The following is a 258,337-nucleotide window of genomic DNA, read 5'->3' on the forward strand; positions in this document are numbered from 1 at the left end:
TAGCCGTTGTACCCTTAGCAAGCTGGTCTACCGCAGCCAACATCGAAGTCGGGGAGCTATTTTGATGGTTGGCAATGCGAGTCTTAATAAGCGTTGACTGCGAGTTGGCTTCTCGGGGGTTGGGTGGTGTCTGGAATACCCAAGGTTGTGGAGTACCGGGCCGTGAGGTCGGGGGTGTTGGCGTACAAAGCTTTACATCCAGCTTGGAAAGCACCCTTTCTGGATCGTACGGTACAGGGCCAGCACCTGCAAAGCCACCCTGTATATTCTTCTCCGTTATAGAGGCGAAGAAGGCCTCGCGGAAGGCACAGAGGAACTCGAGCTTGCTTACGTGGTTGATATGCATGCGCATTAAGTCCTCGATCTGGCGGCCGTACGCCTGCTTCAATGGCCCAAAGCAGCCGACATCGAGTGGCTGGAGGTAGTGTGAAGAATGCAGAGGCATTCAGAGCGTGATGATGGTGTTCTCCTGGCAGTAGCGCTCGAATCCGGTCGAGTGGTGGCTTTCGTGGCCGTCGAGGATTAACAACCGGTATTTGCCCTTTGTGCGGGACGCTGTGTGATAGTCGAAGTGCTTGATCCGATCTAGGCCTACCGGATTGGTAGTCCAGCCATTATCGGTAGTTGCGATGCGCCAGGTGGACGGTAGGTTGCACTCGGTATACCAGTTGGCAAGGTGGTACTGTGCGGCCAAGATAATGAAGGGAGGGATAGCCCAGCCGAGGGCATTGACTCCCTGGATTACCGTTGCCCATTCGCGGTTGCCAGGCTGGGTCAGTTTTGCCTTGCTAAGGCCGTCCGAGGTCGTAACCACCATGCCCGTGAAGATAATGCCCATCATAAACCCAGTCTCGTCGAAGTTGTAGATATCGTCATCTACAATACCGTACTTGGCCTTAGTGTTCCGTACGAGCGCAAACCACTCGGCAATGACCTTTGGATCCTCGCACTTGGCTCTCTGGTAATCGTATGTACGCGTAAAACGCGTACGAAGCTGTGGCTGGCGTTTGACGAAGTTGTGTGCCCAGAGCTTGCCAACAGGGGGCGCGTTACGTACGCGTAGCAGTTGGTTGGCCATATCTTCCACACCACGCAATTTGGTGGAAAAGCTTGCGCACATAGCTCAATAACCTATTGAATAATGGCATCCTCTTCTGATTGAGTGAGCTTTTTCGAATTGGGTGTTGTATCGCGTCGTGCAGGCCGGCCGGCGCGTCGTTGTCTGAGCGTGCTGCGATCGACGTTATTCATCTTAGCTGCAGCTGATACACTTAGGTTTTTATCATTTTGAAGAGCTTTAAGGGATAAGATTATATGGGCTTCTTCTGATGCAGATGGCATTTTAGATTGTTGAGAAAATTAGGTTTGAGGGTGAGGTTACGCGCCGTGTGAAAAAAGTGGTCGATCGCTTATATTGGTTGCTCGCTTATAATGTACGTTATTTAGAATTATGAATAAAGATATCAAAGTTACAGATTTTTAAATACTGAGGAAAATATTGAAGCACGAACTTACGTAATACAAACAAATGAGTATAGAATATAGTAAGTGTCACGGCAGGCCGGACCACTGCACCATACCCACTGTGATTGCTACCAAAAGCTACAAGTGAGCCAAGCTTCCTGGCTTGGCTCGCTCCAGTGGTATATATATGGTGACGCCGCCACAGCCTTCACAGTAAGGAATAAATAAATATAAGACTAACGGATATTTTAAGCTCTACTTCTATATTTATATATCTCGGGTAGTGAAAGTCTGTATTTGAAGCACAAAGTTAGTATTTAAAGTAACATATTAAAGCTTAGAGGCGAAGGAAAAATCAGCAAGAGGTCTTATTTTATTCAGGTCGCTTCTAAAAAGGTCTTTGTTAAAAATATTAGCGAGCGTAATCTAAGGTTTTTTTTAAGAAGAGGGATGGATGTAACGGTAGTTATAATTATCGTATTTAAATGTATACTATTGATATCCAAGGAATTGAGGATAATATTATAAATACATCAAAAAACTTCTAGTAGATTTTATTATTTATAAAAGCCGGGATTAACATATACTATAAGATACAAGAAATACCATTGACGTAAAAGGGGGTTTTTTTTAAAAAAAAAAAAAAAAACTATTTCTTATATTTTTAGTAATTCATGAGCTACGTTTCTTTCTACCAGCTTCATATGACTTTAATATTAAATTTAAAGTTTCTAAAGTCTTATTGATAGTTAGTAGTAATACTTACGTTCTTAGTAATTTCATTCACGCTTTCCAACTAATCTTTTTACTAATTGACTTGAATATATTTATTTCTACTAATTCCCGGCTTTTCCTTCACTCATTTAATTTACTACCCTAACTATTCTTCCTTTTGGCACTTTCTACAAAATACCTCCTGTTGAGATTTTTATTTTAATTTATTACTACTTACTAATTTAAAACATTTCTATACCTGGTGGTAGAGTCGCGATATAAAAGCTCAGATAAAAAACGGAAAAGAGATTTATATAGCGAAATAAGATAAAGTTTTAACGATGGACATGCCGGTTGTATTTTCAATTATAAAGTTATTACCATGAAGATTCTTGGGTTCAATAATAAAGTAATAGGAAAAAACTTTCAAAGGTTTATTTACATATATTAAAATACTTTGAAGTATTTGTAAAATAGATATATAGCTATAAAGCTCTATAAAGCTAATGTTTCTACTTTATTTATGAAAGAAATTGGTATGGGGGGCCGCATATTGTCAAACAACTCTCTTTGCATTCAATATTCTTAACTTTATACAATCTGTATATATTATATATCTTTTCCTGTTACGTCAACCAAAAAGAGAAGTTCAACACTTAATATATTTATTTTATTATTGGAGATTTATATATTAAATAACAATATTTACCTCTTTAAACTGTTGATTTATGATACTATTTAAATAACCTAAGGTTAAGTAACGTACATTATCAGCGAGTGACCCATATCAGCGAGTGACCCACCTCCCACCACACCCTAACAAACCATCCTCAATTATACCACATCAACATAAGGAATTAACTATAATTACATCAGAAACAGCTGAATCAGATGCTTCTGCAGCCTCCTGGCAAGTGCGCGCATTATGGCCAGGCTTGCCGCACACACTACAGCACCGAACCTTCGTACGAGCCCCCCCTGCATTACTACTTTCCGGCTGCGTTTCTTGCACTCCCCCTATCCACGGCCTTCTGATCCAGTAGATCCTGTGCCTCTTGTACAGTAAGTGACCCTCCAAGCCTTACGCGTGTTTTTTAGCTCTCCGGCGTTTGCTTAATGCCTCATTGGCCTTACGGAGCGACGAGACCTCTGCACGAAGGAGAGCCACCTGGTGCATTATAGCTGTTGTACCCTTAGTAAGCTGGTCTACCGCAGCCAACATTGAAGTTGGAGAGCTATTTTGATGGTTGGCAATGCGAGTCTTAATAAGCGTTGACTGTGAATTGGCTTCTCGAGGGTTGTGTGGTGTTTGGGAGACCCAAGGTTGTGCAGTGACGGGCCGTGAGTTTGGAGGTGTTGGCGTACGAAGCTTTACATCTAGCTTAAAAAGCACCCTCTCTGGATCGTACGGTACAGGGCCAGCACCTGCAAAGCCACCCTGTATATTCTTCTCCGTTATAGAGGCGAAGAAGGCCTCGCGGAAGGCACAGAGGAACTCGAGCTTGCTTACGTGGTTGATATGCATGCGCATCAAGTCCTCGATCTGGCGGCCGTACGCCTGTTTTAGCGGCCCAAAGCAGCCAACATCGAGTGGCAGGAGGAGGTGGGAGGAATGTGGAGGCATGCAGAGCGTGATAATGTTATTCTGCTGGCAGTAGCGCTCGAATTCGGTCGAGTGGTGGCTTTCGTGGCCGTCGAGGATTAACAACCGGTATTTGCCCTTTATACGGGACGCTGTATAATGGTCGAAGTGTTTGATCCAATCTAGGCCTACCGCATTGGTAGTCCAGCCATTATCGGTAGTTGCGATGCGCCAGGTGGACGGTAGGTTGCACTCGGTATACCAGTTGGCAAGGTGGTACTGCGCGGCTAAGATGATGAAAGGAGGGATGGCCCAGCCGAGGGCATTGACTCCCTGGATTACCGTTGCCCATTCGCGGTTGCCAGGCTGGGCCAGTTTCGCCTTGCTAAGGCCGTCTGAGGTCGTAACTACCATACCCGCGAAGATAATACCCATCATAAACCCAGTCTCGTCGAAGTTGTAGATATCGTCATCTACAATACCGTACCTAGCCTTGGTGTTCCGTACGAGCGTAAACCACTCGGCAATGACTTTTGGATCCTCGCATTTGGCCCTCTGGTAGTCGTATCTACGCGTAAAGCGCGTACGGAGCTCTGGTTGGCGTTTAACAAATCGATGTACCCAGAGCTTGCCGACAGGGGGCGCATCGCGTACGCGTAGCAGTTGGTTGGCCATATCTTCCACACCACGCAATCTGGGTGGAAAAGCTCGCGCACATAGCTCAATAATGTATTGGACAATAGCCTCCTCTTCTGATTGAGTGAGCTTCTTTGTACCGGGCGTATTATCGCGTCGTGCAGGCCGGCCAGCGCGTCGGTCGCGGAGGGTTGATGGTGGTATATTATAGAGCATAGCTGCGGCTCTGAGGCTTAATTTTTCGTTTTTTTGGAGAGCTTCAAGGGCTAAGATTACCCTCGCTTCCTTTAAAATAGAAGGCATATTGGATTGTTGAAAAATTCGATGGAAAGTGCAATGAGGACGCGTCGCGCTAGGGAGTGCGCGACCCACTGATATGCACGACTCGCTGATAATGTACGTTACTGCTTGTGTAGGATTAATACAGGTCAACGTAATAAAATACGTAAGTGCAGAGCTGAGGTAAAGGTAGTTTTAAGTATTGCAATTATAATAAAGTAAGATATTCTTATTATAAACTATAGCGAATTCAAATAATTCGGTTTGAAAAGTTGATTTACGTTGATTACTATATTAAAAGGACCGAGGGCTATAAAAGTGGTAATCATTAGATACTAAAAAGATAAAGCTTTATACTTCAAGGGAGGTTTTAATTAGTACGCCGAATAAGAGGAAGATAAAGTTTTAAAAGCTACGGAAATCGATAAAAAAATCAAAGGTAAATGTGAAAAAAGGAAATAATCAAGTGAAAATGTTATAGAATTAATTGATATAAACAGTTAAAGATATTATTACGGAAATTACTAGAAGCATAAACATTATGGAATAAAAGGTTTATTTAATAAGTACTATTAAGAAAGTACTATAAATTAAATAAAATAGTCTATATATAACAAGTATTATAATCTTGAAACCTTACATATAAAGCTAAAAACAATATTAGAGAAATAAGAAAATCGTAAATATTAGAAATATGAAATAGTTAGGATAAACACTTTTAATTATATAAAATATACCCTATAAAACAAATACGGTATAACTTTATTTTAAAAGTCCGGAATATTGAAAAAGTATTAGAGTTCGTATCTATTACTTATAAATAGATAGTATCTCATTAAAGTATTTCATTATAAAGCTACTGCCCGGTTTGTAAAGTAAATGAAAAAGTTAAACTTTAACTAATTGCGAAAATAATAATTCAAATAGGAAAAGACATAAAAGAAAAAAATATTTTTTTCCAATCAAGTATTAAAGATTTAATGAAATTAAAACATAGCTTTTAAATAGTATGGTTTATATTTAACGTAGTATTTAAGCCTGGATTATCTTATATATATAAAGGTTAAAAAATATTATTCAGTAAAGAAAGTTAGGGGAATGATTAAATAGTGGAACCATTATTAGATATAGATACGGTATAATGTTAAAAAATTCAAAATAAAAATTAAAAGAGACTTAACCGGAATTAATGAAAAGAATTTCCATTCTTAAACAGTCCTGGATAGAAAACCGCTATTAAACCATATAACTATTTAGGAAACGATTCACGGCCCTTCGTAGTGGTTAATAACTTTTAAAGTATTACCAGAAATATTATCGGAAGTATTAATATAAAGTAAACGTATAGGATAACGACCCGGTCCTCGTTAGCGAGGGTCATACCGTATAGGAAGGAAGTAAAAAGTATATATATATATATATATTTAGGTTATAGTATATGAACAACATTTTTAAGTAATAATATTAATAAATAAATGTAAAAAAGTAAGTCTTGTTTCCTTATAATTTATAAATTAACTTACAATATTGTCAATAACAGAGGTGGGAGTGAGTCGTAATATAAAGACTATTTTTAATATATAAAGTCTATCGAGACATATTACTTTTGGATATTATAGTCGAAAGAAAATTAACTTTGATCATATTTAGAATTGTAAATATAAAACGCTTGAAAACTTAATGTTATGGTAATAATGATATAAAGACTAGAATTTGAAATAGTAATTAAAGTGATAGTGATTATTTACGATTAAAAGAATTATAAAGTATTTATTTAATAATAGAAGATTTAAAGTACGTATAAAATATAATATAAAATAAATACCCTTTACGGTACTAGCGTAAGAAGGTTACAAAAGAAGAACATACTGTACCGATATAGGTAGTAAAATCGAAAAAGAAGGGTAAATAATATTAGTAAAAAAATCGGAGGTTAATAACTACATCTACTATAATAATATAAAAGAAGTAAGAAAAAGGTTCTATAAGTAAAATATTAAAGATATTAAACCTTCACCGCTAAATATGTAAAGGGACCTTTAAAGCGGAAACTATAGAATTACGAAATTAAGTTAAAGAAGGAGTAAAGCTACGGCTATTAAAGTTTATAATACTAATAGTAAAATTAAGCAAACAATTACAGAAAATTTACATAAAAACTTAAAAAAAAAGAGATATTAAGGAATCTATATCGCTACTAAAATACCTTATTACTTTTCGGTCTAAAAAAGAACCATAATCTATAATTATTTTAAACTTAACGTTAATTAATTAATAAAATAGTAGAGGTTAATCACTTATTAACGTTATGCTTAATATCTAATTACGGAGTTGATTAACTAAAGCGTAATCCTTTATATAAATGGATATATCTCTTAATTACGCTTATAAATAAATTAAAGAAAGGAATAAATAGAAAATAAATTTTTGTCTACCTTATAATTAATTCAAGTATCTTAAATTATTGTTAGTGTTAACTTATATATTTATAACCTTTTAGTCCCTTATTAACTATGAAATACGAAAACACCTCGATATAATAATCATATACTATTTTAATGATATTTCCATTTATTCACGTACTTCAAAAGGTATAAGCGATATATACGAGAGATACTCGACGTAGTATACGGAACCTGAGTTTTAATTAATAAAGAAAAGAGCAAGTTTTATAAATAAGAAATAATATATTTAGAGAGTTTCATATTGATAAACGCGGTTTAAATAGAGTATAAAAAGATTATAATAGTTAGAAACTAACCCATACTATGATTATACATATATATTAAGGAATTTATATAGTTTACGAATATTTATTAGATCTTTATCCGGAATATACGGGAATTATATAGTTAGTGAATTACTTAAGAAAGAAAACATAGAGTTTTCATCAATTCAGGAAAGAAAATAAGGTTTTCAGGAACTAAAAGAAATTATTCTAAGGGATTTAATATTAAAGTTATTAAGCCTTAAATCATTATTCAAAGTCGAGGTTAATATATTAAATTATCCAATCGGTAAATAATTAGGGTAGCAAAATACTAACAAAAAATTATATCCGGTAGTTTTTCATTTCCAAATGATTAAAAGGAATAAATTGTAATTATTTAATTTATATAGAAAAACTATTTATTACTATCGAAATATTAAAGAAATAAAAACTGTACTTTAACAATATGAATTATAGAGTATAGGTTTATACAAATTATTAAAATATATAATACTTTATTATTGTAAAGGTCCCTCACGTTTAATAAACGTAATCTTTAAAGTTTTTCTCGAAGGTTGTCACGAAGCTGAGGCTGAAATAGGTCAAGGCCAATATTATTCCGTAGCTAAAGTAATCGAAAGATGAGGAAAAGGAAAAGTAAGTGTGTGTGGCCCTGCTTGCTCTGCAAGATATCCTTACCCTGCCTTGCCTGCCCCACGTGGCCTGTGCTTCCCTTTGCTCCCATTGGCCGCAGCCCTCATCCTCAGCCCTGACCCTGTATTCCTGTCCTAACCCTAACCCTGTAGCCGTATGCCGTTACAAGGTCAAGTTTTAAATTAATTATAAAAAGGTTCAGAACATATTAACGTAAATATAGTATATCGGCGAGCTAATTATTATAAAAATATTTTTAAAGTATTATGATTATTACCTAAAGAAGCGTTACAAAGAATTTTAAATATTTATTTTAAATATAGATAAACTATTAACGTGATTCACCATCGAGTGGGCCACTTTTTCCACCACCATAACCACCCGACTTTAAGACACGTTTTCTCCACCACAACAATGTCCGACTGGCTTCCAGAAAACCGAGTTCTTCTTGCGATCGATGCGATTCGATCGACGCCGCGTTTAAGCATCCGTCGCGCCGCAGAGATTTTACAATGTACCTCGAACTACGATCCGCCGCAGAATGAAGGGCCAGACCGGGAAAACCGACAGCCATAATGCCCGTTCGAATTTAACGAAGATAGAAGAGAAGGTGATTGTTCAATACATACTTGACCAAGATTCGCGAGGGTTTTTGCCCCGGATTGCCGACGTGGGTGATATGGCCAATCTTCTACTTCGGAAACGCGGTGCGCGACACGGAACGAACTGGCCAAACCGCTTCGTTACACGGCGTCCAGAGCTAAAGACGCGTTTTAATCGCGTCTATGACTATCAGAGAGGACTTATCCCCTACGACCAGCAGGCTGTACTTTCGAAGCTGGATGTTAAGTTGCGGACGCCAACACCCCCTGGGACCCCCAATGGACCATCGACACCTTGGGTCCCTAAGACGCCCCAGACCACCAACGAAGCACTCTCGCAGTCTATCCTAATTAAAGATCGAGTAATCAAACATCAGGGAAGCTCTCCGACTCCGATTTTAGCCGCTGTCGACCAGCTTTCGAGAGGAATGCAAGCGGTTTCCCACCGGGTACTCCTTCTGGAGGCCGAGGTACGGACATTGCAAGAGGCCAACGAAGCACTTTCTAAACGCCGGAGGGCCAAACGGACGCGTCTCAAGATGGAGGGGCTATTAATGGAAGCCAGGCTAGGGAAATAATAGCAGAGAAGGGTGTAGTTGAAGAGGAAGGACGCGTCGAGAGGGAAAACGAGGGGTCGTCAAAGAGGCGTCGGACAGGTTCGCGGCTTTGTGGCATCTGCCGTAAGACTGGCCACAATGCAAGGACATGCCCGGAAGCTAGAAAAACAAATAGTTCAAGCGATTCCGAGTAGTTTCAGTTGATTACATTAGTTTTTGGTAGACTTTTAGTAGTTTGTAGTAGTGAGGTCTCGAAAAGTGGCCCACTCGATGGTGTGGCCCACTCGATGGTGAATCACGTTATATTTTTTATACCTATTAACTAAACTATTAAAATGTATTACTTTAACTGCTACCTTTAATAACTAGGATACTAATTTAGTTATGATCCTTATATAATAAACAATCTTTTACTTTCTAATAACTTTAAAAGTCATAACGTGCGTGATAAGCGAGTTAGCCAGACAAGCCAGTTAGCCAGACAAGCGAGTTAGCCACTTTCCATGCGACATGCCTCCTCCACACAAAACGCCAAATTCTTCCACAACCAACAATGGAAACCCTTTCGTACGAAGCTAGGGTAAATCTAGCACTCGAAGCTATGCAAAGGAACCCAAAGCTCAGTAACCGAGCCGCAGCAGAGATCTACAACATCAATAAGGATACCCTTCGAAACCGACGCGCTGGCCGGCCTACACGACGAGATATTCCAGCTAACTCGCGCAAGCTTACCAATCTAGAGGAGCAAACGATTGTTCAATATATAATTGAGCTATGCACACGCGCATTTCATCCCGGCTTTCGTATGTGGAAGATATGGCCAATCGATTGCTACGCGAACGCGACGCGCCTCCTGTTGGCGTACGATGGGCTCACAACTTCGTTAAGCGCCAACCAGAACTTCGGACGCGTTTTACGCGTAAATACGACTACCAGAGGGCCAAATGCGAAGATCCAAAGGTTTTAGCGAGTGGTTTGCACTTATGCGGAACACTAAGGCCAAGTACGGTATCGTGGATGACGATGTCTACAACTTCGACGAGACTGGGTTTATGATGGGTACTATCGTCGCGGGCATGGTCGTTACAACTTCTGATGGCCGTAGTAAGGCCAAACAGGTCCAGCCTGGCAATCGTGAGTGGGCTACGGTTATTCAGGGCGTAAATGCTTTGGGTTGGGCTATCCCACCATTCATCATCTTAACCGGGCAATATCACCTCGCCAATTGGTATCAAGAGTGCAGTGTTACAACCTGCACCAGAAATGGATACAGACTGCAAGGCAGTACGCCAGAGGTGAATATGACAGGATAATCGAAGGTTGTGGCAAGCGTCTCAGACATGGGTTCACTGTCAACAACAGGTTGTTCTAACAAAGAGCTACTGAAAGTAAATTGTAGACAAATGAACTTGAATTGCTTGCATGAGGAATCAGATTCCTCGACACGGGGAGCGCCCGGCACTCCCCCCTATTTATGTCAAGCTATCTACATATATTTCTGAAGTATCTTTGTACCTTGCTCAGTGTGCTCAGTGGTCTTGGCGGCTGAGCAGACTGAGCAACCTTTCATGATCAATGTGCTCAGTGTGCTCAGTGGTCTTGGCCACTGATCAGACTGAGCACCTCCTGATTGGTCGTATGGGGGCTTATGGGTCTTTCCATCCCTGGCCCAATGATTGGCTGAGGTGCCCAGCACCTCGGGTACCACCCAGTGGTTCCTGTACAGGAGTATTACGCTTGGGACGTAACATGCAGCCTTCCAGCCACCTGGCGCATTGCAACAACCGATAATGGCTGGACTACCAATGAAAAAGGCATAGATTGGATTCGGCACTTCGATTTTCACACGGCATCTCGTACGAAGGGCAAATATCGGCTGTTAATCCTTGACGGCCACGAGAGCCACCACTCCGAAGAATTCGAAACCTACTGCCGGGAGCACAACATTATTACACTATGTATGCCTCCGCACTCCTCCCATATACTTCAGCCATTGGATATTGGCTGTTTTGCGCCATTGAAAAAGGCGTATAGCCGCCAGATTGAGCAGTTGATGCGGATGAACATCACACACATCAGCAAGTTGGAGTTTCTTTGTGCGTTTAGAGAAGCGTTTTTTGCTTCGATCACAGAAAAGAATATCCAGGGTGGTTTTGCTGGAGCCGGCCTTGGTACCGTACGACCCAGAGAGGGTGATATCTAAGCTAGATGTACGTATTCGGACTCCAACACCTCCAGCCTCGAGCCCAACCACAGCACTACCTTGGGTCTCTCAAACGCCACACAACCCTCGGGAGGCTACCTCACAGTCAGCGCTTATTAAAACTCGAATTTCCAACCATCAGGGCAGCTCTCCAATCTCAATGCTAGCTGCTGTGGACCAATTTACTAAGGGAGCAATGGGTATAATGCACGAGGTAGCTCTTCTCCGTGCAGAGGTCTCTTCGCTACGCAAGGCCATTGAGGAGCTTAGTAAGAGACGGAGAGCCAAAAAAACAGGTGTACGGCTTGGAGGGTCACTTACTGTACAAGAGGCACAGGATCTACTGGATCAGAAGGCTGTGGGTGAGCAGGTAGCCCAGGAAATACGACAAAGTGGTGCTGGTGCAGGGGGGTCTCGTACGAAGATTCGGTGCTGTGGTGTGTGCGGCAAGCCTGGCCATAATGCACGTACGTGCCAGGAAGCTGCAGAATCATCTGATTCATCTGTTTCTGATTCAGTTATTGTTATTTCTTAGTGTTATGGTTGCGCAATTGAGGGTAGTTATAGTGAGGTAGTAGAAAGCGGCTAACTCGCTTGTCTGGCTAACTCGCTTATCACGCACGTTATAGCTTTTTTAAAAAAAAATATTTTTATGTTTAGTTAAATATATGCCAATTTAATTTTTCAATTCTGTAAATAATACTAAAATAAAAATCTTTTTTTGGGAGAGCCGATCCGGGCGGAAAAACTTCGGGGGATTGTAAGTATCCCAAATCCGTTTCTGGACCTCCGTAAACTCCGGTAAAAGAAAGATTTGTGGATGCCAAAATGGAAGAGGCTTGAGCTACCGAGACTACACCAGTCTGCCTCCGTTGGTTCATCGCAAAAAGGTCGCTACGCGCCACACCCTTCTTGTTTTGCGTTAATAATGCCCGACAAGACCCTCACAGTCGCAACTTATGCTGCAGGTGCCTCGTTTGCCGCCATCACCCTCGTCTATGTATTTGGCCCAACTTTCTTCTTCGATGCTGGCCCATCTGCCTCAACGAACCGAAATAGAGGCGCCGTCGGCCTCTCCAACCCTGCCAATGATTGTTTTATCAACTCTGTTCTCCAGGCACTCGCTGGGTTGGGGGACCTTCGAATTTATTTAATACGCGAAACACATCGTCGCAGCCTCGATGACGAGCTCGTCTACGCCCAGGTTGTACCAGTCGGTCTTCTCCCAGGAGATGCGCAACACTTTAGGGGCGACATGCCACACTGGAAGATGGAGGGTTTTCAGAAAGGGCTGGTAACAAAGGGACTGAAAGATATCCTGGACGCTCTCAACGAACGACCTTTGTACAAGAAAACCATCACCGCCATGCCATTCCTTCGTGTCTTGGAGGAGGCATTTCGCCAGCGAATTAGCAGACGGCAACAAGACGCTCAAGAGTTTCTGCAAGTGATTGCGGAAAGGCTCTGTAATGAATACCACGCGGGACGAAGAGCGAGGGCCTCTGCACGACGGAGTTGTGCTCTTGGTGATGCCGCTTTGGAGCTTGCGCAGACAGCGCCAGACAAGGACTCAACCCAGGGCCTGGCGATACAAGTCAACGACATTGAAAAACCACAAGGGCAGTCTGAAGTTGTCAATGATGGACTTGGTGAAGGGCAAGAGGAAGGCTTTCCTATGGAGGGACAGTCTGAATCACAGATCGAATGCCTCACATGTGGTTTCAAACCCCGTCCTACAGCAACAACATTTTGCACCTTGACTCTCAATGTGCCACAGGTGTCATCGGCCACCACACTTGAGGCTTGTTTTGATGGCATGTTCAAGACAGAATACATCGACGACTTCAAGTGTGAAAAATGTCGTTTGATGCATGCCATACTATTACTGGAAGCAGACCTGCAGCGATCCACCTCGGAAGTGGCAAGAGAAAATATACGAGCAGCTATCGACAAACTGCAATCTGCTCTTAAAACAGATCCTGAGGACCCCCCGAATGATGTTGTTTTGCCAGACCTCAGTCATGCCCCAAAGCGACGAATAGCACGCCACATCCGCCTTACCAGTTTCCCGAAGATCCTGGCCATTCACCTCTCTCGCTCAATCTTCGACGCCAGTCATTATTCTCAGAAAAACTCGGCCAAGGTGGTTTTCCCCGAAAAACTTCCCCTGGGTGGGTTGCTTAACCCAAAAAAGTACAGACTCTTGGGCGTGGTGACACACAAGGGAAGTCACGACAGCGGTCATTATGAAACATTTCGTCGCCAGGTTATGCAACCCCCCTTTTCTAACCCTAGCACGTTTAAGCCAGCAGAAGTCTATAGCAAAACCGTCAGCCCGGCGCCCACACCGCACATCAGAGCTCAGCGACCGGACGGTGGAGAGGAGAACTCGTTGATGTCAACACCAGATCTTTTGTCCCCTTCCGGGGGAGACTCACTCACGCCGCCGTTGGACCCTTGGAAACACTCTGCACCGGCACCTCAAACGTCTATCTTACCGGATGGAGATAAGCCAGCGTCACCTTTGGGCTCTCCGCAGAAAGATGTCTTGTCTGTCAGCAGGGGTAGGGAATCTGAATCCACCAGTCTCCGGTCGGTTGCAGCAAACGCCAAATCAACGTTCTCCAAAATCACCTCTCGACCTTCAGCCGGGACCGAAAGCAACTCAAAATCTGACGTGATGGATACATCTACTGCGAAATCATTGACCACTGCCAAGCCGAGGCGCCGAAAAGTCCAAGACCGGTGGTGGCGTATCAGCGACGACAAAGTTAAGGAAGCAAGTACCCGCGATGTTTTGAGCATGCAGCGGGAGGTCTACCTTCTGTTCTATGAGATGGAGCGCGCATAAAAGCCAGTTTCCATTGCTTCTAGCAAGCCCCTTATCCTAAAGTCATTTGAGTCAGCATCACCAATGTCGTGCCATTGGGATTGTCAGTAGTGTGACAGTCCTACTTTGGAGAGACTACTTCTGAGGGAGATCGCGGTTGGGTAATGTAGATGTATTAAGTAAGGCTAAGTTAGACAGGTCATAGCATAAGCACCCCAACATGGCTCGCGTGAACTCCTTGCAGGCTCATAAACTTGTATCGGTTGCTTGGGCAAGTGTAAAAACCAAGTTCTTACAGCCCCCTATTTTCCCGCCAGAACCAAGCAACCATGTGTGTGATGGCGGGTGTTATTTTTGCGCCGATACTGGAACGCAAGTGTTGCTGGCAAGACGACAGTGTATTTTGTCATGCTGACAGGCTCACTGGCCAAGCAACTCTTTAGCTAACCTGGCAGCTTCATCGCCGGTTGGCACAGGTGTGCTGTGGGCTTGGGCCGACTTTTGCGAGTCGAAACGCCACAATCCGCCAGTCTTGTCAGCGTCGCCATGCTCTGCCAGGTTGACGATTGGACCCAACCGGGTCAAGACCAGATCGGGGGAATCCGCGGAGGCAGTAAAATAGCGCCGTTCCCATGTGCGCCCCTCAGCCTTCTCTTTAATACGCATTTCGCGCTGAGCACTCTCGATCTTGCTCTTCTCAACGTGGACAACGTCAAATTCACCCTTCGCAATCGCCATTGCAACCTTGTTCCATGCCCTTCTTGACTCAAGGGGATGTTGCTCATCGATGGGAGCGACGATGAGATTGCTTGTTGGGTTTTGGGCCGGGTCCCAAAGTTCCACCAAGTTGCCGGCGCTGTTGTGCTTGGCCGGGCCGGAGTGTATCTCGAAGGTTTTGGTCCACTGTCCCGAGACGTTGAAGAGGACATCCTTCTCCTTTCCAGTCGGGTACAACACCGCAGTGAGGGAATTTTTCTTGCCAGATAACCAGCCCTTTCCACTGTAGTCGACCTTTGCCGTGAAGCCAGTCGAGGATGTAATGTAGGAGCTACCGTCAAGTTCGATGAAAGGGGAACCAAAGACGAGACCCTCGATGTGCAGCGACGGAAGAGTGATCAAGTAGGTGTCAGGTTCTCCCGAAGACGAGGGAACAGTGAGAACGGCGTGGCCTATTTGCTTGACGTTGATTGTCTTGGAAAAGGACGCCTTCTGGGCATTGTAGCCCTCGAGCCGAACACCTGATTGAGCTGCATGTTAGCCTTGGGCTTGGCACTCCCTCTTCTTCAGTCCAGAGGAAAAAATTCGTCGTACCGGTTGTAGCATTAGTGATGTTGTAGGCAGTTGCTGGTGGGTGATGGCTAATATCAGTGTCAGCAATCTGTCGGGTACAGCAGAGAGAGCAGGCCACGGGTCGACGAACCTAACCTGCTCGCTGATGAGCTCAGTTGTCCCAGCACCGTCCTCCCATTTCCCGAGGAACAGCTCGCCCAGGAACGGGTTCAGTGGCTTCTTTTCATTCCCGTATTGTTCACTCCGACTGGCGTACTGCTGTTTTAATGTTGTCAAGAACCACTTCAAGACCAGAAGCGCACGTTTCGCGGGGTCGGATTCCTTGGCAGGTGCGGCGAAAACGGATGGATGTTCGCACCAGTACGAGCTGAACTCAGTAAGGCTGGTAGACGAGAGGATGAAGGGAGGTGCGGTAAGGCTGGAGAGGTCTCCGTTGAAAGACGCGATAGACTGATCCCGTCAAGGGAAGGTTAGCCGCAATTCGCTACAAAAGGTCGTGTCGATAGCTTTGACTGAGCAAGGCAAACTGACCTTGAGGAAAGCACCCCAGCCTCCTCCGGCACCGGCTTGCGCTTGCTGCGGTGGGGTCTCCATGATGTCTCCGAGGTGTGTTGAGCACGAGAGAATAGACAGTTGGGAGGATTGCAATGGAGCAGCACAAAGTGTGGTTGAATGCGATTTGTGATGGGGGTACCAAGTCTCGACACACGAGATCACTGTGGAGTTGTGGGGAATGGCGGGATGTAGGGGTGTGCTGGTGGAGAGTGGGTTCTTCCCGGTGATTTAAGAACGAGTGGCCCTTCTGAATGGTCTTGGGGAGCAAAAGGCGGCCCCCTTATTATGTTGCCGGCTTGGACACCTCCCAGACCTAGGCTGCGCCAATCATTGGTTACCTGCCGCCGAATTGTCAAGGTTGGGATACCTTTGTAACTGCGATCTGCTTGACGTCAACGTCTCGTCCCATGTTTCCCACGTCACTGGCAGACCAAATCCAAAGGGTTGGGTGACAGTCTGGCAGTCTGCAGCGTCAACAGGTACTTGGAACGACCTGGACGCCGACGCCAAGCTGTTGAGGTTTAACCTTGGCCTCAGCCACCCACCATGACTTGAAGCTCTAGATCCGACAAACTTAGATTCTGTTGGCGACTACCTGTGTTTCTACCCTAATTGAAATTCGCACCAACCAATCGACAGCAAACAAGATCCAGTATTTGTCACTCTGAATCCAACTTGGACTCGACCTCCTTAGACCACCACTCAGCCCAGTCAACCACTTTTCTCTCCTTTCTTGCCTTTTCGGCGCAAAACACCATCGCGTGACTTCGAATAACCTCATCTAAAGTGCATCCAATCAGCTCTCTCTGGGCTCGGTCCGTAGACCAGCCGTGATTCTTGACCATGTCGACAGCCATGACAAACTGCCTTGTCAGACCAGCGTCCCCACCACCATGGCCCAGGCTCTCGACCTGTGTGTTGTGAGTGATGCTCTGTCCCGTGTTGAAGTTATGAACGGTAATGGTCTTTGAGTCGGCAAAAATTTCACCGTCTACACCATAAAGACGCGTGTACCGTTCACACACCTCCTTTGTTTGGGCTACCATGTGGAACGTAGCCAACTTGCTACCACGCCCGCGAAGATTATCCGCCAAAGGAGCTGTCGGTGCGGTACTGCCACTACTCCCGTCTTGGCTGGATAAAGGGGAAGAGGGCCTCGGGTCTTCATCCCACGAGATGGTGACAATCTGCTCGTCGCAAACATCGTTGTCACTTTCGTAGACGCATCTGCCAAACCAGTTACGCTGTGCGACCTCTGCATTTGTGGTGTTGTCGTCGTAGTCCTCGGCCAGATTCGCGAGCACGGCAGCTTCGGCGTCTTGCCCAGTTCCATAAGACTCAATGTCCGGAATAACTATGCTCAAGGGCCATCCTCTGTTGCCTGTGCCCACGCCCACGAGTTCCGGGCCAACGTAAATTCGTTTGGCTGAGTATTTGCAAGACTGTTCAATGGGGCAGGACAAGCAGTTTGTGGCTGCTCCAGCTGCCAAAGGCTTTCTATTTTTCTTGAAATACTGAAGCGACCCTGTGCTGGAAACGGTGGAGGGCAGGTGAGGCGGAGGGCAGCCTCGCGAGGAACAGTCTGGAGGTGAACAGAGAAGCCACAAAAGCACATCGATATCGTGGCAGCTCTTGGTAAGCAGGCTGGGAGCCGATGTCCTCTCACGACGCCTATATAGATTCGCACCGGTTAGGTATTGGCATTTGCAAGGTGGTTCAACTTCGGACATACCAGTTGCCTCTGACATATGAATGCGTGAAATGCCACCAGCCCACGGGTTCTGTATGAACCACCGACAAGATATCTCCAATGACGCGATCCTCCAACAGTAGTTTTCGAAGCAACTTATTGTGGGGGCTGTAGCGAAGAACATGTCCGATTGAAAACACGGTCTGTTGGCCTGTGGCGTCAACGTTGTCTTGCAGGGCTTTGTACATGTCGAGGCAATGGTCCAGAGTGGTCGCCATGGGCTTTTCGCACATGATGTGTATTCCACCCAGCTTGGAAAGAGCAACGACAACATCGCGGTGCATCTCGTCAAGGACACAGACAAAGGCAGCATCGATACCGAGGGGAACATCCTTCTCCCCAGCCTCAGCTCTTGCCCTACGCTCCGTTTCATAAGCCATAAATTCACGCCAATCTCTGAAGGAAGCCCCCTCTGGTGGTGGTAGGGTTGAGCCCCATATCATCGTTGTTCCAAACTTGTTCCTCTTGTAGTCGTCTGGCTCCGCAACAGCACTAAGAACGCCATTGCTAGAGGAGATGACAGCTCGGCCATAGGCCCGACCGCGAGAACCGGCACCAATGACCAGAAGTCGGGGGGGACACTCGGAAACAGGGGGTGGTGGTGGAGGAACCACTCCCTGATCTCTGGGTGTTTTGTCATCCATGTCCATCGGCAGGTAGGAACCCAATAAATGTGTGGTTGAGCGTCAGAAAGTTTGAGACTGGGAGAGCAGGTGCTCATATACCTGCCAGGCAGTTAGCCCACAGGATGTATGTGGCAGGGGATTCGAAGGAGAGGGAACTAGGGCTCACGGCAGGAGGTTGCCCTGCAAAATGCCTACGGTAATGCAAGATAGCCCGTATTGGGAACAGCGCTCCTTGTTCTGCCTTGCACAAACCCACAGCTCCGAGTCTCCAACCAGAGCCCTACCCGATGGGCGTCGATCTAAGGATAACCAAGCTCTGTGTTCCAATAGGTGTGAGGGAGATGGTGTAAATGGACAATGCCCCGGAACGATATCCGCGGCCGCCCCGCTTGGCCGTTCCCGTTCCGGGCCCAACCAGCTAATGTGGTCCGGGTCGGGTGTCTCCACCCCGCCTGCATGAATTGTTTAAACTCTACTTCTGACGTTCGGCGGCTGATCATAGGCCACTCGGGTTTTGGGCTCCTTTCTGGGAACCGCCTTACTTTCCCCTCTTTCTCCGTAAAGGCGCAGTACGCGGCGAAAAAGAAATGTCCACTGACACGCCCGTATCCCATCCACGCGATGCCCTTGTGTGGATCGACTGTGAGGTATGTCGGATGTGTTGACGCACTTGACTTACGAGCTAACAGTAACTGACCATTTCACCATGATATGCCAGATGACTGGACTGGACCCAGATAATGACCTGATTCTGGAGATTTACTGTCTTATCACGGATGGTCAACTCAACCTGCTTGATGATGAGGGCTGGGGAACGATAGTGCACCAAAGCAAGGCGCGGATGGATGCCATGGACGACTGGTGCACTCGAGTCCGTAGGTTCAGCTGCCACCAGAGGACTTGGAAGCACACATCGGATTTCTAGGGCTAATATCGGTTCGACTAAAGATGGTGGCAGTGGCCTTACCGATGCGGTGTTGAGATCAACCGTGACCCCAGAACAGGCTGCTGATGGGTTGCTTGCATACATTCAACAGTATGTGCCTGATCGAAATACCGCCCTTCTTGCTGGAAACAGTGTGCATGCAGACCGGGCTTTCCTTCGAAAGGCGCCCTATGACAAAGTTCTCGAGCATTTGCACTATCGGATACTCGACGTTAGCAGCATTAAGGAGGCAGCCCGTCGATGGTGGTAAGTGGTTTGCTCCATTTCATGCCCCCAACTGGGAAAACCCCTGACACTACTTTGCAGTCCCAAGATTGCTTCCAAGGCACCCCGAAAGAAGGGGCTCCACAAAGCCAAAGACGACATACTGGAGAGCATTGAGGAAGCCAAGTACTTCAAAGCAGCCATTTTCCACGGAACTTGGTCGAGTTAAAAGAGCACTCGGTATATGCAGCTACAGGGCACGGCAGGGGATACAAATTAGGTGTATTCAAAAACACACTACTACGCCTAGGTTGCTCTCATGCCGCTCTCTTGGAGAGCTCGTCTATGTCTTGACATTTGGCTCGTCTCTACCAACAAATTCCTTGAACTTCAGAAGCTCCGTCGCCATCTTGATCTCGGGTTTGAGGAACTCTTGTGCATCCATGTCATAGGTAGCAGGGTCGCTGCTGTGCTGCTCAATGTAAAGACGAATTGTAGCACCTGACGACCCAGTTCCCGACAGACGAACAATGATACGGCTGCCAGACGAGAAGCAAGCATACAGGCCCTGGTTCGAAGATACGGAGCCATCCAGGTCAGTGTACGAGAAGTTTCCGGCCTCGGTAACTGTGCGGTCTGTTTATCGGAGAAACATCGCTGTTAGCATGGGCGAGATAAAGCTGTCAGTTGTTGATATAAGCCATCACATACCTCCTACTTTGCTCCCGACGAAGTTGGGGTCCGCCACCAGGTCCTTCAATACGCCGACAACCTTGTTGGCGCCATCCGAGTCGACATCCTCGTAATCGTAGCGCGTAAAGAATGTGCGTCCATACTCGGCCCAGAAGTCCTTTTGGATCTGCTTGATGCTGGGCGCGACCCCGGGGTTGGCAACACCCAGGCCGGCAATGATGTTTAGCCAGGCTACAATGGCCCAGAGACCATCCTTCTCGCGAATATGGTTGCTTCCGGTACCGAAGGACTCCTCGCCGCAAATGGACAGCTTGTTGGCATCAAACAATGCACAGAAGAACTTCCACCCTGTCGGGACTTCGTAGCAGTTCAGGCCCTGCTTCTTGGCGACCAAGTCCACCGCCCCAGAGGTGGGCATGCTGCGGGCCAGGCCGTAGACGCCATTATTCTTGAAGTATGGAATCAAGTTGGCATGGTGGGCAATGATGGCCAAGCTGTCACCGGGGGACACGAAGGCACCAGCGCCGTAAATCATGTTGCGGTCACCATCGCCGTCGGATGCGGCGCCAAAGGGGATGCTGTTCTTCTCAACCACTTCGACTAGGCTGTGGGCATAGGTGAGGTTGGGGTCCGGGTGGCCCCCGTTGAAGTCAGGAGAAGGTTCGCAGTTCTGAATGGATTCAGCACCAAGACCAAGCTCCTGTTGGAAAATGGCCTTGCCGTACGGCCCAGTGACGCCAGAAAGGCCGTCGAAGAGCACCTTGAAGTCGGGATGGGTGTTGAAGAACTTCTTGATCAGGTCGAAATCGAAGATGTCCTTGAGCATCTCGACATAATCAGCAGTGCTGTCCACCACCTCAACTTCCAAGTCACCATATGACTGGGTTCCAATGGTTGAAATATCAATGTCGGGAATGTCGGCAATCTTGTACGACGTGAGCGTCTTGGACACCTCGAAGATCTTGTTGGTGACCGATTCGGGGGCAGGGCCGCCATTGGCAAGGTTATACTTGATTCCGAAGTCATTCTTGGGACCTACGGGGATATGTCGTTAGCACAAGGAACAAGACCAGGAAAGGAAGATACCGGATCAGGTCTTACCGCCGGGGTTGTGGCTGGCAGTCAACAAGATACCACCGGTGGCCTTGCGCTTGCGGATGACATGGCTGGCGGCGGGTGTTGACAGAATGCCATTCTGACCGATCAAGAGCTTCTTCACTCCGTATGCGGCGCCGATCTTGGCAATGACCTGAATGACCTCGGGGTTCCAGAATCGGCCATCACCACCAATGACGAGATACGATCCTTGAGGCGTCGGCTGGTCAGCTACGGGTTCACACAATCTCTCGACAGACGGGAGTGTGCGCTATGCCCACCTTCAACGCCCTCGGGAATGGACAGCAGGATGCTTGTGACGAAAGCCTCGCTGTAATGCGGTTGCTGGAAGACTGTGACCTTCTTGCGAAGCCCGGAGCTGTAGGCGTGCACCAAGAGGTTAGAAACAAGACTGATTGATGATCCTCACGAGAGCTGGACAGAGCTTGGGGAAGCTCTCACAGACAGCTCAGCTCAGTTCCGCGGGGCAAGCTGCAGGGGGGTGGGGTGCTGGCCGGTGACGTACGTGCCAGGTTTCTGGTCAGTGAAGGGCTTGAACTCGACCGATTTGACTTGCATCTTGACGCTTTCGAGGTGGCGGCGTGATTCTGTTGCTCTACAGGAGTAAAGAGGAGTTGGAGGGGAGAAGACGATGGGCACTAGGAGGGGGGCGTTATATGAGATTGATGAGGAGGGTGTGAGAGATTGGTTCGGGACAAAAGAGGAGCACTTGTTGGGCTGGGGCGGGCACTGGCGGGGTGTGTGTGGCCCATGGCAGCAATTCCCGAGAGGCACTCGCCCCACCGTGCCATTCGGAATGGCAATGGCATCGCATCGAAACAGGACCGCAACTTCCTCTGCGGCGTGACGGGATGCAGGCAGACCCAGCGCCATGCCGCAGGTATGCCCGATAACTACTGCGCGCATTTTCACCTCGCACACGCAACCGGGCTGTTGTCAGGATAGCTCAAGCAAATAGGCACATGGGGGAAGCAATGATTCCCAGTCGTCTTTCGAACCTCTCTCGTAACTGATTTGAATAGACGAAATGACCCCGTAATGCTCATGCCCAAGTCTGGTGAACCGAGAAGGTGAAATCCGTGATGTCATGTCATAGTGATAGACAAAGACGGGATCGGCCTTCTGCAGCGAGACCCCTCCGACTGGCCTAGGCTTGACCACTTGCTCCCAAGAACTCCATTCCATGTAGCACACATAGTCTAGCCGTGTGTTGTCTAAGAAGGCCCTGCATCGTCGTTATCAACCTCCTCGGACGACTCGACGTTTGCCATTCTCAATGCAAAGACTTCTCTGAACCTTTTTGCTCCTATATTTGTGACATCCTGCCAGTTAATTACCTCTGCGGATCCGAACGGATAGGGGCCACACACCTTCCTCGCGATCAAAATAAATCTCAAATGCACCAGACTTGTTCTGCCGCATATTTTCCTGCCGGTATGCGCTACAGAAGACATATAACTGAACATCCTTCAGCCACACACGGTGCTTGGAGCGACGGCTGAGCCAGGTCCGCGACTGGGACTGGTGTGTGACTGAGAAAACGGCGTTTAGAACAAGGTTGGCCGGTAGACAATAGGCACATGAAACTCACCAAAGGCTGTCCATACGGGACATTGTCTCAACTCCCCTTCCCATACCGCTGCATGGAGGCGTAGGCCTCGTGTTTGTATGTCTTCGTACACAATGAGGGAGTGTTTGAAGCCGTCATCAATAATTTGCCTGATGGAGACACGCAAGTCAGCTTGGACTGGGCCTGAACCCATGATGGAAAAGGTTGGAGGAGGGAGTCTGGTTTAAACGCACGCTTGAAAGAGACGTTTCTCTCTCTGAAGTCCGAATTCATTGGGATGTATTTGCACCGTCAACATATTGCGTGCCTTCAGCGCTACAAACGTACAGTAAAACAACACCATTTCTAGACATCTTGTTAGCCAGTCCAGAGACAAAGGAAATTAAAAAAGTGACGAGGACGCCTACCCTCCCATGTCAGGAAGTATAGAGCAGCCCAGAGTTTGCTGCATTGTTCTGACCGGCTCCATCGTTTGAGCTGCAGTGCACTTCCTTCCCGGTTGATACAGAGCTCGTGGGCACCAAACAGCGAGAACCAGGGAATATCGCCCTGCATGGTTCTCATGAGCAAGTAAGGTGATTGGTCGACCGAATTCAAGTAGACAACGATTGAGATCCTGTCCTCATCAAATGGCCTATAGTCACCAGTGGTATCAATACCCTTTCTGCATTGAAGAACTGAACTTATATGGCCAGTACGCACCTCCGGAATAGAATTTTGGACTCTGGCGGAATAGTGAAATGGCCCCAGGGGTAGAAGGGTCCATACGACTTGGAGCTTGAGAGATACGTCAGCTGGACCTTCAGAGGTGGCTATTTTCAACAGAACATACGGTCTTAAATGTTTCAGGGCCGTTCGAGACGGCAGCGGTAGGGAGAATATCTGCTCCGCCCAGTGGGCGTTCTGTGATCCGTTAGAATGGCGAATTCAACAGAAAGAGAGAACCTCACGAACGGCGTCTTGCATGATTGCTAGTGGCATAAGCTCTTGCCGCACCAGGGTCCCAATCTGCATCGGAGGTGGCGCTTCAGGGAGAGAGTAGTCGTTAGCCACCGCGAATTCTTCCTGGCCATACGCCAGCTAGCTCCAGGGGGAAGAAACTCACCGATTCCTCTTTGTTCCCGCAGCTTCAAAATTCGAGTGCGGAGGGTTTCAAGAGTATTGAGCTCAAAGCTCGGCGACCTAAACAAAGTAAGCTCACGGCCAAATAAAGTGTTAGAAGGAGATCAAAGTTACCTCGTCAGCAGCTGCTTCAGCAACGATAGGAAGTGATTGTAAAGGACAAATCTTTGTGGAAGTGGGAGCCCAGAGGCTTCTTCCGTCATTTTATTGTACATCTTTCGCCATCTCATTTCTCTCGAAATGGATTTCTCCTCATAGTAACCGATGATATCTTTCAGGGTCCGAGACAGGCAAGGGAGCACGACGTTGAGGTAGTTGGCAACGATGGGGACACGCGAGAAGTGCACCTGGGATCGGTCGGCGAGGTCACGTAGAAGACGGCACGAGCTTCGTATCTCCCCGGTGAGGGCAATGAGATGGCCATGGAAGGACTCGGGGAGTGCTATTCGTAGTTGATCGAGACCCATGGCCACAATCTCGCACCTGTCAGCCTCACGACAGCAGCCCCGGAGGAGGTGTGCCTCAGTGGGGATGTTGAGGTTCACTGCTGTCTCGAGTTCCATGATGACTTCTTCTGTCAGTCGATTGGGTAGTGTTTACAAATCAGCTGAGATATCGAGTTGAGTAATTCGTGCTGATTAGTCTGGATGACGGCGTCGGCCCATGGCGGACCTTGAAAATCATGATCTCTGGATGGCCCGGTATACTGCTGGCACCGGTGTTTTCTGTCGCCCTCCCCACCCCCGAGATAGGCGATGGTGTTTTGGTTATTTCAAGATGATGTGCCGTTGCAGTGTCGAGGTTGGGGAGAAACAGGGCAGTGGAGGTTAGCACACTACTAACCATGCCCAACCACCTGACCCGAACTCGAAGAGGAGAAGGGGTATGACAGTGGGCGGTGATGACAGGGGGTTTCAACAAAAGCTCAGCCAAAGACTAGAGCGGTCACGATCTTTGTTCCGAGCTTTTGCACAGAAGGCAGGCAGGAGAGGACGGGGGAGGTTGCAGATCGGAAGAAGTCCGAGGGAAACAAGCAGACGGGGACGAGACCAACTTTAATGCCAAGCCAACCCACCGACAGCGGCCGTGAAACATGCCTGTCATGCCCCCTCTAGTGTAAAGAGCCTCAATTATTTAATCAACAACAAGTGCCGACTCTGAATAGCCTCCCATAGCCTTAGGTTATGATCAGGGTTATGAAGCAGGAGGTGGCCCGTAACACGGTATAGCCGTGGACGAAGGGAGCCGGATATTGGGCATCGAGGCATGATAAAAGAGACGCCGAACGAGTGGAGAGGAGGGAAAGATGGGGAGGCTCGAATCAGATGAGGCAAGGTGCATAGATTGCTGCAATGCAGAATGAACCGAGGAGTCAGAGACTGCCACGAAGCCAGCCCAGATGCAGCAGCAGCAGCAAAGGTCATAAACGTGCATTAGACAACTGTTAGAGGACTGAAGAGCGAATGAAGAGAACCGGGCCTCTGCGGCGATGGGACCTGCCATGCCGGGAAGAACCAATCGAGCGAGAGAGACCATGCATGGTAAGTTGCAGCAAGTGGACAATCTGCTGCCCACATGACGATGATTGGAAAGGGATGGGTGAGGGGGCGTGATTTTCACGTGAGCAGCAACTGCTGTGAGCTTTTTGGCCTGTGGAGCGAAGTATCGAACCACACCCGAACAATGGTTTGGCCATACGTCCCAGGTCGTCGACTGCGGCCCCAGATTATGTTTGGGAACCATTGCAAAAAACATGCTTACAATTGGGGGACATGATATTATGTAAAAGGCTCATTGTTGTCTCGAGGCCCAGGAGATGAGAAAAGGAAACCTTGAATATTTGTTATACATGTGTAGGTAGTAGCTTAAGGGGCCAGCATCACACCCCTCATGGACCCATGCGGTCCCCCAGCCCAAAAGAAGTCATCTGTAAGATTCCCTCTCTCTGAACGATTCCTTTGATCATAGCAAAACCTCGCGCAAAACCATGCCGGAAAATAACTGAAAAATAAAAAGAGAAGCACTGAAATCCCATGGCCGTGCCCAAAGCAACACCGTCCCAACCCAAAGATACATGGTTTAAAAAAAGGCGCCGAGCAAGTCGCACCGCCTTTGCATTGACTGGATATGTTTGTTTGTTTTTTCAAGACTAGTTGCCGCGAGCGCAACGAGTCGGCGAGAAAAGAGTGTATTTAGGACGACTCCTCCTCGTCGCCGTCGGCCTATGCGAACCGGTCAACCATCTTGCACCCTGGGAAGGTGTGATGCTCAGGCGAGACTTACGTTGTACGCCTGCTTCTCATCCTCATAACGCTTCTTGTCGGCGGCAGCCTTGGCCTCATACGGGGCACGCTGCTTGTCGCTGAGAGCCTTCCATCGCTCACCGAGGATCTTGCCAACCTGGCCGAAGGAAACACCAGGGTTCTCCTCGCGCACGTTCTCTCTCTGCTCGTTGGCAAAGAACATGTACGCCGAAAGACCACGCTTGGGAGCGTTGGGGTCTGCAGAGGCTGGTCAGCTCACGGCCCAGGCCAGGACAAGACGCGTCAGGACGCGCCAAGGATCCATTCTTTGCTTACCCTTCTTGCCCCGCCCCCTCTTCACCTTGGGCTCGGCCTTGCTCTTAACTGCGGCCTTAGGCATAATGATTGATGTGAATCTATCGAGAGCACCGTGTTAGTCTGTGAGATATGTGAGGAGGAATGCGAGGAGGAATGCGAGGCCAGACTACGTGTTGCGGGGGGTGCATGGTGCGAAGGGGGGCTTTCTCAAGCAACAGGCGCAACATGCGCGCGCGTCGCGTGGTGAGAAGCCGCAAGAGCTGCCCCATCCCGATGACGAATGGATGAGTGGCCCAGAGTCGCAAACGCAATTGCGCGCGACGACGGCATCAAAACACGGCGCGAAGCTCAAAAATCAGAAGAGAACATGTGAAGATACGTACTGAAACGGGTTTGAAGGGATTCAGATGATGAAATGTGGGCTGGTGCTGGAAGTGCGCGACAGGTCAGTATGTCAGGTCGTTGTTTTGATCCGAGGGTTGAACTGGGTTGGCAGAGAGCAGGGCGGAGTGAGAGATCGGAGAGGAGGATTAGTAGTGGGTGGGAGATGTGCAGCATAAACCGAAGGCAGGCTTTGCGTCGGGTGGGTGGATGAGGAGGGAGAGTCAATGACAATGACCCAAGGTGCTGGGCGGCGGGGAGGCAGATAATTGCTTGCTTGCTTGTTGTTGCTGTGTATTGTTGCTGCCGTTGCTGCTAAAAGGGAAGGGCAATGGAGAAAAGGCGCAAAGCCAATGGAGCAGGGCAGGAGTACTTGTGGTTTGGCGGGGAATGGCGGGCAGTGGGAGGTACTCACCGGATGCGCAGTTGTGTGGTCTTCAGTATTGGGAGTTGTGTGAGGTGCAAGTTTGTATGGGAGAAGGAAAGGAGAGTTGAGAGGGGAGGGGGACGCTGGGGAGCCGATTTTTCTAGAGGCAGGCCCGCTCCCTCACCCCGCCCGCCCCTTGATTCAAATCAGCCCGCTCATGCCTGGTAACAAAAAAAAGCTGCAGCCGGGCTGATTTTTTTGGGCCTGATTTTTGGCACCCACTCAACGCACCGGCCAGCCCTTGGGCCCTTGACTGCAAAGTACAAAGTACAAGGGTCCTTGTACAGCCGAACTGTGCGTTTTCGTACCCGGTACCTGCGACATTTCCCTCTCGTGCGTCGGCAGCGATGTCTTATACCACTACACCAGAAGGTCCCTTCTTGCTCTCACCTGCAACCCGCCGACACATCCTACTACACCACGGCCGGAAGCTCGTTGCTCGTTGCGACACCTCGGCTAGTTCAACTCGCTCCTGCCCAGCTCGCCATTCTGTCGCAGTCATGGCCAAGTCCAGCCCAAGGGTTGAGTATGTCATCCATACACGAAAACAGCTTACCTCTCAAAAGGTTGTTGCGGGTGTTACACCAAGCTGCAGGGCGAACAGAGAAGAGCGGCAACGGCAGCAGCAGCGGCAGCAGCAGGATATTGCGGTGAGCGCAAACGGTCCTCCCTCTTGCTGGTTGCCGGCGCCGTCTTGATACATTGCTGGCTCAGAACTAATCAACAGCTCATCTGTCTACCTCAGGATACCAATAGGTGAGGCATAGGCAGCTCCAGCAAATGCCTTCATGGGCCTGGGGCTGTCCTCAGTCCAGGTGAGGTGCTCAGAACGCGTCTGATAGGTGCACGGTTCCCTTCAACATGGGCAGGTACATCTATGGGTGCTGAAATCCTTTGCCTACCAAGTACCCCGTACCTCTCCCCTCACACTTCCCCGTCCTTCAAAGGGCATGGGCACGTCTCTGTCCGCGCCTCTCCCTTATCGGCTTGGTTGGCATGGTTGGTCAATCACACACCTTTTGATGATTTCGGAGCGCTTGGTCATTCGCACCCAGTCACCCAGTCCCGTCACCCCAACATGCCAGTGGCCCCATCTGGGCAGGTTGCCAGTCCGCTCCCCCAACGAAGAGCCACAGCCAAGAAGCGAGGCGAAACTTGTCTGCGCGACGTCGAGATTATTCCAAGGCCACCCAGCAGCCAGCAGCTTACGCCATTCCATCGGACACGGAAGGTGAGGGTTGGAGCAGAGGTGGAACCGTCAAAGACGGCCATGATGAGAGTAGGCAAATGTCCGTAACCGTACAAAACGCCATCCACACTCCCACGGTAACTACTCCTCTCAGCTTGGTTGACACCACTCTCATGAAAGGAGGGGAAGACAACCTGTTTTGGACGAAATCGGAATCCTTTTCCGCGCACAGAACATCTGTCCCGCCACGCAGAGCCTACACCACCCAGTCCCCGGGCCGTTCGTTGCCTTATCCAGCACTTGATTCTTACCTAAGCAAACGGCGCATCGCTTTCTGTGATGGCCTCTTGGCCATCAATAGATACATACTGCATGGTATGTTGCTGGCTGCCTGTAAACTACCTTTATCAGATGCCTTTCAAAGACAAGCCTCCTCAATCGTCGATGTCGAGCACCAGTTCGCGCAAACGCTCATCCCGAACCCAGTCAAGGCCGCTGCCAGCGACGATAGCACTAGCTGTGCCTTTCATCACTCTCCATTTTCCGCGCGTCGCTCTAAGCTGGGTCTCGAATGTGTCCAGTTCCATCTTGAGCTGTGTATTTCTGACATTGTTGGGTTCTTGCCCGACATTATCAGCAGCAAGGTCAAGCGTTTCCGATGCGAGTTCCACATTTCGCTGTTTGGTTTCTAGATATTCAACCTTAACCTTTGCGAGCTTCTCCATGGCCGAGTGCAGGGCCGAGCAGTGCTCAGCGGTGCGCTTTGCTGCATGGTCGCGCTGCTCGATGTGGGTTAAAAGATCCCTAGGTATTGATTAGCGACAGCTTTGGGCCTCCATCTCAGTGCAGCACCCACCGTTCAACAGGCGAGGCGTGAGTGGCATGGTGGACGGCTTTTAGAGTTGGCTGGACCGCCACGACGCTTTCGATAACTCTGTCGCGAAGTGACAGTGATGCCTTTGCTTCTAACAGCCGGGTTCGACCATCTGGTGATCTTTTCCCTTTGAACAAGGAAGTTAGCCACAGAGCATGTGTCAGGCACGCACCATCTCGGTCATGCTGGTAAGTCTCATACACACCTTGGGTGTAGCGCTCTTGTGCTCTGAGAACTGCCAACTGGAGCTGGAGTTGTTGCACCTTGTCGTAAAGCTCCAGCACGCCGGCTTCGGCCTGGGACAGCTCGGGTACAGAGGTCGTTGCATTGATTGCTGCCATGTTGGTGGGAAGAGCTGTAAATTTCGATCCCGTGGTGAATGCTTCGCCGGTCCACACGTGAGCCAGACGCGCCTCGACGCGGTCTTCACCTTTGAAGCAGCAGGAAGCTTTTAGGTCTGCATGACGTAGCAGTGCAGCTAGCTTGAGAGCACAGTGTATTTAACATGGATGCCCCTCTACGGAGTAGTGCAGGTGGTCTTTTGGTGGAACCCAGGTGGCTTGGTGAGCAGCAGCCTGGGGCGACCAAGATACGGTAATCATCCACAACCACAGCCTGTCTGCCTTTCAGCGGCATGTGCGCTCTTGAGCTATACCTTACCTTAAACTCCACCATCAGTATTTTAAGGTTGGAGCCTCCAGGGCAGCTTGATTCAATTTTTGTGTGTTTTTCCAGCCCACAGATGTGAAGTGGGCTGGGTTCTTCTTACGGGAGACGGCCGACTGCTGCCAACCGAGCATCCCGCGTGTCTATCCGTCCTTTGCACCTGCAGAACACTGAACGGTGAAGCTGAACAAAAACACTCGGGATAAGAAAGAGACGGGCCTTTATCGTTTGCGCGCCGTCTCCTCCCGCCGCAGCCCGTTGCGAAACTCTGGTCAACGGGTCCAGCCTTTTCCATCTGCATTCCGTTCTATTCTTGAAAGGCATGTGTCGATATGGCGTCACAGGTGTTGATTGCCCACACGGGTCAGCGCCTGCATCTTGACGCTTCCCAGGCCTCATCGTGCGTTACCCCTCCCCTACTGCTACGCTGTACCCGTGAGAGATGCTGACAGTTTGAGCAGCTTGGACAACCTCAAGGCCACCGTGGCCTTGAATTTATCTATACCCGCACAGTACATCATCGCGTTGACCCCCCAGGGAAGGCCCTTGAAGCCCCAAGCCACCCACACCGAGGTTAGTTAGCTTTCGCCCTGTGGATATGGGTTGGGAGGACATGCGCAGCGTGATGAGGTTGGTCTAACGACGTTGAACAGAAAGAAATCTACATTTACGATAGTCGCCTAGCCCTAGGATCGTCCCCAGGAACACCGCCTCCTGCCCGGTCCGAGCTCCCTATGCCCAAGGAATACAGATTCTCGGACGCCCCGGACTTGATCGAAGACTCGCGCTCTATTCACGCATGGCAAGAGTTGTACAAGGCACGCCAGCTCTGGGCGTTCAGGGTGGTGGAGGATTGCAGGCAGATGGCTACCGCCGCAGATGACCGCTACAGCGAAATCGATGTTATGCTCCGTTGTCTCGATGCGGCTGTCACCAACCTCGAGTCTGTCATCCGAGGCCTGGAGCCCAAATATGCAGAGCTCACGAGATGGATTCCCACAGCCCGGGCTGACTATGCGGCATTGACAACAGGATGGGAGGAGTATCTATCGCTTGCACGGAGCATTCCGGTTTCGTCGGCGATGGTCCGGTTTATGACCGGACAGGAGGTCAGCGGCACTAAGGCAAGGCTGCAGCGGCAGGCCACTTTGGAAGACCTGATTGATCTGGAAACTACCCGAAAAGCTGGCCGTTTGGCGCCAGCAGCCCTCCGCAAATTCAACAACAGGGTCGCGGATCTAGACAAGGCTGCGACACGCCTATTCCAAGATGCTGAGGATCTCTTCCGGGAGTTTGAGAGGACCATGGCACGGTCAACCATGGACCATTCTCGTGACGCACATCAGTTATTGCAGGACATTGAAGCGGTGGCCAAGAAAATAGACACGGACTACCAAACGACATTGGAGTACACGAGTTCGACCCGGGACGCCCTCTCGCAAATTTCCAAGATTGCGGTCAACCATACCGAGCGCTTGCTGCCAAGCATGGCAAAGCGAGCGGTCGAACTGAGCAACATGCTCCAGTATGCCACACAAGCCAGAAATACTCTTGCGGCCGAGTCCACAGAATTCATGCGGAGCATTGCCGATATCACGTCGCTCAGCAGCAGTGTCAAGGCTCAAATCAATGGGGTCAACCAAGAAGACGAGCTCTCCACATTTGATCATCTCCGTCTCGTTCAACAAAGTCCGTACATGTACGCCTCCTTCGTCGTTGAGGCGATCAGGCGCCGCGAGTGGCTTGAAAAGGTCAAGCAAGACTCGTCCACCCTTGCCAACGAGATGGCTCTCTTTCAAGAAGAGGAGATCAAGCGGCGCAAAAAGTGGTACAAATCCATTGCGAACACATATGGGCCCCAAACTCCAACGTCAGAGAGTAATGTACCCGGCTTGGAAGTAAATCTGCTCGGAGAAGAAGAGAGCTGGCCGTCAATGACTCGAGGGGACCTGGAAGAGTTCTTTGCGCTCCTACAAATACCAAAGGCAGACCCCGAGATCGTGAATGACGTGGGAAAGCTGGTGGCAGAGCTGAACAACCCTACAAGACAGCAGTCCAGGAGGATGAAGGCCTTTAAAAACGGCAGCGTGCATGAGGCTGCCCTCGGACGTAGTGGCTTGTTGATTCGCGGTGATGACGACCTACTCCGAACGTTGCAAAATGAGAAAGCTAAGCTGGAGGGCAAGCTTAAAACAGCAGAAAGTCGGGTGCGACGTCTGGAGGATTTGCTTCACCGCCAAACCCAAGCATCACGACCAAATATCGGCAATCTATTCCAGGCCCCGAGCCAGCAGTTACCGGACCGCAATGACTCTACAATATCGGTCCGGTCACCTCGGATCACAGACGACCGGAGAGGATCACTTGAGGGGGCTGACGTTTTGGCCCAACGAATTCAGCAGCTCGAGTCTGACCTTGCAGCCGAGAAGGAGAGGTCGGCGGGTCTAGAAAGGGAATTGAATGTGCAGGTGGCCCAGCATAACAATATCAAGGGCCAGTTGAGCGAGGTCAACTCGACGAAAAAGGACTTGTTGGAAAATATGGAGGCTCAAAAACGGGAGTTTGTGGAGGAGCGAAAGTCTTTCCAGGAGGAGATCCGGCAATTGCAACTGCGCCTGGAGCACACAGAAGACGAGATTGAACACTATGGTGAGTCAAGGGAGCATGAAAAAACCTCTTACGATGAGAGGATTCGCCTTCTTGAGTGCGAGGTGCTTGAGAAGCAGGACGCCCTCCTGAAATTTGAAGGCCAAATTGAGGTCCTTCGTAAGGAAACAGGCTTGCAGCGGGAGAGGCTGGAGGCCCAGGAGCGGCAGTTGCAGCACGCACAAGACGAGCGGCAAGACCTAGTAACGAAGGTCGAGGTGACAAGTGAGGAAGCGGGACATCATGTCAAGACGCTACATTCTCTTTGGGGACTGTTGGCGCCAGACGCATCCATCCCGGTCGATCCCACTAAGCTTTCAGAAGCAATTGTTGGCAAAATTAACGATGTACTGTCTCGACTGCAGAGGCTAGACGGAGATATGTCGCTTCTGCGCCTGGATCTCGATTCTTCTCAGAGCGCAGCCAAGATTGCGCAGGCGGAGAGGGCATCCCTGGAAGCAAGATTCGATACTTTGCGCAAGGCAGTTTCCGAGGAGAGGGCAAAGGTAGCTGAATTAGAAGGCAAACTGGCAGATAGTCGCAGCCAACTCCAACAGCTGCGCTCGAAGTTGGCCGATGGTGAGACTGGTACAGAGTCTCTACGAAAACAGCTCGAGCAACAAGAAAAGAAAATCATGGTCATCACAGAGGAGCTGGCGTCGCGCACATCGCAGGTCGGCAGCATGGAAGAAGGCGCTCGGCTACTGAAGGAGAAGCTGAAGGAATCGCAGGTCCGGTTGTCGGAGCTGGGAGCTTGGTTTGAATCTCGGACCGAGCAAGCAAAAGAAATTACCCAAAGGCTATACGCCCAGAACGAATGTTTGATACGCCTCCTTGAGCGGCTCGGGTTTTCGGTAACCCGTCAGGATGGCAACATGACGATACAAAAGGTTCCGAGGGCAGAACGCTCGACTCAAAGCACAAGTGACTTGGATCCCAGCATGTCTCTTCGACACTCCAGCAACCTTAACCTGCGCCCAATTGCAGACAGTGCCGACCTGAAGCTATTATACTGGATGGATAGCAAAAACAGACAAAGCGAGTCAGCAAGGTATACCGCCTACTTGGAATCACTTGGCTACTTTGACATGGATGCCTTTTGCGAAACCGTGATACGCCGCGTTCGAGATATTGAAAATATTGCCCGGAAGTGGCGAGGATACCGGGACAAGGCACACGCATTGCAAAAGGATGCTCACAACAAGATCGCCTTCAAACACTTCAAGGAGGGCGACCTGGCATTGTTTCTTCCTACCAAGAATCAGGCAACAGGTGCTTGGGCGGCATTCAATGTGGGCTGTCCCCATTACTTTCTTCGCGAGCAAGAGTCGCACAGGCTGGACAATCGTGAGTGGATCGTTGCCAGAATCTCGCGGATCCAGGATCGCGTCGTGGATCTCTCCAAATCACTGCAACATCAGCCTGGAGATCGAAGGAGGGGGTTGTCTACAGACGCGGAGCTATCTAAGGACGACAATGACAACCCCTTCGGCCTGTCTGATGGTCTGAGGTGGTATCTGATCGATGCAGAGGAGGATAAGCCAGGTGCTCCGAATACGCCGGGCCTTGCAAAGTCTACAGTGACGGTAGCTGCCAACAAAGTCGAGGCCATGGCTGACATGCACACCCATGGGCGGTCGGGGTCCAAGTCTGGAGGGCTTGTGGGTCGTGGAGCTGCGCCGTCTGGCATTGAGGGGGTCAGCAAGACACTTTCCAAGAGTCTCGAGAGCCGTCGCTCTAGTACGGGCTCTAGAAAGGCCCTGCCCTTTGCGATTGGTGTTTCTCGAGGTCGGGACAGTGCCGTCGCTAGTGAGACAAACTCTCTCCGTGCTGCGCCAGCCGATACCCCGGTGGCCACAAGTCCTATACAACAGCATGCTGTGCCTCAGGTTACCACTCAAGCAGTTGATGCGAGGCAGACGATCGGTGCCGACGGAGAAGAAGGAAGCTCAACGGAAGCAGCGTCAGCCCAACAGCCGCGACAATCGCTTTCTGAGGTGCGCAACCCACTCGATTCCCTCATCGGACCCTGAAGCATACCTTTGCATTACCAGTGTTGACAGGCTCAATGAAAAGCGGGTCTCTCACAGCTTGGAGCAGCCTGCACAGAGCGTTGGCCCTTCCGACCTTTTAAAGAAGACTGTAGTCTGGGATTCCCTTTGGAACCTGGACGCTCGTTACGATATCGGACCGCAGTACAGGCAGCCCTCGAGCTGAGGCTTGTTTGAAACTGGCAACTCCCAAGGGTTTATAAAGATCGCCTACGTAAAACAGGGGCAGAAATGGAGTCAAACAACACAGAATAATGTCAGGGAAGTCATGGCAGACCCTGCTGCATCATCAGGCTAGAATGTTTTCGTAATATGTCGTAAGCGGTGCATGCAATAGTACACGTGTATGTACACAGTGATAGTTACAGTTAAATTATACAATCCAGCCCGGTCCACTCCCCTGATTCAACTTAGTGTTGACAGGCTACCAGCTGGCCGTTGGCATGGGACGTTCCTTGTCTTTCCTATACGGCAGTCTTCTTCGACGCTGGCTGTGGCTCTTGTGTCTTCTCTTCACTGGGGAGAACCTCGACAGACCTGGTGATAGGCTCCAGATCCGAGTTTCCAATCGATACCTTCACTTCGAAGCGTCCTAGCTCCTTGATCTTGTTGATTTCGTCCTTTAAACCTAGCACGGTGACATGAGCGGGCTCGATGTTGATCTGAGTCCCGTCCTCGTCGGCAGATATGCAGCTCTTTATCGAACTCGCAATGTCCTTGGTTGATACAGAGCCATAGATCGCGAGGGGTCCCTGTGGGGTCTCCTGAGCCACGGCGACAGCGACGAGAGGTGATATGGTTGCCGTATTGGATGGCGGGGCAGGAATCGGGATACGATAGAAGGTGATGGTTTTCGGAACAAGCCTTTCAAGAAGCTCACGCACTCTCTCCGGCTACAATCCAGCCACCGTTGTTAGAAAACAATTTGACCTTTATCAAACGCTGGAAACGAGAAGAGTGCCCCTACCTTGATGGTCTTCTTCACAGGCTTGGCGGCCTGCTGAGGTTCGGCTACCGGGGCAGGTGGTTTCGCGGCAGGCAACTGCTCCAGCACCTTCATATCGACAAACGTCGGGTCCCTCTCGCCGACATCATTCTTGGGGGACAGGCCGAGCTCCTTGAAGCGGGCTACAGTCATATATTCCGCCAATTTGCGGGGAAACCACTCGTTGCGCATGCGGCCGCGCTCGACACGGAAGATGGCATCTAAATGGAAAGAGGATTAACAAGCCTCCTTTGAATTTTGTGAGGGGAGGCAGTGGTTTGAAGTATACCTTTCCTGCCAAACCTGGGGATATTTGCTAACAGGCGGACGACAACTCCCTTGTCGCTGGGGACGAGATGGGTGGACTTTGCTCGAGTCTGAACCAGTGGGAGGGAGTTGACGGGACCGTTGGGGGATAGAAAGGGCTGTGCTAGCCTCCGCATGCACCAAAGACATGCTGGCGATCTGCTCACCACTGGTCCCGCCATCGTGACGGGTCGAATGGGACTTGGAGGGTCGGACAACGGGCGTGTGAATTGGAATCACAGCTCCAAAAAATCGAGACCGGGAGCTATGGATAATGTTCGGTTGGGCTCCACCCACAGTTTTTGCCAGGATCAATTCGGTTACCGTAATTTACGGCACTCTCGGCTGTGTTCCGTAACTTAAATACATACCTTACATACATCTCGACCATAATTAGGACGTTGTTTCTACTTGCTACTACCTTTGCAGATCCAGGAAACGTCTATTTCCAGGCAAGCTTCTTTCGGCGACCCAACTGACCGAGCCAGCGCTGCAGGTCTAGCACCACTCCCTCGACCAAGTCCGTTTCGACTATTCCTTCTTGCCAGCTCAGGCTGATACAGATATCTCCACCAGCAACCCCGGCGACGTTGACCCCTATCGCGGCTCCTGCGACCGTTGCTCCTTGAGACATGATTGAGCGACGGATCTGCCAGCCTGGCTGGAGATGGCTTCCACCTGGGATGCCGTGAATCGGCCCGATGTTAGATACCTCCCATGTCGTTTCCCTCGGTTTACCTATCTTTGAAAGCCAGTATTTTCTCCAGTCTGTGACCCAGCTCAGCATACTGATGATATCGTCCTTTGGCACAGTCTCTAGGTGTTTCTTCATTCGACCCCTTAGGCTGACTGCGGTCTTCCAAATATCGTCCTCGTCCCTATCCCCATGGATCTCATGTGACTCAAAATGATGCGCCTGGGTGGTAACTAGAACTCCAAAGAGAGCTCCAGGCTTTCCGCTTGGTGGATGGTCTGAAATATAGGGCCTTAGATCTATTGGTGTTGAGCTGCAGAATGCTTGGGCATCTTTGGCGGGAACAAGCTTGGCGATAGAAGCCAGTACGAGCGAGTGAAGCAAGGGCGTCAGTGTCGTGCCGTGTTGTCTGCATATAGCGAGAACAGATGGCGCCACCTCCGCAGGAACTACAATCAGGCGAAGCTTTGTTTGGAAGGGCTCGGGGGTGATTAGCTTTCCAGTCCATGGGATTGCCTTCGACGGTCTTGAAAGCCAGGCGGGACCAAGCTCTCTGAAAAGAGTACCCAATACAAAACCCCAGGACTGTTTGAAAGCCACCACCTCTTCCAGGGGGGGACTGAGCTGCTGGCTGGGCGGGAGGCTTAGAACATGGCCGGAAAGTTGTATCGGGCGCACTGAGGGGCAGGCCAACTCATTAAGGAGTTTGGTGTGAAAAGCCGCAGTGCTTCTGCCGTCCGCTATTGAATGATGCACTGCGAAGATGACATCAAAGGCAAGGACTCCATTTGCTGGATGAGGGGTGGAAACAATGATCACCTTCCACGGAGGCCGACTCGAGATATCAGGAAAGTATTGATCGTGTTGATGCTCCAGTTTTTGGATAAGCTCAACGTCGAGGTCCTTCGATACCTCGTGGTATTCGAGGTGGAAGTGGAGGTTGATGGCCGATAGGAATACAAAATATGGACTGGATGTTTCCTCATCTTTTATACCCACCCTCAGCGACGGAATGTCAAGAATCACGCTGGCGAGGGCTCTCTCAAACACCTCATAGACAGATTGGCCTTGAACTCCGGATGTGGGGACTGTGTAACGACAAGTATTGATCACGCACTTGTAAAAGCCGAGGGCGTGCCTCGATGAAGAGTATCTTTCACTGTCACGAGTGGTCAGACGAGTCTTGTGCGCAGATAAGCCCTGAGGTTTCGCAGCAAAAACATACGTACCACGGCCCGAGGGCTCGGGCTTGTCGGTGCCCGGTCTCCATCATATGTAGATGTTTGTGGGATCAAACGGTCAGACTTTGAAACGACCCGCCAATGCGGAAGCCAGCCCGGTGTGCAAGGCGGGACGGGGTGCGGCATTGCGGGGGACCAGGGCAGCCTCACGGCGCTAGCGCAGGCCAGCACGGCCAGCCCTGCATGGGGTGGATACGTCGACGCGCCAAGCTATCCACGTCCAGTTGGCAAGCTGTGCTGTCTGTCTATTTCGTCAGACCCAGGCGCATGCAGAAACAGCAAGCAGCCTTGAAGATTCCATGGCTCTCACTTGACAATTGGGCTGCAATTGCAACTGTCATTCCCGCCATGCGCGCCCGCGCAGTTCAAATTCCAGTTCATGTGTTCCGCGCCTTGTCATGATTCATCTGGTCGAGCTTTCTTTGTGACAACGCATTCGCGCCTCAACCGTTGTCGCCCAACCATCAATCACTTCGACGATACATATAGGGGCACATACAGATACTTCAAGGGCGCGCGCTGCCTCTTCGTCCAGCATCTGACTAATTCACCCTGTCCCTCGCCCTTCTCACACTCGGACACTCGGCCTACCTACCTACTCTGAGGCGCAACACCATGGACCGCGACAAGGACAAACCCGACCACCGGTTTGCGCAGACGACACGTGCGATCGCCCCGCTCACGATTACAAGCGCTTCCAAGCGGAGGAGTCTATTCTCTCGTCCAAATCTCAACGATGATGGAACCCGACCTGCCGGTGCCGACGCGCCCGCTGAAAGCCGAGTTGGCTCGCCGAACAACACAAGAATTCCTCGCCTTGCCCACCATCGAGGCAAATTTACGATGGAAGATGCCTACCGCTTGGCCACAGAAGAGGAAGAGGCCGCAGCCCGAGGATCCCCAAGTCCCGCGCCACGAACATGGCGCTCACGTCGGGAATCCAGCGAGAAGAACACGTCGAAGCTGCCTGGTGTCGGAGCTCTCGGGACCCAACATCGCAGGACGATGACAAGCAAATCCACGGATGCGGTGGGTGAGGATAGGGTCGGTTTGTCAATGGGCCTTGGTGCCCGGTCGATCCGAAGCAACATTTCCGACAGCAGCTTTGACGAAAAGATTCGCCAGCACGCCCTTGCGCAAGGAGACCCCGAAGCACCGATCTCACACAGTAACAGCGCTTCGTCTAAAGCTGGTTTGGGAACCAGAATACTAGAGACTGGGAGAGGATTGGTACGGAGGAGTAGTCGTGGCAGTCCCGAGGGCAATGCTTCACCTCGCAACCCCAAGACTACAACAGCCGGCAATAGGTTTTCTGGCTTGTTATCGAGGAAGAAGCGAGAATTGAGCAGCTCAACACAGACGCCTGATCTGGCGGATTGGATCCGGTTTAGTGATGGCTCTGCTGGAGATTTGGCTCGGCCAGCGTCCAACCCGCTGTTGCGCCCCACCTCTGCGCCACCGGACCAAGAGTCTCCTGAAAGGAGTTTTGCATGGGAAGCAGAGAACGACTTCACAGCTGGCGACCTGCAGGTCTCTGAAAGCCCTGCAGTCAGTCTCGGTCGAAGTAACACCAAGATCGATGAAATACGAGCACTCGAAGCTGAACACAGTGATAAGGATCCCGAGAGCAACCCCAACTCTTGGAAGAATCTCCGGATCGACGAGATCAGAAATCGCGAAGTTGAAACTGCGTCCAAGCCGCCGGAACTCACCGCTGCGCCGCGCGAGGTTGTGGAGCAGACTGCATCGCAGGATCGAGACCTCACAACCCGAAGCCGATCCAGAAGCAACACAAGTACTAAGATGGATGAAATTAGATCGCGGGAGATTGAAAGAGTGTCTAGGAGAGCCATCACCACCGCTCAGCTGGGGAAAATCCGGGAGAGAAACGCCGAACTCACGTCGCGCTCGCCATCGCCCGATATGGGGCGGAAACCCAGCGCGGAGCCTCTCCATTCTTTTTCCCCGCCGGACGAACAGAGATGGAGAAGGGGATCCGATGTGGCCAACTCTGCTTCACAGGTACGAGAGCCAAGCGCTCGCCAGAACTCGGTCTCTGCAGCTCTAAACAGTTACGATGAAGATGGTCCAGTTATCGATGACCATGATAGACAACAGAGACTTAGCGAAAATGTAGGGATCCGACGCCGTGGCTCACGAGGCAGAGATGAGTCGCGAGATGTCTTGCGCAGACTGTCAGCCGCGGCGATCACAAATCAGCTCACTGACCTGCCAGCGTCTGGCATTTCTGAGGGTGTGTCTGGGTGTGAAAGACCTCGACAGTCCAGCGGAAGTCTTCGACAAATGATGTTTGCCGGTGCTAAGGGTGACGGCAAACCCACTGTCGGTTTTGTTGGACTTCGGAGGAATGATTCGATGGAATCCAACCTGACAAAGCGGTCAAGCTTTATCCTCTCAGAGTCTGACCCTACAGAGCGTATAGAAGGTGAGATGAATCTATTTGCGCCACATGAAAACCAGTCTGAACGCGGGTCTCTTCGGGCATTATCTCCAGAGCCAGAAGAAGTCACGCCAGACAAAACACCCAAACCCTCCAAGCTTGATCCTCTCACGATGCCCACTCCTCGGGTAACAGGTGCTTTTGTCGAAACACCCGCGACGGTCAAGGTTGAGAAAAGAGAGGAGGATGACATCAAACCGCAGCCAGACAAACACGACGAACTTCCTGCAGAGCGAGGCAGAAGGGGTGAAAGCGTACCGAGACAGCCCAAACAAACTCAGTCATCCCGTGGTGACAGGATGTCGAGGCGTTCCTCTTCGATTTCTGTCCGACGTCGTGCAAGGTCGCTGTCGAGAGGTCGACCCTTGATCAATTCTGGCAAACCACCAACTGTCCGAGATGACATACTAGAAATACAGCGAGCCAACCAGATCGACGATTCCACTTTGGATGATATCGCCGACCTCATCTTGAAACAAGGCGCCAAAGGCCACGGCTCCGAGGCTATTGAGATCAAGACCGACGATGGCGGCGATGATGAAAAGGACGCAGGCGATCAGGATGCTCAAAGATTGAGACGGATGAGCAGGAGTCTGCAGAACGGGATCATGAATATTCGCACCGCGAAGCAGGGAATTCAGAGACTGGAGGATCAAGTTGCGCATGGCAATCTCAAGAGTGCGGCCGACGATGCTACCGAAACCGAACACACTCACAGCAAACATGACGTTGATGCCCCGTGTCCCATCTGTCAAGGAAACGAACCAACCGCGACAACGACCCTCACTTACGTTCACTTGCCTCTACCTCGACTGTGGCATCACCAGCCGCGTTTCAAGCTTACATTTCTCGGCCTTTGCGTCTTTCTTCTTTCTCTTTGGTACATTGCTGAGTCCTGTATGTGCCACTTATACTGCAAGCCTCCGTACTGCGGCCCAGGTGAGCCTTGTAACTGGGATATTGAATATCCTTCTTGGGGCTTCACGATTCCGTTAAAGTTGGACGAGTGGGTCACGGGGGGACAAGGCAAGCACCTTGTGCAGGAGTGGACTCCCGAGGTCACAGAGTGGATGATTGGCTTGTGGGACACGGCTATGAGTACTGACCCTGAGTCAACCGTCGCAACCCGCTGGAGCCGTAGCGCGAACCGCAGACGTAGAAGACGGGTGCTCAGGCAAGGAGGCTTAAATCACTAATAAACGTTGCTCATTCTGGGAAAGCACACTCTATCGGTTAGGGCAGGGGAGGGGAGGAGATAACTAGCGACGAGATGTGAAGCGAGATGCCGGGCTGACTTCTGCTGTGCTCTTTTTGGTTCGGAATGCTGGATGAGGGATAGCAAGGCGGTTCTGGCTGTGTCTATTTTGTTGACCCACGCAAAAGCTCATTAGGGTTGAAATAAGATAGGAAAGCGTGGCGATTAGATGTGGTTTTAAGACGGCGCTTCTAGCTGTACAAAAATGTAGTTAATCCAAAGAAATACTTGGTTCAATAAATTCAATAATAACGCAGCTCTCCCTTCAAACAGTAAAACTAGGTCTGGCGAACGGCGACGCACCACTCAGCAGATGTAAAGGCTGCAGCCAATTATACCCTTCCTACTTTTTGACCAAGACCCTCTCTCACAGCTCGACTCTCTGATTCCTGTCCATTAGAGGTATCACAATACCCCCAGGCATTGCAGCTTTACATAAAGACGGTACCTCATACGCTTTTGCCGTTCAAAATCCTATCCACACGGCGGCAGCGACCAGGGAGAGTTCTAGCATTCTGAAGGGTGGCCGAGCCTGTGATCCACTCGACACGAAGTTGTTATTGGTAAAGGGGCTAGTATCGGTAAGAGGGGGCGGGATCGGTTCTGGACTGGGCTCAGGTGATGGTATGGATGTTTGCGCTGAGGAGGCGGCGATACTATTGCTTGTTGATGTGCTGTCCGGTTGATTGTTCCGGTCTACTGTTGAGGTTGTCGTTGGGTCGGGGATGTCCCCTTCCTGAACGGAAGATGATGGCCTCGTCTCCACAGTCAAAGACTTTGAGGTGACCTTGCTAGGTGAGGTGCTAATGATGGTTGTCGTGGTGGGGAGTTCAGGTATGAAATCCTTTGCTAAGAGTTTGGCGGCGTCGAGCTTCGAAGCCGGCAGATCTTGATTTCTCTCGCCACAGCCGTCCTCCAAAGGGTCGAGGAAGCTGTCTTGATAGTTGCGGAGATCGGCATGGCAGTTGGTGTCCATGCATTTAAGAACCTTTTCGAGAAAACTTCCCCTTGCTCGCTTGCACATACAATTGCCATTACTTGGCAAACAATCGGAATCCAATATGCAACCCCCTACGCATGGTGGAAACTCAAAAGAAGGTCTTGTCGACTCGACTTTTTCAACCAAAGACAGGAAGAAGGTCAAGCCAGCGAGGGCAAAGCCGACGTGCCGCAAGAATACCATTGCCTTCTGTTTTGTCACAGCGTCTTGTCAGGAAGGCGGCATGCTAGCCCTTGGGAGGAAGAAAAATAAGAAAGAGAGAGAAAGCTCATACACGCCAGAAGAGGCTTTGAACCATCCAGTCGCCATGTCACTCCAGGCATTGAACCATAGCTAAATATCCCAAAGTTGGAGGGGACAGGAGGCCTGATGTGATGGCCATGGTGCATGAGAGGCAGGGGGTCGGTCCATTGGAGGAGCAACATCTTGAAACAAACTGGCAAGGGTCAAAAGCTGGTTCAGCCTCGTTTGGCCAAGTTTTTACAAGTCCTTCTTAATCTCACATAATGGACTGGCCAATGAATCAAGGCGATCACCATCTTACAGTATTAATATGTGGAATGCCTCCAACGGCGGGGTGCATGTGTAGATAGATGTTCAGCTGAAATAAGTTGAGTGTACATCAGCACCAGCTAGGCACACCAGGGAAAGACAAGTCGTCAAGTGTGGATAGGGAGTGGGACCGTGAATAGTGGGCAGGATTGCTCCGATGGAGCCCGGGGTTGACTGACATGCGGGGCTCACTAAATATTTATCGATAAGAGCAGCGACAAGATGCCAAAATTTCCAAAAGTTGGATAGGCTCAACGATAAGATTAGAAAGGCTATTTGACCTGTTTAGCGACACATCACTCGACCCTCACGGCAATAAAGCACCAGAAATCACCGAATTCCTCGGTCGCCCCCTTTCGCCCTCCCCAATCCCACATAGACCTGCGAACCGATGGCGCCGACAAAACCAAAAAAGAAGTCGACCAAAGACAAGGCAAGGGACAGACTCCGAGCCAAAGCCGCCGCCGCGCAATCCTCAAATGTCAACCCCAGAGAGCTTCTCGTGCAAGCCATCGGCATGCTCGAGGTCGGCGATGCGGAGGGCGCCGCCAGAGTCGCCAGGACAGCGTATGATCACATCGGAGACAACGGACGACAGGCTGGCGCCGCGCTGTCCCTTCTGGGTCAAATACATGTCGAGTTGGGAGAGGTTAACAGTGCTCGCCAGTTCTTCCTGTCTGCCGTCAAGGTGGATGAAGATGGTTCGCTTCCGGAAGATTTGGGTGGCGGTGCCGAAAAGTTTCTTTGGCTTGCACAACTAAGTGAAGAAGGTGGTCAAGACAGCGTTGGCTGGTTCGAGCGTGGTGCGGCCGCACTGCGTGCCCATATTCAGACACTTACCGACGCACTAGAGTCACGGCCCCTTACCCGCGACGAACAGGAAACTGCCATCAACGAGAAACGAAGAAAGCTGGCAGATACACTCTGCGCCGTTGCCGAGGTCTACATGACAGATCTCAGCTGGGAGGACGATGCTGAGAGTCGGTGCGAGGCGCTGATTACCGAGGCTATTATGCTGGCCCCTGAACAGCCAGATACCTGGCAAACTGTCGCAAACGTACGAATCTCACAGTCACGAACCGAAGAAGCGAAAGAGGCCTTGAAAAGAAGCTTGGGACTGTGGACAGATCTGCCGCCTGAAGACCCTGGGGTTCCTGCGTTTCCATCACGTGTCAGTCTGGTTCGGTTGCTGATAGAGGTTGGGCTGGAGGAGCAAGCGATTGAAGTTGCCGGACGTCTTGTTGACGAGGACGATCTCAGTGTGGAAGCCTGGTACCTTGGTGGCTATGGGAAATACATGCTGGGCCAGAAGTTGAAGGAGGTGGGGCAGACTGGCGATGCTGACAAGTGGAAAAGAGTGTGGCGTTCTTCGCGGAAATGGCTTATTCAGTGCATGAGGATTTTCGAGGCCGAGGAGTATGAGGACGAAAGGTTAGGGGAACATGCACGGGAATTGATGGGCGTTATTAGAGACGAGCTTGGCGAGGCTTTGGGGGATGATCTGGATGAGGATGTTTGGGAAGACACCGATGATGAGGACGATGTGGACACAGATATGCAATAGCATGTGTCATGGTTTTGGTGGTCAAGAGGGTTCGCTGGAAGGGTGGACTGACGGATGAACCCACGAGCATTGAGGAGGCCACGCTCCATTCGGACTTCAAAATTAATACATGAGATATACCAGGAATGACTCCCCAGTGAAAAAATACCATACCCTATGCGATCGTGTAGTTGAAAAATGGGGTACAAGCGTGCTCCTTTGATTGAAAACACACCTAGTTAGTTTTCACCAACCTCAAGTTTCTGAATTTCCTCAATGACGGTATCATCGTCAGCCTCATCTTGCCCGGCCGCTGCGAGGCCACGTTCCCAAAGCTGTTTTCCTGTGAGCTTTGTAGGCTCCTTTATCCTGGCTTTCTTCAACTCGGCCAGTCTTTCCTCCTCTTCCCTGATTCTGCCCTCCTCCATCTCTTTCAAGAACGACTCTCTCCACTTCAAGAATGTCTCGCGTGTAACCGGGGTTCCCTGAAACTTCTTATTCTCCTCACGTTCGGCAGCCAGCACGGCTTCTTCGTGTGCCTTCACGATAGCTGCCTTTCGATCCAGCACTAGTTGCTCTGCGGCTTCTTTGAGTGTCGAGACCAAAGTGAACACCATTGCGATCCCAAGATTTTCTTCGATCGTTGCGTCCAACCCCCGTAAAAGCTGCTCCTTGTCCTCGGCGATGTTGAGGTGTGGGTGAGGGATTGCGTTCTGTGACGCCGAGAGCTCTAGGAATGGTGCCTTGTCTGGATATTCCTCGGGGTAGCGCACAGTAAGGAGCATAATCGGAGGTTCCTCCTTGTCATCTGGGATATCGAGGGCGATCAATATTCTGTATTCAGTCTCGGATATGTCTGGAAGGTGGTGGACTATCTGTCAGTTCACTGCCTGCCCAGAGCCATGCACGATGAACGGACCTGTAATCTCGTCTGGAAAGATAGAGTCCAGAACCTCTCTTTCCTCAATTTGATCCTCACGCCCCATCTTAAGTATCTGTGCTGTAAAGAATAGCGGCTTTGTGTCGTTGTTGATGTCCTGGCCAGGCGGAGGACCAGGTCTTCCTGTGAGCACTTGGAACGAAGTGGGTGGGTTTGGATTTACTCTTTGCTGATGGGAGTGTGGTTCGTCTGGTGGATTTGCTGGTTTGTTGGAGGAGGGGCACAACTTTTGGACGTGGGGTCTTGCGTCCACCCCGGCCCGCCAAGCTCACACTAGGCTGACCGCCTGGCAGAAACAGGGATCCTAGGAATTGGCTTCCAAAAAAATTTCGGCCAAAGCAGAACTGGTAGCGCAGCATTTCGAGTTTGGCGGGTAAGCTCAACCTTGGATCGATCACCATTCAACACCTCTCGAATTGCTTCACTCTTCAGCGGCGGACATAAAAATGGCGCCAAAATTCTCGGAGCCTAGCGTAAAGAGAAAGGTGCATCACAACGATGGCAGCAGAGCGAAGAAGGCGAAGACTACCACCGGGCCGAAGCACAAGAAAGTCGAGCCAAAGGCTTCTGAAAGTGATGGCGCCACCTTTTCCGACTCGGACGACGGAGGCGCTGCTTTGAAGCAGGGGAAAACAGCGAACGGCCAGGCCGCTGGCAAGGCGTTGGAGAAAGGTTTGTTGTCCTTGCCTGTGAGACTCGAGACTCAATTCTATCGGTGTTAACAAGCCAACAGGACAAACCTCCCGCGAGGCTCATGCGAAGCAGAAACAGTTGGCGCAAGAACGTAAAGCCGCGAAACCATTGGCGGACGAGGTTCAGCGGACGAAAAAGTTGTGGGAGAGATTGCGCCGCAAGTCGCATGTGCCCAAGGAGGAGCGCCAGCAACTGGTCGACGAGCTCTTCTCCATCATTACCGGGCGCATCAAAGACTTCGTATTGAAGCACGACGCCGTGCGCGCTGTCCAGACGGCCATCAAATACTCAACCCCAGTCCAAAGGAAGCAGATCGCGAAGGAGCTTCAGGGTGCCTATGCGCAACTTGCTGAGAGCAGATATGCCAAGTTTCTCATCGGCAAACTCCTTGTCCAGAACGACACCGAGATTCGCGACATCATCATCCCCGAGTTTTATGGGAAAATCCGCAAGCTTATCAACCATTCCGAAGCATCCTGGATTCTGGACGACATCTACCGTGGGGCAGCCACCAAGGAACAGAAGGCCCATATGTTGCGAGAATGGTACGGGCCCGAGTTCGCCTTGTTCAAGTCGGGGAATAAGGGCGAGGTCACGGCCGACCTGTCCAAAATTCTTGCTGAAGAGCCAAGCAAGCGGTCGACAGTCCTCAAATACCTTTGTGATATGACCAACAACCTGATCCAAAAGAAGATGACCGGGTTCACAATGCTGCACGACGCCATGTTGCAATATTTCCTCAACCTCAAGCCCGACAGTGAAGAGCTCAAAGAGTTTGTTGAGGTCGTCAAGGGTGACGAGAATGGCGATCTGCTCAAGAACATGGCCTTCACCAAATCTGGCGCGCGTTTAGCCTGCTTGCTCTTGGCCCATGGGAGTGCGAAGGACCGGAAGCAAATCCTCAAGACATACAAGGACACATTTCAGCTCATGTCGGGTGACCCTCATGGGCACATGATCCTGTTGGCTGCCTACGATCTCATCGATGACACAGTTTTGACCTCCAAGTCAATCTTTCCAGAAATCTTGGGCAAGGCCGAGGACCTAGACCCAGGGAACATCACTTTCATGGCGAACGACCCGAACGCACGCATCGTGTCCTTGTACTTGTTCGAAGGCCAGTCCAAATCATTGTTCCCATCGAGCCATGCCGATGATTTGGAATTGCTCAGCGAGCTCCACGAGATCCGCAAGACTACGTGCAAGAAGGACGCCGAGGTGAGACGCAAAGAGCTGGTAGCATCCATGTCCCCACAGATGCTGGCCGCCGTAGCGGCCTTTGGGAAGGAACTTGCGGCCACTTCGTTTGGTTGTCAATTCATCGCCGATATTCTCCTGTCTTCCATTGGGGACAAGACTGCCGCCCTCGAGGCTGTTGCTGCCACAGCGGCTGGTGAGCCTAACCCTGCTCTCCCTGAGGATGCTGATCCTCCCTACCCCCCACCACCACACCTTTCCCTTACACCTCACGGAGGCAAGCTGTATAAGACCCTCATCGCCGGTGGGCGGTTCGATAGGGAGACGGGAACCGTCAAAAGAATCGAGCCACCCCTTAACTTCGCCGACATTCTCTACCCTGTCATAAAAGACCACATCATGCAGTGGGCAGTTGGGCCAAGCTCGTTTACAGTGTTGGGTTTACTTGAAGCCCCGGATTTCTCATCAAAGAAAGAGCTTCTCAAACTCCTCAAGTTGGAGAAGAAGACTCTTGAGCGTGCCGCCACCGCTGCTGAGACCACGGCGGAGGGTGTGAAACCCAAGTTGAAGAACAAGGACAACGGCTCCAAGTCGAAGTCGGGAGGGAACCAAGGCGCAAGACTGTTGTTGGAAAAGTTGCAAGCATAGAATATAGGGCAAAGTGTGCAGCGTGCGTGGATGGGGTGCTATGAACATGATGGATAGGGGCCCATACAGCGCAGAGGCTTCGCTAATAAATAAACCTAGTGTAAACACATGGACACTCTGCCATGATGGCGTTATCTGTAGACTGAAGTGACTGGTCGGTGACGGTTCTTTCCAAGCCAGAGGACCTACCTTCCTCGTGCTCCATTCCGTGCAAAGGGACGAGGTGAGTTCTGGCGTTACACCTCCCCGGTGGAAGACGGCGGTGTCACCAGACAAAGCTAGGTCTGGCAATAGGCATTGAGATAAAATGTTCACTTCCAATGCTTCGCCCATACACTCACACATGCAGTCCTGGAGGTTCACAGAGTAGAAGTTGCACGACTTCTCCTGCCACGTGCTTGAATTCACTCCTGCCGGACAATCCTGGGCACCCAAGCCAGGTTTTGCATGGATCACCAATGAATCCACATCGCAATTCCCGGATTTTCCGATATCCTTGGTGGGGCGCCATCTAGAAACAGGTTGGGTTGAGGCTTGACAGTGTGTCCACGATGATTTCGTTGCCAGAAACAACCAGCTTCGACTCATCATCTCAAGTCTGCGCAAGTGCGAGTGGGTATCTGTGGTATATTTGTACCTTCACCACGCCCTGGTATGCCGGTTGCTGCGACATCAACCCTTGTCACCAACAACCCGTGGGCTGTCCGCTCACTGCTCAGGGAGAGCCAGTGACGTCCACGATATCCACATTCACATCGCCATCCTCGCGTGAAGCTACCGCGACCATCACAACTACCGCCGACATCTCTTCGCAAATAACGCTCCCGGCCTCCATCTTTCCGGCCACCCAAGAAGACAACCAAGAGGACAGCCATGGTATGACGATCTCAATCAACGCTCTCGTCGGGGTCGTGGTGGGCTGTACCATTGCGGTCATATTCGTGGCCCTCGTAACTTGCATGTGGTGGAGTCAGCGACGGCGGGAAAGGGATGAGAAGCGTCAACAAGCACAGAGACTGGCATCGCCACGGCTTGTGGACGAGGAGCTTGTTCCCCCGGGCCTAGAAGGCGTTTTCAACCCCATGGCTTCGGATGGCCCAGGCAGTATTTTCGATCGCGCTGAAGGTAAGCCTAGCTCTCCTCGAAATCTGGGCTGTTTGAGATATCCGAGCTGACTGTTGACTGCTCGTCAATCAAGGCCGCATGTCCAAGATATCTCACGAAAGCGGATCGTTCCCCATCCTACCACCACTCCGCGATAGTTACTTGAGCGGCAGTACGCCCAGAAAACTTGCGACGAGCCCACTATCACCAAACACGCCAAACACTTCATCAACTACGCCCAAATCTGCCGAGCTCGACTCAAGTCCAATGTGCGAACTTTCCTCTTCTGACCCCCCCAAACACGGAAAGTTGCCATGTCCTCAACAGGAAGACAAACCCCGTGCTGACCAACCAACCGCGGGCGACGCTGAACAGTACTCAGCGAGAACGAGAGTCCAACACAGGTGTAAATAGCTGGACAAGGTTCCAAAACGTTCAACTTTGAAAACAAAGCTGAATATGGGCAGGCATTCTTGATCGAATATGTCATTTTCATATCATCTAATGAATCAAGGCATGACCTGGTCAAAACGTCAGAAGTATATATTTATGCATTTCTTGCAAGGGATTGTGCCCCCGGCGATCTCAATGATTAACTACCAACCCGAGAAGGGGTCGAGGAATCGGTCAGTCGATAGACTTGGACGAAAATCACACTGTCAATTAGAACCTTGAGCCATAAAATGGGATAATACAACCTTCATTTTCGGTACCATTGCCTGCTGTCCTGCTGTCCCAGCCGACCTAGTCATCCTCTCTTTGTATAACGCCGAGAAAAACAAAACGCCTAATTAACCTGCCCTCCTGACGCCGTTGTGCAATGCATTTTTGTCATACCCCCTTGCAAGACGTTTGTTGATGACTACGCACGTCCATCATGCGACGCTTCCCGACTCGACTCGGTATCGAGGAATTTGACCTGGGGATGTTGATCACAGAAGCTTCTCCAATTCATCCAGCAGCTCTCCCAAGTCCTCGTCGCTGATCTTGTCCGCCAAGGAAGGAATCAAGGTCTTGCACTCATCGGCGGTATCGCAGCAAAGGGATCCTAGAGGGACAAGAGTCATCGTTAGCCAGTTGTAGAGGTCGCAGCGGACAAAACAGTCGTCGTCTGCCAGCCCAAAATGCGGATGCTGAAAATGCGAAACATACCAATCTGGGCCCTTTCGAATTTGCTCAATTCCTTGTGCGTGCTCAGCAGTCGCTCGACAGCCTCCACATTCTCCTTCGCCTTGAACCGAGCAAATGCATCGAGGTAGTCGAGTGTCTGGTTGAGCGCGTCCGTCTCGTTCCGGTCCTTGCGATCCTTTTTTCGTTTGGCCATGAGGGCGTTGATGACGAGTGACGCTTCCGACAGTGTCAGCGTGTCGACGTCCTGGAACTCGCCCAGTTTGAGAACAGCGCCTGCTTCTTCTTCACCGGCCGGTGGGGGTTTTGCCCGCGAGGTAGGAGCGTGTTTCTGATCCGACATTGTTCAGTCTGTTATTCGGCTGCGTTGATTGGCAAAGGTAGATCCAAGTCTGTACCGCTAGTATGGGTGGTAAGTAAAAGGATGGACTTGGTCGATTTGGCCTTGCTTGCGGACGTAGAAACTAGTGGTCGTACGAAGAATAAAAGAACCGATTGTATGGTGCGAATATAAAGGATGGAGGGACCTGGTGGGTTCTCTTGGTTCTTCTTTGATTACTTGTCAAAGTTCCCTCTCAATGGAAGAGGTGCTGTACTCTAAATTCGCCATATCGTCACAGTGCGACCTTGGGGCTGCCACTCATTGGTGGATCCTTTAGCTGTGGCTGATGTTGCCAAGTGGGAGACCGGCAAGGCTGGCACTGTGCTGGAAGATTCTGCTGGCTGCACTGTGTACGTCTTTGGTGGGGGCCTGCATCTGGTTCGCCTCAACCTTGCAGCAGCGGGCTTGGGCTGCACTAACAGCTTGAGGAGACAAAAAGTGCCAAGATCCGCAGCCTCTCAACATCTGGGGCAGCCCAAGTCCAACCTCGCTAACAGACTTAGGAGACTCAGACGCAAGGCTCAGTAGATCAATGCAAGTGGTTCCATCACTCGATACATAATCAACTCGGAAACTACGAGAACTGCGTAGAGTCGCTCGCTAAACTTTTGATTTGGAAATGGCATCATGAGCGACACCAATCTCTTGCATTTGTGGCTCACAGGGCATTTGCCCAGTGAAAAGAGCCCCTGATGGGCCTATCTCTCCCCCTTCCAACCCCCTCTCAACACCCTCAGTCCATCCGTCTCTTGCGCGCACCCAGCAAATAGTTGCTCTGTAAGTAGCTGCTTTGTAAGAGACAGCATCTAAATACCGATATCAACCCCATCAGACATGCCTTACCCCAGTCGCTTTCGAGTTCAAGCAAGCCACATGCCAGCGTATTGGATCGTTCAGGTAATATTTCGCTGGTTTCCGTCACTCAATGCAGTTGTAGCTGCACTCCGCTCGAACAACTCCAGTGCAAAATTATGCTTTAGCAATTGCTTCGCAATCCATCAACTTTGCCAAGTCGCCATCATGAGATACCTTGACCCTTCGCACATGAATATCGCACAAAAGACCACAACCTGAATGCAGCTTGATTTGCGACCCTTTCGCCAGATAGACATCCTACACTGTGTGGCGGTCGATCCGGCAAATCCCCATGGCTTCCCCAGGCATTGTACCCCACCGTCTATCAAAGAGCAGAAAAAACAAATAACTACATATCGAGTCAGCAGAGAAACCAAACATAAACATGTCGTTGGCTGGGAATCTTACGTTGTTGGTAGCCGCAATTGCAATGCTGTCTTCAAAGGGATGCCAGCTCATGTGAAGAATCTTCTTGTTGAAGTCGATCTGGTCAGCATCCGTTTCCTTACGCATGCGTTGACCCTGCCCCGGAGCTGCTGGGCTTCCGGCGCGCGATCCTCCCTTCTTTCCATTAGCTGTCGGGCTTGTTGATGAGTTGATGGGAGTGGGCACGCCAACTTTCTTGGCCTTGAAAGCAGATTTGTCGGCCTGAAGAACCACTTCAACCTCCTTCTCCGGGTCTGAAGGATATATCATGAAGTTGTTGTTGTAGCTTCCTGTCATGACATTCTTTCCATCGCCCGAAAACACCACCTCAAACTTGTCGAAAATGCTATCATTCTCGTACGTGTCACAGAGCCTCGGTCTGAGATGCTCGTGAATCGGAATGGTTTTGATCGGCTGCCTCTCCATGGCGACGTCCCAAATCTTCACAGTCAAATAATCGCGGGAGAGGATGTATTTGCCGTCGTATGAGAAGCGAACATCCGAGATGGACGAGATAATCTCAGAGAAGAATGAGCGGGAGGACGGATCTTCCTCCTGTTCAAACACTACATTGGTAAGAGCCAGGTTAGTTCATCATTCCAATGACATTCCACGGATGCGAGTCCCGTCAACTACTCACTCTTGGCGTGCTGGTCACATAGAGCCCGCTCACGCATGTCTGCCAGCTTGATGGTGCCCTTGGAACTGGCATACATGAACCAGTTGCAGCTGGTCGGATGAAACTCCGCCGCTGTGATGACTTCGGTCAACTCCTCCATGTTTGCGGGCTTGATGTCAACAATGTTGAAGCTCTGGTCTTGAATATTCAGGTTCCAGAGGTTGATGCGTAGATCGTCGCTGCTAATAAAGGTTTCGCCGTCACTATTGACTGAGATGCTGTTAATATGATACGCATGGGCGTTGGCATATGTCCGCCGAGGCACAGCCGCCACGACAGTATCGTGGTGAGTTAGTCTCGGCAGCTTCAGATCATTCGCGGACCGAAATTGGGCGGTGGGAAGGGCGCGAGAAGCGCCGCCTCCCCCATGAACGTTCGCCGGGGTGGCATCGTGCGAGAGATTGTTTTCGGCCACAACCTTCAGTGACTTTTCAAAAACCTTCCATAGCTTGATCGTCTTGTCGTTGGTCGAGAGTAAATAGTGTGAGGCGTTCTGTCGTCGGCACCACTTGATCTTGTTGATCTTCTCCTCAATCTCCAATGATTTGAGGTAATCGAACTCGGGCTCGTGAGACTGAAACTCTGTATGGAACTTGTATTCGCACGTTTTTTTCTGCCTCGCTGTGTCAGTATCAATCTCCCGAGGCTGAAATGCCAATATCAAGATCCCGGACTGACCGTCTCATTACGCTCGAAGAGCACAACTCTGCCACCCTTGTCGCCAGTTGCAAGATAGTTGCCGGTGTGATCGAATTCGACCGTCGAGATGATGTCGGCTGTTCAAGGTGGGGTCAGCCAATGCTCACAGAAAACAGCGTGAGCTGCAAGAGGAGAGAAGTATGTGTGCTAAGAGCACCAAGATACCTCGGGGGGTGTCGTGTGCCGTACCTTCCGTGATATCCTCAACGTCTCCCTTATCACCGAAGCACCTGAAGACAGAAACGGTTAGCATACACGCGGAGAACAGCAGAGTAATGCTCAAGCAGCATGTCAATGTGAACAGACGGCAGTAAAGAATTGAAAGGAAAGCGGGGAAGCGGTGGGGGACCAGGGCGGCGATCAAGATACTTACTGGGTGAACTTCCATGTCGGTACGTTCGCTTCTGTGTCTACCATCTTCGCAACCTGATATCGTGGGCCGAGGGAGGTCCCTCTCTGCCACTAAGCGGTATGGAAAAAGAAGAATCGGGCAGCTGGGGCTGATGATGACGGGCAGCCAAGGTCCAGGGGGGGATGATGGACCAACGACGTGGGTGACACGCGATATCGGGCGGGGTTCAGGTCGAGGAATGTACCGAAGTCCCGGACGATGGACAGAAGCTAAAACGCACGATGGTGAAGCGATCTGGCGAGCAGGTCGAGTGGTGGATGAGCTGGGATGCTGGCGGGACGGAGGCTCAAACGGCCGGGAGCTTTGCTGTACGAGTCTTGGGAGGACGGGCGCGGGGATGCGTGTGCGAATGCTCTATTGCTGTGCCGCCTAGACGTGGGCAGCGATGAAAGATGAGGGGTGAGAAAAAAGACTGATCTGCGGATCCAGGGCAGGATTCAACTGAAGATGCAAGGCAAGTGCGGGGGGTGCGCGTCTGAAGCTGGGACACACCGAACGTGGGTAAATGCTTGTCGAAAAAGCTTTGGAAGAGATGGAGATGTTGGAAACAAGTCAAGCTCGAAATGACGGGGAGTCGGTGTTGGCGCAATGACCTTTGGTAGGTGGTGGGTAGGTGCGCCCAGATCGGCCACACTAGGTAAGGGTGAATGGTCCAGAATGGGGCCCCGAAAGCATCAGGCACACAGTGCGAGACCGTGCCACTCAGCTCTTCTATGCACACAATGAGCCAAAGCCAGCACAGCTGCTTAGCCTGCGCCTGGCCTGAACAGCGCATACAAACCCGACCGGGCATTCTTTGGGCACGATCTTGCTAATTCCGGGCAGTGGAATTTGGCTCCTTCTCATCCGGCACCAAATTCCTGCTGCTCCACGGAAAGAATCTCCCTCCTCGTTCGCACACACACACACACCGCCGCCCCCGCCCACCCGCAGCTGTACCTAAGCTTTCAAGCACCGACTTAGATATACAGGAGCGACCTCCTTGAGTTGGATAAGCCCAACCGGTTCAGGCTCGGATCTGTCGGTTGTACAAGGGACAGGCGACTCGTGTCAAGCGGTCAAATCACATGCCAACAGTGCCTGTTGTTGTCAGCAACGTGGATGGCGTTTGTTGAATAGGACTTTGCGCTGAGCTATTAGCCTCTTACGGTGTTTATTGGTCCCAGCCATCTACCACCCGCGCCTACAACAGTCGGCTATTCTGCTTCAGGGGTTACAACATCCAAAATGGGACATCAGTCAACAGGACCTGATGAAGGCGCCGAGAAAGGGAAGGGCAAAGATCGAGAAACTAGACACGACCAGGACAAATCTATTCACAACGGCGACCCTCAGAACCAAGATACCGGGTCGGCCCTCACGCGGATTGCTCAGTCAGCCGCCTCCTTACCGTCGTATCTCATGTCAGGGGCCCCAGAAATAGGTCCTGGTGGAAGCGAAAAAGGGGAGGGTTCCCGAGTGGGACAAGCATTAGCAAGAGCTGGTGATAGTTCTGTCCGGATACAGACAGACCCTTCAGCTGGTGGGACGTTGAGGCCTGGGCATACCGAGGCGCACATGGCTGAGCAAGATGCGTCGTTTGCGGCGTTTCTGGATAGTGACGATGTTCCCATGCTGTCAGAGCCCGCTGGGCTGGAAGAAGCCTGGCAGTCGACTACCGCAGCAACGCCGGCTTGGGTGCCATCCCAATCTGTACAGGAACAGATGGCAAAAGATGGCGCCGACGTGGTGGCCTTGCTGTCTGGACAAAGCGGTCCAGAGCCCGACCTGCTCCCAGAGGAAGCAGTTTCGCAAGCAGACCTGACAAGTCTACGAAAGGCTCTCTTTGGCGAGGATGCAGGGCGATCAACAGCTGCTGTTGCGTGGGATAATGTCCTCAACTTCATCCCTGAATACCTTCGAGCGGACCCCGCTGCGGGCGGCAACACTGAGCTTTACTCGCACCTCGGAGCAGAAAACACCGATGAGGCCTGGCAATCATGGCTTGACCAGTGGTCTCGAGTGCTGACGGACTATCAAGACGAAGTTTGGGGTGATCTCAACGCGCTGGTCGATGACGCTCGTGAGGAGATAAAGAGGATGGAGGAAGTCAAACCAGGGGAGAGGCCCCCTGAGCCCAAAGCACTCCTCCGTCTGCGTGCCATTCTTGGGCACTTGCGGGGGACGTAGGCACATACTCGTCTGTCATACTGCCTGCCTGATGCCCCGCGGATGCTCGTCGTGGCAGTAAACCGAACGATTACCCCGCCGAAACCCAACAGACAAGGGTTCCTTATCGGACCCGATATTGTGTTGCTGTGCCAGCAATCAATATGACATCACAACGTGGATTGCGCGCCTTTGGTTGGTCAACACAACTTGCCCTCAAGCTCCTTTGCAGTGCCGCTGAGCTGGGCCTCACTCACCGCCCAGCTATCCAAAAGAGCTCACTGCTTGCACCTATCTAGCAACCTTGTACTTGTATTTGTATGAATGTAGCAAACCATACCAACCACATATGCAGCATTAGTTTATGCCATGCATCTGGTCTGCCTATCGGCTCAGTTTGTCGAGTGAATCCATTGATTTTCATTGTATCTGGAGATACTCAAACTCGGTCATACAGGACCCCCACCGTCACCTCGTACTACATATCCAAGAGGACCGGACCACCACATCTACCCCCCTCTCGGCGATCAGCCATCAGCACAAGGGGTGTCCAGCAGATAACCGTCCTCCAAACCAAATATGAGGACCAGACGATCCGCTTGCCTACCAGCGCCTTTGAGCACGCTACTGCTGGCCCTCACTGCAGCATGCTCTGTTTACGCCAACCTCCAGCCGTTCCAGCCTGCTGAGACAGCCGCCATTGTCGCAAAGCGGCAGCAAGGATGCCTCTCCAACTTTTACAGCTGCGCGAACCAAGGTCCCGCATTCAACGGCGTCTGTTGTCAAAACGGACAGACATGCGGCCTAGACGCTAACAATGAGCCGGCGTGCTGTCCAGCTGGGTGAGATAAACGTTCCCTACACCAAGAAGGCATCTTCCACAGAATGGAAAATTGTGTAGCTAACCATTGACCCTCCTCTCCCGCTTCGTCGCATCAGCGCTATATGTACCGGCACCGCACCCGCAAGCTTCGTCACCCCCGTCCCGGCAGCCACGACCGCCGTGTCCTACGTCGCGAACAACTTCTTCTCGTTCCCCTATGTCGCCACCTACTTTGCCAACAGGGAGCACTGCTCGGCCGCTGCCAGGCAGTGCGATGCCAACCACGAGGCATGCCAGTCGCAACTTCAGGGCCTTGCCGGCGGGGCAGGATATGCCGTCACCATCGCCGTTCCGGGCGGGGGAGGCACGACTGTGACGGCTGCGGCTGGGGTCACTTATGAGCCTGCTCGGGCGACAAGCATATGTAAGCATGAGTTACACTTCCCATACACAAACATTTATGCCCCTCCGGGGTAGATTCCCAACGCCCTTGGCTGTTCGGTATGGCTTACTTGTTCATTGCAGGCAGCAGCTTGTCCAGCGTGGCGTGCAACGGGCTTCAGGCTAGCATGTGCACGATGGAGGGGACAACCGCAAACGGCTTCTACTTTGGGTCTGGGAATGCAGCCCCAAGACCCACGGCTGCTGCGATTGGTGTTGTCGGTGCTGTGGCGGCCGGCGTGGCAGGGCTCAATCTCATGAACGGTTTCTAAATAGGCATAGATTCGGCGGTGGAGTCGGTCTTTTGTGCTGAGTTGCCATGGGATAGCAAGCAAGGGCGTTGATGATATGTATTTGGACAATGTGTCTTGCAACGAAATGAGCAACGACGTGGAATACCCGAGTTAGAAAACTTGGCTCAAAGTCTCGCTGGAAAGAGAAAGTATCTTGTAACATGCAGGCGGTCCTGAAAGGGCCCAATATCACAAGTGACAAATCACGCATCATCATGTCAAAGGGAAGTGGCAGGCCGCTGAGAAACAGAACGCATGATACCAATTATACCCGTTTTGTGCGCCATCGCTAAAAGAACAAGATACTGAGACCCCTTTCGACCCTTTATATATAACCTTGGAAATCCATGCCACCCAGCCAAACCTGCCCTCTACCCATATTTTACACATCCAGAGAGCAGCGGGCTTCCAGCCCGGATTTGGCAATACATAGTATGCCTTGAAAATAGCCGAAAAGACTTGTAGAAAATATAAGAGATAGAGCGCTTCACAATCGACAACGACAACAATGACACTTGGTTCTACCGTCTTTCATCGATGACCTCAGCCGAGGTGCCCAAAAGATCAGTCTCACGATCGACCCTGTTTATGCTGCCTTTAGCAACAAACCCGTACCCGGCAGGTCTTTCGTCGCTGCTGCCTGACCGGTCGTTTAGTTCAACTTGACTGAAGTCGTCGGTGACCCCCGCGGAGGACCCAGACAATCTCTTCTGCGAGGGTGTCCGTTCGAAGGGAAGCCGCGAAGAGGTCGCACCGAAAGGGGCGAGATTGCTTGACCGACCTGCTTCACTGGGTAAAGATAACTGTGGCACCTGGACCTGGGGGTTCGAATTCCTTTTTGAGCTTCGTCTGGGGACATTTGGGACCTCGATTTGCAATGAACTATTGGGGCCCGGCCTCACGGATGTGGTGGGGGAGCGAGAGACTATCCCTGCATCCTCATCGGTTAGTGAGGGTGGTGCGTCAACAGCTGGTGCACTTCCCAGGCCGTCAAGGTTGTCATCCTGCTGGCTTCCTCGGCCATTTAAGGGTTCTTGCTCTGGCACCTCTACGTCTGTCGAGCGTAGAGCATCGTTCTTTGACCGTGTCCCATCGTCAGAGTCAGAGTCAATCGGGCCGCTGCGAAGAACGCCCATAGCTACAGGAATTCCTTGGGGCGCTCGGTCGTCTTCAAAGCCGCCATTCAACGCCTGCATCGCAGGTGGCATCCGTGAACTTCTGACCACTTCAAAGCCCTTTCCCTTATCCTTGCCTTTAGGCGTAAACATATTCCTGAACCAACCCGCCGCGGAAGCCATTGGTCTCGTCGGATCAGCGGGCCCAGTCCTCAGCTTGCGACTCGGCGCATCCGAGTTCAACCTCTGGCCTCTGACTCCGTAATAAAAGTCCGCTTCTCGCATGGAATAGTCAGTCCTGGTGGGACCAAAAGGAACCACATACGGCGCGGGTGTGGCATCCCTTGATATCTGAGTGCCAATTTCTAGGGGGTCGTTCAGTTGCACCGTCCCAGGTTCGCTAAGGCGTTTCTGAGCCCAATCACTGCTCGTCCATGACCCCCCCACCTTGGTGGTAGGCGAATAGGTCGTTTCAATAGTAGGGCGCCGTTGCCTCGGTGGTCGATAGTACGGATCTGGAGCCTGCATGGTCATGGAACCCTGGGGCCTACCGGGGTGTCCAGGAGATGGCAGGAAAGAAAAGTTGCTGGCTTCTCCCGGTGTCGTGGGTGTGTAAGAGCCGGCAATGCTCTCCAGTGGACGCGCGGGACCGTCAAAGCTAGGGGTGTTGAACCCGGACGAGCTTCTATGCCGATGATGCATCATGACACCCATGCTCCCGGCCGACTCACTCCTAATGCGTCCACCAGGCATGATGTAGCCTGCTTTCGATGTTTCGTCGACATCCAGCATGGCAGAACTTGAGAGCTGGCTTTGGCGAGATGGGCCGGTTTCACGCCGAGACATACGGCGGGAAAGCTGTCTCATGCCAAAGATTTTGGACAATCCACCTCGGGACTGACCCCGAATATCATCACCGCCAGCCCCTAGCATACGGGCAACAACCTCGACAATAGTCTGGACTGCGTTCAAGAGAAATCCAAGCACAAGAACGCCAGCGTGAGTGATGAGAATCGCATAGCCGATCCAGCCCTTTTCACTCTCAGGAACACCGAGTGATGGCACGAACACCACCATCAGGAGCACTGTGACAAGACGCAGCGCAGAGAAAAGCGTGTGGTAAGCATTCATGGATGTCGCTGAGTGAAACGGCCGAAAAGCGTGCAGCGTAAGGACATGTATCACCTCGCAGATAGCAAGAATGACGACCTGAGCGACGCCAGAAGGCTGCACGGCTCCCACTGCTATGCCGCGGACGAAATTCAACAGCACAGGGATCATAGTGAAAGCTGCGGCTTCGTCCGAGTAAGTGTTGTACAGCGGGCCATAAAGGAGAAGCGTCGGGAGGTCATCAAACAGGAAAGCTCGAGGCTTGGTCTTGGCAACAAGAAAAAGCAGCCAACCTGCAAATCCGATAATCAAAATCAGAGCCAGGACAGCGACCACCACCGTGTAGACCGGTGACTGGCCAGCAATGACGAGCTGAAACGTCGATAGGGCGACAATCGGCATCAGGAAATAGTTCAAGACAATCCTGACAACATTGCCGAGAGTAAATGGTATGTTTTTGGCGCGCAAGTCTTCTTCCGAGACCTTTTGGAAGTAGCGATAGAGCCACTGAACAACAAACCCGGCCTGTACAAGGACAGTTATAGCGGCAATGATGACCAACACCCAGATAATAGTGCCAGTCCATATATCCTCAGGGTTAGCCATGCCGGCCAGTTGGGCGAGGCGCTGCAAGCCATATGCACCGTCTGCAACATAAATACCGTCCCGAAGACTGACCCATCCAGGGTCCTGCGTGACAAAGCTCTGGTTGAACATGAGTGCTGACCACGCTGCCTGACTGACGATAGGCTGGTAGAATCCTGGGTAATTTAGCGTCAGGCCGCCAGTGAGGACGACGAACTGAATGTACTGAAGGCAATCTCCAAAACCAGGGGTGACAAGTCGAAGGAGATCGGGGTCACGACCGTAGTTGGAGCTCCAGTGGAAGACATCGCTAGTTCCCCAGGGGCTGAAAACTGCTGCAAATACTGTTGCCACACCCACAAAGACCAGAACAGCCAGGGGTAGGAATTTCAACATCCAAGCCAAACTTCCCAGATCTGGCGTCACGTTGGCTGCCACGCAAGTGATGATTTCAGCCTGATCACCATAAATAACCTCAAAGGACGTCGAGAACGATCCAAAAGCATACGACGAGTAGAAATCGTTGCTGATTGACACAAACGGCAGTTTGTCTTTGACTAGGCTATATGACGCTGTCAGCACTACACATTCACGACCGGGCCCTTGAGCTCCGTAGATCAAAAGGCAGGCCTTTCCCTCGCTGAGTGTTCGCTCCAACTTACCCAAAGTCAGATCCATTCCAGTCGCCAAAAACAGGCCCAAGCGGGCATGCTCCGTTCTTCAACTCATCATTGCAAAAGTCGGTAAGATTGGACCAAGGCTCATACGTCAAGACTTTGATCCTGGCTCTCAACGTGGTGAACTTATTTACGTCGGGTACCCCCAGAAGCTTGCCGTCGGTTTTATTCGGGTCAGTCCAGTCCGGACTGGTCGCCGGCGGCAATGACACCGGTGTGTACGAGCCCGTCACATTCCCCCACAGCGTAACCCGAAGAGAGTGCCTATCGGTTGCTTCGAAAGTAGCATCGATGTGTATGGGTTCCCACTGCAGCTTTGGCGGTTGACTGTTTCTGTAGGTGTCTGATAGACAGTTCTCGAACGGCACGGAGGCAGCGGCAGCCGGACGGGTGAGGGGGCTCAACAGCAATATCAACACAGCGGGAAGGCGGAGGAAGGACCGCAGTTCGGATAGCCGGGAACGAGGGCCTGTGTGGCGGACAAAATCGGACGACAAGATGTCAGGCGAAGGGCTCCGACCCGTCATGGCGACGACCGATACGGACAACCCATCGGCCGCATGCCGGGGCCGATCATGGTAGCCACGGGCTCGGACGCCACGGGGCTCAGATGGCGACTCTGGATGGAAAGGGGGCTTGGGTGTAACTGGGATGTCGGGAGCATCGACGTCTCGCATGTTTAGCAGAGCTGCTGTGTTGATGTCGGCAGCGTCAGGGGGAGTGTCGACTGTCTCGGTGTCTTGAACACGCCGGTAGAACGAATAGGCTGCCGGCGGTCTTGCACTGTTGAAGAAAGCTGGGCCTGTCGGCAGAATCGGCGATTGTGGTAACGGCGCAACGGCAACGGACTATGTGCTGTGCATCTTGGAGTGTACGTCGTCTTGCAGTCCCAATCTGACGAGTGCCTGTCTTTTTCGAGTTCTGTCGGTTCGATATGTCGTCGGCAGGCCTTTGGGGACTGGAAAGAATAGAAGCGACAGGATAACGAGCGTCAGCCCCGGACAGGACGGACGCGCACGAGTGCGGAAGGATGCTTTGGGTGGTGTCCCCACACCAGGTAGCGCTTTTGGAACTTGGAGGAGGCAGTGCTGGGTAACATGCACGGCCTCTGTTTGGTTAGCGTGCGCGCCAGGGACCCAGGAGATTGTGACAGCCCGCGGGCGGGTCTTGCCCTGGTCTGTGCACTGACATATGTAGAACCAGGCCTCAAATGACGTGGATTTCCATGACTGCTGGAATAGGCTTGACAAGTCTTCAACTGCTCGACTGGCTTCTTTCTGTCTGTACCTCCCTAATGCACTGATTGATACAGGGAGCAAAGAGTCAATCAAGGTCATGACGTTTTCTACTTCTCCCCAATGTTACAGCGTTTCTTGCCAACTTGCCCAACACGAGGTTAATGGATTATGGATTACTATGGATCAGCGGGAGCGGCCTTGATCGTGACCCTGCTATTAAGGCACTTGTTATACCTCCATCAACCTCTCCGGAACCTTTGTGTTCTGCCGCCCAACCAAGAGGTGGCCCGCTGTATGACTGCAGCGGCCGGCCAGTCCGTCACACCTTTGGGGTCAGAACCAGGCCTGGAGATAGGGTGAACATTATCAACGGCACGTTTTCTTGAGACCAAGTGACACGCCTCGCATGAAAATAAGACACCGAAATTACCAATTGATATTTAGCACGCTGTTTTTCTATCTTCCCCCTTACTCCCTTATTAACTTTGTCAGAGTATGCCTCCCGGGTATCTCCTATCATTGTCATCCCACTTCGTATTCCCTCTTTTCCATGCCAAAACAAAGCAACAGATAGAGCCATACATGACACGAGCAAAGTTTTGCCAAGCATATACATCAAGATTGCAATTCAAGCCTCCTTTCCTTCGCCCACTGCCTGCCAATGCGTTCCATCTCTGTACAGTCTTCAGCAGTGTTCGGATGAAGCGTCCACTCTGTGGCCGGTGCAAGCTTCCTCAACAGTTTCTTCAGTTGTGTCAAGATGGCTTTGTCCCATTCTGAAAATGGCAATCGCAGGCTTTGTGATACCATTCTAGGGTGATTTTCTGCTCCTGGTCGAAGCTCGCGTATAGGCCGGAAAACCGTTAATTCGAGAGTGTTGATGATAACCCGGGGCGCATGAGTTTCGTATCTGGGTGTTCCTAACGGCAGCCAACTTCTCGTGTTCTGGCCAAGTCCGACCTTTGTAGTGCTGTGTACAGGTCTATCAGTATCGTGATTGGAAACCCGGAAATGCGGCCTCCTGATTCGAGCGGCGCTCTGTTCCTTCCCACCACGATGGAGGGCATGTCCCGCCCTCTGCTCATCCTTCGGTCCAAATAAACTTTGCAGACTGGCCGCCTCACCAGCATCTTCATGATTCGACTGTGCTAGGGGGTTATTGAAATGGCCCGAAGCAGATGTTTCTGTGACTACTGCGCGAGCGTTGTGTTGAGATCGAATCGCCGACCCTGCCGTGGGTCTTACCAAGCCATCACTGTCGCCTTCGACGTTGTTTCTATGCTTCTCAAAAGGGAGCGTGGCTTGTTTCGAGTGACCATCTGCTCTCCTCATATCAGGATACCGCTTTTCGAAATGCTTCCTGATATCACCGCCATTTCTATGCTGCCGTGCTCCAGGATTTGTCAGACCGCTGACCGCAGTCTCGTCTTCTGAATCAGTGTTTTCGGAGCTATGGCTTTCCGTTGTCGCATTATCAGAGTCACTAGAGCTATGTTGATTGGGATCTCCAGTTGATGACAGGACATTTTTAGCCGAAACTCCCCGAGTTACTCGGTTACGCTGCTGATTCTGTTGTCGTTTTGGTATGTGGAGAGGCTGCAACGAGGTTCTTTGGACCGCATTTGATGACATTGGAGTCTCGCCAAGAGGCACTTCCAGTCTTTGGGCTGCGTTGTCTGAAGACCCACCGATGAGTAGTCTGGCTGCCCTTGACACGTGAGGGTAGATGCGGCGCGGCAGTAGGCGATCTTTATACGTCGGGTGGCTCGTATTACCATGGCTCGGCCGAAGTGATGGTGGGATCAACTGGTCTGGCTCGGAAGATGGTGGCGGCGTCAATGGCGTGACTGGGAGCTTGAAGCTAGGGTTCAGTCTCACAATAGGCAGTCCTCGCTGATGAGATTGGGCTGGGCCCCTAATACCCGTAGCTTCTGCACGTGGAGGCACTCTGGATAACTTCGGCTGTTTCTCGTGAAACTGCCGGTTGTCCGGGCGGCCCGAGGGAAGAGGGCGCCTTTTGAGACTTCCCATAGCTGCAATAGACCACGGGTTGAGCTCTGCCAAAGCGTTATGTCCGTCGGCCCCATGAGACTCTGAACGCTGCCGACTTTCTTCTTGGCTTTGGGTGTCGGTGTTGCTCTCCTCTTCCAGAGTTGGACGCACAGGTTGGCCCAATTCGTTCTGACTCTCCATGTCAAAGTCACCATCCGATCCGTCTACCGGAGCCGACATATCAACCGTCCACGAACTCGCTTGGCCCTTATGAAATGTTGGCGAATGCAGGTAATTTTGGAGAGTTACGTTGGTACTTACGGTGAAAAGATCCCGGTGATTGTGATTATCTTGTGGGCTCATCTCTCCATCACCATCCCCTCTGATTCGTGACGAGTGTAAAAGGGGTAACGCGGCTGCTGCATGTTTCTTATGTTGGTCGGCAATTGATGTGCTATTGGGTTCATCCGGGCGGTGATTCCCCTGCCTACCAATCCCATCTTCCAAGTGTGAACAAGCTTCCAACACTTCCCCCCTATTTTCACGACCCTGTCCCTCATTGACACTACTGGGGTAGACCACCCGCAGGAATGTTTTGAAGTCACTGATCAATTGGTCTTCCTGAAGAAACAAAACATCCTCCTTGGCTGGCTCTATGTTGACATCGTACCATCCTAGAGAACAGCAGATGTTCAGACAGATGAAAATATCCTTGGGGACACCTGCCGAAGTTAGTGGACAGACCGACTGTCTCAAACATTCTCTCAACGCCATGGTCAGTTTTCTCCCGGTTCCTCGAGTGGCTGAAATGGGGCGGGAGTCGACAGAGAAGAAAAGGCCCTTCGGAATTTTGCTGTGCTCGACATCTGGTTTCATAAGAATCGCTTCAAACACGTGTCGCCTGCTCCTTTCTTCGCCCGGAAAGCCTGTGTTGGGATCTGGTCTGTCCGGCCACGTTCGGACAAAACACTGAGATGCCTTCTGAACACCGAAGATCTGGATAGCTGTTTCCATAATGTCCTTGCCTGGATGTGGAGATATCCTCAGAGACTGATTGGGGTTTTGTAAGACTGCAAAGTGTATCCTAAGCGGGTGTCTCGCAAACGCACAAGCCTGAACCAAGTGCCTCATCTTCTCGATGTTCTTCGATATCTCCACCGGCTTTCTCGCGATTCGCTCTCGGACGGGATAATTGGAGAAAATGTTGGTGACTGTGACTGTAGTGCCCTGCTCAGCAGCGTGTACGCTTTGAGTTTCGACGCCGCCGTTGTCAGCAAGCCGAATCATTTGAGGGGTCTCCAATCCGACTCTCGTGATCACATGAACGGTTGCTACCGTGTTGATACTGGCCAAGGCTGTCCCACGAAATCCAAGAGATTTCCCACCAATCTTGTCAATGTCCTCAAAGGAACTGAGCTTGCTCGTATGCGAAGGGCGGCCAAGGGCGTTGAAGTCAGAGGATGATATACCGCTTCCATTATCCCTCACTTCAATCTTGTCTACAGTGTTTGGGGAAACACTGATATGTATGGTCTGTGCCCCCGAGTCCAGAGCGTTGTCCAGCAGTTCTTTCAAGACCATGAAAGTTGAGGTAATGTTCAAAGTCGAGCCGATCCGCCGGCAAGCATCATCCGGGAGTGGTGTGATGGGCATGGTGGCTAGAAAAACAACAGAATATTGATATCAAGGGTAGTACTCATGATTCTAGCGGGAGTGATGGAATAATAATAAGTACATGAGGGAATAAGGGCCGGTGCCCACAAGGTAGATTGCTTGGTGCTGGGCAGATATGTTTTTGCGGAAGACAGTTCTGTTTTTTTTTTTTTTTTTCGTGTGTGTGTGTGTGTGTGTGTGTGTGTGTGTTACTCGGCTTTCACTCTGTCCACGTGAAGACCAGACACCTGGAACAGAGAGAAGGCGCCGATGCGCTGTTAAGCTGAAAGGCGCAACCACCGTGGTTCTTGCCTTGTTGGGAGCTCGCCAGCAGTGGTTGGTACTTGCCACAAAGTAGCTGACGCACTATCGAAGGGGGGAATCCCTCTGCCCTCTCTTAATAGACTAAACTTACATGTCTCAACAAAAACATTTAGTAGCGAGAAGTATATCTAGCCTCCTGATATCCTTACATTGTTACATAATGTAGTGAGGCCATTCATCTTGAAGTTGGTCGACGGATTAGGAAGGAAGTAAACATACACTGATAATAGGGGACCAATCAGAGCAGGAACTGAGTTGCTAACTAACCACCGCTGATGAGCTAAGAGGAAATTGCCGAGCGGCAGACGAGGCAGAAGGAGCCCCGCCATGGCCCGGGCCAGCAACGTCAGCGGACCCTCAGGGGCATTTCGAATGCCGACTGCCCCTCATTTATTCAACCCCCTTCCGGAACTTGGAAGCTCACTTTTTTACAGTTATCATTCGAATTACTCACTCCACGACTATACGAAGCCTTCAGCCAGAGTCAAATCACGAAACGCCACAATCTGCTTACCCGACCCCGTAACCTTCCGTATCATCGACAACATGCACACCAAAGGCCCAGCCCCGCAATACCACGATGGCAGTAACCTCCGCATCGGCATCGTCCACGCTCGCTGGAATGACACCATAATCGAGCCTCTGGTCCAGGGCGCAAAGGACAAGCTGTTGGAGGCGGGTGTCAAGGAATCAAATATCGTGGTACAGACAGTCCCAGGCGCGTGGGAGCTGCCAATTGCTGTTCAGCGGTGCGTCTGTTTTCTTTGCGGTTGTTCCTACTCTCGACCTCGAGGGGCAAGCTTGCTAGAGCAACAACCTCTGCTGGCTGCTGGGCCTTGATCTCAGGTGGAGAAAGCAGTGCATATGCTTGATCGAGAGTGTAAATTTTACCTATTAGTCTATAAACTGACCACGTTCCCCTGCTACTGGGGTTGGAATACAACAGTCTCTATGCAGCTTCGCAAGTGCAATCGTCTTCTGCTGGCGCTGGGGGGTCGGCAGGTGATTTGCTGGGAAGTTCGACGGCCGATTTGGCGTCACTCTCTGCCGGAAGCTCGGTCTCGACGGGCCCATTCGATGCCATCATTGCCATAGGGGTTTTGATCAAGGGGGAGACGATGCATTTTGAATATATTGCCGAAAGTGTATCGCATGGCCTAATGCGTGTGTCCCTAGACACAGGCGTGCCCGTCATTTTTGGCGTCTTGACCGTCTTGAACGACGAACAAGCCAAGGCACGTGCGGGTATCATCCCCGACAGCCATAATCATGGGGAGGATTGGGGCCTTGCCGCTGTGGAAATGAGTGTCAAGCGCAAGAATTGGGCCACGGGCGTTATTGAATAGAAGCAGATCGGAAAGTAGCGAACCGAAAAGCTAGGGAAGGGTCTGAAAATACAATGCTTTTCCTATTACTGAATTAGAGCAATGAAGTGCTATGTCTATCGTGAGTTGTCCGAAAGGACTGCCTCAAAAATCACCAAAGAGAAAGGCTCCAAAAACACCTCCGTTCTTTCCTCAACGCTATCCCCACTCCTGCGCCCCTTTATCCGCCGCAAGACCGCTTCTGATACCGATAAAGATAATGAAACAAAGATGAATGTACAATGTGGCCACTTGATTTATCCAACACATGCAAAAGCAAAATGGCCAGCAGCAAAAGACCCTCCAACTTCTCTAATCCCTCCGATATAGATACTAATATCGAGTCTTACTGTGACAGGAGATGCACTCAGTTGATAAATGAACCCAGATCACCACCGATCGACGACGATTTCTTGCTCTTCCACATCGACTTCTTTTTCTCGCGCTTGGCCTTCATCGCCGCCCACCCCTCCTCATCGTCATCATCCGAGCCACTTCCAGACTTTGTTACCGATATTGTGGGCTGTGTGATTGCTCCCGACATGGTGGTCGATTTCCGGAGATGGCCTGGCGCCACGGGAACGTGTGGTGCCGGAACGTGGGAGACTGGACGGTAGCGGCCAGGAAGGCCAATGTTGCTTCGTTCTGAGGGGGCAATTGATGGAGCGTATCCGCCGCCCTGCATCATGATCGAAGGGGCAAAGCCAGGATGTTGCAGGGGCTGTATCCATGAGGCCGAGCTTGGCTGTACCATGCTCATCGTGCGCATTTGCGCGTCGCCCCCCCGACCAGTGGGCAGATCCAGCATGGAGTCGTTTCCTAGAAACGAATGACGCATCTCAGGAGCACCGCCCATCCCCGGCATTGGTGGGAGAGGACCCATGGCGCCGAGACTGCCGGCTGACTGTGAGGTAGTCAAGTAGCCATTGGGCGTGGTGGGAGCGCTGCCATTTTGGCCCGCCATTATCTGCATAAACTGCATCTGCATCTGCATGAATGTTTGCATCTGCTGCGTCATCTGGATCTGTGCCTGGTCACCTGGCGTCAGCATCGGAGGAGCAGCTTGGTTCTGGTACATGAGATGTGACGGCATGCCGGTCATCGGATCGAAAGGACCTGCCCCGGGCATGGCCGGCATCGATGCCGAGCCGTCGATGTGCGGGCTTCCGCGCCTCATTGCACGATTGCGCTCTTCGTTTGCGATGATGTTGATCAGGCCGCCAGGAGGAATCGCGCCTGCGGGGTTTCCGGGGGCAGGAGCGCCGCCTCCGAGAGCGAAGCTCTCGCGGACAGAGTTGCGAACCAGACCAGCGCCAAGAAATGGGTCTTGGGGAAGATTTCTTGCAAAGGCAGGAAGACGTCCAGGGGTGCCAGCTCCGGCTCCAGCCACGGCATCTCCAGTAACCGACATTGGCCTTTGAAAGCTAGGTTGTTGTGAGGCGCGCAAGTTGGGGTTCGATGCCATGGTGCTCAGGCGTGTGGGCGGTCGGTTTCTGTTTGGGAAGCCGTGTGCAGCGAGAATAGCCAATGGAATCTCCTCATCTTCGTCTGAAGGGTCCGAAGCGTGGGCAACCGCTAGGTTGGCGCCGGAGGCGAGGGCTATATTGGGGAGGTTCGGGGTGCTGAAAGATATTTGCAGGCTCGGTCTTGAGGAAGGTAGATTGGCAGATTCACCAGTGACCTTCATCATCTGCTGCCGGTATACCGCCATGTGTGCCTCTTGCTTCCGACGCTGCTTGGTCTGCTGCTTCGCTCTTTCAATGTCGTCCTCGTCATCCTCATAGTTGTCCTCGTCATCGTCATCTTTGTCTTTGTTTGAGACAGCTTCCTGCTGTCGTTCCTTGTCTTGTCTTTCCTTGTCCTGGCGATACTTTTCAAACTCGGCTGGGGTCATTACCTTGTTGCTCGAAGGTGGGCTGGCCTTTTTGGCTGTGAAGCGGCTGGCAGATTTTGAAGAGAACGAATGCGTCGTGTCGAACAAACTGTCGTCATCTTCATCTCTGCGATATCTCGACGTGGAAGGGGCGTGAGACGAGATGACAGACCCAGTCATGAACTTATTGGCAGTGGACAGAGAGTCCCTTAACAGTCTCGCCTCCTCATCCTCGCCATCAGCCTCCTCGGGGGTTGGTGTCTTTGGGGCGAGCAGCGGTTTCCTAGGGCCTGCTTCTGGCGACGCACTGGGCTTCCTTTCGGCAAGCGGCGAAGTATGGCGAGGAACTGGGGGAGGGAGGTTCTCCTTGATGGGGGGCGATGGACTAGACGGCGCGATTAGCTGGTCGTTGGAGTGCTGGCTGCTCCAAGAGTATGGCGAAGCCTCGACCTTGGTAGTCATGTCGATGTGAAGGGGGGAGGGCTGGTTCAATCGCGACGCAGTGAGGGAGCGGGGGGCAAGCGCCTGCCTGCCCTTTTGTTCATCTTTGACCGTGGCCACGCTTGAGCGCTTGTCGCTTCCGAGTATCATCTTGCCAAAGTCGCCGCCCAAATCAAGACTAAAGTCGTTGTCGTCGATCCTTGGTGATGTAACAGTAGTGGAAGTTGAAGTGGTGGTCGCTCTCGATCGGCCATTTACCGGCGTCTGGGCTGTCGGGACATCGGAAGCGACCGGGCTGGATGGCCTGTCCTCCTGCATCTCGGGTGCTGGGGGTAGTTGCTTCTTTTGCCCGCCAAATGAAAACGTGCGACCGGCGGCCTTGAGAAAGTTGGCCGAGGATGATTTTGGAATGGGAGGCACTGGGATATCGGCGTGCAGCTTTTTGTTGTTTCTCCAGTCTTCCTGTCCGCCCATGTCGGCAGACGAAGGGGCAGTGGAGGCATTGCTGTGACGGGACGAGTTATCGGTCGAGTTCGTTTTGGTCGTGTTGGAAGATCCGCTTCCGCTGCGAGCTATTAGCAATCGGAAATGAAAAAAAAGCGGAACCCCTGCTCTCGCCAGCCTTCTTATATCCCCAGCCAGCTGAAAGACGTACCGGTTGGGCTTGAGGTCAGCGAATATGTTGTCGTCAACCGTGACTTCAGACGCGGTAGACCGATGCGCGCCGTGCGGCTTGCCCGTCAATCTGACACCCCCGTCGAAAGACTTTCCCCCCGAGACTTCGGTACGCTCGAGCACCCGGAACGAAGGGCCCGTCACGGCAACATTTTCAAGGCTGTCAGCGGTTGACTTCCGCTTGACAAAAGTGGGAAACCTAGGCATATAGGGAGGTCTCGATGGGGTTGAATGGGGAGATGTTGGGTGGTTGCGCCGGACTAAAAGCCGAGGAGGGCAGGGGACTGCGGTCCCTTTGTGTACTCGGGAAGGTGCGTCGGATAATACGAGGCTGGTAGGAGGTGAGGTGAGACAATGCTCAGAGAGGCTACCGAGGTCGCTGTCGGGAACAGTCGCAGCTGGGTCTCGAAAAGCCGGCGGCCGCGTGTTTCTCCTCAGACAGTAATTCGGCTGATATACGCGGTGTTGGCGGACTGCATCGTTGGGCAAAACAAGGTCAGTTACACTGTCTGCGCGAGTGGGGAGGGGCATGCTGTGACCCGAGAAGCCCGAGACAGAGCTTCCAGATGGGTGCTCAGGTGCTGGGTTGCTTCGTCGGACAGCCGAGGGGGCAAGGAGGAAAGGATGCGAGACTCAGAGTCTGGTGTATCTGCCAGGCGAACAGACGAACAGGGAGCAGGAGCTGAGACGCACTGGGCTGGCGTGCTTGCACGACACAGGTTCCAGCTGTCCGGCGGTGCCATCCTAACCTTCCCGTGCCTCCCCTAGCATCGTAGACCAAACCGGCACGCCCAGAGATTTAGACTGAACAAGGGGAGCAAAAGGGCCCTTCTGGCAGCCGTCATTCTCACGAACGATCGGTCGAGGGCTGTTTGGAGAGAGGAAGAGATCAAGGCTAGGCGGGTGACGGGCAGGCAGGGGACACGGGAAGAAAGAAGGTTTTGACTTACAGAATCAGGAGCGAGCCGAAGTCGCAAGCTTGTTGACAATTAGGGGGATTATTGGACGACAGCCAGACGGCTTTGTGTATATAACCGCCGACACTGAGATAGGCGTCAGGTCAGACTCTGACGGGCTCGTTTGTGTCGATGACAAATGACAAAGTAACGATGCACGATAACGCGAGGAAAACCACGCTATGAACCGGCGCTGTGGAGAGGGTTGCGAAAAAGAAAACTGGCGGTTCAAAACGGGCTGAGAAACTCCGAGGCGATGCAGCAAAAGAGAGGCGATTCTCGCAAACAGAGACAGAGTAGGTAGAGTGTGCTCGAGAGAGAGGGAGGGAGAGAGAGAGAGAGAGAGAGAGAGACAGCGAATGCGATGCGGGTATGTTATGGTATGGAATCAGCGAAAGCGAAACTGGTGGGCGAAAGCGATTGACGACACACGATGCTTCAGAGGGGGATATCCGCGAGAGCAGCAGGGTGCAATGGGAGAAAGCAAAGACGACAGCGACAGTGACAATGACAGCAACCAAACAACAGGATGGGATCAGGAGGAGAAAATGGGCGGTTGGCTCGAGAATTATTTTTATTTCCATGGCATGGCATGGCATGGCGGGCATGCCCGGACAGGGCAGCTGGCAGCGGCACTGTGTGTGTATAGCCCAGCGCCCCAGGTAGGTAGGACCTTGGGCACCTGGGATAGGGAGTGGGGAGGCTTTAGAAGGCGCTACCAGCGAGCGCCAGGGCACTGGTGAGAATAACGCGCTCCCGTTGGTGGGAAACCCCCTGTTCGTCTTTGGCCTCGCACCCCCTGCTGAGCTGCCCGGCTTTGCTGCCCGGGGCCACACAAGTCACAGCATCACAGCACAGAGTACACAACAAAGCCACGACAGCCGGGACGAGAAACTGCGAGCCTCAATAGGTCGCTCGTCCCCCCCGCAACGAGACACGCATGCCTTTCAAGGAATGCGCGCAGCAAGCCCGTCCGTGTTTGATGCGGCCTGCGGGCGGCGGGCTGGGAACAAGGCAGAACGAGATCACTCCATGGAAAACTCCCAGGTTGGATAGACCTGAGAGTACCTAGCTGAGGGGAACGGGATAGGGATGGAGCCTCTGAGCACAGCGGAGCCCGGTCGGCCGACCTACCTGGGCCAATACATAGCATCTGGATCCAAGGATCGCCGGGGATCGTGTTGTCGCCGCTAAAATAAAAGCAACAGGACAACGCGTTCCTGTTCCTGGGAGAGCGCCGCGGTGTTTGAATATTGCTTGATGCCGATCAGGCCGTCTGTGGCGTGCTTTGAGGCTTTTGATACCCAGTCAGGGCGGAGAATAAAAGCGCAGCTCGGTGGGGGAGGAAGGTGTCACACCCCGAATACCCACCCCTCTCAAGAAGAAAATATATATCTAGGAAATATTGTGGTTGGTCGGAGGAAGAAGGGAGACTGCAATCGCTCACACAGCCCTCCAGAGATAGTATGTATATCTCCTGAATGTTCAAAGGGCCTATCAACTGTCCCCAGAAACCTGTCGACAATACTTTCAGATCTCATCGTTGCCAGCATCACTCTGAGCCGCCAGCCTCTAGTATATGTCCAGTGGGTGTAAAAGCCTCACAGGGGTCCAAAGCAAGCGGTGGGCCCTGAATGGAAAAGCATCGAGATGTTTTGCTGCTCATGGCCCAACCATCTGGTTGAAGAGATATCTTTTTGGCGATGGGTGCAGTGCTTGGCAATTTCGGAAGGCATGAGAAGCATGTCCCATAGCATGAAAGGGTATGTCCATATTATTACGCAGAATAGACATCAAATTTCCAGATGCTGACCATGGACCGGGACGCTGCCTTGCTTTGCCGCCGCGAGCTCCTTGGATCTCTGCTTCATAGGGTCGTGTTCTGCATCGCAAACTGGTGGATCGAGACATCTAACAAAACAGGACCGTGCCGCATGTGGTTAGGAAAGAAGTGATACTGTGTGCATTGGGCACAGAGGCGGCGCTTCTTCCCCACATTAAAAGGCAAAAGGGGCGAGACTCGGAACGACCCACCGTGCTGGACTTGGCGGTGGTGTGGTTGACCATCAAGCGGTTCTTCAAGAAAACGCTGGATTGGGTTTGGTGGGTGGGCTTTTGTCTGGTATACCTGCCTGGATGGTCTTCTTGAAGCTTGTTTTGATATACAATGCTCCCTTTCTAGTGCCCAAGGGTGGCCTGGTTTTCCCAACCGCCAGCCAGCATGGTCATTGCTCTGGCGCACCGGTTGCTATCTTCTCCAAAGACCTGTTGGGATGAACCGAGGTGACGCGTTTACGGCGGACATGGCGCAGGTCTTAAAAAGAGTCCCACGTCAGAGGCGGTCATAGTCCGGACACCAGCATCTTCCTCCATACCACGGGGGTTGATGAGACCTCGCTGATTACCTTGCTGCTGTACGGATTATGCCTGGTGTTATGTTCATAACTAGGAGCCCAATGTGTTGTTGGTCCACCAAGCAGTGTGTAGAAATTTCGCTATGCGTAGACTCTGGAGTGCCATAGTTCAACCACTCTGCGAGTCGTGCCGCCGGTGAGAGCCACGAACGTGTGGTGGTGCAAACTGGCTTCTCGGACAATGCCGAGTCCGAAGACAGTTGGGATTCATAAAACATCCTCGTGCCTTGTAGATAATCCCGAGAAAAGAATGAAGTATGTGTCCCTGAGGAATACCTTACCCAACAACAAAAGCTGTTCGATAGGTTCAAGCCGCGGACACAAAAGGCTGATAATTGTGTCCAGTTTGTGACTTGACCACAAGCCTGCGCCGCCGCCATGGCAGCGAATGGCGACGAGCTGTGACTTCCCCACGTACCGGTGGTTAGGAAGACTGTGGGGCAGTATTGAGAGTGTATCGTGAGTGTTGGTTCTGGAAAATCTGACAAGATTGGTAGGTTGGAACCCGAGTATGTGGCTTCCGAGTGCTACACGCCGTGCTCTGGTGCTGCCAACGGAAGTGAACTGCCAGGTCCCTTCGGGAGTGTACAGAAGACCGTGTATAGCATGTTCTGCGAATAAAGAAAAGACCACAGGTCAGCGGTGGTGCGAGTACGGAACTGCGAGGTTGTCCGGCGCTTTTCACGTTGCGCCTTTCTGCTGTTGTGGAAGCACACCTACCTTAGTATTCGCGATGTCTGTCCTGGGATGCGGCCAACTGTAGAGCGGCAGAATACATTTCGATTGCGCAATCCGATTGTGACATCGAGTCAAGACATGGGGGTATCTCGAGGGGCAAAAGACGAGAGTTTTCAGACAATGGATGGCTTCAAGAGGGGCAATGAGCATGTTGGCAGACAGGATTTGATACAGATATATCCAAAGAATCCATATAGTGCAGGCCGAGACTGCACCACAAAAGCTTGATATGAATCTGGATGGCCCTGGTGTTGTTGCACCAATCAAAAGGCGTGTCGCTGCACGATGCCCGTCCTGGACTTCGCAGCTTGCCGAAGGCGGACGATCGCCGTCGACCTCCGTCCAGTCCTGAGTCCTCAGCTCTCGGCCTCACCCTCAGGCAAGTGGCAATTGGTCGGATTGCTCTCGTGAAGAGACAAGTTTCACCTTGGCCAAATCCGGACGGCATCAGGATCAGATAAAACAGAGAGCCAAGCCAGTGGAGGTGAGTGGATAAACAGGTATCATCACCTCCCACACATTGCCAACTTTTGATACTATATCCATCCATATTTATAACATAGCTATCTTGTGTATTCAAGACAAACTGCTCCTCGCTGCTTCATTGCGCACCGTTTGTGTTTCAATTATGTCGTTTTGGAGTTCAGGAGGCGTTTTAGCTTGAACTTTTGGTGGAGCCTTTTGAGGTGGCGTCGCCACCACCACTACTACCCTGGTTTGAGAGCAGCTGCTTCGCCTTCCAGCAGGCCGTTGAACCTTGAGCGTTTGGTGAAAAAGGAACAAGGCCAGCGTTACTGACTTGAGAAGAGAGGCTGCTCGGGGAAAAAGGTTACCCGCACCGTTTTCTCTGTTCCGTTCATCATCAGGAAGCCAAGAACCTGGGTCTAGACTTGTACAGGTTCTCTGAGAAAACGAGCCGACAAGAGCGTCAATCTGATAACTGCGACTGCTGATAAGCACACCACGCCGTTCACCAGTGGGTTTTCCTCTGGCTTGTTGCTTTGAACCGTTGCAGCCAGTGAGTGGATCAGAGCTGACCGACACTTTCTCCAGATTCTTTTTTCTTTTCCCTCCAAATTCTCTCTCACATAAAAGGGCTCGTCAGGTTATCAACACACAAGTCAAGGTGAACAAGATGAGTTCGCCACCGACAACGCGCCCCATGTTCCCGCGCTCTGCATTTCTTCTCCTCCAAGATGAACCGCCAATTGCGCCCATGGGCCACGGGGCGCTGGCTTCGCTGATCAGGAATCGACCTGCAGCAGCATTAGCAAACCCTTTGTCTTTTGGTGGCCGCGATGAGGAAGAAGGCGCGACTGAAACGGTTGAAGATGAGGCGCATAGGCGAGATGAGCGCCGCATGAGTGCCATCTTGAACAGCTCTCACATGCGCAGCATGCGCCTGATCGGAAATAGCAACCCACGATATCGATGGGAAAAATACTGGAAGACCCCAGAGGAGCTGGCCGCTATGAAGAAGGATATACGCGAGTACTATGAACGCGTCAACCTCCTGGTCCAACAGTATCTCTACATTGACCGCCTCCTGGACTCATCTTTGCCTCATGACCTGCTCAATGAGTACAACAACATGCCCGCATCTGCCTTTCGCGGTGTCGAGATACCCGCCACCATCACGGAAAACTCACCAACCACGTCACGGGAGCCCGCGCGCAAGGTAAAGCGGACCCCAAAGGATATTTACCGGTCTACCGAGACGACTCCTCTACTTCAAAGCAACGGCGGGGCAGCTGTGGACGACGACGACGACTTTGAAAACGGAGGGCGTGCCAAGCCTGAAATCCCATGGCTTGAAGATGACCTCGTCGACAGCGATGCCCCCATTGTCACCTTGGCTATCTACATCAATTTTGCTGCCAATGTTATTCTCCTAGCTGGCAAAATTGCCGTCATCATCAGCGTCCCGTCGGTTTCGGTGCTGGCCAGCTTGGTGGACGCGGTTCTTGACTTCATCTCAACCGTCATCGTATGGGTGACCACGGTTCTCATTCGCCAGCAGGATCAATATCGATATCCGATCGGAAGGCGGAGACTTGAGCCTTTGGGTGTTCTTGTCTTTTCCGTGATCATGATTACTTCGTTCGTTCAAGTTGCTCTGGAGGCCATCCAGCGTCTTCTTTCTCCCGATCGTCACATCATTGAACTGTGAGTAGATCCAGGCATTTCAAAAAGTCGTGATACACATGTCAATGCTCGGTTGCTAACAGTCTCTCAGGGGAAATGCTGCAATTGGAATCATGTTTGGTACCATTGTCATCAAAGGGTTGTGCTGGCTTTGGTGTCGCATGGTGAAGAACTCGAGCGTACAGGCCCTGTAAGTTTCCTGGTTTCTCGATGCCCGCTGTGTTGTGAGCAGCAGTTTCTGACAGGCGCAAAAACTAGTGCGGCAGATGCGAGTACAGATGTGATATTCAACGCCGGATCCATTGCCTTCCCTATTGTGGGCTATTGGGCACGTGTATGGTGGCTAGATGCTCTCGGCGGCCTTTTGCTCTCCGGCGTTGTCATTTATAACTGGTCTCAAACATCCTACGAACATATCCGCCACCTCTCGGGCTTTTCTGCTACCGCAGACCAGAGAAACATTCGTGAGACCCTGACTACCACTCCCTGTTTTGTCTGAATTCATACCTCGCTGACCCACCTGACTTGTTATAGTCCTCTACCTCACCATGCGCTTCGCAAAAACCATCAAGCAAATCCAGGGCCTACAAGCCTACCATGCCGGTGATAAGCTCAACGTCGAGGTCGACATCGTCCTCGACGCCAGCACTCCATTGAAAGACAGCCACGACCTGAGGTAAGATTCAAAGCACTCTCTCTCCCCTCCTGCGCGAGCTGCAATCAAGTATACGCACATTAGGTTTGTTTTTCTCTCCCCCGCTAAAACAATTTTCATCCACCAGCGAGAGCTTGCAATACGTTCTGGAGTCGGTCCCCATTGTTGACAGAGCGTTTGTCCATGTCGACTACGCAACGTATAATCTTCCCACACACATGCAGCAACAAGGGTCTTCTTAAGCTATGACGAGACCTGGAGGTTACGTATAACCAAGAGCGTTTAGCAGCTTGGTGGGTGAGTGCATGGACAATCTAAACACATGAATGTAAAAGCACATGATTGTGGGTGGGCCATGCAGATTGCTCTTGACCCAAACCCACTCGGATTTATTCAAGAGATACCCAGTACATACACCACCGACCTTGTTTGTTTGTCTAGCGTGTACTTCTGGTGGAGGATTTCCAGATCGTACCGAGATGCTAAGACCACGGATTTCTAGGGTTGAATCGAGCTATTCTTCACTAACCAGGGCCTTTTTCGAATTTATCTTTTTGACTGTGATCGTTGAGAGATAAATTACTCGACTGGCGATATTGGCCTTGGCTGTGCCGTGCTAGACAAACAAACAGGGTTCAGTGGTGTAAAGTGGAACACGAATCATAGACACTGCCAAGGTTGGTATTGGATAAAGTCCTCGTGTTTAAACGAATCAGAATGCCACACTTTATTATCTCTGTCAATGGTATCCATACGTAAAATGCAACAAGGCTATTAGATCATCTCCGAAGCTATTCTATTCCACCAACACATCCAGAACCCCCCATAAACAATAAAAAAACGCAGCTATATGATGCCAAAAACACAAAATTAGTATGGGATGCCGTTCGTCAACAGCTGGAACTGGTCATATATGCCGGTCGAGTAGCTGCCGTAGCTCTTCTTAATCAGGCCCTTCATAAACTCGGCGGCCTCACGTTCGGTCTTGTCCAACACAAAACGCTCCTTGAAGTGCTTGACGCTCTCCGGTTTGAAGCAAGGTAGCCCGCTGTCCATCATGAGTAGCACAATCTGCGAGAGCTTCTCCGTGTACTGCCGAGACGCCAAAAATGCCTTGACACACAGTTCTTCGAACCACTTGAAGGATTGTGTATCTGCACCACCGCCCATCACGGCAAGCATCTCGGACGTCAGCTTGAAGGGCGCGCGCTCAAACTTGATACCGCCCGGCGCGATGTCAAAGCAGAAGCCGAAATCGATGTGGAGGATGTGGCCGGCGTCATCAATCATGATATTGCCATTGTGGCGGTCCTTGAACTGCAACAGAAACGAGATGACCGAGTAGGCAGCCATACTCTTCACAAAGTTGTTGCGTGCCTGCTGGAACCGAAGCGAATCCTCGTTGCCATACTTGGAGATGAAGTAATCGTAGAGACCATTGACGGCTTCACGGCCCAGCATGTCGCGTGAGATGGAGTTGGGAAGAACGTCAATGACGCCGCAGCCTGGCGCTGTCGCCGTGACGCGGTAGGGAAACACGTAGACGTCCAGGCCAACACTGTGGAAAATGCCTCGGAAAGCAGCGATCATCTGCAGGGCGAGCACGTCCTGCCGACAATCATCGCCAACCTTGAAGATGGCTGACTGCCAAACCTCAATTGTGTTGTCGTGATCGGCACTTTGGTTCTCTTGTACCGGTTCCGCGAGCAGCTCCTCGGCCTCATCAAGCTCGGGCTTCTTCTTTTTGATACGGAAGGTCGCCATGAAGGGTGCTTTGGCGTGGCTCTGTAGCGGTTTACCGGATTTACGGTCAATACCAATGACCGAGCCATCAGGATTGCTGGGAAGGTAGACCCCAACTTCGACCTTGATCTTTCGCAGTTCCTCTTCGATCTTTTGCTTCTTCTCTGGCTTTGATCTCTTGATCAACGGCTTGAGCTTCCCCGAGATGCTGGTTACCTCGTCAAAGAAGGAAAACTCGCGCTCGTAAAACTCACGATCCTCGTCCGAAAAGCTGTCCACCATGTGGCCCATGACTTTGTCCAGCGTCGGTTTGATGGCGTCGGGGATCTGCGAGTCGTCGTCTTTGTAAGCATTGGCCTTCATGTTCCAAATGATCTGATGGGCGAAGAGCTGTGAAAACTGTGCGGTTTCGAGGATGTAGCGTTCGACATAGCCCAAGGCATCGTAGCGCAGAGTCTGTACGATCTGAGGGACGTAAAAGAATGTCACATCCACTGAGTGGCTTTCCAATGCTCGCATAGCATACTGAATAAGATAAGGATGATTCTTGTATGCTGGCAAAAACAGCGTCACGGCAGTGATTGGATTAACAGGAGCCCAGAACAACATGTACTAAAGAGGGTAATAGTTAGCATGGGCGTTCATACCGAACAGTGGGCGAGGGAAGGCTGACCTTGAGTTGGAAAGTGACGTCCTCTGGAAGGGAACCATCGATAAGAATAGGCAGTGCCTCGGGTTCTTTGATAGCCTTGGCGGGAAAGTTCAGCAAAAGCCAGCGGACCTCCTTAAGGATACGTGGATACGGGAACCTGCTTGCCAAATGTACGGCTAGAGATGGGCTCTCCGCCCAGGCTGTTCGGATCAAGGGGTGAATGCTAGCCTCAAATGGACTTTCTTTGCCGGTATGATGGTGGTGGTGATGGAAGGTTGATGGAGGTCGTGACGAGTCAATTGGGCGAACCCAGACGCTCAGTCGAGAAAGCTCGCTGTCCAAAAGCAGTCCAAGGAGCTTTTCTTTGGCCGCAAGGGACTTGATGCTCCCAGCGGATTGTGCACCAATATTCGTGGTGGCAGCCAGGGCAGTCTGGACATCAGAGATCAGATAGATTTCGGTCTTGAGCTGGAGAATGTTGCTTCCAAACGACCAGCGCGGTGGAGCTTCGAACCAACCCAAGCCCGCTGACAGAATCTGATCCTTCAGACGATATTGTGCAATCGCGCCCATGGTCGAGCTGGTCTTGAGTACCCGAAGGCCAAGAAGGACAACCTGAAACCGAATTTCTCTTGCCATTGGGTGTGGTGTTGAGTGCTTGACAGCCTCAAGTGTCACATCAAGGAGGCGGAGGAACATGTGGTTCGTGTCAGGGTTACCCAGACGGGTGGCATTGTAATGACTGCTGAGGAACTGCAATAGCCTTGAGTGAGGTGCTAGAAGGTTGTGAACCGTCTGTTTGCGCTTCGTCATCGCGGCGCTGTCACTCGGGGCGAATTCCTGCCTCTGGAAGAACGGATCTGGGCTAGCTATTGTTGGACTGAAAAGGCCCATCTTCTTCTGGATGGTGAACTCCCATTGCTGAACAATCTCGGCCAGGATACGTGGCTCCATTCGGGGGTTTTCGTTCATGACCCCCAGCCAAAGAGAGATTCCGAGTTTGATGGACTGCTTGGTGAACATGGAAAAGGGTATGCTGACAAGATAATGTGCAATGGAGCATTCGTCACGATTGCTCCGGCAGAGGAGGGCGGCCGCGCGGCGAAGGATATCGCGGACGTCTGTCACTGATGTAATTTTGCGGTTCAGCGCGCGCTTCTCAATGTGGGCAAGAGCCGTGTTCGCATCTGCGCTTTCGTTGCCAGGAGATGGGAGGTATGAGGCCCTGCGATCTGATCTCATGAGGCTCATCCATTCCATGCTCTGGTCAGGAAGTGCCTCAGAGTATCGGTACTCCTGGCGCGTAGTGTATTGTGCCATAAAATCAGAGGCGGTATTGATGAGGCAGTCCCCAAGCCTGTCAAGCGAGCCAAGTCTCTGATCCGTGGATGGAATGGTCGAGCCAACTTCAACAGCAAATGATCTGCCAAGTGAGATGTGACCGAAAGCGCTATCGTCATCAAATTCGGAGAGGTAGGTCTGGAGCAACCCTTTGACATCGGCTGGCGCAATACTGATGGCACTTGACAACCACCGTTTGGCCTTTTGATACAAGTTCTGGAGAGTAAGCTGTCTGAACTGGTAGTCGTCCGAAAGCTCCACAACGACGTCCCCCTTGTTCGACTTGAAGGTGGTTCGAGGCTCGTACCGATCAATTTCGGCTTCCAGGCAACTGGACCACATCAGGGTCAGGAGCTCGAGTAGCGCAAACAGCGAGGATCGTTGGCACAAGGCTGAGGGTATCGCATCAATCATGCGGTCAGCGCAGCTAAAAGCAGCTTGCTGAACCCGTTCAATTCGGTGACAGCAACTGGAAAAGATCTTGGCGAGCTGCGTGGCTGCATATTGCGCAGTGAAGGCGGGGTTCGTAGCGTTGATAGTTTTGACGAGGTAGCGGTCAACGACAGCGTTCATGATACCATCCATGGTCCTGCTCACATCACCTCGCCTCATGCTGGGCTCGAGGAAGTACGAGAGTGCTTTGGTACAATCTCCAGCATCTGCCCGCAAACTCTCAACCAAGAAAGCCGCGTGAAGAAAAACAGTCTTGCGATAGCTCAATCCTTTGATCTCGCTGCTCCGTGAGGGGACTAATTCGGCAAGGTGCTTCTTCATCAGAGACTCCCGGTCCGTACTTTCCCCTCTGCGGAGAATGGGATTTAGGTCAATATCGCTTTCGTTCTCCTCCCCGCGGTTCTCCAACACCAAAGGCGGGGAGTGTATCGCCATGATCCTCAGATACTTCATGCTTTCTTTTCCGCGGGCTGTCGACGCGGTAAAGCCATGGACGACGATATTGAACCATGCGTCACGAAGCATGGAACGTCTATCATCATCGGCGGCGTCGTTCAGGGAAAAGTCATTGGCTGACATAAAGGTCGCCAGAGGAGGCAGCAGCTGGGCAATTTCACGCGCAGCCAACTCCAACTCAGAGTCCCTTGTGTGGTTCTGGTGCGTATGTGCGTCTCCCTGTGAGATGATGCCGTCGAGCAAGTGCTCTAGGTAGGTGTCGTAGAGCGGGGAGTCTGCTCGTATGTTGGCTGAAATATGATTACGAGCTTTCATGACAGAGTGTAAAAGTGCCTCTCTGTGCTCGACGACGGCATCATGCGCCACGCTGGCGTATTTCTTCAAAAGGTAGCGAAACTCAGATTGCCCCCCGCTGAGAGCCAGACTGGCAGCACCGGTAATGATCCGCGCATCGACTGGAGTGCTTAGCTTAACGATCTTTTGTGCAAGCATTGACTGAGCGAGACCGGTAATCTTTTCGTCCTTACACGCGCTTGCAATCTCGCAGATTGCCTGAACCACGTTACCCTGAACAATGGCCGACTCCTCTTCGCCAGAGAACTGGAAGGATATGGAGCTGCCGGTCGACTGTCTGCCAGCGTAGATTTGAGAAGAGTCCTGGCCATCTCCATTGGGACCGCCAGGAAGTCCCCGCTCGTTGCCGGGACTCAAGACGTTGCCGAGTGTGTACAGTGTTGTAATAACGGCGTCCTTGGAAAGCATTTGCAGGACGAAGGCGAGGCACTTTGATGCCACCACCACAATATGACTTTTGGCGCCGCTCTGGACGATAAATCGAGGAAGCAGGCGGCTGACATTGATGGCGTATGAAGGAGAGACCTTGCACAATAAAGCCATGGACTTGAGGACCACAGACGCCAATTCATGATTTGCCATACCGGACGGGTCGCCAAGTGCTTCTTCTAGCCACGCCATGAGGACCTCGCCATCTGCGGCATCCTCGTTGAGGGTGCACGCATTCAAGTAGCTGACCAGAGCATAAGCCTTGACAGCAAACGCAAGTTTCTGTTTCGCGGGCAGAAGGCTGTCAAAATCTGCGCTGGATTCCAGGTAGTTCATTTGGTCAATGGCAACGGTTGCATACAGCTCCACAGAACGAAAGTCTCCCTCGGAACTCCTTGCCGTAAGGGGTCTGCGCAAGCCACGGCCAGACATGATGATGTCCAGAATGTGCGTCTCCCGCAAAGCATCCTCTTCAGCGACCAAAAGAGAGGTTGCCGCCACTAGGAGCTTCATGAAGCTCTTTTGCAGCAGCATGGCCCCCAATGGACGGCCGGCATCCTCGTAATGGTGCGTCCATCGCCTCCACTGTTTGACATGGCGATCTGGTGAGTGAAAGTTCCGTATAATGGAGAAGGCGGTTTCTACGGCGACCAGAAAGGGTTGCGACAGGAGGTCTCGCAACCGAGAAACAAGGCCGAGGCGGCTGCCGGTCCTCCAGAAACTTGTTTGAGCGCAAGCAGCGTCCAGGAATCCCAGCAGGGCAACGGTAATAGTCGCTGTTCTTGTGGCATCCTCCAAAGCGGCTGGGTCGTCGTCAGTTGGAGAAACACTCTCGGTGGCATGGGCACAAGCATTGAGAAAGGCAGAGATGCTGTCGGCCACCGTCTGCTGCACATCGGCATGACGATTTCCGAGGGACAGTAAAGCCGCGGTAACGTGATAGCTCAGTGACTCGGTAGGAGACGGCTCGATCTTGCGGAAAAAGGGGGAATGGGCGAAGGCCTGAACATGGGAGTCGAGCAGATACGGGACAAGGTGACGGGCCAGTTTCTGGGCGCTCTGGGCACTGCGCAAAGCCGGCGCCGACTTGCAAAGGGCAATAAGAACTTCATATTCGCGAATAGTCTATGTCGAGCGCGAGGGTCAGGTCAGCCAGAGCATACAAACGACACAGGGACTGGACTGGAGGTGTATCTGTTGGTGGAGTCTACCATGGGAATACGGGCAGCTTCTGGCCAAGGGGGCCCTCCTGCACTGTGGCCATTGACGCCAGAAAAAGATCGTTTATGGCTGGGGGCAACTCTGCATAGTCTATCCAAGTCTGACTTGTCGAATGAAGTGCTCGCTGGGTCCGAGGCTGCCAGGGCAGCGATGCGCTCTAAGGCCTTCCGCCGAACGTCACGGGCCATGATGTTGTAGGCTGTTTCTTGCCGTGTGTCATTCGTAGAGAACGGGGACGGTGATGTGGTTGTTGATTCCGAGACTCTCAGGCGCCCGGAGGCTTCCCGGGGAACAAGATACGCTTTGCCTGCGCAGACCGGGAGGCTGTCTAAATATCACAACCTAACGTCAAATGTTGAAACGAAAAGATTACGGGGCGGCGCGGTGGTGAGATTGGTGGATGGGCACCTTCATAACTACCCACTTTCTTTTAGTGGAGTTCTGACCCCCAAATGCCAATCTTCAATTAACTGGGGCATCCCGGGAAAACGGTGCTGAGTCATCAGGAGCTCCCTCTGTCGGGTGCAACTGCCAGCGGCCAGCCTCCAGCCTCAAGCGGCACCAGAGCTTTGGGGAAGCAGGCTGCAGGGCTGACGCGCCAAAGAGGTCCCACCTCAACCTATCTGTACAACAACGACCGACCGCATCACCACAGCTTTAGTAGCCAGCTTCAACGTCGCTTGCATCAGCACTCACTAACTACCTTACCTACCTGCTTGAAATTTCTCACTACCCTCGGCTTTGCAATCTGCAGTCTTCCCCATTCCGCAACACCCCAAAACTTAACTCCCCCACCACGTCCACGATGGCCATGTTCAGCCAGAACCCGCTCATGAACGGGCCCAACTACTCGTTCAGCGAGGCACCCAAATTCAACGCTCTCGAGGGAGCTCGACAGCATCGCTTTGACCCGTACGCTCTGATTAGCTGTTTGTTCTCCGCGGCCAGAAACATGACTAACATTTCTTGTAACACAGATACACTGACAATGGTGGCTCGACCCTTGCCATCGCCGGCGCCGACTTCACCATCATGGCTGGCGATACCCGTTTGACCTCGGGCTACAGTATCAACTCTCGGTTCCACCCCAAGGTGTTCAAGATCGGCGGCACAACTTCCGACCAGAGTGATGCAACACTGGTTCTCTCGGTCGTAGGGTTTGCGGCGGACGGGGAAGCTCTCAAGGAACGGCTCGATGCCATTTGCAAAATGTACCGCTACCGCCATGGGAAACCCATGAGCGTCAAGGCGTGTGCACAGCGGCTGTCGACAATTCTTTACCAGAAGCGGTTCTTCCCATACTACGCCTATGCTATCCTTGGCGGCCTCGACGAGGAGGGCAAGGGAGCCGTCTACTCATACGATCCAGTCGGCAGCTACGAGCGGGAACAATGCCGGGCAGGCGGTGCCGCGGCCAGTTTGATCATGCCATTCCTCGACAACCAAGTCAACTTCAAGAACCAGTTCATTCCGGGCAGCGGTGAAGGTCATGCTCTCCAAGAACGCGAGCGACGCCCTTTGACTCGTCAGGAGGTCGAGACTCTGGTGAAGGATGCCTTTGACGGGGCTGTCGAGCGTCATATTGAAGTCGGCGACGGACTGCAGATGATGATTGTTACAAAGGAAGGGATTGAGGAGGTCATTTTGCCGCTCAAGAGAGATTAGAGCGGTCCATAGCTGTTATGGCGGTGACCCAAGGGCAGGCAAAAAGAAGGGCCTTGGCCTCATTGACACTTTGGAGTCACGACTATGCAAAAATCACGAAACCAATGATGATTTTTTAAAGGCCCCTCTTATTTCCATCTCTGCAGGCTGTGGACTGCTTGTTGTATTGTTGAAATGTCGACGGTTTCGATTGTCCCGAATGCGTTAACAGTGTCCGGAGCAAGAGATCCGGACAAATTGCTTGGCAGGCCATGTCGCACTCGATTTTGATTTCAGCAAGCCACAGCTAGGCTGCCAATTGCGTGCCACAATCTGACGCATGAAAATGACGATAAATTGTGCTGCACAAGTGCCCGTTGGCTAGCGGAATGGGGTAACCAGAACAAAACATCAAACAACTGCCCTGCATAGTCAAATATAGTGCACGTTGATACTCCAGCACCTCAAATGCTGTCATGCAATCTGATGGTCTGATAACTACTTTTGAGTTCACAGCTGAAACAACATCTGCCCCAAGAAACTCCGCTACTGTGTAAGCTCAACTTGATTGGGACACTCCGAAGACTACGCATGGGGAACCATGACGGCCACAGGGTATTCAAAAGCTGGTTTTAATCTAAATGAGTTTGCGTCAGTGGAGTACTCGTGGTGGCCACTGGAGTTGCGCCTTAACAGTTTTATCAGTGGCACAGATCAGATGCTCAACCCCCTCTGCCTATGACGTAACTGAGCGCTATCAAAAACCAAGAAAAGGGGACGATCTAGTTAACAAAAACATGCATAGCTCTATTTGAACCTCGAATGTCTTCACTCAGTACAAAACTAATTGTTCGCAATATCTTGACCGTTCTGGAAATAAGACTATGGACTTCTCGTCCCAGGCCATCTTCGGTCTAGGTATTGATGTGATTATACATTCCAAACCAGAACATATCTTACCGTCTTCCTCGGCCATCGAGTACACTACGTGCCTACCAACACGGAAAGATCCTAGCGAACAGCGGTTCGTCACCACGCACATGTCAACATACGCTTTTCTGCTACCGGCCCTGTGGTACGACTTACAAGGTAGGGATGTACACTCCGTGGAGACCGCCTTGTTTGTTGATCAACGAGGACACATGTGCTATGTACGCTAAACCTTTATAATCCCCGATTTGCTTCACGGGTATGACGAAACAAGTGTTTTGTCTCTTCTCATCTCTTTCCTCAAATGGGCATACATGCATACCAAGAGTTCAGGAAGGCAAGGAGACCAAACATCGCACCTACACTAGGTAAGTACATTCCAGTTTGAAATCATAACTATTGTTCAAGGTAAGCGGTGGCAAACTGGGTGAGGGTACACTAGAGCAGCTTTGCCCCTCTCCCCCATGTCTCGAGACTGAGTGTGGCTCCTACAGTCAATGGAAATTCCCTTGATTCCCATCAAGCGCCTGCATCGAAAAATACCCCTGGTTCGCCTCTTCTTCAGCCACACACCCGTGACACCCCAAACAGGGTGGTATTTCCCGGCTTTGTCAATAATGACTGCCACTCTCTCCACAGTCCAATCCGGACTCCTCCCTCGCCATCGCTGTTAGCGATCTTATTCCCGATGTTTCTTCCCATCAAGCGCCTCTCGAGTTTGATGGCGCTCGAGCAACAGCGACTGCACATCTTCGCCTGGACGGCGGCCCAGGACCAGGTCTAGCACTCCCCGCCAACCCGGTGAACCAATCCCGATGTGACCTGTGAACTTGTTGAGCCTGGGCACCGCCTCCCAGACCCAATCTGTTGATCGGGCACGGTTCTAGATGCAGATAATTATCCCCAGCCCTAGTCTTGCGTGAATGCCGAACCCTACCGCGCGTGGGTTTGGCCACCCACAAGCCTTGAATAGCAGATCTGCGGCCCCCTCGCCCATCTGGGTTCGCGAGAGGGCCACACCGTTGCCTGAATGGGTTCCAGGAGGAGCTTTTGGTTCCACGGGCTCACCCACGTCTCTGGCCAAGAAAATGGGCACCACAGTACACCTTGAGCAAGTTGGCTTTGACAGGTGTTGTTGGGAAGAGATTTGAGAACCATAGACACATTTCGCCGCCGTGCTCTCCCAGCATTACGCATTACGCCACTGAACATAATCCCCCCGTTATTCTATTGCACGACGAAACAACTGCGCAGATATCACCTGTTCACGGAACTCTGGCGTGTCTGTCTGTCATAACAGCTTCGGGCTACTGCCGTGTGAAGTTAGTTTAAAAGGTTCATCCGACATCATCCACTAACCGGTCCTGACTTCTGAGCCTTGCTGCCCACACCACTGGACCGGATCGCTGTTTTGTTCGCGGTGTCTCTCCAGTTGGGAGGATCTCGTTCTGTCTCGCCTCCACGCGCTACTTCCCTGTCTCCTCCTGCTCTTTGCAGATGAACGACCCGCCGCATCGTTAGACCCGGACGAAACATACCGGGCATTTTCCCCGCCAGATTTGTGTGTCCAACCCATTGGAGCAGCCCTACCGAGTGCTATCGTATCGTGGCGAAGAGTTTACTGGCTGTGCCTACCTAGCTTGGTATCAACCCTATCTTGATATCGTCTGCCCGGTGGACTTGCCTCGGCGTTCGATTTTTCTCCTTCTGGCTTTCTGACCTTGCCATCAAGCTGTCAAAGCTGGGTTTTAAAGGAAATCAAGTGAAGCTGTGCATCACCCAAGAGCCTACCCAAAAGTATCACACACCCCTGTACCCGAACCTCACTCGCCCTTGCATTTAACGCTTAACCACGGCGATCTCCCTCCCAAAGGATTGGGATTCTGTCAGGTTCGAGAAGCCCTCTACACCCCCCCTCGCACACTTCCCACTAGAGACATCATTTGGGTCGTGTGAGTGTTGTTGAGAGACTGCTTTCTTGCCATAATCTGCACCCTACAACACAGAAAAAGCAGGAGAGCTGAGCAGGTCTCTGGGTGGCGGTATCCCAAATAGACTCTTGAAGCTGGGTTTGATAGCCTTTGGCATCCCAATGGGAGATACACCACTCCAGCACGGCGCTCCAACAGAGTTCCTCGGACAAGACGCCCCTCCGGGAACGCTTTCGGTCTCCTCAAGTCTCGGGCCGGGTCACATCGCTGCTGAGCATCCGTCCGTGTACCCCTCGACACGCCCTCAACAACAGCCAGACGCCGGATCGCAACATGCCTTTGCAACTCAACTCGAAATGACGCATCAACAAAGAACCGGGGGCTTCGATATGAGCAGCATGGCCAACGCCCTGCCCCAGCAAGCATACCGACCGGGCCCTTACGGACAAAGCCCACAGAGATATAACGCGCCTGGAATATCATCCCCCGGAACGGCGCCTCAAATCCCTGTCTCTCAATATGGGGCACCGAACGCTATGGGACCGGCGGCCCCTTCTCCTCAGTATTACATACCACAACCGCATATGGCGGCGCAATACTACCCGAGTCCCGTACCCCCCCAACAGCCAGCGGGTGCTAACATGCCACCTCGGGGAGATGTAAACTACTATGGTAGTCATGTTGTTGTGAACCAACAACATCACCCAGGCGCACACTACTATTACCCGCCGACCGCACACTTTGCTGGGCAGTCGCCGCATGTAGTAACACAGCTCATGCTTGGACAGTATGCGCAATCGAATCTGCACCACCTCGATGCTGGTGCGCAACACCCGCATCTCAACAATCAAGGGGTTCCCATCCATTCCCCGGCCCATCATGGAACGCGTGAGTTGCTTCACTAGTCCCGCACGCAAGTCTCATCGCTAATGCCAAACAATAATAGCCTCGACAGAAAGCCGTCAAAATAATGTTGTTCGCGGTCCTCCCCGAAAGCCGCGCCAGAGTGGTGAGTGTTCTCAAGTCTTCCCGAGTGCTGGCGGACTCAACAAGAACTGACAAAGTCTCCTGAACAGGCCACGCCATATGGATCGGCAACCTACCTCCTCAGACAGAGCTCATGAGCTTGGTTCATCACGTCTGCAAGGAAGCTGATGGACTGGAGTCACTGTTCCTCATCTCGAAAAGTAACTGCGCGTTCGCGAACTTCAAGGACGAACAGTCATGCATCGCGGCGCAACGAAAACTCCACGACTCCAAATTCATGACTGTCAGACTGGTCAGCCGGTTGCGAAAAAGCACGGTAGAAGGACCTGCCGGTATCACGGCACCGACAGGACCGGCTATCTCGTCAACGCCGACGGTAACAGCGGCTCAGGAACAAGCTGCTACTATTGGAGCCGATTCGGATGAAACAAAAACTCCCGCTTCTTCGACGCCGGCGGCCGCTGCCGATTCGAGTGTAATAAGCCCCAAGGTGGAAAGTGGTTCTTCTCAGAAGGACAGGTTCTTTGTTCTCAAGAGTCTGACGGTGGAGGACTTGGAGCTGAGTGTCAAAACGAATATATGGGCGACTCAGTCGCATAACGAAGAGACCCTCAACAATGCCTTTAAAGTAAGTGTTCTGGCCATGTTCCCAACCTGATTCCGTTATTTCAACGTACAGGACACACCTGGCTAACTGTGTTTTCAAACAGGACTCGGACAACGTCTATCTCGTGTTCTCTGCAAACAAATCTGGCGAATACTTTGGCTACGCCCGCATGACATCTCCCATCAACGACGACCCCGCAGCAGCGATAGAATTTGCACCCAAGGCACAGTCCTCGGCTGATGTTGACCTTCCCAAGGCCATAGCCACTGAAGCCACCGAATTCGCGCCCAAGGGCCGGATTATCGATGACTCTGCCCGCGGCACCATTTTCTGGGAGGCAGACCGCGGAGACCAGACGCCTGATGGCGGGCAAGATGAGGAATCCGGTGGGTCGGTCGGTGGGGACGGTGGAAGTGTCCAAGGTGTTGGTCAAGAGAATGGGGTTGGTGCTGAGTCTAAAGCATGGGGCAAGCCGTTCCGACTGGAGTGGTTGTCAACGGCGAGGCTTCCGTTTTATAAGACTAGGGGACTTAGAAATCCCTGGAACTCCAACAGGGAGGTGAAGATTGCCAGAGATGGAACAGAGCTGGAGCCCTCAGTTGGAAGGAGGCTGATTGGGTTGTTCAACAGGATACAAAGTCCGGCCATGCCTATCATTCCAGGAATGGGGCCAGGGCCAGTGCCTGTGCATGTCCCTGTGTCAACGGCTGGAATCCCACTGGCAGCCGGTGGCTACCCCATGCCGCCGAATGTGTTGATGAGGTGATTAATTGGATATGGGTGCTTTGTGTGTCGAGTCTCTTGGAAGGATGCTGCTGGATGGCAAAGACTTGTACGATGGTACCTACTACTAGAGACAGCGACATGCTTCCCTCGTCGTGTATTTTGAATGGCATCTCTATAGTGTACAATCAGCCTTGTTCTATTAATTGCTTGTCTTACCTTCCAGTACATAGTCTGGCATCAATGAGCTCTGCATCAAGCTTGGGTAAAGCTTCCCATGTCTTCTGCCTCAGTGCCTTCTCAGCTAACTAGTTACACACGGATCACTTAGTGCAGTGTGCACCGAAAGCTGTCGAAGCTTCTAACTGGTTTGGTTGTGGTGTCAAGAGTGGCCCCACCCTTCCCGTCTTGGCAGGAACTGTGCCGAAACATGGATGCCCTGTCTAGCCGCCATCAAGATAACTTGACCTTCAACATCGATATCAGATGGTTGTGGTAACCTTTGGTTTTGCTGAAGGAAGACGTAACTAAAACATGGTCGTCTGAGTGTGCTAAACTAGCTAGGTAGAACGCGAGCAGATGGCGTAAACGCCTCTCGCTCAACAACTGATGACTCCGATGGTGTGAATCACCGCCGGCCTGGCCACATCGATATCAGAAACAGCCACCGGGTATCTACGCCAAAGTATGACTTCTTGAAAGAGCAAAAAGCATGCAAAATCTAGGTAATTTCCAGTTCTGATTTGTCCATTTGCTAGGCAGTATGAAAGTCTAAAGATGATTCTCATTTGTTTTTGGATGAGTTGTGGTGGACTTTGGAACCTTCTGGAGCCTTCGCAAGTCAGCCCCTTCCTTTTGTTTCTGGCAAGTCGACCTGCAAATGCAGTGTGTGCAGCACATTATGATGCAAACACCTCTTTCCGCAGCGTGCCATGCTTCTGCCCGGAGCATCAGGTCCTTTCTAGAAGCTACAGGTAGCATCACACTCTTTTCATTTTGCTGTGGGCTTGAAGCTTGTGGAAAACGCCATCAGGCTTGACCAAAGCTCCTCTCAAGTATTTTAAGCCTTTGAATCTCTTTCAACCTCTCCAACTCTTTTCTCCTCAGATCAACAACAACAAAGCAAAGCAAAGCAACCACAACAAGCTCTCAGCTCTCAAACGCACTTCAATCTTCCTCGCACTGCATAACAACTTTCCAATTCTCACAACTCAACAACAACAACCTTCAACCACTCTTTAAAAATGTTCTCCCGCAGCTTCTACGGTGCCGACCCCAGCTTCACTCCCCTCTTCCGCCTCCTTGACGACTTTGACAACTACTCGCGCGAAGTCCAAGGTAACGGCAACGACAACCACCAGAACGGATCCCGCAACTCTCACCGCGCCATTCGCACCTTCACCCCCAAGTTCGACATCAGCGAGTCGGTTGATGCCTACGAGCTCCACGGCGAGCTCCCTGGCATTGCCCGCGAGGACCTCAGCATCGAGTTCACCGACCCCCAGACCATTGTGATCAAGGGCAAGGTGGAGAGAACCCGCACCGCCGGAACCCCTCCCGCGGGTCTCCTCGAGAACAACGGCCAAGCCAGCAAGGCCATCACCGAGAGCGGCGAGGACCAGCACCCTTCTCACAAGGTCACCGTCGAGGATGAGAAGCCCGAGGACGAGAAGGCCACCAGCACCACCACCGTGGTCAAGACCGGCGAGAACAAGGAGGCTGCCACCCACCACAAGAACAAGCAGCCCGAGACCAAGTTTTGGCTCCAGGAGCGCTCGATCGGCGAGTTTAGCCGCACTTTCAGCTTCCCCAGCCGGGTCGAGCTCGACGGTGTCAAGGCTGGCCTCGACAATGGCATCTTGACTGTTGTGGTGCCCAAGGCGAAGAAGCCTCAGGTCCACAAGGTTCCGATCTGCTAGATTCAGTTCTGAGGACTTGCCAAGTGAGAGGCATGGAAGATATGAGTTGCTCGGAGTGATGGAAATGCATGGTGTTATGGAATTGGTACTTATGAGCATTGCTAGGCGTCTTTTGGAAGGTATCGAGTTAGGCACGCACAAGATACGGAGGATTTTACTCGGCACAGTATCGGGTTAGTTAATGGGATTGTGGAGGAGGATGATTGATCATGCATGAGATTTGGTGCCTGACAGTACATGGTAGTCTCACGGCTTTGGTAGTGAATGAAGATAAGTTTTCGTTATAATCTTTTCCCTCGATTGATGTGACTTGGACTGTGATCTGACATGCATGTCTCTCCATGAATTGTTACCGAGAAGAATTGTGCAGCGGTTGAGGTGCAAAGAGCCTGCTCCGGTTCCTATTCATGATTGGCTATCGTGTACACGAAGCGACAGCTTCTCATGAATGGAGGGCAATGCCATCAATTGCGCATTCGCTGACGACACCGGAGCTAAGACGGATATGATGTTCTTGGAAGCATACCAGCTGATAGTGTAACCTCTGTATCTCCAACTGTAAGTAAACAACGTACGTACAATCAGATTGATCACCTTTTTCCCACGAGACAACAAAAATACAACATTTTTGCAAAAAGACCTCCCAAGATACCATGTCCACCACTGCTATCTCGTTCCGGCTCCCCAAAGCTGCGAGCCAAGGCTTCCAGAACGCTCCTGCTTACGACACCCACCGGCCCCATACCCTCAAGAAGCCGTCACTTCGTTACTTTCCGCGCTGGGACTACTGGGCAAGCAAAATACCAAGATCCTCGAGATTGCCGCTGGCACGGGGAAGTTCACCGAGCTGCTTGCCAACCGAGAGGAGGGATTCAATGTGATAGCCGTTGAGCCCCACGGGGACATGAGGGGTCAGCTCGCTGGGAAAGGAACTAAAGGGTGTCGATGTGAGGGATGGTCATGCGGGAAGGTTGGCGGTGGAGGATGACGAGTGGGCGGATGGGTATATTGCTGCGCAGAGCTTTCATTGGTGAGCCTCTCTTTTGTCGCGTCTTGGAAGTGAGAGAGAGATATTGTTCGGGAACACTGATCAACGCGACGAGGGGACAATAGGTTCGCAAATGAGGAGACGTTGAAGGAAGCCCATCGAGTCTTAAAAAAGGGGCGAGGTTAGGTGCGATTTGGAATATTGAAGATTGTGAGTTGATGATGTTTGCTCGATGGCTCGGTTCAGTGAGCTAACAGTCACGGTAACAAAGACAACAAATCCCGTGAGTGGAAGGCAACGACTACGTGGGAGGAGAAACTGAACTCATGGTATGACTTTTCCAGACAGGAAGAAGAAATAGTAGAGCAGATCAATATTAACAGGATTTATTCCATATCATCCGACGGCCAGCCTCGTTTCCGCGATGGCCAACGGAGAAGTGCCTTGGACAACCAACAACTATTCGCGCTTCTACTTAGTGAGGAAACCGTGAAATGGACGGTGTGGCTGTCGGAGGGTGCGCTTTGGTCTCGTATCAACACTCTCAGCCAGGTGGCAATACTGGAAGGGTCAGACAGAGAGGCGGCTGTCAGGGTGTTCAAGGAGGCGCTTCAGTCACCAGATGTTGAGAGGAACGAGAAGGGAGAGATTGCTCTTCATGGCGTTACCTACTTTGTGTGGACCAAGAAGCTCGACTCTTTGAGATTTCTTCCAATCCACCAGCCCCCAAAACTCCTCAGCAGGATATCAGACCCTACCCCCAGGCCGCCGGATGCAGTGAATAACAGATTAAAACTTCTTAATCGGCAGCGATATACATGACTGGAAACATATTAGAATCATAGTCAAAACTCATGTGTGTATTCGGTGAGGTGGTCACAACATACCATTGTTGCCTCTGACAAAGGCGTCGCCGTAGCTTCTTCGCTTGGCGCCATTAACATACTCCTCGGTCTTTTCCAGGGCAATGTTCATGTATCCATCCACAGACTGCAGCTCTCCTATTTTCATTTTATCTGTCAGTGGGATTGTCCTCTCTCAAAAGTTGGGTGGGACTCACCCTTGTAAACAACACCTGAGTTAAGCTTGACTGTGACAGGATGTCCAATGATTTCGCTGAGCCAGCCTGATGGGTCCTTGCCCTCTCCCTGAGTTATAGCGCCGTTCTCCATGATTAACTGAGTGACCGGTTGATATTATTGGGCTGTTTGTTCGCAGAATCGACGTCGTTAATTGAGCGTGGCTCTATTCTGGATGAGTGGGTCGAGTGAATGAATGAGTTGAGTGTGATGTGTTGTTGCAAGGGGTGAGTGGTTCAGTGGTGATTGCAATCTGGGCCCACTTTCTTCTCTTTCAACACAGACGCACGGGCCACGTGGAAGCTCCGGCGGCCCCCTGAAGGCAGGTGCAACTCCAGTTTCACCAACCAACATGGATGGATGAGATGTCTGCCTCAATATGATCCAACTCTGCAGTTCACCGAAGAGACATGTATATACATACATTTTTATCCAATTCCCAGTAATTTGATACATTTGTATCTGCTGCAATTCCGAGAATCCTCCTTCTTGTCTTTTTCGTCTCATTTTCTCCAAGTGACTCACTCACCCATCTCATCTGGACCAGCCTTATTCACTACCTATCAACAACCTGCCCGGTCTGACACACACCACTGACCAAGATTTCATAAGTGAATAGAGAGCGGTTCCTATTTTGACTGGCATAAGTATCAGGAACTTGATTCCCGACTTTCTTTTCAACCATCACCTTCTTTGCTCTGCAGTAGGCCTCATCGTCCCCCCAGTCAAGCTATTCAAGTCGGTCACTCACATCGGCCAAGCACCAGAGCCTGACAGTACTTCCAGCCTGCTCGTTTGATTCTATCAAAACTCTCATTTAACTCTACTGGTCTTTAATATATACCTTCTATCCATTAGCCGGAGCTCTTCCACCCATCATGGGCGGCTCAGCCTTCTCAGACCTGGAGAATCCTCCATACACTCCTCGCATGCCCATAGATATCTACGAGCAGGTAAAGGCATCCTGTTATACCGCTCTCGAAAAGATTTTCCTCCACGTGGCCAACCCCGTCGAGGGCCCTGCCAAAGCCGACCACGGCGACATCGACATCCTCGTCGCAAACGAGCGGCGTCTCACACTTCAGGATTCCGATGAAGACACGACTCCCTCGCCCCTGCCCACACTACACACCAAGATCCGAGAAGCACTAGGCGCAGAATTCCACAAAGCCGTCCACAACACCACAAACCTAGTCGTCCCTTGGCCCGGCTCCAACGGACAAAAACACATCCAAGTTGACGTCCGTATCTGCAAGAACGAAGAGGAGCTAAACTGGGTGAGCCCTCCCCCCTTCTTTCCCCCAGAACACAACCCAAACTAACATCCCCTCAACAGTACCTCTTCAAACACGGCCACGGCGACCTCTGGAACCTCCTCGGCTCCACCATCCGCCCCTTCGGCCTGACAGTAGACGAATCCTCCCTCTGGATCCGCATCCCAGAAATCGAAAAATTCGACCGCAAAAAGGCCAAAATCCTCCTCACCAAATCCCCAACCGCAATCCTCACCTTCCTCGGCATCAGTCTCGAGCCGTTCAAGTCCGGCAAGCCTTTCCCAACGGTGGAGGCCCTCTACGAGTACGTAACCACCTGCCGCTACTTCTTTGTCCGCCCCGCCTCGGAAGAAAATGACGGCGATGGCGCTGGCCTTGTAGGAGGCGAGGAAGGCGTCAAAAAGCTCAAGAGCAATGACCGGCAGAGGATGAGGCAGCGGGCTGTGTACAGGAGGTGGATAGAGGAGTATATCCCCAGTCTTCGGGAGCAGGGCCTGCACGTCAGGTCGGATGTCTCGGTCAAGAAGATGCGCGCCTCGGTGCAGGAGGACGCTTTTGCCGCGTTTGACGTGGAGGTGGAGTGGAACGCACGGCTGAAGGAGTGGCGGTTGCAGAAGAATGTGGAGGCGACGAGGAAGTTGATCAAGGAGATAATACCTGCCGACGTTACGGATGTGAATTATAGGGTTTGCTTGCTGTCTGGGTTGAAGAAGATCATTATGGAGGATGGCGATTTAGCTGGGTTCGAGTTCGTTTCCCGCCCAGACTTCAAAAATGAGGATGGGCTTTATGACGAGGAGGTTATCCGGCGTTTTGTGGAGGAAAAGATTGACGAGGTAGGCAAGGTGGCGTTGGAAGGGCAGCTGGAGAGGTCAAGGGCAGCGATGCAAAAAAAGAGGGAGAAGATGGCAAGCGCCGCAGAATAGGCGTTTCAAAGGGGAGGAATGATGACAGGAGGAACGAGATACCGCATTGTCACTATACTTAGCAAATCATAGCTTCGCTCAAAGAGCATTGTAATTTCACACTCATATTACCCGCCGCTTTTTGCAACCCCCTCAGATCATGTCAGTCTGTCCAGTAGATACAATTTAGTAACTGCTTTGCATACGTTCCACATCATGAATTCCAGCAAATGTTCCCAGCAAATCCACACAGCTAAATTAGACAATATTACCAGTCAAAATCCGACGACTCCCCGGCATCTTCCATCTCAATATCCTCTTCCTCGCCTTCCATCTCACAATCACCACTGAGGCCGTCATCCTCACCGACATACTCTGCGAGACCATCAAGAGCCGCCTGCCTAGCATCTCGCATCGCCTGCTCCAACATGGCCCTCACATCAATAGACGGGTCCCCGTTCTTAGCTCTCTCCAACACACCTCTAGGCAGCGCGAGAAGCCACCTTGTCAAAAAAGTTGCCTCGATCTGCCTTTGCAACTCTTCACCCGAGAGCCTTGCTGGCACCTGCGTCAAGCTGACCCCAGCCTCCAACATCTCGACAATCTCATCCGCTCGATTCAGAATGCGGGCCGGTATGCCTCGTATCTCGGCGCACTTTATTCCCAAACTTGATGGGCCCCGCCCCGGCAAGAGACGATGCAAGTATGTGACCTGGTCCTCGATCGCATCTGCTCCCAGGTTGAGACGAACATCCATGTGCGCCAAAGCAAGGTCGTCTTCTTGGTAGCCATCGAGCAGGCCATTTTCGAACACCTCATGAAAGTGCGTTGCTGCAAGAACCTTTGGTTGCTGCGATTTCCCAAGCTCGATAAAATGGGACAGATATGAAGCGAGAAGAGCCGCGCCGTTTGATGCCGTGGTGCCCTTTCCAAACTCGTCGACTACAAGTAAGCTCCTCTTTGTGGCAAAATTCAACGCAAAAGCTGCCTGCTTTATATCGATCATAAAAGCACTTTGGTCGTCGAGAACTGTCTCGCGCGTCAGAATTCTCGTCAGTATGCGGTCCGTCAGACCTATTGTGGCTCTCTCTGCAGGGACAAAACTCCCCACATGGGCCAGCTGTACAATGAGCGCAACCTGTTTCATGTAGACGCTCTTGCCTGAATCATTGGGGCCGGTGAGTACTAACATACACGGCTTGCCTTCGTACACCGTAAAGTCTTCCTCGTCGGATACCTCGGAGCCATACAACCCGGTACTAGAAGCGCGTTGGGACAAAGTCGAGGGGCGTGATGGGGCTTGTGTAGTTGGCCAGCTGAATGCAATCTCTGGGGAGGATATGGATCGGGAAGGCCACATGAAGCTTGCTTCGGTCCTTTGATAGTTTTCCAATTCGTCCATGGTGTTTTCCTTTTCTTCACCGCCCATATCTTCCTGGTCCGGGTCGAGGGACATGCGGTTATACCCGTCATCATCAACGAGGCTGTCATTGTACCAAAAACTGTCATTCATGTTCAGGTCGTGTGTGTTCTTGGTGGAGCATATAGAAGCGGTCTCATCAGCCCTTTCCATGCACTCGTCTTCGTCCAGGCTTCCATGTGGCTTGGTTTTCCCAAACCCACCTCGCAAACTACAATTGTTGGGTATAAATGACGGAACTACCAACTCTTGGAGGGGGTGGCGTCCGTCGATAATGTCGATGATGTTGGAAGTGGTCATCGTAGGTGCCACCCAGTTGTACTTTTCCGCCGCGGAGGCCAATGCTGACAGACTGTCAAGTTCACCGTATATTTCCGAGGCGGCGAGGATTGCCTTTTCCTGCTCTCGAACATGGCCAGATAGCTCCATGACCAGAAGCATTTCTTCTTCGGTGATGTAGGATGGTAAGTCGCCATATTGTGAGTCGAGATCGTGCATCAGCTTGTTCTTGTAATAGGCGACTCCTTCGGTCACAAAGACCAGTTCCCATTCATCATCGAGGAGGTCATGCCCATAGTAGACCCCCACGCCGGTATCTGGCTTGATGGCAACACCGATAAGAAAGCCCGACTGTTCCATGACGGTGCAGTGTAGAATATGTTTGTTTGCCCACCTGGGAGCATCTCTCGCAATGTTATCCCTGATATCAGGAAGCATGTCACAGACCTCCGCCAACTCTTGCCTAAGCTGATCCAGTCCAGGGCTTGCACCCGACAAAATGATGGTACGTTGGCTGTCTTTGGAAGCCTCGAAGTCAAATGTTCTCATGATTTTGTCGGCAAGAAGAAGAAACGGACGAGGATCAATCGTGTCGCAGATCTGCAGAAATCAGTCAGCTTGAAGTTAGTTTTCAACATTGAAGTGTTAATGGCTTGCCTTGGAGATGATCTCAAGCCCCGAGGTGCGGACAAGTGAGGTCACGGCCTGGTGAACGTTGGCAGCAACTGTAGCAAAGCGAACCACAGCTTTCCAGTCGCCCATTCGGAGCGACAGATGGCCCCTTACACGATCCACGCCTTTCTTTACGTGGAGCAGCAGTGTCTTGGGACTCTTCAACCTCTTGAGCAGTTTGCGCATACTCTTCACGATTGAAACATTCTCTGGATCCAACATCATATGAATCGTCGACTGGCGTTGATGTATCACGTCGAGGTTGAGACTTGGCCGCAGCAGCATCTGGCGCACTTTCTGCTTTCCCTGCGTCGTTGATGCCAGCGAGGCCAGAAGGTCCGCTACACAGAGGTTTTCTTTGGCTCGTGGTTCGTCGCTAGACCCGTGGAGTCCAGGAATGGCTTGAAGATGCGGACGTATAATGTTAAGAGATATCAGGGCATCGGCGCCGAGCAGCATGGTATCTGTAGAAAGGTTCATCTTGATACGTTTCACCCGGAACGGAACCTTCCCTTCTTCACCGGAGCCGGACTCTTCCTCCACTGCCCTTCGGCGTTCGAGGTCGGTGAGAACTGCCCCAGCGCACCCTACAGAAAGCTGGCTTTCCAAATTGATGATTCTTGCCAGGCGCACAAGGTTGATATGGCGAGAAGACCCAATGCATTGAATAGGCTCTTCCTCTCCAGACTGCACCTGAAGGGGATCGGGCTCTTGCGATTCGTCTGAGAAAATGCCGACATTGGCTAATAGCTCTCTCGCTGTGTCGTAGTTGAACTGTGCTGAAACAAGGTGGCGTAGAATATACGGGCCTTTGTCTGTACGTGATGTCTGATCATCATCGAACTTTTGTGCGTTTGGTTCGAGAAATTGAACTAGTGAATCCGCTGCACGATTGGAAATGAGAACCGAGGTTGGCTCCAGGTGAAGGAGAAAGGTTTCAACAGTCTCTATGCCTCCCATGGCTATGTCGTCCTCAAGAAACAGCGTTTCATCCACGGCGCTATAGTAAGCACAGCCCACTTTGCCCTCCCGATCCATGTTGACGGCCATGATGACTTCATTCAGAGTGTCATGGTCGTGGCTAACGCTTTCATCCACAGTTATGCCCCCATAGTACGAAGGAGTGTTATGTCTCGAGCTCATGTACGTGGACTCCCGCGATTGCCATGACCGGCGCCTGGATGCTGCTCTCGAAGGCTCCGTGGAAGTCGTTACTGATGAAGTTGACGAGATGGAAAAGTATTGGCTCGACCGGATAGACGGAGTCTCTATCTGGGATTTTCTCCGCCGACGACTTTCTCCTGTGGCTGTCCAGGAGTTTGACCTGCTGCTTTTGGATTCTTTGGAGATGCCAGACCGCAAAGTGGACTTTGAACGTCGGGAAGGAGATGAGGACCTCGAGTGCCGCGAAGTAGACAGTGACCTTGAACGTCGCGACGACGACTTCGACCTACCATTGGCAGAGGGAGTGGTGCTTGTAGAGGAAGATCGAGAACTCCTATGGCGGACCTGTTCTCGTGAGCTTCTGGACGGATGGCTGCTAGTATGATGTCGCGATTCATGTCGCGACAGCAAGGAATGGGACGCATTGTTCTGGTGAGAAGGTTGAGATTCTGCAAGTCTGTCTGCATTTTGATAATTGTGAGGGGTGAAGTAGCGAGAAGTTGACAATGATTCTGCATAGTCCGAAGACAATTGGCGAGATGACGGCGTGTGATCCGTTAGGGCATAACCTGATGAAGCATATTCCGATGATCGATAGCTCAAAGATGTATCAGGGGCGGGGTGTATGATATCTTCAGAACCAGAAAGGTTGTGCGATGCCGACAAAGTCCGGCCACGCTCGACTGACGAGTCTAACAAGGATACCGGGGAGGAAGGGTAGTCGGAGGTCTGCGGGGATAGCAAATGAGAAGCAGTCGAGTATGCACTCCTGGTGCTTCGGGCACTCCGGCCACTGCGGGCGCTTTCACTGGGTGGCATCTGTGCTGTTCGTACAGCTTTGGCATTGAAGTGAGGTAGGGCTGACTGATAGTCGAGATGCCGACTAAAGCTGTTGTACTGGTCGTGGGTGATTCAGAGGTAAAATCCCCGACTGGGCCCAGAATCCGCGAGACAGGGCTAAGGCAGAAACATAACAAATACAACAGAAGGGGATTCTCGGATATTGAAAGGGATGATTGAAGAAAATACAGGCAGTAAAGCGGACAAAACATCTCGGGCTGTCTTGTGTGTTGCTGTATTTTGGGAGGAAGGAGCTTCCTGCCCCAAACCCCCTCCTTCCTGCTGAAGCATGACACACTCACAAGTAAAAACTGGGTATCGATTCCTGCTGTACTTCGTCCTCAACAAAACCATCTAGCAGAGGTAGAAATATCAAAACAACCATGGATCATGTTCCAAACAATCCAGTGAATCCCACCCTCACTTTTGCTCTTGCCCCTGACCTTTCACCCACTCGGTAAACTCATTGCGTTGCTTCCGAACGTCCACAAAGTTTGGCCTACCCTCGATGTACGTGAACGGATTGCCCAAGTAGTCCCGGTTCACCTGCCCGTTGTTGTCCTTGAACCCGTCCTCGCCCTCCCTTTCAATCTTCCCAGCCCACTCGCGCCACTGGATCGGGCGCAGGGGGGATGTGCCGAGAACCAGGCCGACAAGAATAACCAGAATAGCAACAGCCGTTTCGATCGCGATATCTATCGGCAGGGATGTGGCAGCGGTGGGAGTTGACGTCAATGCCGCCGAGGTGGCAGCTCGGAACGACTGCAGGGCCGAATGCTCCTGGGCCGAGTAGCACCTATCGGGGGAATTGTCAGCGCATTGCTCGTTCTGACGGCCGATGGGGAATGTCAAACTTACGCATGTGCGAGTAAAAGACTGCCAAAAGCAGTGATGGACTTGGATATTAACGTCATGGTGGAGGAATCTGGGTTTATGCCTTTTGCTGTTGACTTGGAGATGCTTCTGGTGACGACGATGCCAACTGGTTGGGAGCACTCCCAGAAATGCCAAGGAAGCAGGGGCCATATCCCGATAGTTGCATAGCCGCAACGGTCCAGTTGTGTGCATGCACTTAAACGAAAACTTTCACCCCCTATTCTCATTTTCTCCAAGACACGGTCCCAAGTACTCGGTTCTTTCATCCAAACCCATCCATCTTCCAAGAACTCAAGCTGAGGGGAACCTGTCTTTGATTCAACCTGGCCTCTTTTTGTTTTCTGGCTGCTACAAGCTAGCGATGTTTCACAGATCGGGACGGGGCGGGCTGGGCCACAAATATGCATAATAGCATTATCTGGTGGCTCCTACAAAGAATCCTGATGTCCGAAAAACTACCAAAGAACAATAAAATTCACTTTCACCACCCCCCTCGGATCCGAGGCTAAGCTACCTGAACAAAACAACGAAACAATGTAGCATGGAAAGATATGTACAACCAGATCAGTTTTCTGTGTCCCCTATCGACAGTAGGTTGCTTTCCCCCCCTTCTTTTGCGCTCGCTCTCTCCCTGCTTCTTTCTTGGTTCTGCCCCTTTCCCATATTGCCCTCCTCAAGAATGAGAAGATCTCAACTCGCTCCCTTTTTTTTGTGCCCACTCAATGCTTTTTTCTTGAATAAATCCAGCAGCTGTCATTTTTACGCCCGACTGAGTGACTATTGATCAGCCTTGGTTTCGGCCCAGTTGGCCTCAAAGTGCGCCCCTTCTGACAAAAGCTCCATCCGCCACTCGTCTGCCCCCCCGAGAAACTGGCTGTGCTGCTCAACCGAAAGTGTGTTGTCGAGCCCTAGGTTGAAGTGGGAGAACTGGTTCTCTGGGTCGTTGTTGGATGTCAGCTGGCCTGTTTGCCAACCGTGCTGCGAATTGTTGGTGCCGTCGAAGAGGTTGGATATGGAATTGTTGATGTTGTTGAGGTTATTCGTTCCGTTGAAGAGCTCCTCGTGAGACATCAACGACGGATCGATACGGTGCTCAAAGCGGGGGGGCTGGGGTTGGGAATGACCTTGTGATTGGGATTGTGAGTGAGCTTGTTGCTCGTGAGAAGGGCATGTGTGTTGTGGGTGGTGGTATTGATTCAACTCGTAATGCGAGGGCAATCCGTGGGTGTGTTGTTGGAATGCCATACTCGGCGATGGCGTCTTGCGCATCAGAACATCCTCTATCATACCTGGGTGCAAGTGGCTCCTTTGGGTGTTCTGGATGTGGCTCTCGTAAAAGGTGTTCGTTAACCCTCGAGTGTCGTATGTGGACGGCATTGGTTTCCCCGGGTTGGAAAATTCAAAGGCCGATCGGTTCTGGTGATGAGGCGCTAGCCCGTGCAATCCCATCAGAGGGTGATGGGTTGCGGCATAGACGGAGCGACTTGGAATGTAGTCCCCGTCGTCGTTGGGCGTGTTGGTAGCAGACCGCATCCGGGCCGCCGCGTGTTGCCAGTCGCCATACTCATCCAAGTCCGAGGCTTCACTGTGGGCGTCGAAGTTTTCGTCGTACTTTGCTGGCTTGTGAGGTTTGGACGGCGTGAACTTGTAGTTCGGGTGCGCTTTTTGGTGGTTGTCACGTTCGAGGTCGGCCCAGGCTTTGAACTGCTGTCGGATATGCTCGGGCTCAAGTGGCCAGCTGGAACCGCAGACCCGTGAGACGACCTGATGGTTGTGTTGAGACGCCCATTCTTTGGCACGTTGCTGATAGGCCTTGCGATACAGCATGAAGGCGTTCATGGGCCTTTTGACCTTGCCGGGATTCTTCCTGCACTGGGTGACCTCGTCTTGCCGTGCGGTGGCGTCTCGGTTCACGTACGTCTCGATATCGGTGATCGGAATGGCCGAGTCTTTTGTTAAGTCACTCAGCGGCCTGTCCAAAGTTGGCAAATTTTTCGGCGGCTTCGCTCTTTCCTTCTTCTTCTTTTTAGACGATGCCTTTTCCACGCCCGCGCGTCTTGGTGCCAGCGCCTTCCCGATTACGATATTGCCGCCGTGTATGCTCATGATATCAGACGCCCGTGAAGGTGTAGGGGGTGACGCTGCCGGTGTGCCATAAGGCTGCGACATCTGTAATAAATTGTCAACGATCAACCAGAGCCCGTTGCCTATCTCGACCGGGCGACGAAACTGTACTCACATCTGGAATAGGGCCGTACGGACTGCTGTCGGGATACATGGGGTGGAAGCCCGGCTACACGCAAACAATCAGCATTTTGAGCCATGGCGGGTAGATGGCAACCCTCACAATCTGAGCACCTCCACGCTGGTATGACATGGACGGATCGAAACTTTGCGAATGTGTTAACTGGGGCGCCGGGGTTCCATATCTCGAAGTCGGTTGCGATTGTACTCGAATGGAATCGGCGGCGTTCATATCGTGCGGTGTGGCAGCGTTATGTTGCAGAAGTTCATTGAAGCCGACAGGTAACGGCTCTCCTTTCGGCAGACTTGGGGAGAGGGGGGTATTGCGATCCATGCTAGAGATTGTGTTTTGCTTGTGTGAGAAAGTATCTCTGGGTTGAAGCCGAGGATGATGGAGGGTGAGTGGGAGGGAAAGGCAGTAGCTCAAACACCGGGGATGAGCTCTTCAAATATCTTTGCCAGTCAACCCGGAAGGAGTGGCCGACTGGTTGAGTAGTCGAGGTTGGACAAACTCTAGGAGCAACCTGTAAGGATGATAGGACCGCCCCAAGATTTTAAGGGCAGAGCCTGGCTAATCGATTAGCAACCACGCAAGCATAGCAGTCTGGATAGGTATCAAGACTATCAGTGGATGGTGCAGAGGCTGCGGGAGTAGGGCCCAGGCTAGTGTGTCTTGAGGAGAAAGGTGCTGGGAAAGACGGAGTCTGCAGTGATGATTTGCTTGGATGAAGAGACAGCATCAGATGGCTTGGGAGTGTGCACCTAGCGGTGTAAGGAGGCTCTTGTCTCGCAGGCTGGCTAAGGTGTGCAGGAAGCGGTGGACATCACAAACCTTTTGCGACAGCCTGTCCTGCAGGCTGCGACACGCCCGATGGGTATTTGTGGTGGATGGACTCGTTGTCTTTCCCGGATCACGGCCTGTTGCCCCGGTCTCCTGGACAGCGAGGTGCTTGTCCACGCTGAGAGACCCTATCGGATCTCACGACCACACACCTGAAGCTTCCACAACCGGTGCGGTCTCTCCTGCCAAGGGTGTATGTTGCTTGGCCTTCCTGCTTGTTCCTTTCTTTGTTCCGGCTTCTCTAAGGGCTGGAGCTGGGGTGGGAAGCACCAGGATGGGCTTGCGGCTTTGGTGGTCTCTGCTTCTGCCGCTTCAATGAACGTGGAAGCCGTGCTTTGTCTCAGCGAGAAATTCTTGAAGGGCTGAGGAAAAAGGAAGAGGGGACCGGGTGTGTATTTATATTCTCTTTATTGGGCTCTGGTGCTGAGCAAGCCTGGTGCGGTACTGTCCGCGACCCAAGAGGGTTGACGCATTCGGAAGCCTGGCCGGGCCAGAAGAGCGGAACTAGGCTCTGGACGGCAGCACTGAGGAGGGAAGAAGCCGCCTTCTCGACGACTGTTGGCACTCCACATCCGCGTTCGGGGCTCAGAGTGCCAGAGCTGCTGCAGACGCCTGGCAACGGTGGAGGTAGCAAGCCGACCTCTTGGGAATTATTGGAGATGCAATGACATGCGCTCTCCCGGTCCCCGGCAATACCCACCAGGAGGGGAATTCTGAGCAAACCACTCCTATCCGAACTTCACATCCCCGAGCTTTCCTGTGTTGGAACCATGTCGGCAGCAGCATAGCTCCACGTGTTCCTGCACCAACCCGGGTTACAGCAGTTAGCCAGATTTTCTCGAAGCTGAGATTGGACTCGCCCAACACCCAACAGCATCTTTAGTATTTCCCTCATCATTTTTGACATTTGGAGTCTCAGTTACTTCTAGGTACGCGGTTCCATAGGGGGGTTCATCTGCTGGTTTGAGGTACCCGAGACCGGCTGGAATGTGTTCGGGTCCCTCCCCGGAAGCGGCTTGCCCTCCTTCCCCTCTGCAATGACTGGCTGCTATCTTCTGAGTGACGCCACAGAGGCCAGTGGCTTGCTTCCATTTCTTTGACTTTTTAGATCCAACCTGTTTCTTTGAGGTTTCGTGTGCTCATCGATCATGGCGGTTGATGCCTCACCTGGGCCCATATCCCGCCATAGATGCGTGCACATGACTTGCCGCTCATAACTGCATTTAAAAGCAGCTCGCGATTAGCAACAGCCCGCGGCAAACCTGGATACTTTGGCTCTCGTTGTTGCCCAAGCCTGGCATAGGTCCCCCCCTAGCCTCAGCGCGCATCATGGACAGTTGCAACGTCTTCTGGTTGGTCGCCCTCCCTGCAGGGCTTTCGGGTAGCTGCATTAGCCCACGACTGTTTGAACATCAGTCGTACAGCAAGGCACAGAATAGCGGCCGTTTCCACGCGCCCCCCTATATTTTATTTACCAAGCATGACTAAGACTCCACAAGGGTCTCACTCACACCCTTCTCTACTTTTTGCATATTTCACTTCATCAAAAGATCCAAATGAAAAAACTGCCCTGGCCCAAAGAAGAATGATGAACAATATACACATCTCCTCTCATTCCCACCTCATCGTGAACGCCAGTGGTATCCATCTATCAAAGCCCTCCTTTCTACTCAGTCCACCCTTATCCTCTCCAACATCATCATCTCTCCCACAACCCAAGAACAAACTCAACATCCCAAACATACGCACCTCCATACCTCCTATCCCCCCCCCCTTCCCAACCACGGTTGGCCCTAATAACATGCAACCACCCGCTCAATCATGACCCCAAGATTACTAGATCCAATCGCGAACTGTTCCGCCACTTTTTCTACCTCAGGTGACAAGGTTAGGTTGTCAAGTAGAAATCTGATTCATCTTACTTTTTCTTTTCTGCAATCATGATTTTTTTTGGTCGAACGTGTCTCAGTCTCACACGCTTCCACTAAGCTCAGGCCATTAGTTCGTCCCCTCCCGGCCGCCGGGTTCAGATTCCATCCAAGTACGTTGCTGATATGTCAAGTTATCCCATCGTCATTTTCTCACTCTTCTGGTTTTCTCTCCACTGTGCTGTTTTGAACAACACTCCCTTGGGTGTGCCAAATATCGAGAAGTTGAGCCACGTGGAAAAAGATGAGAAAAAAATATCTCACAGCCGGCAACGTTCCGGGGAAATCAATCAGCACGTTTTCCTCAGTGGCGGACTGGCCAACGTTCATGGGCCATGAGTTATGTGATTAACAATATGTATGATTATTCTTAGCAGGAACCACTCGGACTCTTTCCGACTACCCTATCAGACCAAAGATCAGATGCTCCGCACCTTATTGAACAACAGCAGAGGTATCTCATAGAGTCAGTGTACCCAGCTTCTTGATATTTACATTATTGCTCCCATGGCTCCCGTGTTCGGTTTAGTCCATTTGTACTAGGACCTCGTCTATGAGGCCAGACAGCTCTCTATGTGCTTACGATTCGCGATACCCCCATTCAGAAGAAAACCTACCACCCCATAAGTATATCCCCATCCAATCCGCCCAACCCAGCCGAATGTATATCTAAACAATGTATCTCTAAAGTACGCAAAAACAACCAAGCCTGCACCTTATACTTGCTACTCACCGCCAAACCGCCACCATTACTGGCCAGATTGAGACTTTGATTGCCCCCTTATTGATGACTAGGTACTTCCCGCATTGGCCAAGCATCTCACAAGCCAATTTGCTCAGAAGACTGGTTTGGTGTAGGAGGCAACACGGCAGGTGCGGGTCCCAGTGGGGAGACTCTGACTGGCCCTGGGTTTTTCACGGGAGGGGTGAGGATTTGCTGCCTCGGGGAAGGCGACAAGGCGGCAGCGGGAGGGAATATCGACGCGCCTGGATTGCCAAAGCTCTGCGAAGGAGTGGCGATCCCGTTACCATTGGTCCCGTTGACACCGCGACGCTGAGGAGGAGGAGGCGAGTGCTTAGTGGGAGAGATACTCGACGGCGGCAAAGGTGATGACCGCCCGTCTGATCTGCTATCCTGGGACTGCGGAGGTCTGAACGTGTTGGTACTGTTCAGTATAGGCGAGGCAGGTCGGCCTGGCTCTCCGATCGAAGCAAGTGTCTTTGTTGGTGGTGACGAAGGACGGTGCAATTCCTTTGTGGGGGAGATGCCATTGCCGCTTTCGGGGAGCACAGGAAGACTGCTATCGGAGGCGCCGGACACAGGATTGCCACGGGACAGCTGAGCGTGCGGGAACAGATTCGGACGTGGGGATGAAAACAGGTTGCTCCCCTGTGAATCTGGGGGTTTCGTCGTTGCGGGGCGGTCCCCATTTGCTACGTCCAATGATGGTGCAGACGCCGGCTGCTCTGTCGATTCATCAACACCAGAGGAGGCCTTCAATGGCAGCTCCACAACCAGTCGGGCACGACCGTCAGCCTCGCCCGTGGTGTTTTCAGTTGGTGCGGATTGTGGCGAGGAAGAGACCGGAGCTTCTTCCTGCTTATTCACCTTGAGCTTGATGAGAGGCCGCTGCTCAGCTTCCTTTTCGCGCCGACGACAAGGTTCGCAAACAAAGTGAAAATCTTCCTCCTCAGCCTCCTTTTCATCGATGCCAAGACACTTGCTGTGCTGCCAGACATTACACCGCTCGCAGGCAACACTGTGGGTTCCGTCGTCGATTTGTCCGTATGCGCCGCAAATGCAATCAAAAATCCAGTCCTCCTCTTCCTCTTCCAGCTCCTGCAAAGCCTTCTTGTTCCTCTCGATCTCGGCAATCCTTCGACGGTCTGACATACGGGCAGAGGCTGTGCTCTTGCTGTCCTCGGACAGCTGAGCCAACTCCTCCTCATGTTGAAGACGTCGAACCTCTCTCTCCTTCAGCCGGCGCTCTCTTGACATCAGCCTGTGTTCTCTTTCGCGCTCGACCTTTGCCCGTTTCGTCTCCTCCTTGCGTCTAGCGGCCTCTTCCTCGCGTTGCCTCCGCTCTTCTTCGCGGGCACGTTCTTCCTCTTTGCGGTGTTCAAGCTTGCCAGCGATTCGACTCGACCTCTTAGCGTGCGCCATTTTCTCCAGGTTCAGAAGCTCCTTTTCTCGTTGTAGTTGTTTACGTCTTCTGGATTCTTCCTGTTGCTCGAGGATCGGCAGGAGATGAGCTTGAATCTGATTGCGGAGAATCTTCTCATTGGGGTCTTTGGTTTTCTCCAAGGATGAAATGAAGTCGCGGACCTCGCTCAAAGTGGCGGCCAAGCATTCCCATTTCATGCCTCCAAGCCCATCATCCTCTGGTTCGGCGGGCGCGCCACCTTCAGAGGCCTCGTCTCCAGCATCCTCGGTATCGCTCGCGGCACCAGATGCTACGCGGCGCCGTTTGTTGGCACGCTGTGCTGCTTTCGCCTTCTTGGTGTTCTTCTTAGGTTTTGCTGGTGCCGCCGGCGCCTCCGACATGCGGTACAATCGGTTGTCGTCGAGCACGTAGTATGTTCGATCATGTCGATCCCATCCGTAGGGTTCAATCCGCTGTAAAAGTATCAGCTCTCTGCCAAGCACCCGTTGCACATCGTCTGAAAAAGCGTACCCAGTTAGTCTGATCTGTATCCTTTTGTTCCTCTGTCTTATCCCGCAGCTTCTCGGAGCTCATGATGATGAACTGCGTCATTTGTTGAAGAATACGAATCTGCGCGACCCGGCGCTTGTTAGTATGGGCAATTCACTGACTGTAGGGCTCCAAAACTGCTTCCCACGTACCTTGGTGAAGACATCAAAATCGGCAAAGCGCAATGAAACCTCTGAATTGCCAAACGGGTTCTTCTCCGGCGCTTTGTTGAGATATTGTCGTCTCGTGTACTCGTCGAATAGATCGTGCCTGATGTAGAACGTGGTCAGCAGGCTTTCGAGGCAGTTGACAGGTCGGCGTTAGAGATGGCATACGTTAGACCACGGTGGGAGGAGAGGAACTTGAGGAAGCCCAGGCCAATGTTCTGCAAAGCCATGGACCCAGGCTTCAGACATTCTGCCTCCAAATCCTATAAGCGACCACAGTGTAAGCAAGGCGATGTCTCTTGCCAGGGTCGCAGTATGCCCACCTCTACGTCCAAATTGTCGTCGAGCTTCAGGGCTTTGCCAAATAACATCATGAACTGAACCAAGTTGGCGAATTGCCACATATTCCTGATGCGAAGGAGAAGGGAGTCCTGCGGCGGCTCTTGGGCATTTTCCGAGCTGACCTCGGGCAGCGCCCGTTTGCGCGTTGCCGGCATTGTTCGATCGGCCTGTTGCTTTTCCTGTTGCGCAAGCTGTGGTTTGCGGTGCAAGCGATCGAGGGAAGCGACTGGAACGAGTCTTGAAAGGGACGGTGTTTTGAGATTCAGCGGCTGTTCATGGCCTAGGCGAGTGTTGTTGCGAGTTGGTTCGCTGCGAATTTGTTGTAGGGCTGACTTCATGAGATGGAGAGATTCTGACGGTTCTTACAAGGTGGGAAGCTACGCGCGTGAGCGGCTCAAAAGACGCGACTTGGAATTGGGCCCCACTAAATTTTACTTTGGGCACTTCTCTAGTTGAGCCAAGCGCCCCGCTCAGCTCCAACTCATGCAGTCAGCAAGCATGCTATAGATAGGTAGGGAATAATACTTCTTCGAGTTATAGTATTAAGTAGTATGCAGGGGAATCAGGCTGTGCAAAGTGCAGTTGTTAACAGCCCAGTCCAACCGGAAGATCTCCCTCCATGTCCACGAGTACTTGGTATCTTCCTCCTCCCGTCTTCTTTTTACAAGATATCTTCAGCTTTCAGCAAATCCTTGGCTCTTCGGTAGTATCGCGACGTTTTCGGCATAGAGCAACACGCAACTCCCGAGCCGTTTCAGCTTGCGCAAAGTGGGGTGCTCCAATTTGAGCCTTACACACGTGAAGCCCGCACTGTTGCTCGCCAGCAGAATTGTGTGCACTACCCTATCCTCACAGTAAACTGCACTGTACGCTGGTTGGCCTTCAACTTGCCATCGCTGGATGGAAGCTGCCTCTCCTGGGCTGGGGCAGCAACCATTGTGTTTTGCGGCGCAGTCATCTGTCCTGACCTCCTGTGTAGACCCTCCCCCATACGTTCTTTCTTTTGACGATAATCAATTAATCACTCTTTTCTTGTTGCCTCTTGTTGACCTCTCGCAAGCCACCCCTTTCTCGTAGTGCCGCCAGCCAAACCAATACCTCCGTGCCCGTCCGGCGACACTTCAAACTCCACAAACAAAGCCTTAACGTCCAACCACCACGAGGCAAAAGCCAACTCGCACACACTCTTTGCATGGCATAGACATTAAGACTTTCTTCGCATATCATGCCTGCTACGAGGCTCTAGTGGTCCATGTTACAGCAGTTCTAGCGCATTCGCGCGCCCACCTCTCATTTAGCTTGTCGAATTGACACCAAGCCACCACTCGGCACCATGAACGACAACACGCCGCATACCCCGCGGCGAACCTCGCACAATTCTATACCTCCTCCGCACTCGATACCTTTGCAGGAAATCCAGCGCTCGCCAGAAGGAACCAGCAATGGGCGTGGGGGAGGAGATGGTTTCGGCGCTGGGGGGTCTTACAATGGAGCTCAGGATGAAAATAACAGGCCGCCAGCATCGCCGGTTTCCATGTCGGCCAACCTTCCAGGTTTCTCGTCTTATTGGGAGAACCCATATCCAACGGCACCCCACGATGCGGGCGGGACCGGCGGAAACCATTCCCCTATCGATCACTTGGGTCTTCAGTTTGCGCTGCCACCTGAGATAAGACAGCCATCGCCTTCTGCCTCACAGGGCTACATCACCTCGGCCGATGACCCGTACCAAATACCTCACCCTTATTATGACGAGCGAGCGGATACGGACTCCTTGGAGTCGGATAGAGTACCTCTGAAGCCATCGGCGCAACCCATCGGCCGTTTAGAGCCACCGGAAGGAGAAGCGACCCCCCGCCATAGCTTTCAGACCGTATCCGATCTTGGAAACACACCCTCTCGAGCACGAAGTACCCAGATGCTTGGGTTTGATTTGGAGCCGGGATTTTCAGCGGACAGGCATCGCAACTATGGGGACAATCTCTCACCAGTGGACGGGGGGCGGCGGTCCCGAACTCAGTCTACCAGCGGCGCCTTGCATAGAGCAGGCTCTATCATGAGGGCCATGTCACAGCGTGTTGTCGCTATCAGTGGTGAAGGTGATTTAGTGGATCAAGCAACCAGGCGTGAACGCGAACGGTCTCGGTCGCGCTCCCGTTCACCTAGTGTTGACGGCCGCCGGCCGGGCCATGTGTCCGCACCAATGCTTGTCGATACCTCGTATCCCTCACATTCGTTCCAAATACCAGCGGAAAAGGATTCGGGGGCCACCTATGTTCATTCTCAGCAGCCATCCTCGCCTATGCCTCGCCGGCGTGGCCCTCTTCCAAATCCACTCAGGGGGAACTCACTTGGCATTTTCCCCAAGGACAATGCGCTCCGAGTATGGCTGTGCGATCTCCTGGTGAATCCATGGACAGAGCCCTTCATTTTGTTGCTGATTATTGCGCAAACAATTCTCTTGGCTGTTGAGTCGGCACCCGACGTTTTCGTTCCAGGAAATGAACGACCAGAGCGCTGGGGCACCACGCGGATAGACTGGGCCATATTTGCGCTGTTTATTATTTTCACACTCGAAATCATCGCCAGAATCATTGTTTCTGGCTTCATCGTTAACCCAGAGGAGTATGCTCCTCCCAAGACTAAGCGCCGAATTAAAGAACGGGTCGCCGAACAATATCGGGCCATATTTCGACCTCAGCGGCAGCGGTCCACCAGACAGCCAAAAAAGGAAGAGGAGTTTATGCCGACGTTTGCTAGGTCATTTACCATGATGCATGGCGTCGCGGCTGGTCAGGGCACCCTGGAGGAGCAACAGCGCCTTCTGCTTGCGCGCAGAGCGTTCTTAAGGCATGGCTTTAACCGGCTTGACTTCGTGGCAATCGTTTCCTTCTGGATATCGTTTGGGCTTGGTGTTGCTGGCTTGGAGAGCAAGCATTCCATCTACGTGTTTCGCATGCTCAGCTGTCTGCGCATCATCAGGCTTCTTGCCCTCACAAAAGGCAACCTTATCATCCTGAGGAGTCTGAAAAAGGCAGCGCCACTTCTTGTTAGGGTCTCTTTTTTGATGGGCTTCTTCTGGCTCATTTTTGCCATCATCGGGGTTCAGAGTTTCAAATCGAGCCTGAGCCGCCAGTGTACTTGGCTCAATCCTGAGGACCCAACGAACTTTGATATCACCTACTCGCCAAGCATGTCCTTCTGCGGTGGTTATCTCAATGCCACTACAGGAAAGGCAGAGCCTTGGGTCTACTCCAACTCTCCGACAAGAAATCTATCGGAAAAGTTTCTCGTGAAGGGTGCTCAGAATTCCAAAGGCCATGTATGCCCGCGAGGGTCCATCTGTCTTCAACAAGACAACCCCTTCAACGGAACGGTCAACTTTGATGACATCGGACACTCTCTTGAGCTAGTGTTTGTGATCATGAGCGCGAACACCTTCAGCGACTTGATGTACTATACGGTCAGCTCCGACTTTTTACCTGCGGCACTGTTCTTTGGCGCTGGAATCATCATCATGATGCTCTGGATGACGAACTTGTTGATTGCCGTCATCACATCATCTTTCCAGGTCATTCGCGAGGAATCCAAGGCCAGCGCCTTTACGTCCGAGGACTCCTATTTCGCAGCACCTACGGATGCCGCTACGCGGCGACTTTCAGGATTGCAGCGCTTTGTGAAAAACACACAGTGGCTGTGGGCACTTGTGATCACATTTGGGCTATTTGCCCAAGCCTTGCGGACGGCTTCCATGGATGCGATGCGTGAGAGGTTTATCAACACAACAGAGGTCGTTGTAACCATCCTTTTGGCTATCGACATTGCCATACGTTTTGCTGCGGACCACCATCGGTTTCATCGCAGTCCTCGTAACCTCTTCGACCTATTCCTAGCCGTCGTCACCGTCATCATTCTCATCCCACCCATCCGCAATTCAGGTCAGGTCTACAACTGGCTGACCATCTTCCAAATCCTGCGTGTGTATCGCGTTGTTCTCACCATACCAATGACGCGAGACTTGATTTACCTCGTCCTTGGAAATGTCACCGGTATCGGGAACTTGATGCTTTTCGTCTTTCTTATGACCTTCCTTATGGCCATTTTCGCATCACAGCTATTCCGTGGTCAAATCCCAGCCTTGGATTCAGATGACGAGTGGATCGGGATTCCCTTCAACACCATCTACAACTCCTTTCTGGGCATGTACCAAGTTCTGTCGAGTGAGGGCTGGACAGAAATCCTGTACAATGTCACCACGTACACGGTGAGCAAGAAGACGTCGTGGATCGGCGCCGTGTTCCTCATCGGCTGGTTCATCCTCTCGTACTTTATTCTCATCAACATGTTCATTGCTGTCATCCAGGAGAACTTCGATGTGGGAGAGGACATGAAGCGCCTTGAGCAAGTGAAGGCGTTTTTGCAACGGAGAGAGCTGGGCGGTTCGTCCAATCTGGCCTTGTCCAAAGTCTTTGGCTTCGGCCGGTCCAAGCACCGCTCAGACCCTCTTGATCAGGGCACGGGAATGATAGATATGTTGTTCAAAGAAGGGTTCGTTCGCGAATTTCTTGACGAAAGCTTGGACCCTTTGGAGACTACAGATGACCAAGCACCACCTCGGGCAACAACCACATACAACGGCAATGTCAAACCAGGGTTCCTCTCCGCCATATGGGGCCACTTGGTGACCAAGTTTACCAGCCGAGAGCCCAATCCATTCTACTCCAACATCCGCTTTGAGGCGGCCAACGCGACTTTGGATCCTGGCCAGCTCGCCCGCCAGGCTGTGAGCGCAACGGCAGCCCGGCGCAAAGCACAGCGGGAGTATCTGATGCGCCATCCAAATTACAATACGTCTCTGTTCATCTTCAAGCCACGAAATCCTATCCGCCGTCTCTGTCAGAAGATGGTGGGCCCGGGCCGCGGTACTGAGCGCTTTGAAGGTGTTCAGCCGAATAAGTACGCATGGTACACCTTCTCAGCCCTGATTTACGCTGCCATTGTTGCCATGGTCATTCTCGCTTGCATCACGACTCCCCTCTACCAGAAGGAATACTTTCAAGACAAGGACAAAACCAAGGTCAACTGGTTCGTGTGGTCAGATATGGCGTTTGCCATCGTGTTTACAGCCGAAGCGGGCATCAAAATCATTGCGGACGGCTTCATTTGGACTCCGAATGCGTACTTCCGCAGTACTTGGGGCGCTATTGATGCCATCGTGTTGGTTACCCTGTGGATCAACGTCATCACGCTGTTTACCCAAAACGGAGAGGTATCCCGCGCCGTCGGTGCCTTCAAGGCTCTCAGGGCGCTGCGACTATTGAATGTCAGCGATAGCGCCAGAGAAACGTTTCATTCGTTGCTCATTGTTGGGGGTTGGAAGATATTGAGTGTGAGTTTTCCTGTTTGTTCCCAGGCCATCATCTGACCAAACGCTGATTATTTCCTCCTTTAGGCTGCTTTTGTGTCCATATCGCTCTTGATTCCATTCGCAATCTACGGCTTGAATCTGTTCAACGGGAAGATGGTCTCCTGCAACGATGGGGAAGATATTATAAACCTCAGTGACTGTGTCGGCGAGTATTTCGCAACCCCGTTCAACAACGAATGGCCGATGCTTGCGCCCAGAGTGGCAGACAACCCCTTCTTCAATTTTGACGACTTTGGATCGTCCCTTTTTATTCTGTTTCAGATTGTCAGTCAAGAAGGGTGGACGGACGTCTCCTTTGCAGCACAGGCCATCACCGGCCAGGGACTTCAACCGTTAGGCGCGCCGCCATATCCGGCCGAGGGCAACGCGTTGTTCTTCGTCGTCTTCAACCTCATGGCCACCGTCTTTGTGCTCACCTTGTTCATTTCTGTCTTTATGCGAAACTACACGGAGCAAACCGGCGTCGCCTTCCTGACGGCCGAACAGCGCTCGTGGCTCGAGTTGAGGAAGCTCCTTAGACAAATCTCGCCTTCCAAAAATGCTTACGACGACAGCAAGAACAAGTGGAAGATCTGGTGTCATAAGCGCGCCATCGAGAAGCGAGGGAAATGGTATCTTGCCATCACGTCGGTTCTCGTTTTTCACCTTATCCTGCTGCTTTCGGAATTCTACAACGAGCCTGAGTGGTGGAGGTGGACCCGAGATGGTTTATTCTTGTTGTTCACGCTCATTTACATCGTCAACATCATCATTCGCATTGTCGGCCTTGGCTGGACGCGGTTCCGGCGGAGCTCATGGGACTTGTTCTCTCTGGTCGCTGTTACGGGCACTTTCGCCACGTCAATTCTCTTCCTCACGGACCAGATGCAGGACACGTACATTCAACTACATAAGTTCTTCTTGGTGGCGCTCGTTCTCCTGCTGATCCCCCGGAATGACGCACTAGACCAGCTTTTCAAGACGGCAGCTGCCAGTTTGACAACCATTGGCAGCCTTCTTGCTACGTGGCTGATCTTCTTCTTGGTGTTCGCTATAGCGCTGACGCAGACGTTCAGCCTTACCCGCTTCGGCAGCGGGGAGGATGGCAACATCAACTTGCGAACAGTGCCTCACGCTCTGATCCTCCTCTTTAGGTTCAGTTGCGGCGAGGGCTGGAACGAAGTCATGGAGGATTTTGCACAGATCAAACCCCCACTCTGCGTAGAGAGTCCTATTTTCTCTGAGAGCGACTGCGGTAGCACTGCTTGGGCTAGAACCCTGTTTGTTGCCTGGAACATCATTAGCATGTATCTCTTTGTCAGTTTGTTTGTGTCGCTGATTTATGAGAGTTTCTCCTATGTGTATCAGCGGACCAGCGGCTTGGCGGTGGTTGAGCGCGACGAGATTAGACGCTTCAAGGAGGCCTGGCGAAGTGTTGATCCACTAGGCACTGGATTCATCAGCAAGGAGGCTTTTCCCCGACTTTTAGGCGAGCTCTCTGGCGTGTTCGAGATGCGTATTTACGAGGCTGAGGACTCGGTCCGTAGCATTCTGGAAGACGTGCGTAAGGATAACGATGCGGCGAGCACCAGACACGCTTCTGTCGTCAGCAAGAGCCAGTACCAGACTGGTGTCGACCTGGCCAAGCTGAATGAGCGGCTGTCCAAGATTGATGTTCAAAAAGTGCGCGCACGCCGCCATCGTTTCAACATATTCTTCGAAGAGGTCATGGTGTCTGCTGACCCCGAGAGAGGTATCTCGTTCACGACGGTGCTGATGATTTTGGCACATTACAACATTATTAATGACAGCAAGAGTCTCAGGTAAGTTTTCTTCTTGCCCGAATCTGTCAACAAATTGATGATACGCTAACACATTGTAACCTAGACTTGATGAGTTTCTGCGTCGAAAATTGCGCTTGCAGCGTGTCGAGGAAGAAGTCCGACGTCGTATCGTGCTAGGCTTCTTTGATATGCTGTACTATTCGCGACAGTTCAAGCGCCACATGCAATCGAAACAAAACGCGCGCATGACGGCTATCCCGCAGTTGGATGTGCCTGAGATTCTGGTGGACAACGAAGAGGAGCGGCGGGAACGCAATACGGTTGCGGGCGTACCAGGGGGGGCCGGTATCGGCACGCTTACAGAAGAGGGCGCCACTCTTCTCGCTGCGGCGGCAGCTGACAACAATGGGCGGGCGCGGAGCTGGTCTGGTCTTGGAGCGGATCTGTCGTCTTATGACACGTCCTACGGCCACCCGCTTGCTGGCCCACGGACATCAAAGCCGTCTTCCTCGGGACACCAAGCTCAGCGCAGCGGGTTCAGCTTCGACCTCCCTGACCCGGCAGACGGCGCCCAGGATGACGAGGCCACCAGTCCGATAGGGAGACGGGGTAGCTCGGTGAGCCCAGCGGCGGTTAGGGACATGTTGGACGATTCTGTGTGGGTGGAGAGCATTCGGAGAAGTGCCACGATGAGAAAGAGCGGCTGGGGACCGTCGGGGGGGTTCTAAGCCATAATGTCAAGCTTACTGGGTATGGAGTCAAAAGAGACGGTTGATCTATGGCGTTTGGGTGTGGATTTATCTTGGCCTCATGATTTCGACGATCAAGGGAGATGCATTGTCATTTTTTAAAGCATTGGCGCACCAGGACTTGGGGGGTTGGATTGACGTCTTCACTACCGGAACATGTGTAGATGGAAAGTATTGCTAATATTTACGATGTAGAATGAGGAACAGCCTTTCAAGAATGGTAATAGATGGAGACAAACCAAGGGCTCGCGTTCTATTTTGGAATAGAAACGTTTTCAGAAGAACAGGTTCGACCACAGAGACTTCAGGCGTGGCATGGTGCACATAATAATAGGGAGATCGTAAGAGGCTCAATCATAGCGCCACCATACCAGCCGATGTGATGATAGTCTTCAATGAAAGGTGAGCAGTTGTCCAAACCCAGCCCACAGCGAAACTGTTGAGAGAGGGAGGGAGGGCTATGGAAGGCCCAACCGAGAGCCATTATTTGCATATTTCCAGAAGCTTTCGAAGGTATCAAACGAAGATGGACACATTTGGTGTTTGTCAGAAATCCGTCTGAAGTAGAGAGTGGTGTGGCAAAGCGAGCTTCTGAAACAAGCCGTGCACGCCATTTTGTTAGCACAACACAGCAACGTCAAGCCCCTGAGGTGCAGGGTCGCTGAGCCAAGGCCCCCTAACACGAGCCCGCGATGGCCATGAGGTTCCGATGTTAGTGGGTGTCTCTTTCTTGGCTGGGGAAGCTCACCTGTAACGGACGATCACACGCAGAACAGGGGGTCGACTTACTGGGCCTGGTCCCACGACTAGTTACTTATTCGATGTTGATATTAGGGTTTGTGTGCGATGATGCGGCAAAACACTAACAGCAAGGCAGCGACCACGACGAAAGAAGCTATCGTCAAGCACTTGGGATGCGCTTGTTGACGGCTCTGATGGCTTCCCGGCGGCGACTTCCCGGCAAATACTACTCCTGCGTCGGCGAAAATGCCAGTGATTGTGCATGTTGTTTCACGCCCGATTTTGGATGTGGGGCTCACCTGTCGGTTGTTTCATGGCTGACTTGGTTGGGAGTTACAGTCTTCTTGCCCGCTGTCATGTCTAGAACCTCGTGCTCTCAACTCTAGCAAGTCGAAGCTAGGCCTTGCTTTGCGGCCTCTTATCCCCGCGACGAGAATCCATTGTTGGGGATCCTCGGCTGCGCCAGATTGATGTGCAATTGAGCAGCATGTCTTCAAGGGCGATCGCATAAGAGTCATGGTGTTGAGTCTGGGTGAGCTCCCTTCTTAAGGGACACCCATCCCAGCAACGTGCATAACAGATGTTCTTGCAGTTCCTGTTACCCACACTTTCGACTAATCCACTCCGGTTCTTTTCTATCCGTCCGAGCTAGGCTGTGCCTACTCCTGCATTGTTTTGTATCCTACCGTCCCGCGGGGCACCATTTCTCACCTTTTTTTCTTACTCTTGTGGCCCTTGCAGTCGTCCCAAATTGGACCCAGGCTCTCCCTCGCCCCCCTTGTCGACGTTGCAGGACCCCTGGCGGACTCCCCTTGCAACACCACTCAGATCCCTCACCTTTCCCCCTCAACATACAACATCAACTCCTGATTACTTATAGTGAGCGGTTTCCCAGCTCGGCATCTTAGGAGAGAGTCTTTGTGTTTGTCCCCCTCGGCCTTCCCAAAACCGTTGCTAACTACCAAGAGGCAGTTTTGCCAAATCTTCTTCGTGATCTTCTAGATCGTCCCGTCTTTTAAGAAATCACAATAAATAAGCCTTTGGCTTCACTCAACATTCGCTTTTGACAAGCCTTGCCTCATTCACTTCTTTAGGCTGTGCCTCTTCAACTTTATCTCAAAGGACCTTTAAGACCACAACACCAACATTCTTTCTCATCCAACCTCACCAACCCTCCATTCTTCCGCCGTCAAGATGCATTCCCCTTCCCGCTTCCAGATCATCGCGGCCCGCTTCTCGCCTCACAAGCTTCGCACCTCGTTCCGCCGGTCCTCCTCTGCTTCCACCTCTTCCCGTGCCAGCAGTGACCGGATGTCGTTCACATCACAAGCCAGCTCCCCGGTCGAGACAATCAACAGCATTGTGCTCCGCCAGAAATCGTTCGACCTGGACGGCGATGAGAAGGATCTGTCTGTCCTCGAGCCGAGACCGGCCGCCACGTTTTGCAGTCTTGAGGCACGCATGTCGTCCTTTTAAGTTGGGGGAATGGCACGCACGCACACCCACACACACACACACACACACACACACACACACATGGCGTGGATTACACCAACACAGACACAACGCACACACACAAATGAAACGATTCTTACGACGACGACGCAACAACACACCACGCGACACTGGGAAGTGGCAAGTTTAGTTTTATGAGTAAAACAAGGGGGAAAAAAGAGGTGGATAATGGTCTTCCAGTGCTGGAAACTCCGACATATACCCAACATCTTTCACCCAGTCCTCTACATCACTTTTTCACGACACTCATTTTTTATACGAAAGTTTTAGGGATTATGGTTTTTACGGGCGGACTGACAGACACGGACGGATGATGCCGACAAAGATACCGGCCGGCGTTTTCTTTTGGGAGCAAGAGTCATGAAGAGATTTTGTTTTATGGCTCAGGCTATTGGTAGCTGATTTTGGGATATATTGAGAGGTATCTTTTTCTGGAGCAAAGGCAATACCACACCCCGTAGAAGAGGGGGTGGGTGGCTGCCGTGCATGTTTAATGCTTTTCTACGCTTGTGTGAGAAAGTTGGTTCTGATATGGTTTTGTCAGACTGGCCTTCTTGCATCTTGTCTTGCGACAAACTTCAATCAAAAATCTGGCTTTTTTGCAGCCTTTGAAACTAACACAACTCTTGGACCGTTTCTCTCTCTCTCTCCTTTTGCTTGTGATCTTGGGTTTGATGCAGTGGTTACCGTCGGCTATGTGAAGAGGAATGTTGTGCGCGCATGGACAGCAGCGGGATGCAGGTCAAGATGCGATGCATTGCAGATGCAAGACAGACTTCTCGTCTGAGCATGCAAGGCACCGATCGATTCTTCTGGGCTTGAGCTCTCGAACTCCTCATTGTTGCCACTGTCTCGGTTCCTGTCTGAGGTTCCTGTCTGAGGTTCCTGTCTGAGGTTCCTGTCTGAGGTTCCTGTCTGAGGTTCCTGTCTGAGGTTCCTGAAGCAAGCACGAATTTCGAAACACCGATGGGCACTTTTGGATTTTGAATAAGGGACGGAGATCGGAGACGGGGATTGGTCTCGGATTGCGGGGCCGGAGAACCTAACTGTAAAAGCCGATATAGGTATGTGGCCGGGCCTTTCCGCTCTGGCGTTGACGCGCTTCACCGCAACGAAAGGTATCCAAACCCTCTTCCGAGGAGGAGGCTGGTCTCGGCTTTGCGAAAGGGACGAAAAACGGACGTGCAGCGGACGAGATAAGATTTTGATCTAACTTGATCCAGAGCTTCCATGTGGGACCACCAAAAGGCCAGCGAACGAGACGTCTTTCTCGGCGCTTACACAATTCATCGTGTGTTGGGCCACTCAGAGATGAGACTGCACATTTGAGCAAACCCAAGAAGACGGTGGAGGTTTTGTACAGCTGGCAGTTCCACCCCCGTGTTCCCCAAACAGGGCGAGCAAATCCGGGGCGTTGCTCTCGCCTTGTTGCACCTGCGAGATGGGGGCCAGCATGTGCCTGGTGACCAGCTAGACGTACGTAAGTGGGAGCCGATGCAAGCGTGGGTCGGGCATCAAAGGGGGAGAATGTTCGAGGGCACCTCCCACGGGCAGATTAAGGTTGAACCACTGGCAGTGGCGGTAGGTAGGTAGGTGGTGCAGGTGCAGACACTGCCATGACATGTTCTTTCCCACCTTGATCGCATTCTGCATCAATCCTATTGGAGCCGGTTGAGACTAGACACGACACTGCTTCCTGTTTACTTAAGATCGATGGAAACCCCGAACCACTGTCTATCATGACGCTCCTGGCCAGACACTCCCCTGGCTCTGCTGCTTTCACCTCACTGATCAAACATCTCCGCCGATCTGGCATCATCGACATCCTCATCTCTTGGAGAGCATCCACAGTTTACTGTATTGTCTCCCCGATATCAATTCTGAAAACAGTCCCACGGAATTCAGCCGCTCGTCTGAGGAACACAGTCCGGAGGATCTATCGCAGCAACAGATCAAAGATGGCAGGACCACAGACGAAACCTTTGCCAAAGGGCCGTCAATCCTACACTGCTCATGAAACAACACCAATGTCGACGACAACAAAAGGAAGGATGATGGATTCCAGGGTGATGAAGCGGCAAAGCCAAACTGCCATGGCGAAGAGACAGAAAGTGTCAGTTGTAGCATCACATTGCAGTCCGCATCCAAGACACAAAAGTAAGCATTTCTTTCAGATCTCACTTTTGCATCTTGAAGAAGCATTGTTTTCTGTCTCTTTTCATCGGTGTTTTGGCTCTTCATTAGCGTGAGCTGTGCCTTTGGTTTACTGTTTCTCTGGTTTTCGTCCGAGCTATTATGTTGCTCTCTGCGTCAACGAAGCCTTGCAGGCTGGAAGAGCAACTTGTTCACGTGTGGGCCTTCCGGCGGCGACAAGTGAATAGAATGGTTCTCTCTAGTAATATTGTTTGTTCAAGTGAATAGCCCTCAGTCACGCCAAACCTCTGCCTTTTCAGTCCTCCCACTTTTTCACCCATCAAGTTTCGCCGGAACTGTCACTGCCAGCAAACTCCAACTGCCAAATTACGTCCACTGCTTCTGCTTTTGCGTTGCAGTTTTCTTCGTCCTTTCTCAGCAAACACGCAGAATTCGACGAGTTGCTAACGAAGGACCATCGAAATTACAGATCTCGAGGACTTCCTCACAACCAAGATCTTCCCAGACATGTATCTAGGCAACTTCGTGAACATCCTTCAGTTCAGCCACCAGGGAGTCGCAGCCCAGGGCTCTTCTGATTCTGATCCCAAGACCCAGCTATCGTCTCGACGCGGCAACCCTTGCTCGTTCCGCACGCTTCTCAATGACGGTGCTTCATCTTGCAATTCTCTCAGCAGCAGCACCTTTAAGGAGTTGGACAATGGAGACATTCGATTTGACGACTCCGAGTGTATCTCCATCGGCCGCACCCTAGGGAACGTCCCAAACCATCAGTTGCAGAAGCGTGTGGACAGCGGCATTGTTCTTGAGACGCAAGGTCGTAATCTTTACTCAGTTCCCGCGGACCTTCTTGCGCCGGAAAATGAGCACGGTGACGAAACCATGGGCGACTATAGCTGTATTGAGCAAGATATCGACATGGCGATCTGTTCACCCATCTTCACTACACAAGACCACACGTTCAAGCGATCATTCAGCGCAAACAAGTTCCCAGCCGCCAGTAACCTGTCAGGCGTTTCAGAATCCGACAAGCAGGTGTTTGGCTCAATGGAGGCAATGAACATGCCATTCTCCTTGAACGAACCCGTTTTGAGAAGACACAACAGATTCCCTTTCCGCGACCACGATGCCGCCAAGGACGACGAGGACGATGACATGTCCATCATTTCCGACTTCTCGCTCATTCCCAGCTACCCCCCTGGCGGAATCGACCAACAGTACAAAGTCAAAGTGAAAGTCGGCCGGGCAACCTTTAAGCGACTTCTCAAGATCCAGGCGAAGGTTGCCACCAAGACTGTTCGCCATATCAAGCGATCCTGTCGCGAGGCCATGGGGCAGGCTTTTGACCATTCCAGCCCCGTCTATAAACCGGCTACCTGTGTCCGTGTTGGGGGTGCCTGTTAAGCTGAGGAGAAACACAGCAGCTGTCGATGTACAATAATTTTGGAGTTTGTTATTCCACAAGAGTCACTCGCTATTTATCACCCACCTCATTTTTGGACTCACCACACCTATCACCCAGCACCAAGACCTGAATGCGACTGCTCGGCACAATACAGTACCAACCGAGATCCCGATATCATGATATCACAGCATGTCACAGCCAAGGACTACGCGCAAGGGATGGCAGATCCGTCAAGTAGAGCACCATGAAGAAGCAAGTGTATCATCCACTGGCTTTTTTGCCTCGTTTTCCGGTTTGACAATGGCGCTGGATTCTCGCCAGCATCACCGCAGTCAAGATGCCAGATACTGGACCCGGACAGCTGTGGCCTTTACCGAGGAGGATCCTACGATATCCAAACCGTACAATACAGAGAAGAGCGCAATGGAGCAAGCACCGGCTATTTTGCAAGGAGCGAAGGAACGGCATAGGAGGGGGAATTGGCATGAAGAGGGACAAAAAGCAAATTTGGGAGACTCGCATGGAGAGGAAACTTTCGGGCGGAGAATGGGAGTGAGGTTAGAGAGTAGAGGGAGGGAGGGAGAGCTACAACAGCGATCAAACGGTCCTCTGCTTCACAAAGGGAATAACCCGCAGCGGTCATTCTCCATCCTCTCGCTGCTCGCTTTTCCTTCGCGGTTCGATTCGTTTTTCTTTCTCTTTTGTGTTATTGCGCAGCATCCCTTTGGGAATGGTTTTACCACTTGGGCACCGGTTATCGGAGTTTGGTTGGGCTGGGTTGGGTTGGGCACGGAAAAGTACATTTGATACCCCCTTGTTGATATTCTAGAGAATTCACCTGCTTTTCTTTTTTGCTTTTACCCCCTGGTTCTGCATGTTGTGTTTTTGCCATTTGATAGGCTATTTTTTTATTCTTTTTTTTATTTGGCGGGGGGGGGGGAAGCACTGGATGGTTGTGACGGTATGGCACCTAAGGCAGCTAAACATATCCTGATGTTGAATAGTGACCATAGGCATAATAGTAATACATTGACGATTTAAGTTGTGATGAAGGCCATCTTGCTTTGGGTGCTGCATGTCAACCCACCCCACGTCTGCTGTTAAAGAACAAGACAACCTCCTGTCTCACAGAATGTCCAGTTCGATCATCACAAGTAAACTTCTTTAGGTTGTTGCGGCTTCATGATACTGACTGGCCTGCACCCCTTCACAGCATCGCGGTATTCCTCAGTGTTCGTAACTCTCTCTCTTCTCTGTGATCTATCTCTGTACACTTCCACCCAGTCCCCTCTTGCCACATCATCATTAACCCTGTCTGCCTTCAAAACAACAACAGAAACACGCAAAAACACAACAAACACAATCCCCAAGAACACCAATGTACAATGCAATGCTTTCATTCCCGATGCTGCCGTCCAGAAACCCATCATCGCCTACAAGTAAACCGACAGACAGACTAATACTATATGTACACGATTTTTTTACCCCCTCACCAACCCCCCGTTGCGGCCTCTCCACTTTCCTATTCCTTCTTTCCTGTACCTGTGTGAAAGATATGTGTACCCTTTCTTCCTTTCCTTCCCTTCTTCTTCCCAATAAGTCTGCTCCTTTTCTCCGCCCGTTTCCCCTGCTGTCCCAAATCTTGTCCGGAACCGCTTCCAATGTGCCATTAACATGCACGATAGAAGCAACCGGGGCGAGAGCGAGAGACCCCATCCAAATCTCCGGTTCTAATCGGTGTCGTTGCTGTCCCCCTGAACAGAACGACGACGAGATTCCAGCGATAGCAAAGCTGAGGGGGAAAAGAACAAAGTCATGGTACAAAAATCATGACAACGAGCAAACTAGGCAATAAAACAAACCAGACCCGAAACACCATCCCGTCTGCCCCAAGACACCGGGCGCCGCCGCGATAAAAATCGACTTTGTGACAAAAAATAAAAACAATGAACAAAAACCCTGCCCATGCCGTATGAAAAAACTAAAGACGCCCGGCTGTGATACTGAAAGACACCTCCGCCAATTAACCTTCAGTGGATATCCGTGATGATGAAGTGACGATAGCAAAAACACCCAGGCCTGTCGTGGCCGGGTGTCCAAAAAATCCAGATGCCGAACATGGAACCATGATCTACAGCTAATCATGACGTGTCGTCAATGCGCCGAATCCAACCACAGAGTGGTATCCTGAGACTGTACAAGACTGGACATCAGAGGTTTAGAAGGGCCAACAGTTAGGCATCGTCCGAGATTTGGTCGACCGTTAACCCAAGGTTTTGGATCCCAAGCAGACCGGCCTGCTTCTTACCCCAAGCGCGAGTCACGATGGATGCTATGCGCAAAGTCAGCATGTGCTTCAATAGAGCATGAAATGATTGGACACTCACCCTTGAGGAACTTCTTGCTCGCGTATTTCTTGAAGAACGCCTCATGGCAGACGGGGCGGGCCAGGTAGTCCACCATCAGGCGATAAACGGGGTCGATTTCCGCCTCAGTGTAGCCGGCATAATAGGCCAATGTCTCGTCCTACAATTGAGTCAGATGTATACACGATCGCAAAGTCCTAAGGGAGGCTTACCCATTCTCCACGGTTCAGGCACATGCGCGCGCAGTACATAGCAGCGGCGGCAATGTGGCTGGGGCGGTAGGCCATGAACCGATGGTCCAGCAAGCTGATCTCCATAAGATACTTGCCAAGAGTGCGGGAGTGGATGTCGTAGTTGTCAGCCTTGGAAATGCGACGGAGGAAGTTCATTGGGTTGGGGTAGCTGAGGTCGTAGTTGAGGGTTTGCAGAACGAATCTCTCGGCACTCAAGATCTCGGCCTCGCTGAATCCATCGTCGGCGACGTGACGGAAGTTGGCAATGTGAGGTGAGAGAACCTCCTCGTACTTGGAAGCGATGAACATGGCGGTAATGCCAACGAGCTGAAGACGGTCGAGCTGCACAACCTTTTCGGACAGGAAGCGGTCGATGATGTTGACGGCAAGGAAGAGGGTCTCGGGCAGGAGATGGAAGCGAGTGTGAACCTCGACAAGCCAGTCGATCAAGATGCCGCGCGTCTTCCACTCCAAATCATCCTGGTGGTCCATGTAGTGGGGGTTGGGGACCGAGTTGCATTCCAGATCGCGCAGGTACTCGAAAATGTCGTTAGCATATTCGGCGACCATGAGCGGGTCATCGTAGTCCTCGCGGTCGAGATCCTCGACACCTTCGGGGAAGACATGCTCGGCAGGTTCGGCAGCAACGGGCGCAGGGACAGCCTCCTTGCGGCGGAGATCCTCCTCGATGTTGGAGCTCTTGACGCGGAAAGACTCCTCAACCTTGGTCTTCTTCTCAGCCTCGAGCGTGTGCACCTTCTTGGGGGCCGGCTCGCTCTCCTCTGCAACACGCTCCTTCACCGCAGCGCTGGCTGCAGTAGATGTGACCTTCCTCTTCAAGGGACCAATGGCGCCGGCACCAGTTTTCGAGACGACTTTTGTGTTGTTGGCTTTCTCCTTGAGAGGAACAGCAGCTGAGCGAGTTGTCGCAGTTGTTCTCTTCTGAACGCCAGCGGTGGCCTTGGGAGCGAGAGCAGCCTTTGCTGGCTTCTTGGCCTCGGCAGCATCGCCCTTCGTCGCATTAGTGACATCACCCAAAGCATTACGCTTCCGCGTGGGGTTGGCGGCGACAGTGGTCTTCTTGGACTGCAATCCCTTGGAGGCCAGCTCGTCCACCTTCAAGGTAGCGGCCTTGGCACGAGTAAGACGCGTCGTGTCAGTGCTGTTCTCGTCGTTTTCGTTCGCTACCGAACGAAGGTTTCTTGTCCTCTAATGATGATGTTAAGATGAGGTCATGGCATGAACAGGATGTGGTAGTACTCACAACCATCTTGGCTGATATGATCCGAGATAAGTCAATCGAATGTTAGGTAGAGCTGATGCAAAGAGTCAGTCGGTCGGTTCCCAACGCGTCGGCACAAGCAAATGGACAAGTGAGGAAGAGGTCGAGCACAGCAGTGGGAATTGGATTGGCGTACAGTGGTCCCTTAAATGACGCGACAAATAGGAAAGGGCAGTGTATGTATGTGTGTGTGTGTGTGTGGGTGGGACTGAAGGTAAACAAAAGGAAGGGCGAGGCTTACCAAAGATGTTGGGGATAACGAACAACACGGGCAGGCGGCGTGTCTTCTGGTGGATATGCCTAGGAAAATCGGGAGCCGTGGTGACGGGGGCCCAGTCGTTGATTTGCTGTCGGAGTTGAGAGTCGAGATCACGGATTGGCGACGCGTTCCTGGGTCAAAAGGAGAACGCTCGAGTTGATCACGACGACAGACAGCCTGCCACGGTCGATGGCGGTGCCAATGGTGGAAGCGTTGCTGGGTAGTGGGTGGAGGTCTTTGGGTATGGGAAAGAGAGGATGTTGACAGAGCTGTCTTGTTTTTAAGAACTTGAATGTGGAGGTTGATGGCAGAGTGGGACCTCCAGGGTTCGTGAGCCCAAATCAGAACGCGGTCGTAGCAGAGTCAAAGGGACGCGGTGTCCTGCACTGAGCCAGCGGCTGCCGGAGCAACAGCGGTCAGAAAACGGCCTGATTGGCTGCGGCCACTGGAACGCGCGAGAGAAAGTCCTTGGCGCCCCACCATGACTTTCCCTCAACCCTGCCGATCCAGGGTTATGTATGTCTCTGTCGCGGGAGGGGCATCCAACTTTGATCCAGCTGTCTGCGCATCGCAAGGGCGAACGCGCCGACCCACTGCCCGGTGCACAAGCCAGCAGAACTAGCCACAGAGCCACACAAACCAAGCCACATTTTCCGCCAAGCATCGAGCTTCTCACGCAAAAATCCCAGCATCTCGGGTGGTTATTTGAAGGCTAGGTATACAGAGATCCCCCGACGAGCTCCCCCGACACCTCGCAGCCCATTGGCTGCTTCCAGTCTTTCCAAGGCCCATACGGAGTCTTTTCAATGTCCCGGCTTTGACTCCGGATCTCGACCTGCTTTCGCCTTGCGAACACCCCCCCGAGCTCCCCCGCGGAGCCCTATCCAGGACACATCTATACCATACCTAATGTTGCGATCGCAATTTCGGCCTTTGGCCGCCGGTGTGTCCGCCTTCTGCCAGAGCAGCCTCCGACTGGCTGCCCTGAGGGGATATGCGACCCAAGTAAGGAGCAACCACGACAGCGATGCCTCGACAGCCCTCTCCGGTGCTGGCTCGCAAGCCGATTACGAGCCTGTAAAGATGCGAACATATAAGCCAAGGACACCCGGTCTTCGTCATCTCAAACGTCCGATCAACGATCATCTCTGGAAGGGGAGGCCGTATTTGCCTCTGACCTTCCCCAAGAAGGGGCACGGCAAAGGCGGTAGAAATAACCAGGGTGTTATCACAGTTAGACATCGTGGAGGTGGTCACAAGCGGAGGATTCGTACTGTCGATTTTGAGAGATGGGCACCTGGGCCACACCTTGTTGAGCGCATTGAATACGACCCCGGCCGGAGTGCGCACATTGCCCTGCTGACACGCAAGGCAAACGGCAAGAAGACCTACATTGTGGCGGCGGAAGGCATGAGGGCTGGAGACGTCGTTCACAGCTACCGGCAGGGTATCCCCAAGGACCTCCTCGACAGCATGGGTGGTGTTATCGATCCAGGTGTGTTGGCTTCCAAAACGGCGTGGAGGGGCAATTGCTTGCCAATGCACATGATTCCTGTTGGAACCAATGTCTTCAATGTTGGCTCCCAGGCGAAGGGTGGTGCTGTGTTCTGCCGCAGCGCCGGCACCTATGCCACAGTCATCTCGAAGGAGGAAGAGACTCGCGAAGACGGCAGCAAGGTCGTGACGGGTAGATTCGTCGTTGTCCGGTTACAAAGTGGTGAAATTCGCAGGGTCAGCAAGGATGCTTGCGCCACGATTGGTGTTGCTAGCAACGTGATGCATCACTACAGACAGCTGGGCAAGGCCGGAAGAAAACGTTGGCTGAATATCAGGCCGACAGTTCGTGGTTTGGCCATGAACGCATGTAAGCAGCACCTCTCCCCCCAAGGCAATCTTGTCCCGTCAGCGTGATCACTAACATTCAGGCCAGTCGAACATCCCCACGGTGGCGGTCGTGGTAAGTCCAAGGGTAACAGAATTCCCACAAGTCCCTGGGGTACACCATCCAAGGGTGGTTTCAAGACCCGCCGGAAGAACAACATCAACAAATGGGTGGTCACTCCCCGTGTCCGGAACATGGGCAAGCGGAGAGACAAGAAGACTGCCTAATCCCTCGCCGCGAAACGGCTCTTGTACATTATGTAGATCAGCAACATGTATTCTTCATGAGAAACTGGGAGTGCATGTGCAATGCTGTACCGTCTGTCCAACGTCACCCCCCTCATGAGATCACACCCAAGCAGGCGGCCTGGATGGCCTGGACGATTGGTTGATCTCAACTACCGGCCTTAGCTCGTACGGCCAGACCAGGCGCCAAACAGGGGAAACTCTGGAGACCCATGACAGAGGGGCAGGAAACAAGAGGAGAAGATTCAACGTCTCGTCTAGAATGTAAAACCCAATCGCTGTCGAGCCGCGTGAGAGACTTCCGAAAAGGGTCATTGATATCAATAGTGGGGTAGAGTGTTGCACGCACATACTGCAAAGGAGGGGACAATTTCAGGTAGCTAACGATAGGACTATGCCTTATGTAGACGCTCTGCCTCGTATGATATAGCCTATAGAGGCTGAGGATCTGAATGTGGTTAGGAAAATGTCCTGGGGTGGTAGTCCCTCAGGTGCCTGTGCTCGTAAAGATCACATCAGACGACTTAATGTAGCTCCGCAGCCTACTATAACGGACGATAAGCTAAGTAGTATAAAATAAAATTTCCCGGAACTTTAGTTTTACGTCTTACCTAAAAATTTATTTCGCACCTAAATTTTTACCCTACCATTACTTGAATCTTGTACTGCTCTTTTTACTCGTTATTAACTGTTTTAATGGGGTCGCTGAGAGCACTGTAACTTGTCACGGCTTGACACTTGGTGGGGCGCGGGGCGCACCGCGGACCAATCATTAGTACAGGAGCAAGGACTAATCAGAACAGGATCATTGGGATCGATGGTCGAGTCTATCGATCCAGGACAGTGCCATGCTTGGCATAGGGTCTATATATACGGAGGAACTGGCTGGTGTAGACAGTTCCGCAGTATGCAATTCAGATTGTATTTACGGTATCTTGTGTTTATATTGAGACATCTTGTTGTGCACTGTTTAGCTGCACCGAACCAATTGTCAGAAGTTACCTTCAATCAGTATTGTAACGGTTCCAGGAGTGTATTACAACTATCTGGTGACGACTCTACGAGTACACCGAACTTGAAGAAGAAAAGGAAAAGGGGAATAGAAGGTTTGTCGACATGAGCCTCTGGTATGGCTGAGGGTGTTGGCCAGTGCGCGGTGATAGAAGGTTCTGGAGTAGTGGTCTGTGCGTTCTGGGAATAGCTTCACCAGGGCCGAGGGTTGCCGAGGTCCATGCCAGGCTCAGCCTGTTACAAGTATCCCTTTCAGAGGTTCTGTACAGGGGTTCGTCACAAAGGCATAGTACGACGAGCACTCTATAGGATGCAATATTGTGACGAGCCCCTATCCAGAACCTCTGAAAGGGATACTGATTGAAGGTAACTTCTGACAATTGGTTCGGTGCAGCTAAACAGTGCACAACAAGATGTCTCAATGTAAATACAAGATACCGTGAATACAATCTGAATTGCATACTGCGGAACTGTCTATCTACACCAGCCAGTTCCTCCGTATATATAGACCTAATGCCAAGCCTGGATCATTCTGTTTCTCCCCGGATCATGACCAACTCTTAAGGATCATGAGTGATTCCCAGGAATCACTCATGATTCCTTCATGTCCCGGATAATCCACCTCTTATTAGTCTATCCTCCTTTCTCTTGATTGGCTGCCGAGCCACCTCTTTCCTATTGTCACGGCAGGCCGGACCACTGCACCATACCCACTGTGATTGCTACCAAAAGCTACAAGTGAGCCAAGCTTCCAGGCTTGGCTCGCTCCAGTGGTATATATATGGTGACGCCGCCACAGCCGTCACACCTATTGGTTGTTTTTTTTAGGTGTCCACATCATATTCGTGACAAGCCTATATTTTACAGGCCTCAATAGCACTTATCTAACATATAGTTTTATATATTGAAAGTTATCATAATTTTTTTATTATTAATCTAAAGGGTTATTAATTTATAAGGCTAAACTAAAATTCTAAAGTTAATTTCAAAAAATGAATTAATATTATTAATATCTAGTAATATATATTTCATAAAATAAAAGAGAAGTAAAAAATTAAAGTAGAGGTAAGGTAGGATTTTTAGGCTATAAGCGAAATTTTTAGGTACGATGTAGAATTAAAATTCTAGCAATTTAATTTGGGACTACTTACCGTTTCGTCCGTTATACCCAACGCCCAATTGGGACGACTTGAAAGCGTGTTCAGCCTCAGCTGGAAAAACCGGGGAAACCATTGCGCAAACCTCCATCCAAATCAAGGGTCCAAAAGAGGGCTAGATGAGGATGCATATATTTGAGAACTGGTCCCCCGTGAATCTAGCTGCCACATGTCGTCGATGGCCTGGAACCTGCCACGCTCTCTGGCTCTTGTCTTCCTTGGTGTTTCATTCCTGGTGCTCTGAGACGGTGATTTGCGCTACCCTTGTCGCGTCGATCAGGTCTTGGCCAACCGCGCCAACCACTCGGATGCCGGCGCTCTCGATCCCTCATTGTGGCTGAGCCCCTTTCCACTCGAGAAACACAGCGGCAAACCGTCAACACAGCCGCTTGGCCTCGCACTCCCTTTTGCAAATCTGCGCTGCTTCTGTGTGAAGGAGGCCGGACCAACTCATCATCAGGGTTCAGACTTCAGATCGGTCAATAATAATTCCTATTGCAACAGAAGAAGGAGATTCCCGTTGGGCATCTTCAAGAGTCTGGCTTGGGAAGCGCATCGTTGGATGCTGCGGCTCGTTTGGTATCTCATCCAACATCTTATTATTTTTTTCGCTGGACACTGGTGGTCAATCAATCTTTTCCCTTGTCGTCGCATCTGCAGTCCGACAATCTCGTCACTGGTTTTACCTCCGTTTCCGTACCTACCTACGATCTCCCTTGCCTGCGAATACTACGGAGTATCCCTCTCACACCAACGGGTCTAGTCTGCGGCACCGGGTAGTGTGGCTGCTGTCCGCCCCCAGGCTCCTCTCATTGTTCCTGTCGCCGCAACTCACCACCACCATCACACCGCACTTCGACTTCCCGCGCCCGCCCCGGCTTCTTCTTGTCCCTCTTTTATTCCTCTTTTCTGGGGATTAGCCAGGGGCTTCCCGATGCCCGACGACTCCATACGCCCTCTGATAACTGCTCGCTCCATCTCACCTGCTCCGACATTTCCAACTCGCGATACATTCGATACTATGGATCTCGCCGGCGATAACGTGGTGAGGAAGGGCAAGCTTTCTTGGGTTGTTGCGCTATCCTACGCTATCGACTGGATCATTCTCATCGCCGTTGGCGTCGTTGGATACATTTTAGGTCATATTACACCAAACAAGCGGCCGTTCGCGCTCGACGACCGCAATATTTCGTACGTTTTTAGGTCCCCTCCTCCCGCAATTGATGTCAGAGCCGCTGAAGTTGACGTTTGACCATTTTTTCACTCTAGATTTCCCTATGCCGAACAAGAAACAGTGCCAGTATGGCTCGCGGTTGTCATCAGCGTCATGTGCCCGATTGTCATCATCGCCGTCATCTGCCTCGTTTTCGTGCCCGGTTCCACCGTCCCCCGAGGAACACCCAAGTCATTAATATGGCAGCGCAAGCTCTGGGAGCTGCACCAAGGCTGGTTGGGTTTGGCTTTATCTGTTATGGCAGCTTGGATCATCACCAATGGCATGAAGAACTTGTTCGGAAAGCCGCGTCCGGATCTTCTTGATCGGTGCCAGCCAGACATGGAGAACCTCAAGGATTATATCATTGGCGGGCTGCTCAGATTGAATAGCTCATTAACTCCAGGCCACATCCTCGGTCCTGGCACCCTCGTGAGCCCCAACATTTGCACGAATCCCGACAAGGCTGTGTTGGACGATGGCTTTAGGAGCTACCCTAGCGGCCATTCTAGTTCAGCCTCAGCTGGTATGTAAACTCTTTCACAATGTCAAGGCAGTATCCAAACTAACAATTCTCCAGGTCTCGTTTACCTCTCCCTTTTCATTGCGAGCAAGTTCGCGATAACAATCCCGTTCTTCTCCACTTCAGGCTCGTCGGCCGATCACGAAACCACCGCCGCCGCCTTCCCCTCCAGAACCCGCATTCCCAGCGTCAAGGTCAGCGGTCCGGATTCGTATGAGCTTTCCAACCGCAGCCCCTCAGCCCTCACCAACTCCATCGAAGACCCGGCCCTCTTATCCAAAGGCGTGACGGCAACGAACCGAAAGATAGCAGCAGTCCGCCGTCAGGCCGCGGCGCCACCTCTGTATCTCCTCCTGGTAGCCATCATCCCCTTCTTCGCATCAATCTACATTGCCGGCTCCCGCTGGTGGGATTTCAGGCACCACGCCTTCGACATCCTCTTTGGCTACCTCATCGGCCTCGTCGGCGCCATCTTCGCCTTTAGGTATTACCACCTCCCCATCTCGCGCGGTGCGGGCTGGGCATGGGGTCCCCGCAGCCACGACAAGGCCTTTTGGGCGGGTGTGGGAAGCTACAGCTATGCCACGAGCCGCACGCGCGGCACGTACCGCTCGGGCGACGAGGAGGAGGCCCTGGGCGCGCCTATCGAGCCGTACGGACGGGGAAGCGGCATGAGCAGTGTCGCTCCTGTGGCGCCGAGAAAGGGCGGGTCGCAAGGGATGGACGCGAGGGACGAGGATACGTCATATACCGGGGCTTCGGGGAACGATCACAGCCCTGAGCCACATGCGAGATGAACAACAATAATAACATGATTTGATCGTTGACTCGTTGACGCTTTGTTTCATGTCGTCATTTGGCGGAGGTAGGTGGGTTCTGGATACACACATGTTATTGGAATGACACAAACGACTGGGCTGAACATGGGACTGGACTTTTAGGACGGGCTGGTTTAGGGAAGGGCTGTTTTTTCTCTTTTTTCCTTTCCTTTTCCCCGAAAGGCAGGCCGGTTGATTGATTTGGAAAAGGGGCGAGGCGAGTGAAGAAGGGGGTGAGGTCGTTTTCTTTCCGACAGGGATTTATTGACTCGATCAGCGTTTGGTCGCTTGGTACAACCTCTGTTCTTTTGTCGACTTTTTTTTCATTTGGTAGTTTTGAACAATTCTTTGTAACGGGCGTTGGGGGCAAGCCATTTTCTTTAGGTGTGTATCAAAAAGACAGGTAGCACAGGCCTTTTTTTTATCTTTTTGGGTCCGTTGGCTGGGCAGAATCACATCTGTTTTTACAATCGATTAATCTGTGTGGACCACATGCTAAGTGTGATATCACTTGAGAGAAGCTGAGCATATGGACAAGGCGCTGAACCGTGAAGAAGGGTCGGTATGAGTCTCATTACATACAGACAGCCTGGTAAGAAGTACACATCCAGGTCAATGTACAGCTACTTCATCAGTCCTAACACCGATCCCCACACCCATCCAATTAACCCCCTCCTCCCCCTCCCTCCGCAAGCCAAGCCCCCTTTCTCACAGTGAACGCCAGAGTGTAGATGCTGCCAACCAAAGCCCAGTAAAAGTTCCATATGTGCTGTGCGTGTGGTATTGTGTTGTTATAATGCTGTGACAAGTGACCGCTCCTTCAACAGTGCGTTGCAGCGGAAAAACCCCATCAAGACCAAAATGGAAAAAAGACGCTGAATCAAAAACCCCAAGAAAAAAGCCCAGAACCACTACCAGAAAAAAATGCATGATCCGTTCAAATGTAAACCAGACACCACCACTTCCTAACCCACAGAACCCATCTACACATCGTGCCCCCACCTGGGATCGCCACCCACACATACGTTCATCCAGTCTCGATTCACTGCAGTGTAGCGACCTCTCCAGCACCCCGGTATTGCACCACCGCCGCAGGGTTGTGATCCATAGCATCCTCCATCATCTCCTCCTCTTCGTCCTCCTCCTCTTCGTCCTCATCGTCGTCCTCCCCGTCCACCTTGGCAAAGCCGCTGTCCACCTCCATCTTCCGCAACCTCCTCCTCATCTCCCCCCTCTCCTTGTTCTGCCACCTCACCAGGGCAGCCGCGGCGTGCACCTTGAATCCGTAGACGCGGGGAACGTACCGCTCTGTGGTCTTGGGGGGCACCAGAGCGGGATAGACCTGGAAGAGGATGTTGTGGAATGAGGTCCCAAAATAGGCCCCGTCAATGGCCGAGTGGCGGGTTGATTTGGGGTTGTAGATGTCCTCGCAACGGGCGCAGTAGAGCTTGACAGCCTTTTGGTTGGCCACGTCCGAGAGGCCCATCGGGAGGAGGGGGTGGGAATGGCACATCACGCGGGGGCATTTTCCAAAGTCGCATTTCTTGTACTTCTCCAGCTGTTTTTGGTGGGTGATTCATAACAAATTAGCTCTCCAAAATATAACAAGGAACAAAGACTTGAAGGGATGCGAAATCAAACAAAACATACCATCTTTGCCAGGCCGCGCGTAGTGACGATATACCGAGCGTGAATAAGTCCATACAAATGCCTCGCCGACTTTTCTATGGTCTCGCGCATCTCATCGTCGCAGTCGAGGTCGAACACGTCCGTGATCAGGTCGAGCGCGTATTGGTAGTACTGAACCTCGGTGTTCAGTCCCGTCAGATTGAAGCGGTCTGTCAGGTAGTCTTCATCGATTTCGCAATAGTATTCGTTGCCGCGCGACGAGATGAACTGTTGCGATGTGCGTCTGTTAGCTGGCATGGTGTTTTTTTTTTCGTTGCTAACGAAGAGTATAAGGGGGAGGAAAAGGGGGGGGGAGGGGGGGAAATATATGGCATACCCAATCCCTCCAGTAACTGGTGTAGTCACTGTCTGAGTCGCTTACAAAATCATCCATGCCGGCCATGTTGGTCGCGCGCGCAGAAAGGGGCCTATGGTCGAAAAGATGATTTGTCTGTCTGGGGGTTCGTTCGGGCAACACCCTAAACCGGCGGCTTGCTGGATGGGGGACCGGACGGGAGAGGGTCGACGGGAGGAGCTTGGGTGAGAGCGGTCTGGGTTGGCGGACGCGTTGTACGTGACAACGGGCTGAAATAACACTGCTGAGCGCCGATGATTCGTGTGCGATGCAGCTCTTCGATGGTATGTTGGCCCAATCTTTGGCTGACTTGGACTGGCCTTGAGGTTGGATTGATGGCCTGTGGTGGGGGACTTTTGCACACTGTGGTGAAGAGGGTCCCAAAGCGAGGGGCAGGGACCTGCCATTATTTCTGCCGATGTACACCGCCTCCCTATCAACATGACCCCCACGTAGTCTTCATGTGCAAGTCAACGACAATATATTGCAGCAGAAAATCAAGACATGATTGTTGTGTCAAATTGAAGCAATGCAGTTCAGTCACTGATCCAGCCACATCACCAATATATTCTAGCACACAATCCGAAGCCAAACCATCAGACATCACCCCCCTGGAATCTCGCCTGAAATGCCTTGATCAGATCTCCCATCGACTTCTCATAGAGCTCCGGTTTACTCGTCGTATTCTTGACATACTCATTCTGCTCCAGCGCATCAACCCACTTCTTCCACCTCATCTCAAACAGAGGTTGCGTCCATCCCGGCAGTTGGCGAAGAAGGTAAGGCAAACGGATCGCGAAAGGGGCGAGGTGAATGTCGACAAGACTGAAGTGGTCACCCAAGAAGAACGGTCCGTTTTCTTCGGCGTGTTGGACCAGCTCGGCGATATCTCGCTCCAGCTTTTCCGCCGCTTGTCTCTTGGGTTCCTCTTCAGTAGCCGATACGAGGAGGTAAAATGATGGAACTATTCTTGAGTTTATCTGTTCACGCGATTAGTCCTGTTTCAAAAAAGAGATGATGAAGTGGATGTCGACATGGCCTTCTTACGAATTCTATCCACAGCCGACAATTTGCTTTCAATCTTGCATCAGTAGGCAGCAATACTAAATTTCCATGGCCTGAATCTACGAGCTTTTTCAACTCACTTGTCAGCATCGAAGGCGTATCACGACGAAGCATCAACGCCCAGGTGGGCACGACACCTACATATTCAAGAATGACTGTGCTTTCTGCGCAAGCCCAGTCACCTTGTCGAATGGCGGGCACCAGGCCTCTCGGATTCGCTTCGAGCAGCAGGGTAGGCTTCGGCTTTTGCAGAGGGTAGATCTCGCAATATTGATAGTCAAACCCTTTGGCTTCCAGAGCAATCCAGACTCGTTGCGAAAAGGGGCTAATCGGCTGCCGTTAGCAGTGAGAGCTGAAGAGGGCCGAACGGCATTGCTCGCCTACCAGAAACAGGATGCGTAAAACTTGATCATGCCTTCTTTGGCATGCTTCTTTGCGGTCTCGGCGGCAAGCCCCGTTGCCTTCCAAGGTGATAATGACGACGGCTTTGGTGGGCGTTTCACATCCTTCTGTCGTTTCGACCGCTTCCGTTCCCTCTCCTGCTCGGCCAACTCTCGATGTCTTGTGCTCTTCTTGATTTGATCACTCCTTGCCAAGTCATGTTTGTGCTCTGCAGGTTTGCCGTCGCCAACGCCGTTTGTGACACTTCCGTTGATACGTTGAAAAGTGTAAAAAACTTGGTCCTGATGTCGGATACGCGCAAGAGCCTGCCCAAGTTCCGGATTGTTCGTGGCGGCAGCTTCCAGTTCTGCAGTAGAACCTGGCTCATACTTGGTGATTTTTATCTTGACATCGCACAAGCCAAGACCGCGAGCATTTCGTTTCCTCTTCTTCTTCAGGGGGTCATCTGACTTTTTGGTTCCCGAAGGGCGGCCCTTGAGACGACAGTCATAATACTTCGCTTCAAAGGGCTTGCTCTTGTACTGTTGCGTCGAGCGGTGGCTGTAAATGTTGTCGATCCAGGGGAAGTACGTCTCGTACCTTGAAGCCGTTGTGTTCCGTTGAGTATACCATATTCACACAAGACAAATGAAAGGCTCAGACTCACTCCTCGTTGCTCAGTAACACGATATCCTCCAGATCAAACAACTTTTGTCTCCATGCTTTGACCGCCGAGGACTCCTCTCTCAGCGGAGTGACGCCATGCCCATGGTGTGATGTTGGCTGAGCGGGTGAGTTCGGTGTCACTGCAGGTGAGCTCAAGCCGTCAAAAAGGCCAGGCGTAGTGGAAGACGCAGGTGCGTCGGGATGCCTCCCGACCTCCTGGCCTTGGCGCTGATGAGGCAGTTGCTTTCTCTGGTGTGTTTGTTGCTGTCGATGCTGGTGTGCTTCATGGGCCACGGTACTGATTTCAGCTCGACGGTTGTTATAGTTGCTGGCATACCCACTCAAGTCCGCGGTTAAGACAGGACTATTGCCCGGAAAACTATCAACTCGTGGCACACTTAGAGCAGGTAGGCCATGGGTCGAGTGAGAGTGTTGGATTTGTTGCGAATCCCCAGCTTCCCGGCTGCTGTGAAGGTGAAGTTGATGCTGCGGTCCGTGATGTGGGTGTAAGTGCAGTGGGGAGCGGCTTGAAGAACGGGGCCCAGCTTCAACGCCAGGCACATACAATGAATCCATGATCGGTTTTCGCAGACATAACTCGAGACGGAGCCTTGCGTGTGAATATACACAGGCTTCAACTTGCAGTGGTCATGATACTCTTCTTAACCAAGCCTAGTCCCCAGTGACGAATCACGAGTAGGCTACCACTCCTGGCATGCAGTTAGTCTGAAGAATCCCAACTGCCGTATGAGATATCGAGAACCGTGGAGGGCAGGGTGAAGGATGCCGGGCGTCGGCAGCGGCAAAGAGGAAGTCTGCTGAAAGGCTGAAGGCCAGTCGAGGGGTTGCCTTGCCGTTGCACGGACCACACATATCAGCCTGGATGGGCTTGGCGCCCATGATCACAGTGCCTCGTTCCCGAACGAGAGGTGAGATTGGAGATGTTGGTATGCTGATTTATTATATCAGGCACCTATAGAGCGCCCGATTCGATGATGATAGTAAGGTAGCAAGTGCTGCTCCAAGAACCTAATTCTCTGTTGTTCTATATCCAACTTGGCGCAATCCTCAGCCATACTACTCCAACTGTTGTTATAGACACTACTATGAATAGTCGTCTCTGTTTTCCGACCGGTTGCCGCTGATAATGCTCCCCGCATCACTGGCTGATTGACCCTCCAGCTCTGAATCGCTCCCTCCAATACGTCTCGAAGCATCGCCTATCGGCCTGAATACACCACTCGAGGGTATCTCTAGTCTCGCCATAGGCCCGTTCCCTGCCACCACCCCCCTGTCCGGTCGTCCCCGTGTTGGGATGTTTACCATTTCCATAGCTTCTCGAAGCGTATCTCCAGTCTCATCAAGCGCGGCCAAAAAGCGCGCGAGCTCCTTGCATAGCTCCCAATCCTCTTCAAGCATTGCTTGACTCAACAGGCGCACACTCTGTTCGCTCGCAGTCGCCAACTCGTCGAATGTATGAAGAACCAGGAGGTACCCGCCCGCTGTCTTGAGGCTCCCGCGCTGAAGGCTTTCTTCGAACAGCTCCTGGGGGGGGGGTAGATAGGCGAATAAGGTGCGCCAGGAGCGAAGTTCGGTTTTGCGTGTACATTGCACAACAATGTCGAGGTACTGCTTGAAGCATGACAGAAGAGACAGCACACGAGGCAGAATTGCATTCTCAGGTGCCGGAGGCGGATGCGCGTCCACTTCCTCGTCCAAGACATGATGCAGCAGCACCTCGAGAGCGTGCGCAAAATATTCAAGGTGCTCATGCTCCCGGGCAAGTTGTAACGCCTCTGTAGACTTATTCGCAACCAAATATGACCGGAGGATATCGGGTAGGAAAAGGTGTGTCTGCAGACAGTGTTAGTCGAAGGTGTCTGGATAATTTTCATCTGAGAAACCCTTACCCTGATACAAAAACGGAAGAATGAAAAATTGATATCACGGCGTTGAATCAGCTCTGATTCGACACCGAGGATGATCGCCTTTCCGAGAAGTGTCGAAAGTGGATAGAAGTCGACAGGTATAGAAATCATGGATGGTATGTCCCTTGACACTTCCCCCGATATCGCCTTCAGCACGGGGTCCATATCCGCCCAGGCTTTGAGCTCGGTGCCATCAAAGATCCAGAGAGAATCCTGCAGACTTGCATCGGAGGGCCCGTTTTGAAGTTCGCCTGATCTCTGCGAGGCCACTTCCAAGAACGGCTGGTCCCTCATACTGGTATAATACTCGACATTGTGACAGATGACACGCATGTCATATTTCAGGTTATTCTCTTGAACCGAAGGTCGCAACAACACCAGCTTCCCATCTACCAGAAACAAGACAGATGCGTGGGCAACATCCTGTGATGGATCACCCTCCAGCAGTTGTCGCTCCGGCAAAATCCAGCTCAGTCCTCTCACTCTTGCAGGTGATCTCACAATGCCGTGAAATGCGATATGGCCGACCTCTATCAGCCGAATCGAGCCTGATACGGGGGCAAAGATGTAGTGATATAACAGATTGTCGTATGTGTAGGCCAATAGTGAGTCTTCACCTGTGGGAGTGATGAGAACCACGGGGGCCGACATCTGTTGAACAAACAGAGCCGTACCGCTATCAAGGGCCGCCTCGCGAGAATATAGACGCAGCTCGAAAGACCTGTTGGCATCGACAGCAGCTACCAGTATATTCTGGTACCAACACAGCCCTCCTCTTACTTGAAACTCGTTTTCCAAGGCATCGTTGGCAAAAGTCTTCCACCGGCCACTGTTCACGCTGTAATGCGCCAGCCCTCTCCGGCCCGCAACAGCAACATACCGGCCATCAGCCGATATGGCCGTACACTTGATCGGCCATTGATTGAGCAGATAGGTAGATGGTATTCTGGCTGTGTGCCAGAGCGAAGGCTCAGCAGAGATGGATGTGAGGTCGGGCAAGTCATAGCCTCTGTAGACCATGACGCTCGCGGTGCTTTGGAGAACGGTGCGAAACAAGTTTGCAGGACTGTAGCAGCCAGTAACTGCGCTTCGTGCCATTTCCAAAAGCCAAATCGCATCATGGTTCTTGTTGGTCAAGAGCAGCTCACAAGCGTCACCGACCCAAGCAGCATCCAAGACTCCAGAGAGCCACTCCTCTCCGTTTGTCGAAGCAATCAAATGATCAGCATGAAAGCTGCTGCTGAGTGGCTTTCCGTATACGCTCCACGTGGCCCATCCCTTTTCGTACCCGGCAAACAAGCAGTAGCCATCTGGTGAGTAGCTCAGCGTGGTAAGCTTTCCCGATGCACCAGGAGAGACAGGAACACTGTGGGTATGGGAAGATGGGATGTTTCCAGAATAATCGCGAGCCGAATACACGCGGACAGTGCCATCTGCGCAACCAACGGCGATTAATGAGAACCGAGCATTGATCACGCACCGTACAGCATGATGCTGTTCAGTGCTTGGTACATGAAAGCAATAACCCTTGAATAATTTCTTGGGGTCTGGTGGTTCGTCAGACTCGCTCGACTTCTGATTTGGATTCAGCCGCTGGACCGCATATGCCTTTCCATCACTCGTTATCCAGGTCGAAAGGTTCATAGGCCTGTCGTGCGTCATCTCTTTGACTGTGACCTTTTTCTCCAGCCAAGCCATTCTGCTCAGTAATTCCGTGGCGGTCTGGCTGCCCGAGCTGTCGGGTGACCAACGTATGCATTGTACAGCGGCAGGCTTGCGCGTAGCCACCACCAACTCATCATCCAACGCCAAAGCGCTCTCGATCCCAGCATCCACCTTAATCACCATCCGGAAGCGAATGCTCACATCTCGCACGCCGGCCCCTTCACCTGGGCCCCACAGTATCTGATCTGGGGCAGTGTGTCCAGGATCCCCAGCGTGGCTTTGGCGTCTGCGCTGAACATTGGTATGGCTTGCAAAATGCGGTTTGTATACTCGGGAGTCGGCATCTGTGGCCAGGGAATAGGTTATCAGGTATCCCAGGCTTGTATGTACAACAAATATGGCAGAGTCGGGTCGCAAAAGCAAGTTGATGTTTGTTCCATAAGATGCGAGAGAGGCTTCTGATCGCACGACCACGGCAAGGACGACAGTAGGCTAGTAATACGGTGTCAGTACCTCAGCGCAAGGCACATATCAAGCTTCAGAGGAGACAGCTGTTCCCACCTTGGTCTGCCACACCGTCATGGAGGTGGGTGTGATGGTAGCGAAGAGGTGACCGGACCGAGCCACGCGCAAAGCAACAACGGGTTCGTGAAGGGGAATGCCAGGGAGTTCTGGTCCTGGAGAATGTTCAGGAGTTCCGTCTTCTGGATAGTCATGCTCGACAGATTTGATGCCCGGCGTCATTGGCGTCATGGGGGTGGGAGGTGGAAGCAGCCCATCCTGGCTCGTTGACGGGTTGGGCGATAACAGAGACGAATTCTGGTCAGGCCTTTGTCCCGAGGCTCCTGCGCCGGGAGTGGGAGGCGGCAAGCCATCGTGAGACACAGAGCTGGGAAGGGCGCCGGGTTGCCGAACGGTGTTGGTCGCATATATTCGCGGGGTTCCAAGCGGCCAGTACATGGCTCCTTCACGGCGGCTTCATGCGCATCCACTGACCACGACCTCGGTATCCTTGGACCCAGCGCGTCGACGTCAATTCATGACGGGATGGGATCGAATTAGTCAAGAGGCGTTACCGACGACTGCATCAAAAGCCCCGGCCAACGGTTTGTCCAGAAGCAAGACGGACAATGCAGGAAGACCATCCGATTTGGTTGAAAGGAGGTTGACAGGTGTGATCTGGGTCCAGATGTCCGCTACTGCAGGCCCCACTTGTGTTGTGTCCAAGTGGGGTCCATCCTAGACAACTGATACTTGTTGAACTGTTAGTGAGAGACACCATAACAACCTCTCTCCTCCAGCAGATATATCGCCCAACACCATGCTGATGGTGTTCCGTATTTACTGAGCACATTTTCGGCTCCAGGAAACCATATCCTGTCTCTCTCTAAGATCTCGCTTTCTTATTCCCTGCTGCATTATATGATTGTAGCGTGGGCCCCTTGTCTGGTAGATATCTCCCGTGCTAACGTTTCTCATTCACCCCAATTCAGACTTCAATCTTTTCTTTCTTGACTGTTCTTCAGTGACCTCTGGCAATGTAGTCTTTGTTTTCCCACTTGCGTAACCTTGGAAGCTTCACAGCAATGAATGACTACACGAACCCACATATGCAAAACACAGGTCAATTTGTAGTTGGGTGGTCCGTAGCCTGTATTTTAGGGACTACCCGCTGCTTACAGTGACCAGAGTCGCTACGTGTCCCAAGAAGTGGGGCAACCCGGAATTTGGGGTGCGGCTAAGATTCGGCAACTGCCGAGCTGATCTCCAACATCCACTCTTCGTCATTGCTACTTCGCGTCTCCTGTCACGCCTGGATTATCGATTTCATGTGAATATTGAGCAGGCGCATTAGAGTTGACCCGACATTTAAAGCACTGCAGGACCAACCAACCCTACACGTCGCTTGACATTTCGTCCTTTCTTCGTCATCACTCAGCGGAGACAGGGCCATTCTCTCACTAATACGTCGTCGCCAATATTTTGATATCTTTGAAGATGCCACCTCCAGTTCGCAATAGACAGAGCCTATCCAAGGACAAGTTTGTGGGATACTTTGCACCACTGAAAAGTCAGACATACCACGAATCCACCCAATCTAGAGGAGGCGGAGTTGGAAGGTTAGTTCTCTAATCTGAACGTCTTGTGGTAGGCATGGCTCATTCGAATCCAATTCCAGTATTCGCTCGGTAGCTTGGAATCCCGTTGGAAGCCTTGTCGCAACTGGTTCGGCTGACAGAACCCTTCGTGTTTGTAAGCGATTCAGATATCACCTAGCCACCACCGGTCGAAGCTCACAAGCATGCTAGGGAATCCTGAAAAGCCCAATGCGCGGTTCTCGACCGATTTAAAGGGTCATGCTGCAGGCATTGAGAAAGTGGCCTTCAATCCCGTCAAGGATGCAGAACTTTGCAGTCTCAGCAAGGACGGTGTTGCCAAGTTCTGGGATGTAAGAACGAAAGCCTGTGTGAACGAGGTCAAGGACCTTGGAGATGCACACGCCCTCGCCTGGGCCCCTGATGGGTCCTCACTTCTTGTAGGAAACAGGGTGAGTTTACCAAATGACTGTCACTGCAGCATGGACGACTGACTTGGCTTGAACGCAAACAGAGTGGCGGGCTTTTCCGAATCTCCCCAACCGAGTCCGCCATTCTTTCATCTCATCCACAGCCCGTTGAGGCGTACCAGATGTCCTTTTGTTGGTCGGGCAAGAAAGTATTTCTCCCGACAAGGGACGGAAGTATCCGCATCTTGTCTTATCCTGAGCTGGAGCCGATTCTGCGCGTCAACCATGCCGTCAAGCCTGGCGAGTCAGATGAGTTTATTCTCAAGGGCCACACAGCCCCATGCCTGACGACCGAACTGTCACCCACCGGAAAGTACCTTGCAACAGGAGGGGGGGACGCAATTATGTCTCTATTTGAGACCCAAGACTGGATCTGCAAGCGTACGAATACACGCATCGTCGGGCCAGTGAAGAGCATCAGTATGACAACAAACCCCCTATCATGGCCTGTACATTCATGCTAATCTGATTATAGGCTTCACGTTCGATGGTCGATATGTCGTCGGTGCCTGTGAAGACGGTATGGCAGTCTGTCACTTTTCTAAAATAGAAAACCTGATGCTAATTCGATCTTACAGGCCCTGGTTTGGATGTCACCCATACAGAGACAGGGGAGCATATTCACACGTTCAAAACAGCTGGACCTTGTCATGCCTTAGCGTGGGCACCAACTAGGTATTGTCTGGCCTATAGTGATCTGGGGATTCTACGCATCATTGGACTCGATGCGGATAGAAAATAAGGGGCAATGGGCTGCCAGACGACGGCACATAAATCAGCAGTGTGGTAAGCTGCCCCAGATTCAAGGCGAACGGTGCCCAGGCTTGTTGATACGTCTAGCCCCTTGCGTTCGCTCATTCCAACAATCGCCGGGGGAGGCTCGGCATGGAGACAAGCGAGCTTTCGGCCAGGTGTGGCCGTGACGGCAGGGCTATCAGCACGGTGCAAAATTACCCCGACTTGACGACCATTTTCAGGGACGGCTATGGGATCGCCATAGATCGAGGTGGCTGTGCGTGGGCCCTGTCTGGAAGATGCTTTTGAAGGCAAAAATATATATGCTAATGACGGAAACCACGTGGAAGAGATGTCAGTCCAGGCGAGACGGGTCGTGAAACCACGGCCAATGGGAGGAAGTTGTACGTTGAAAACAGAGCTCATGTGGTACAGCTATCATGTATTGTTACGGACCACGCAGTATGGCAGGCCCCATACACTAGCGAAATGCTTCCATCAATGAAGATAATGATTACAGCCTACTCTTTTACACTGACCTAGCAGTTGTGGACAGGAAAAGGCTTGTCCTCTTACCACTTTTTAAACTTCATAACCACAACAACAAGGATTTTCTGAACTCAAAGGAATTAGTTAGCCAATCAGAGCGTCATCAGATAGAGGAAGATGCAGAGAAGGGTGTGGAACAGACAATCTGGCGGGCTGTGACTATTAATAATACTACCTACCATACAGGGGACAAAGGGGATGCATCAGAGAGGCACAATTGGGTACGTCTGACGCTTCACAACTCTCACAAATGCAGAACACAAACTGTGAAAATAAACTGTGTATACAACAGACGGGAGGGTAGATAGGCTGGGAGAGATAAATGGGGCTGAAGCATAAATGTTTGCTCAAGTCGACCACCTAGGCCTGAATAGTACAAGGGCCCGTGATGCTTCTAAAAACGGTCTTCCATCGCAAGCCCAAGATGCAGGTGCTTGGCCGTTGGGATGATCGATTCGGCGGGGCCCGTTGAGCTGTGCTGGTAGCGCATCGTCAAACGGGGCGGGCGGAAACCTGGAAGGAGGGGTCATCATCAAACGGTAACGTGGGGATGGCAAGCTCTATCGAAAGGATACCGTGTGCTGTTTCTCCATTGGTCTGTCGTCGCTGGATGTGGGACACGACTGCGGCGCTGTTGCCTTGCGCACCAAAGGGAAAAGGGTTCTGTACATTTGCTTCATTTGGCTGCCACTGCTAGCTTCGCATCGCATCCATCTCATTTGCATGGTTGTGGGACTTTCAAACGGCCTGGAGAGAACTATACCGTGACGCTCTCCCAGGGTTCCAATTCCGACCGTGTCACTTCAGTGTGATTGGAGACTGTCCGCGAATAGCACCTCGAAGGGCCGGACGGGGGCATCTGATACATTACATACCTCTCTCCTACCTACCCTTCATCTGCGCTCCATTAATTCCCTTACCGCTCTCTCTCACTTTCGACATCTCACAGCCCGAGTCAATCATCGGTGTCCCTGGCTGCGTATTCCCCGTGTTGTTGCACGACTTGCTCAAGTACACCCCCTCGCCGCCAATTATTTACTAGCAAAGCCTCAAGAAAGCGGAACGTCGATCAGCTGAAAGTGCCAGGTCCCAAGGACGTGGACACGGCACCTTTGCCTTTTCCACCTTAATTACTTCCCCAACACCAACTCAACGAGTGCGCCGGACCTACCCCGTTCTGCCGCAACCCAGCTCTTCGTCTTCTATGATAACCCTCCGAACACCGGATCTCAGTTGCGCTGTCACCGGAAGCGCTTGTGCACAGTGTTACTAATAGGCGATTGAGAGATACACAGTCCAGAGAATTCACATTGAACGCTCGCCGGGCCATACCATTGGAGCCCGCAGCCTGGGCAAAGGACCCCAACGACTTATACTCTACCAATTCCCCCTTTTGGTTGCAAAGCAACGTGTTACACTATGTCGTCCTCTTCTTCAGCTACTCCTCCTGACACCATCATGTTGTCGGATCCCACTGCCGATATTGGAGACGCCGTCAATCGCATTGACGTACCAGCTGGAGGCAACTCAAGCGTCCCAAAGACGAAACGGCTGGCTTGTATGATATGCAGGAAAAGGAAGCTGAAGTGTGATGGCATCAAACCTAGCTGCAGCACCTGCTCCCGTCTCGGGCACGCCTGTCAGTATGATGAAGTCAGGAGAAAGAGCGGGCCCAAGAGAGGCTATGTGAAGGCGCTGGAAGAACGATTGAGTATGCAGCCTTGATTTCGGCGAACCCGGCCGACTGTTATGTCTATGAGACATGTGCTAATTCATGCCATGCAGAACAAGTTGAGACCATGCTTAAGTCCCAGGAGGTCACGTCAACAAGTCCGGATGGAAGCAAAGCCATGCCCACATCTGTCGACAGCGGATCGAAGCAACAGCGCCCTATGAACCAACGAGCCGCTGCGACGGCAAACTTCAATGTCACAGATCCCTCCATCGGGATCGCAAGCAGCCGGGACATGGATCGATGGCCATTCAACCCCGAGTCTCCGAACAGGGTCGACGAGTTCAACTTCAATAGTAACATGATGGGGATGAGCGCGGTCGATGGAAACTTCACATGGGAGATGATTGGGCTGGGACTGGAAGAGCCATTACCTCCCCAAGAGACCATCGATGAACTGTAAGCTAAGGCTGTATCCTGGTTATAGGAATCCTCCTCGCTAACGTTCTCCTAGTCACCAGATTTACTTTGAAAAGATTCACCCTTCAGTACCCATGATTCACAAATACCGGTATCTGGCTGCTATGAACCTGTAGGTGGCCATCATTAAGCCAAGATTCGACACACGGCTGACAACTTGACAGCGCCCCTGCACAACGCCCGCCTGTCTGCCTCCGGTATGCCATGTGGACATTGGCATGTTCCGTCACCGAAAAATATCAAAATCTCAAGGACCTTTTCTACCAGAGGGCACGAAAATATGTTGAAGCGGATTACATCAAGGGGTACGGTGAACACATGATCTCGGTAGCTCATGCGCAAACGCATGTCCTTCTTTCGTCGTATGAGTTCAAGTGGATGTACTTTCCTCGAGCGTGGATGAGCACAGGTTCAGCTGTCCGGCTGTGTCAGATGTGAGTGGTGCCATGCATGATCGGGCTAAGAGGTGTGCTAACAATGTACCAGGATTGGCCTCCACCGCCTGGATGGTGCTGGTCTGGATGTGAAGCAGTGCCTACCACCAGCTCGTGACTGGACAGAGCGGGAAGAAAGGAGGAGGACATTCTGGATGGTTTTCTGCCAAGATCGATATGCGAGTATCGGCACGGGGTGGCCTATGACTATTGACGAAAAGGACATCCTGACGAACCTCCCATCATCAGACGAAGCGTTCGAACATAGTCGCCCCGAACAAACGCCATCCCTCGCAAACGCCATGAGCCCTCAAGGTGCCGGGAAACTCACGGCTTTTGGCGGCATTGTTCTTTTGGCTTGTTTATTTGGTCGCAACCTCGTACACCTCCATCGTCCAGATGCAGACGAGCGCGACCACGACCTCAATGGCGACTTCTGGAAGAGACATCGTCAGCTGGACAACATTCTACTCAACACCTCTCTATGTCTGCCTTCCCAGCTCAAACTGCCAAACGGCTTGACGAACCCCAATATTGTCTTCATGAACATGTGCATACACACCTCCACCATTTGCCTTCACCAGGCTGCCATCTTCAAGGCAGACAAGAACAGGTTACCAAACTCGGTGAGCTCAGAAAGCAAAGTCCGTTGCATCACATCAGCCAACGAGATCGCAAGCATAATGAGAATGATATCTCATCTCGACTTGTCCGCGGTACGGCATTTCTTCAAGTTTTCCAAGGTTTTATCATTGCTGACGTCTGTCCAGATGAACCCCTTTATATCTTTCTGTCTTTACGTCTCAGCTCGGGTGTTTGTACAGTATCTCAAGAGCAGGCCCGACGACAGCCAAACCGCCGATTCGTTACGCTTCCTTCTTGCGGCCATGAGTGCCCTCAAAAAACGAAACCCTCTGACAGAATCCTTCCTGGTTCAGTTGGACGTGGATCTAGAAGCCCTTGGTGTGCGAATTCCAAAACTGAAGAGCGCTTTTCCACGAAGCACCGATAGTGTATGTCGCTTCCATCTACCTTGTTCAAGCATATAAATTTCTAACATCCTTTGCAGCCAGGTCCGTCAAGGAATCCACATTCGAGCCAACTCAACCGCGTTCGCGAGGAAGCGACCAGGAATGGTGTACCCTACACCAACGAATGCCACTTCTTGAAGGGCATGGGCGACGACGGCAACCCAGCAAACGCACCTGACATCGTCGATGCCGACCCCCCGAACCCAAACATCTCTGGCTTCCCAGCGACAGAGCCAGCCAACCTCCCAACACGCGAACGCGCCCAGGCTCCCTATTTACCAGCACAGGGACTAATGCCACACAGCTATCCAGAATATGGTGCCCCAGAAATAGACCCAGGCAACAACGACATGTCCGGCACACCACCCAGCGGCGGGCAGTCAAGCCGACCAACGCCCAATTCGAGCACCGCATCCGAGACGCTTTCTAATCTGACGCCTGGGGGGAATACGTTCGAGACGACAAGTCCGCCATCATCGCTGAAGAATCTGATGAATATGCCGGGGACTACAACGCAGGGAGAGATGGGGGCGAATAATGTCGGTTTCAATTTCAACGATCCGCCTTTTGTGTTGGGCTCTGGGGTGTCGGAGTATCCTGTGCCGAGCGGATGGGGAGGGGCGGGGGACATGTCTGTGCAGGCGGGGATGACGCCGGGGACGGAGAGAATGCTGCAGTCGATGATGGCCGGGTCGATAGATGCTATGGATATGGGGTGGGATCCGAATACGTAGGTAGGGTCTTGGTTGCTATCTATTCCTGAAAGAGGGTTACAAACTTGGTGTTCTGGAGGCTTCACTGTTGATACACATTACATGTTCAAGTCGATATCACGATATCACTCATGGTGATGGCAGCGATTGCAGCTGGTTGAATATATCTCTCGGCTTTTGATTTGAAGAATATTATGATATATCCCAATTTGTAGACAGACTGTCATGAGAAATTGTAAATCACAAACAATCCTTGATTGATAGAAACGGGTTAGCAGTCCTGTCCATTATTGAGAGCTCTTGAGTTACAATACCTCTGTCGATATCACTCAATGAATGAACCACCATATCAAACTGCTCCCGTGAGCCACATGTCAAGGCTTGTGTGGCCACTGTCATTAAGGCTGGCAACTCAATCAAGATTCTAGATCATGTTATGCTTGCTGGTGGTTCAGCTGAGGGGAATGCAGTGTCAAGTTGGACAAGCCATCGCAGCTGGCCGTACATAGTTGGTCACAAAAAGGGGTCTAAAAACAAGCCAGCTCAGTTACACTGCCACACACCATCATTACTATCCCGTCCGTCCATAATTAGTAGCATAAAGATAATCCCAAAAAGTGCCCTGAGCCCACAGTATCAACATTTCCCAGAACAAGTACGAAAATAGACACAAAAGCCCAAACTGAGACCGCCACATCCCCTGATTATTCTCCCCTCGCTCACCTAGCCGGCAACTCAATGGTACCATTCACAACATTGACAACACCGCCACCCCGTTGAAAATGATTAGCGTTCCCTCCCCTGAGGGGATACTGCCCCCCTATCGCCCCCTCCATCACCGCTTCGTTCCCATCCGAGTGTTTCCTCCCCTTCCCAACCCGAAACCGAACCTTGTCCCTCATCACCGCCCACTTATTCCTCACCCCAAAGACCTGGCCCTCCGCAACCGCACCCGGATACCCCCCTCCCAATTCTTCCAGACTTTTTGTCTCTAATCTCCTCTTCAGCTCCCCGTCTGGGGTGCTGTCATGGACGACGCGCTGCACATCAGGCAGATACGCCCATGAATAGAGCGCTCCCAAGGCCATAAAGGTTGCAAACAGCAAAAAGACAAGCCCTTGTCTCGTTGTAGATTTGTAGCCCGCGTTGATGCCGTACACGATGAGCACCGCGACGATGGAGCCGACCTTTCCTGCTGCGGCCGAAATTCCGTGACTTTTGGACACCATACTGTCAGATTTACCTACCCACTGGGTTGAAAGTGAAGTTGAAGAAAAACTTACCAAGTACACCGATAACACGTCGGGAAAATTTCGGCCGGGATGATAAAGGTAAGTGTATTCGCCCCTAAACCGGTCAGTCTCTCTCTCTCTCTCCCTCTGTCTCTCTGTCTCTCTGTCTGTCTGCCCCACAAATAGCTAAAAAAAAACATCGCCGAAGAAGAAGGGGGACTCACCAAAATTAAACATGAAATGACAAATCGCCACGCACACCACCGTCCCCCAACTCCTCTCCGTGTGCGCCACCCCATAATACAGCCCCCCCGTCACCAGGAACAACACCGTCAGCACCCCAAAGCTAGCCGTCAACCACTCCCTCCTCGGTATCCTGTTCGCAAACACGACAAAGCACGCGCTCCCCGCTATCGAAGCGAGGGACACGGTTAACAGATACTGCTTCGTCTGCTCGATCAACGTCTCATAGATAGTATTGCACGGCTTTGTGGCGTCCGTCTGCCAGGTGGGCAACCCGCTCCCGGCAGCCCAGGATGGCACGGCTGACCCAGGTGTGTTCCAACATTCGAGATCAGCGGTGATGCTCACCGCGTCGGTGGTGGCCCAGAGGTCAGACAGCGTGCCGCGGTTGTCGAGCGAGAAGCCATAGAACGAAACGTCGAGGTAGAACCACGTCATGGAGGTTCCCAGGAGGTAGTACCAGTTCTTGTCGCGGATGAAAAAGTTGTAGAGGTCCGACATGGAGAACTGCAGAGAGGTGGCGGGTTCATCGGGCTCTGGCGGACTGGCGGGGAGGGTCAAGGTGCCGCCCCCGTTGGCAATTGTCTGAACCGTGTGGCCGTTGGAAGAGGGGACGCCATTGCTGTTGTTCTCGTTCCCGGGGGCTCCGTAGACCCGTTGGGTGTCCCTGAAGGCGTTGCCGGGCTTGTTTTTTACTTCGAGGGTGTACAGCCCGCAATCGTACAGGAAGAAGCGGAAGATGATGGCCAAGATGGCGGGGACGGCGCCAGATCCGATGACTATACGCCAGATGCCATCGATTATTCTCTTGCACTCTTCTTCGTTGCGGGTATCAATTCCGCATTGCAGTTCGTGCAGCCTGTGGGCTCTGTTCTCGCCTAACAGGACGAACAATCCCACCAGCTGGGCTAGAGCCTGGCCGACCGGTTGCATGAGAAATACCGACGACAGCATTGTTGCTCTTGAGGAGGTGCTTGACCATTCTGATGTTATCACTGCCGACAAGGGGTATTCGGCGCCGATGCCTGGGAACGAGGTTAGAAATCAGGTTTGGTTCAGGGGGTGTCTGGGGCATCTTACCAATACCCATCACAAACCGCCACTACACACACACTTGCATTAGAGTTATTCAGCTTATTCAGAGCGACGGTTGCTTCAACTTACAAAAGTAAACAAAGCCAGAAACGAAATATCCCCATAACCTGTGCTCGTTGTGGCGACCCCTATAGTCGAGACGATCACGAGCACAAGCTCAATTCCGTACAATCTCGTCCTCCCATATTTATCGGCAAGATAGCCAAACAACAGTTGACCGACCACAGACCTAATCACAAGACATGTCAGCAAACGCGAGCGTGCTATCACACAGTCATAATCATTTACCCAAGCAGCGTGAAAAAGTTGATGATCAACCCACACCATCTCTCATGAGGAAAGTACACAAACGACAGAGAGGCGAGAATGACATTGGTCGCGAAGAGGTTGTATCTAAATTGCCACCAAAAAAATGTTAGAAAAATCGGCGGCGCGTCGTGGGTGAGAGATGAGCGAGTGTAAGACGCACGAATCAGTAAGAAAACCCGAAGCTGCCACCCCCCAGATCCGAAGATTCCACGAGTTCAAATCCAATTCATACCGAAGCTGCTGGCGATCCTGTGTGGGGGAGAGTTGTTTATAGTTGTTAGCCCATGGTCATGTTCATGGCCCAAAACATACAGGAAAAAGTTCCCACCTGAAGGTCTCGTGGCGGCAGCCCTGAGCTGTCCTCATCCAGATACCCTCTGTTCCTCTTCCGTTCGGGATCGGGATACATACGGCCAGTCATCGGGACAAGTGTGCTCGAGGCTCAAAAACACTTTTTCTCGCCGCTAGTCGCTCATGGTGTTGAGAAAGCGATAAAGATGGGGGACTGGGGCAGCAGACAGCAAGCATCTGTCCATGATAAAAACTGAAGCTTGGCTAACATGGTCGTTTCAAAATCGGGATGGCGTCCCAGGTGTGCTAATTACTACCAGGCTTCTTCTAGCCTCAGACATAAGGGGGTACGTATTCTATCAACCTAGCCCAACTCGGAGGAGTGTGGGTGGTGATTAATTACTGATTGAGCAGGTGGGGAAGGGGAAGCTGAAGTGAACTGAGGCTTGGCCTCTTCCAGACCCCTGAACTACTTCCGAACCCCAACTACAGCAACTGCAGAGGGAGAAAGGACTCTTCACCCCGCATGCTATGTAGGTGGCTTGACCAGGCTACAGTGTTGTTCAGAGGGATGGCCTATCTACAGGTTCGGCGCCCGGTCTGGAAAGCCAGTTCTGCCGGTAGTGTCGTTCGGTTGTGAGGAAAGAACATGAGAAAGTGAGGTGGTTGATGGCATGTTGGGTGTGACAGCGGCATGTCTTTCGCCAAGCGATTTCGACAAGCGGGATGTGAACTTGGCACACATGAGGGATTGGCCTGCAAACACACCAATGGCATCTCTTAAACAGAGCTCGCAGTGCCCTTCGGAAGCCCCATTGGCTGAGTCAATTCAATGACACTGTGGGGCATCGGACTTCTCAGGATGCATAGCATGATGGTAGAGAACTGGTAGATTTATGGGTATTGTACTGTGTCTCAAGGCTCTACGTAAATTAGTTGACAAAATCAAGTCGCTGTTCAAGTTGCTCTTTCGCACTGTAGCCGTCGACACCTAGCGATAAATTCAGAGTATCGTCGTTACCTGACTTCGAACCTTGGGGCGTTGGTGCCGCGATAGGTGTTTCCAGGCGCCAAAACTGTTGCTGCTGCTGTTGCTGTTGTGGCTGTGTTGTGCTGTGAATCTGGTGTTGCTGTTGTTGCTGAGGTGGGAGTGGGTGCTGATACTGATGGTGAAGCTGGTGATGTGGTTGTGTGTGTTGTTGCCGAGGCTGTTGTTGCGGTCGTTGTTGCAGTTGTGGCAGCGGCTGTTGCTGACTGTTTTGCGGTTGGACAGCTTGCTGTTGAGCATCCCCTTGGAGCTGGAAAGGCGAGTCTTGTCGAAGAGGCGACACAGCCATAGAACCAGACTCGCTGCTTGACTTGTCATCGGTTGCGGTGATGGGGCCAACACTCTGTTCATGCGCCTGTTCTTGACGTTGCTCATTGGCCTGCGTTTGCTGTTGAATCTCAGACGCGATGGAACGCCCCTCAGCTTCTCGCTCCTTCCTCGACTTGATGCGAGCACACCGGCCTATTCTTCTCATGGTCCCATAGGCCTTTTTGAGCTTTCTGCTGATGGTCGGGAGACTGACTTCGAGGCCAGTTGTTGTCTTCAGATACAACTGCATGTCATCAAGAAGGGCATCTGGATGGTCTTTGTGCCAAGCCAACAGCTTCTAGAATTGCCTGTTAGGAACGATGCTGGAGACAATCAGGCATGGGACTGTTCATCATACCTCGAGGTGGTGCTCCTTGAACTTCTCAGCATTTTTGCTGACATCCTTGTGTTTGGCCAACTGGCCAGTTTGGATATATTCAGCTCGACGACGACGCACCGTCCGCTCATCCACACCCATCACCCATGCGATCTCATGGTTGGTGAGTTTGGATATCTGGAGGAGCTTGGTAAGAATGGCTCGATGGTCATCGCTGTTGACAGACACGTCAGCAACTCCAAACGAGAAGTCACGCGGTATCAGAGTTTGTAGGGGCACAGGGGAAGAGAAAGGAAGTCCAGGTAAAGTGCGGTCCTACGAGATTCTTTTGCCAGTCATTGCGATGAAACAAGGGGGGATGGGGCTACTGTTTGATGTCTTTTTCAAATGGGTTGCCGATTGAATGTCGTTATGGCCCCAGGCTCAACTCCAGCAAAAAACTGAGTGGGCACCGGTCCTGCACCCCGGGCGTTAAACGGTCTTGGCTCTCTATGCAGGTATGTACAGAGGGTTAGGGTTGTGCTCCGACAACCCTCTGGTTTCAACCTTTGGTCCCTTGCAGCTCTCTTGATGAATCCCAGGTGGATCATCACAACACACTATCAACCTCGTGTATAAGAAGTAGCAAGGGTACTCGATGGCAGCTGACTATGTAAAGTCTGGCCTCTGTTGTTCCGGCGTGGGGGTTGAGTTGCCATGAAGACATTCTTTTGTTTCCATCCGACTGATGCTAAATGATGCTCGTAGCCAAGGCCATCCAACGCACTCCATGCATCATGCATATTTTAGCCACATGTTGCATCGAACAAATCCCAGGCCCGTCTGCGAGCTCGTGGGCTGGCCCCTTGCGACTACTGCTCAGCATTCTGCCGCTATCGTCTGGTCCCTCAGCCCAATCAGCTTCACCCCCACCAGCAAGCAGCACTGGCAACCCCCCCTCATTAGTTACGGATTACCTACAAGGTGGCAGGATGGCCGGTGATGTGCATGGACAGTCCCAGCCGCCGGCCTGGTTCCTGAAGCTTGAAGAACACAAGCACCGCCTAACCCCAAGTCCCCATCTTAACACTACCTACTGATAGCTCAGACGAGGTCTCAGCCGCAATCACACCCTTCCTGTCGTACACACTTCCGCGACACTCTATCCCAGGCTCCCAGGCGTTACGAGACGACAGCCTCTTACGACATCGCCGTTGATATCAACCGCCGGATGGGCCCAGGTGGAGACTCATGTACATGCAGACTGAGACAGGCCTGATCCTTTATCATCTCCAAATTCGCTGACCGAGAGACATAACCTCCCATTCGGCTCCTCAACCCGAAACTGAGAACCGGAAAAACCCATCCTTGAAGCTTGTCCCCCGATCTCGGGGCATTTGTAAACCGCCCTCACGTGAGGAGACACTTGGTTTCTCTTTTTGCAGGAAAAGCATCAATCCTGGAACAGGCGCGTCCCCTACAATGGCAGGTGCCTCGGGCTCCTCCTCCTCCTTCAACTCGTCCGCCTTTGGTGGCGTTCCTCCATCCTCCCATGGCCAGCACTCCAGCCCGCTCTACTCGACCTTCACACCCACTTCCGCTGCCATCTCTGCTCTGACGGCAGAGTCGTCGTTAGCACAGAGTCCACTAGGGTCTCTAGACCTCGGGCCCCCTGGATATCACGCCACAATGTATACCAGCCACCATCACTATCTCCCCCCCCTCTGACTGTACCACCGTCCACTTGCCCCTTTTCGATCCCCCAATACCACACCCATTCTATACCGTCACAAGCAAAGCTCCGTTTCTAACCACTATCTCCCTCCCTGTCTTCCCCCCTTCTAGAAAACTCTTCGAACGCACCCCAAACGAAACAACAATCTACCTCGGCCCCTGGGAAGTCCTCGGCCCTTCCCCCCGCCGCATAGTCTGGCAATGCTCCTACGAAGGCGACACACTAGAACACTACCTCCCCTCCGACACGCCCTCCTCCCCACACTCGCACCCATACACCCTCCACTCCCACCACCGGCGCTACTCCTCCCCCCACGAGCTCGAGCTCTTCGTCTCCTTCCCCCTCGAGCCCCACCGCATCCGCTACATCTCCCACACAGACGGCCTCACCTGCGATGACTTGATCGAGGTCAAGTACGAATTCACCACCTTGGAATCCTCCCTCAATTTCCAGTCCGATCTTCGCCAGAGAGACCTAGTGGACTGGTTTGACGTCGACGTCGTCTGGTCTGACGTCCACCGCAGGACTGATTCCTACGGCAACGTCCGTGGGCTGGGAACGATTCAAAGGATGAAGCTCTGGAGGGACAGGCATTCGAGTTTTCACTATCTAAGCGTGTATGCTAACCACAGGAGGAGATGGAAAGAGTACCTGGTTGACAACTTTGAGAGGGAGTTTCGGCAACGGGATGATCGGCATAGACGGTTACAGCTCACAGCCAAAGCCGCGGGGAGTGGGGGGCAAGGGCGGAGGGGGAGCGCGGCTTCGGGAAGTAGTGGTGAGCAACAACCGCCGCAACAGCAACCTCCTGCTCGCCGATTCTCGGCTGCGTCCTTGTTTCTGGGGTCTAGTAGGCGAGGGGGGAGCAGCAGCAACAGCAGCAGTTCTTCCCAGCAGGCTAACGGTGGTGCGGCTTCCATAGCGTCGCAGAACGATCCGGACATTCGATATCTCGGGATTCAGTTTTCGAGAAATGGTAATGTACAGCCGGGGACTGAAGGTAAATAGATATCTGCATTCATGCAGGGCGTTGGGTGTGACTGAAAAAAGGAGCAGTTGCTGACCAGATGTCTTTTTGTCAAGACTACAACAGGTTCATCGTACGGTGGGAGGCGGCCCACGATGCTGATAGCCAGTTTGAGACACCATACCCGACAGAGACTGTCGAGCTGCAATCACCATACATAAACGGTCAAGAGGTGCCTAGGGAGTTTACGTTACCCTATGTTAACGGGGTACACGGGATAGCAGAACTTCCTTCACCTGAGCTGCTGGGGCTTCCCCCAGTAGCGGAATCGGTTGATGGACGTGAATTTGACGGAACACAGTAGTGTCATGGATGGTTGAAGTTTTAAAAAGCGTTGAAGATACCCTTTGAGCATCAGCAATTTTTTGTTTTGCTACCGAGACAAATTGGAGAAGTTGAATCTTGAATAAAAGATGATGGCGCCCAGACAAGCCAAGCCGGGAGGGAGCGAAGCAGGGGTATCTCGGTTTAGGACGAACTCCGGGGCCGAGACCGTTCGGACGGCCCCACTTATGCCTGTCACGCCAAGCGGCCGGTGACAGACCCCCACACAAACAGCCAAGTCCCGCAGACGTCATCCACGTTGTGAGCCGTTGCGGTGCCTGTCAGCCCACCGCCTTGGTGTTGGGTGGACTCGCCTGATATCAGACTGCCTGATTCCCGGCGACGTCCATCAATGAGAACACTTGATATATTCCTTCCAATAACATTCAGCCGTCCTTTTGCAGAGTGGCATGACACCTTCAAGCCTTGTCTTTTGCCGTATAAATCGCACTCGTCCTTGTTGCACTTGCTTTTATTCTCGAAGCCAGTTCTGAAATTGTATGTGTTTTCTGCCTTTTTTGACGCAATTACTGCAGCAAGTTACCGCGGAACTTGTACCATACAGTCAGCTATTTCATTAGAAAAACAACAATGAAGAAGAAGATCGCCTTGTCAGTCAACGCCGGATCCTCCTCGGTGAAGGTCTCGGTGTATGATGTAGAGTTTGGTCAGGCACCAGTCCAGCTCGCAGAAGCTCAGATCAGTGGTTTGACATCACCACCCCCCACCCTCAAGTATGTCCGAGATGGGAAGACGGTCATCAAGGCCAAGGAGGTGGACGATAACATAGAGGGCCAGCGCGATGCCTTCTCCCTTCTGTTGGAAACTTTGGTCGAAGATGAGGACCTCCCCCAGATCAAGAGCAAGGAAGACATTGGCATCGTCTGCCATCGAATCGTCCATGGCGGCGACTACAGCAAGCCGCAACTGATATCCAATGAAACCTACGAACACCTCGAGAACCTGAACGACTTGGCTCCTCTTCACAATGCAAACAGTCTGGGTATTGTCCAGCTTTGCATCCGTGCCTTGCCAACGGCAAACAACGTGGCCTGCTTCGACAGTCAGTTCCATTCAACCATCCCAGAGCACATTCGCACTTACCCCATCAACCGTGACATTGCTCGAAGCAATAAACTGCGGAAATACGGATTCCACGGCATAAGCTACGCCTTCATCACACGCTCAGCCGCCGAGTTTCTGGGAAAGGAGCCCGACGAGGTAAACATCATCGCCCTCCACCTCGGATCCGGAGCCAGCGCCTGTGCCATCAAAAACGGCAAAAGCTGGGACACCAGCATGGGGCTGACCCCCCTCGCCGGCCTCCCAGGCGCCACACGTAGCGGAAGTGTTGATCCCAGGTGAGCCCTTTACTTTCTTTTTCCCATTTGATGCCACGAAACGGCCCACACACCACCACCCCCAACCCATCACTAACTCTCCCCCCCTCTCTTTCCCAACGGAACAGCCTAGTATTCCACTACGCCTCCGACGTAGGCAAACTCTCCCCCGCCTCAACCTCAGACCTCCACATCTCCCGCGCCGAAGAAATCCTCAACAAAGAATCCGGCTGGAAAGCCCTCACCGGTACAACAGACTTTGGCAAAATCACCTCCTCGGCCTTTTCCTCCTCCTCCTCCTCCTCCTCCTCCTCCTCCGACGACGACGACGACGACCACGAAGTGATGAAGCTAGCCTTTGACCTCTTTGTCGACCGCATCTGCGGCTTCATCGGCTCGTACTACGTCTCCCTCCGCGGCAAAGTCGACGCTCTAGTCTTTGCCGGCGGCATAGGCGAGAAGAGCCCCCAGCTTCGAGCCGCGGTCGTGGACCAGATCAGTTGCTTGGGGTTTCAGATTGACGACGAGGTCAACAACAAGAACGAAATCAGGAATGTGGTGGAGGAAGTGGGTAAAAAGGGGGGGTTGGACGAGCCGAGGGTGTTGGTTGTGCAGACGGATGAGCAGTTTGAGATGGCGAGGGCGTGTGCAGAGGATGCGGAGTTTTGGTCAAAGGAAAAAGATAAAATGATGATGACATGGCGTGATGATAAATGAGGGGAAGGGTAAATCCGGGGTTGGTTCCTTTTTGTTGAGAGCGGGCAGTTTGGTAGTCTGGGCTGTTTTAAGGTTTTTTTTTTTTTGATACCTAGGCAGAAAACCTTATTTTTTTTCCCTTCTGTCAGTCACAAGTCGCACATGCTTCGAGACCTACCTTACCCCGTTCTGTCGACCCCCTTCTGTCAGATGTCTGGCTTGAGACCAGTGTCTGACCTGAGCGTACTGCTGTCAAAGTTGACGCCCCAGGGCTTCACGTCGCACATGATCTTCGGGGTTATTCCCTGCCTTGGGCATCTTTGATTCAGGGTAGACGTGGGAAATCCCCGACCGGCATGCATCCTTGTCACACACAGGGAATAGCAGTAATAAACTCAGAGAAATGGTCAAAATGGGGTCAACTGCTTTCATTGCCCGGCATCTCTGCCGCAGTGGATGTGCGCAGAATACTAAATACTAACAATTCACTCCTCGCTGTCTTTTCATGTCCTCTTGTCCTCAATGACTTTGACATCCGGCCCAGAGGGTATGTATACCTATAGGTACAACCAAGTCCTTTTGCTGAAAAAAAAACCCCATGGTGAGCCATAGATATCTCATCAAAATAGCCACCCAAAAGAAAAAAAAAAGTACTAAAAAAAAAAAACCTGGACGCCTCCCATATATGCTGTTCCCCCATGGCCCGTGTTTCCACAAATCCCAAGGTGCTGCTCATGTGCGTGCGACCTCTATAATGTTTCCCCGTGTATCCGGCCAGAGAAAGAAAAAAAGACAAAATACCACCACCCAAGTATTGGTATGTTTGCGCCAAGTAAAAATATCAAGAATCAGAAGACAGGAATAAACAGCTCAGCTCAGCTCAGCGCTACAAGTGCCAGCGAGCCGAGAGAATCAAATAACAATGGCCGATCATGGCCAGAAGAAAGCCTCATACTTCTTGTTGGCATGCTACTGCCATAGCCAAAGCATCGAGGCCGGCTGTGGGTGTGCGTGCAATAGTGGGCCGACCGAGAAGGGGACCGCTGAGGTCCCTCAGGTCCCACACACCCCCGGGAGAAGGTAATGGGGTGTTGTTGCTGAGTGGCACAGTAGTGCTCGACTTGGAACGGCTTGAAGACTTCCCCGACGAAGAACCTCTTCTGTCGCTGGAAGAGATCGAAGGGCGAGACCCCGAGGACCGAGCCTTGTCCTTGTAGTGAGTCTCGAGATGCTGCTTCATGTTGTCGGCGCGAGTGAACTTCTTGGTGCAGCCAGCAAACGAGCATGGCACGGCCTTCTCAGCCGTGTGAATCTTTGAGTGCCGCGACGCATGACCAGATGTGGTGAAGGTCTTCTCGCAGCCGTGACTGTCGCGGTAGCGGCAAGGAAAGCGCTTCCCTGGGCGTTCCGTGCTTGTAGTGTGTGCCGTAATGTCTTCCTCGTACGAGACGGCCCGGGCATCGAGAACGGTGGGGCGTTTGGAAGCGGCATAAATTTGATCAGAGTAGTAGTCGTCGTACTGGTGAACGTAAGGGTCCACGGCGGCACCGACATATCGTGGGTCGTTGAGAGGAGTCATGGGAGACATGGGCTCGCTGCCCATTTGAGAGTCATACGAGTCTGATCGCAGCAGTTCAGGTGTGTTCGGTGACGAGGAGATGCTCCGGGGACCGTGTGCGTAATAGGCAGCATAGCTGGGATCTATCTGGTGTTGTGGGTAGTGATGTTGAGGAGCGGCTGTGTCGTCGTCGTTGAGCAGAGAGACTCGGCGCCCGGAGGCATCGCGCACATGCATGGTCATGGTGACTGTGTGGTGGTATCCGTTGGAGAAAAGATGTAAAGCCGGGAAAGGGCCAATTGATGGGGAAATAAAATGGGTTTGTTAAAATCCTTCAAAAGGTGGCTTGGTAATCCCGGGGTAGGTGCTGCACTAAACCGCTGTTACCACGGCTATGAAGCTTTCGAAGTAGTGTTGGTGGTGGTGGCGGAAGAGACGGTAGTCTGATGTGGAGGGGGGCCCCGAATAATTAGACTTTGGAGAAGAGACCGGTTCGTGATGATGGTAGACTTTTGGACCCTAAGCTCACAAAGAGAGGCGGCTCAAAGAGAGGGGGAAAGGGGAGCTTATTATGGGAGTCGAGGCGGATGGCTTTCTTGCCTGTTTCCCATGCTCTCCCTGCACTTTTGGAAATCGGTGGTGCAGCGCCCACACCTCGGGGCGCGCATAGAGTGGGAATCCCTACCCTGCAGCAGGGGCAAGTGGGGTACCAAGCCAGGTCCCCTGTTGCGCTCCAGGCAAGTACCTCTCATGTATATTCCGATTTGTTTAGATTTGCTCGATTTCGCCCTCCCTCCAGCTCCAAGGCGGCGGAATTGGCAACGGCTCGACGACCCTGGACTGGCAGAAGAGTCGCGTAGCGAATGCCCACACCTCTCTGCCCACACGCTTGCCCAGCACGCACGCACCGCACCAAATGGAAGCCGCGGGAGCTCGCAATGCTTTGCCGGGATCCAGCTATTAACTGGGTGGACTCAATGACGAAATAGAGTCTTGCTCCCCCTGGAACCGTTTTCAATCTCTAGAAACACACAGACGGGCCCTGGCCCTGTCTGGCCCTGTCACCCTCCGCTGTCTGATCAAGTCAGATACGGGACGCCCACCAACCCACCAACCTCCTCCCTCACACACCCTGAGCTGTGCCTGTCCGTGTTGTTGCTGCTGCCCATCATGCCCATGACGAGTTTCTGTGTTCACTGCACTGGGCCTGCGCCATCTGTGGTCGTGCAAAGCAGCAATTGCGTCGACATGTGTGACACCACCTGAACGTAGGAGTTGCAGGTGAGCCCGGCCGTTGAAATGCGAGGATCATCGAGCGAGAGGGTCCCTGGATTCCCTGGTGGTACAGCCCGGGCGCATTCCTCTCTGGAGACAGGTCGATCAGGGACGCGAGGAAATCCCACCTCCCAGTGACGGGCTGCGGGAGTGCTCCAGGCACTCTGATTGGGCCCCGGTGCGCGGGCAGAGCTTCATGGGGTTTCTTCTTCAAAAAACTTGTGCAGCTGCATCCAAGATTGACAAGAAACAGCTCGGCAAAGAATGCCGGCAGCATAGCACCCATCGAGATGTCAACAAAACCCCTATTCTGTGTTTCTACTCTATGCGAGGGCACGCGACCGCCGTTGCTATCGCTTCTTTGTTGACCATCATCAAGACTAGTTGGCCGTGTCGGAGCTTTCTTCCGCCAGCATCAACCATGGTACCTGTCCCATTTTTGACGAGCTGCCAAATTCCCGTACGGTGGCTGTCTCAAAGAGCATACATGACGTCAGGGCGGCAGGGGTTTGATAACAGCTCCCCCACACAATAAGGAACCTCTCCTGTGGTTGTAGTCCTTAGCTCCCCCTAGCCCTCAGCAGCTGCGTGGACGGGACCTCACACGAGGAGGGGGGGAGCTTCTTGTGTCAGCTAACCCTCCTCTGCTCGAACAGGGTGAACCCGTGCAAACCCGCCGCCTCCGTACTACGTTCCATGCAGCCTTCTCCGCGAATTCGGTCAACAGGGTCGATGTCTGCAGGGTTGTCGTGTTCCAGGGACGACGATGAGCGTTACAGCATGCTCGATTCATCAATCGTGTAGCTGGAATAGTACTGTAACAGCTGTGAGGTCGCCAGCCCCATATGCATGAAGGGACACTCGGGTGCGTCCGTTGTCTCTGACCTTGTCGAGACACTCCGAGGCTATCGTACGGGTCTGATATGGCGACCATGACCATGTATCGAGGGTCCAACTTGGTGGTATGTATGCCGATGCCCGTTCCCTATGGGGTTGTTGACAATCCGCATTCCTCCATATGGTAAATGCTTCTCTGTGCTACCAGAACCTACCACAGACACCAATGATTGTCGTGATTGTCGAGCAACAGCAGGTTTGTTCTGCGAACTCCCGAGCATCCGTGGGGTTGTAACGGGCGATGTCTGCGGGCTGACACGCACACGGCCACACGACCACACGACCACACGAACATAGAAGTTGATCATAGGCAGTGGCTAATACCACAAAACTTGGGCTGCGGTGTTTTGCAGCGCTCCATTGTCTCCATGTGTGCATGACAGCGCAGCTTCCTTGACAGCCACCTCGCACAGAATCATCATAGTCAAGGAACCAATGATCGGAGGTCCCCCGATCATCGTATTCTGATCAGGATTTCTGTGGGGAAAGAAGACTTCGCTTCCTGTCAAGCAGCCAAACAAGAATGCCCAAATCGCCCAAGTACCGCTAGTCCACGTGCAATTGGGGGTGTGTCTATCTACAACACTACAACTTCCATGTCTGATGATTTCACGGATCCAAGACCTTGGATCTGATCGTGTCAACAAGAGTGATTGCAATACGAAGCAGTTTAGTATGAGTATGCTCATATACTCGAAGCTGTGTATACCAAGTAGGTATACAGACTACCTTACCTAACAAATACTTTCCAAGGGAGTATGCATCTGTCAAGCAGAACAGCCCCCCAACGAGAGGACCCCTGGACCCTTGGAAACAAAGCGGTCCCATTTTCCTTGATGCTGCAAGAAATCTTTTGAGAACTGCTATCCAAACTTGGCAGATACTCCCGATAACAAGCGAACAAAGAGAGGATCAAAAGGTCCGGTGGGTGGAAAGCCACAAGCCGGTTGGGCCAGTTCGGGCGCTGCCAGGGGCCAGCCGAGTGCGGGACGCGGGAGGCTCGGGTCAGAACTTGGAATTGGCAGCTCTGAGATCGTCGTCGACCGTTTTGGCTTTGCGCTTCGCTGTGGCAGGCAGGCGGGTGGTCGACAGCAAGGTCCGACGACAGGATGGCAGCGGATGGTTAGGGGTCACGCTTGATTTCAGGGCCCTTGCTTCAGGTTTCCTTGGAACGAAAATGTCCCAGCTGCACCGAAGAAATGGCAGAAACCAGTCATCGAGTTGAAGGGTCTTCCATCGGACCCAATGCGCTCCCATGGGGATCGTGAATTGCGTGGGTGAATCGGGCCCACCTGACGATCCCCTGTACAAAACAGTACCCTCGAGTGACAGCCAGGGCAGACCCTTTTCGGAAGACGTTAGCGTTGTTCAGGGTCGCAACAGATAATAATGACGACAATCGAACGACATCGGCAGCCATCAAAAGTCCAGGGACCTTCTCCGTGAGGGGTACTCCCCCAATGTACCCCTGATGTACACCCAGCACCAGTCAGCAGCCAGCATGTCCGGACTATTCCCTCCGGACCGTTCCCCTCACTGGAGGCCCGAGCTTTCTTCGGGCTGCTTCGAGCTCCGAACCTTTCATAATCGGCCATGCTCACCTTGCCGATGAACCCACCAAGCTTGTTGAACTTTGTACTGAGGAAAAGCAGGTCAACCATCCATCTCATCTCACCTTGACAGTATCACGGACAACAAAACGCCTCACTTACCAACATGTGTCAACCTGAAATATTCGCCGAAATGAAGTCGCACGAGCGATGGTCGCATGTGCCCGCTGCCATCGGAATCAAGCGCTGAAATACCCAGCAGAGGTCTCTCTCTGTCTCTCTGGACACCATCCCTGCGATCCAGCGCAACGCCCAAACCATCCAGCAGGTGAGCAACCTAGCAGCATGGCAAGTTGACCAGGAACAGCCCATTGATTTCAGCTGCAGATACCTCATAACTCCTTCGTAATAATGGTTGCGTCCAACCCCGCCTTTGGCAAAAGCATCATCTCGCTCGTTCTGAGCGCTCACGCAAACGGCCTGCATGGACACTACCACAGCCCGAGCAGCCCATGGCTGCAGTATTGGTGTAGGGGTCTGTCTAATCGCAACTCGACGCAAATGCACGGATGAGACGATGTACGCAAAAACCCAAAACGTCAATCCTTCACACATCGACAGACACACCGGCCTTGTCTGGGGATCGCCATTGTCACATACCCGGTTTAGTCATCAGAAAAAAACACACCATCCGTAAGACTGATCGGAAAATGAGAATTCCATCGAGGGAAAAAAAACTGCTACTTCACACACGCGGGCCAACAACCGGTGTAGGACCGAACTTTGGGGGTCGCATGGGAATTCAGAGAAAATTCACGCTCGTGGTGTTCCGTGATCAAATCCCATGGTCAACTCTTCCCAGTAGAACGCTAAGGATTTGCTAACCAATTACCACATCGCAGAATCTGCAGGCATCAAGATATTGGGTAAGACGCGCACGCCTTTCCTTCTTTTTTTTTTCTTTACCATCCACACACCCACCTACTTTGATACTCTCACTCACTCGCACACACAGGCGCGCACACACACTTTTCGCTGAAATGAGTCGATGGAAACATGGAGCATGGTTGCCCCGAGCCTGGTGATTCGACAGGCCTTGCCATGGCGGCTATGGGGTGACATCTCCAATCTCCAAATCTGGGCAAAGATAGGCAGAGATAACGGGGCCTCTTCCTGGGGTGGTGTCGCCCCAGGAGCCTTGCAATTGGGCAAGGTCATTTTTGAGAGGAGCGCACAGCAGCAGACGATGATTTCTTCCCAAAACCAGGACTTGTCTGGTACCTGCCCAGCAGTCGAGTCCTATTTGCCTTTGAGCATCTGTGGATGGCAAATTGCGTACACACACCGGCGCAGCCTGGGCAGCATGCGGTGAAACATGGCATTTGGCTTAGAACGCACTTTGCAAGAATCGGTTTCTGTAAGAATCCCATCACACTTTGACAAGGTTGACAAGGGAGGGGCAGGACCCTTGCGGGGTTCAGGGTCAAATTGCCCCTCCTCTTTTTTGGGTCAATTAAATCATTTCCTGTCCCAAGCTCCTCCCCTCTCATTTTTTTGTTGTGATGATAATGATGATGTGGTGTTGTGTTGTTGATGATGATGATGATGTTGTGCTCACTTGCACACATACCTATTTTGTGGGGAATTCTGTCGGAAATAATAAGTTTGCATCATCAGAAACACATCAGTATTTGATCAAAAACTTACGATTCGTAACATGCACGTATACGAAACCCAAAAAACAGACAGGTCCGTCTCGGTTTCTCTTTTTTTTTTTTTGGACGTGCATGAGAGGGGTTTTGTTTGAATGGCGACGTGCAGGAAGGCTTAGTTAGGTATGACAGGAGGAGGAACTTGCTTTTGCGTTTTTCTGGTGTGTGACGAGAGAGAGTTTATTGACCCGGTCCCCTTGAGGAGGAGAGGAGACAGGATGAACCTAGGTGGGCAGGGTGAAACATAGTGTAAGTAAAGTAGAATGCAAGATTGTTACATATACGATGGCGCGCAAGGTTCTGTCAACGGACGGGGAAAAAGCTGATCGATGATGTGGGCTAGGTGTGATGACCGCATCGAAGGAGGTTGTTTGTATCAGGGAGTTTTTTACCAAGGAAGATGGAGGACGGAGGATGGAGGATGTGAACCCTTCCTGATCAAGGTTTTGTTGCACAGGTTTTGATCATCAGGTGCGGTTCTGCAGAGGCTGATGATGATGCTGATGATGATGATGATCAGGTGTAGGAGACATGATGGTGGTGATCAGAGGTTTTTAATGGCAGGTTTGATGATCTCTGTTGGGATATGATATATCTTTCTCGGTCTGCTATATTTTGAGAAGTAACGAGTCCTCTTTGTACAAGTAGATATTCAGCAAGTCAAATATAGCTAGGGAAATTCATCAAGTAATACTCCTTAGCATCAACAACCCCCCGAAATGAGCATGATAGTTGTAAAGAAAAAAGTGTTCTATCTATCCTCTCCTTGATGTTACTATGTCCCCTATTCCCCACTCATTCTTGTGGCAACATCATGGTTATTTAAGCCTAGCTGACAACAACTGAGATGACACCTAGCTTGCAAACCTCTTCCGTGCCTCGAACATTGAAGAGATCTAGATGGCTCCAAGGTTACTCATAACGGATGCGTCCATACCTCCCAGTCTGCTTCAAACACTACAGGTGTCAGCCTAGCTACCCGACTTTGAATCGTGAGCGTTGCAATGACTGAAGCCATTTAAAGAATAAAATGATTCAAAACGCAAGCGTAGTTGACCTCTTTTCCCAAAGTGCACTCCCCAGTTGAAACGTTACTTGACCATAAATTACATCACAACAACCACCAAATCTGTTATTGTACACATACACTAATCCAATTACTAAATACTGATTGCTCCAACTCCTCTATTCGCCCCTTCCCTCTTCACCAGCTCAACACAGTCCAACACACCACCCACCCTCACAAACCCAAATCAAGACTTGGTAGACCCCGTATCAACCCTCTTAGCAGGCGGCAACGCAGGCTTCTTAAAAACACCACTCCCACCCCCTCCACCCCCACTCCCCCCACCAATCTGCGTAAACGTCCCCCCCTTAAACCACCTATCCTCCTCCTCCGCCTTCCTCTTCCTGCTCTCCGCCATCGCCTTCGGGTCAACAAGCTCCAACCCCTGCATAGGCGTAAACACAAGCGACGAAACCGTCCCCGCCGTCGCGCCACCCCCCAAACTCGTCCCGACGCCCGAGGTCCGCAACCCTTTGCTCGCCAGACTGATATTCCCCGCCCCGCCACCAGTCAAACTCCTGAGCGAGGACGACGCACCCCCAATCGAAGTCGTCCCTCCCCACCCTTTGCTCTTCGCGCTGAGCTTTGCCCTCGTGCGTTGGTCAATCTGAGCGACCCGGAGACGTCCGTCGTCTCGCTGACCAATCATACCCAAGCCTTTGGTGCTGTCTCCTACGCCGTAGCCAACTTCTTTTTCTTCCTTGCCAAAGGCGACGCGGTTTTGGGCCTTGCGTAGCTCTGTCATGGCGGTCGCCTCCTTTGCTTTGCGGGCGCGGCGACCACCGCGTTTCCTGCTGGGCTTGTCGTCTGGTGCTGGCAGGGCACGAGCGCCTTTAGCATTGGGCTTGGCTTGGAGTTTGTCCAGACGGTCGAGGCACTCGTCTCGGAGACGCTCGCCTTCGGAGCCGTCGCGGAACTGGTGGAAGCAGTCGGTACGGGCGCACATGACGATCTTGTTGGCGAACATCTTCATGGCTTGTTTCTTGAGATCGCTGGGAACCTCGCGGATGATGGGTGCCTGGAATATGAAGCCTTGCTGGCGGATGCCCACGTTCGTGGCAAGGGCCGAGCTGTTTTGTTTCTTGGAACCCCAGGCTGGTAAGTTGCAGGCTGGGGCTTTCGAGAGACCGGTGAGACCACCCGCTTGGTTGAGAAGTTGTGCGGCAGTAAGAGAGCCGATGAGAGCTGTCAAGTTTGGCGCGAAGATGTTCATGCGTGATTGCACGTACTGGGTCAGCGTCTTCTTGGCTTCATCGAGCGAGATAACCATCTCGCAGGCCTGCACAACTCGTTGTAACTCTTCTTCAGACATCGCCTGTCCCTTGGATGTAGTCGCCTCCACTGTGACAATCATCAGTGAGGGCCCGTCGAGAACCTTCTTGAGGGAGACCCCTAAAATGTTGTTCGTTGACTCTAGAAGCCCCTTGATACTATCCGAGTCCATCGGCCCATTTCCAAGGCAAGCAACCACCTTTGCGTATTCCAACGGGTTGGTGATGAGCGTTTCGAGCTCTGGAAACCGGACCGAGTAGTGGTCCCTGATGAACTTGTGTACCAGCGCGATCTCATTGTCGATCTGAGTTGATAGGCTGTTTGACTGGGTCAACAGGTGGTACTCGGGATGGTCTTCGACATTTCCCACGCTGTCGACCGACTGTGCTGGCTGCTTTTCGTAATGTGCGATTTTCTGCAACGTTCGAGACAAACTGTCAGGGCTATTGTTCCAAGATAGAGATGTAAACACTTTCCACTGTTGGGGCACAAGCGGGTATGGGCACTACAAACCTCGAGAACAGGCTTCAACGTCTTCATGAGACCTGCGACAGTGCGAACATCACGGACAGCGCCCAGGTTCATCTTTTCGATCTTGGCCTTGGCTTCGGCTTCATCTTCAGCGGCTGCGGCAGCTTCTTCATCGATCATGTCTGCGTCCTCATTCCCATCGCCCTCGTCGCGTGCTTCTACCATGTCTGTATCGACCTGCGCGCCATTCGCGAGTCCTTCGTCTGTGAAGAAGTCGTCATCGTTGCCCTGTTCCTCGCTAAAGTCGTCCCCGAAATCATCGAGGAGTTCGTCCGCGTAGCTGGACATTGTTTTGATGCGCGCGTGGATAACTTGGTCTGGATTGTTGCGTGCTGTCGAGAAAATGTCGATGGCAAAGTGAATTACAAAGAAAAGGAAGGCTGTTGAACTTAATACTGCAAGCCTGTCGCCGGAGTCGGTTTGGGAGGCGCGGCTTGGTCAAGGCTTAAAAAGTGCCCCACATCGCCGTGCGACATGGGCAAGGAATTGTAGCGTAAACAGTTCTTGAACTTCCCGTCCTCACCGTCCACCTTCCCCAAAAAAAAAAAAATCCCACAAACACCCCCCGTCGCCTCTCGACCGGAGAATCGCATCAATCGAGAAACCTCATCAAGATGGAGACATCACGTGGCCCACCGAGGGTCAAGAACAAGGCCGCCGCGCCTGTGCAGATTTCCGCCGAGCAGTTGCTTCGCGAGGCCGTCGATAGGCAAGAGGTCGCCCTCCAGAAGCCAACACAGCGCTTTGAGGATCTCGAAGAGTTGAAGGAGTACCAAGGTCGGAAACGTCGCGAGTATGAAGATTACGTTCGCCGAAACCGCGTTCGATTGGCAAACTGGCTTCAGTATGCCCAGTGGGAGCTCGAGCAGAAAGAGCTTGCGCGCGCCCGGTCTGTCTTTGAGCGCGCCCTCGATGTTCACCCCAACAACACTCAGCTTTGGATTCGATACATTGAGGCCGAGATAAAGAGCCGTAATATCAACCATGCGCGCAACCTCCTCGACCGCGCCGTCACCCGGCTGCCTCGCGTGTCGTCTCTGTGGTACAAGTATCTTTATGTCATGGAGATGCTGGGCGATATCCCCGGGACCCGTCAGGTATTCGATCGGTGGATGCAATGGCACCCAGATGAGAACGCGTGGGCGGCCTACATCCGTCTCGAGAAGCGATATGGCGAATATGACAGGGCGAGGGAGATTTTTCGCGCCTTCACCGCGGTGCACCCAGAACCGAGGACATGGTTGAAATGGGCCAAATTTGAGGAGGAACACGGAACGACTGATCTGGTGCGCGAAGTCTTTCAGACGGCAATACAGACCATTGCTGAGCTGCTGGGCGATGGTGCGGTTGACGAAAAGATATTCATTGCTTTTGCCAGATACGAGGCACGCTTGGGCGAATATGAACGGGCGCGGGCTATCTACAGATTCGGTCTTGACAACCTTCCAAGGTCCAAATCCATGATTCTTCATGCTCAGTACACCACTTTCGAAAAGCAGTTTGGTGACCGAGAGGGAGTGGAGGACGTCATCATCACAAAGAGGAGGAGGCTTTATGAGGAGCAAGTGAAGGAGAACCCCAAGAACTACGATGTCTGGTTTGACTTTGCAAGGTTGGAAGAGAGCGGAGGCAATGCAGACCGTGTCCGTGAGGTTTACGAAAGGGCAATTGCTCAAGTGCCTCCCACTCAGGAGAAGCGCCACTGGAGGCGATACATCTTTCTGTTCCTCTTCTATGCGATATGGGAGGAAAGGGAAGCCAAGGATATCGAACGTGCCCGGCAAATTTACGACACCTGTCTAGGATTGATCCCCCACAAGAAGTTCACCTTTGCCAAAATCTGGGTGGCCAAAGCTCACTTTGAGATCCGGCAGGGACAGCTTACCACTGCCCGAAAGACCCTGGGACGGGCCATTGGGATGTGTCCCAAGGACAAGCTCTTCAAAGAATACATCCTCCTCGAGCAAAAGCTGTACGAGTTCGAGAGGTGCCGGACCCTGTATGAGAAGCATGTCATGTACAATCCCGCCAACTGCCAAACATGGATCAAGTGGGCCGAGATTGAACGTGGCCTTGACGACCTGGAACGGACCCGCGCCATCTTCGAGCTCGCCATCAGTCAGCCAGTCCTGGACATGCCGGAAGTGGTGTGGAAAGCCTACATTGATTTCGAGGAAGAAGAGGGCGAGTACGAGAGGACTCGCGAGCTGTACGAGCGCCTCCTTGCCAAGACCGACCACCCCAAGGTCTGGATCAGCTACGCCCAGTTCGAGATCAACATCCCAGAAGCGGACGAGGGCGGCGAGGAGGACGAGGACGAGGAGCGCCCGGTGAGCGAGGAGGCCAAGGAGAGGGCTCGCAAGATCTTTGAGCGTGCTCACAAGAGCATGAAGGAGAGAGAACTCAAGGCCGAGCGGGTGTCACTGCTCAACGCGTGGTTGGCATTCGAGAGGACGCACGGCTCGCCAGAGGACGTCGAAAAGGTGAACAAACAGATGCCGAGGAAAACGAAGAAAAAAAGAAAGCTGGAGGACGATACGTGGGAGGAGTATGTCGACTACATCTTCCCTGCGGACGACCAACAGACCAGGAGCTTGTCCAACTTGCTTGCCATGGCCAATGCCTGGAAGCAACAGACGGGGGGAAAGATTGGTGGGGAGGAATGAGCTTGTTGTGGTGTAATTCAAGTACAAAGATAATAGGAGGCCATAGAATGCACATCAGTTGCCCTGTTTTGGGACTGAATCCCTTTTCAATGAGATTCTTGAGTGTCTCATTCTTCTCACCATAAGACACTTACAGTATGTTGTCATTTCAGCGGAGAAGACATCAACATGACTGTTTATACTTGAACTGAGTCCAACCGTTCGGGTCCGCGTTTCGCAGCGTTGCGTCCAAGGGTGGGTCGAATTCCGGGCCGAGAAACGGCCAAAGCCGGGAATGATGAGCTAAGAGCAATGAGGTCACCTCAAACTACAACCAGCCCAACTTTCTTTCTCTCCGCCTCCTGTTCGATTCTCTTGCGCCAAAATAGGTAACCGCTGGGTCGAATTCCAGCTCAATCGGCCACGATGCAGTCTACCAGATCAACTGCGCTCTCACGAGCACTCCGGACTGCTGTCCGCAGTCACCCCCACACCGCGAAGCGGCATACTAGTTCAGTTGCTTTGCTGTCACAGAGATTCCAACCTCAGTCGCAACATCAGCAACACCAGCCACAGAACATCCTCTCCCGCCCAGCAGCATCTTTCACACCTTCTCTTACACAACAAATCCGCCATGCCTCCTCCTCCACGACCCCCCAAACTGACCTCCAAAAAACCCCCCTCTACGACCTCCACCTCTCCCACGGCGGCAAAATGGTCCCCTTCGGCGGCTTCTACATGCCAGTCCAATACTCCTCCCTCGGCGTCGCCCAATCCCACCTCTTCACCCGCTCCCACGCCTCCCTCTTCGACGTCTCCCACATGGTCCAACGTCTCATCCTCGGCCCGGGCGCCGCCGCTTTCCTAGAGCGGATAACCCCCAGCGACTGCAAGAATCTCGAGACCCACAAGTCGACCCTCTCGGCGCTCATGACGCTGGATGGAAAAGGTGGGATTTCGGACGACACCATCATCACCAAGCTGGCCGAGGACAAGTTTTATGTTGTGACCAATGCTGGGTGCAGGGGGAAGGACAACAACTATATTGATCGGGAGATGGCAAAATGGAATACCGAGATGGGGCATGAGGGGTTGAAGGTTAGGGAGGAGCAGCTGGATGGGTGGGGGTTGGTTGCTGTTCAGGGGCCAAAGGCGGAGGAGATTTTACAGGGGGTTTTGGCAGAAGAGGGGGTGGATTTGAAGAAGCTGCTTTTTGGGGGGAGTTTGTACGCCAAGGTGAAGTATGGGGGTGGGAAGGTGAGCAGCCCGCTTTTGATCAGCAGGGGGGGTTATACCGGTGAGGATGGTTTCGAGATTTCGATCCCCCCTGCTGAGACGGTGGGTGTTACCGAGGCCTTCCTCGCTTCTGGGCCGGAGGAGATCCAGCTTGCTGGGTTGGGCGCGAGAGATAGCTTGCGGTTGGAGGCGGGCATGTGTCTGTACGGGCATGACCTCAACGACTCCATTACTCCTGTTGAGGCTGGGTTGAGCTGGATTATTCCCAAGGAGAGGAGGTCGGAGAATGCGGGTTACTACGGCGCTGGTGTCATCGCCAAGCAGCTCGTCCCCAGGAGCAAAGGGGGCGCGGGTGTCCACCGTCGCCGGATCGGTCTGCTTGTCGAGGGTGCGCCCGCGAGAGAAGGAGCCGAGATTGTCTCCCGCAGTGAGGATGGCAAGGAGGCGATTAGCTTGGGGACTGTGACGAGTGGGTGCCCTAGCCCGAGCCTGGGCAAGAACATCGCCATGGGATACATCAAGGATGGTTTCCACAAGGCTGGCACCGAGGTCGACATTTTGGTGCGTGGCCGGCCAAGGAAGGCGGTGGTGACCAAGATGCCGTTTGTGCCGACCAAGTACTGGAAGGGAACTGCCCCGGCGTAAGGCCTGTGATCAAGGAAGCAGCGTATTTTTCTTATAAGGGGGCATGTCGTTCAACACATCGCATCGCAAAATTTGGCGCAATTACAAGGCGGACTCTCAGTGGTTTTTTCAACATATTCGGGACAAGAACCGAACGGAATGGGATAGCGGTTATACGGAGTTAAATCTAGCAAAAAATCAATGTGCTCTTAACATTTCATTTTTTCCACGTGTCGTGCCATGATATTTCAAAAGAGTGAGATTCAGCGGACCCCAAAAAATGTTGAAAAGTTATTATATTCTGATTGTTTATGCTTACCACATTTCCCACTGTAACTCTGGATATCCCTATCTTTTCCCTCAGCCCCAATAGACCCCTCCTCTAAGTAACCCGTAGGTATTAAAAAAAAAGCCCCCGTCCCCATCCCCCTTGTCCATCAAATCGTCCGTCGTGAAGGAAGAAAAAAGCATATCCCGAGCCCATGTTGAATGTTCGCCCCAAAAGTTTTCCCACGCCCGCATGCAAAAATAACTTAGAAAAACCAACGCTCTAATCAAGAACCAAAGCTCAAAAGCCAATCATGACTCCACGCACGCCCGCCCGCCACCCTTTTCTTGAGAAAAATGGCTGTATGCAATGCAGAAAACGACACCGAAATTCTACCGAGCACCGCCCAGATGAACAACAATGACAACACAGTTTATTTTACTCCTCCTGAGCCCATCTCCTTTCTCTGAGGGGTGCTTCTTTTCCGTCTTTTTGTCTTGTGCCTGTCACCTCGTCCTTCCAGGCATAGTACTCTCCGAGCCTGATCTCGGCGTACGAGGCATAATCAAAGTCAATGGTGGAAATCTCGGCCTGGATAAGAGCCCAGATGCCCCAGTAAAACCCTGGGACGCCGCGGAAGTGGTCAACCTCTGTGAGTAGCTGTTCCACCTCGGCCTTCTGGTCAACACCAGCAGCAGCACCGGGCTTCTTCTCTTCCCGGTAAGCAAAGTAGGCGCGGATGTATTCGTCAATGAACTGGCGTCTCTGAGCCCGAGTGGGAAGAACACTGAAGTCGCAGTCGAAGCCGCCCCACTCAGCAAAGTGGTTGGCGATGTCAAAGGCTGCGGGGGACGGGGTAGCATATTCGTAATCGATGAAGGTGACATTTTCGGTAGCCTTGTCACCTTTTGTTACACCCTGTGAGGTTTTGGGGAGAACGATAACATTGCCGCTGAGCAAGTCGCAGTGCGCAAAGACCAACTGCAAAGGATCACAGGTTAGCAACCGTATCAAGATGGAATCTCAGGTCAACTTACCCCGTTCACACCCAGGCCGGGCCGCTGGCTCAGCTGCGAGACCAGCCATGTAAGCTCCTTTTGCAACTCGGCTTGACGAGCCCTTTGCGCCTCCGTATCTGTAGGCAGAGCAAAGATCCACTTCTGCATCACAGTCCACACATTCGGGGGCGGCTTTCCTGGGGCAACATTGTCGATAACATTCTGAAACTCGGCATCCCCGAGGTTGCTGTCCAACGTCACAGGCCCATCTGCTCTCGAGTTCTTGCGGCTGTGTCCGGTGGGAGCCTTGATACAGGGAACCACAGCATGCCACTGAGCCAGACGTTGCGCTACAGCCTTGTAAATGACGGGCTTGCGCAGGTCTTCGGGCTGAGTGGGCGATCCCTGGATGAAGCGGTACATCATCCCGTTCTCGAAGCGCGCAAGCAGCTCTGGGGCCAGTCCATGTCTCATCAGCAGCTCATGGTTCTGCGTCTCACGGAACCGGTCGATAATAACATCGGTGCCGTTACCGTAGGCACGTAGCAGAATAGCCTCGCTGTCCACCTCTTCCTTGGAGAGCCCTGGGCGCTTGTTGACCGCCTTCAGCAGGGTATTGGTGATGCCATCTGTGAAGCGCACAAACTCGACCTTGTTGGACGCAGTATCGGCCCAGTCTGGGCGGATCGTGAGGACGAGTTCAAGGGCTGATTCTTCGGAGTTGGCACCGTCGTAAGAAAGCGGAATTCGACGGATGTGATGGTCGCCAGCCCCGTTCGACTGGTTACCGCCGCCGTTGGGGAGAACACCGTTCTCACCACCCACAGCCATTAGTTCAATCTTTTTCGAATCTGTATGTTGCGCGGGAGCTTGTGAGATGTTGAAAGAGGGAGACGGTCGGTTTTCAGGGGCAATCGAATTCGTTATTTAAAGGGAGCGCGGGGTCGCGGGGCGTGGAAATGGTCAGGACAATTGCAATTATTAAATCGTCCTGTCTGTGAGTGTGGGGGCACGCCAACAACTCAACAAAATCGAGGGAGGTAGGCGAATACAGAGATCGACTTCGACTAGCAGACAAAACTCTCGAGGAGCAGCAGGGAAAGGAGAGTCGAAGAAGAGGCGAGACCTAGAGGGAGGGTACACCCGATGGGACGGTGGGGCAGCCCTGGAGGGATTGTTACTTTCAGAGTGTGCGGTGTGGAACAACAACCTGGGATGGCGATTTATTAACTTGTTGTGGCCCAGAAACAGCGGTGATCAAGCGAAGGGTCCAGGAAGAGCGAGTGGCTTTGCAGGAGATGTCGGTGAGGGCCTTGCTGCCAGTTTAACAATCTAGGATGTTTTGTTGTTTCTACAGTTTCAGTGAAAAAAGATGATGTTTGGGATTGGGTTTCCTCTCACACGATGCCCTTCTGTTTTAGGATGGCCCTTTTGCAGCGGGATCCATCGCCACACGCTCGCCCCTTCCTTTACTGTCACGGGCGTACCGGGAGATCCCCTCTTTCCTTTTTGGCGCATCCATGGCAGTCCTCTTGGCAGTATTTGTCTTTAAATTCCATGTGAAGTGGCCCGAGCGTTGCGGGGTGACGCCACAGGGTTCCTATTCTTTCGGCATTTGGTTGCCGCCCTGCCACAAGTGCCTGAGCCCCTGTGGTGCGTGCCCCGGAGGACGCCGTTTTATGTCCAAACGTCCATCTGATTGCACCGGCCGGCCCTACGCATCCGTCCTGCCAACCGCTGCTCCGCTCGCCGATTGGGGTCCGCTGAAGTGCTGCGCCCCGGTCCCATCCCGTCCCTTGGACACATTCGCACCAGGGCGACCTTGCTGTGCCAAGTAAGTCCTAACCTGAATTACCAGCTGCGACTCATAGGCAGTTGTGAACCCAGGTCACCACACCAGCCTTGCATTGCCAACTTCTTCGAAATCTCACCTCTTGCATGCTTGTTCTGGAATAATTGCCTTCACCCCCATACCGTGGCCATCATGGTTGCCCCTGTTCTCCCTAGCCAGGACAGCTTTATGGGAGTTGCACTGGTCATCAACCGCTCCAGAGACGGCCCTCGACTAGTTTTCCACTATCCAAGACGAAAAGTCCTCCCAGCAGGGGTACCAGAAGTTGTCGAGGGAGAAGACGATTTGGACGACGACGATGACAGATATGGTTGGCCAGAGGCAGGCGCCTCCTCTGTGATGCATGGCGCCGAAATGGCACCGTGGAATTATGATGACCACATCTTCACTGAGAGCGGTACACAACTAGTACCCTGGGAATATGTGGCCGGCTACCCGACCAAAGACCTTGAGAACCTATTGACACCAAACAGGGCATACCACAAGAGGCTCTTTCAGGTATCTCTGGACAATATTTACTGTGTCTCATGCCCCATCTATGTACCTGAAAACGGCATGTGGCAGAAGAAGAAGAGGAAAAAGAAGCAGGAACAGGAGCAACACCAAGCCGAGTCTGGACCGGGTGCCAAAGAGGACGACGCACTACCCACCAAGACCGACACAGGCTTCAGGAGTGGTGATAGGGTGGCAAGAGATGGAGAGCCATTGGGTGCCGGAGATGCTGAGGGCAAAGAGAAAGCAGAAAAGGAAAAGAAGGCTTCTATGACGATGTTCAACTTGGTCTTCTTTCTTAGACCCAAGAAGCATGAGGCCAAGGACTTGGTCGACATCATGTACACCAACATCATCAAGAAGATCAACAAAGCATACAAGTATTGCCAGGAACGCAGCGACTTTGTGTGGAAAGAATCCAAAAAGATCCTAACTCTGAAGGATAAAGGTCGCGAGGAGAGTAGGTAGCCCCGTTTTGAAACGAGATGGCTACGGCTGGCTAATTTCGAGATTCAGGAAGAAAAATGAGCTTGCTGTGGGATGAGATCTTGTCGACTTCATCGCTGGCAGCGTCTATGCGCGATCTCTACGAAGCCGTATCCCAGAACAGAATTGCTGCTTTACAACTGTGCACAGCCGAGGGGATGGTGACCCATTCGGTCCAGATTCCTGTCCCATTCCACGTCTCTGACCTCCCAGACAATGGAGAGGCAAGTCAGCCAGGCTTGTGGTTAAGTACTGCCAATACGCTGATGAGTGACGATGCGGCGGAAGAACCTGGGTTCTTGGACAAGAACTTTGCTCTATTGCTTCTGGTGGATGAGAAACGTATCATCACTGAGCTACAAGACGACCCGGACGAGACAACTTTGGCCATGATTGAGTTTGTGAGGCATTGCAAGCCAACTTTGTCGTTCTACCAAGTTGGCCAGCAATCTAGTAATGTTCTGTCGCCAACACAGGTTCGCAAGTTCGCCCAGCACTTCATCTTTTGGCGCCGAGCCATCGCCATCCCGCCACTACACGCACGAGACATGTACATCGTGAGTCCGAACTGTGACATGCGCAAGCTACCCCAAGCAGCCGCCCATTGGGCCCGCCAGTTCCCTCTCGTGCCGGCCCTTCCCAGCTTCCTCGCCGAGCTGAGCGTTTCCCCCCGTCCATATAAGCTGCACTGCCCGAGTAAGGCTCACCGTCCAACTTACATGGCCATGCTCGCCTGGCTAATTCGCGGCGGCTGGGTAACCCAAATCTGCACCTTTGCCTACGTCGTCGTCTGGCCCGAGATCATCTACGAAGTCGAACACGCCCTCGAAGCCGAGCAGATTGCCAAGGAAAAGAAAGCCCAAGCCATGGGCCGTAACGCAAACAGCATAGAAAGCGACGACGCAGCCACCATCATCTCTCCCACAGCAGCAGCCCTGAGCGACCCCTCCCTCTCCGGCTTCCTCCCCTTGCTCAACGATGACAATACCCCCTCAAGTCCCTCGCCCAACAACCCCATCGCCCCCTCAGTAACCTTCACCGACCTCCCCCTCCCCCTATCCCACTCCCAATCCCTAACCAACGTCCAAAAAGCCGCCTGGTCCACCACCTCCACCTCCCCCACCTCCCCTAGGAACCATCACCACCGCCACGCCCTCGCGGGCAGTCATCATCAACTCGGCCACCAATCCCCCGTAACAACCTCCACCTCCAACCTCGACCTAAAATCCCTCTCCCTCCGCTCCCAAGCCTCCCCCTCCTCCCCCTCCCTCTCCTCCAGCCAAAACTCTGGCGGCGGCGGGGGAACCACCACACGAGCAGAAGAAATCGCCGAAAAAGCCCGCCTCTCCCGCATCGCCTCGCGAGCAGCCCACGATCTAGCAGAGAGATCCATGCTCCACACCCGCAAACCCGTTCCCATGGCCACCTCCCACCCAAGCGTCAACCACGCCCGTCATCTGGAGGCCATGACCCCTTACATCATCCTCGATGCGAAGAAAGCCACCGGAATGGAAAGTTTATACCTCAGCGCGATATGGAAACGGTTCAAGGAGCGGGCGGCAGAGGCGAAAGCTGCCAGGAGGGCGAGGGATGGTCAGCAGCAGCAGAAGACCGGGAGTGATACTAAAAGTATGGCTAGTTCTGGTGGTGGGAGGAGTAGTAATATAGGAGGTAAACCTCACATTAGTGGTGGTGTTGGTCAACAGCAGCAGCAAGAGTGGGAGGAGAGGGTGGCCGACGCCTGGCCCATGTTCCTCAAGTACTTCAACGGGAGGTCGGCGCTCGAGAGAATCGCTCTGCAGGAGGAGATGAAGAGGAAGGATGTCTGGAATTTGTTGACGGCTATGAGCGAGTACTTGCTTACTGTTCGTCACTGGTGATTAGCTCTTTGGGGTCTGATTCAAAGCTAACAAACCAAAACACCCTCCCGCCATGATTAACCAACTGTGCGGATGCGCGTGGATACACCATCCTCGGGGCTCTCTTGTAGATAGATATACGTGTCAAAACCACGAATCACAAAAACCACACAACAGTAAACAGTGAAGGCATGACGGTGAACTTGTCCTATTATTGTAACAACTATTCTCGCTGATAACTCCAGAACGAGGCTGGTCAACAACCCTCCCTCCTTCGTTGCCCATGCGAGCGAGCCAGCCATGGAGAGAAAAAGATGAAAAGCAAACGCTGAATGCCATGCTGGGGATCGTCATCTCTCTCTAAACCAAAAGCATCCATCCTCGAAATGAGTCTGAATTAGATAAGGAAAGCCCGACCCCCATAAGTAGATAATTCCAAAAGAAATGACCCAGTCCGATCCCGCCCAAATAAAACAAATCTCAAGGTATCATGATAAATAGTGTATGCGAAAGGGAAACCCGCAAGCAAAGAACCACTCCAGGAGAAAGAGAGGTAATTTAACGCCTGAAAACCCAAACAACACCAGATATTTCCTTGGATACACAAATATGTTCCCTGCCCCGCGGCCAAATAAAATCACTGCTTCCCGGTATACCAAGCCCAAGCTGAAACCCCCTCGAGTTGCGCCGAAACGACCGTGAAATATGCCTTGAGCTGTCAAACGCAACAGAAAATGCAAGATGCAGATGCAAACTCTGAAAGGGAATCCGTATAAAGCAACCCCCACCAAGCCTCCTTCCTGCTTCCTCCCTCCCATCCCTCCCAAAGAAAACATATGCAGTGAACAAAACCTTCGACAAGCCAGTGGAGATAGTCTGGAGTAAGAAATCGTGAAATGGTTCGGTGTCGCCATCACGACATATCCATCCTGCCGTATTCGGCCTCCGACTTGAAAGCCCCATTGTCATTATCATCCTCGTCGTAGTCCAGGAAATCGTCGGCGTCCAGCATGTCATGACCGCCCATGCCATTACTGGGGCTCACCGGCATGTAGCCACCCGAAGTTCCATTATTCCCAGAACTCAGCTTCTTGCCGGCGTAATCGGTGAAATCCGGCACACGAAGATTAGAGCCGTCAGTACGCGAGTAGGTGAACTTGATGCCAAGATCTTTGGACATCATATCCAAGACCTCTGACTGCATACGCTGCTCATCCTCGGTGATTTCAAAAGGTAGCTTCATGCCCGCAGCCATGAGAGAGTTTGAGAGCTCTTCCACCTGGTGAATCTTGAGCTCGACCAGCCACATGAGATCCCGCATCCAGGCAACGGAGCCGTTGAGAATATCGCCCTTGTTGGGACCCTTGTCTTTCTCTTCCATCGGCAAGCCAGTCGTGATGGATCCAGCGGTACCGCGGACCGCAGCACGAGCACCAGGACCGGCCAACGATGACGTGGCTTGGCCGGGAGTGCCACTATCAGGGGACATGGGAGTGCCGCCGTTTTGAAGAGCTTTGCGGACCTTTTCGTCCTCAAGCCTATGCGTTGGGACGAGTTTGCTGAGATCCTGTATTCTCTCATTGATGTTGTCTCGTCGGCGACGCTCGACCATGTTGTGGGACTCTCTCCTCTTCTTCTTCTTTTGCTCGGCTGTGGACGCTGCCGGCGACCCAAGTTTGGCTGGCATGGAAGCGCCTCCCTTGAGGAGCTCACTCATCTGAGTGTGCATGCCCGCTGTGATGGGGGATGAGAAGCCCGACGCGGATCCGGGAAATGAGGATAAACTATTAGGAGTCCCCATCCACTGTCCGGAATGAGACTTCTCGTGGCCCACACGACCAGTTGGTCTGATAGGTTGGGCAAAGGTCGAGTCTGAACCGATCGAGAGACCCATGGTGGCTCCTGTGGGCGCTCTCGGAGCCGATGGCTTGCGTCCCATAACTTGGGGCATGGGAGGGCGTACTGGTTTGAAAGGGAGGTCGGTCGGCTCGTTCAATTCTGGGGTGTAAGCGAGCGGCGATTGCATCGAGACATACGATTGGGGGTGCTGCATCGGGCGGTACTGGTTGTACGGTTGGTGCACATAGGGGCTCTGAATAGGATCACCGTCGGGGGTGCTCGAGTAATTGTCGATGGATAACCCGTGATGAGACGAACCGTAAGCGCCGTGGGAGAAAGCCATTCCACCCATGTTGTCCATGCCGAAATCTTGCCCTTGGCCATGCAACCCGCCCTGATGATCTGTCGGGTTAGGGCTTGTGAGACTGTCGAGTAGCTCGTCATCGCCGAGGAATCCGTTCGACACATTGTTCGTGTTTGTATGGCCGCCAGAAAAGTTATTGTTCTGGAAGGATGAACCAAAGTTTCCGGCCATGGAAAGGTCGTTTGGGTCGATTCCGCCATTCCCTCCATGGCCATTCATCGGAAAACTATGGTGTGACATCTTGTCAAAGATGGCGGTTGTGCGTAGAGTGATGCCTCCAAATTGACAGGAAGCGAAATAGAGAAAGGAAAATCCAGCGAGTGGGCTGACGACGTTTCGGCAAAGCGGACTATCACAGCCTCAAAGTCAGTCGTCGCTGTGGTACTATACACACGGCAGGTAAATAAAGTAAAAGAGGAAAGATGATTAGACTTTTTGGCAGACTAGCGAGGCTAGGAAATGCGCGGCCTACCACCTAGCCTACGAAGCGGAAAATCCTATTAGATGTGTTCTTTTACATACCTTTAACGTGATTTGTTGAAGGTCAACCTCGCATCGGGTGGCGTGGCGTGGTGAGGTAAAAGAGGCCAACGAGCGGTTGAAGGGATGAAGATGACTCGACGGTCGGAAAGCCGAGACTTTGTACAAAGACGAGAGCGGTCGGGTCGTTTACGCCAAGTTCCGGGCAGGAGCTCCGAGTCTTTTTTTTTTTTTGGTGGCTTTCGGGACAGCGAGGTGCAGAGAGCAAAGTCGGGATCGTGCGATGAAAGTAGCTGCGACGGGAGAGGCCGCTTGATGGGGGTGGATTGTCGTGACCTTAAGTGCCCTGACGAGAGTGGGTGAGAGTGTGGGTGGAGGTGGACTCGTGGGGTGGGTAAAAAGGTCTGGGGTTCGGAGGTGGAGGCCTAACCCTTTGTGGAAATGGTCGCTAATAAGTGACAGCGACAGGGCAAAAGGGCGGACAATGCCGAAGTGATAAAGGGGGCAGCGCAAGCCAACAAAAAAAAATTGGTCGACTCGAGACAGCGAGGCTGCTTTTCCTTTGGGAGGCGGGAGGAAGATGGACGAGTCGCAGCAAAAAGACCCGGGTACGATCTTCGGTGATGGGCGGCACAAGTGGATGTGAGCGTCTGTGATGATTCTGGTTGTTTGTTGGAGAAAGGTGGTAGCAACGACGGGAGCGGGGGAGGAAGTCGGAGTTTAAGTTGTGCGCGGCGAACAGCTGGAAAAGGCGGGGTTTAAAGTTGGGGGAAGTGGGGCTCTTCAGTGCTGGGACGAGAAGGTCGAGGTTCCAGGGTTCTGGCGATCAGTTTACCGCTCTTCTGGCGCTGGTTGCTCCCCCGTCGGATTGGTTCCCGACGTGCTGCCAGTGGCGGGAATGAGGAATGAATGAAGATCTAGGTAGTAGGTAGCTGAGGGCTGGTTGGTGGCAGTGGTCAGAGCCAACAAGATCTGGTTCGGGAATGAGGCCGTGGATTGGTGCGTAGCACTAAATCACTGTTGCTAGTATGACCAAGAAGGCAGGAAGGGACTCAAAGGGAGGCGGTTGGAGGAGGCAGGTTCCAGTTTATTAACGCGGATCCAGCGGCTGAGGCTGAGTATTTCCCAGTTGGCAACCTGAGTAAATGCTTTCTCTGGTCACTTCGGATGAGGGCTCAGCAACCACCCGGACAGTCTGGGGTCTTGTTGGGTGCTGCTGACACTCCCGGATGCTCCCAGACTCTCCCTGTTGTCAGGAGCCGAAGGGAACAACGGCCGAGGCGAGTTGAGTCCGAGAGATGACAATGTGTGTTTGTGCCACAATACCTATCTATCTATCGCTTCTCGTCTCCGAATGGTCCAGAGTTGATTGGTTGCGTGTCTATGAGCGCTGTGGTGTGTGAGATGTTCTTCAGATGGCGGGGTTTGTCACTCCGCGCCCAGAAATGGTACGGTAGTCTAGCTTGAGCGTTATTTTTTTTCAAGGAGCAGCAAGTCGTTTGTAAGGAACCGTGCCCCGTTTGGAGAGGTTGGGTTCCAAGATATACAGTCCGGCTCTCAGAGAATCCCTCCGGCTTGCCAATGTTTCTAATCTAGGCGCGTTGACCGAAGGGTTGACAGATGTGCCGTCCCTTTGTTCAGCGGGCTCTGGATAGAAGGGAAGGTGATGGCTTCGGGGGTTCTGTTCTGCAGGGCTAGCCTAGTCGCGTAAGCCGACGTTACGGCTAAGCCGGATATGGAGAAGTACCGATCCTGGGGTGCGTGCGTCGAGATCTCCAACGTCTCCTCCAAGTCCTGGTCTCCACGTGTGGCAGAAAGAAAGGGATTGTCCTGCCGTTTGGTTTCGGTTCGGGCACGTGGCTACCGTGGTATCGGACTCTGTTGTATCGGACGTCTTGAAGTGGGTTTCTATCGGGGAAGACAAGACTGAATGAGTTGTTGATGTGCTGTTGAGTCTCGCGTGATGCATACTCTTGTCTATATGAGCTGGTCGAGTTGGGCAGGCAGGTGTATACTTGTAGTGACGGCTCTAAACTGGGCGACGTTACTTCGAGTAGCAGGTATCCAACGCCAACAACGTTAGCAGCGGGCTCGGAAGGGCAAGGCCGAACTGAAGAGACAAGAAGTCCGGGGTGGTTGGTTCACTGTGCATAGAGAATCGTTTGGCCTTTCTTATATCCTTACGACAACAACACCCCCTTTCCATGGACCACCAAACACAAGGCGGATCAACTTCCAGGCACGTCTTCTGACTCGATGGCCGTTCAAGTTGGTGTGCTGGAAATGGAGAGAAACAAGATCAGGGCGGACACAACAGGGCACACTTTCGAGTCCAAGCTGTATGGGAGGTCTGCTTTTCCAGGACACCTTGCTTCGGCCTACTTCACCGAGCTTGTCCGAATATGACCGGAGCATAGCTAGCTATCAGTGTGACTCCCCCAAGTGAGACAGAGGGCCCACACCAGAGAGCTGGATGCGTAAGGTGTGTCTATGCCGCAATTCCAAACCATGGTGGCTGCTGCACGAAGCACGCAAGTACCGGCCGAGATCAACGACACGAAGTAGCATCTGCCGCGCACCCATAAAAAGCACCCATGAGAGAGAGAGGATCGGCCCGTGTGGTACGAGGGTACTTTCAAGTAACTCGACAGAGTAATGGGGACATGGAAGATTCTCACATTTCATATTATACACTGTCGGCGTGTTAAAAGGCTGGCTTGTACTCTGAAGCATGTGACAGGCCAAGCAAAATGGATCGATTCTTCTACCAAGCAAAACGTCTGCTCGTTGAGAGGAAAAACACCTTGTTCCGCTGCCCACCTTACCTGCCACCCCAGAAACGAGAACCAAGCTTGGTGCATTCAGTAACGATGTTGGCCAAATAGATAGGTAGGATTTATCATGTTTCTGCAAACTAGGCTACCTGTAGACGAGCTCATGCCTATGCTGCGCCTCCCCATGCAGCGTCATGCTGATGCGATCCGACTTGTCACGACGGATGATGGCGGGTGGGTGGAGGTTGGTGGGATGGAGCTCTTAGGTTGGGCTGGTGACGGAATAAAAAAGAATGCAGCCTTTTGACCCCCCCATCTCTCCTCCCTGCAAGCCTTTGCATGCAACCTCTCAAGTGGTCACGGACCACTTTTCAATGTCCAGATCGGCCAACCAGAGACTAAGGAATAGTGGACCCACCTTGGCATCAACGACTTCCCATGAACGCTTCACTCCATCTGGGAACCAGACCAACCCTACCTATGTCTACCTAATCCCGTACCCACGCGCAACGCCCACGTACACCCCAGACGATTTGAGAATCAGATGCTTCACGGCCAGAGGTTTAATATTTGATATTTTTGTGGCGCATAACTAACGAACGAGGCGCCCAGTTCGATAACCGGCGACGACGGGCGCAACCCCAGCTTGTCCAACAGCCAGATTCCAGAATCCCATCCCATCCCACCCACACCCACTTGGGCGAGCGGTCCATTATCACGAATCATCTGAGCATCGCTTCAGATCATCGGTTACAACCCGTATGCACGCCGCATGACTGTCAAATCAAGTCTCGAGACAACCTTGAACTAATCATGCGGCTTCATAGGAACATTATCTCTGTCAGATTGTCCACAGTCCTGCTTTCCATCTGCCGCGCGCCGCGGCTACCACTTGTCGCCCTAGAGAAGGACCTTGACAAATCTTGGAAAGTGGGATCCGATAACGGCTACGAAACATGGCTTCGTCGTCGTTCCGCAATTCTATCAACTCACTTGGATGGGCGCGTCGCGACACCGACCTCCCAGTTCACACTTCTCGACAAACCGGTCTCTTCTCGTCGCTTCAGTCGTTAAATCCGTTTGGTGGCCGGGGTTATGTTCAACTTCCAACAACCGAGGGCCCCGGGGCTCCCTTACCAGCACCCAGTCGTCGCGAGGAGGAGGAGGGGTGGTTTGCATGTAGGTCGACTCAGGTCTTTCTTTTCCGTATCAGCGGACAACAAATTGGGGCAACCCGTTGGCTGTGTATTTCCAACACCCTCCATAACCCCCGTTACCCCTGCGTCGAGGCATACGTGCACCCCCCTTTGTGTGCGCATGTCTTGGCCAGAGGCGCTCAGCGCATGTTTGCGAGCTCGTATTTTACCTGTTATCACTTCACGTGCTGAATAATGTGTGCTGACCTGGAATGGCATAGTGAGCCGATGGGACCGACTCTTGATATTTGCTGCTTGCAATATTGCCGCGCTAGTCTGCTTCGTTCTTGTTATTGCTCTCTTTCCGGCCCTGAGTCTTGCAAGACCACGTAAGCTCATGCTCTTGTAAGTGGACCTTTTCGGATATGTCGGGTTGGTATGCATAGTGGTCATCTTGCTTACAACAATAACAGGTGGACACTGGGCTCTATTCTCTTCCTTTCCTCCTTCGCCGCTGTTATGGGTCCATGGGCATACGTGCAGCACTTGACTTCGACGCCGAGGCTGCCCTTCACTGCTGCCTACTTTGGCTCCTTGGGGTTGACCATTTACTTTTCGATCGGTGTAAGTCGCCTATTGAGACGCCTGCACAGCTCACCATTACTGACTTGTACATCGGCTGCAGCTCCAAAGTACAATCCTCACGATATTGTCAGGCCTTATTCAACTTGGTTGCCTAATCTGGTATCTGGTCAGCTACTTTCCCATGGGATCGAGCGGCCTTCGCCTTGTGAGCAGTTTTGGTGCGCGCAGAGCCGCGACTTGGATGACCGGGTAGAAAAAGGCGTTAGCCATGCGATGTATCAGACACCCCTTGTTGTTGGATTTTTTAATTGCTGCTGAGGTTCTCATCCTCGGGTTGTATGAATAATAGACGTATGATATTATTGGATTATTGTTGACGTTATCGGTTATGTATGAGGCGACGTCCTGCTTAATCTTGACCAAACGCTTTCCTGATGGTCACACAGCTCCCATGCCTACCTTGTGAGGACGATGACGGATAATAAAGGGCGGCCTCGGTAATCAGGATATGTGGATAAGCGGGAGCTGCCCGGTGTTTGCGGGGAGGTGACAGAGAGTACCCGTAATTATCTCCACGTTTAGCCGATAGAACATGACGCTTGGCTGGTTCTTGGTGTTCCATTTCTTACCGACCTTGAACCTGGACTCTTTTGGGATCTCTCGCTTCCTGTAAGACCGAAGGCATCACCGCAGCAGTCAGAAGCCAAGGACCAGCACTGAATCCTTGGAGACTACGACCGTTGCGCAAGGCTTCCACCGTCGCCATCAAAAGAGGAATGCTTCCCTCAGACCCAACCGGGTATGTTTGAGTTGTCAACGCATTCGTGGCTTTTCCAGGAGGCGGCGAATCCTCCACCAATATGAAGATGGCCTTTCACATGCGAAGAAAGCCATGCCATCACAGAGATAAGGCAATTTTGCTCCCAGCCTGCTTTTTCATCTCTGCCTCTGTCGTTCAAAGAGGCCCAATGGGAACGCCATACAATATTATACTATCAAACGTGTTAGATACCAGGTTGCCTGTCCTTCCGCCGTAAGTGGACTGGGCCTGGCTTCTCGCTTCGGCCCACCTCCGCAGCTCCACGAATTGGCGGCACCGGCCGGTAATGGCTTTGCCCGCTCGGGAGCCTGTACGCAATGAATGCGATGAAACCTTCCAAACTTGTGTTCGCTCTGCCGCACCGGGACTTATCAAGATAGCGGTAGCAGTCGAGATTACAAAGCGACCACCTCTAGATTGTCCAATGTGAAGTGATAGGCAATAGCATACAATTCAGACACAGAAGGACGTTCGTCGTGAGAGGGTCTAGCGTAGGTCTTGACCGTTTAACCCCGCCTTCCTAATCAGGTTGGTGAGTGCAGTAGCGCGGCTTGTCTCTGTAAGCCGTTGTGACTCTTATTTTCCTGGCCATCATGATTTGATCAACACGAACCGGCCAGCTGCAATCAAAAGCTGGTACTGAGGGAACAGAAACCTGCCCCTCCGTTGTGTCACTTGCTCAGTTTCCCCTGAGCCTGGTTTGCGGGATCAAAACAAACCCCTTGGTCATTTTGAGCAGAGCTTGCTCAGAACGACATCTCATTGCAACATTCCTATATACCGCCACGCTGTGGGTAAACTACCACCTAAAACAGAGCGGAAGGAGAAATGCCACCGCAAAGTGACTTTTATATACCATTAGCAATTGAAACCCTCGGCATAGAGGGAGATGGTGCTGCCTGATAAAAGTGCAAAAAAGAAACAAGCCGGGCCATGCCAGCAGCTCGCATGTGTATTGGATCATAATGAGCTGCTGGAAGACACCAAGATTTTGGTACAATGCAGACGGCCCTGTACGAATATATTGACATTTACCCCAGCGCTGCTCAAAGGACAAGAGTCAGAGCATTCACTCAGGACTGGGGCATACCCCAGAGTCGGCCAGGTTCCCCTCATTCGCAAGAGCCAGCATCATCAAATGTTACCGCTTCCCCAGATCGGACGGATCGGTGGGATGCCTGTTTTTGACAAAATGGAGGTCTGATTGAAAAGATGAATAGATAGATTGCCAGAGACCGCCAATTATACTGATATAAAGAACGAGACACCCGGGCCACAGAGACAAGAGAACAATTCCTAAAAGACGGAAATCTTTAAGCAACAAGCCAAGAAAAAGAAAAAAGACAGGGTCCCACTCAAAAGGCAGAGCGACGATGCAGACTGTCAGTGACTGTTCATGACTGACATGAAACTAAGCAACAATAATAAAAGTGGGACGATGAGCAACTAGCAGGTGTCCTGTCTGTCATTCCATCCACAGGTGTATAAGCCGGAGCTGGAGCAATGAAAAGTAGTCAAGAGAGTGCTGGAAACCGCTATTCACTCACTGGGCTTATCGCAGTTCGGATGGGAGCAAGCTTCAGCGATAGGGGGAGCATCTGGAGCAGGCGTAATTCTAATAATACTGCTGATTGTTGCTGTGAACCTATTTTAACGGAGTTTTTCTTCACCTTTCCCACCCGACTCACTGTTGCAGTCGCCGACTTATATTCGCGCAACCCCGCTGCTCCCAGGGCCTACCTGTAGCCCACTCAAAACAACCTTGAGGTAAGTACCTGCTCTAAGCTCAGCCATCTCCACCACTCTTTTTTTTTTGCGGCAGTCTGGGTCCCGAAAAAATTTATTCCCACACAAATCTTCTCTAACCTTTTGCCAGGCGAAGCACGACTCTCTTGTTTCCCCTCGGCACCTTTTTTCTTTTTCTCCCTTTCCCCCTACGACCCGTACTTTATTCCGGACACCCTCCTCAAGCCCTGGTGCACGTAACCTAACCCCAATCCCAGAGTCGAGTTGGTTATTAGGGCTTTTGTCTTCGGTCCTCCGCGGATCCAAAAGTTTGTTCGGCATTTTCACCAACAACAATCACCTGCGAAAAGCACCTCACCCGGCCCTGATTGCACACCAAGCACAACATCCTCAATCCAGCACATTGTCGGTGGCATATACCCCCACCTCCTTCCCATCCGGCACTCGATCTCCGGCGTCTGCTTCGTTAACCGTCTCCCTTCCCTCGAGAGACACATTGCTGCATACCCCGCCGTCCGATTTTCTCGACGCCGCTAGTGTTGCTTCGACCGAGCCAGGTTAAAAAAAAAATCTGTACTCGCAAACTTTATTCACTTGACAAGCCGACCGGCCTGTTCATTTGTGACCTGTCTCCTTGGGAACCTTGGAGTAGCTGTCACCGTTAGAGCACCCGGACTGGTCCATCTTTGACCTCCGTCAAGAACTTGAGCTTGCCTCTCTCCCTTTCCCTTGTCACCGTCACCGCAAGTCGACAGAAAGAAGGGTCATTTTATTGGATAACCGCACATATTGTCGGTTGGCCAGTCTTAATTGACCAAAGTACGGCAGGAGAACAGCTTGCTGTCGCTGCTGTTGCGCAGTCGGGATCATTCCGACATCTCACTTGATCGAGACAGGCCCACCCCGATCATCACCAATCAACATGTCTTCAGCGGCCTTTTCCTATGCCCAGGCCGCTCGGGGCCAAGCTCCTACACAGCCTAACACACAGGTGGCGTCGAGCCCCGCGCCATCAACAGTTGACTCCAATGTCAAGGACGATGTATCAACTGGCAACTCGTCCGTGACTGCCCCTTCTGTCACCTCCAACATTGCCCTGGACGCCGAGCAGAGCATCCAGCCAGATTCCGAGAATGGGACAGCCAAGGTCTCTGCCGACACTGCCTCGCAGACTACCCCAACACCCACGGTTGTGCCGACAGCCGACATCGAGGAGAAGAAGGAGCAGGGGAGCGCCAACGTCAACTCACAGCAGCAGCAGTCAGATGCGAGAAGTTCGAGGTCAGCCAGCAGGACATCCAGGAGGAATGACAATGGAGAGAACAAGAAGGGACGCAAGGGCAAAAAGTCGCGGGGTCAGGATAAGGAGGCCGAGCAGCAAGAGGAGGCTGCCGAGAAGCAGGCCGAGAAGCCTGTGTACACAGAAGCCGCCATTCCTTCTGTCAATCCTTGGTTGAAGCGTGCCGAGGGACTCCAGTCCAAGACTCAGACTGCCTCAACGGCTGATGCTGCCGAAACCAAGACTTCTGAGGCTGCTGAGGCTCAGCCTGTGGTGAACGGTGTCAATGGAGACAAAGCTGCCCACAAGAAGCAACCAGATTCCCGGGCTGCTGAACAGGCCCCCCGCAGAAACGCCCCCCGAGGTGCTCGTGCCAACGAGAAGGAGGAGAAGACTTCGGTGACGTTGCCATCGGTCGCTGATGCTTCTGCCTGGCCGGAACCCAAGGCCACTGCTGCTGCCGTCAAGGAGCAGCAACCCACTCGCAAGTCAGTTGAGAAGACTGAGAGCTCAGCAAAGGAGGGCCAAGATGAGGCGGCTCCTAAGAAGAAAGACTGGAAGAAGCTCGAGATCAACCACTCTGTCGTTTTTGAGACACAGCTGCCTACTTCTCGCAGCTCGAAACCCCGCGGTGGAGCTCGCGGTGGTCGTGAGTCTGGTTCCATGCGGGGCAACCTCAATGGTTCCGCTACATCACCTGCTGCCGCTGGTCCTGCTGCCGAGAAGGCTGTCCCAGCCGGAGGTGTTCCTGGTCCTCGTGCCACCGCTCGGCCCCGTGAGGGCAGTCTGCCAGCTCGCTCCGCTGGGCAGAACCAGACCACCTCACCTACCAAGCGTGGCTCCGTTGATGCCAGTGCTCAGGACCAGCAGAAGCCTGCTGCTTCTGCTAGTAATGAACAACCCCGTGAGAAGACCCAATCGGTAAGTTTACCTCGAATCTACTTGTGCTTTGCCCTTCCAGGCACTAATTCGCTCCTGCAGTCATCCAGAAGATATACCAGGGACATCCGCACCGAGAACGGCCAGCTGAGTACTGAGGGTGGATCAACCCCAGTTCGTCCTTTTCCCCAGGAACGGGTCAACGGCTTCCACCCCAAGGACGGTGCTCATGGCAATGTCAATGGACACCATTACCCTGTTCGCGAGAACCGTCCAGAGCGCGGTCGCGGTGGCTATCGGGGCCGTGGCGGCCACAATGGTGCTGGCGCTCATGTTACCGGGTCTGCAGGCTTCCAGGTCAACGGACATTATCCCACACAGAACGGGTTCCATGGCCACTCGCACTCTCGTCAAGCACACTCTGCCCAGAGCCCCCCGCCGTTCAATGGCCAGTTTTCCCAAACTTTCCCCAACCAGGGCAGGGGCCGCGGCAAATGGAACGGGGCGAACCAACATAGCCCTCGTGGCAACCACATGAGCGCTGGTTATCCTCCCAAGTCGGCCAATCCCGTACATGATTTCCAGGCCCCAGTCTACCCGCCTGTCATGTACCCGTATGGCCCTGAGGCTATGATCAAGAACCAGGTAGAGTTCTACTTTTCCCTCGACAACTTGTGCAAAGACTACTTCTTGCGCAAGATGATGGATGGGCAGGGATTTGTGCGCCTTGAGGCCATTGCCAACTTCCCCCGTGTGCAGCAGCTGACTACAGACCTCAACGTCCTGCGCTACGCTTGCTTGCACCTGGAGAATGTCGAGTTCGTCGTTGGTGATGACAATATTGAGAGGCTCCGGTCTGGCGACGCCAGAAGGGCTACTTTCATTCTGCCTGAAGACCAACGTGAGCCTGCTTCCAGGCATGATGGGCCTGCCAATTTCCGGGTCATGAACAGTCAAAACCCTTATGCCTCCTTTGGCGCCATGGCTCCGCCTATGATGGGCTACTCTCAGTACCCTGACGGACACATGTACCAGCCTGAATTTATGCCCAGAGCTCACAACGAGTTCGCTGTCAACGGCAATGGTGCGGTGAACGGTTATCATCACTACCCCCATGATTCCCAGCTTTCCGCTGGTGTTCCTGCGTTTGCCCCCCCAGAGGAGCCTGTGTCTCTGGAGAGCATGACCAAGTTCTCAGACTCCCATGTTGATAATCTTATCATTGTCCTGGGTGCCAAGGATAGCGAAGAGACTGCTGCTGCTGTCGCAGGTTATGTTGCCAACGGTAACACCCAGGACGGCTCTGAGCCTACCATTGTGTGGATCCAGGAGACTCAACCTGAGAAGCACGAGCGTCAACCATACCACGAAATCCGCAAGACTGCTCTCGAACGCCGCCAAGGGGCTCAGGCCGGTGAGGTTCCAGAGGAGATGCAGAACCTCTACCGCTTCTGGTCAGAGTTTCTCCTTAGCAATTTCAACGCCAGAGTGTATGAGGAGTTCAGAAACTTGGCTTTTGAGGATGCCTCCAGCTCAGTTCCCGCGACTGCCGGGCTCAAGACCCTTCTTGGCTTTTATGACAAGCTCTTGTTGGACACGTCTGTCCCCAAGCCATGGCCGAGCCATCGGGCGTTCCCTCTTGTTCTGACCGAACACCTTCAGGCGGCCAAGGATCTCGATCAGAAGACACAGCCTCACGTTGCCATCTAGATCTGAGCACCAGGTGCTCCTGAGCAAGGCGTTTTGGTTGTTTGATACTTGTCAAAACAGCACTTTGGAAGGGATCTTCTGTCTATTTTTCAGCGTCCCGAAATTTCTGGCAGGTTGCAGCCATCAAAGTGTCAACTCGAAAAGTCAACATGATCACTTGATGGGACGGTTGCTTCACGCTGCATTTTTCGAACGTGGTAATTCACTCCATCTTTCAGCAGTGTCCTTTTCAGCATCGCCAGGTGCTATTCAGTTCTCGGCTTTATTTGTTATGGGGTCTTCTTTCAGCGAGGGGGTAGGTTGAGGAAAAGTGGTTAAAAAGAATCCTTTTATCTTGGCGAAAATGTCGTTCATGACCCGGCCTGAATGGATCCCGGTCGAGCACGATCGGTTGGCGATGAAGTGTTGACAATGAGGACGGCTGTATTCTCGTCTACACGATGCCATTGAGACGCCCTGTCAGCGGGTTCTATATTCCTCGAGGCAGGCCTTTGCATTTCGCCATTTTGGGATCGGTTCTATCTTTGGGAAACTTGGGAAGGGGTCTGGGCGTTAATGTGAAGATGGGGCAGGAGACGATGGGTGTTTTTGACGTTTTTGTTCTGGGAGCAGAGCCAGGGGAAACAAAATAATTTTCTTCTTATGCATTGCGATTGGTCGCAAATTTTGCGTTTCTTATCCATGAGCTCGCAGCATGTTTCGGGGCGTTCATTTCTGTTTCGGATTGGTCGGGGTGCTTTTTCGGAAAACACCAGAAAAAAAAAGACGAAAACTAGATTGAGCATTTGGGGCGGCTGCTGCAGATATCGGCAACCTCTTCTATTGTTGTTGCGAGAGTTTCTTTTGTGCCTGGCACAAGCCGGAGGAGGAAGGATGGTTCTTGATGAGAAGATGGTTTTAGACTTGGCCTTCTGGTTTCTTTTCGACTTTTTTCCTTCCACCGACTCAGCGACATTGCGACTTCTCTCAGTTTTCTTCGGCAAGACAAAAGTGTTGGTTGCGTATTGTAACAATGTATAAATAGCAGAAGAGAAGAAAAAAAAGGACCAAAAAAATCAAAAGCGTTACTTTTGTATATATTGTATATTTATATATTTGTATTTATCTATAACTGTTCGGGGTGATGTATGGAGGGAATGAATGTACTTGAAGAAGACATTTTGATATCTTCCAGGCCATCATTGTCTTGGTGAAGGGGGGTTCGGATGGAGAAAAGTGGGGCAAGCTACTTGAGAACTTAAACGTTGCCATTAAGCCTTTCTTTTGTCTGTCACGCGCCCATCTGCATCTCTCTGCCTTTACAAGACCAGCAAGCCTCCCAAAGTATCACTGTTGAAATTGAGCTTTACCAGTTCGAATTCATTCTGACCCTGGGTAAGCCGACTGTCTGCACATGTGAAAGTGTGTATATGGCTAATACTGGCTCACAGACTGTTAGTCAACCGTTTCATCGGTGATCACATGCCAATAATTGCTTCAAGACCGTGAAAGAGGAGCGGCATCATCACCCTCAACAGCACAAGATCAATCACCGACACGCACGACGTATATACAGAGGGTGTTTTAGTCCAAGCCCGTTTGATATTATCACGCCTTATTTGAGCGTTGCACATTCATCAAGCAAATTGGTTGCAGCGATCACACTCACACACACACACACAACCAGAATCACCAACTCGGCCAAACACATACCGCAAAGAGAGTGCGAGCAAAAAAGGATGGCAAGCTCAAACCACCACCACCACAACCACCCTCACAATTCGTACCCCAACAGCGCAGCCAGCCAGTCCCAAACACCAATATCCCCCCCGGGCCTGAACGGCGGCGGCGGTGGTGGTGAGGATGGGGACAAGCCCCGGCTGACAAAGGAGCAGAAAAAGACTAATCACATCCAGTCTGGTATGTTCTCCTCTCTCTTTCTCTTTCTCTCCCCCCCGACTTTTTTGTTGACGGAAGGGGGGAAAACAGAACAAAAACGGCGGCTTGCTATTCGCCAGGCGTATGATGATTTGTGCACGCAGGTTCCTGGGCTGGAGGGGCAGGCGAGGTCAGAGGGGGTGGTGCTGAATGGGGTTGTGGGTTATGTCAGGAAGCTGATGCTGGAGAGGCAGAGGATGATTGCCGAATGTGAGGCTAGGAGGTTGGAGGTTCCGGCTGGGGTGAGGGAAGGGTTGGCAAACATGCCGGTTGGGTTTTTGGACGAGGGGGAAGTGGGGAGGGATGGGAGTGGGAGTGTTAGTCCTGGGAAGGGGAGTTAAGGGGGGAGGGAGTGATGGGTGGATGGGTGGATGGGTTGGGAGAGTTATAGGATAGAGGTGGAAGTGTTGGTTTTTTGTGTATATTTGTTGGGGGTATGAGTTGATGGTATTGATGGGTTGAAGGCGTTTGGAAAGCGGAGATATCTTCGGTTGGTTTCATAAGGAGGAGTCAATAATTCTAGATGATGTTTCTCCCGCTTGGGAGGTAGCGATTAGTTGCAATAGAATTGACAATGATTTTCAAGATGAGGATTAGCTTTCATGGCTTTGGGGTCTAGCTACTCTGTACAATAGTTATTTGTGAGTTTTTGCCAAGGACTAAACACCCACAATCGTCCCTCCTGGCATTATCGAAGGACCCTCCTCGGCTTCACCGTCCGCAATGACATCATAAGACCCCTCCAAAACTCAACGTCAACATCAGTTCGACCAGGGTCAAGGAAAAGTCAAGTTGAAATAACCACAGCCTAATTGTGCCTGACAGCTTTCGTCTAGAGTAGCGGAAAAAGATGAGCCTATCGAAGAGAGGGAAATGAGGCACTACAGCAGAAACGGCTCACGCCAGTATGATACAGCAGTTAATATTACAAGGTATAGCCGCTTGTGACCAGCTGCTCACGAGGCGAGTGAGTATTGGCCACTGCGCCACATGAGCACTGCGTCATCGCTTCAGAACTGTGGCAGGGAACGGCAATTTTCTGGAGCACTACTTACTGTTTGGGCTTGGTTTTACGCCCGACACGAGCGGAGATAGCGGAGTAGTGGGCATCTCCTTTGCAAGCTACGGACGTGAGCGAGCTGTCGCTGTTCGCTCCTTCGGGGTCCTCGGGAGGGGGGACAATCTTCCCGAGTCTGTGGTGTTGGATTTACAAACAAACCATTGCTGGGATGATCGATCATTCCTGAAGCGATCAAAATCTAAAAGAGAACAAGGGAGAAACAGTGTAACACATGTGTGGGAGGGAGGACAACGTGTAGTCTTTATATCTGCCGTTTAATAGGGAATATGCCTAGCAGGTGTTGATGGTGGTCAGTGCCCTGGGCCTGGTGTCACTGAGCACCAGCAACAAAGATTCCAAATTTGGATCCCATGCTTCAACTGAGGTCGACTTCTGGGCGTTCATCTGATGTTTGCAAAACCAGGATGTGGTTTGTTTTCTGTACCAGAGATGGGAACGACAGTGATACAGCATCGATAGCTACAGCGGCGGTACAGGATATTGGCGAGGAGCGAGGCGCCCTCATCTATTCGTGTACTCTGACGCCAACAGGCCAACCTGCGAGGCCCCCCGAACGTCTCAGTTTCAAGAGAACAGCAACCAGCAGTAGCGCTCGCCCGGCCAATACGACAACGCCGCCCACCATGGAGCCTTGCCTTGGTTCCGCTGCGGGCCCAACACCAGTAACAGGAGATCAGCGGCCAGGCCGATGCCCATCAGGCCTCCCAACCCTTCGACGATCTTCTTTTCCGTCACCTGTCATCACAGAGCCTCACCCAAGACAAGTTGGCGGCTTCCTAGTCTCTTTCCCATCTCCAGCTTCCTCACCGCAACAAGATTCTTTGAAAGACACCAACAACGATCAGGCGTTGCTTGCAAATTACCTACCGCTTACTTGAGAGCTGCAGCTGCATCTGCATGACTGGTTCCTCCCACCAACACCGCCGCCGATAGAACCCCTCGAACGAACCCCTCCCTACCCTGGAAAAATTGCCCCGCTCTCTTCGCGATCCTTCTACAACACACTCCCAGCCCCCCTCTGACTCTTGCTTTGCAGCATCTCAGCACACAAACTTTAGCTTTTCTCCAATCCAGCAAGGAGAAACAACGACTCAACTGATGGCCAGCTACAACGACCCCTACGACATCCCCACGAGGGAGCGCACAACCCGGCGCTACTACCGGGAAGAGCGCCGTGAGGACCCTCGGGCTTATGACACCCGCGACAGCTATCTCAATGTCCAGTCTTCGCGCGACCTGGTACCGCGGGCCCGCGAGGACAGCGATCTCTCTGTAGAAGAGATCCGTCGTGACTTCCCTCCTCCCGGCTACTCAACCCGTGATTTGCGCCGCGCCCGCTCTGCCGAACCTGGACAGTACGACGACTATGACGACCGCCGGTCTCACTACAGCCGCTATGATGACCGCAGCGCTTACGGTCATGAGCATGACCGCCGGTCTCTGAGGAGGACAGACAGCTACTACGAGGAACAGCACAAGAAGAAGGTCCGCATGCTGTCGAAGCAGGAGCAAATCATTGCTGCTATCAGCGGAGCTGCCATCGCTATCGGTGGTAAGGAGCTGTATGACCGCCGCGAGGCCAACCAGGCCGGCACTCCCGAAGTGCAGCGCAACATTCTGGCTTCTGTCGCCCTCGGAGCTGCAGGCGCTCTTGCGGGATACCAGGGGACTGAGTTCTACAACAAGAAGAAGGAGAAGGAAGAGAAAAAGATCTTGGCTCACCGAGGTTATTATTCGGACGATGACGGAGAAAGCGCAAAAGAGAAGAAGGGCCACAAGAACTTCCTCGAGAGCGCTCTCGCTGCTGCGGGCTTGGGTGGTGCCGTCAAGGCTCTGACCGGCAAGGACAAGGACAAGGACGACAAGTCTGACACCAGGAGCCGTCGTGATACCAGCCGTTCAAGATCGAGATCGAGGTCTAGGTCCCGGTCTACCTCTCGCTCTCGGGGTGAGAAGGGCAAGGGTGAAGGCGCCAACAAGATCCAAAAGGCAGCTATGGCCTCGCTCATTGCCGGTGCCACCGAAGCTTTCCGCATTTCCAAGCAGCCCGGTTCATGGAAGGGCGAGAAGGCTAAGCGCGTCTTTACTGCTGCCGCCGGTGCTGCCACACTCGACGCTGCTCAGGATACTGAGAAGGCCGGCAGCAAGCTCGGCTTGGCTGAGGCCGTCATGGGTGGTCTGCTCGGCAACCGCGTCATCAACGGTTCCAAAAAGAACATCGAGATGGATGAGAAGACAGGCCGATCGCGATCGAGATCTCGCCGGCGTTCCAAGAGTGGCGACAGCCAGAGTGGAGGTGGTGTGAGCGGTCTGGCCGCTCTTGCCACAGCTGGCTTGGGCGCCTTTGCCGGCAAGAAGATCATGGACAGCCATGAGCGGTCCAAATCTCGTGGCCGGAGCGCCGATTCATACGACAGCCGTGATGGCGATCGTCGCCGCAGCAGGAGCCGCAGCGTTGTCGACTCGGCCCGCCGAAAGATGGCCAAGATCGGCCTCGGTAATGGTCCCGATGACGACGACAGGGATCGTCGCAGAGACCGTAGCCGCGACCGTGACTACAGCCGCAGCCGGAGCCATGACCGTGGACACCGGGACGACCATGACGACCGCTCTTCGCGCCGCCACAGAGATGACGACAGAGACTACGACAAACGGCGCCGCGATTCAGACTATGACGACACCCGTTCCCACCGCAGCGGTGGAGGACGTGATCGTTCACGCCGCCGGGGACACTCGCTATCAGATGACGATTTAGGGGATTCAGATGATGACAAGAGACGTGGAAGCAAGATGAGAGGTAAGCAAATTCTCACCACCGGCCTGGCTGCCGTGGCGACCATCCACGCAGCCCACAGTGTCTATTCGAGCATGGAGAAGCGAAATCTACGACACAAGGCGGTCAAAGACGGAAGACTGAGTGAAGAGCAAGCCAAGAAGATGAAGAAGAAGGCCCTGCTGCAAGATGCGGCGGCGGTGGGCATTGCTGCTCTCGGTGTCAAGGGTGCCCTTCACGAGATCAAGGAAGCCCGCGAGCTGAAGCACGAGCTGCACGAGTGGAAGGAGGAGAGGGCAGAGAGACGCAAACGACGGCTTGAGAGGCAGCTGGAGATGGTTCACGGAGATGTCAACAGTGGTAGCGGTGGCAGCGATAGGGGTGGCGGTGACAGGCAGGTGGGAAGGCACAGGGCAGATAACTGGTCTTCCCCGAACCCTCCACGGACAGAGCGGTACTATGGCGAAGGACCTCGGTATTCTGATGGAAACCCATACGCCGCCCTGCCTCCACCTCCATACGACAGGAGGTGAGGGGTCGTGACGACTTATCACCATTCTTTGGATGTCACTTGTCCTACGACTCTGGCAACTATCCGTCCTACCCGCCGTGCCTCACGGCCAGCCCATGGTTTTGGGAACACACACACACACACACACACACACACACACACACACACACACACACACACACACACACACACACACACACACAGACACTGTTTGCGCACCATAAAAACCCCAGCCTCATATTAAACAAAGCTTCTTAATGTCTTGTTTCCGTCAACGAATCCGTGCCGCACAATTACACGCACACAAAACCTGCCACCCAACACCAGCCCCGAGCCGCCGCCGCTATTCACCCACAACGCCGCCACCGCCGCACAAGCTTACGGGGTCGTCATCTCAACCACCTCTCAAATTCTCTCACCCCCTTCTGTCACACCTCATCAGCAGCAGGGTCAGTGCTCTCGGATACTAGATCTCGAGGAGCTCTGCGGTTGCAAATGGTTAATGGCGGGCTGCTCTTTACGACATGATGACTTTTGTTTTGCTTTTCTATTTCCTTTCTGTTCAAACACACAAATCCAAAAACTTACTTAAAGAGCATGTTCTAATTAATCTTTTTCTTCTGTGACAGATCACCGCCGTTAAACGGCATATCACGGCCAACCTCGATCCAGCCCAGCCCAGACCAACCAACATCAAACCCACCTTCCAGCTTTTTTTCTTTGTTTGACCCGCTCACATTATCCTGGTCGAACAGCAGGGTGGCAGAGTGGGGGGATTACCCAAAACCGGGGGAGTATCGTTTGTGCTTCGCTGCTGTGCGTGTTGCTGTTGTGCAACATGGCACTTGAGTATATGCGGTATCTGGTGATCTACAGTTCGGGTTTACTCGGGTGTTAGGATAGGGTAACGAAATGGTATCACGACCAAGTTTTCTTATCTCTCTCTTCTGTTTATGCCTTATGATCTAGACGGATTTGTTTTTTGGATGGGGGGAAGATAGGGAGGATACTTTTTGGAACACACTGGGTTGGTGATACCTTGGTATGTTTGTTTGGTTTTTGGCTGGTCTTACTCTCTTTCCTTCCTTTCCTGGGAGGCATGGATCTGATGGATGATTGAACGAGATGATGAAATGAGAATGAGGTGATGAGCAATGAATGGTATTTAGGAGGTGGAGGTAGAGGGGGATATATACGTACGGGCGGGTTTGTTGCCTTGTCTTTTTCCATGTCATTTTTTTCCAGTTTTTGGATTTTATGATGTTTTCCTTTTTGGTAGTTTGAGCTTTTGTTCTTGATGCTTATGATGATTATGAAATGTCAAAAAAATGGATGGATTAAAGGTGCTTTTTGGTATTTTCCACGCTTGTGATGATGGTTGATTTTCATGCTATGTAAATGCGTCTGTATACTTCCCTCCTTTATGCCAACCACCTTTCCACTTCTCACAAATCATTTCCGGGTATCGGTGCTCTCAAAACCCCCTCCCAGCCCTCTTCCTCACGGGCTTCACTACCGCCCCCGACGTGACTGTCTTTTTATCTTTACTCTTCCCCGCCGGACCAGCCTTCTTCACCAGCTTCAGCTCCTCCTCGGCCTGCACCTCCTCCTCATGCCTCTTCTTATCCGCCGCCATCTGCGCCTCAATCTCCATCTTCTTGTTAAACTCGGTCTCCGTGATCCTCTTCTCCCTAGCCGAATACCCCTTCTCCTTGACCGAATAAAACACCCCGCCCAGCTCGGCCAGCCAGTGAGGATCCACCGACGTGACCGTAGACATGTACTCCTTCGACGTCAGGATCAGCTCATGATAAATGACATAATCCGGCAAGAACCCCAGCCCATAAAGCGCGCTCGTCGGGTGGAGCTGGACCGTCACTGACGTTCGCAAATTAATGTACTCGCCTATGCCCTTGACTTTGGCCGCCTGATGGTAATACCCCGAGCAGATGCACTTCCGGATCACGTCCCAGTCCGTCCCGCAGCTCACCATTTCCATCTGCTGCATCTTCATGATATCCAGCAGCTGGTCCCGGACCTCTTTCGCGCGGCGGAGGGACTTGGAGTGCAAAAAGTGCTGGACGCACCACCGGTCGCTGTACCCGTTTGCTTTCCACTGCGTGTAGACGTGGAGATAGGTCAGGTGGTCTGATTCTGGCACGAAGAACTTCTCCCGTGCGGTGTCGGATTCCTCCTGGCGTTCTTTAGGTCGGAAGAAGACGTTGGGGACGGAGAGCATCGAGACGATGGTGACCATCTCTTCGCTGCAGCCATATTGCTCCGACATGATCAGAAGTTTGGCGAGGGAGGGGTCCATGGGGAAGGCGTTCATCTTCCGTCCCAGGTCGGTCAGCTCGCCGAGGTTGTCCAGGGCTCCCAGCGCCCACAGGTCGAACAGGGAGGTCGTGATGGTGTCTTGGGGTGGGGGGTCCATAAAGTCAAAGTCGAGCAGGTCTTTGACGCCGAGGGACTTGAGGAGCAAGACTGTGTTGCTCAGGTTGGTTCTTTGAATCTCGGGGATTGTGGAGATGTACATCTCGTCTTTGAAGGCCTTTTCGGTGAAAAGACGGTAGGCCTGTCCGGGGCCGGTTCGCCCGGCACGACCGGAACGCTGCGATGCGTTTGCTTGCGAGATGGGGGTGATTTGTAGCGTGTCCATACCCATTCGTGGGTTGTACACTTTGAGCTTCGAGTACCCTGCGTCAACCACATACATGATACCATCGACCGTCAAACTGGTCTCGGCAATGTTGGTAGCCACGATACATTTCCGAACACCCGGGGCAGCTCGGTCGAAAATCTTGGCCTGCAAATCTGCCGGCATTTGACTGTAAATGGGGAGGATGCTGAGCTTTGGAGGATCGTTGAGCGCATCCAGGCGTTCACGGACAAGCTCACACGTTACCTCGATATCTTCCTGGCCCGTCATGAATACCAGAATATCGCCTGCTGGTTTGCCCACATGAATCGCCAGGACCTGCTGCACGGCCGCATCCACGTAGTCCTCAACAGGTGACCGGTGAAACATGACATCAACGGGGAATGTTCGGCCCGGGATCGTGAACTCGGGAGCTCCGCCGTAAAAGTCGGAGAAGCGTTTGGAGTTCATCGTGGCCGAAGTCACGATCAGTTTCAGATCGCGGCGTCTCTGAAGAATCTTTTTGAACAAGCCCATGAGAACGTCGGTATTGAGCGCTCTTTCGTGGGCTTCATCCATGATGACGCACGAGTATCGATCAAGGTCCGGCTCATTCAGAGATTCTCGAAGCAACACACCATCTGTCATGTACTTGATAACCGTCTCTTTGCTGGTGCAGTCCTCGAAACGAATCGCATAGCCCACTGTACTCCCGAGTTTTACTTCCATTTCCTCAGCCACACGTTTGGCAACACTCATTGCTGCTACTCTTCGGGGTTGTGTGCACCCAATCATACCAAACTTGCCGTAGCCATCTTCATACAGAAACTGGGCCAGCTGTGTCGTTTTGCCAGAGCCTGTTTCTCCGACCACAATGACCACTTGGTTGTCTCGAATTACCCGTAGCAAATCTTCGCGAACAGCAAACGCTGGAAGATACTCCCGTTGTTCTTTCAAGGATTTGCTTTGACTGAAGTTGCTTGCGCCCTCCGACTTCTTCATATGTTCGCTGAATTTGTTCGAGTTTTGCGCCTTTCCAGATTCCTCACTCGCGATGGGAAGGGCGCTGTCGGTGTCCTCTTCTTTCACCCCCATCAAGTTACCCAGCGCAGTTCCTGCCACCTTTGTTGCCTCCTGAGCCTGTTTTGCGCGTTCTCTCTGCGTGCGCCTTTCCTTCACAACGCGACTCCCTTTCCTGCTGAAGACAGCCATATCACTTTGGGCATCTCGAACGGCAGGAATGGGCTCCAATTGCTTCGTAAAGACAGTTCGTCCGTCCAAGAACGGCGGTCGTAGGTCATGCACGAGAAGATGAACGCGGGTCCCTTCTTGGTCGTCCTCAAAATCGCGTCCCATATCTCTTCGTTGCGCCACACCGGATGTGAGCATTCTGTTGGTCTCCCACGCATCCACATCCTTTTGTTTCTGCAACCGTCGCGCGTTCATGCCGCTGCGCGAAAAGTTGGCGCCCTTTTTCTCTATCAAGGCGGCCTCCCTTTCCTGCGCTGCCCAGCCTGCCTCATCGCCGAATGGATTATGGGTGTCGTCGCCAAACGTGTGTCCACCCAAGTCATCGTCACCACCATACCAGTCGCGGTCGAGAGCGTTGATGGCATCTTGGTCGTCGACGCCCTCTGCTGGGCCGTCAAACTCTCGTTGCTTTGGTGTGGATGCGCCAGCCAATCTTGAGCCGGCGCGCGGTGTAGAGCTTCTCGAGTTGAAGCGGTTTTGGGGGCGGGATGGGATGTCGCTGAATCGATCGTCGTTACGCAGTGGGTTGAAGTCCAGCTTCCTCCGCTTGTTCGAGCGGTCATCTTCGTAGTCGCGGCCCATATTTACTGTTATTAACAAAAATGTATGCTGGATGGAAGTTGTTTTGTTGACTTTAGAGTTCAAGCTTTCCACAGGTTGAGTTGACGTGCAACGAATTGCGGAGCTCTCCAAGAACCCCTGTCCCACCACCACAGCGCAAGTTCCCGATAAGATAAGCCCCGCTGTCGGTCCCACTAAAAAGTTGAACTGAGGACATCCAACTTGTGAAATTTTGCGCCAGCAACATTTGGGACCACTCCAGCATCATCTTCCCTGGTCGTCTACTGCAGCTTTCACCATGGCGTCTATGATTACTACTACTGCCTGGGTGCCCCGGGGCTTTGCGGCACCGTTCCCCAACAAGTACAAGTTTGACGAGGAAGAATATGAGCGCATCGCTGCTCTCGCCAAGCTGCAGCTTGATGATGCTGAGGAGGATCTGGCCGAAGCACAAGAGGCCGAGAAGAAGGGGTCAGAAAAGTCCGACAAGAAGAAGGCTGAAAGGGAAACCAAGGATGATGACGCTTCAGAGTATGTGTCCCTGGGATTTCATGGGTGTGCGCTTTCTAATAGTTTGAATTTAGCATCGAGATCGACGATGATCTGAAAGAATACGACCTCGAGCACTACGACGACACAGATGAGGAGGCCGGCGAGGGGCAGTCCATGGGCATGTTCGGCAATGTCAAGTCGCTCGCTTACTACGAATCGAACAAGGAGGACCCGTACATCACACTTGACCCTGGCGCTGACGAGGACGACGAAGAGCGTGAGGATCTGCAAATTCTGGCTACCGATAACCTTCTGCTCGCCGCCAAGATCGAGGACGAACTTGCCCACCTTGAGGTCTATGTCTACGAAGATGCTGCCGATAATCTCTACGTACATCACGATATCATGCTTCCTGCGATTCCACTGTGCGTCGAGTGGCTGGACTGCCCAGTAAACAAAGCAGGTGTCGATAAGGACTCGGCCGCCAACTTTGTCGCTATTGGGACATTCGACCCCGATATCGAGATTTGGGACTTGGATACCATCGACTGCATGTACCCAAACGCTATTCTGGGACAGGGCGCCAATCCCGAGGAGGAAACAAAAAAAAAGAAGAAAAAGAAGTCGAAGAAGGCCAACGATGAATACCACGTTGATGCTGTGCTGGCGCTTGCTGCAAACAGGAAACATCGCAACCTCCTTGCTTCAGGTTCAGCAGACAAGACCATCAAACTCTGGGATCTTCACACAGCCAAGTGCGTCAAGTCGTACAGCTACCATACCGACAAGGTCTGCTCGCTCGCCTGGCACGGCGTTGAGTCCACGGTGCTGTTGAGTGGCAGTTATGATCGCACAGCTGCCATTGCCGACATGCGCGCGCCTGGGGAGCAGCCAATGAGAGTCGGTGTAGAAAGCGACATCGAGACTGTCAGGTGGGATCCTCATGACCCCAACTTCTTCTATGTGTCGACTGAGAACGGTATTGTCCATTACTTCGACGCCCGCAAGGCCACCAAGGATCCTTCCGCCAGCAGCTCCGTCTGGAAGCTCCAGGCCCACGACGAGTCTGTTTCATCTTTTGACCTGAACCCGGTTATTCCAGGGTTCATGGTGACTGGTTCGACCGACAAGACCGTCAAGATTTGGGACATCACCGCTGCAGGTCCATCGCTTGTTGTCTCTCGCGATTTTGACGTTGGCAAGGTCTTCTCGACGGCTTTCGCTCCTGACCGTGAGGTCGCCTTCAGAGTTTCCATTGCCGGCAGCAACGGCAACGTCTCTGTGTGGGACACCAGCACCAACGCCGGCGTCCGCAAGGCCTTTGCCCAAAAGGTGCCAAATCTTCCCACTCGGGAGGATGGTGCTGAGGACAGGCTGGTTGCGGTCAACAATGATGAGGAGGAGGAGAGCAGCAGTGATGAGGGCGAGGAAGATGATGAGGATGATGATTCTGAGGAGGATTCGGATGAGGACGGAGACTCCATGGACGAGGATTAAGTTGGCCGGGAGTAGCTGAAGGATACCCATCTTGTCATACTATTGATAAAATTCCGAGCCAATTTATGACAGTGTTATGTGATCCGTGAGGTCGATAAGAACCCATAACCAGGAGTGTTGTCTCAGGCCTAAGAATTGCGGAGGAAAATGACGATACGCTGCATATGCCGACCTCAAGCTAACGGATGCAGACAGGTGCTAAGACCACTACCTCAGAAGTAAGAAAGTGTCTCTGGACACGAAGCTGACCGTCAGCCTTGCAGCATCATGTTTTGAACATGCAAGCCGCATGTTTTTTTTCTCGACAACGCGGACACGGAGCGACACATGTTTCATGAGCGGAGATGTTTATGCTGATGGCTCGGCGATCAACGATCCCCCGGGACCGGCAAATCTTCCTAGCGATAGCATTGACAAGAGTGGGACTGGAGTTCTGATCAATCTTGACGGCGGCTTTCCTCAGTCCAAAATTAGTCCATGGACGTTTGAGGCTCAGAGCCCATGGGCGTTTTGGGCAGACAGTTTCATATCACGAGAAGCTATCCCAGGATGGTGGTAAGATGTTTGCTCATGCTTCACGTAACTACCAACAGCCCAAACAAGTGTTGACAAACCTTGGCGATGGATTTGTACAAGCAGCAGGCATCTCGGGCGTTGTCTTACACCGCGGCATGAACACCCAAGTGGGATGCGCTGGCCCCTCCGTCAAGCACTAACGACTCCAGTTCTTGGAAGCGGCCGGTGAGCTCCGAGTCTTCCAGAACAGAACAAACTGTTGAGCTGGTGAAGCTCTGGGCACCGAGGCTGTTCGTCATCCAGGTCCACGCCAAGTACTGGATCAACCAATCAGGGCTCACCGTCATCTTAAACACACACGGGCCGTCTAAAATCTTCAAAATACCAAAGTCAACAGCCTTTTTTCGAGCAAATAAATCGATCTTTCTCAATCCGAATAGCGATTTTATACTATATGCGCTTCTCTCCCAGTTTAAACCGTATTTTTACGTTTAAAACCGATAGAGTTACAACTCTTGGCCTTCGAAAGTGCGCAAGTGTTTGATGACTTGTTAGTGGGGACCGTCGACCTAGATAACGACCGCCGGGCACCAAGTCCACAGCACATCGAGGAAACCCACACGCACGCGCTTCGAGCGGATCCCAAGGAAGCCCAGGCGCTTGGTTCGGCTTTTGGTTGTCAATCTGGAGCTGGCTGACGAACTGACAAGAGAACCTGACAGGCTGACTGCAACACTGTCACTGGTGATTGATCGAAGAGAACCGAACCATCAGCCGCGCGGTCGGGCGCGCATCTCACACAGCAGCAGCAGGTGCGGAGTGTTGAAGAAGTCCCCTGTGCTCAGGAAGTTTCATCGAGAATGGAAGGGGAATAGAGAACATTGGACCAATCATATGGCATGAATCAACATCTTAGCTTCGTTTCAAATGCAGGAACGGGGTTGATCTTCAGGGCTCGAGTGGAGGGACACCAGTGCCATGCCCTGGCGCAAAAGAAATGTTCGGAGTGAGGTTTTTCACCCCTGATACAGAAGAGAACCCACGGACGGTGATGCGCCTTGGACCAATCAGCACTTGAAGATGGACTGCGGGATGCGCAAAACCCCCCGAGCACATCACGCATCCCTCTGTTGCTTTTTGCTCCTTCAGAGTTGGCCTCGGAAACAAGAATCGACTGTTTTTGCTACATTGCTGTAGAAGTAGCACCAGAGTGTGCTATTTTGGAACAGCGTGGACGGGCGGCCTGCAAGGACAACTGTCAAACACGCATTTCTGTAACTGTGGTTGATGGATGGGGGAGAATCCAACATGCAGGAACAAGCGACCCCGCGCAGGAGCAAACTGAGATGACCCTTGTCCCGGGCCCTTCATCGCCCAATCAAAGCGGGCCGCGATGCCAGCGTCAAGTGACTTGCAGCAACGCCAACCAGAACTGGTAACTGGCATCTTGTCGCTTCGACTGGCCTCAACGGTCTTGATTATCCCTCGTTTTCTTTTGATCGGGGCTCAACATTCAAACATACGCATGAATTCTCGCGGGAAGCGTACACAACAGCGGGAAACCGTTCATATATTGATTGGGGCATGTCGTCCTCCTTTGCCACGGTCCGGAGCATCGAGCTCAGAAAGGGGATGCACACTCCGGTCACCATGAGGTCAATCGAACCAATGGCATCCCAGGGCAGCCCTCCAAGCAGGGATCAGGTTTTAACCTTGGGCGGCGGGCTTGTGCAGTCTCCCCTTGCTGGGAAACGGCGCGCGACCAGCAGGCCAACCCAGCAAATCACCGGCCGTCCTAAATTCAGGATGTCACGGTCTCTTCTGCTCCGTACACTCTGCCGGCCCGGTCGAGAGGGCGAGTAGAGGCTTTTTCCACTGGGTGTGAAGAAGTGCCAACTGCCACTCTGAGCTGTCTGGCCGGGAGGGGAACCGGGAAAGAGCGCATTGGTATTGCTACGCAGAGGGTGACATAATCTCCTGCGTGATCCATCGTACTGGTACTTTGTGATCTGCAATGCGCAAGCAAAAAAAGCATTGCGCCACTCCCCCGTGCCCGTTTCCCCATGGGTTTGCCCTCACCTTCGATGTGCCGCTCGCGGCTCGTCCTTTATTGTTGTGCCTCCCCCCTCCAGGCTCACACCCTGCTTTTCTACTTTCAGTCATTCTGTAGACCCTTTGCGTCCCATCGCTCCTTGACGGACCAAAAAACTTTGACATCCTCAGAGATCCCCATCGCCGGCTCGCTTGGATACTCGAGGACACTTACACATTCCTTTTTTTACAAGACATTTCTTGCAGGACATTCATCCATCGCCCAACTCGCGCCGGTACACATCGCCCCCGAGATATTTCACTTCAGTTCTATACACTCCCTCGACGACATCACACAAAGGCCCAGGTCAGTCTGTCGTTACTTACCCAACATCACACGTGGACAACAAACACATTGCGTCGCCCTGCCTTTGTTGAAAACTTGAAGCCCCATCGAGGAGCCACGTTCCTTCTCGACTTGTTCTATTCAAACACGGCCTGGATCGCCGATTCTCCATTGTGCTGGATATAGCTACAACTTCCTTGTCAGGACACATCCACCTAGGATTTTCAGGTGTTTTGATCTCTACTCTGACCCGAAACCGCCCATTTCGCCGTGTATCGTCACCCGGACTCACTTCGGCTGCTTTGATAGGGTCACGGAGCCGAGCGTTGTAACCCTGGGATAGGAAGTTTGCAGAGAAAAACGGGCACAAGCTCTTCCCGGCGCAACGTCACACGCAAAACCGAATCACAAGACCATCTATCATTTGAGACCTCGTTCGCAAAACCACGCAATTGTTCAGGGAAGAGAGTTGTTAGGATCTGGAAGCGGGGCGTCTCTTCTCATCTTTCATTCCATCACTCAAAGCCTTTCTGCCACGAGCTTTACCCCTCAGGGCAGAAAGTCAAGTTTGACTCCTGGTCTTCGCCATTACCTACTATTTTTAGCCACCTGTCTGGTTGCTCTGAGTACGTTTATCTAGCTTGTTGAAGCCGAAGCAGGAAGGTGTCTAATATCGATCGATATAGATCGTTTTTCAGCTGAACAATCCCCTACACAACCGGCAAGATGTCTATCGCCAGGGCCTTCACGACCCGGCGGGTCAAGCAAAGCCTCCAGACATCTGACCTCAACGGTTCGCCACAACAGAGGAGTCTAAAGGGGTCGCTGGGATCTATTCGGCACAAGATCTCCAGTCCTGTCGAGCTGATTCACACCACCAACATGCTTTCTTATAACGCCCCAGATCTTCATCCTCTATCAGCCTCGTCGACAGGCTCGCACAGCAGATCTGATGACGATATGTCCGACAGTGCGCTCACCAACGGAACCACACCACCTACTAGCCCCGATGTTGAATCATCGCCAAAGAGGACGATGCAAAAGAGGGTGATGTCGCCAGAACCGAATCATCTCTCCGCTTACTTTACAGCCCCCGGTCAACCAATCGAGAAGCCATCCCTTCAAAAGGCAGCACCCATCATCCCACAACGGGCACACTCTCACTCCAAAAAGTCGCCAGCTGAGGTTGCCCGGCAAAGGTCAGCTTCTGGAGTATCACAACGTTCACAAGCATCAACAAACGCCAGCTACACTTTCTCTCGGTCCTCCTCCACCAGCACAGCCACCACCGCTACCTCGCAGAGTTCACTTCCCTTACACATGCAGCAGCACAAGTCAAAGAATTCAGCTGCCGCCGCCGCCGCCGCTGCTGACTTTGTCCGGATGGCCGCGCCACCTCTCACACACCGATATTACCCAGCACAACCACAACCCCAGCGACAACATAGAAAGGAGGTTTCCGTCTCTCAACATCCGTTCGGCCAGGAGCTCGCCCAGGTGTCGGAGATTGCGGAGGAGTATGGCCTCAAGGAGCAGATGAACGTGGTGGACGTGGAAGAGAAGGAGATGGTGGCCAAGGGGCTCAAAAAGTTCAATGCGAATGACTACCTGGGGGAGATTCAGGGGATGTTTGCCAACTTTTTTGGGGACGAGTCTGAGCCTGCGGTGCCAGCCAGCATGGCGGCTGCAGCTTGGATTTGAGGCCACATCTTTCGATTTTGGACAAAGCTTCTTCTCTCTTGTGTACATATTTTTGTCGCTTTCTTGTAGCCATTGAGGCTGTGCCTACTACGCCTGTAGGGAATAGGGAAACTGGGAATACCAATGGTTGGTTGGGTTTGGGGTGGGAAAATTTGGGGTTTTGGCATTGGACCAAAACTTGAAGAGGGGCTCGTTGTCTTGAGTAGGGGCAGTGTACATATCGGGGAGGCAAGGGGTTGATTTCCTTCTTTGGTTTTTTGGAAAGATTTACATCATCACAGGAGAGGTGGACTATATCTTTATTCCTTCTCTTAAAAGATGTAGTTGAGTTGGTCGGTTTGGTTTGGCTTTTGGCTGTTGGAAGTTTTTGCTATTGAGATTCCCCCTATATTTTTCTTCACTTTGGTTCTAGTGGTAGGAGAAACGAGAATGGTTGTGGATGTTGAATATTATATCCATTTGGAAGAGGTTTTTTGTTATTGCCTTGCATAAGGTGTTTGCTTGGTGAGGTGAGATAAGGTATGCGTAAGTTTGTCGCAGGCTGGGTTGGGCCGGCCGGGGAGGATGATGACCCGACCGATGTCTGCCGCCACCACCTACCATCCCAGGATGAACGGGCTGGCCTTGTCGCTCGGTCAAGGAATTTGGTTGACCGAGGGGATATCAAAATAGAAGAATGGGAGTACCCGTCGGGTCGGGTATGCACACACAAACTTCTTCTAGATGCATCGGGGAGCGTGGTGGCTGGCTGGTTGGATTTGTGGCTGGATGAGGGATGTTGTGTAAGTCTGGGAGAGGGGATGATCTATCGCGAGAATTCTGCATGCAAGACGGGGGAAATGGTAGAAATAGTATGTAGGGTGGTGGGAACGTTGTGAGGAGGATGGGGAGAGGTTGTTATCCGATCCGATCGGAGCCGATCATCAGTGGTTGTGATATTGTTGTTGACTACCTTGGACATGGCACAGCATGCTCTAGTTGGTGTTGGCAGGCGGGTGGCCCTTCACACTGCAGAGGGTAAGTCTGAAAGGGCGGCTTGCAGAGGGCTGAAACTCGGATTGTCGATGGCATGTGCGGTTGATGAGAGACGGGCAGTGGTGGGTCTATGCCCTTGGTGTCCCGATGTGGAGGCATCAGATCATTTTGTGTTACTATGATGATCTCCTGTCACGTACGCCTCGTTGATGATCGTTTCAGGAGCGGTAATCCCCTTCTGTTGTCTTGAGTGAAGTTATCGCCTGAAAAGCCACTGGAAGTGAACCCAATCTCAAGTCCGATCTTGGACATATCTCATGACCGCCCTACCGCTTCAGCCCACCTGTACAAGCAGCCCGGGATGGAGGTTGACCAAAAAGTTCGATCATGTCGATCACCCGTTACCCGTGCCGCTTGCCGGCCTCGGGTCGGGGTAGTGGGCTCCGGATTGAGGTGGGGCTAGCCGTCGTGGCTGGTAGACCCGCCGTGCCTCCCCGGAAATGAGTGGGGCCGACCGGCCGGTGTTTATGACCCGGACCGGGCTGCCGGGTCGGTGTTTGTCAACTGTGGTGTTGGGACCGTGGTAGTTTGTTGACCTGATATTTGACCGTGGGATTTTGGAGGTGGAGCTGAGTAGTTGTCAACACTACCATAGGTGTTGATCATCACCGCGGTCTTGACAGAATGAACTTGAAGGTTGGAAGTTGTCGGTGGACCCTAACCCTGAAGTTAAATCTCTCGCCTGGAGCGAGCGCTAACTGGGTTAGGGTTATTCTCTGATAAGATAGGCTTGGCAATGCACCTTGCTGGACAAGCAGCTTTCGCCGCGCAACCACACCATTGCATCACACTAGGTAATCATCAAATCATCATGGCAACAAGAAGCCCCGAAGCTACGTCCGAACCGCAAATCGTCTTCAAGGCCGGGAAAAAGAGAAAAGCGTACCGCCAACGAGTCGAAGAACCTGAAAGCGCGAACGCTGATAGCCAGCATGCGATCGAGCCAACCCCAGAAAACCCCCCAGCGGTAGCAGGCAATGGCGCGCAAACAACAGCTGCTGAACAGGACGAAGAGAAAGGCCTCTCTGTCGCCGAGGTACTCAGATTACGAAACTCGCGAAAGCACAAGTTCGGCGGCGTTGGCTTCCGCGCAACGCCCGGACAGTCGACACATGGCGATGACGATGGCAGCGTCCCCGAGGAGCAAAGCCTGGTTCTCCACGGCAGTGCCGAGACGGAAGCAGAACCCTTCGGCGGAATCACACAACGGTTCGCGCCCCAGACAGGTCTGGCTGGCGATCTAGTCAACAAGCATATGTGAGTCTCCCTTTTGGATACACCGAGCGACCCAGAGGCTGATCAAGCAAGGGAGGAATATGTAGAATCTGCATTGGCTAGACGAAAGCGGCAGGCCGCGGAGCTCACAGTACAGCAAGAAAGTCTCGATGCTGGCGCATCATCAGCAAATACGGCCAACTCAGATCCGAGCACTTTGCCTTTCAGTGGCCCACAGGTGGATTCGCAGCGAGCTTTACAAGGCAAGCTTATGGAGATTGACCTGGGTGATGAAGCTCGCGAGCGCAACATCGAGATGACGGAGCGCGCTCGAAAGCGATTACAAGGGCAGATCGACGAGGAAGATGAGAATGAGGGCCGAAGGAAGACCCGCCTTGGCCCAGATGGGAAGCCATGGCGTGGCCGGAGGCGCAGAGGAAGCGAAGATATCAAGCGAGACCAGCTCGTGGAGGAGTTTTTGAGCGAGAACAAGCGTAAGTGGACTATGAACTCACACTTTCAGCCTGTAAGGATTTTAGCTAACCTCCTCGCAGTCGATATCTACGATGTACCTTCGGCAGAAACTCCCAGTGCGGCTGACCTGGGAGACGGAGATGAATACGCAGCAGATGATCGCATCGCTGAAGAATTCCGCCGTGATTTCATGGACGCCATGGCACAGAGACACCGGAAGAAACGAGTAGCTCAGCCCGCTGCTAAGCCTGGCGCCAGCCGAACAGAAGAGGTCCTCAAAGGGCCGAAGTTGGGTGGCAGTCGAAACGCAAGAGCAGCCATGCGGGAGATATTACTCAAAGAGCAGGCCACGAAGCGAAGGTGAAATGTGTTTCTCTAGGCGCGCAGCCTTGCAGGAGGATGAGGCTTGGGGTCTTGAGGAATGCATTTGCGAAGTCGAGGCTCAAGACTCTCGCACTTAAGCAAAATTTTCGGATTTCCTCCGTTTCGGGCCAATACACCACTAAATGCTGACAGCGCTATGGTACCCTGATAGCCAGGAGTTTTCTTACTCACACAGCGCTTTTAAAAATACATGCGATGCTCAAGATTATCGGTGTAAGTTGGCTTGGGAGCTGAATTCCATATAGGCAGGACAATTGATTAATCCACCACGTGTTTTCTGCAATCAAGAGTCACCGAACAGCTCTAGACTTTCTAGATCAGGATATGTTTGAAATCGGCCAAGGCCATGCCAGGCGATTATACTACTAACGCATTTCAGGATCATCGGCCCCCATTCGTTGGAGTCGCTCTCATTTGACAGTATCAGCGGCAAGACGCAGCTCAGCCCCATGCTTGCTGACACCCCGCCGCCCCCCGCCTTGGGCTGCAGGGAAATAAGAGAAGAGACAGAGAAAAATGATTCCACGAACTGCCTGGAAACGTGTGATTGGAGTGGCGTGGATTTCCCTCTTGGTTACGAGCAAACTCGCACTGTCACACAGCTTCTCAAACACAGCTTACACCACAGGCGGAGTATCACCTCAGAAACTTGCTATTCGTCTTATCAGTCTGGGTCACTGTTTTCTTACTCAGTCACTGTATGCACGCGGTGTAAGTCAGGGTGTCAGCGGGAACCGTCCCACTCCAAAGTATGGATCATCGCGTTGCTATATTGGGCTTTCTTGTCAAAAATGGGTCACTATCGGCTGGGTAAGCGATTGGCCAGCTGCAGCTTGATCAAGGCAATTTAGGTGTATCGTTGCAACCACAAATCTGTCTCTTTGCATTCTTTTCTAGTGGTTATGTACGAAAAAGTCTGGTGAATGCGACGTCAACGACGGGGAGAGAGATATTGGAGTGTTGCCACAGTAGGAGAGGAGGCGAAGGGACTTGGTTTGGTTGAACGGACAGAGTTGCACCGTTGCGGCGTCACTTTTTCGTTTCACACAGCAAGTTTAGTTAAAGTGGTGGTGTGCTTGTTGCCTTTGGATTTTCGAGGAGGGGGAGGGGGAAGGAGGATCTCTCAATCTGATAGGAGCAAGTCACTCAGAAACCGGCACAGTGCGGTTCTTCTTTTGAGGCATATCGATGGATCGGTGGTTGAGTGGGACGCTCAAACCGAAAAGGGCGTTTTCTGGTTGGTGAAAAAAAACCATCTTTTTGTCTGCGCCTCTCAGCCCTTTGGCTATGCACAGGGGGGGTGGTTGGACTGCGCGCAATCCTTTCCATCTTTCTCAACTGGGGGGTCACAAGAGAGAGAGGGAGCGCTTGGGCGGTTTGGGTCTGGCTCGGGGCTTTGTGTGGGATTGGTGCTTACTCGGAGCCTTGCACAATCTCTCTCTGTCTGGCAGCACGGCTTACCTCTTTTTTACTCTTTTCAACGAAAGTGAATTGACGACAGCATCAATTACGCATCGGAATTTGGTGCCCAGAAGACGCGCGGGCGGACAACCGAACTCGACGACGACGATATCGGCCATGAGATTGTCAACTTGAAAGGGACGATTGACTCGGGTATCACGAACGGCAAACTATTCTGGACGAGTCCAGGAACCGACAAAGGATAATGAGGATATCGGTGAGCCGGGCCTGGATGGCCGTCACATACATGGTTCTTGGATTAGCGAATGGGCATGATCGTGGGCAAGATGCCGCTTCACCTATAAATACTGGAGTTGGGAAAGTCAATGAATCTGTGCTCTTCGACCCCTTGAAATTCAACGGCAATTATAACCATGAGGCGGCCATATTCTTGGTCAAAGGGAGTATGCCTGGGACCACTTTCACCTGGAGGAGTCAAAACTACGAGGTTGTCAAAAAGATCGCGCTCTGGCAAAGTAGCGAGGACAACAACGCCATGAGTGGTATGAGCCCACCACAGGAGATTACTTTTGTGGCAGTCGTATACGAGAACCCCCCAGAACAGCCGTCCGGACAGTTTCCTGAGGTGACAACGTCAACAAACACGCTCAACCTTATGATGAAGCCCACAGTTCCATCACCAACGCCTGGGGCCCCAGGTGTGAGACGACGCCAACCTCCCAAGTCCGATGGTTGCAGCAAATTAATTTCAGGTATGTGCTGCCACCTGTTACTGATCCAGGTGGGAAATGATATTAAGAATGGATATAGCCCGACAGAACGGCCCTGGCGGTTCCCTCATGTTTGACCCGAATGAGCTTAGAGCAAAGTGTGACAAGGTGTTCAAGCCAGGTTTTCCACTCTACTTTGTGGCTAGTTGGGTGGACAATGGTCAATACCGCAAGAGTTATAGCAGAGCCTTTACAGTGGTTTACCATGAAGAGGGATATGCGGTCGCCTCCACCAACCCTCTATTCAAAGATACAAACCCTTATATTCAGATGGGAAGCGATGACGGGACTGATGTACCAGAAGCCCCTTCGGCAACCTCAACCCCTCTGGGTGGCGGCTCCATACCGACCAACGGAGACCCAGCCGCCTTGAGCCCAGCCCCAAAGAGTGGACTTGAGCTGGGAGCCATCATCGGCATCGCCGTCGGCTGCGGTCTAGCAGGTCTCCTCGCCGTCCTAGGAATCATCTGGTTCGTCGTCCGCCGCCGCCAACAAAAGCAGAGCCTCCACCCCACCGGCTCCTTCAACTCTGACCACCGCGGCGACGACCTCATGGTCGAGAAAGAAGCCCACACCGGCGTCGACGTAGACGCCTCACCAAACTCGCCTTACTCCGACGACGGTCACCCCAACGGCACCTACCCAACAGGCACCGCCGTCACAACAATAGCCGCGCCAGCAGCGGCAGCTCCTCCTCACCTTCAAGACCAATCCCGTTCTTACACACCATACTCTGACCGAGCAGGAGCCGCAGCCGGAATTACCACCACCACACCAAGCATCCGAACGGAATCTCTTGCCCACAACGACGACGGGGCCCGTGCCAACGTTCCCAGCCCAATACCAGGGCGGGCGACACCACGGGGTCTAACCACACCATACGCCCACTTGGTAGAGGAAGGAATGACGGAGGATGAAATCAGGAGGTTGGAAGAGGAGGAAAGGCAGCTGGACGCTGCGATTGAACAAGCAGGGAGACGATAAAGAAACAAGACGGAGAAAGGGAAAGGGCGCCAGCGGCGTTAAAGGTTGCATGATATCGAATTAGCCAGTCTCGTATTGATTTTTCTGTCCCAACTTCACCTCTGCAGTCGTTCTGGCATAAAACTTGGGACCACAGTATCATTGAACATGGTGCGAAAACAGGGGTTTGGGGGTGTGTTTTGCATAGCATCGCGCGTCATTCGTTCAAAGAGACTTGTGAGAGATCATTATCCATTATCAGTCAGGTCGAACTATGACAAACCATATGTCTTCTTTCAAAGTATGATACTCTGTGGCTCTCCATCACAACTACCAAATTACATAACCTCGATAACTCTGATGCTGAGTTTCAAACAACATGATTCCATTTTCCTCCGCCCGGCCCAGAAGCTAGATACGCTCCCAACCTGAACTTTATAATACCGAAAGAAACATAACAAAACGGCCATGCTAGCCCAAGTTTCCTCAAAAACGCCAATGCCTACGCCCCTGTAATCATACACTTCCCGTATCCCAAACTTGTAAGATGGCTTCCTATACTAAACCCCCTTCTCTTGAACCACCCCCACCCAACATAACCCATCATCTCGTAAAGAACCTCCCCACCATATTACTCGCAATGCTCCCGGCCAAATTCCCACCATTAAACGCGCTCCCCGCAATATTCGACGCCTGGCTAAACTTGTCGCACCTCGAAAAAGCAAGTGAGTTCGTGATCGTCAACACAAGCGCAATAGCTACCACCAAACCGTCAGCACCTTCCACTCCCTCAACCACTCGTTACCCAAGGTTATACTCACCGACAAGCGGCAACCAAATAAACTTGAAACTAAACACCGCCACCACCGCCAGCGCGATCCAAAACAGCGGCTGGGCGTAAATCGCAATCCAAAAGAACCTACTGTCCGTCGCGTTGATCACCTTTGTCCCCGGCTCGCTGCTCTCAAACACCCAGTGGGAGTCCCCAGTCGACGGGTCGACTTCGTTCCACCAGCGGAGGCCGACCAGGCGGCGGCCGGCGATGTTTTTGAGGTAGTAAAAGTCGGCGGCGAGGAGGAGGATGGTGATGATGAAGATCATGACGAGGTTGTCGGTGAAGAGGAGGCCGAAGAGGTAGACTAGTAAGCTCGCTGGGGGAAGGGAATCAGTGAATGCGACGGGGTTGGTAGGAAGAGGGGAAAAACTTACAGACTCGGAAGCCTAGGAATGTGAGGAGGGTTATTGGGTGGGAGGATAATCGCCAGCTCAGGGAGCCTGGCGCTGGTTGGGGTTGTTCCATCTTTTCAATAGTATGCGTCTGCTATGTTCAAGCTGGTGTGCGCCGTGCGTGTGTGGTGGATCGTGATGATTGATAGCTATCTTTTTTGGTGGTGGTGGTGTCTTTGGAGCTGTTGCTTACATTGGCTTAGGTGTTGTTAGTGCGCATTACGGGGTCTAGGCTCCTGAACAGAATTGACAGCTGTGATGGACGGGTTTGGCAGCTGGTGAAACGGCTTACATCGGGCGCCACTTTTGGGCTATTGACCCTACATCGATCATCCCGTCCCCGCTTCACGACTTACACCACACTTGCTTTCCTGTTGGGGAAGTGAGATATACCAGGGGTCCGTTGTTTATATTTCTTTTGGATATTAGTGAAGATCGTTCGTGAGAGTTCGCTTTCAACCCTCGGCTTCTCATCATTCGTCATCGTAACCCTTTCCGAGACTCACTCTCACACTCACTACCGTCAACATGCCAACCACCTCCACCCTCCGCCGGGCACTCTTATACGGTATGTTTCCCCCTCATTCCACCGCCCTCTCTCTCACTCACCAACAACTCCCCAGTCCCCTCCTCCTCCCAAAAATTCCTCTCCAAATCCCTCCTCCTCCCCCACACAACAGACAACATAACCTACGACCTCGAAGACTCCGTCACCCCCTCCCTCAAACCCACCGCCCGCACCAACCTCCTATCCCACCTCTCCGCCCTTCCCAAACCTCCCCCCAACATCGGTGAACTCGCCGTCCGCATAAACGCCATCTCCACCCCCTACGCCCTCACCGACCTCACCACCCTCGCCCCCTTACCCTCCTCCACCCTCTCTACAATCGTGATCCCCAAAGTCAACTCCCCCTCCGACCTCACCTTCGTAATCGACATCCTCCGCCAAGTCTCCCCCCAAAATGAACCACAAAAGAAGGTCATCGCTCTGATCGAGTCCGCCAAGGCGGTCATGGACCTGAAGCAAATCTGCGAGGCAGGAAAGGGGTCTCTTGACGGCTTGATCTTTGCTGCCGAGGACTTTGCCTTGGATCTGAGCTTGACTCGCACGCCGAGTCTTCGGGAGTTCTTGTACGCCAGGAGTGCGATTGCTACCGCGGCGAGGGCGTCTGAGCTGAGTAGCACTATTGATTTGGTGTGCACATCTTACAAGGGTGAGGAAGGGAAGGCGAGGTTGGAGGAGGAGTGCAGAGATGGGAAGGAGGTAGGGTTTAACGGGAAGCGTAAGTTTGATCCGTCCAGGATTGTCCCAACTTTGATGAACGGGATACTGACAGGTGAACCAGAATGTATACATCCCAGCCAGGTTGAGATCGCGCAACGAATGTTTGCGCCGGATGAAAAAGAGGTCGAGTGGGCTGTCAGAGTAGTGATTGCAGATGAAAAGGCCCAGGCTGCTGGAAGAGGGGCGTGGACACTGGATGATAAGATGATTGATGCTCCCGTGGTTGGGAAGGCTCATTCCGTCGTCACCAAGGCCGAAAAATGTGGCATTGACGTAAAGGGACTGAGGAGGAAATGGCAGGGTCAAGAACCAGAGTAAAAACGAAAAATGCCCAAAACAATCAGGTTTCGTATAACTGTCTATACTGCCCGGGTATTGCAAGCCCTTGGCCAGACCTCCACATCCTGCCCGGTAACGATAGATCCGCTCTATCCTGCCCCAGGTATCTCGGTAATATTCTTGCAGGTGGCCTTGACTTCCGTTCCGGGGTTCTGGGACCCAACAAAACCTCCGTGTCGGAGTTTTCAGCAAGATCATCGGCTCCAATAATAGGCGCATACTGGCGGTTTTGGGCATCGTGAGCTGTGTTGGACCCTTCACCTTCAAGCTCTTCAAGGCTGAAGTACTCTTCAGTCTTGACTGGAACACCATTATCCTCTACCGCCAAGGCATCGCTCAACTCCCCAAGATCTTCCTCTTCTATCCGTCTGATAAACTCGTCCATGTCTTCCCTGTACGGTGCTTGCGGTCTTTGTACTGTCGAATTCGGTTCCTGGAACCGTACCCTGTTACTGAATCCCTGCGCAAGTTGTTGAGATGCAATCATGGATCTTGGTGGCGAGCCTGCTTCATTTCGCTGAACCAGGTCGCTAAGCCGGCGGTCAATTCGCAAGCCCTCGGCGGAGGTATTGGTATGGAACGGCTGGGAATTGGACGCGTGATACTGCCCGAGAAACTGCTGTTGGCTTCCGCCGTTGGCATGATACGAACTTGGTGCTTGAACATAGTGCCGCGAGTGCATAGGCACAATATGGTTGGTCACAAATTCCTCCAGGTATCTTTGTTCGCCAAGAACCTGTCGCCGGCCCAGTGCTTGTTCAGAAGAATAAGGCTGCCTGTTTGGTAGCGCATGATGCTGATGGAAAGGCTCCTGTTTTATCTCATTGATGGGGGTTGGATTGGTGTTAGAGTAGGGGCTGTCTGGAAGCAGTTGGATCCTCCTCTGTATTTCAGGACCACAACGAGGTTGCGTGGCAGCATCCTTGGAGTCGTTGAATGCCGTAGGTACTTGCTCAGTGGGCTTTAGCAACTCGGCCAGCAGCGATTGATCGGTTTGCGTCTCAGCATCTTTGTACCTAGGCAACACTATTGTGACAATATGCCCGGGGGCTGAGGGTACAACACCGGGACTTTCTTGTCTTGAGGAGTTTTTCGGTAAAGGTATTTCCAATTGCCCTGATGGTTGTACTCCAGGATGTCTTTCCACAGAAAGTCTGATGTGATTGGTATGATCCACTGGCTGGCTTATGGACTTACTCACTGACCAGCTATTGTGGAGAATTTGTTGCTCACGATGACTTCCTTTCTTAGCAAAGTGCCGACGCTTTCTTTCTTGCTGGTATGCTACGGTGTTAGTTCTCGATGGGCTTGAAAAGTAGGATTCGTCCTGGTTAAGATCGTATGAAGAGTCCCGCGGGTGGGCAGAAACATATTGCCTTGAGGTTCTTGATGGGAGGGCAAGGGGCCGGTGAGCCGAATGGTGGCGGTCTTCAAATACTTTGCTGAAACTGGTAGACTGTCGTGACCCCGGAGCATAGCTGGGTTGATGGTCATGTCTGCTGACTTTGGTCAAGTCAGCCAATACTCATCATTAGCATGCTGCACCCTTACTTACCTGGTGCGAATTTATGATCTGGTACCCTCATACGGCTTTCTGTGTTTATGACTTGCAGCTGTGAACTGTTAATTTGCTCGTCTGTTCCCGTGTTTGATAGAGTGGGCTTACTGGAACCCGATCCGTCCTGACCTTCGCCTCCTGGTCTAATTTTCCGTTACGATCTTTGTTTGGTTGTTTCCTACGGTTTATTTCCCCTTTATACTCATACTTGTCCTCGTGAGTTTTGTACCTGCGCCGTTTCTCAAAGCGAGGTTCAACTTGTCCACCATCAAAACCATGCTCCAAGGACACCGAGGGACTGCGTGAGACAGATCTGCCCCGTTTCTTGCCTCTGATGATATCGGTGTCTCGATATCTGGGGGAGGAAGTGCGTCGCAACCTTTCGTCGCTGTCAAGCGCCGTGAGAAGAGAACGATGGGGGTGTCGGTTCTGTGTCCGTTGAACCCAGGCCCGGACGCGCTCACTAGGGTCGGCTCTGTCGTCAGGAAGGTAGCGCTTTCCTGCATTGTTCAGGGGCTTCTCGACTGCCTCGGTGTGCCGACCCCGATCATGCGATCTCTCCTTGGTGTTCCTTGCGTGTCTGCTTCGTTCGGGTTGGTCAGAGCGTCGATGGTCATCTTTGGGTCGGTGATTATGCTTCTTTTTTCGCGACGCCGCCGCCGTCATCCACAGCACATCGTCATCCATGACAAATTACCGGGGCCAGTGAAGCCTTGGGAGGGCTCAAGATGGTGAGAGAGTCTCCCCTTCCGTACCGAGACGTCCCGGTGGGAGGTTCTGAGTGATGCACATCATGCCTTGCTCCTTCCCCCTCATTCTTCTATGATGTTAGGCATTGGCGGGGTCTGGACTCGGCCAGGGAAGGTGCCATACATCGATCACATCACAATCGGCAGGAGCCGCCAGCAAAGGCGATCAAGTACCAGCTTGATTTCCATCCATCACCTCTATGCAATGCCTATGTCACTCATCACGTTCTCTGGGTCATCACCATGAAGTGGAAATCCCACCAACCTGGGCCTCTCCTCCCGTCCTTCCGTCATCCCAACCCCTGTTGCGGATCAAGCAACCTTCTCCACACGTCAAGAGTGCTGGGCAGCGAGTCTGGAATTACTGCGTACATACTCTATAGCCCTCGGTTGCATCGGTGAGTCTTCCGCAGATCTAAATATGGCATCACTACGGCTAAATAATATCGTCAATCATCCCGTCCTGCGCACATGTTCCCCAGACCAAGGCTTCTTGGGAGCCTCAAGGAGCTTCGGCTGTGCAACCTGTCATCCTCACGCAGCTGGGCGATCCTGGACTGAAGTCTGGGTGGTCATGCCCGGTGGTTGATGGCCAGGCATCCCTTCGTCCCGGATCCAATACTGACACCGGCCGGGAAATTGAGGAACCATGGAGAGTCAAGACCGAGCGCTCTCGAGATGAACCATGCAGTTAGAACCCATGCCAAGTCCAGAATATGCATCTTAGTGAACAGCCAGTGGGAAGCCTCGCCGAAGTGGGACGACCGTTTGATGCCTCGCCTTCCCTGTTTAGTTCACTTGCAGGGACCTTCCGGCTCCGTGATTCACCAAACCCAGCCGGTGGCGGGTCCGGGGCATCTTTATCTTGACGTACCAGCACACCCACACACGGCGGCGGCTTGTCGAGACCCGTGCAGACTATATATGCGCTTACAACAGTCATGAGTTGCAATGTGTTTCAATCGACATGGGCCGATCCTCGCAACCTGGGTTCGGTTTTGCCCATTACCCCATGCAAGAAGCTATTATGCCGCTGCCCCGCGATGGAAGCTCTCGGGTGAGAGCTTGGGAGCTTGGGGAGCTTGGGGGCTTGGGAGCTTGGGTCAACTGCTTTGACCTGGATGGCACCTCGTGGTCAATAGAATGATCGACACACAGGATGGACCAAGCTACGGTACTGTTCACCCGCTATTGACATACATCCTATAGCAGCGCTTGAGGCGGTCGCATCATGGCTTCAATGCCCAGCAAGAGGTGCCATTGCCAAGCCTGGACTAGCGGAATATTCGATACGCATCAGATATCTCCTTCGCTCCGAGACTACACGCATACACAGAGGTCAGGAAGGGTATGAGGACCGGACGTCGAGTCCTCTGCGTTATGCTCGCCTTTACTGTGGGAGTTGGAGAGGCCCTGTTATCGTCCAGGTGCCTTGCTTCGCGGCAGTCCACTGACCCGTTTACCCGATTTGCTGTGGTGTGATTAGTTTGGCCTCTGCAAGTCAAGATCGACTGGATGAATGAAATTTCTGGAAGCTGGATCGCCCGCAAACTATCTTCTTGTCAGGTGGTAGCCGTCGCGAAAGGCACGTGGGCACAAGAACGCGGTCGTCATGAAGCTTGAGCAACTCATCTGAAGGCAGCCATCGAGGGGTCGACAAAGGGTTTCATGTCATGTTGAGGTTGCACTCCGATCGAAATGCTGTGAAGTTTCGCATCTTGATGGGTCATTCAACCATGTTTCATACTGATATCCACTTTCCTTCTCTGGACGACTCGTTGCACCCTAGCCGATCCTGGCTCTGGGAGTCTCTATTGGGACTTGAGTGCTGTGCACAGAAAATGGAGACATGCACATGGAGTTGTATCGAATGCATCACGGTGGCCCTGAAAATTTGTTTTCGGAGGTGACCGGTTTGGCCCCTTCTCAAGGAGAACTTCAGGAGCACTTCGCTCACCACAGAGGAGCGGGTCTGGGGACAGGCCGAGGGTAAAAGCGAGCGCCAAACGGTTTCTAGGTACTAGGCGCACGCTACACCAAACGCAGCAAGGGTTTTGTGTGTTTCCAGGGCTGTTTCTTGCCATCGATTCCTGTTCCACAGGGCCACGATCCAAATGACAGGGGTTTCCGGATATGTTTCCAGCACCCGTTTGCTGCCTCTGGCGTTGTTCATGGGAAACTGGGGCCTTGACGTGAAGGTCCATATTCTGCTTCCACTCGGGCAACCAAAAAATGAGTGGGAGGGAAGATGCATAATACAGTCGCATATTTGCTAATGCCGGCAAAATCACCACCAGTGCCTTCGTCGACACATCCACGGGCAGCTAGGACGTGGTGGGGCTTGCGATATCACCATTGGAGAAAACCTGGATCACGAGCTAGAAACAACCTTTCTGGGCACATCATCTCTGGGCAAGGCAAGATACCTAGACCCCAGCGAGCAGGAATAGCCAGGGTGACGAAACCAAGGCAGTTTCCCTTCATAGTACAGAAAACCAAGGCCAGGGTCTGTATTGAGCTAGTAGCTGCAAAACTGCCAGGGGTCATCATCAGTGGCAGTGAGGTGGGGTTTAGCAGTCCTCTGATCTGAAAGACGTTGATCAAGGATCTCACGACTGTCCTCTGACCAATCCTAGCCTTGAACTCCCTGGACTCATGGGTAGCTACGGGGAGCCAGGGCGTATTCGTATGGAGTGTTTGGATCTTTATACAGATCTTCTGTGGCAAACGACACATGTTACACAACTCCTCCATGCCACAGGCACCCGTAGCGAACGCTGTCCTGGGGTTGCGGTCCCTTTGGTATGTTTGATGCTTGTCTGGGAACATAACCATGCTCTCATGATTATGCCTGGCAGGACATCAACCGGGGCAGCAGAAGCAAGGTACTGCACGGGAGCGACCGACGTCGGCTCACGACAACGGCCCTGTCTCATGGACCAAAATGCGGCCAAGGCAGAAGCGGTATTCGGGCCCTTCCCCAGGAACAGGTAGCCCGCTGTACTGGCATATAAGACGGGTAGCATCAAGTGCCTGCCAGCGGCTCTGGTTCTTCATCCCCCCAAGTGCCCATCTCTCTCCCACCAACCAACCGGCACCACAGAACATCTTTGGAGAACCCTTGACCCATACCACATAACACAGCTTCGCTAAACACCCCACTGTTCCCTGAGCCACTGGTCGCGCCTTCCCCTTACCATCCTCCCAGTCTCGCTTGAGGAACCAAAGGCTTGATTTTATCGAAAACAGACTGCTTTGTCCGGCTGAAATCATCGAGCCACTCGACTCTCGACTTTCACCTCCGACACCTGGCCGGTTAAGAAGGGCAGTCACCCAGTCTCGGAGCGTTTCTTTTCTCACCCACACTGTTCAGAGGCAAACAGCAGCACCCATCAACCCAGTGCTACTTAGCCCCTGGCCCCCCGCTCTTTTCTTCCAAGCAACCTTCGACTTTCTCTTCCTCATCAGGAGTCGCATTTGCTCCGACAACGGGAGACTCGACTTGATCTGAAAGAGCACTAGTGTCTACTATACACTAGTTAGATCGAAAGAAACTTTCCCTTCCAGTGCAGCCGACGCAAACAAGAAATCCGACAGCATGTCCAAGTTGTTTATTGGGTAAGACAAGAAGTCCAATGGAGTGCAGATTCTGCCTCCTTCCCCACATGCGGCAGGCGACTGGCTAACAGAGAAAACAGCGGCCTCGCATGGCACACCGAGGAGGCCACTCTGAGGCAAAAGTTTGAGGAGTTTGGCGTGGTGGAAGAAGCAGTATGTCGTGGTGCGCTTTCATTTGGTGCGGCTCTTGCTCCTTGTTACCATCGCCCTTGGGCATTGGTGCTTGGTAAGGTCAGGAACACCGCGAAGACTCTGGTCTCTAACCTCTCCTCTTCTAGGTTGTTGTCAAAGATCGCGACACTGGCCGTAGTAGAGGCTTCGGTTTCGTCAGATACACCAACCCAGACGACGCCCAGAAAGCCATCTCTGCGATGAATAACATCGAGTACTTTTGTCCCCCAGACTACCCCCCCCTTGACCTTGCAGTTTTCTGACCCTTCTCCAGATTCGACGGCCGTCAGATCCGTGTTGACAAGGCCTCGGACACTGGTCCCAGAGGCGGCGGACGAGGAGGTCCTCCTGGCTTCGGCCGTGGTGGATACGGAGCCGTCCAGATGGGAGGTTCTCCGATGCCCATGGCATACGGCGCCCCGCAACCGTACGGAATGCCACCCAACGTCTACGCCCAGCCTTATGGACGCGGATACTCCCAGGCCGTCCCGGCAGGCTACGCTGCCCCTCCCCAAAGTAAGACGATACGAAAAAGAACAAGAGGGAGCACTGTCACTAACAGTTCCTTTCCTTAGCCTGGCAACAGCCATACGGATACCCTGATCCCTCCCAGCAAGGCCAGCCGCACCAGCAGCAGCAGCCTAACCCAGGTCAAGGATACTAGGAATTTCGTCAACCAGACCACCGTGGTTCTCTTCCTCCTAACAGCTTCTTCTAAAAGAAATGACTTTGAGAACCGATACCAAAACAACACACGACCCGTTCGAGTTTTCTGTACGATCAGGGCTTTTTGCTGCTCTTTGAGAACCACCACATATACCCCGCTCGATCCCTTTTCCGATACGGTTTTTTTTTGTCTTTCTCATGTTATGATCGACATTTCTTCGGTTTAGTCGGACGGCTACCTAGACAACAGCCACTGGGCTTTGTTGGCTCCGTCTCCCCGTCCAATTATTATTTGTCAGCCCAGAAGCAAAACAGGGATTTTACCACCCATTTACCTGTGGTATATGTGGTGGTGGTGGGTTCTGAGAAATTTCTGGGCGTGTTTCTGTTTTATTTTTTTGTCTTGTTTGCTTAGTCTTTAATGCATTTTTTCTGCCCGTTTTTTGATATGTCCTGTTTTGTTTGTTTCTTCTTTCTCAAAAGTAGGGATATCATGTGTGTGTGTGTTATGCTATTGTTTTGTGTGTGTGTGTGTGTGTGTGTGTGTGGGGGGACTATGGCTGACGACGAAACGGCTGTGGGAATTGGGTTGGGCATTGGGGGAGGGATGCAGATAAAGGGTGTGTTATGAATCAAGGGGGGAGTGGGTTATGTCATGGGCTTCCCTTTTGTTCAACAATGCCGCGGGTTGTTTCTTGTCTCATGTGCGACATGAGAAACAGAGGGCCGGCTGGGCTGTCTGGGTGGGGGTGAGGAGGTTGTGAAAAAGGAAGAGGTGAGACAGGTGGAATATGCTGCCTGTATTGCTCAGGGGAACGAGAAAGCATCAAGGGGGGGGATGAGAAAAAATAAACCATGAATTGGTGGAGGGAATGAAAAGGAGGAGAAAAAAAAAGAAACAGAAAACTCGTAGCTGTGTTTTTTTCTTCTTGTGTTTTCAATTTTCTCTCTCCTTTTTGGTTTCTGAGTGTGCGCGTCTGTTTGTCTGTTTACTTCGACCATCACGAAGTCTTTTCTGTCTCTTCTTGCTCGTCTATGCTGCTGACCTTTGGGAACTCGTGATGTTGTTGATGATGATGATGATGACGATGATGCTCATGTTGATGCTCCAAAGAAGAAGAAGAACCGTCCAGACTGACAGTGACAGGAGATTGCGCACGCAGGATTTGGTTTTTTCTGTCAGTCTGGCTCACCACCACCTCTCCTTTCCCTTCCGCCGCCGCTGCCGCCGCCACCGCTCGAACCCGATTCGACAGGTCGGTGACGTGCTCGTCACCGCTTTCCGGACTGAGTTCACCGAGGGCCTTTTCCAGACCCCACAAGTAATCACGGTTCAGCCCCGACGGCCCCTCGCTGCGGTAGATGTGCTCGGCTAGCTTCTGGGGGTCCTGCGGGCCGACGAACTGCTCATTGTCTGGCGTTCCGATGTAAACCAGCGTTTGGATCGGCAGTTTCCCGGGCAGGGCAGTCAGCGGATCGTTGGTGTTGTTGTCGATGCTGGGTGCTGGGTGGAAGGGGGTGTAGTGGATTGTGTAGCCGTTTATCTCACGAATGTCGAGATAGTCCTTCACCTCGGCGACGCGCTCGGGAATGATGCGGTAGGCGACGCCCCAGACTTTCTCGCGGGCCGAGTCATGGTGGTCGGTCAGCTGCTCCCAGTATGAGCGCGAGATGAGAGTCACGACTCGTCCTGGGGCTTCGGGGGTGCCACGGTGGTCTTCGCTGTTGGAAGGGCAAGCAGAGAGGATGATGGTTAGTGAGGTCTGCTTGGTTGGGGATGGAGCTTGAAGAGGGAAACGACAGCAAAGGAAGAAGGAAGAAGGGAGGCTGAAGGGGAAACAACAGGAGTAAGAGGGGGGCCCGGTGGGCTGGCCAGGCTTGCGTCAAGTCAATGGGAAGGGGTTGGATGCGATGACGTTGATTTGGCACACAGCCTGCCTGCCATCAGGTCCTCCCTCCCCAATTTGTTCGTTAATCTGGCCCGGCATGTTGGCCCCTGGGAGATAAACAACAACGTGAAAGAATGAGTTGGCAGAAGCGAGGACAACAACCCGGAAACTATGGCCAACGGTTCGGTTCCGGGTTGACGCTAAGGTGGAATGGATGGGAGGAAGAAATGTACCTTGCCTGTAAGCGATGGTTAGCTATTATGTTGGGAAAGGCAGATACGTAGTTGGTAGGAGATATGTCCTCAATGGTGGTGGTCCGAGCTGTGGGGGGGTGGGTGATGGGTACGGGGGCGGGAAGGGGAAGGAGAGAGGAAGAAAAGGGCTCAGGGGGAGGCTCGGGAGCACGGGAGGGTTGCAAGGGCAACGACATGGGCGACGCAGAACACATGCACGACACACATCGGCACACACACACACAGACACAGACACAGACACAGACACAAACACACACGTACTTGCCAGAACCGTCTCACATAGCCTGTCACCCAGCCTGGGATTCTCCTGTCTTGGCTCAAATTAGCTGCCGTCTTGGATGCCGGAACCAGAGAATGGGGTTCTCGGTATCGATTTATCGATCGGTACGTGATGTTGGGCTAAGGACCAGGCAGGTAGGTGGTAATGGGGAGAGTACCAAAGTGCGGCGGCGGTTTCCAGATCAAACTCCTGTGGTGATTATTTAGCCTCGTGTGTTTCTGACAGCATAAAAAGTCTTGATTTGTTTTCTTATTTCCTTCTTTCCGGAGGGGAGTGTGTAAAAGCTTACCCGTATCCAAACAGCCAAAACTCATCGGCTTCGGCTTCGGGTGGCATGTTGACAGCGAACACGGAGTAGTGTGAGTTCGGATCCTTCTTACTAGGCGCGTATACGCAGTAGGGATGATATGAGCTCTTCTTGGTTTGATGTTCTCTTCACGGGGTTAAGCGAAGTGCATGAGCGCCTCAACACACAGACCGAGCCCAACAACTGCAACGGCCGTACTATTAAAGCCGGCGTGGAAAGTGCTGTTCAGGGCAGGTATTACATAAGGTAAGGAAAGTTGCGGTCAAATTCCAGCGCCAGCGAAAAGGTGGAGGATCCCATCCGGCTTGTGGGACTATCCGCTGCGGGAGCTCCAACAAGCGTGCTTCAGCCGGCGTATCGCCTCATTGGAGATATCAACATATGTATATTCTACAAATCTGTGTGTATTATCTCGTCAGGCACCCAAGTTGAGCTTTGGAGTTGTGCTGTTTATCTCATATGATATTGATCATGTGTCACCCCAACCATATGCCGCCTACCATTACTCATGTACCACGGCCTATTGCTCTGACTCGTGACGGCCTCTTGGTTTGGTTTACTTCTTTAAAAACCTCGAGAAGGGGACTCTGACAGAGACCGAGAAGGAGGAAGAGGCTGCAGTTGTCAAACTCGCCAGCGGTAATGCTGAAACCCAGACTAGTCCGGATTTGCGGCAGCAAGCCTTCTCGAAAAAACTGGGGGGGAAACGACAACGAAGGCGCTCCCCCTCTCAGATCCTAAAGTTGAAGATGACCCCACCAGGAGCGAGCCCCTGTGATGGACCCTTGTGACGCTTCTGGAATTTGATGGTCAACTGGACCATTTCTGTAGATTAGGTTGATACGGATTAGAGAAAAGAACAGGCTTCAAGATAACGTGGATATAATCTCCTTGCTAGTTCAAAATCTTATAAATAATAGTCATCTCGTCAAAGCGTCCGAGTGACCAGTGTCTAGGAAATCGGCCTGGGCAGGAACTGCACGACCGGAACCGGCACCGACGAAACGTCACCGAGTGGCTTTTTTCCAGCGCCAAGGGGACGGATTCCCATGATTACATTTCATGGATACAATTACCGTAAAATCCCCACTACCATCTCGCAGCATCGGGCACCGCTCCAGCACGCTGGTGGACGAGACGCAAGCCGCCGTGCTCGGCGTCGAATAAGGGGCAGCTAAAAGTAATATCAACCTGTCGTCTCCCAACTTTTTTCGCGCTTCCCTGAAGAAAAAGGAAGCCTTGTTTTCCCAGACATACCTATCTGAGGCTGAGCACCCTGCACGCCTGGCGCAGTACCAAAAAACATTACACTACTTAACCCCTCGCAAAGACCTCCAACTGTAGCCTCCCCACCGTCCAACCCTCAAACCTGACACACCTCAGGAGAACTACCAGCGACGATCTTGTTTTTCGAGTCGCAAACCACCACCTCCTTGCAAAGATGGCCTACAACAGATCCTACAACCCAGATGAGCTGCCCAGGTGAGTGCTGCCGCATGCATGAGAAACGCGCAAGCCCAAAACATCCGTTATCAATGCTCTCTCCTGTGGCTTCTTGCTTTTGCGCTTGCGCCAGGGGGGATGGAACCCCACCATATTTGGCACTTTGCTCCCCCCTCCATCACCACATCGCCACCACTACCTGATGATCGTATCGTTTTGCTAACACGCCGCGTTTGCTTTCCTCAGGTTTGCGGAGCCAGAACAAGTGAGAACTGCCATTCTCTAATCCATCATTCTGCAAGAAGCTAACCGGCCGTCCCCCCTTCGTATCAGAAAGGACCAAGGTCGCCCACTGGACAGGCCCCCCCTCCATCCTCCCGATACGAGAACAAGCCACCCCCGCCTCGCCCGATCGAGCACAAAAACTCACACTACGACCGCTACGACCAGACCGGCCGGTTGTCCCCACGACACGCCCCGCCTCCGGACCGATACGGCGGCATGAGCCCCCCTCCGACAGCTACCCAGGGACGCCCGGTTCAGCAGACCCGTCCCCCTGCCAGCTCCCGCCCACCCCCGAGTCCCGCCCCGCGCGATGGCGCCGCTGACCCAACCTTGCTCCCTCTCTTCCGGGCCGTCGACAAGGATGGTAAGCTTCGCGCCATGGTCCTTTCCTTTCTAACCAAGCTAACAAATCAAAGGCACCGGTCAACTCTCGGAAAAGGAGCTCTCGGCCGCCCTCGTCAACGGCGACTGGACCGCCTTCGACCCCCAAACCGTCCGCATGATGATCCGCATGTTCGACTCTGACCGGTCAGGCACCATCGGATTTGAGGAGTTTTGCGGGCTGTGGTCCTTCCTCGCCTCGTGGCGCACGCTTTTTGACCGGTTCGACACAGACCGGTCGGGGAACATTTCCCTGGAGGAGTTCAAGGGCGCACTGGTGGCGTTTAGGTACCGCCTGAGCGACCAGTTCATCAAGGTTCTGTTCAGGACGTATGACAAGAGGGGGGAGGGGGTGATGAGCTTTGACTTGTTTGTGCAGGCTTGTATTAGCCTGAAGAGGATGACGGATGTGTTTAAGAAGTATGATGAGGATCGGGATGGGTATATCACGTTGAGCTTTGAGGATTTTTTGACGGAGATATTGAGGCAGTTGAGGTAGATGATATGATGGGGGTGAAGGGACATAGGGAGATGGGGGTTTTTAATCTGTGTGTCTAGTTTTGAGGCATGGCGTGTTGTTGCTCGATCTTTGGACTTTTTTTTTCCACAGATTATTTTATTCAACAATGGGCAAAGGTGGTTCATCATACCGTTTGGTTTTGTTGTTTCATGAGCATAACAGGCAGAGCGAGCGAGTAGATGAGCCACTCAAGACACATTAGTCATTGAGGTGTAGCCAATTCATTGTTGACAACCGTAGTCTAGGTATTAGGGCTCTTCAAGCTGGCACCCTCCCTCCGTGATGAACCTCTTCCTTTTTGAGAAACAACTCCAAGTTAGACCGCCAATTGCACTTTTCCAACGAGGGGATGGATATCCCTGCTGCTGCTGTTGCTGGGGTTTTCCCGGAACTTGATGAGCCAACATTATCCTTGGCAGTCTTGTTTTTGTTGTTGTTGTTGTTGTTGTTGTTGTTGTGGTTGTTGTCGTCCTGACCCTTAGTACTCTCAGCACCGCCGTGATCATGGCCTCCCTGCTTCTCATCTTGCAGTTCCCCTCGGTCGGTGATCGTCCCCATGACAACACCACCACCACCAGGCTTGCTCGTCGTGCTGTGAAGGGTGGTCTTCTCGCCGGGTTCAAGGACAAGGACAGCTGTCTTGTTTGTTGTTGTTGTATTCTCTTCTTCTTCTTTTGTTGCGAGAAGCTGATGGATGTCGTCCTTAGTGTACTGCTTGGGGATTTTTCTTCTTCTGGAAAACAACAGCCTGTTGATGAGGCCGCGGAGGACTAGGTCGCCGTCGTGGGCGCCAATCCAGACTTTGGCGGCTAGTTTGATTGCTATTTCGATTCCTGATGGGACGGTCCCGCGGTGGTGGGTGTTGTTGAATGGGTGGAGGAGGACGGTCAGTGGGAGGGCGGCTTCGGAGATTAGGTGGTTGGTTATGTAGGTATGGATTGTTGGGTAGGGGATTCCGTGGGGGATGTAGAGGATGCTGATGGGTCTGTCGTCTGGGGGTGGTAAGGGATGTTGCTTCGGTTGTTGTTGGATTGAGACTGGAGATAGGGGGGTTCTCAAACTGGTTTGGGATTTACTCCGGAGTCGTGGGGGAAGGGGCAGGTGGTATAATGGGGGTGGTGGCGGCCGGTAGGTGATTCCTATTGCGTATTGAAGGCCTAAAATATCGGGTTGTTGAGGAAGGAAGGCTACTGTTATTTCTCCTGGGTCTCCTGGGGGTGTGGATGGGGTTGGGAATCGCAGTATGTGAAGTCTGCCTGGTTCTTGGGGTTTCCATTTGGGCAGGGTTCTGACTCTACTCTTCTCAAAGTATTTCCAGCTCTTGATTTTGCTTCCTGAGGCTGGTGTTGTTAAGATGACCGTTTTCGTACCAACGGCTGGGAGCTGCTGGAGGGTAGCTTTATTGCAATGTTTGGAGCTGTGGTGGGATATAATGACCAAATCTGGCTCGGGAAGCTCAAGGAGAGACAAGATGCAGGGTGGCTGTCTGTGAGTTTCATTAACTATCTTTGGATGCATGACTTTGGCCGGTCCTGTGATCCATGGGTCTAGCAGGATTCGGAATGGCTTTGGGCTCTTGGATGGACCAGCTCGGCTGTGTTCATAGCTTCTGGGTTCAAAGGTCAACAAAAAGGTGGCATCGCTGTTGAGATGTTGTAGAGTGACGGCCATCGAGGCTGACCTCAACCGGGCTCAACAGTTATGACCCGATAAGGTAGGGCCATATAACCAATGTTTCTGGAGCGAACTTGACTCGGAAGCAGAGTCTGAATCTATACCTGTGGTCGTGCTAGACAGGGACAAAATTGACGGCCGACTGAAAAGCTATACCCCAGTTTCACGCGCTCGATAAGAATCTGTGTCCACGCTGGCAAAGTGTGATACCGTGAAACATAAAAATCCACTCAGGGCGAAGTAAACTCCTACCAACTCGACCTTCACTGGGGAATTTTCGTCCATGTGTCCGACCACTGCGGCTGTGGTCGATGTAGCCCAAGAAATAGTAGTGTACCTGTAAGAGTGAGCTGTGATAACACAGCCGGCAGGTGTAATATGAGCATTCTCATCGTCCAACGATAGCCGTATGATAAGTCGATGAAGACGGATTGTTAAATACGCGCCTGAAGCGTGATCTGGTACAACCATTACACCGAACCTGACAACTTGACAAGCTGACAAACACAACATGACATCCTCGGAAAGCTTCTTTGAAGGAAGTCAGTTGGCCAGCCAGCAAGATCAAACAGCGTGGGAATCGTCTCAAGTATTTGTGGAGGTCTCAGGAGAGAGAATACAATCTCGCCAGCTCGAGCTCCTGATTGTGATTTATGGAACTCGAGTCTTCCAAGTCAAGTCGAGACTCTGTAGAAGCCAGCTGGGGCGGGTGCCGAGCACCGAGAAAAGCGAAGCCGTGTCTCACGAGCGGTTACTCGCGATGCACCTGCAGATCAATCTCGTGACGTTGAGTCGATGAAGATTGGCTTCGACGGGTGTTTGGTTCGTTTCTGTTCGTTTGGCTAGCCTTCTCGAACTGCCAAGCAACTCAAGAGTCCACCTCCCGTTTCCTCGGTTCAATTCATCGTGTTCAACTTGCCACCCAAGGCCTGTGGCTCTGGTGGCTTCGAGGGGCAACAGCTGCGCTTGTCATGGAAAACCTGGCTGTTGTGTTCCGACTTGGAAAAGCAATGGCTGTTGAGCTCTATGCATGCCGAAGGCCCATCCACATTGGGCAGCTTACTCCGGTTACTTGAGCATCGCGAAGATTGTTGGTTAAGCACCTGGTGTGTTGAAGCAACACCATCGTGATATAGAGATCTTGTTATCATAGCAAATCGATAAAACTGATAAGAGGAGAGGGGCAAAAAGAGAGCCACCCCGCAATAGTCTGGCGATCCACTGCCCCGCAGACCCACCTCGAAATCAACGCTCAAGGGTCGCCTGGGGATCCCTGCTTTGCCATTTGAGGTCGTTTTAATGTTGAGTCAAAGTCGTCTGGATATCGAATGTCGAAAAACAATGTTTGGTTATGCATGAAAATACCGCGACTCGCTATGTTTGAGCCAGGCACACCATCACGCCTGGGGTTCTATTTTGGTAGGATGGGCACAGGCATAGCTACCAAGTATGCACGGGATCTAGAGAGCTTCACAGGTCCCATTGCACGGCGTTCCGTCCCAAAGAGCACAGCTCTTGTCTGCTACCGTCTTTTTTTGGGAGCTTTGCCAGGAAAGCTTCCTAGCATGGGGGTAGCTCGGGAGAGTCCTCCCGGCATCCAATCATGTCCGCGCATGTGCTCAACTTGTCGAAACTCGAGCACTTTTTCTCGTTTGCTCGACAGGCACCCCACCCCTTCTTGATCGCGTCCGGGAGGCCCGTCATCCGTTGTTCAACCGAGTCAAGTCCGTCACCAGCCCGTGTCAGTCGGGTTCAGCGACGAATGGAGAAAACAAAACTCTCGTGTCCCCCCACTGGCGCTTCGACTGTCCGATACGAAGATGTTTGAGCCTCCAAGGAAGGCAGGCCTGGTACAGAGTAGGCTGAGCTGAATGAGTTGAGAGCAGACCACGGAGCTCTCAGCTCAGACAACCGGTTTCTTGTTGGCCAGAAAACAGGCGCTGCGTGGGTGGAAGCTCGCCTCTCGCATCATCCCAGCTGCCGCTTGTTCTGGCCATCCTACCTTGGAAAGACGTCGAGGCGCCTGACACCACCTGACCTGACCGCCTCGAGAGACTAGATGCCTCTGTTGCCAGGTTCCAGGTCAAGAGTCCTGGGCATCCCAGTTTGCGGCTGCACCACGAGTATGAGTTGACGCATTTTGCATGGAATTGCACAGCGTGATGGCAGCTTTTGTCTGCCATGCTGACTCCCGAAGCAGGAGTCCATTTTCCCCTGTCTGCCCTGACGACATGACGCCAGCAGCTGCGGGTTCGACCCCGTCTTCTTCTTCCCTTAACCATCCCACACCTCCAGCTCCGGGATTGCGTGGAGGCGATGCTACCCCGACACAGTAGGCGTGGCTTGTTCAGACTGTGGCCTGCTAGCCGGTACTTGTACAGACACCAGGCTCGGGGCGCCGTTGAGCGGGTTTGCGAAGCACGGCAGTCTCTCTTTAACCAGGTGGGCAAGGCTTGGACTAAACAGGTAGCAGACAGCGTGGACAGAAAGAGCTGCTTCCGGAGCGGGAGATCCCAAAGATACCTAGGCGCATGGCTCAATACCCGTCAATGAGAATGTCGGCACCGTGTCACTGCTTGCTCGCTGATGCTTACCTTAGTGCTTGTCCCTGTCTGGGGGGTGCTTGGCTCCCATTGCTTGATGTCGAGGACGGTCCCCGCTTCGATCCCCGCCCTCTCCCTTCGAGCTGTTCCATCCATTCATTGTCTTTGCTCCCACCCCAGGCCCCAAGGGGAATTGCCACCACCGCCCGTCCATTCTTCGAAACACCTCTTGTTACACCTGCAAGAAGGAGCTTGGAGCTCTTCCCCAAAGCGCAATTCCAGAAAACAATTCATTTTCTAGCTTACCGTCGACACGTCCAAATGTAACAAGCTTCGCGGTTGTCTTTTTTCTCGACTGCTCAATTGAATTACATACTGCGACCCCGACCCTAACCGCTCAGCTTCTTATCGGCACCGCAATTGCCTGTCGCTGCCTATCGTCGCTATCGCTATCATCGCCTATCGACTCGACCTCCGAGAGCACCTCCCCCGCCAGAGCACTCGACATCGCATGGTGGGGTTAGCATCTCAAGATGCCTCCAAGGTCTTCTCTCACTTCGTCCTTTTCCATTACCGACGCCAACAATGAGGTTGTGTGCCCGCTTCACAATCAGGATGGCTCCAGTTGCAGAAAGCGCTGCATTGGCGTAAGTCTGACCCGTCTGATCTCGACCGCCACAGCTTGCGCTGACAAGGCTCCCGACTGCAGGAGAAGAGATACCGCTCAATGCAGGAGCATATTCGAAGAGCGCATCCAGAGCACTACATCGCCAAGCTGCCTGCAACCGAGGAGAGCTTTTTGCTCATGATCAACACCCCACCGCGACCGACCGCCCAGCCTACCTCTGCTCCAGCGCACATGAACCAGAACAAAGGACCGGCGCATGGCTACCGTAGAGATGACTCCAGTGCCCCTGGCACCCCGCGGCACCCTGATGAGTACCAGGGCGGAGCCGCCATGTATCCTGCTGCAGCCGCCCTGGCGCAGCTGCACAGCTACAAGAGCGAGCACGGATGGGAGTCTGAAGGGGTGAGTGGAAATCGCTGTTGAATTGCAGTGCGCAAACGCTGACTGGAATTTCTTTCATACAGGACTGGCATTCAGACCACGAAGGCGGCAGGCCGAGGACATCCGTCGAACTGCCACCCATACATCTGACCAATGCAGATGTGACGAGCATGCCGTATTCCGGTCTTGATCCTAATAGGCGTCGCGAGGTTCTTCCCTCGATTATGGCCAACTCTCCCCCAGGCCGATCCTCAACCCTCCCGCCACTGCACAGACCCCTAGATGCCAACCGCCCGCGCAAGCAATCCATCTCAAAACGGAGCCATCACCGGAGAAAATCCAAGGGTGCTGCCGCTGAATGGCTGCGCCGGATTCAAAATGATGTGAATCCCGATCTCCTCAAACCAGGCGGTGCCGACAGAAAGGCCCTTTCGGTCGAGCCAACAACTGATTTTGGCAAGCGCTGGGAGGATCTGATCGATGCGGCCGCCTCGGCAACGGAAGACATCGATGAGGACAGAACTCCAGTGAGTCTGAAATTCCCTTCCATGTTCGACCCACGCCTGACGACCCAGGTGCCTCAGTCGCCCGTATCCATCCCACGTGCATCACTGCCGCCATTCCCTCACAATACTTTCACGAGCTACCAAGCGTCCCCCTTGCAACAAGCCCTCACGCCCCCGTCTTATAACAACGAAGGCCCCGACCCGTTCCCGTCGGTCGAGAGCGGCGAAAGCGGCGATAATTTTCACATCGAATCTCGGGGCCTGTCCGATTCGTCGCCCAGCTTTTCCTCGCAGAACACGCAGATATACTGCGCTGCCTGCCAGGGCGTCTCGCTACTGCGGGAATCTTATGCTTGTACCGAGTGCATCTGCGGTCTTTGTCAGGCATGCGTCGACGTCTTGATGGGCGAGCAGGGTGCTCGCAGGAAATGCCCGCGTTGCGCCACGATAGGGGGCCGCTTCAAACCTTTTCAGCTCGACATTCGGTAAATCATTTTGACCGAGTCATCGACGCTGCCCTCAACGTCTTCTCTACTGTCTTTTCTACTAATCATCATACGGACTTGGCGTCAACTTCGGGCGGTTTCTTCACTTTCATACGGCCCTCATTTTCAGCACCATCGGCATCTGTGGGATATAGCAACATCATTTTTACGACACTTCATGTAACACCCATCACGAGAATGGGTTTTTGGTTGAGGGGATGAGCCTCGACATGTAGGGATACTCGCACAGCAGCGACTGAGGACTTTTTGACGACTACACGAACCATCCAGCGAGCCCGATGGGCATTTCGCTTCAATCTGATCAGTGAAGGATATATACCCTTTTCATATGGGCCCGATCTTCGTTGGGGATGGTCAAACCAACATAGCATGGATCGACTGGGGGGTTCTATTGGCGTAGCTGGTTTGAATTTTGTCTGGGGAAGACCAAAACGGCGTTTTTGCTTTTCCTTGCGTTTTTTTGATCTTTCTGCCTCCCCACGTTATTTGATGCTTTGACACTTTGACGTTTCTAGTTGTGAAACTGCTTTCTTTCACGCCTCATTGAGGCCAGGTGGCGTTAGCTGGGTTACGCGAGACCTTTTGCTTTTCAGTTCTTTTCAGTTCTTGCCCTTGCTCAGCATGTCAGCTAGCTTGCGCGTTTTTTCTTTTGGCTTTGGGGAGATCTCGTAGGCGATTTCGTCATGACATTGTTTTAGCGATGAGGTGTGGGGAGTTTCTGGGTTAGAGGACCGCCGATCTACTTTGTCTGGATCCTGAGGTCGACAACACCGTTTCCCCATTCAACTAGAAGAGAATTTCTCTCAACGACTACCACCGGGTTGTTGTTGCTTACGGCCTGGCCTTGCCGACAGCTTTATCGAATATTTTGAATTCTCTGTAGGGTAGTAAGGCAATTTTCACATAGGCCCTAGCAAGGCAATCCCTGCCTGTTTTGAGTTGACATCCTTTGCTGTGCGTGCTGCCTGGGTGTGTTGACTTTCTCTTGAAAGAAACTTGAAGAAGGTATGTGTAGTAGTGGTTTCCTCAAGGTCAATCACCAAACTGAACGGGCCTCTGCACCATCCACTCCTCTGCAGTAAGAACCTTTTTCTCGTCCTCATTGCCTCGTTCTTTTTAGTATTCGTTTAAGCTTACCTGGTATTATGTACCCCTGCCCCCGTCGCACTCAAATCTATCCACGGTCTTGATCAAAATATCATTGTTCGGCCTGACAAACTGCACGATACTGTACCTCTTTTTCATCCCGTTGCTTCCAACAGTGGTACAGCAGGGTGTTTAGCTGGTTGGAGGTAGCTGTTTGTGAGTATCTTCCCTAGATTGACGATGGCTTGCCCGGTGAGAGGCCAGACCCATTCCCATTACCCAGGGATCGGGGAAGTGGTGGATTCTATGTCGAGGCCGCCGAGCAGAGTTAAAGAGGATGATGGTTGCGGTTGCTGAAGTCGGTCTTTGGGGGGAGCGGGGTGGGGGGGGCTCTGTGCCATTTAATTGTGGCGAGGAGTAGGTGGTATGTGTTAGGCGCCTAATCATGGTTGAAAAAGTCGTCGAGATTGGTGAAAGTGATGGCTGAGGAGGGCAAGTTACAAGTTTTTGGACTAGGATGGTCAAGAGGGCATAGAAGGTGGATATGAAAAGGTTTTTAGCAAGGGGAGATGGGGGGGTTTACTCCCGAGAGCAAGTCAGAAGAGGTAGTAAGGTGGAAGAGGTCATCTTCGCCAATGCTGAAGAACCTGGTTGTGTGACAGGGTGGGTGGATGGGATCGGTTGTTTCGACTTTGCCGGCTGGATTGTAAGTAACTACCATAACGAGACGGCCTTTTTTTTGGAGGGAGTATTTCTTTTTTCGTCGCGAGTGGTGAAGCTGAAAAGAGTCTCGGCGAGATCGTAGGGTTGGGAGGATTGGGAGAGGATGGCGGCGGCGCCTTGGGGGGTGGTGGCGGAGGCCGAGGTGAAAGAAGCCTTGGTTTTTGCATGCTGAAAGGGGTTTATATGATTCTGTGGGGCCGCGCGATAGTGATCTTGTGTGTGAGATGGCGGTTAGGGATGCCAAGGGAGGTTTGGTGGGAATCGGGAGTTGACGATGAGTCAGTCATGGCTGATAGCTGTTTTGAAGAACATTAACTGAAGGAAGGGTTAGTGAGGTGAGAATAATAACAGATTGGGATAGCTTTGGTCAGCTTACAGCTCTGACAGCTTAATATTACCAGCTAATCACCCACCAAGAAACACAAGCACGTCCAAGGAGGAGGTGGGGCCGCCAGGAATACTCCAGACGTTAACTCGACTAAGCTGCAAGGGAGGGAAGCCTCTTGCCATTCATTCAGGCTAGATTGCCCTCTTCAAGATATTTTGGTTGTATGAAATACGCAGTGAGCTTTCTCATTAGTGTTCGTCACATATCAGCTGTGATGTAGAAGGTCTTGTCCGACTGGGTATAAAGAGAGATATTTTTACCTATATATTTCAGACGATGCAATCTTTCTGGCCCCTTTTTTCATTTTTTGTTTCTAATCAGGAAGGTATGGAAACGACTGACAAGAACTGGTTGTTAGGGTGACACGCCAAGCCACCCCCCTGCCCCCTTTTTCAGCTGAGTCCTACATAATCTTGGCAACGTCTACTGGTGCGGATCATTGGCATGGGTTGCCAGCCTCAACCTCAGCTGCCCTTGGCGCTGTGAATTTCGCCATCATGTTCAACGGCTTCAAAATTGTGGATTCGATTAACGTCTTGATGCTTAAAAGCGGCCAATTCGTAGCTGCTTCCCATGACTCCGATGGTGATCATAAGGTCCAGTGGAACGCAATGCGCAAACCCCCACGATGAAACTTCACCGTGTTTGCCGCGTCATTCGTCCTCGCCGAAGTCGACATGATTGCTGCAGAGAAGGGGAGGTAATTGCCGAGGAGAAAATGCTGAATGTTGCGGCAATATGGATGAATTGCCAAGCAATCTACCAACCCTTTGGCGAGGGCTAAGGTCTTGGGCAAAGCTTCGACTGCAAGTAATCTATTTGCTGGCACCCTGTGCGTTATTCTTGTCAGTTCTCGAGCCGCTGCCCCCTTTGACAGACGATGATCATTACCACATCGACTACCACCACCACCCCAAGGCTCGATTGTGGGTCCAGAGCCTGGTTTTAAAGCTCAAAGGCCAGGTTGCTATCTTCTCAGGTGTACATTGCGTATTTAGCCTGGTGAGGAGGTGGTGGTCATTGGGATGCAAGGAACGCCCCACTTGTGCTGGTGAGTGTGCGAGTTGACGGGTTGTAGATTGCAATGGATCGCGTCTAGAATGGCGGGAGGACGAGCCTCGTAGGCTCATCGGGCGGGAGAGTGATGGCAGAGTTGCGGTGTATGAGGGGTGCTTTGTGATTTCTTCGGCGCTAGAATTTGTTGAATGCCGGTACCCGAAAGACTGTCTTGTTTCCAATACAAAATAGGGAGACCTCGTCAGATCGTTTGCTCAGTGGCTAAGTGGGCTCGTCGTTTGTCGTCCGGTCTAGTGTAAAGTTCTTGTAGTTTCTGTCATTGGGCTGTTCTCATCCATCTCAATCTTGTTGCTCTTAACTTTTTACAAGGACTTTGTGTTGCACCACCCCTCTGGCAAAGAGGCCATCGGTTGCCCTGCGTTTCACTAACCATTGGAGTGGTATCGTGAAGAAAACTGAGAAGGCGTCATCCCGGAGTATTCAGCCCTGTGAATGCAACTAGCCGTTCGCAGCCAGAGTTGCCAAAATCAGCTTCCCCCTGGGCATCACCGCGAGGCCGCCTTGTCCGTTACACTTGGTCGTATCCATTTGGGTCCGCGTGAGTTGCAACAAACGGGTTACAGCGGTGGTTCAAGTCACGAGTTTGATAGGAGTTCATCCGAACCTGACGACATCGATTTGAAAGAGTCAAGTGGCTCTTCAAAAAGCCAAGAGCGACACACTTCTGGTCTGCCAGACACTTTCCAACGAATCCATCTGTGGAACAAGTCAAAGGCGACGTACCCGAGCCTTACCACATCGTTCTTTCCTTCTGGTGACCAACATCCAGCGTGAAATCTTTCACAGTGCACAGAGCTCCAGGCAGGACCTCTCCACCGAGACACCGACCTTCAACCCTCCCGAGCTCTCGAAACTCATCATCTCCACCTTACCAGCCTGGAGGCTCGTTAGCCTCTAGCATTCAGCCAGTCCCAAACTTAGCAGTATTTTCATCGGTATCTGGCACAGCTCTATGCACCCGAAACAACAATGGCCAACGGCATCTTTTTTGTTTCTTGGGAGTTGTGGCAGCAGATGACTTTTGTATGTCCTCTACCTTCCTCAACATGCTGTTTGAGGGTTTCGTTTTGCTAACTAGGCGTACCTGGCAGATCCTAGCTATGGGAATAGTGGCTGTATTTTGTGCAGGGCTGATGAAACTCTGGTGGAATAACCGTCTGGTGAAAAAACAAGAGCTGTTGGACGATGAGAAGAGGCTGCGGGTGGAGGAGATGCGCAGGTCAGGTCTTGGCATGAAGCGAACGAGCGATATCCCCTTCGGAGTTCGAGCTATACAGGGTGGCGTGGAGGTTGATGGGATATGGATCTCAAGACCTGCATCCCAGGACGACCCAGCTACTGCGAGGCTTGTATCCTCCAATTCGACGGCAAGTAGCCAATCTTCTGCCTTACCACCGGTCTCCCAAGTCTCTTTGGAGAGCCAACGACCGCTTTTTCGAACAATGGGCGGCTTGAATGAGGATACACTTCGAAGTTTGGAGGGGCATGGATCGAGACAGCCTCACGATATCTACGTCCCCACTTCGAGTCAACAAATACCCCGTTATCCTAGTCAGCAAAGCTCAGCGTCGTCGCTAGGAGAGTCTGTCTCGGCAAGAAGCGGGAGTGGGAAGGGCAACTCATCAGCACTCAATTCGAGTGTCTATACGCCAAAACCACTTCGTGAAGGACAGTATCAGTACCATCAGGTGGATAGTGCGCGGAATGGGCAGGACTCACCCCCAGATCCTTTTCAAACCCCGGCCCGTACACCCAGTGGATTCTCAGTTCGACTACCCAGTGGAACACAGACTCCCCTGTTACAAGTGAGCAGCATACCAGCCCCCGAGCCGACCTTTGGGCCCGGAGACTTGCACTTGAACCGTTCTTCTCGGAGGGTGAACGGGGGATTCGAGATTCTACCAGCTGGAACTTTTGGAGGCCCAAGGAAGCTTGACCACTCCGTGAACCCAGTTCCGGGCAGAACTGCGTCCCAGTCTCCCAATAAGCCGAGGACATAGTCGAATGGGGTTGAAGGCAGAGCTGTAGCTATGAATTATGAACTTGTATACACCGCCATGTTGGAAATAGCTTTTGGGTGTTAGCCATCGGATGAGACAGGAAACTTAAGGAGTGAGCTTCGGAGGCCGGAGAAGGATGGTATGAATTTGAGAGGCCCGTATTTTTGGAAACTGTTATCACCGTTTCCGCTTTTACAAATTGCTGGGGAAACTTTGTTGGCTAATCGTAACTGTGGATCAAAAAATATAAATTCATATTGACTTTGAAGCTTCATGAAGATCCAAGGGACCCAATCGGCATGCCCACATTTCCAGGCACGCAGCGGGGTGGTGGTCTTGGCACCGCAGGTTGCTCGACCCACCCTTCACAGGTCAGGCGAAAGTGGTCACGGGATTCCGCGTCGTTGTTGCTCCAAAGCTTAACGCGCCCCGCGCCCACTGAATTTATTCGGGTCAACACCAACTTTCACCTACACGCATCTTCTTCGCCCTTCCAATCCCATACTTGATTGTATCACAAACCTCCGAAGCTGGAACAGGAAAGAGAGCATTGTCCACCCTCGCGGATCAAGAAACATGTCGGCTCACGAGGAATACGATGAATCAGCGATGGCGGATGGGGGACCCAACCCTGGCGCGCCCACACCCCTCGCAGCCTTGGAGGTACGTTTTAACTACCTCCCACCCTTCCATTTCCAAAAGCATTGACTTAGAATTTTTTAGGGCGTTGCAGGTCTGACTAAACGTGACATTCAAATGATCATCGAGGGAGGCTACAACACGGTTGAGTCCGTCGCCTATACACCAAGGAGGGTACTTGAACAGATCAAGGGTATCTCGGAACAGAAAGCTCAAAAGATCCTCACTGAAGCTTCGAAACTCGTTCCCATGGGCTTCACTACTGCTACGGAAATGCATCAGCGTCGCAGTGAGCTCATCTCCATCACGACGGGCTCCAAGAACCTTGACACACTGTTGGCTGGTGGCATCGAAACCGGCAGCGTAACTGAAATCTTCGGCGAGTTTCGCACGGGAAAGTCACAAATCTGCCACACACTGGCCGTGACATGTCAGTTGCCTTTTGATATGGGTGGCGGTGAGGGAAAGTGCATGTACATCGACACAGAAGGCACCTTTCGCCCCGTCCGTCTTCTTGCTGTGGCCAATCGATATGGTCTTTCTGGGGAAGAGGTTCTCGACAATGTCGCCTATGCAAGAGCGTACAACTCGGATCATCAACTGCAGTTATTGAATCAAGCAGCCGCCATGATGTGCGAGACACGATTCAGTCTTCTGATTGTTGACTCAGCCACCTCGCTCTACCGAACTGACTTTTTGGGTCGTGGTGAGCTCAGCTCTCGTCAGACCCATCTCGCCAAGTTCATGCGTACTCTTCAGCGTCTTGCTGATGAGTTCGGGATTGCTGTCGTTATTACGAACCAGGTGGTGGCACAGGTCGATGGCGGTCCATCAGCCATGTTCAACCCCGACCCCAAGAAGCCCATCGGCGGCAACATCATCGCACATGCCAGTACAACACGCATCAGTTTAAAGAAGGGAAGGGCTGAGACAAGAATAGCCAAGATTTACGACAGCCCTTGTCTGCCAGAGAGTGACTGTCTTTTCGCGATTGGCGAAGATGGTATCGGGGACCCGGCTCCCAAGGACATGGAGAAGAACTGATGGATTCTCTCCAAAGGCATGGGGTCAATGAGTCTAGTATACATGTATTTATTTGAGCAGACATGAAGGATGGACGGGATGCATTGCAAAGGTTATGGGATGGTAATGAAGGGTCATGGTAGAGACAGGCAAGGCGTTTCGAGACATTGCATTTGTAGGATGATCTTATCTGATTTAGCTTGTACTTTTAGTACTGAAAAAATTGCATGGAATTCTTGGCTTATTACCTACCATACAAAACAAAAGCATAAATCAAGGTTCCAGTTGGCTATTTATTGGTCGAGATGCTCCCGCCTGTTGCGTCTTATCAGCTTATCAGAAAACCCACCCTAGCTCAGCCCGGGCCATTCTGCCCAGTCTTGCTCAGAGCTTCCTTGCTTGCTTGGCAAGGCGGCCAGAATTCTGCCCTCCAAAGCTCAAGAACCGCGACCACTTCTACCAGCAACGAAACGCGACAACGCCCCCGGGATCGTCAATTGGTCGCTAAAAACATCACATGGGGTCAAGATGCCCTCCAGGAAGTTTGAGATACTCTACAAAGAGGCGCGATTGAATCTAGAGCCTGCTTCGCCATCGTCTATTGTGCAGCTCCGCGTCGCACCGCAAAGCGCCTACGGACGGGCGAGCTCAAACCGAACCAGCACCGACGACGAGAAGGGCTACCGGTCAAGGAGCCTTGCGACTGCCTCCTCCATCTACTACCGAAAACACCACAAGTCTCCCAGAGCATTCCTCTGGCGTGTCCTCGAAAATGGCACCATTCTCAGCATTCGCGTCGCCGATGTTTGCAAGCAGCAACAAGTCGTCGATGCGCCATTGATTCTCAACCTTCGCTTCCCTTCTGCGATACACAGTTCATGCATCGACTTTGCAGACCCAAAGGATACCGATTCGCTGTGCGTCTTCGTTGTCGACCAGTCGAACCAGCTGTACTCGATCACACTGCGACCTGAGCTCTTCCGCAACAAGACAACGAGTGATGGGGGGCTGGGAGATGCTTGCCGGGTATACTCGCCGCCAGGGTTTGGGTTTAAGCACCCGCATCGCCTTGCGGTTGTCAACTCTGATCAGTTTATCGTCACTATGCATGACGGCGGCATCTTGAAGTTTGACAGAAACAAGACACACGATGGTAAGGCTCTATGTCATATGCCTTGCAGGAACTATTGGTGCTAATTTTGTCATGTTTACAGTACATGCGTCGCCTTGGAAAGAAACCATTTACAATGTTGCCGGCTGGGGACAAAGTCTGCGTGGGCTTGTTCCCTTCCAGCGAAACCCGACGGTCCGATACGAAAAGATCAACATGGAGTTGACAGCGGCCGTATCGACAGCAGTGGCGACCATGGGACTCGAAAACACCGCCTTTCTATTCACGATTTGCTTAGATCACAGAATGAGGGTGTGGGACGTGCGCACAGGTTCAATCTTATACACTGGCGACATCTTGAATGCGAATAGGGATGTGCAGGAAGGGTCGTCATGGAACATCAATCCTTCGCAGAGCAACCTAATCCGAATAGAGGAAGGCGCTCGTGGCGAGTGTCTGGTTACGACCTTTTCGCCTGTCGGTAACGGCGAGTTCAAGTTCTGGAAAGTCAAGGCCAACGATCAGGGGTCGATTCATGTTGCCGACTACTTCCCAGGCCAGCAATTGATTCCTCCGAGCCCATCCTCGATGGATGTCTGGTCAATGGCCGACTTCGCCGTCATGGGCAAAACAGAAGGGCCGGAACTCTGGGCTTTGTGGAAGAACAACACCAGCTATCGCGTGCACAGGCTGCAAATACACCCACGGAACGGCAATCGGTGCTTTGATGACGGGTGGAAGACGGTTTATATTGAAAACTCGGCACCAACAGTCGGAGCTTCGGGGCCATGGAACTCGATCGACTCCACTGAGAAATGGCTCGATCTTATCTTCTTCCCTGGGAGATTCTCCAAGGCTACGCTTGAAACTGCCCTGGCCGTTTATGAGAAGGGACTGGGTACCTACAAGGAGACATCTTCAAGAGCCGGCAAGAGTATTGTAGAGTCCATCTGTTCTGTTCTGGGGTCCACGGCGGCATTGGGAAAGACCTCAGCCGGCGGTGCTGATTACGAGCAGTTCAGGGGTACAAGCGAAACGCAGTGGATGCGGTTTTGGCGTCTTTTGCTTGAGCTTGACAAGCAAAGGGGCGAAGCTCTTGCACTGATATATGATCCGGAGGAAGAAATGGTGTGGATTGCATGCGCAGACTTGCTTGCTGCCGTAAGGGAATGCAGTGATATGGACCGTGTTTATCACAATCTTTCGAGTCCAGAGAAGAAGGATGAGGATGTCGCTGCTCTGGTTGCTGCCGGTCTCACATTTGTGGAAGGTTTCAACGACAGTACATCCCAACTAAGCCACGCTGCCCTTCGAGCCGAGTTGTTCCAAGAGTCTTCGCTGCCGGACAGTGAAAGGATGCAGCTATTCCTAGATCGGGCAGGGTTTTGGTCATCGGTCGGGGATGACGATATCGCCCAAGTCACCGACATTCTTGGTCAGAACTACCGGACAGTAACCTCTCGTCTGTATGAGGATCTGTTTGATTTGATCACAGCCACGAGCGACGCCAACTCACAGGAGCTTAGAGAGCAATTCACTGGGTTTGGGCGGAAGGTCATTGTCCGCTCTGTTCAAGATGCAGTCGAGCTTCACCGGAGAGTTCTCTTCAGTCAGCTGGTACTTCTCGTTCACATGGAGTTTGATATCGAAAATGAAGAGGAAAGCCCACTTCACTCGCGGTTCGACGTGGGTTCCATCTACCGGCGATTAATCGGGGCTCTCCGAAGACTGGAGCATCTGAGGTGGATGGTCAAGACAGAGCTGAACATTCCAGCCAGAGTTGCGGTGGTGTCTGGTGTTTCTTCTCCTCAGTTAGCCAAGCGTGGACAGGAGGAGACACACACTGTGACTGCCCTGGAGGGGCTTACAGGTCACCTCTATGGGTTGCCAGAAGATAGCAATGAGCCACTAATTTCCGCCATCACGGACCTGGTATTGGACCTCTGCGCCCCTGGCAGCACGACCATCCTCCAGACGTGCCTTCTCCAATGCGGCCTGCTCAAACATGACCGACCAGATCTTGCACTCGAGCTCAAGCCGTTCGCCGACCAGGATCCCTTTTCCATTTATATCCAAGGTCGTGTCTTCCTTGCACACAAGGATTACGACACCGCTGCCTACTACTTCAGAAGAGCAGCCATTGGCCTCAGCATCACCATGAAGCACATGGATCGCCACAGCTCCGGCCTCCTCGACGATACAGAATGGAACCTCCTTAACAGTGGGCTCCCCAATTACTACAGCCATATCGTCTCTCTCTTCGAACGCCAAAAGGCTTACTCGTACGTCGTGGAGTTTTCCCGCCTGGCTCTTCAATTCGTGCAAACCGGTGCGCTGGACACAGCAAGCATTAAGACTGAAATGCTGAGCCGTCTGTTCACCGCCTCCACGGCCATCTCCCACTTTGAGGAAGCCCACTCTGCTCTCCTCCAAATGCAGGACGAAGCCCTGCAGAGATCCTACCTCCGCAAGCTCGTCGAGAAGATGTGCGAGACGGGCCAAAACAAGCAACTCATCAGCCTCCCCTTTTCCGGTCTGCAGCCCAAGGTGGATGACATCCTCCTCGAGAAGTGCAAAGCCACCCGCGACGTCCTCAGCGGGGTACCCTACCACCAGATCCTCTACGCCTGGAGAATCAGCCACAACGATTACCGCGGTGGCGCCGCCATCCTGCTCGACAGGCTCCAAAAGCTCCGCCAGGCAGGCGAGGGCGACAAGATCAATAGCGTCAACGGCGACGCGCTGGACACGCAGGTCACGAGGCAGTATCTTCTTTTGATCAACGCGTTGAACTGCGTGCCGCCCGAGGAAGCTTACATTCTGGAGGATGTCTCTTCCGAGGAGAAATCAACCCCCCCCGCTCATAGAATTAACAACGGCGGCGGTGGTGGTGATGACCTCGACGCGCAGCTGGAGGATCTCTCCAAGAAGCTCGATGTCGAGAACGGGGTGGATGGGGAGGAGGAGGAGGACGCGGCGCTGGTTGCAAAGATGAAGTCGTTCTTGTCGAGGCCGGCGGAGGGGCAGGCGCCGAGGAAGCTGCTGACACTGGCGGACATTAGGAAGAACTACCAGCTCGAGCTGGACAGGATTGTGGCGATTCAGAATAATCAGTTTGGCATCATGGGGGAGGGTGACGAAGACGTGGACATGATGGATATTGCTTAGAACAGACATCAGCAAAAACGTAGAATTTGTAGATGGAAGGGGGGAGGGGGAGTAAGCCAAGCAAAGGGAAGATGGATGGGTACCAAGGGATGCGGCTGCGGCTGGGTGTTAGTGTTTTTTGCTGGGTCTTGTAATGAATGCTTTTTCCGATTTTGTAGTAGGGGTTTTGTTTCTTTTATTTTAAAGCTTTTTGAGGAGAATCAAAAATTGGGAGATGCCTTTTTTGTTGCCATTGTCAAAAAGCTATCCCCATTTTGCGCTTCTGCTTGTGTACACTCGGTGACCATAAGCGAACAACTACTCGGGAGGAAATCCTTGGCTGACATTGAAGACGAGACAACCCCTTTATTTTAAACCCAAAAAAACGCCCTGCCCAATGCTGGAGAAAATTATCAAACATAAGCTTTGTACAGCCAAATTCGCTAACAGAAACAAGAATCTCCTCGCTGTCACCAAAAAAAAGCCCTCTCTCAATCCGAACTGGTCCCTTCCTTCCTTTTCCTGAACCCACAAAGCTGTCAGCAAAGGATGCCTCTCATCACCGCCATGGCCACCGCCGCCAAGTCCTGACCAACTTACGCCGGCACAGTGGTAATTCTATCCTCTGTTGGGGCTGGTAGGCCATCTGGCCCGTTGGTGAGTTCCGGGGCTTGACGATACAGGATGATCTCTGATTGCTTGAAATATCTCCTCGCGTCTACCAAGTTGTTAGAAGACCAGTCACATTGTGAGTCGTAGCGAGAAAGCTGCTTACCTTCGTCAATAAGGACGAGACTGAGGTAGTATCTCGTGGAGAACTTCTTGTTGACATCTCTGAACGTTGGTGTTAGGTCAAACCCGCCCAGGAACAGCCTGATAGGTATCGTTTCTCCTCTTGATGGCGACCCGTCCATGATCTAAAGCTGTTAGCTGTCAAAGTCCTATTTTACAAAGGTGAGTAAGGAGTATGCAAATAGCCTACCTCAAACCGAACCAGCGTCTCACTCTCGTTATATTGGTTAGGCGCCGCTCCCGTCGTCTCTCGGCGGATGATGCTCAACTCCATGTGTTTAATCTTTAGGCGCACAAGCAAGAAGTAGATGCGCCCCACAATCACATCCTTGAGGTGGTACTTGCTCTTGCTGTACTCAAACTCGATGTGCAGGCAGTCCTCGATACCAACGTCCATCTTGATGCTGCTGTTCATCTCGGGGGGGATGCGATAGCTGTAGACCCAAATGTCCTTTTCGCGAATGACGTCGGCCATGCGACGGGATACCGTGACACGGACAAAGTAGCGCAGCTTGACGTTGATGCCGTTGTAAGACTCGTACTGCTTCTCGACATTCTTGAAGTTGAAATCGAAGGTCTGTGGGTGTTGGAGTTCGCCTGGGGCGGCGAGTTCTTGGACGAGAGAGAGGAATTCGTAGTGGTTGCCACGGTCGAAGAACATCTCTATTTGTCGCAATGGGGTTAGAGTTTTGGATTTGGAGGGAACTGGAGGACATGGGGGCGCATACCGATTGTGCCGATGAACTGGACCTTGATGCCTGTGTGCTCTAGCCGCTTGCCATCTTTTGGCCGTATTGTGATGGCGCCTTTGACGGATTCGCCGTCGTTGTACAAGGGTGCCTTCTCCCGTCGGTTCTTATCAAGCTTGACATCGACCATTGACCTCTCGTCGGCATCTTCTAGCACTATGTCGATATCGACGGGGGTTGCAAAGAAGTACGACATGATGGGCTTGTATTCGTTCCTCTAAAATTGCTGCCCTATTGTTTGTGTCTGGTTGTATGATATGATGTGTCGTCGTGGACTTGGATGTATGTGGAGCTGGACTGCTGGGATGGCTGGACACTGATGGCGGCGGCTCAATTGTTGAGGAAGAAGGAACTGCAGAGCCCGGGTTTTTTTGATACGTTTGTTATGTGTTATTTTCACAGGGAGTTACAAGGCTGAGAGACCGCAAGTTCGAATAAATTGTAGCTTGAACTGTGTTGCGCCGTCGTTGTTCCTGTGATGTCTGGAGTTGCGAGCTGTCGGTGCGGGCAGGAAGCACTGCGCGCGGTACGGGAGAGCTCCAGATAGTGGGTGGGGCTCTAGGCTTCGTCGGCCAATGACCTCCATTGACTGCGAGCTTGGCTTTGCCGTCCTCCTGGCAAGTTGATATCGGTACTCTACTTAAACATGTGTCCAAGATCAAAAAAGGACAATTTAAATAACCGGTATTAAGTATATAAGGGTCTCATTTGATGTTCAATGGATAAGTGCTTCGGTGAACTGTATAAAGCCTTGTGTGATGAAAGTTGGAATTTCATCAGCCCTTCTTACATGGCACCTCGTCGACTACATGTGCATTGGGGATTGCAAAACCATCAAAATAGTCTAGTGAAGTAGCTTGAGAGACTGAGACTTGCAACTAGACACATTGAGAGTCCCCAAGTCTTTTAAGTACACGAAATTCCTACGGCATCAAACTCTAGGGTGGGCAAGGAGATGGTTGATGGCCTTCCTGATCAGTGAGAAGTGAGACACCTTCGACATATCCATGTATAACGCAGCTCAAGGCCCGGGTCCCCATTTAAAATAAAGAGCTGAATCAGTATACAGAGCTGAGAACAAGCACCTGCGAAGTCTTAACATAGGACAACAAGTGGTATCTCTTTTCAGGCCAATATTCATGGTAGATGTGATGTCAACCAACCAAGGAGTTGCTCAGAATCAACTTCATGTGAAGAATGTGGCCGAAAGTAACCTGTACGGGGCTCGGTTGAAATGTAGCGCGTTGTATTTCCCTCTTTTGCTTCGAAACCTCTTTTGCTTCGAAACCTCTTTTGCTTCGAAACCTCTTTTGCAATCCACCCAGGCTCGACGTTGATGTTTTGCTGGTGGTGAGGGGTGAAATTCACCTGCGGCAGGCGACAGAAGAAGACGCACAGGCCAGAATGTATCCCACATTGCTCCAGCCTCCCCACTTTGGACCAATCGCAGGAGCGCTTAGACCTCTGCCCTAACAGAAGCTGGAGGCTCAACCGGCGCACAACTTGAATTATTCCGGGTCCCAAAATCGTGTGTGGTTTTTTTCGGGCTTGCAACTGACCTCCGTCCACCTTGACGACGAGAAATCAACTTGCCTCCTCACTAACCCAACAGCACCGCAGCCATGCGTTACATCCACAGTGAGGAGACCATCGAGGTCCCGGAGAACGGTACGTGTGCAGTGCTGTCGAAATGAATCCATTCCGTCCCGCCCGATCAAAAGAAGGAGGAACTTTGGGCGCCATCATATCGAATTACCAGCGACGACGACGATGACGAGACCCGACCGGTTTTTGTAGCCAGCGATTATTGGGACGACTCGATCGATATCGGGCGGGATTGCTTGGGATTTTGTCAATGGAAGCAAGGGCAATTGCTGACGGATTTTGCGATACAGTCAAGATCTCCATCAAGTCGAGACTTGTAACGGTTGAGGGGCCCCGTGGTAAGCAGAAACTCACAATCTTCACCTTGGAGCCGGGAACAGCTTCGGACAATGCGGCTGTCCCGTTCTGGCGAGAAACAGTAACCTAACAACGCGCTCCTCCAACAGGCAAGCTCACCAAGGACCTGAGCCACATCGCCGTCAACTTCTCCGTCATCAAGAAGGGCGTTATTGGCCTCGAGATCCACCATGGCAACCGCAAGAACGTTGCCGCTCTCCGCACCGTCCGCACCCTTATCAACAACTTGATCATCGGTGTCACCAAGGGCTTCAAGTACAAGATGCGTTACGTCTATGCCCATTTCCCCATCAACGTCAACCTTGACGTCAACAAGGAGACTGGCAACCACGTCGTCGAGATCCGGTATGTTACGAACGAATGTGCAGCCCCAGGATGGCAGAGTGTGGGAGATGTGACGAACACTTGGAACTTGGGAACATGGGAGAAGAATTTGGGCTGACGAATGGGTGTGTTACAGCAACTTCGTCGGTGAGAAGCTCGTCCGCACTGTCGTGATGCAGCCCGGTGTTGAGGTTGAGGCCTCCAAGGCTCAGAAGGATGAGCTCATCCTCCAGGGTAACTCACTCGAGGCTGTTTCCCAGAGCGCCGCCGATATCCAGCAGATCTGCAGAGTGCGGAACAAGGATATCCGTAAGGTGTGTGAAGGCCCCAGCTACGGTGGACCAACAGCCACTTTGCTACAGTGCTACGAGGAAGATAAGGTTTATGGTGCTAACACTGCTTCTAGTTCTTGGACGGTATCTACGTCTCCGAGAAGGGCAACGTTGAGGAGGAGTAAAGAAAATGACCACGGGTTTCTTTGTGCTTTATGGGGTTACACCGGAGTGGCAAGGGGTCATGGGCATTTGCATATTTCTTGTAGCGTAAAAAAACGCTGCTGGCAAAATGGGCAACCTCCTTCTCAACCAAACGGGTTTTGCGGTGTGCATACCAATATCACGTCTTCGAGGTCACGCCTGTTTTTTCTTGAGCTAATGATGACGATTTGCTCTCGCCTGTATTTGGGCGATGATGATACCCAGAGTAGACTGGTGATTCAGTTATCACGGGCGGAGCCAAGGTGTTTCTCGTGGGAAAAGCATGTGTCAATTACTCCCGGACGGAAAATGAATTTGGAAGTAACAAGCAAGTCAAACTACTGCGTGTTTTAACCTCTGATATTTGATATATGAGCATGGTGACTTTATGGGACCCCCTTTTGTCCTTGATCTCGCGTCTAGACAATTCCAGCTTGGAGCAATAGCAGGTCCAGAGAGCACTACATGGACTCTGGGGGCATCGGCAAGATTACATGGATTGATTGATTCCATGAGAGGCGCCAGCTACCATCCAGGTCTTTGGTTTGGCAGTGTTGCTTTCGTCAACGTTAGATCACCACGCTCCATCGTTGCCAAAAGCCTAGCTTATCCCCGCGCTTGGTAGCGTTATGATGTATATATAGTTCAGACTCTTCAGGTGGAGAGACGATGCGGCCAGGGACGAGGTTATTCGGATGGTTTGCTATATTAAAAAAAATACCATTCAAAGAGAAAGTACCAACGTAAGACCAGTTACATTTATCTCTCGTTTACATTCACTCAACACATTCAGCAGGCTCGTTATACAGATATCAGAATTCACATCATCTCATTTTCATTTCTTCAGTTCCTCTACATAATTCCATACCACATCTCCATTCCCTGAGTAAAGCCCCCCCTCCCTTTCCCTCTCGCATGGCTTGCTTGCTTCTCGACAACGCCCAAAACGCCAGTGCTGAATATAAGCCACCCATCATCCCATACCATACCAAAAAAAAGGGTCAGGTTTCAAAAATCACACACAAATAAAGCCAAAACTCTATATCCCCAGCGTAGAACAAACAAAAATTGCAAGAGTAAAACACATGTGCAGAAGGGCAAAAGGGGCGATGTGTGTGTGTGTGCAAGGGGCTTAATATGTACAAGTCGACTTCGTGTTGCTCGTCGGAAAGAAAAAAAGATCCATTAGGGTTGTGTTTATTTTTCTCCGTTGAATCTCTGAAAAGATGGCAAGGGTAAAAATCGGAGGTCATGAAAATAAGCTCAATCATCACCGCGGGGGAGACCTCCTTGGTGATCTGGCCGACCTCGCCGACGGGGCGCGGGATACACGTGTCGTGGTCGTCCTCGTTACCCTGCTCCCTTGCCTGCTATGGCGGTGGGATCGGCGGGTTCGTCTGTCGCTGCTGAGGGAGCCTGGTTGGGGTTGTTAGTGATTCATTTGCAAATGGTGTGGAAGGGGGTCAGGGAGAAAACGTACTAGGACTATCGTTTGTGTAAACATCAGAGTAGTAGCTGCTGCTGATATCACTCCTGCTCCTGACCGGGGCTCTCTTCTTCTTATCCTTCTTCAATCCGAGCAGCAACGCAAGAGTGCCAAGCGCGGCTCCCATCCCCAACAGGCCGGCGCCGCTCTTCTTATCCTTTCGCGATGATACTGTGCTAGGTCGGCCGCCATACCACGAACCGTGGTTGGTGCGCCCGGCGTGCGAGGATCCGCGGCGGGTGTAGCGCTCTTCCTCGATGATGGTCTCCTTTGTTCTCTTGTCCTTCTTGCCGAACCCAAGAATGGCCATGACACCGTGCCAAAGACCCCTGACGACGCAGCAAGCGCAGATGGCGAGGAGAAGGGCGACACCGGCGATGGAGCCAATGACGATACCGGCGATGGCACCGGGGCTCAAGCCACCGGCTGTGCCGCCCTCCACTGGTTCCGCGTCATCCCCCGTCTGAATAGCTCCACCAGCCGAGTTCGTCGTTGTCGCGGTGCCGCTAGTAACGCGAAATGGCGCGCTGAACTGGGTGGTGACGGTTTGCACGGCAGTGTTGGTGTTTGTCACGATAACCACGCCTCCGGGGCCAGCACCGGGGTTGGCCATACACTGCCCGGCGTGTTGGCAGTATTGCCAAGAGTCGCAGCAGATCGATCCGCAGGCAATCCACCCGCTGCCGGCCTCGGGAATGCAGTCGGCGCCGCTGACACCGGTCGCAGCTGGAATGACGGATTGCCATGTTTTGGTATAAGTCTTGGTCTCAGTCCAGGTTGTCGTGTACCAGGCCACTCCACCGCCTGCTCCCGCAGCCGGTGTGCAGGCTGCTATCCCGTTGTTGGTGACGCATGCTGAGTTGTTGTCGCAGCAGTACTGGTTTTGGTAACCGCATGGTACTGGGCAGCCGTCGCGCTGAACGAGATAGCCATAACCAGCGGCGTATAAACCGTTGTTGAAGGGGATCGCAGCGGCCGAGCCGGCTAGGAAAAGCCAGAGCCGCAACATTTTGGGGAGCGAGCTGAGAGACTGTCTCGGGAAGTTGGTCGCTTGATGTGTGTTCTGGTGATGATGACCGCAAAAGTGATTGAAAGCCCGCCGGAGCGGTGAGATGGCGCCGATAGCTTGTGAAGCCGGGAAAAATTCTCAATGTTG

At 52.2% G+C, this 258,337-nt stretch overlaps 88 protein-coding genes across 88 annotated transcripts in view; 48 read left to right on the forward strand and 40 right to left on the reverse strand.

The window, feature by feature from the left end:
• Nucleotides 1–12,329: 12,329 nt before the first annotated feature.
• QC762_114290 (uncharacterized protein) lies at nt 12,330–14,252 on the forward strand (the record flags this gene model as incomplete). The annotated part of the gene is made up of 1 exon (XM_062885848.1): nt 12,330–14,252. The coding sequence occupies one exon, from the start codon at nt 12,330–12,332 to the stop codon at nt 14,250–14,252; it is 1,923 nt and encodes a 640-aa protein (XP_062748690.1).
• A 93-nt stretch (nt 14,253–14,345) lies between these two features.
• Nucleotides 14,346–16,115, reverse strand: kes1 (Oxysterol-binding protein 4; the record flags this gene model as incomplete). The annotated part of the gene is made up of 4 exons (XM_062885847.1): nt 14,346–15,469; nt 15,543–15,589; nt 15,652–15,971; nt 16,053–16,115. 4 exons carry the CDS (start codon nt 16,113–16,115, stop codon nt 14,652–14,654), a joined length of 1,248 nt encoding a protein of 415 aa, XP_062748691.1. The 3' UTR covers nt 14,346–14,651.
• Nucleotides 16,116–16,735: 620 nt separating this feature from the next.
• QC762_114270 (uncharacterized protein) lies at nt 16,736–18,861 on the reverse strand (the record flags this gene model as incomplete). The annotated part of the gene is made up of 2 exons (XM_062885846.1): nt 17,809–18,861; nt 16,736–17,747 (listed from the first exon to the last, which is right to left on the reverse strand). Exons 1-2 carry the CDS (start codon nt 18,474–18,476, stop codon nt 16,736–16,738), a joined length of 1,680 nt encoding a protein of 559 aa, XP_062748692.1. The 5' UTR covers nt 18,477–18,861.
• A 65-nt stretch (nt 18,862–18,926) lies between these two features.
• rex2 (Phosphatidylinositol 3,4,5-trisphosphate-dependent Rac exchanger 2 protein) lies at nt 18,927–19,862 on the forward strand. Its single transcript, XM_062885845.1, has 3 exons — nt 18,927–19,327; nt 19,401–19,644; nt 19,705–19,862. The coding sequence occupies exons 1-3, from the start codon at nt 19,102–19,104 to the stop codon at nt 19,829–19,831; spliced, it is 597 nt and encodes a 198-aa protein (XP_062748693.1). The 5' UTR covers nt 18,927–19,101; the 3' UTR covers nt 19,832–19,862.
• On the reverse strand, nt 19,801–22,317 carry PGM2 (Phosphoglucomutase-2; the record flags this gene model as incomplete). The annotated part of the gene is made up of 5 exons (XM_062885844.1): nt 19,801–20,238; nt 20,314–21,330; nt 21,397–21,600; nt 21,672–21,769; nt 21,917–22,317. The coding sequence occupies 5 exons, from the start codon at nt 22,315–22,317 to the stop codon at nt 19,946–19,948; spliced, it is 2,013 nt and encodes a 670-aa protein (XP_062748694.1). The 3' UTR covers nt 19,801–19,945.
• A 308-nt stretch (nt 22,318–22,625) lies between these two features.
• Nucleotides 22,626–23,025, reverse strand: QC762_0011670 (uncharacterized protein; the record flags this gene model as incomplete). Its single annotated transcript, XM_062882924.1, has 3 exons — nt 22,626–22,717; nt 22,782–22,943; nt 23,019–23,025. The coding sequence occupies 3 exons, from the start codon at nt 23,023–23,025 to the stop codon at nt 22,626–22,628; spliced, it is 261 nt and encodes an 86-aa protein (XP_062748695.1).
• A 4-nt stretch (nt 23,026–23,029) lies between these two features.
• Nucleotides 23,030–25,627, reverse strand: QC762_0011680 (uncharacterized protein; the record flags this gene model as incomplete). Its single annotated transcript, XM_062882925.1, has 7 exons — nt 24,218–25,627; nt 24,087–24,163; nt 23,936–24,006; nt 23,814–23,884; nt 23,684–23,758; nt 23,389–23,615; nt 23,030–23,130 (listed from the first exon to the last, which is right to left on the reverse strand). Exons 1-7 carry the CDS (start codon nt 24,664–24,666, stop codon nt 23,030–23,032), a joined length of 1,071 nt encoding a protein of 356 aa, XP_062748696.1. The 5' UTR covers nt 24,667–25,627.
• A 151-nt stretch (nt 25,628–25,778) lies between these two features.
• Nucleotides 25,779–26,746, reverse strand: NHP6 (Non-histone chromosomal protein 6; the record flags this gene model as incomplete). The annotated part of the gene is made up of 3 exons (XM_062885843.1): nt 25,779–26,325; nt 26,387–26,604; nt 26,683–26,746. 3 exons carry the CDS (start codon nt 26,744–26,746, stop codon nt 26,296–26,298), a joined length of 312 nt encoding a protein of 103 aa, XP_062748697.1. The 3' UTR covers nt 25,779–26,295.
• A 2,349-nt stretch (nt 26,747–29,095) lies between these two features.
• Nucleotides 29,096–30,061, reverse strand: QC762_114220 (uncharacterized protein; the record flags this gene model as incomplete). Its single annotated transcript, XM_062885842.1, has 3 exons — nt 29,741–30,061; nt 29,518–29,662; nt 29,096–29,465 (listed from the first exon to the last, which is right to left on the reverse strand). The coding sequence occupies exons 1-3, from the start codon at nt 29,874–29,876 to the stop codon at nt 29,096–29,098; spliced, it is 651 nt and encodes a 216-aa protein (XP_062748698.1). The 5' UTR covers nt 29,877–30,061.
• Nucleotides 29,994–35,212, forward strand: ATG11 (oligomeric, coiled-coil, peripheral membrane protein). Its single transcript, XM_062885841.1, has 3 exons — nt 29,994–30,601; nt 30,663–30,774; nt 30,855–35,212. The coding sequence occupies exons 1-3, from the start codon at nt 30,534–30,536 to the stop codon at nt 34,878–34,880; spliced, it is 4,206 nt and encodes a 1,401-aa protein (XP_062748699.1). The 5' UTR covers nt 29,994–30,533; the 3' UTR covers nt 34,881–35,212.
• QC762_114200 (uncharacterized protein) lies at nt 35,148–36,371 on the reverse strand (the record flags this gene model as incomplete). The annotated part of the gene is made up of 3 exons (XM_062885840.1): nt 35,148–35,791; nt 35,866–36,104; nt 36,173–36,371. The coding sequence occupies 3 exons, from the start codon at nt 36,369–36,371 to the stop codon at nt 35,363–35,365; spliced, it is 867 nt and encodes a 288-aa protein (XP_062748700.1). The 3' UTR covers nt 35,148–35,362.
• A 260-nt stretch (nt 36,372–36,631) lies between these two features.
• Nucleotides 36,632–39,548, reverse strand: QC762_114190 (uncharacterized protein; the record flags this gene model as incomplete). Its single annotated transcript, XM_062885839.1, has 3 exons — nt 38,408–39,548; nt 38,113–38,356; nt 36,632–38,042 (listed from the first exon to the last, which is right to left on the reverse strand). Exons 2-3 carry the CDS (start codon nt 38,154–38,156, stop codon nt 36,632–36,634), a joined length of 1,455 nt encoding a protein of 484 aa, XP_062748701.1. The 5' UTR covers nt 38,157–38,356; nt 38,408–39,548.
• QC762_114180 (uncharacterized protein) lies at nt 38,740–41,781 on the forward strand (the record flags this gene model as incomplete). The annotated part of the gene is made up of 1 exon (XM_062885838.1): nt 38,740–41,781. One exon carries the CDS (start codon nt 38,740–38,742, stop codon nt 41,779–41,781), a length of 3,042 nt encoding a protein of 1,013 aa, XP_062748702.1.
• A 525-nt stretch (nt 41,782–42,306) lies between these two features.
• QC762_0011750 (uncharacterized protein) lies at nt 42,307–42,816 on the reverse strand (the record flags this gene model as incomplete). The annotated part of the gene is made up of 1 exon (XM_062882927.1): nt 42,307–42,816. The coding sequence occupies one exon, from the start codon at nt 42,814–42,816 to the stop codon at nt 42,307–42,309; it is 510 nt and encodes a 169-aa protein (XP_062748703.1).
• Nucleotides 42,817–43,783: 967 nt separating this feature from the next.
• QC762_0011760 (uncharacterized protein) lies at nt 43,784–44,956 on the forward strand (the record flags this gene model as incomplete). Its single annotated transcript, XM_062882928.1, has 1 exon — nt 43,784–44,956. One exon carries the CDS (start codon nt 43,784–43,786, stop codon nt 44,954–44,956), a length of 1,173 nt encoding a protein of 390 aa, XP_062748704.1.
• Nucleotides 43,868–45,045, reverse strand: QC762_0011770 (uncharacterized protein; the record flags this gene model as incomplete). The annotated part of the gene is made up of 3 exons (XM_062882929.1): nt 43,868–44,149; nt 44,288–44,430; nt 45,009–45,045. The coding sequence occupies 3 exons, from the start codon at nt 45,043–45,045 to the stop codon at nt 43,868–43,870; spliced, it is 462 nt and encodes a 153-aa protein (XP_062748705.1).
• Nucleotides 45,046–45,174: 129 nt separating this feature from the next.
• On the reverse strand, nt 45,175–47,169 carry GIR2 (the record flags this gene model as incomplete). Its single annotated transcript, XM_062885837.1, has 2 exons — nt 45,855–47,169; nt 45,175–45,791 (listed from the first exon to the last, which is right to left on the reverse strand). Exons 1-2 carry the CDS (start codon nt 45,919–45,921, stop codon nt 45,175–45,177), a joined length of 684 nt encoding a protein of 227 aa, XP_062748706.1. The 5' UTR covers nt 45,922–47,169.
• Nucleotides 46,199–48,572, forward strand: puf6 (Pumilio y domain member 6). Its single transcript, XM_062885836.1, has 2 exons — nt 46,199–46,547; nt 46,609–48,572. The coding sequence occupies exons 1-2, from the start codon at nt 46,322–46,324 to the stop codon at nt 48,411–48,413; spliced, it is 2,031 nt and encodes a 676-aa protein (XP_062748707.1). The 5' UTR covers nt 46,199–46,321; the 3' UTR covers nt 48,414–48,572.
• A 161-nt stretch (nt 48,573–48,733) lies between these two features.
• Nucleotides 48,734–49,995, forward strand: QC762_114140 (uncharacterized protein). The gene is made up of 2 exons (XM_062885835.1): nt 48,734–49,538; nt 49,612–49,995. Exons 1-2 carry the CDS (start codon nt 48,965–48,967, stop codon nt 49,929–49,931), a joined length of 894 nt encoding a protein of 297 aa, XP_062748708.1. The 5' UTR covers nt 48,734–48,964; the 3' UTR covers nt 49,932–49,995.
• Nucleotides 49,996–50,088: 93 nt separating this feature from the next.
• On the reverse strand, nt 50,089–51,307 carry QC762_114130 (uncharacterized protein). Its single transcript, XM_062885834.1, has 2 exons — nt 50,670–51,307; nt 50,089–50,565 (listed from the first exon to the last, which is right to left on the reverse strand). The coding sequence occupies exons 1-2, from the start codon at nt 50,986–50,988 to the stop codon at nt 50,450–50,452; spliced, it is 435 nt and encodes a 144-aa protein (XP_062748709.1). The 5' UTR covers nt 50,989–51,307; the 3' UTR covers nt 50,089–50,449.
• Nucleotides 51,308–51,741: 434 nt separating this feature from the next.
• CDC55 (protein phosphatase 2A regulatory subunit cdc55) lies at nt 51,742–55,793 on the reverse strand. The gene is made up of 6 exons (XM_062885833.1): nt 54,060–55,793; nt 53,876–53,916; nt 53,666–53,763; nt 52,949–53,600; nt 52,291–52,874; nt 51,742–52,231 (listed from the first exon to the last, which is right to left on the reverse strand). Exons 1-6 carry the CDS (start codon nt 54,101–54,103, stop codon nt 52,208–52,210), a joined length of 1,443 nt encoding a protein of 480 aa, XP_062748710.1. The 5' UTR covers nt 54,104–55,793; the 3' UTR covers nt 51,742–52,207.
• Nucleotides 55,326–56,267, forward strand: QC762_114110 (uncharacterized protein; the record flags this gene model as incomplete). Its single annotated transcript, XM_062885832.1, has 1 exon — nt 55,326–56,267. One exon carries the CDS (start codon nt 55,326–55,328, stop codon nt 56,265–56,267), a length of 942 nt encoding a protein of 313 aa, XP_062748711.1.
• A 558-nt stretch (nt 56,268–56,825) lies between these two features.
• QC762_0011840 (uncharacterized protein) lies at nt 56,826–57,992 on the forward strand (the record flags this gene model as incomplete). The annotated part of the gene is made up of 3 exons (XM_062882931.1): nt 56,826–57,088; nt 57,186–57,493; nt 57,595–57,992. 3 exons carry the CDS (start codon nt 56,826–56,828, stop codon nt 57,780–57,782), a joined length of 759 nt encoding a protein of 252 aa, XP_062748712.1. The 3' UTR covers nt 57,783–57,992.
• QC762_0011850 (uncharacterized protein) lies at nt 57,148–57,589 on the reverse strand (the record flags this gene model as incomplete). Its single annotated transcript, XM_062882932.1, has 2 exons — nt 57,148–57,439; nt 57,582–57,589. 2 exons carry the CDS (start codon nt 57,587–57,589, stop codon nt 57,148–57,150), a joined length of 300 nt encoding a protein of 99 aa, XP_062748713.1.
• A 332-nt stretch (nt 57,993–58,324) lies between the features above and the next one.
• Nucleotides 58,325–66,376, reverse strand: QC762_0011860 (uncharacterized protein; the record flags this gene model as incomplete). Its single annotated transcript, XM_062882933.1, has 4 exons — nt 64,842–66,376; nt 63,774–64,787; nt 61,276–62,138; nt 58,325–61,175 (listed from the first exon to the last, which is right to left on the reverse strand). The coding sequence occupies exons 1-4, from the start codon at nt 66,171–66,173 to the stop codon at nt 58,325–58,327; spliced, it is 6,060 nt and encodes a 2,019-aa protein (XP_062748714.1). The 5' UTR covers nt 66,174–66,376.
• A 442-nt stretch (nt 66,377–66,818) lies between these two features.
• Nucleotides 66,819–67,882, forward strand: RIB4 (lumazine synthase). Its single transcript, XM_062885831.1, has 2 exons — nt 66,819–67,246; nt 67,444–67,882. The coding sequence occupies exons 1-2, from the start codon at nt 66,825–66,827 to the stop codon at nt 67,841–67,843; spliced, it is 822 nt and encodes a 273-aa protein (XP_062748715.1). The 5' UTR covers nt 66,819–66,824; the 3' UTR covers nt 67,844–67,882.
• QC762_114050 (uncharacterized protein) lies at nt 67,875–72,355 on the reverse strand. The gene is given in 5 exon segments (XM_062885830.1): nt 67,875–67,905; nt 68,212–70,740; nt 70,831–71,323; nt 71,801–72,134; nt 72,145–72,355. 2 exon segments carry the CDS (start codon nt 71,055–71,057, stop codon nt 68,229–68,231), a joined length of 2,739 nt encoding a protein of 912 aa, XP_062748716.1. The 5' UTR covers nt 71,058–71,323; nt 71,801–72,134; nt 72,145–72,355; the 3' UTR covers nt 67,875–67,905; nt 68,212–68,228.
• A 2,905-nt stretch (nt 72,356–75,260) lies between these two features.
• QC762_114040 (uncharacterized protein) lies at nt 75,261–78,435 on the forward strand. Its single transcript, XM_062885829.1, has 6 exons — nt 75,261–75,934; nt 76,012–77,124; nt 77,195–77,293; nt 77,362–77,567; nt 77,638–77,779; nt 77,886–78,435. The coding sequence occupies exons 2-6, from the start codon at nt 76,094–76,096 to the stop codon at nt 77,998–78,000; spliced, it is 1,593 nt and encodes a 530-aa protein (XP_062748717.1). The 5' UTR covers nt 75,261–75,934; nt 76,012–76,093; the 3' UTR covers nt 78,001–78,435.
• Nucleotides 78,436–78,445: 10 nt separating this feature from the next.
• On the reverse strand, nt 78,446–84,842 carry STT4 (Phosphatidylinositol 4-kinase stt4). Its single transcript, XM_062885828.1, has 3 exons — nt 84,398–84,842; nt 80,175–84,311; nt 78,446–80,113 (listed from the first exon to the last, which is right to left on the reverse strand). Exons 1-3 carry the CDS (start codon nt 84,593–84,595, stop codon nt 78,629–78,631), a joined length of 5,820 nt encoding a protein of 1,939 aa, XP_062748718.1. The 5' UTR covers nt 84,596–84,842; the 3' UTR covers nt 78,446–78,628.
• A 39-nt stretch (nt 84,843–84,881) lies between these two features.
• Nucleotides 84,882–86,072, forward strand: PRE7 (Proteasome subunit beta type-6; the record flags this gene model as incomplete). The annotated part of the gene is given in 3 exon segments (XM_062885827.1): nt 84,882–84,956; nt 84,973–85,319; nt 85,385–86,072. 2 exon segments carry the CDS (start codon nt 85,213–85,215, stop codon nt 86,070–86,072), a joined length of 795 nt encoding a protein of 264 aa, XP_062748719.1. The 5' UTR covers nt 84,882–84,956; nt 84,973–85,212.
• Nucleotides 86,073–89,073: 3,001 nt separating this feature from the next.
• QC762_114010 (uncharacterized protein) lies at nt 89,074–91,272 on the forward strand (the record flags this gene model as incomplete). The annotated part of the gene is made up of 4 exons (XM_062885826.1): nt 89,074–89,800; nt 89,859–89,921; nt 89,989–90,527; nt 90,610–91,272. The coding sequence occupies 4 exons, from the start codon at nt 89,074–89,076 to the stop codon at nt 91,270–91,272; spliced, it is 1,992 nt and encodes a 663-aa protein (XP_062748720.1).
• Nucleotides 91,273–92,473: 1,201 nt separating this feature from the next.
• QC762_114000 (uncharacterized protein) lies at nt 92,474–93,148 on the forward strand (the record flags this gene model as incomplete). The annotated part of the gene is made up of 1 exon (XM_062885825.1): nt 92,474–93,148. One exon carries the CDS (start codon nt 92,474–92,476, stop codon nt 93,146–93,148), a length of 675 nt encoding a protein of 224 aa, XP_062748721.1.
• Nucleotides 93,149–93,801: 653 nt separating this feature from the next.
• QC762_113990 (uncharacterized protein) lies at nt 93,802–94,958 on the forward strand (the record flags this gene model as incomplete). Its single annotated transcript, XM_062885824.1, has 5 exons — nt 93,802–94,025; nt 94,065–94,178; nt 94,262–94,317; nt 94,408–94,465; nt 94,520–94,958. 5 exons carry the CDS (start codon nt 93,802–93,804, stop codon nt 94,956–94,958), a joined length of 891 nt encoding a protein of 296 aa, XP_062748722.1.
• On the reverse strand, nt 94,449–95,441 carry LSM6 (U4/U6-U5 snRNP complex subunit lsm6). The gene is made up of 4 exons (XM_062885823.1): nt 95,197–95,441; nt 95,024–95,137; nt 94,809–94,958; nt 94,449–94,722 (listed from the first exon to the last, which is right to left on the reverse strand). Exons 1-3 carry the CDS (start codon nt 95,306–95,308, stop codon nt 94,936–94,938), a joined length of 249 nt encoding a protein of 82 aa, XP_062748723.1. The 5' UTR covers nt 95,309–95,441; the 3' UTR covers nt 94,449–94,722; nt 94,809–94,935.
• A 128-nt stretch (nt 95,442–95,569) lies between these two features.
• Nucleotides 95,570–97,478, forward strand: QC762_113970 (uncharacterized protein). Its single transcript, XM_062885822.1, has 2 exons — nt 95,570–96,492; nt 96,552–97,478. Exons 1-2 carry the CDS (start codon nt 96,094–96,096, stop codon nt 97,413–97,415), a joined length of 1,263 nt encoding a protein of 420 aa, XP_062748724.1. The 5' UTR covers nt 95,570–96,093; the 3' UTR covers nt 97,416–97,478.
• Nucleotides 97,479–97,662: 184 nt separating this feature from the next.
• QC762_113960 (uncharacterized protein) lies at nt 97,663–100,815 on the reverse strand (the record flags this gene model as incomplete). Its single annotated transcript, XM_062885821.1, has 2 exons — nt 97,663–99,693; nt 99,751–100,815. 2 exons carry the CDS (start codon nt 100,813–100,815, stop codon nt 97,663–97,665), a joined length of 3,096 nt encoding a protein of 1,031 aa, XP_062748725.1.
• Nucleotides 100,816–102,189: 1,374 nt separating this feature from the next.
• Nucleotides 102,190–103,052, reverse strand: QC762_113950 (uncharacterized protein; the record flags this gene model as incomplete). Its single annotated transcript, XM_062885820.1, has 2 exons — nt 102,190–102,565; nt 102,628–103,052. The coding sequence occupies 2 exons, from the start codon at nt 103,050–103,052 to the stop codon at nt 102,190–102,192; spliced, it is 801 nt and encodes a 266-aa protein (XP_062748726.1).
• Nucleotides 103,053–103,068: 16 nt separating this feature from the next.
• QC762_113940 (uncharacterized protein) lies at nt 103,069–106,616 on the reverse strand. The gene is made up of 4 exons (XM_062885819.1): nt 105,722–106,616; nt 104,993–105,456; nt 104,885–104,938; nt 103,069–104,814 (listed from the first exon to the last, which is right to left on the reverse strand). Exons 2-4 carry the CDS (start codon nt 105,221–105,223, stop codon nt 103,423–103,425), a joined length of 1,677 nt encoding a protein of 558 aa, XP_062748727.1. The 5' UTR covers nt 105,224–105,456; nt 105,722–106,616; the 3' UTR covers nt 103,069–103,422.
• Nucleotides 106,617–108,058: 1,442 nt separating this feature from the next.
• Nucleotides 108,059–111,576, reverse strand: QC762_113930 (uncharacterized protein). The gene is made up of 5 exons (XM_062885818.1): nt 110,842–111,576; nt 110,687–110,781; nt 110,504–110,621; nt 110,334–110,432; nt 108,059–110,275 (listed from the first exon to the last, which is right to left on the reverse strand). The coding sequence occupies exons 1-5, from the start codon at nt 111,196–111,198 to the stop codon at nt 108,479–108,481; spliced, it is 2,466 nt and encodes an 821-aa protein (XP_062748728.1). The 5' UTR covers nt 111,199–111,576; the 3' UTR covers nt 108,059–108,478.
• CCH1 (calcium channel protein) lies at nt 111,424–119,226 on the forward strand. Its single transcript, XM_062885817.1, has 3 exons — nt 111,424–116,249; nt 116,313–118,090; nt 118,155–119,226. The coding sequence occupies exons 1-3, from the start codon at nt 112,194–112,196 to the stop codon at nt 118,777–118,779; spliced, it is 6,459 nt and encodes a 2,152-aa protein (XP_062748729.1). The 5' UTR covers nt 111,424–112,193; the 3' UTR covers nt 118,780–119,226.
• A 1,509-nt stretch (nt 119,227–120,735) lies between these two features.
• Nucleotides 120,736–121,017, forward strand: QC762_113918 (uncharacterized protein; the record flags this gene model as incomplete). The annotated part of the gene is made up of 1 exon (XM_062885816.1): nt 120,736–121,017. One exon carries the CDS (start codon nt 120,736–120,738, stop codon nt 121,015–121,017), a length of 282 nt encoding a protein of 93 aa, XP_062748730.1.
• A 1,778-nt stretch (nt 121,018–122,795) lies between these two features.
• QC762_113915 (uncharacterized protein) lies at nt 122,796–125,667 on the forward strand (the record flags this gene model as incomplete). Its single annotated transcript, XM_062885815.1, has 2 exons — nt 122,796–123,213; nt 123,680–125,667. The coding sequence occupies 2 exons, from the start codon at nt 122,796–122,798 to the stop codon at nt 124,612–124,614; spliced, it is 1,353 nt and encodes a 450-aa protein (XP_062748731.1). The 3' UTR covers nt 124,615–125,667.
• Nucleotides 125,668–125,996: 329 nt separating this feature from the next.
• CLB2 (G2/mitotic-specific cyclin) lies at nt 125,997–131,373 on the reverse strand. The gene is made up of 5 exons (XM_062885814.1): nt 128,738–131,373; nt 128,479–128,530; nt 127,194–128,423; nt 127,003–127,141; nt 125,997–126,947 (listed from the first exon to the last, which is right to left on the reverse strand). Exons 2-5 carry the CDS (start codon nt 128,482–128,484, stop codon nt 126,850–126,852), a joined length of 1,473 nt encoding a protein of 490 aa, XP_062748732.1. The 5' UTR covers nt 128,485–128,530; nt 128,738–131,373; the 3' UTR covers nt 125,997–126,849.
• On the forward strand, nt 129,273–130,898 carry RML2 (mitochondrial 54S ribosomal protein rml2). The gene is made up of 2 exons (XM_062885813.1): nt 129,273–130,619; nt 130,686–130,898. Exons 1-2 carry the CDS (start codon nt 129,665–129,667, stop codon nt 130,862–130,864), a joined length of 1,134 nt encoding a protein of 377 aa, XP_062748733.1. The 5' UTR covers nt 129,273–129,664; the 3' UTR covers nt 130,865–130,898.
• A 1,670-nt stretch (nt 131,374–133,043) lies between the features above and the next one.
• Nucleotides 133,044–136,095, forward strand: QC762_113890 (uncharacterized protein). Its single transcript, XM_062885812.1, has 3 exons — nt 133,044–134,241; nt 134,320–134,789; nt 134,844–136,095. Exons 1-3 carry the CDS (start codon nt 133,985–133,987, stop codon nt 135,581–135,583), a joined length of 1,467 nt encoding a protein of 488 aa, XP_062748734.1. The 5' UTR covers nt 133,044–133,984; the 3' UTR covers nt 135,584–136,095.
• A 182-nt stretch (nt 136,096–136,277) lies between these two features.
• CKB2 (casein kinase 2 regulatory subunit) lies at nt 136,278–137,675 on the reverse strand (the record flags this gene model as incomplete). Its single annotated transcript, XM_062885811.1, has 3 exons — nt 136,278–137,162; nt 137,255–137,500; nt 137,610–137,675. The coding sequence occupies 3 exons, from the start codon at nt 137,673–137,675 to the stop codon at nt 136,647–136,649; spliced, it is 828 nt and encodes a 275-aa protein (XP_062748735.1). The 3' UTR covers nt 136,278–136,646.
• Nucleotides 137,676–138,223: 548 nt separating this feature from the next.
• Nucleotides 138,224–140,315, reverse strand: QC762_113870 (uncharacterized protein; the record flags this gene model as incomplete). The annotated part of the gene is made up of 4 exons (XM_062885810.1): nt 138,224–138,607; nt 138,675–139,017; nt 139,077–139,673; nt 139,741–140,315. 4 exons carry the CDS (start codon nt 140,313–140,315, stop codon nt 138,224–138,226), a joined length of 1,899 nt encoding a protein of 632 aa, XP_062748736.1.
• A 528-nt stretch (nt 140,316–140,843) lies between these two features.
• On the reverse strand, nt 140,844–144,500 carry RIC1 (WD40 repeat protein; the record flags this gene model as incomplete). The annotated part of the gene is made up of 3 exons (XM_062885809.1): nt 143,894–144,500; nt 141,650–143,824; nt 140,844–141,593 (listed from the first exon to the last, which is right to left on the reverse strand). Exons 1-3 carry the CDS (start codon nt 144,290–144,292, stop codon nt 140,844–140,846), a joined length of 3,324 nt encoding a protein of 1,107 aa, XP_062748737.1. The 5' UTR covers nt 144,293–144,500.
• A 599-nt stretch (nt 144,501–145,099) lies between these two features.
• QC762_113840 (uncharacterized protein) lies at nt 145,100–146,640 on the forward strand (the record flags this gene model as incomplete). Its single annotated transcript, XM_062885808.1, has 6 exons — nt 145,100–145,452; nt 145,512–145,585; nt 145,642–145,880; nt 145,943–146,318; nt 146,374–146,418; nt 146,477–146,640. The coding sequence occupies exons 1-6, from the start codon at nt 145,331–145,333 to the stop codon at nt 146,638–146,640; spliced, it is 1,020 nt and encodes a 339-aa protein (XP_062748738.1). The 5' UTR covers nt 145,100–145,330.
• Nucleotides 146,641–146,646: 6 nt separating this feature from the next.
• Nucleotides 146,647–146,942, forward strand: QC762_0012110 (uncharacterized protein; the record flags this gene model as incomplete). The annotated part of the gene is made up of 2 exons (XM_062882937.1): nt 146,647–146,684; nt 146,777–146,942. 2 exons carry the CDS (start codon nt 146,647–146,649, stop codon nt 146,940–146,942), a joined length of 204 nt encoding a protein of 67 aa, XP_062748739.1.
• A 902-nt stretch (nt 146,943–147,844) lies between these two features.
• QC762_113830 (uncharacterized protein) lies at nt 147,845–151,783 on the forward strand. The gene is made up of 7 exons (XM_062885807.1): nt 147,845–148,893; nt 148,968–149,313; nt 149,369–149,446; nt 149,499–149,768; nt 149,821–150,484; nt 150,539–150,781; nt 150,838–151,783. Exons 1-7 carry the CDS (start codon nt 148,602–148,604, stop codon nt 151,531–151,533), a joined length of 2,589 nt encoding a protein of 862 aa, XP_062748740.1. The 5' UTR covers nt 147,845–148,601; the 3' UTR covers nt 151,534–151,783.
• Nucleotides 151,784–151,917: 134 nt separating this feature from the next.
• Nucleotides 151,918–154,812, reverse strand: QC762_113820 (uncharacterized protein; the record flags this gene model as incomplete). Its single annotated transcript, XM_062885806.1, has 8 exons — nt 151,918–152,727; nt 152,796–152,859; nt 152,969–154,012; nt 154,068–154,089; nt 154,152–154,311; nt 154,371–154,475; nt 154,552–154,640; nt 154,720–154,812. The coding sequence occupies 8 exons, from the start codon at nt 154,810–154,812 to the stop codon at nt 152,232–152,234; spliced, it is 2,073 nt and encodes a 690-aa protein (XP_062748741.1). The 3' UTR covers nt 151,918–152,231.
• An 802-nt stretch (nt 154,813–155,614) lies between these two features.
• Nucleotides 155,615–157,187, reverse strand: QC762_113810 (uncharacterized protein; the record flags this gene model as incomplete). The annotated part of the gene is made up of 3 exons (XM_062885805.1): nt 156,696–157,187; nt 156,398–156,590; nt 155,615–156,337 (listed from the first exon to the last, which is right to left on the reverse strand). Exons 1-3 carry the CDS (start codon nt 156,713–156,715, stop codon nt 155,615–155,617), a joined length of 936 nt encoding a protein of 311 aa, XP_062748742.1. The 5' UTR covers nt 156,716–157,187.
• On the forward strand, nt 156,953–159,421 carry QC762_113800 (uncharacterized protein; the record flags this gene model as incomplete). The annotated part of the gene is made up of 3 exons (XM_062885804.1): nt 156,953–158,046; nt 158,201–159,090; nt 159,174–159,421. The coding sequence occupies exons 1-3, from the start codon at nt 157,838–157,840 to the stop codon at nt 159,419–159,421; spliced, it is 1,347 nt and encodes a 448-aa protein (XP_062748743.1). The 5' UTR covers nt 156,953–157,837.
• A 611-nt stretch (nt 159,422–160,032) lies between these two features.
• Nucleotides 160,033–161,638, forward strand: QC762_113790 (uncharacterized protein; the record flags this gene model as incomplete). Its single annotated transcript, XM_062885803.1, has 2 exons — nt 160,033–160,802; nt 160,910–161,638. The coding sequence occupies 2 exons, from the start codon at nt 160,033–160,035 to the stop codon at nt 161,496–161,498; spliced, it is 1,359 nt and encodes a 452-aa protein (XP_062748744.1). The 3' UTR covers nt 161,499–161,638.
• Nucleotides 161,639–162,426: 788 nt separating this feature from the next.
• Nucleotides 162,427–163,278, reverse strand: NRG1 (transcriptional repressor; the record flags this gene model as incomplete). The annotated part of the gene is made up of 1 exon (XM_062885801.1): nt 162,427–163,278. The coding sequence occupies one exon, from the start codon at nt 163,276–163,278 to the stop codon at nt 162,427–162,429; it is 852 nt and encodes a 283-aa protein (XP_062748745.1).
• Nucleotides 163,279–166,950: 3,672 nt separating this feature from the next.
• On the forward strand, nt 166,951–167,330 carry QC762_113785 (uncharacterized protein; the record flags this gene model as incomplete). The annotated part of the gene is made up of 3 exons (XM_062885802.1): nt 166,951–166,977; nt 167,020–167,085; nt 167,145–167,330. The coding sequence occupies 3 exons, from the start codon at nt 166,951–166,953 to the stop codon at nt 167,328–167,330; spliced, it is 279 nt and encodes a 92-aa protein (XP_062748746.1).
• Nucleotides 167,331–167,805: 475 nt separating this feature from the next.
• Nucleotides 167,806–168,129, forward strand: QC762_0012190 (uncharacterized protein; the record flags this gene model as incomplete). Its single annotated transcript, XM_062882938.1, has 1 exon — nt 167,806–168,129. One exon carries the CDS (start codon nt 167,806–167,808, stop codon nt 168,127–168,129), a length of 324 nt encoding a protein of 107 aa, XP_062748747.1.
• Nucleotides 168,130–169,548: 1,419 nt separating this feature from the next.
• Nucleotides 169,549–171,712, reverse strand: PRP31 (U4/U6-U5 snRNP complex subunit prp31). The gene is made up of 2 exons (XM_062885800.1): nt 171,321–171,712; nt 169,549–171,222 (listed from the first exon to the last, which is right to left on the reverse strand). The coding sequence occupies exons 1-2, from the start codon at nt 171,624–171,626 to the stop codon at nt 169,723–169,725; spliced, it is 1,806 nt and encodes a 601-aa protein (XP_062748748.1). The 5' UTR covers nt 171,627–171,712; the 3' UTR covers nt 169,549–169,722.
• Nucleotides 171,713–171,952: 240 nt separating this feature from the next.
• On the forward strand, nt 171,953–174,119 carry CLF1 (NineTeen Complex (NTC) component; the record flags this gene model as incomplete). The annotated part of the gene is made up of 1 exon (XM_062885799.1): nt 171,953–174,119. One exon carries the CDS (start codon nt 171,953–171,955, stop codon nt 174,002–174,004), a length of 2,052 nt encoding a protein of 683 aa, XP_062748749.1. The 3' UTR covers nt 174,005–174,119.
• A 290-nt stretch (nt 174,120–174,409) lies between these two features.
• Nucleotides 174,410–175,864, forward strand: GCV1 (Aminomethyltransferase, mitochondrial; the record flags this gene model as incomplete). Its single annotated transcript, XM_062885798.1, has 1 exon — nt 174,410–175,864. The coding sequence occupies one exon, from the start codon at nt 174,410–174,412 to the stop codon at nt 175,862–175,864; it is 1,455 nt and encodes a 484-aa protein (XP_062748750.1).
• A 336-nt stretch (nt 175,865–176,200) lies between these two features.
• Nucleotides 176,201–178,608, reverse strand: QC762_113740 (uncharacterized protein). The gene is made up of 2 exons (XM_062885797.1): nt 177,149–178,608; nt 176,201–177,092 (listed from the first exon to the last, which is right to left on the reverse strand). The coding sequence occupies exons 1-2, from the start codon at nt 177,938–177,940 to the stop codon at nt 176,550–176,552; spliced, it is 1,335 nt and encodes a 444-aa protein (XP_062748751.1). The 5' UTR covers nt 177,941–178,608; the 3' UTR covers nt 176,201–176,549.
• A 168-nt stretch (nt 178,609–178,776) lies between these two features.
• On the forward strand, nt 178,777–181,980 carry npr3 (Nitrogen permease regulator 3). The gene is made up of 2 exons (XM_062885796.1): nt 178,777–179,913; nt 179,970–181,980. The coding sequence occupies exons 1-2, from the start codon at nt 179,094–179,096 to the stop codon at nt 181,817–181,819; spliced, it is 2,670 nt and encodes an 889-aa protein (XP_062748752.1). The 5' UTR covers nt 178,777–179,093; the 3' UTR covers nt 181,820–181,980.
• A 731-nt stretch (nt 181,981–182,711) lies between these two features.
• Nucleotides 182,712–184,241, reverse strand: QC762_113720 (uncharacterized protein; the record flags this gene model as incomplete). The annotated part of the gene is made up of 1 exon (XM_062885795.1): nt 182,712–184,241. One exon carries the CDS (start codon nt 184,239–184,241, stop codon nt 182,712–182,714), a length of 1,530 nt encoding a protein of 509 aa, XP_062748753.1.
• Nucleotides 184,242–187,629: 3,388 nt separating this feature from the next.
• Nucleotides 187,630–188,159, forward strand: QC762_0012260 (uncharacterized protein; the record flags this gene model as incomplete). The annotated part of the gene is made up of 3 exons (XM_062882940.1): nt 187,630–187,816; nt 187,860–188,014; nt 188,112–188,159. 3 exons carry the CDS (start codon nt 187,630–187,632, stop codon nt 188,157–188,159), a joined length of 390 nt encoding a protein of 129 aa, XP_062748754.1.
• Nucleotides 188,160–188,211: 52 nt separating this feature from the next.
• SFT2 (Protein transport protein sft2) lies at nt 188,212–189,399 on the forward strand (the record flags this gene model as incomplete). The annotated part of the gene is made up of 4 exons (XM_062885794.1): nt 188,212–188,434; nt 188,673–188,796; nt 188,865–189,015; nt 189,077–189,399. 4 exons carry the CDS (start codon nt 188,212–188,214, stop codon nt 189,227–189,229), a joined length of 651 nt encoding a protein of 216 aa, XP_062748755.1. The 3' UTR covers nt 189,230–189,399.
• A 1,922-nt stretch (nt 189,400–191,321) lies between these two features.
• Nucleotides 191,322–195,410, forward strand: QC762_113700 (uncharacterized protein; the record flags this gene model as incomplete). Its single annotated transcript, XM_062885793.1, has 3 exons — nt 191,322–191,563; nt 191,673–193,742; nt 193,803–195,410. Exons 2-3 carry the CDS (start codon nt 192,465–192,467, stop codon nt 195,408–195,410), a joined length of 2,886 nt encoding a protein of 961 aa, XP_062748756.1. The 5' UTR covers nt 191,322–191,563; nt 191,673–192,464.
• A 1,718-nt stretch (nt 195,411–197,128) lies between these two features.
• On the forward strand, nt 197,129–197,668 carry INO4 (Transcription factor; the record flags this gene model as incomplete). The annotated part of the gene is made up of 2 exons (XM_062885792.1): nt 197,129–197,309; nt 197,379–197,668. The coding sequence occupies 2 exons, from the start codon at nt 197,129–197,131 to the stop codon at nt 197,666–197,668; spliced, it is 471 nt and encodes a 156-aa protein (XP_062748757.1).
• A 1,838-nt stretch (nt 197,669–199,506) lies between these two features.
• On the forward strand, nt 199,507–201,714 carry QC762_113690 (uncharacterized protein; the record flags this gene model as incomplete). Its single annotated transcript, XM_062885791.1, has 1 exon — nt 199,507–201,714. One exon carries the CDS (start codon nt 199,507–199,509, stop codon nt 201,712–201,714), a length of 2,208 nt encoding a protein of 735 aa, XP_062748758.1.
• A 1,452-nt stretch (nt 201,715–203,166) lies between these two features.
• On the reverse strand, nt 203,167–206,163 carry PRP16 (DEAH-box RNA helicase prp16; the record flags this gene model as incomplete). Its single annotated transcript, XM_062885790.1, has 1 exon — nt 203,167–206,163. One exon carries the CDS (start codon nt 206,161–206,163, stop codon nt 203,167–203,169), a length of 2,997 nt encoding a protein of 998 aa, XP_062748759.1.
• Nucleotides 206,164–206,359: 196 nt separating this feature from the next.
• Nucleotides 206,360–208,232, forward strand: PWP1 (rRNA-processing protein). Its single transcript, XM_062885789.1, has 2 exons — nt 206,360–206,673; nt 206,727–208,232. The coding sequence occupies exons 1-2, from the start codon at nt 206,441–206,443 to the stop codon at nt 208,129–208,131; spliced, it is 1,638 nt and encodes a 545-aa protein (XP_062748760.1). The 5' UTR covers nt 206,360–206,440; the 3' UTR covers nt 208,132–208,232.
• A 3,518-nt stretch (nt 208,233–211,750) lies between these two features.
• Nucleotides 211,751–212,725, forward strand: QC762_113660 (uncharacterized protein; the record flags this gene model as incomplete). Its single annotated transcript, XM_062885788.1, has 1 exon — nt 211,751–212,725. One exon carries the CDS (start codon nt 211,751–211,753, stop codon nt 212,723–212,725), a length of 975 nt encoding a protein of 324 aa, XP_062748761.1.
• A 1,771-nt stretch (nt 212,726–214,496) lies between these two features.
• QC762_113650 (uncharacterized protein) lies at nt 214,497–216,007 on the forward strand (the record flags this gene model as incomplete). Its single annotated transcript, XM_062885787.1, has 3 exons — nt 214,497–215,017; nt 215,069–215,469; nt 215,530–216,007. The coding sequence occupies 3 exons, from the start codon at nt 214,497–214,499 to the stop codon at nt 215,811–215,813; spliced, it is 1,206 nt and encodes a 401-aa protein (XP_062748762.1). The 3' UTR covers nt 215,814–216,007.
• A 772-nt stretch (nt 216,008–216,779) lies between these two features.
• Nucleotides 216,780–219,009, forward strand: QC762_113640 (uncharacterized protein; the record flags this gene model as incomplete). The annotated part of the gene is made up of 2 exons (XM_062885786.1): nt 216,780–218,007; nt 218,066–219,009. The coding sequence occupies exons 1-2, from the start codon at nt 217,500–217,502 to the stop codon at nt 219,007–219,009; spliced, it is 1,452 nt and encodes a 483-aa protein (XP_062748763.1). The 5' UTR covers nt 216,780–217,499.
• Nucleotides 219,010–219,352: 343 nt separating this feature from the next.
• On the reverse strand, nt 219,353–220,436 carry TVP23 (Golgi apparatus membrane protein tvp23). Its single transcript, XM_062885785.1, has 3 exons — nt 220,198–220,436; nt 219,810–220,139; nt 219,353–219,746 (listed from the first exon to the last, which is right to left on the reverse strand). The coding sequence occupies exons 1-3, from the start codon at nt 220,286–220,288 to the stop codon at nt 219,592–219,594; spliced, it is 576 nt and encodes a 191-aa protein (XP_062748764.1). The 5' UTR covers nt 220,289–220,436; the 3' UTR covers nt 219,353–219,591.
• Nucleotides 220,437–220,743: 307 nt separating this feature from the next.
• QC762_113620 (uncharacterized protein) lies at nt 220,744–221,972 on the forward strand (the record flags this gene model as incomplete). The annotated part of the gene is made up of 3 exons (XM_062885784.1): nt 220,744–220,783; nt 220,839–221,498; nt 221,562–221,972. 3 exons carry the CDS (start codon nt 220,744–220,746, stop codon nt 221,816–221,818), a joined length of 957 nt encoding a protein of 318 aa, XP_062748765.1. The 3' UTR covers nt 221,819–221,972.
• QC762_113619 (uncharacterized protein) lies at nt 221,841–224,063 on the reverse strand (the record flags this gene model as incomplete). Its single annotated transcript, XM_062885783.1, has 3 exons — nt 221,841–223,342; nt 223,395–223,452; nt 223,506–224,063. The coding sequence occupies 3 exons, from the start codon at nt 224,061–224,063 to the stop codon at nt 221,841–221,843; spliced, it is 2,118 nt and encodes a 705-aa protein (XP_062748766.1).
• A 930-nt stretch (nt 224,064–224,993) lies between these two features.
• Nucleotides 224,994–229,319, forward strand: QC762_113615 (uncharacterized protein). The gene is given in 7 exon segments (XM_062885782.1): nt 224,994–225,210; nt 225,228–227,764; nt 227,845–227,917; nt 228,043–228,149; nt 228,210–228,451; nt 228,511–229,140; nt 229,152–229,319. 5 exon segments carry the CDS (start codon nt 227,745–227,747, stop codon nt 228,597–228,599), a joined length of 531 nt encoding a protein of 176 aa, XP_062748767.1. The 5' UTR covers nt 224,994–225,210; nt 225,228–227,744; the 3' UTR covers nt 228,600–229,140; nt 229,152–229,319.
• A 283-nt stretch (nt 229,320–229,602) lies between these two features.
• QC762_113610 (uncharacterized protein) lies at nt 229,603–230,589 on the reverse strand (the record flags this gene model as incomplete). Its single annotated transcript, XM_062885781.1, has 2 exons — nt 229,603–230,364; nt 230,533–230,589. 2 exons carry the CDS (start codon nt 230,587–230,589, stop codon nt 229,603–229,605), a joined length of 819 nt encoding a protein of 272 aa, XP_062748768.1.
• Nucleotides 230,590–231,911: 1,322 nt separating this feature from the next.
• Nucleotides 231,912–234,129, forward strand: QC762_113600 (uncharacterized protein). The gene is made up of 4 exons (XM_062885780.1): nt 231,912–232,813; nt 233,021–233,039; nt 233,108–233,423; nt 233,476–234,129. The coding sequence occupies exons 1-4, from the start codon at nt 232,773–232,775 to the stop codon at nt 233,937–233,939; spliced, it is 840 nt and encodes a 279-aa protein (XP_062748769.1). The 5' UTR covers nt 231,912–232,772; the 3' UTR covers nt 233,940–234,129.
• Nucleotides 234,130–234,218: 89 nt separating this feature from the next.
• Nucleotides 234,219–235,631, reverse strand: QC762_113598 (uncharacterized protein; the record flags this gene model as incomplete). Its single annotated transcript, XM_062885779.1, has 1 exon — nt 234,219–235,631. One exon carries the CDS (start codon nt 235,629–235,631, stop codon nt 234,219–234,221), a length of 1,413 nt encoding a protein of 470 aa, XP_062748770.1.
• A 1,549-nt stretch (nt 235,632–237,180) lies between these two features.
• Nucleotides 237,181–241,193, forward strand: QC762_113590 (uncharacterized protein). Its single transcript, XM_062885778.1, has 4 exons — nt 237,181–238,824; nt 238,887–239,207; nt 239,270–239,713; nt 239,771–241,193. The coding sequence occupies exons 1-4, from the start codon at nt 238,711–238,713 to the stop codon at nt 240,179–240,181; spliced, it is 1,290 nt and encodes a 429-aa protein (XP_062748771.1). The 5' UTR covers nt 237,181–238,710; the 3' UTR covers nt 240,182–241,193.
• Nucleotides 241,194–242,918: 1,725 nt separating this feature from the next.
• Nucleotides 242,919–245,472, forward strand: QC762_113580 (uncharacterized protein; the record flags this gene model as incomplete). The annotated part of the gene is made up of 2 exons (XM_062885777.1): nt 242,919–244,495; nt 244,564–245,472. Exons 1-2 carry the CDS (start codon nt 244,442–244,444, stop codon nt 245,470–245,472), a joined length of 963 nt encoding a protein of 320 aa, XP_062748772.1. The 5' UTR covers nt 242,919–244,441.
• A 576-nt stretch (nt 245,473–246,048) lies between these two features.
• Nucleotides 246,049–247,378, forward strand: rhp51 (RecA recombinase Rhp51; the record flags this gene model as incomplete). The annotated part of the gene is made up of 2 exons (XM_062885776.1): nt 246,049–246,135; nt 246,196–247,378. 2 exons carry the CDS (start codon nt 246,049–246,051, stop codon nt 247,153–247,155), a joined length of 1,047 nt encoding a protein of 348 aa, XP_062748773.1. The 3' UTR covers nt 247,156–247,378.
• Nucleotides 247,379–247,549: 171 nt separating this feature from the next.
• Nucleotides 247,550–251,425, forward strand: QC762_113560 (uncharacterized protein). The gene is made up of 2 exons (XM_062885775.1): nt 247,550–248,287; nt 248,349–251,425. The coding sequence occupies exons 1-2, from the start codon at nt 247,663–247,665 to the stop codon at nt 251,411–251,413; spliced, it is 3,690 nt and encodes a 1,229-aa protein (XP_062748774.1). The 5' UTR covers nt 247,550–247,662; the 3' UTR covers nt 251,414–251,425.
• Nucleotides 251,426–251,655: 230 nt separating this feature from the next.
• On the reverse strand, nt 251,656–253,633 carry vps26 (Vacuolar protein sorting-associated protein 26). The gene is made up of 5 exons (XM_062885774.1): nt 252,913–253,633; nt 252,375–252,847; nt 252,168–252,309; nt 251,993–252,110; nt 251,656–251,914 (listed from the first exon to the last, which is right to left on the reverse strand). Exons 1-5 carry the CDS (start codon nt 253,127–253,129, stop codon nt 251,884–251,886), a joined length of 981 nt encoding a protein of 326 aa, XP_062748775.1. The 5' UTR covers nt 253,130–253,633; the 3' UTR covers nt 251,656–251,883.
• A 659-nt stretch (nt 253,634–254,292) lies between these two features.
• On the forward strand, nt 254,293–256,086 carry RPL9B (60S ribosomal protein L9B). The gene is made up of 5 exons (XM_062885773.1): nt 254,293–254,601; nt 254,829–254,876; nt 254,985–255,240; nt 255,356–255,533; nt 255,626–256,086. Exons 1-5 carry the CDS (start codon nt 254,556–254,558, stop codon nt 255,674–255,676), a joined length of 579 nt encoding a protein of 192 aa, XP_062748776.1. The 5' UTR covers nt 254,293–254,555; the 3' UTR covers nt 255,677–256,086.
• Nucleotides 256,087–256,547: 461 nt separating this feature from the next.
• Nucleotides 256,548–258,337, reverse strand: part of QC762_113530 (uncharacterized protein) — a 3,043-nt gene continuing 1,253 nt past the window's right edge. The window contains exons 2-3 of the mRNA XM_062885772.1: nt 257,176–258,337; nt 256,548–257,111 (exon numbers count right to left, since the gene is read on the reverse strand). The exon at nt 257,176–258,337 is cut by the window's right edge and continues 1,011 nt beyond it. Of these exons, the coding sequence (XP_062748777.1) occupies nt 256,966–257,111; nt 257,176–258,190 (1,161 nt within the window). The 5' untranslated portion in view covers nt 258,191–258,337 and the 3' untranslated portion in view covers nt 256,548–256,965. The remainder of the gene's footprint in view (nt 257,112–257,175) is intronic.

Source organism: Podospora pseudocomata, assembly GCF_035222375.1.
Source record: "Podospora pseudocomata strain CBS 415.72m chromosome 1 map unlocalized CBS415.72m_1, whole genome shotgun sequence".
Taxonomy (NCBI): Eukaryota; Fungi; Ascomycota; class Sordariomycetes; order Sordariales; family Podosporaceae; genus Podospora; species Podospora pseudocomata.

What these genes read in the sequence shown, in the direction of transcription:
- QC762_113930 (XM_062885818.1), bottom strand. Translation starts at nt 111,198, where the DNA reads ATGAAGTCAGCCCTACAACAAATTCGCAGCGAACCAACTCGCAACAAC. An exon ending in ACGACAATTTGGACGTAGAG is followed by an intron (nt 110,782 to 110,841) that starts GTGGGCATACTG and finishes GGTCGCTTATAG; the next exon opens with GATTTGGAGGCAGAATGTCT. An exon ending in TCCTCCCACCGTGGTCTAAC is followed by an intron (nt 110,622 to 110,686) that starts GTATGCCATCTC and finishes GTTCTACATCAG; the next exon opens with GCACGATCTATTCGACGAGT.
- QC762_114040 (XM_062885829.1), top strand. Translation starts at nt 76,094, where the DNA reads ATGAGTTCGCCACCGACAACGCGCCCCATGTTCCCGCGCTCTGCATTT. An exon ending in GATCGTCACATCATTGAACT is followed by an intron (nt 77,125 to 77,194) that starts GTGAGTAGATCC and finishes ACAGTCTCTCAG; the next exon opens with GGGAAATGCTGCAATTGGAA. An exon ending in AAAGACAGCCACGACCTGAG is followed by an intron (nt 77,780 to 77,885) that starts GTAAGATTCAAA and finishes TTCATCCACCAG; the next exon opens with CGAGAGCTTGCAATACGTTC.
- CLB2 (XM_062885814.1), bottom strand. An exon ending in GCCTGAACCGTGGAGAATGG is followed by an intron (nt 127,142 to 127,193) that starts GTAAGCCTCCCT and finishes ACTCAATTGTAG; the next exon opens with GACGAGACATTGGCCTATTA. An exon ending in GAGCAAGAAGTTCCTCAAGG is followed by an intron (nt 126,948 to 127,002) that starts GTGAGTGTCCAA and finishes CTTTGCGCATAG; the next exon opens with CATCCATCGTGACTCGCGCT.
- npr3 (XM_062885796.1), top strand. Translation starts at nt 179,094, where the DNA reads ATGGTTGCCCCTGTTCTCCCTAGCCAGGACAGCTTTATGGGAGTTGCA. An exon ending in GGATAAAGGTCGCGAGGAGA is followed by an intron (nt 179,914 to 179,969) that starts GTAGGTAGCCCC and finishes TTCGAGATTCAG; the next exon opens with GAAGAAAAATGAGCTTGCTG.
- QC762_114050 (XM_062885830.1), bottom strand. Translation starts at nt 71,057, where the DNA reads ATGCCTAGGTTTCCCACTTTTGTCAAGCGGAAGTCAACCGCTGACAGC. An exon ending in GCTGACCTCAAGCCCAACCG is followed by an intron (nt 70,741 to 70,830) that starts GTACGTCTTTCA and finishes AATAGCTCGCAG; the next exon opens with CGGAAGCGGATCTTCCAACA.
- STT4 (XM_062885828.1), bottom strand. Translation starts at nt 84,595, where the DNA reads ATGGCCCGTGACGTTCGGCGGAAGGCCTTAGAGCGCATCGCTGCCCTG. An exon ending in AAGCTGCCCGTATTCCCATG is followed by an intron (nt 84,312 to 84,397) that starts GTAGACTCCACC and finishes CGCTCGACATAG; the next exon opens with ACTATTCGCGAATATGAAGT. An exon ending in ACGTCACTTTCCAACTCAAG is followed by an intron (nt 80,114 to 80,174) that starts GTCAGCCTTCCC and finishes TACCCTCTTTAG; the next exon opens with TACATGTTGTTCTGGGCTCC.
- puf6 (XM_062885836.1), top strand. Translation starts at nt 46,322, where the DNA reads ATGGCGCCAAAATTCTCGGAGCCTAGCGTAAAGAGAAAGGTGCATCAC. An exon ending in TGGCAAGGCGTTGGAGAAAG is followed by an intron (nt 46,548 to 46,608) that starts GTTTGTTGTCCT and finishes ACAAGCCAACAG; the next exon opens with GACAAACCTCCCGCGAGGCT.
- vps26 (XM_062885774.1), bottom strand. Translation starts at nt 253,129, where the DNA reads ATGTCGTACTTCTTTGCAACCCCCGTCGATATCGACATAGTGCTAGAA. An exon ending in CCAGTTCATCGGCACAATCG is followed by an intron (nt 252,848 to 252,912) that starts GTATGCGCCCCC and finishes TGCGACAAATAG; the next exon opens with AGATGTTCTTCGACCGTGGC. An exon ending in AGACGCTGGTTCGGTTTGAG is followed by an intron (nt 252,310 to 252,374) that starts GTAGGCTATTTG and finishes TAACAGCTTTAG; the next exon opens with ATCATGGACGGGTCGCCATC.
- QC762_114140 (XM_062885835.1), top strand. Translation starts at nt 48,965, where the DNA reads ATGATTTCGTTGCCAGAAACAACCAGCTTCGACTCATCATCTCAAGTC. An exon ending in TATTTTCGATCGCGCTGAAG is followed by an intron (nt 49,539 to 49,611) that starts GTAAGCCTAGCT and finishes TCGTCAATCAAG; the next exon opens with GCCGCATGTCCAAGATATCT.
- QC762_113940 (XM_062885819.1), bottom strand. Translation starts at nt 105,223, where the DNA reads ATGGATCGCAATACCCCCCTCTCCCCAAGTCTGCCGAAAGGAGAGCCG. An exon ending in AGCGTGGAGGTGCTCAGATT is followed by an intron (nt 104,939 to 104,992) that starts GTGAGGGTTGCC and finishes GTTTGCGTGTAG; the next exon opens with CCGGGCTTCCACCCCATGTA. An exon ending in CGTACGGCCCTATTCCAGAT is followed by an intron (nt 104,815 to 104,884) that starts GTGAGTACAGTT and finishes AATTTATTACAG; the next exon opens with ATGTCGCAGCCTTATGGCAC.
- QC762_114130 (XM_062885834.1), bottom strand. Translation starts at nt 50,988, where the DNA reads ATGTCGGATCAGAAACACGCTCCTACCTCGCGGGCAAAACCCCCACCG. An exon ending in ATTCGAAAGGGCCCAGATTG is followed by an intron (nt 50,566 to 50,669) that starts GTATGTTTCGCA and finishes TTGTCCCTCTAG; the next exon opens with GATCCCTTTGCTGCGATACC.
- CCH1 (XM_062885817.1), top strand. Translation starts at nt 112,194, where the DNA reads ATGAACGACAACACGCCGCATACCCCGCGGCGAACCTCGCACAATTCT. An exon ending in GGGGTTGGAAGATATTGAGT is followed by an intron (nt 116,250 to 116,312) that starts GTGAGTTTTCCT and finishes TTCCTCCTTTAG; the next exon opens with GCTGCTTTTGTGTCCATATC. An exon ending in AATGACAGCAAGAGTCTCAG is followed by an intron (nt 118,091 to 118,154) that starts GTAAGTTTTCTT and finishes ATTGTAACCTAG; the next exon opens with ACTTGATGAGTTTCTGCGTC.
- PRP31 (XM_062885800.1), bottom strand. Translation starts at nt 171,626, where the DNA reads ATGTCCAGCTACGCGGACGAACTCCTCGATGATTTCGGGGACGACTTT. An exon ending in CGTTGAAGCCTGTTCTCGAG is followed by an intron (nt 171,223 to 171,320) that starts GTTTGTAGTGCC and finishes CGAACGTTGCAG; the next exon opens with AAAATCGCACATTACGAAAA.
- RIB4 (XM_062885831.1), top strand. Translation starts at nt 66,825, where the DNA reads ATGGCCCGGGCCAGCAACGTCAGCGGACCCTCAGGGGCATTTCGAATG. An exon ending in CTGCCAATTGCTGTTCAGCG is followed by an intron (nt 67,247 to 67,443) that starts GTGCGTCTGTTT and finishes GGAATACAACAG; the next exon opens with TCTCTATGCAGCTTCGCAAG.
- CDC55 (XM_062885833.1), bottom strand. Translation starts at nt 54,103, where the DNA reads ATGGTAGACACAGAAGCGAACGTACCGACATGGAAGTTCACCCA. An exon ending in TCTTCGAGCGTAATGAGACG is followed by an intron (nt 53,601 to 53,665) that starts GTCAGTCCGGGA and finishes ACAGCGAGGCAG; the next exon opens with AAAAAAACGTGCGAATACAA. An exon ending in CAATTGCGGCTACCAACAAC is followed by an intron (nt 52,232 to 52,290) that starts GTAAGATTCCCA and finishes CTCGATATGTAG; the next exon opens with TTATTTGTTTTTTCTGCTCT.
- QC762_113740 (XM_062885797.1), bottom strand. Translation starts at nt 177,940, where the DNA reads ATGGCTGTGGGTGGTGAGAACGGTGTTCTCCCCAACGGCGGCGGTAAC. An exon ending in CCGGCCTGGGTGTGAACGGG is followed by an intron (nt 177,093 to 177,148) that starts GTAAGTTGACCT and finishes GATCCTTTGCAG; the next exon opens with TTGGTCTTTGCGCACTGCGA.
- QC762_113970 (XM_062885822.1), top strand. Translation starts at nt 96,094, where the DNA reads ATGGGCGGCTCAGCCTTCTCAGACCTGGAGAATCCTCCATACACTCCT. An exon ending in ACGAAGAGGAGCTAAACTGG is followed by an intron (nt 96,493 to 96,551) that starts GTGAGCCCTCCC and finishes TCCCCTCAACAG; the next exon opens with TACCTCTTCAAACACGGCCA.
- QC762_113615 (XM_062885782.1), top strand. Translation starts at nt 227,745, where the DNA reads ATGTCCAAGTTGTTTATTGG. An exon ending in TTGGCGTGGTGGAAGAAGCA is followed by an intron (nt 227,918 to 228,042) that starts GTATGTCGTGGT and finishes CTCCTCTTCTAG; the next exon opens with GTTGTTGTCAAAGATCGCGA. An exon ending in TCTGCGATGAATAACATCGA is followed by an intron (nt 228,150 to 228,209) that starts GTACTTTTGTCC and finishes ACCCTTCTCCAG; the next exon opens with ATTCGACGGCCGTCAGATCC.
- QC762_113830 (XM_062885807.1), top strand. Translation starts at nt 148,602, where the DNA reads ATGTCGTCCTCTTCTTCAGCTACTCCTCCTGACACCATCATGTTGTCG. An exon ending in TATCTGGCTGCTATGAACCT is followed by an intron (nt 149,447 to 149,498) that starts GTAGGTGGCCAT and finishes ACAACTTGACAG; the next exon opens with CGCCCCTGCACAACGCCCGC. An exon ending in CTCATCTCGACTTGTCCGCG is followed by an intron (nt 150,485 to 150,538) that starts GTACGGCATTTC and finishes ACGTCTGTCCAG; the next exon opens with ATGAACCCCTTTATATCTTT.
- TVP23 (XM_062885785.1), bottom strand. Translation starts at nt 220,288, where the DNA reads ATGGAACAACCCCAACCAGCGCCAGGCTCCCTGAGCTGGCGATTATCC. An exon ending in ATTCCTAGGCTTCCGAGTCT is followed by an intron (nt 220,140 to 220,197) that starts GTAAGTTTTTCC and finishes CCCTTCCCCCAG; the next exon opens with CGAGCTTACTAGTCTACCTC. An exon ending in TATTTGGTTGCCGCTTGTCG is followed by an intron (nt 219,747 to 219,809) that starts GTGAGTATAACC and finishes GTTTGGTGGTAG; the next exon opens with CTATTGCGCTTGTGTTGACG.
- QC762_113890 (XM_062885812.1), top strand. Translation starts at nt 133,985, where the DNA reads ATGCCCGACGACTCCATACGCCCTCTGATAACTGCTCGCTCCATCTCA. An exon ending in CTCGACGACCGCAATATTTC is followed by an intron (nt 134,242 to 134,319) that starts GTACGTTTTTAG and finishes TTTTCACTCTAG; the next exon opens with ATTTCCCTATGCCGAACAAG. An exon ending in TTCTAGTTCAGCCTCAGCTG is followed by an intron (nt 134,790 to 134,843) that starts GTATGTAAACTC and finishes ACAATTCTCCAG; the next exon opens with GTCTCGTTTACCTCTCCCTT.
- QC762_113560 (XM_062885775.1), top strand. Translation starts at nt 247,663, where the DNA reads ATGCCCTCCAGGAAGTTTGAGATACTCTACAAAGAGGCGCGATTGAAT. An exon ending in CAGAAACAAGACACACGATG is followed by an intron (nt 248,288 to 248,348) that starts GTAAGGCTCTAT and finishes TCATGTTTACAG; the next exon opens with TACATGCGTCGCCTTGGAAA.
- LSM6 (XM_062885823.1), bottom strand. Translation starts at nt 95,308, where the DNA reads ATGGAGAACGGCGCTATAACTCAGGGAGAGGGCAAGGACCCATCAGGC. An exon ending in CTCAGGTGTTGTTTACAAGG is followed by an intron (nt 95,138 to 95,196) that starts GTGAGTCCCACC and finishes AAATGAAAATAG; the next exon opens with GAGAGCTGCAGTCTGTGGAT. An exon ending in CTTTGTCAGAGGCAACAATG is followed by an intron (nt 94,959 to 95,023) that starts GTATGTTGTGAC and finishes ATATGTTTCCAG; the next exon opens with TCATGTATATCGCTGCCGAT.
- QC762_113600 (XM_062885780.1), top strand. Translation starts at nt 232,773, where the DNA reads ATGGCCTACAACAGATCCTACAACCCAGATGAGCTGCCCAG. An exon ending in CCGGGCCGTCGACAAGGATG is followed by an intron (nt 233,424 to 233,475) that starts GTAAGCTTCGCG and finishes AACAAATCAAAG; the next exon opens with GCACCGGTCAACTCTCGGAA.
- RPL9B (XM_062885773.1), top strand. Translation starts at nt 254,556, where the DNA reads ATGCGTTACATCCACAGTGAGGAGACCATCGAGGTCCCGGAGAACG. An exon ending in CATCGAGGTCCCGGAGAACG is followed by an intron (nt 254,602 to 254,828) that starts GTACGTGTGCAG and finishes TTTGCGATACAG; the next exon opens with TCAAGATCTCCATCAAGTCG. An exon ending in AACCACGTCGTCGAGATCCG is followed by an intron (nt 255,241 to 255,355) that starts GTATGTTACGAA and finishes GGTGTGTTACAG; the next exon opens with CAACTTCGTCGGTGAGAAGC.
- QC762_113590 (XM_062885778.1), top strand. Translation starts at nt 238,711, where the DNA reads ATGCCTCCAAGGTCTTCTCTCACTTCGTCCTTTTCCATTACCGACGCC. An exon ending in ACGGATGGGAGTCTGAAGGG is followed by an intron (nt 239,208 to 239,269) that starts GTGAGTGGAAAT and finishes TCTTTCATACAG; the next exon opens with GACTGGCATTCAGACCACGA. An exon ending in TCGATGAGGACAGAACTCCA is followed by an intron (nt 239,714 to 239,770) that starts GTGAGTCTGAAA and finishes CAGGTGCCTCAG; the next exon opens with TCGCCCGTATCCATCCCACG.
- ATG11 (XM_062885841.1), top strand. Translation starts at nt 30,534, where the DNA reads ATGGCGTCACAGGTGTTGATTGCCCACACGGGTCAGCGCCTGCATCTT. An exon ending in GACGCTTCCCAGGCCTCATC is followed by an intron (nt 30,602 to 30,662) that starts GTGCGTTACCCC and finishes CAGTTTGAGCAG; the next exon opens with CTTGGACAACCTCAAGGCCA. An exon ending in CCCAAGCCACCCACACCGAG is followed by an intron (nt 30,775 to 30,854) that starts GTTAGTTAGCTT and finishes GACGTTGAACAG; the next exon opens with AAAGAAATCTACATTTACGA.
- RML2 (XM_062885813.1), top strand. Translation starts at nt 129,665, where the DNA reads ATGTTGCGATCGCAATTTCGGCCTTTGGCCGCCGGTGTGTCCGCCTTC. An exon ending in TGGTTTGGCCATGAACGCAT is followed by an intron (nt 130,620 to 130,685) that starts GTAAGCAGCACC and finishes CATTCAGGCCAG; the next exon opens with TCGAACATCCCCACGGTGGC.
- PWP1 (XM_062885789.1), top strand. Translation starts at nt 206,441, where the DNA reads ATGGCGTCTATGATTACTACTACTGCCTGGGTGCCCCGGGGCTTTGCG. An exon ending in AAGGATGATGACGCTTCAGA is followed by an intron (nt 206,674 to 206,726) that starts GTATGTGTCCCT and finishes GTTTGAATTTAG; the next exon opens with CATCGAGATCGACGATGATC.
- rex2 (XM_062885845.1), top strand. Translation starts at nt 19,102, where the DNA reads ATGTCGGATGTGTTGACGCACTTGACTTACGAGCTAACAGTAACTGAC. An exon ending in CGACTGGTGCACTCGAGTCC is followed by an intron (nt 19,328 to 19,400) that starts GTAGGTTCAGCT and finishes GTTCGACTAAAG; the next exon opens with ATGGTGGCAGTGGCCTTACC. An exon ending in GAGGCAGCCCGTCGATGGTG is followed by an intron (nt 19,645 to 19,704) that starts GTAAGTGGTTTG and finishes ACTACTTTGCAG; the next exon opens with TCCCAAGATTGCTTCCAAGG.